Source organism: Lissotriton vulgaris, chromosome 5, assembly GCF_964263255.1.
Source record: "Lissotriton vulgaris chromosome 5, aLisVul1.2, whole genome shotgun sequence".
Lineage (NCBI taxonomy): Eukaryota > Metazoa > Chordata > Amphibia > Caudata > Salamandridae > Lissotriton > Lissotriton vulgaris.
Window position 1 is genome coordinate 874,430,457 of NC_141693.1, and position 288,358 is coordinate 874,718,814.

At 46.7% G+C, this 288,358-nt stretch overlaps 1 protein-coding gene across 1 annotated transcript; it reads right to left on the reverse strand.

Annotated features, from left to right (window-relative positions):
- Positions 1-32,392: 32,392 nt before the first annotated feature.
- LOC147711729 (uncharacterized) lies at positions 32,393-211,646 on the reverse strand. Its single transcript, XM_086920228.1, has 11 exons — positions 211,528-211,646; positions 209,246-209,322; positions 192,968-193,177; positions 151,248-151,363; positions 151,058-151,106; positions 51,967-52,091; positions 51,300-51,401; positions 50,705-50,800; positions 50,067-50,159; positions 49,400-49,509; positions 32,393-33,278 (listed from the first exon to the last, which is right to left on the reverse strand). Exons 2-10 carry the CDS (start codon positions 209,274-209,276, stop codon positions 49,405-49,407), a joined length of 927 nt encoding a protein of 308 aa, XP_086776354.1. The 5' UTR covers positions 209,277-209,322; positions 211,528-211,646; the 3' UTR covers positions 32,393-33,278; positions 49,400-49,404.
- Positions 211,647-288,358: the final 76,712 nt, after the last annotated feature.

Consider the following 288,358-nt stretch of genomic DNA (forward strand, 5'->3'; position numbering starts at 1 on the left):
TTACTGCCGGATCTGCTGGGCGGGGTCCTCAGTGGGGCGAGGTCATCTGCGCAGTTGCTGATCCACATCGTGAGGTTGTTGGCGGCATGGCTGGGGTTCGCTGAGCTGGCAAGAGGGTTCTGGCTCAGGGATGCGGCGAGCTGGTCGGCTGTGATCTTGTTCCAGCTTCTGCGTGCAACCTGTTGCTGGTGGTGGTGGATCGTAATCTTTCTGAAGCTGAAGTGGACGCAGCTGTGGCCCGTCCAGTGGAGTCCGGTGGCATGGCTGAAGGCGATGTCCTTGCTGGAGGAGAAGACGGGGTCAAGTGTGTGGCTGGCGTAGTAGGTGGGGTGGTCACCAGCTGCTTGAGTCCGAGGTTGGCGAGGTTGTCTAGCAGGGTGGTGGTGTTGCGGTCGTTGTTGTTCTCCAGGTGGAAGTTGAGGTCCCCGAGGAGGATGTAGTCAGCGGAGGGGAGGGCGTGCGGGCTGATGAAGTCGGCGATGTCCTCGCTGAATTGTGTGCGTGGTCCCGGGGGTCTGTAGATGAGGGTGCCTCTGAGGGTGGTCTTGGGGTCGGTGTGGATCTGGAAGTGCAGGTGTTCAGCGGCTGTGAGGGTGTCGTCGGTGTTGGTCGTGATGTGGATGGTGTTCCTGTGGATGATGGCGATGCCTCCTCCGGTCTGATTGACGCGGTCCCTCCGGGTGATCTTGTATCCATCCAGGATGGCGATGTCGGGTGCTGAGGAGGCGTTCATCCAGGTTTCCGTGAGGAAGGCGACGTTTGGTGATGTTGTGTCGAGCAGGTCCCAGAGCTCCACGGCGTGTCTGTGGACGGAGCGGGTGTTGAGCAGAATGCACTTCAGGTGGTTGCTGCTGGTTCTCGGCTTGGCGGGTGCGGTGCAGGTCCGGATGCAGGAGAACTTGCAGGAGTGGCAGCTGAAGGGTCCGTGGGTGCGTCTCGGGGTGGCTCGGTAGCATCCAGGGATCCGGCCGGTGTTGAGTGCGTTGAGTTCGGTGGCGTCGTACGTCCGGCGGGTGGTCTGGGGTCTGCGGGGGCCAGGGGTCCAGGTGCTGGGTGCGGGCCAGGCGCGGACGGGCGATGACGGGCTTACCTTTAGCGCACCTTCAGCGCGCTTGGGGCGCGCCCGCTGCGCGTCAATGCTGCACGTCAATGCTGCGTGTTTGCCACTCTGCCATAAGTGGAGAGTGGGGGGGGCGGAGCGAGGGAGGAGCAGCTGGGAGGCGGGAGCGGGGCGGCGAATGGGAAGGGTGACAGAGGGAAGGGACGGGGCCGCAGGGGGGCAGCGGTGGGGAGCAGGGAGGTGGCGGGAATCGCGACAGGGGCTGGGCACACACAAGAGGGCAATACAACAGAATTAACAGAAAACAAAACAAAATAAACAGAGGGCAAAATTACGTAGTGCAAACAGAGGTAAATAAACAGAGGGCAAAATTACGTAGCGCAAACAGAGGTAAATACCGCAACAGCGGTCAAGGACCAGGAGCACAGCTGCAGGCAGCAGCGGCACTCGGCGGGAAACGGGGGCAGCCTGGGCTCACTCACGGGGAGTGTGCGCGGTGCGTGGGGTGAACGGGCCAGAGGTATTCTCCCTATTCATTGTAGGCTTACACATTGCGTTTTCAGTAAAAAATATCAGTGATGTTAATTTTTAGCAACTGCCACCACTCTTAGTGCCCTCTCGATGTCCTGTCCTTCTTGTACCGCCCTTATAAGTTCCTCCTCTGCCTCCGCCAATTTCTTCTGCAGTATCCCCATTTAAGTTTAGCCTCTTTGCTAGATTTTAACGAGAATCGTAAGGTTTATCCCCTTATTCCTGCCTTAAGGGTGTCCCAAACTATTCCCAAACTGGGTTGTCCCCGCCTGCCATCCCTCCCCCCTCCTATAAATATGAAACCCAAAGACCGTGAAAAAAAAAACCAAAGTAAATGATAGAGAAAGATTAATTCAGTCCTAGTGTACATTAAAAAAGATACCACATTTTGAGAGCCATCTACATTTCACTTTTGCTGCCACTTAAATTGATAAAAATAAAAGTTCCTTCCTTGAATGATTTTCAGTTTCGCTGGATTTTGTAAAAAAGCAAATGCGCCAGCTTTTTGGAAAGTGATTATGAGCTGCCTGAGTCTCTTTTTACGGTAGCATGTGCGAAGTCTAGTTTGGCGAAATAAAAAAAGTTTTCCCCCTTCCTCTTCATGTTGGGTCTAACCAAATCGTAAACGGCCTGCCGCAGTAAGAAGTTCCCAAAATATATTACAATCACGCGTGGATACCCTTGTGGACTCGCCGGGCGTTTGGGGATTGACAGGGGAAATTATGCACCAGGTGGATTTCTTTGTCCCAGTCCCAGTGTGCCAGTTCCAGTAGAGAGTTCTTCAGAAGGTTTATGGTAAATTCCCTTATATCCTTTCCTTCAACATTTTCAGGAATTCCTAGCAGTCTCAGATTATTTCGGTGTTGACGATTTTCTGTTTCCTCCAGTTTCCACATTACATCTTTTAACATACAGTCTAGTGAGGATGCCTGATCCTTCAATGTATCTACGTGTTTTTCAGGTCCTCCGTACGTTTCTCTACCATGCCCAGTTTAGCTGCAATTTCTGTGCATGTTTTCCCAACTTTGCGCATAGTGCCTTGCAGTTTCTTTGAAGCGAGCGGGCCTGGCAATTTTCTATCATAATTGCGTCCTGAAAAGACCTTAGGTACTGAAATATCATTGACAGGGATGGTTCTAGGGTTTCATCATGGATTTTTAGCCCCCCTGGCTGAATTGATGCTCTTTTGAGAGTTTTCCTGTTCCTTTCAGACCATTGGGGCATAGTAGTGGAGTCGCTGAGTAATCCCATACAAGTTCACCTTCTTCATCAAGGTTTTTCTTGTGTCTGTTCTTCCAGTCTGACCCAAGTTTTGTTCTCTTTTCCTCCTACTGGCTGTAGTTACTCGTGGAGGTATCTTCACATTCCACCCCTTCACTACCTCTGGCAAACCTGGTCTCTGACTCGGCTGATTCTTCATTCAGAGAATAACATTTTTCCATGGAGTCTGGGGGAGAGATATCCTGTCACGTGGCTCCTCTTCCGAATGGCCCCTTCATTATTAGCTACTTGATGAGGCTGCGCCGGCACAGCCCCCCCCTTCTCAGGCTTTCTGCATGTTGTAGGGGTATTCTCCTTCTCCCAGGCACCCCCTTCAATATTCACCTCTCTTTGGGGGTCCCTACGCGGCTCCTCTGGAGACCCAAGGACAGTATTCTCATTGCATGACCCCCAGGATGGCCTCCCTTCCTCCACGTGTTCTGAAGAGATAGCTAGGGGGGAGCTCTGTGGGTTCTCTATAATTATTGCTTCTTCATTAGTCATTTTTTGTCCATTTGTAGTACCCCAGGTGCCCCCAGCTCTTTATCGCCATCAATAAGGGGAAACATGCTGGTTATTGCCACTTGATTTTTCTCTCCCTGGCCCCCCGGCAACATACCTTTCAGTTCAATTCTCTTCATGCTCTTGGAAACTTTCGGTTTGTCTTTTCCTTTCTCCAGTTTAGCCCCCTTGCCAGTGCGAGTGTCTGCTTTCTTTTCTTCCACCTCTGCCTTGCGGTCACTCTCTTTGCGAGACCCACAGAGTGTATTCAAGCGCATCCTGCCACAACCTCCTTGCACTGCCATGGCCTCTGTGTGATTCTTTCCGTGGTTTCTCTCAATTCCCCCGTTGGTAGGCAACCCCAGTCTGTAGGCCGAGCAGATCCGTCTTCCAGCGGCTGTCAGCAGAAGTGAGCGATGTACTCCCAGCGTGCGGGGCAGGCTGCCCTGCATCGACACCTCTGGGCTTTGTTAGCTCTGTGAAGCTACCATACCAGGGAACGAGTTGACGACCTTGCATTTCCTTTAATGTTGCTTCGACTTCCTTACGCTCCTTTGGGATTTTTATTTTTACAATGAGCGCGGTCTATTTCATCTCCTCATTATGCTGCCGGTGGTTCATCCGATATCAGCGGCCCATTGATAGTCCTGCTCGGAAAAGAGCACGGTGAGGAGCCGAGCGGAGGTGAGTGATTGTGAATCTCTCTCAGACGCCATCTTGCCTCAACATCCTGCGGCCGAAACAAACTTTTATAGATACCTTACATTAAAATAGATACCCCAGCAATACCAACCCTGGAGGTAGGTCTGCAAACCAAGTTCACACCAGAAAATCCTGAAGAACAGAACGGCCAAAGAAGCTGTATCTCCGGACTTGGCTGTCCAGGCAGTAGTCAAACATGTGCAGCAATGCCCACGTAGCTGCCTGACAGATGACATCGAGGGGGGACTCCTCGTCCCAAAGCAGTAGTAGCTGCCGTTGTCCTGGTGGATTGGGCATGCAGCCCAACTGGAGGGTCCTTCTTAGCCAAGGAATAGCAGGCTTTGATACAAAAAACGACCCACCTGGAATGGTCAGTTTGTACACGGCCCAAACTTTCTTTGCGCCCATGTAACCCACAAAGAGTTGGTTGTCCACCCGGAATTCTTTTGCGAGATCCAAGTAGAAAGAAAACACACGTTTTAGATCCAGACGGTGGAGCTCTCGTCCTCTTTGGAAGGATGCTGAAAGAAAGAGGGCAAAGTGATGGCTTGGGCAATGTGGAAAGAAGTAACCACCTTGTGAAGAAAGAAAGGTCTAGTTCTAAGGACGACCTTGTCCGGATGGACAGCCAGAAAGGAAGGCTTGGAAGACCAAGCTGGTAGCTCTATTACCCTGCGCGCAGAGGTGATGGCCACCAGAAAAGCAGTTTTCAAAGTGAGACGTCTTAGTAGATAGTTATGAAGTGACTCAAAGGGAGCGCACATAAGATCTGTCAGAACAAAGTTCAAGTCCCACTTTTGCATTACGAAAGGAACAGGAGGAAAAAGATGAGTAATGCCCTTAAGAAACCTATTTACAACAGGGGACTTGAAAAGAGAAGGCTAATCAGGGAGCCTGAGGTATGCTAAAATGGCCGAGAGGTAACCCTTAAGAGTGCCCAGAGCAGAGCCCTGCTGTGCCAAAGATAAGAGGAACAAGAGAACCTCAGAAAGAGGGGCAGAAAGGGGACCCACTGCCTTTGCTGTGCACCATTCCACAAATGTATTCCATCTGCTGGCGTATACAGTCTTAGTGGAGGGACGACTGGCTGCCAATATTACATCACAGACTTCGGGAGGTAGGTCGAACTACGTCAACTGCTGCCGCTCAATCTCCACGCAAGGAGGTGGAGGCTGGACAGGTTCGGGTAGAGGACCATCCCCTCCTGGTGCGACAAAAGATCCTCCCGAAGAGACAGTCTAACCGGAGGATCGATGGCCATGTTGAGCAGCTTGTGATACCAGACTCTTGCTTGCCAATCTGGAGCCACAAGAATGACTTGGGCCTGGTCGTGCTTGATCTTCAGCACTCTGGGAAGAAGTGGTATAGGCGGAAAGGCATATAGAAGACCGCAACTCCACTCGCGACAAAAAGTGTCACCTGAGTGCCGCCTTGGAAATTCCAACACGCAGAATTACTGACATTGCACGTTCTCTTCAGTGGCAAATAGATCTAACCAAGGCTCTCCTTACTGCTGAAAGAGACCTTGCACCACCTCTGAGTGAAGAGTGGACCGCATTTGTGATCCATCACGCACCTGCGACTGAGTTTGTCCACCCTGGCATACTGTGAGCCTGCCCTGGGATATGCCCTGATACTCCAGCCATGTCAAGAGGCAGAGATCCTCTTGTCATAGGGTCCATGACCCCACCCTGCCTTTTTTTGTTCGAGTACCACATGGCCGTGATGTTGTCCATGAACATTTGCACTACTGTTCCCCGGACAGAGGGAAAGAAATCTTTAAGTGCAAGACGGATCGCTCGAAGCTCCAGAAGGTTGATGTGGAGCCCGGACTCTGCCGAAGACCAGAGGCCTCTGATCTCCGCCTCTCCCATGTGGCCACCCCATCCCAGAAGGGATGCGTCTGTCACCACTGTGTGTTCTGGTTGGGGAAGGGAGAGGGATCTGCAGTTGACCCAATTCTGGTTTGTGAGCCCCCACTGCAATTGTTGTACAGTGTCCTCTGAGAACTGGAAGCAATCTGACAGATTCCCCGGATGCTGCGCCCACTGGAACTTCAGGTCCCACTGCAGAGCCCACATATGCCACCTGGCATGATTGACCAGCAGGATGCAGGAGGCCATGAAGTCCAGCAGCCTCAGGGTCATCCTGACCGAAACCTGGTATAGGTGCTGAAAGATTGGAATCATAGCCCGAATGTCCAAGACTCGCTGTTCGGGAGGATAAACCCAAAACTGCGTTGTGTCCAGAACCTCTACGATGAAGAGGAGCTTCTGAGAGGGGGTCAAGTGTTGAAATCGTCCTGCCAAGTGCGTCAGCAGTATCCAGCCCACAGCGGATGGTAAACTTGGCTGCGTCTCTCCCCTCAGCAACTGCACAGGAGAGCATGGCCCAGGCCGCTTCCGGGCACTGAGTCAGCACCTGCGCCACCGTATCCCACACAGAAGGGGTGCAATGGCTCAGACATGCAGTGTTTACTGACCGCAGTCCCCAACAGGCAGAAGAAATTTTTTTCTTGCCAAGGTGGTCCAGCTTTTTGGAGTCCCTTTTTGGTGGTTCGGTAGGGAAGGTGCCTTTAGAAGTGGAGGATTGAATCACTTAGCTCTCAGGGGTGGGATGTTGGCAGAGAAAAGTGAGTTAGCCTGGGGCCGGGCGGTAGCGTTGGGCAATCATACTGTCCATAGAGGCCCCTTTGTTGGGTCCAAAAGAATGTCCGTGAGGGCTTCATTAAACGGGAGCAGGGGCCACGAAGAGCTCACTGCCAGCTGAAGCACCTCTGTTAGGATGTTAGTCCTGACTGCCACCGCAGGTAGCTCCGGGTGAAAAGCCTCAGCCGCCCTACGCAATACCACTGCATATAACGCTCCCGCCTCCGTAGCTACGGTAGAAGGAGACAACATGCCTATATCTGGGAAGGTAACCAGACCACTGGAAAACACCACTCCGTCTCTCCAGTCCAGATTGTACTCCAAATGGTCGGTCAAAGGGTCACCAGAACACCACCTCAGTCTTCCTCATCACCCTCTGGCTACCAATCTGGCTGAAAATGGCCAGGGTGGAATACAGGGACAAAAGAACCCATCAGTGACAGATCCGGCGTCTATTGACGCCGGTCGGGCTCCGAGTCCACGACGAGGTGTAAGCCGGGGTAGGCGCCAACTGGGGGTCCAGCCGACGTCTGCTGCAGACGTGGTGCTGGTGGAGTCTGCACCAGGGAAGGTGTAACTAGGTCGACCTGCGCCGATCCAGATCCAGGCCTGGATCCAAAGCTGCCTTGCGGTGCAGAGGCCGGAGCCACCGGCATCTTAGGCCTAGGGTCGTTAGCAGAGTCCGCTGGGCCCGAAGGCACACAGGCAGAGTTGAGCTGCCCAAAGATGGCGCGCATTGCTTCGTAAAATTGACGAAGCTGGGCAGGGGTCACTCCCAAGAAGACCAGATTTAACCCTGAAGGCTCTGTATGCAGAGCCACGGGGTGCACCACCCACACCCTTCGTCTCGTTTCCAGAGGGGAAGTCGAAGAGCGACGATGCTTCTTCGACTTCTTGTGCTTCGACTTACCGGACCCTGAGTGCAAAGACATAGAAGAGGAGTGATGATGACTGCTCGATCGGTCCCTCGACATCCCACGCGACTGGGACCTTGCATGACGCGGAGCAGACTGTCGGGCCGCGAGGAGCTTTTAAGACCCCTGACGCCAAGACTTAGGGCCATGGTTCAACAGTCTGAGCATCACTTGGGGTCACGGTTGTGCACCAGGCATAAAAGGAACACGTGGTGCGGAACCGTCAGCGGTATTATTCGGGTACAGGAACCGCAAGCCTTGAAACTGGGCATCCCTCATGCACCAGGAGTTGGTTGAAGACTCAAAAACCAAGTGACAAAAGTCGCAAAAAACTCAGTCAAAAAGTGACTGGGGGTACTGCTCTTCCCAAATCTGCTCTTTGCTGGCGCAAAAAAAGAAAACCGACATCAGCGCGTGAAGGCAGCGTCTATGTAGGTACCGCAGTGTCATCCCGGCGACGATGGATGCGGAGTTGTCTGCCGCCACCTTCCAACGCATAGGGGTACTGCAGATGATAAACTTTACGGATCCAGTCTGATGCCTGGGGGTAATTCTAAGGTAATGAATCTAACTGTTTTTCAGATACAGGGCCGCACACCTGGTAGTAATCAACTAATGGGGTCATACATCGTGAAATCACCCCACATATGCTTTAGAAAGGCTCCAATTTCAGAACCACACATACCTTCACTATATATATGGAAGCACAGGAGTCCGTAGTCTGCTGCCCACCACACAGAGGACGACTGAGGCCTGGAAAGGGGCGGAACGGCAAATGAGATGGGACAAAATGGAGACCCACTCTGGGAAGGCAGGAGATTGCCGCAAATAAATGAGCTTCAAACACTGGGATGTGGTCGGGATCTCTAGATTGGGTAATATCCTAAAAGACGGCTACCTGATCTCCTTTGCTCAGTTCCAAACTGAATATCATTTAAAAACCCACCCAAAGTTATAAATACTTACAGTTGAAACACAGCTTTCACTTCATACCCTAAGATAGACAGGTGATCCTCAATAGTCGTTCTGGGGATGGCGGAAGGTGTGGCAGAGTGGCATTGAAAGCCAATGTGTAATCCTTCCAGACTATCTGCAGGACCTACTTTTGAGGTGTTGACCTTCCAAGAATCGACAAATCTTGACTCCCACACCAGAGTGGCTTGCTGACTCCGACCTTGGCTGCGGTGGGAGCCAAGGCACTGCTGTGCCCCTTGTTGGGGCTGAAATGGCAGACAATATGGGGCACCTCTGCCGAAGCATCAAAAGAAATGGTAGGGCTGATGCAACAAGCGAGGAGAGGCAGATGACCCTGTGAGAGCGTTGTGGTGCTGCTCTCTTTGAACCACTCCAGAGTGGAATATGCCTTGCTTCCAAACAGGCAAGTTCTATCAAAGGGACGCAGCAAATGAAGAAGCTGGTGTCAATGCCCCGCACTAGTAAATCATTGGTGTCCAAGCCACAAGAAATGGTGAACTCTATTGTCCTGGATTGCTTTGCCGAGGATAGGTCAGAGATCTTCTGGGACACTTGGCAGGACTTGAACCATTGAATCTCAGAGTGGGGGGACTGCACTCCAGGAGGCAGCTGGCATTCACAGACCTGAGGACTCTTCTCAAAGTCTCCACAAGGTTGGACTCTCTTTCGGGGTAAGTAGTCCGAAAGATATTGGAGTTTGAATTTGATGCTTGTACCACCAAGCTTTCAGGGGAGGGGTGCCGAGACAAAAAAATACAGGGTCGCCCCAGGGCGGTGGCTTATCTCAATCTGGTAATTGACCAGGAGGTTAGAGTAGGTTTGATCCAAGTCACCAAAATGGCACCATTAAGTGCCTCACTTTAGGAGAGGACTAAGTGCATATGTACCCCGGCTGGAATATTTCTGTCAAGACATTGGTTTCGACCTTTAAAACGGGGTGCTGGAAATCCCGAATTTCAACTGCCCTACGCATGACCATTGAGTAAGAAGTGCTCTCAATGGCAGGACCATGGGCTAGAGGCCTGTCTCAGGGGACTGATCATGGCCACTGGCATCTTGAAGGTCATGATATCATTTTCCTTGTGGTATGTTAGCCTATTTGTTCACCTGGATTATAGCCATTGTCTGATTTAGTGGCAAATAAGGAATACAACATATGCGTCCTTACTTATGGCGGTGTCCAGTCTAGTTGGGGAGGTGGCGCTTTGATGGAAGCAGAGAGCGGCCTCGGTCAGACAGCACAATAGGCACCTCATCCTCCAACATCAATTGAGTCTGCATTGGCGTCCACGCCACGTGGACTGACTGGAGCATTGTGCAGGAGGCATAGTCAAAACAAAAGCCAGGGGACGCCCAGTGGTGGATTGGGAGGGTTCAACTGGTGCCAGTAGTAGCAATGATGGAGGGTCTCTTGCCTCAGAGCTGAAAAGGCACACCCGAGGGAGTTGGTAAAAAAGTAAGAATGGCCTTTCCTTGCAGAACTCTTTGCTCTGCCTTGGTGTCACAGACGGCAAGAGAAATGAAAAATGTACTTACCAGTAGTAGTTTTGCAGCTTGAAGAATTTTCTAGATTTACATGTTGTGCATTTTTCCGCCATCTTGTGGTTGGGTCTGAAATGGTCAGTTTTTTTCTTGTTTCGGTCGATGTCAACCACCATTTGATGGCAGGTACGCCCCCTGAGTGATGTCAGACTGTATCCTGGAGGTCGACGCGTGTGGTGGCCATCTACGGATTCTTTTTTCTGTTTCTTTCTTTGGTTTGTAATCCTTGAGATGGTTTTAATAAACTGAGATGTAGTCCTTTACTTCCCCACCTGTTCATTGTCTTTGTAGGGGAGGTCGGGTGGGTCGCATGTGAATCCCAAAAATTTGTCAAGCTGCAAAACTACTCCTACTGGTAAGTAACCATTTCGTTTTGCAGCGTGTGAATCCTTTTCTGGATTCACATGGGGTGCATTAGATTATGTAGCAATTTCTCCCATCTTGGGGATGCTGTGGTGATCGGAAGACTGCAAACAGATGTTGAAGCACCCTCTGTCCAATTTGAGCTTCCTTATTCAGCTGTATGTCCACACAGTAATGCTTTGTAAAGGTGTGTGGTGATGTCCAAGTTGCTGCTGCGCAGATGGAATCAATGGGTACATTGGCCATAAATGCTAGCGTTGCTGCCTTCTTTCTAGTGGAGTGCGCTGTTTGGTTGCATTGTTAGTTCCTTTTTGGCCTTGTCATAACGTACCTCGCTAGCTTGTACTATCCATCTTGCAATCGTTGCCTTTGTGACCGCAGATCCTGTGTTGGTATGAGAGTGTGCAACAAACAATTGTTTTTTGGGTTTTTTCTGTTTTTTGCAAGTAATAAAGTAAAGCTCTCCTAACAACCAGGGTATGGAGGCTTTTTTCTGCTTTAATTTGAGTTTTGAAAGAAAACCGGTAGCAGGATGTTTTGATTTAAGTTCTACTTAGATAGCACCTTTGGCAAGAATTGTTGGTTAGGTTTCAAAATCACTTTACCCATTGTTAAAGCCTGTAATTCACTTACTTTGCATAGTGATGTTATAGCAATGAGAAAGGCTGTCTTTAAGGTAATATGTTTGATGTCTAATGCATGCATTGGCTCAAAGTGTTTCTTCAACATTTGAGAGTACTGTATTTAAGCTCCATGTTGGTACATGTGCAGCTCTTGGAGGAGCTATTCTTTTGGCTCCTTCTAGGAATCTTTATGATTGGTCTAGTAAAAAAAGCTTTTGCATGATTGTGAGAAGTTGGCCTGATATGTGATGTTTCCAATTCTGGAACCACCTTGTATCAGTCCAAACAATCCCTTATGGTGTCTAGTTGTAAGTCAACCTTGTTAGACGAGCTATCCTAGGGGTAGCATGGACTAAGCAGCCTTAAAGGCTTAACTTAAGAGGTCGTGTTAAGCGAGCTGTTTTACCACATACAATCCTGTAATATCAAATGAAAGGACACCACACAAGTATATTATAAAAATATATGTGTTTATTTCTAAAATAATCCCCAGTACTCTTTATGAGCAAAGGGGCACAAGCGTTAAATCAAAAGCACAGTATAACATACAAAGTTGCACAATTATGGATGAGGGCGGGTGGCCACTCAAACCATATATTAAAAAAGTGGTATAAGAGATACCAATCGAACAGTGGTTAGGCCTAGGGCCTAGGGAATCGCTGGGAGCAGTCTGGACTAGCAATGCTGAAGTCGGGAAAAGCCCGCGGGATTCGAGTGCAGCACGTAAAGTGCGGCTTGCACCAATGCAATGTCAATGGTGCGTAAAAGTTACACAAAGCGAGTTTAAAGATACTTCCGCTGAACCTAGTGGAACAAAACTTAAGACACAGACCCTAGAGGTGTGTACCAGTGTGGGAACACTGGCGTTGCAATGTTACCTCACCCACAGGAAGCGGGTGCACAGGGTCGAAGTGGCGTCGGGTTTTGACACGTAGGCTCTTGGTGCTTGGAGCTGAAGATGCTGCAGGCGATGGGAAGCAGAAGTGTCCGGTGTGATCCAAGGGTGGATCAAAGTCGAGAAGTATCTGAAAGCAGAGGGGACAGAGTCTGGGTCACTCAGCAGTGACCAGGGTGGAACCAGTAAGGAACCAGGCAATGTCGGGCGCAATCAGATGGTTGTCAAGGAGCTTCTCTCCGCTTTCACGTGGGCTCTGGGGCATCTTTTAAAATCAACTGCGTTTCAGCAAAGTAACATGTCTTCTACCTCTAGATGGGTGGAATGCTACCCCCGTCGCCACTTCGTATGACACCTTACACGACATGTTTTGATAAAGCCAAACTAAAGTTGCTATATAACCACGAGGATTATAAGGCACTTAATAGTATATGGTATGGCATTATCCCGGAACAGCTTAGGGAGTTGTTCCCGACAGCTGCAGACAGGCTCAGCTCATGCCAGAGCTCCATCTCACATAAAACCACACACTCTGCCTCCAGTATTGATAAGGCCTTCCATAGGAGTGACTCACAGGTTTATATGTGTCCAGATATAGGTTTAGGTATAGGTATACTATATCTAAGCAAGGGGTGATTACGCCCACTTGCCCCAGCTGAGTGATCAGCCAGTTGTGTCAATTTTAGATAGCCAGCCAGGGGTGGCAAAATATATGCTGTAGCCCCTGGTAGGCCTTGGATGCACCTATGCCCTGGGCACCTATAGTGCTCTGTACAGGGGCTGATAAGGTGACCCAAGCCAATCTAGTTATGCACCTAGGGTACATGAAATCCATTTTACAGAGAGAGCAGATACCCTGGGGCCCTGATTAGCAGGGAACCAGGCCAACTAAGTCGAAAACCAGCTAAACAGAGGCAAAAAATCTGGGGTAACCATAGTCAGGTAGCCACCTTCCTACAATGATTTTCCTCTTGTGTATGCCACTATGGCAGCAAGACGCACTTTAAAGCTTGAAAAATTGATGTTGCTGTCCAAGAGTTAAGTAAGATATGTGATAACAGATTCTTGTGTTTTTATGGAGTGGGTCCTGATTATGATGCACCATGTGGTGTATTGTTTCCATTTTGCTGTATAGCATTTCCTTGTGGATTTTTTCTTCGCCTCAGAGTATTTCTATGGGTCTTAATGGTAGATTGAGATTACCAAATTCTATGTATTCATGTGCCAAGCTGCTAGTTAGTGTTGCTGGTTCCCAGTGAAAGATTAGGCCCTGTTGCATTGTCAGCAGGTCTTTTTCAGTTTTGATCCTGATCATTTCTCCCTTGGATAGTTCTAGGAGAGTGGAGTACCTTGGTTGCCTTGGCCAATAAAGGGCAATGAGAATCATATTCGTTCCAGGCTCCTTTGCCTTTTGTAGCACCCTTTGCATCAGGGTATTGGTGGAAAGGAGTAAACAAATGTCCTAGAACCGGGCTTAGCCTGGGGGCTTTTCGCGCTGCGGGAGTCGCGATGTGCTTTTAAAGCTCCTCCGGTGCAGGAAGATCATCAGCGCCTCTCGGCGCGCATTGCAGGCTGGAGATTACAGTCCCCCAGTGGTGCAGGCAAGTGTGGCAAAGTTCCGGCGTCCAGATTTATTCTGGACTGCGTGCCTCATGTATTGCCTGTGTGTTAAATGCTTAGCACTACCCTCTGATACGTCTAAACTACTCGCCCACACTACCAAAAGAGCATGTGAGATACTATTTGCGCCTCTAAGCCAACTGGGGTTTGCTTGGATTATTTACACTGTGTACCTCTTTTTGGTCTATTATGTAAAGAGCCAGCTTCCTAGAAAAGGAAAGATGGTGAAAATTATCATCCATAATTTCTGGAAGATTGAAGTTTGGAGCATTTCAAACAATCTACAGCCACATGTGAATTCTCAGCACACGAAGAAAACTAAAATAAAGGGCTCTCATTTCATTTGTATTTGACGTTTTCTAGATAGCCATACTGAAAGAACACAGTAGGCAAGAAAGATGGGTACAGCAATGCTCTACTTATTAATGGAGAAACCCATGAAACAAGGAATCCTACTTTTTTTGCAAGAAACTCACTTAACGCAATAGAGATTAAACATCTTTATGTCCTTTGGTGTCTTTGTTGCAGAGGTCAAGTAAGAAAAGGAAGGGGAACATGAATCTGTTCACTGCTGATTGGATTGGCAGGCACAGTAATCATTTCCTATTGAATGAAAGTTTCCTAGCTAATGTAACGGAAAGTTTCAATTCTATTAAGGACTCAGAGCGAAGGATTATGCCTTCTTTCTTCACTTTAATGAACAGCAGCGAAGATATCAGAAGACTACCTTTCCCATGGAACAGAGGGAATGTGTAGTCAAAAACAAAACACATGGTAACAACCAATCACAACACATAGAACCAGTGTCCAATCAGGGTTTGGCAGCCCCCACATGGTCCATCAACAGTGTCCTCTCTTCCTCTGTCCGAGCGCGCAGACCGCTTCTCCTCACTCTTCAGGAATCCTCCTTGTTGGAGTCCGAGCCGGAGGACAAGGGAAACAAATCACCAGAGGAGCACTGAGCAATAATCACACAGCAAGTTAACAGTGTAACATCCGTCAAACTTTCAACATTGGATAGAACCATATTACTTACTGTCATACGGGGAGGGATCCCCTCCAGGAGTCAAGAGCGGGATAATCCTCGCCTCTGAGTCCTTAATAGAATTGAAACTTTCCGTTACGTTAGCTAGGAAATTTTTCATTCTATGTCAGGACTGAAGGTTAGGATTATGCTTGTTTAAAGCTTGCCCAGAACCAAATGAGCCATGTTCAAAATTGGTTTAAAATAAAACTTTTTGAACGTGGAGTCTGATGACCAGTCTGCCACGTTGAGGATATCCTCTAGACGTGCCCCTAGACTGAAGGCCTTCGAAGCCATGGCTCCTCTCGCGGAGTGAGCTCCAAACTGGTTAAGGCTAATACCGGCTTCCTGCATCACCCAACAAACCCATCTGGCAATTGTGGGTGAGGAAACTGCCTTAAAGGGTTTCTGAAGTGAAATGAGTTGCTGCCTCTCCCCAGGAGGGAGGAACTCCTCAGTCATTTCCTTATAAGCCTTGAGGCAACGAACCACACACAGTTTCGGGGAATCTGGAAACTCAGGATAGAAAATAGTCCTGTTATGGCACTTAGTGCGTCTGAGCAGAGTAAAGGTAACCCAATCTGGAGTAAAAATTCTGTTAGAAATGTCAAGAGCCCGCACGTCAGACACTCTTCTACAAGAAACCAGGCACAAAAGCATGGCCAACTTAGCCGATAACTTCTTTCTGGAGAGGTACCTATTCTGTTGCCAAGACAGGAACAGGTTAAGAACTTGGTTAACATCCCATAGAGTGGAGTAGCGCGGTTCCGGAGGAAGGGAGAGGTGTTTGCCCCACACCAAAGGGTGTACACCCACCGGGGATCCTTCTACGGGGACATGACCTGACGACACCGCTGACCTAAAGGTATTACCTGACCGATAAGCTAGCCCGCCAGAGGCCAGTTGTGCTACAAAATTCCCAATGTGGACCACCTCCGCGACCAAGGGATCAAGACCCCCGTCGCACACACCAACGGGTCCATCTGTTCCATGCGGATCTGTACCTTTTGACCGTACTGTCCACCCATGTCTTAGAGATAAAGGACTCAGCCTCTCACGAAAGGCCAGAGGCTTCCCAACTGCCCCTGAAATCCGCCACGAGCCTGGGAGAGTTCTTGACAACTAGTGGGCCAGGAGACCCGTCCGGACCCAGAAGGAGAGTCGAAACTGGGAGAGTAGGATTGGAAAATGCCAAGAAAGTTCTAGAAGAACCGTAAACCACACTTGAGACCTCCACAACAGAGTGAGCACTACCAGATCTGCCGCTTACCTGCGAACCTGTGCCGTCACCCTCGTGATCATCACAAAGGGTGGGAACGCGTAGCCCTGCTCCACGCTCCAATTCTGTATGAACGCATCCGTAACTATTGCCAGAGGATCCTGCCACCAGCTGAAAAATCGCGGAATCTGATGATCCAGTCTGGACGCAAACAGGCCTGCCGAAAACTGGCCCCAAAGGTCGACCAGTCTCGAAGACTGACTGGTCTAAACACCAGAGACTGGAATCTCGAAAGTGGCAAGACTGGAAATCGGCTTCCAGATTGTCCCTGCCAGGGAGGTACTCCGCCGTGTCGGAGATCTGATTCTCGAGGCAATACTGCCAGAAACCTACTGCCATATCTGACAGGGCTTTTTATTTTGAGCTTCCCAGATGATTCACATAGCGAACTGCTGAGATGTTGTCCATCTTCAGTAGCACCCACGGCTGCATGGAATCTTTGTCCAACAAAGTACCGCTATGGACCCTGCTAGAAGCTCCAAACAGTTTGTGTAATTTTAGTTTTTCGGGTGACCACAATCCTCCTGTAGAGAGATCTCCGCATCTGGCACCCCAACCGAGCTGGCTGGCATTCGATTCTATCACCACGTCCGGAGCAGAATCAAAGATCGCTCTTCTGTTCCAAGCTTCCATGTGGTCCAACCACCACTGAATCTCGGACCTTGCCTCTTCGGACAAGCAAACTGTGTGAATACGGATAGCCTTTGCGAAGGAAGAAACCTTTGAGGGGCTGCAGGGCTCTGTAATGGAGCGGGCCCGGGAAGATGGCTTGGATGGAAGAGGACAAGAGTCCCACCACCCGAGCTAGCTGGCGCAGGGAAATCCTGTCTGGTAAGTACGCAACGTAGTTCGTGACGGATCTTGGACACTTTCCTGCCTGGAGGGCTGGCCGTGGAGTCTATTGCGAATCCCAAGAATGCAATGTTCTAGGTGGGCTGCAACAGAGATTTTTTCCCATTGATCACAAACCCCAGCTCCTGAAGGAGCGAGACCGCCATTTGCAGATGTTGTAACAGGCGCTGGGGACAAGCCGCCATCAGGAGTAGGTCGTCGAGGTATACAATCATCCGAACCCCTTTGGCTCGTAGGAATTCAACCACTGGCATGAGAACCTTGGTAAAACACTAAGGGGCTGAAGAGAGGCTGAACAGGAGTGACGTGAACTCGTAAGTGTGATGACCCCAGTGGAATTGGAGATAACGCAGATGTGGCAGGAAAATTGGAACCACCAGATAAGCATCTTTGAGGTCCAACCAAACCATCCAGTCGAGCGGCCGGAGGACGTCCCGAAGAAGATGGATTCCCTCCATCTTGAAATGGCAGTAAACCAGTCATTGGTTGAAATCGCTCAAATTGATCAACAGCCTCTTGCCCCATCCGTCTTTCTTGTTGACCAGAAAGATATTGCTCAAGAAACCCCGGATATGTTGGGTAGTGAGCGAGATAGCGCCCTTCCTGAGTAGAGAAGAAACCTCTTTGTCTACTAGGAGAGTGTCCTGAACCGAAAACTGGATAGGATGGGGAGGGACAGTTTGCACCGGGGTCCCCTCAAACTATGTGAAAACACCTCACTGTTTGGAGAACCCACGCATCCCGTGTGATGGTCAACCAAGCCTGAAAATACTGTGCCAACCGCCCGCCTATATCTTGTGGGGAAGAAGGGAGAACTCTCACCTGGGCTAGAGGCTGCAGCTCTTCCACAATATCCTCTGCCTTTACCCCTCTTTCCTCTTGTGGGGTAAAAGTTTGCAAACCTGGATTGTCCTGGTACGAGCCTGTTTGGTTGTTATGATGTTGTTGGCGACTGGCCGAGTGGTCCCGCGAAAAACACGAGGGAACACCTTCTTGATTGTAGACTGGGCCCGATCCAGCGAAGTGAAGGTGTTTACAAATTTGCAGAGTTCCTTCACGAAGGGTTTGCCAAAGAGTCCACCTTAGTGGACAGGGCCTGCTTCTGAATCATCCAGGTCCCCTATCTTTGGGTCGGTCAATCTTTATAAGCAAGGACCAGCGGCGCTCTGTGGAAAGCACACAATTTGCATTTCCCATAAAAATAACAACTCGCTGTACCCAGCCTGAGAGGATCTCTGGGGGAATAATGGAGCCTTAATCGTTTGCCTCCTCTGCCATATCTAGGATTTTTGTAATCGGGCCCAGGGCGTCCAGGAGTTTATCCTGGCAGGCCCTCCAGGATCTATCAATTCACTTTTTAGAGTATCTTATGAAATTCTGTATAAAGGTGCCCATCCGCCCGTCTATATCGGGCGTCAAGGCTACCTTACCCTTTAGGGTGGGGCGGAGGCATTCTACCCACAGCCAATTACGAGCCTCTTTCTCTTTCTCTAGGGGGCGTTGTATGTGGGCGGCCACATAAGCAGCAACTTTATCTGCTGGGATCCATTCAGACAACCGCGGGTGGACTATGTCATTAGGGTCCAACATGCCCGCGGTACTAGGGGGATCTTAAGATGTCCCAGGAAGAGCCTGAAGAACTGGAATAGTTGAGAGGGGAGCCTGACCTGACGGGGAACCTGTGCCTGAAGCAGGGGGAACAGTAGCAGGAACCGCCGGGTGACTAGCCATAAAGGCCTGCCTAAGGCGGTCGAAAGCATCCCCATCCACACCCTTCTCACGAGAACGTTTAGGTGGTGGGGGCTAAGAGGGTCCTGGGCAGAAGTAGACAGCCTTTGGGGAACAGGGGGAGCTATCTGCTGAGAAATATTGGGAAAGGCTTGCTCTATCTGGCGTGAAAGCCTATCCTCAAGAGGGGAGATAGCCTGATCAACAGCCTTGTAATTAGAGGCATCTACTGCCTCATAAAAAGCATCATCCCATGGCATGTCAGCAAGGGGGTCCTCCTCTTCCTGATAATCATCATTCCATATTGACCCCTTGGCAAGCGTCGCACAATGAACAAAGTGTCTAAACACTGGCCCCGCAAGCTGAGGCGTTCACAGGCTGAATAGCAGCCTCACAAATTTTATATGTTCGCAGATAAACTGCAAAATTGAAAGGGTCCAAGCCCAGGGACAATGCTGGCCAAGTAAATTAAACAACCCCTTCACAGGGTAAGGAATATGCTAATTACCAGTATGCATCTGTTCTTGGCATGTAGGGCTGCTGACATTCATATCTGTGCATAGATCGCCGCCTAGTGTTGGGTCCGGATGATTGCACATTGTTGTCCTGGAAGAGTCTTCGAAGTATCACGAGATAGGTGGCTCCTCCCCTGAACAACAGTGTGCATGGGCATCCTCTCCATCCTTAGATTGTTTTTCGCCATTGTGGCAGAGATGGAGTATTGGACAGTAAGAGATGTCTGTGCAAGAAAGTGTGAGTTAGAATGAATGCTACAGCTGCGACAGGCACCGGGGAGGAGGGTGGGCGATATGAATGTCAGCAGCCCTACATGCCAAGAACAGATGCATATTGGTAAGTAGCATATTCCGTTCGAGGCATGTGGGCTGCTGAATTCATATCTGTGCATAGAAAGTATAGCAGTCTCTCCCTTAGCGGTGGCTACCTGTGCCAGCTGCAGCAGTCTGAAACAGAGTTTTTAGAACAGCCTGTCCTACAGCAGCTTGCTGTTTGGAGTGTACATCAACACAGTGTTTTGTGAATGTATGTATGGTTGTCCATGTGGCTGCTTTACATATTTCTTCTAGAGAAATGTTTCCTAGGAAAGCCACGGATGCCCCCATTTTGCGTGTAGAATACACACTTGGGGGAACTGTTAAAGTGCGTTTTGCTGTAAGATAACATATTTGAATGCACTTAACTATCCATCTGGCTAGTCCAGATTTAGAAATGGGGTTTCCTTTGTGTTGTGGTGAAAAAGCAACAAACAACTGTTTTGTCTTCCTGAAATCTTTTGTCCTGTCTATGTAATATAGGAGAGCGCCTTTTAACATCTAGTGTGTGTAGAGCCCTTTCAGGAACTGACTGTGGGTTTGGGAAGAACACTGAAAGTTCTATTGTTTGATTGATGTGGAAGTGGGATACCACTTTTGGCATGGATTTAGGGTTTGTCCTAAGCACGACCCTATTTGCGTGAATTTGGAAGAATGGTTCTTGAATAGTTAGGGCTTGCAGCTCGCTAACTCTTCTAAGCGAAGTAATCGCTACGAGAAAAGCCACCTTCCATGTTAAAAATTGTATTTCACACAAGTGTAAAGGTTTAAAAGGTGGTCCCATTAGTCTGGTTAAAACAACGTTTAGGTTCCAGACAGGTGAAGGTGGGTGTCTTGGGGGATTACTCGTTTGAGCCCCTCCATGAATGCTTTAATTGCAGGCACTCTGAATAGCGAAAGGTGTTGCCTGTTCTAAAGGTAAACTGCTATGGCAGCTAAGTGTATCCTAATGGATGTGTAGGCTAGATTGCAGCGGAGTAGGTGCAAAAGATAGCATATGATATTTTGAGTTGATGCGTCTAGTGGGTTTATGTCATTGTTGTTACAGTAAATGACAAAACTTTTCCACTTTGCCGCATAGCATGCTCTTGTGGTAGGTCTCCTTGCCTCCTTGATAACGTTCATGCAGTCAGGAGGTAAGTTTAGGTAGCCAAACTCCATGACTTCAGTAGCCAGATTGCAAGGTTCAGCGGCTGCGGATCTGGGTGCTGAATGTCTCCATGGCTCTGCGTTAAGAGACTGGGTGTTAGTTTTAGTCTTTGATGAGGCACCACGGAAAGTTCTAGGAACGTGGTGTGACTCGCCCATGTTGGAGCCACCAGGATTAGCGTCATGGAGTGCTGGCGCAGTTTGCGTGCCACTAGCAGTATCAACGGTGCTGGTGGAAAAGCATAGGCAAATTTGCCTGACCAGTTCATCCATATCGCATTGCCCTGAGACTGCGGGTATGGGTACCTTGCGGCGAAGTACTGGCACTTTGAGTTTTCTTTTGTGGCGAACAGGTCTATCTCTGGTTGTCCCCACTGTTGGAAGTATGGTTGAAGCACTGTGGGGTGAATCTCCCACTTGTGCATCTGTTGGCTGCGTCTGCTGAGCAGATCCGCTATCTGATTGTCCTGGCCTGGGAGGTGTTCTGCCATCAAAAAAATGTTTCTTTGAATGGCCCACTTCCATATGCTCTGAGCTAGATGTGACATCTGTGGAGAGTGTGTTCCTCCCTGTTTCTGTATGTAGTACATCGCAGTCATGTTGTCCGTCCGGATCAACACGGTCTTGTTGCAGAGATGTACTTTGAAAGCTTTTATTGCCATAAAAATTGCCATCAGCTCCAATAGGTTGATGTGCATTTTCTTTTGCTGCGTGGTCCATAAGCCCTGCACTGTGTGGTGGAAGACATGGGCTCCCCACCCTATCAGGGATGCGTCCGTCGTTAAGACTATTTGTGGTACGGGCTCTTGGAACAGTCGTCCCTTGCAAAGGTTTTGTGGATTCCACCAATGCAGAGAGTTGTATGCACGACTGGTCACCATCACTAGGTCGCTTAATTGTCCTTGAGCCTGGTTCCACTGACTTGCTAGGCACTCCTGCAGCGGATGCATTTGTAGTCTTGCGTGAGGGACTATGAAAATGCATGAGGCCATCATGCCTATTAGCTGCATAAACACTCGGGCTGGGAGCGAGTGTTGTGGTCTGAATTTTTGGATTAGCGCCTGAATGCTATTTATTCTGACAGGATTTGGTTGTGCTTTCCCTGCCAGAGTGTCTACAGTCGCCCCCAGGTATTGTTGTACGTGGGCCGGCTGAAGATGGGACTTTGGATAGTTCAGCAAGAAACCTAAACTGTGCAGGAGGTGAATTGTGTGTGACATGTGGCTGGCACATTGCTGGGCTGACTGTGCTTGTATCAGCCAGTCGTCCAGATACGGATAGACATGAATATGCTGTCTTCTCAGATGTGCAGCTACTGTCGCGAGGCACTTGGTGAAAACTCTTGGTGCTGTTGTCACCCCAAAAGGAAGGACTTTGAATTGGTAGTGCTGGTTTTGTATTGTAAACCTGAGATATTTCCTGTGTGCTGGGTGTACTGGTATATGGAAATATGCGTCTGTGAGGTCTAGTGTTGCGAGGAAGTCTCCTTGACGCAACAGTGGTAGCACCTGCTGTAGAATGAGCATGTGAAAATGCTTTGATAAAATGTATTGGTTTAGGGGCCTGAGGTCCAAAATTGGTCTGAGAGACCCGTCCTTTTTGGGGATTAGAAAGTACAGCGAGTACACCCCTGTACCCTGGTGTTCTAAGGATACTAGTTCTATGGCCCCTTTTTGTAGCATGCTGATGACTTCCAGCTGCAATAAGTGTAGGTGTTCTGCGGACATAGGACGGTGTCTTGGGGGAATGTTGGGTGGTGTGGAGGTCAATTCTAGGCAATAGTCATGCTGGATAATTTGCCTCACCCACTTGTCTGTGGTTATGTTTTCCCATACTTGCAGGAACTGCTGTAATCTTCCCCCGACCGGTGTTACATGGTCTGGGGGTAGTGACAGAAAGTCACTGTTTGGTATTGGATCTGGTGGTGTTATTCCCTCGTCCTCTACCCTTGCTGTTATTGCCATGGTATCCACCTCTACTGTTCTTGTTGTAGGTGTTTTGCGTGTTCCCCTTGTTGTATGAGGTTTGCTGTGTTGAGCCTGCTCATGCAGCTCCTCTGTTGCCGGAGCGACGAAAGGAGCCACCTCTGTATTGTTGTGACTGCAAGGCTCCCATAGACTTTGCAGTCTCGGTATCCTTCTTCATTTTGTCTAGTATTGTGTCCACATTAGGGCCAAACAAATAATCAGGGTTCACTGGTTGATTAAGTAAAGTGCTTTGAACCTCATTTTTAAACCCAGATATGCGGAGCCACGCATGTCGTCTAAGCATGACACTGGTATTGATAGCCCTGGCTGCTGTGTCTGCCGCATCTAGCGCACACTTGATGGGGGCGTTAGATATGAGCTTTCCCTCTTGTATTAGGTATTCTGTCTGTTCCTTATAAAGTTCAGGCAGATGCTGGAGAATCTGATCTAGTGTATCGTAATGGGCCCTGTCATACCTGGCTAACAGGGCTTGTGTGTTTGTGATTCTCCATATGTTAGCTGCTTGAGCAGCTACCCTTTTGCCCGAGGCCTCCAGAATCTTAGACTCCTTGTCTGGAGGTGGAGCCTCGCCAGTAGTTTGCGAGTTTGCACGTTTGCGTGCATTGGATACTTCCAAAGAGTCTAAAAGGTAGCTGTCCCTTAATGTAGGTAGGGTCTACTGGTGCTGGACTATATTTTTTCTCTATCCTGGGGTTAATGACTCGTGCCCTGGCTGTTTCCTTAAATATCTCCCCTGCGTGTTTAAGCACCCCCTTTACATTGGCAATGTTTTCATTGATCTTTCAGAGGTGTTGAAAGTATCAAAAAGGAAGTCTTCCTCAATGGGGTCTGCATGCATTTCCACGTGGTGGTTGTATGCTGCTCTTTCTAGCAATGCATTGAAAGCAGCTGTTTCCTCTGTAGGCGAAGTCTTTACAGGGTATGCAGTATTGTGTTGCATGGGCTGAGAGTCTACAGGGTCAGACCATTGTTGAGTTTGGTTGTCCTGGTCATTGTTCACAGGATAATTATAAATTTAATTATCCTCATATTCTACACCCTCATCTGTGTGTGTGGGAGAATATGTATAAGTCTCTTGCGCATGTGGTCTGATAGGCTCAAAGAGAGTAGGAGATGTTGAAGAGTCTTTTTTTCTTTAGTGGAATTTTATAGGTTTCAGCATAAGTATCTGGTCTGATTTTCCTTTTTAATAGGGTAACTCTGCCAGTATCGGGGTCGACGTACAGCTTTGATTGTTCTTCTGTTGAGGGCTCTTGCTCTTCATGTGGCTGAGCTCTTTTCCCCGTTATTGCATTCTTTATTGGCGTCGGGTCGATTTCCGTTCTCGGTTCGACCGTTTTTTGCCTCATATGCGTTGGAAGTCCAAATTTTATCGGTCCGAGAGACTTTTGTGCCTCCACAGTCTTTTTCTGCTGGATGAACTTCTTCGGTGCCGAAATTGTTATTAATCCGACCGTTTTCTTTGGTTCGATAAACACTTTTTGGGCTTGTGTCGTCTTCGAAGCCTGCTGCTTCGGAGAGACGATTTGTTGCCTTGGCTCGACGGACCCCTTCGCCTCGATCCTTGCCTTCGGGTTGAGTGTTTTTGTCTGCACCGTCTTCGGCTTGTTGACTCTTTGCTTCGGTTCGACGACCGTCTTCTTTATGTTGCCTGGCGTCGACATCGATCTTGTCGGTTTGACAGCCTTCAGCGTAGGCATGTCTCTGGGTGTACTGGCCCTCGGCTCGACAACCCTCATATGCGACCCGCCGGGTCGACGGCCATTTTCTTTTTGGTCGGCGCCGATGGATCCGCCCCTCTTGGTCCGAAGACTGTAAAGCTTCGGTTTCTGTTTTGCTTCCTTCACTTTCTGTTTCGATATTACCAAGGAATGGTAATGTTGCAGTGATGGCTCTTGTCTTATATTCTTAGCCGGGCTGAATTGTGGGGCATTAGAATCGATGGTAGGGTCTTGGCTAAGGCCTTCCGGCGATGCCTCGACCTGAGCCTCTGGAATCGTAACATTACTGGGCTCCGTACTCGCGGTTGGCCCCGCAACGGCTCCTATGCCTTTGATCGTCGTCCCCTACCTCGACGATATCGTCTTCTTCGATATCGTCGACGTAGTAGCTGGAGTCATGTCCCGACCCCTGCTCCGACTGTTGGTCTGAGTCCTCAGCTTCGACGACTTCTTCGTCGTCTTCGAAGATGTTCTTCGGCTCAGGCGCCTGCTTCTGCATCGTCTGCCTCGCTGCTCTTCGAAGCCTAAGTGTTTTCTTCGATCGAAACTGCGCACAAGCTAAGCAGTCGGCTTCATTGTGTTCCCGAGATAAACACTTGTTACACACAGGGTGTTTATCTATGTGTGGAAATTTCGAGTTACAGTTGGGGCATCTTTTGAATGGACTTTGTTCCATCGAAGATCGTCCCTTGGTGCCTAAAAGGCCAAGCGGCCCGATTCGTCAGTACCGATCGCAATAACAATACCGACGCCCCCGAAGGCCTTTTGGCCTTTAGAAAAGTTTTTTATCGATTCCGAACTCCGAGTTGGAAATCACATCCGAACCCAATGGCGGAAAAAAACAATCTAAGGATGGAGAGGATTCCCATGCGCACTGTAGTCCAGGGGAGGAGCCACCTATCTTGTGATACTTCGAAGACTCTTCCAGGACAACAATGTGCAATCATCCGGACCCAACACTAGGCGGCGATCTATGCACAGATATGAATTCAGCAGCCCACATGCCTCGAACACAGGTCTGAGTAATGTCCCTCACCAGTGCTCCTTCGTCAATACAAGACCTTAAACAAGGCGTAAGATAATTAGCTTGGATTAAAGGCTCTGCCTTCAACTGGGCTAAGGACAAACCATGGGCAGTTGAAAAAACAGCAGCCAACAGTTACTAACCTCAGACCCGGTTCCTCAGAAGAAACGCGCGTGCGGTGTGTGAAAACTCCTCAAGAGAGATCATAGGCCGCCGCGTCTCACTGCTTACCACACCCTCTGGTATAGGGAGGCCAGGAAACCAACTAGCAAGAAACCACGTAGGGACGGGAGACTGTGCCCGCGGTTAGAAGACTCTGTAGCATTGCCCACACGCTGTGGAGGAATCAGACAACGTTCTTCAAGATGTACACATGCTGCCAACAAACCATTGAGCTAAAAAGCAACACACATGCGCCGTCAATTAAAGCTTAAAAAAAATGCTACTTAGCTCATATTATCCGGAACCCGGCGCGAAGGGGAGGAAACCTTGATGACATATGCCTCATGAAAAACACAGCGCAACATAGAGCACAGCGTAAAGCCTAATTAGCATAATAAACACAGCGTGAAGCCGCGCTAGTCATGAAACATCATTAGCATAAACAAAGGTCTATGAAAAAACATCCCCTTCGCTGCCCCCGTGATTCTGTGCCTTTTTTCTCCTTCTGTCTCCTTCGCTGCCCCGTGATTATGTGCCTTTTTCTCCTTCTGGCCCCTTCGCTGCCCTGTGACTGGTTTTTTTCCTTCTGTCCCCTCCGTTGCCCCCGAAATTCTGTGCCCTTGCTTCTGTCCAGCAGCTGTGTTCCCCGCGGCCCCACCCCCACTGCCCATTCGATGCCCCGCCTCCCGCCTCCCAGCTGCTCCTTCCTCCCACCTACCCATATATGGCGGCTCCTACGTGTCCGCGCCGAAGGCGCGCCTAACTCAAGCCAGTCTGCGCCCGTTCGCGCCCAGCGCTAGAACCCCTGGCTCCCGCGACCACCACGACAACCGCTGCACCTAAGATGACAGCACATTGCAGGCCCTCAACCCCGGACAGACCCACACCTGCATAAGGGCCACACCGAAACGCACACATGGTCCCTTCACCTGCCAGAACTGCAGCTACACAAGCCTCAGAGCCGCCGAACCACCCACCAAGAAAAACCTCAACCACCTCCGATGCATCCTACTGCACACCCGCTCCGCACACAAGCACGCCGTTGAGCTCTGGGACCTGCTCGAGACATCATCCCCGAAGTCGCCTTTCTGACAGAGACCTGGATGAACGACTCCTCCGCACCCGACATCGCCATAGCCATCCCAGACGGCTACAAGATCACCCGCAGAGACCGCACCAACGGAGTTGGAGGAGGAATCGCCATTGTCCACAAGAACAGCGTCAGGGTCTCGACCAACACCGACAACACTATCAGCACCGCCTATCACATGCACTTCCAGATCCACACAGACCAAAACACCACCCTCAGAGGTACCCATTCATATACAGACCCCCCGGACCCCGACCCCAATTCAGCGACTCCATTGCAGACTTCATCAGCATGCACGCCCTGACCTCCGACTACATCCCCTTTGGAGACCTGAACTTTCACCTTGAGAACAACAATGACAGCAACTCCACCACCTTGATCGACAACCTCTGACTGAGGTAGCTCGTCAAAACGCCTAACCTTTCTGCCGGCCACATGTTCGATCCAGTCTTCTCCTCAAGCTCCCACGTCTCCTTCAGCCACACCACCGAATTCCTCTGGACCGACCACTGCTGCATCCACTTCACCTTCCAGAAACCCACCACACACCACCGCACCCAACAGATCCCCCGCCGCTGCTGGAGCAAAATCACGGAAGACCAACTACACGCAAACCTTACTCTCAGCCCACCCACCGACACCTCCACCGCCGCCTGTGACCTCAGATGCTGGATCAACAACTGCACCAATACCCTCGCCCCTCTAAAGAAACCCACCCACAGAAACACCAGCAAGAGAGCTAGCTGGTTCACCCCAGAACTCATAGCCTACAAGCGAACCAGCCGGAAACTAGAGAAGAAACAGCACGATGAAAAGACACCGGACAGCCTGGCAGCCCACAAAGACGCCATCCGCAAACACCATCACCTCATCTGCTCTGCCAAGAGGACCTCCTTCAAAGACCGCCTCGACAACAACACACACAACAGCAAGGAGCTCTTCAACTTCGTAAAGGAACTCTCCAACCCAGCTCCAACACCAACGACATCCCTCCGTCGCAAGCCTTGTGCGACTCCTTCGCCACCGCATGATCGCTGACATCCACAACAGCTTCAACGCCCAGACAGCCCCAACAGACATAGACACTCCAGACACCCTGCACACCATCGACCATGACCCCCTGCCAGCCTGGGCCAACGTGAACATAGATGACACCATCAAGACCATGAGCACAATCCACTCTGGCTCCCCGTCAGACCCACTCCCGCACCACATCTTACACAAAGCCAGCAACTTCATCGCACCCTACCTGCGCAACATCATCAATCTCTTCTTCGAGACAGTGACCTTCCCAGAGAACTGGCCCTACTCAAAAAACCCAAGGCGAACCAGAGAGACCTATAGAACTTCCGGCCCATCTCCCTGCTTCCGTTCCCAGCCAAGGTAATCGAGAAGATAGACAGCTAAGCTGATACCTCGAAGAAAACAGCATTCTTGACCCATCCCAGTCAGGGGATGTACTGGTGGTTGTAGTACTGGTACTAGTGGTGGTACTGGTAGTGGTAGTGGTAGTAGTGGTGGTGGTGGTTTTACTGGTGGTGGTGGTAATACTAGTAGTGGTAGTATTGGTGGTGGTGGTAGTGGTAGTTTTGGTGGTGGTGGTACTGGTAGTACTGGTGGTAGTGGCACTGGTAGCGGTAGTATTGGTGGTGGTGGTACTGGTAGTGGTGGTACTGGTGGTGGTGGTACTGGTGGTGGTGGTGATACTGGTAGTGGTAGTGCTGGTGGTGGTGACACTAGTAGTGGTAGTATTGGTGGTGGTGGTACTGGTACTACTGGGGGTGGTGGTAGTAATGGTGGTGGTAGTACTGTGGGAGTGGTATTACTGGTAGTGGTGGTACTGGTGGTGGTAGTACTGGTGGCTGTAGTACTGGTTGTAATGGTGGTGGTGGTGGTGGTACTGGTAGTGGGAGTACTGGTAGTGGTGGTCCTGGTGGTGGTGGTAGTACTGGGAGTGGTAGTATTGGTGGTGGTGGTACTGGTGGTGGTGGTACTGGTAGTACTGGTGGTGGTACTGGCGGTGGTGGTGGTACTAGTGGTGGTACTAATGGTTTTAGTGGTGGTACTGGTGGTTTTAGTGGTGGCACTGGTGGTGGTACTGGTAGTACTGGTTCTGGTAGTACTGGTGGTAGAGGTAGTGGTACTGGTGGTGGTAGTACTGGTGGTGGTGGTAGTGGTAGTGGTAGTATTGGTGATGGTGGTACTGGTAGTATTGGTGATGGTGTACTGGTAGTACTGGTGGTGGTGGTAGTGGTGGTACTGGTGGTAGTGGTACTGGTTGTGGTGGTACTGGTAGTGGTAGTATTGGTGATGGTGGTACTGGTAGTACTGGTGGTGGTGGTAGTGGTGGTATTTATGGTGGTGGTATTAGTGGAAGTACTGGTGGTGGTGGTTGTGGTACTGGTGGTGGTGTTAGTGGTAGTGGTGGTGGTGGTGGTGGTGTTAGTGGTAGTGGTAGTGGTAGTGGTAGTGGTAGTGGTAGTGGTACAAGGTAGGAGCTCGAGGCATATATACAGGGGGAGGAGCTACAGGCAGCTACAGCTGGTTTATACAATAAAGATCAGTTTGAGGAATATATACACAGGGTGAGCTGGAACTCGAGGCATGCACACAGGGTGATGAAGCGCTTGAGGTATATGCCGAGAGGTGAGGAGCTCTAGCACAGCCAGGTTATACAAAGAGAGGGTGAGGAGGGATTCGGAATATATACACAAGGTGAGGAGCCTGAGGCATATAGACCGGTGGGTTAGAAGCTTGAGGTGTATACAGAAAGGGGGAGGTGCTTGAGACACAGACGGATAGGGTGAGGCGCCTCAGATATACTGAAAAAGCAAACTGGCTGCGCCTTTTCAGAACCATTATGTTTCTTTTGTGTTGTCTCTTTGTGTTGCCCTTACCCATAAAATAGAGCTTTCCACAACCGAAGCGCTGATTGTGTGCAGTACATATATAACTGCATATTCCACCAAAAAAGAGTCACCTTGAAGAGCCGCCCAGTAAGCTAGTAACTCCACATTTCAGATGAAAGGCTGCAAGCACACAGGGTGAATTCCAGCCATCCTTATTCTTGCCATGCCATACGTGTTTCAGGATAATGAATCCCTTCTTCAGTGGCATACGTGCTGCTGTAACCAAACGGTAAATGTTCACACCATTTTTCAATTTATGGATCCTGCCCCAGTGGGCGTGGCCAACCAAATGGCCTACTGGAACCTGTAGTGCGATGTTTCTCCTCCAGTGAGTCCGCTCAATTCAGCTCTGTAATAAACTTTTAAAACCTTCAGTGAGGTGAAGCTTGATTCACAGTACCTGCTAACTGCATCGTTCGTGCCTCACATCACCCGGAACTTAATCCCGTTTTAATAGGAGCCATCGGTAAATAACTCCACGGGCCCTCGCTGAGGTGGCGGCTCTTTTGCAGCCGGGTTCAGCCGCATATCAATTCCACCAAAAAAGAGTTACCCTGAAGAGCCGCCCAGTAAGCAAGTAACTCCACATTACAGATGAAAGGCTGCAAGCAACAGGGTGAATTCAAGCCATCCTTATTCTTGCCATGCCATACGCATTTCAGGATAATGAATCCCTTCTTCAGTGGCATACGTGCTGCTGTAACCAAATGTTGAATTTTCAGGGCGGCTCTTCAGGGTAACTTATTCAATCAATCAATCAGAAAGCTTTATTCGATTTTAGATATTGAAATCATAAAAGCATACAGACAGATACTAAAATACATTTATAAACATTTTAAAATAAGTCTCATAATAGCTTTTGGTTACACAGTTAATGGATTAAACATGCTTTACGCAACCTTTAGGCAACGTTGTAGGGCACAGTAATCTACAAGATTTAGTAATTATGACACAAAAAGACTATTGTACAACGGTTTGGGACAATTAAAAGCCACTGGAAAACTACTGCAATTACTTGAATGGGTTCCTCTACCCCCCGGGATGTTGTCGATGCCCCGGGTACTAGGGGAAAGCGTGTAGGACCTATAAGGGTAAAAGTCATGTAGATTCCAGGTAGAAATGAGTCCATCTCCATTTTGGGGTAGCCACGTCTGCATGTATGGCACAATGAGTCTACTCCTAAAACGTATCAGGATCAAATCCCCCGAGATGTCTTTTTTAAGAGGTCCAAGCCATCCCACCCTCCGGACACTTATTATTCAGCCATCAAGATGGTAGGGCAGAGATCTGTTTTTTGATAGCCAGTATTTGACCTTGTTCATAAGTTCGTAATGTCTCTCAGCTTTGCCTTCTGTTAGTTCAGGGACTCCCGAAAGAACAATGACAAAAGGCGCTGCTTCTGGAGGTAAGTGTATGTGGGTGGTGCGCGCATGTTTAGGTGGAGCATGACGTGGGGTTTTCAATTTCAGCGGGACTTTGGGGTTGATAGGCAGAGAGGAGGTGGGGGTTGGCAATTGGATAGGCGCCGCTTCATAAGGAGTAGTCAAGTTAGGTAAGTTTGAATGGGCGGTTGTCGGCGAGCAATGAGTTGTTGCGTTGTGGGCTGAGGGTTTCAGGAGGGATTCAATGGAGTTCTCCATCCCCGTGAGCTTATTCCCCAGCGTAGTGATTTTGTCCATCAAGGGGTGTATTAAAGATTTGAGCAAAAGCTCGACCATAGATAGGAGGGCCTGATGGGAAGGTGGTGATAAATCCTCCAGATTGACACCAGGCGGCATGGTAAATAGAGAATTAGTTAAAGATGGAATTGGACTTGGAGAAGGTTTATCAGGTGTTTGAGATTTAGTAAACTCCCATTGTCTTTATTCTCAACAACCTTCTTTTTGACAAGCGTAACCCTGGGAGGTGTACGTTTTGTATCAGTAAGAGATTTCAGCTCCCTTGGATATGGTAATGAGCTGCTGCATTTTAGCGTGGGGGAGGGTGCTGCTGGAACATATTTAACCTTGCACAGACTGTTAAGGTCATCCAGCCATGGGAAACTAGATGGAGAATGTGCGAATATATCATCCGGGATGTTATTGGACATATCCCCTGATTTGGGCTTAGGCATGGATACAGCAATACAGGTCGGTAATTTACCTCAAAACATACAAAGGGGGTGGCCCGTCCCCGTCCTCCTCTGTCCGATGAGGGCCGTAGAGGGCCGTAGAGGGCCCGCCCTTAGCCCGGGCTCTCCCGCGCGCGACTCGCGATGCGAGAGGTTCTACTGGCTTTTACCCTCGGCTCCGGGCGCTCCGCTGACGTCACCCGACCGCCGGGGCTCCTGGGGGATGTAGTTCCCTTGCCCTCGCGGGGGTCGGTATGCTGGCGATATTATTTCCACAGCCGTTCCCCTCATGGCACCAGGGTAATGCAGGTCCTCCCCCGGGCGTCCTCCTCGCTAGTTACAGCCTCCCCGGCAGCGCTCGCAAGCAGCGCTCAGCTCTACTGGCTTTTACCCTCAGCTCCGGGCGCTCCGCTGACGTCACCCGACCGCCGGGGCTCCTGAGGGATGTAGTTCCCTTGCCCTCGCGGCGGTCGGTATGCTGGCGATATTATTTCCACAGCCGTTCCCCTCACGGCACCAGGGTAATGCAGGTCCTCCCCCGGGCGTCCTCCTCGCTAGTGACAGCCTCCCTGGCAGCGCAGGGTAACTTTTTTGGACATGGATATGGATATGGATATGGATATATATATGGATATATATATATATATATATATATATATATATATATATATATATATATATATATATATATATATATATATACACATATTATATATATATATATATATATATCCCACTCGTTTTGATCGGCAAACGCCGAACAGCGCCATGACCCCCCACCCCTCTTAGCGACAGCGGTGTATGTAAGGTGGCGAACCTCTCAATCCAAAACAGCAATACTGCCTTTCTCCAGTGTCTTCAACCGGAAACAGTATGACACGAACACCCACTTGCATCAAAAATGTGTTTTAATTAGCAAAATCCATAGGCAAGAAAATCCACTCCACTCCACTGGACGCGTTTCGGGAAAACTTTCCCTTGGTCACGAGTACTGTTTAGCGGATAGTGATAGGTTTAAATAAACATGTAATGTAAACAAAGTCATAAAAAGTGAAAATAGACTGCCGATATTGTGTCACACTATACAAGTGAAGAAAGTGCTCTGAGCTGCATTTAAAACGTATTTAAAGTTGATATAATGTGTAACAATCTTTAAATCAATTTACCATGGCATGATCACATTTATATTTTTTTCAAACAATTTACATCGTCTCTCAATTCAGCTATCAAAATTCCGTGCTACTAGTGCGTTTTTTTTTACTCTTTCAAACCATTATTGCTTTATTGGCCGAACAGTATGATCCCCCAACATTTAAATCAGCCCCAGTGGGTATGAGAATAAATAAATGAATGCGATGGCTCTACGTCTTGTCGTATGATTACATACTCGTAGGAAATCAGTTATTTAAGGTTTCAATATTACCGGCATATAATTAATGTTATCCTGCTATCCGTGCCACGCGCTCTTAGCGCAACTAACTCTCTCTTAAATGCCAATACTTGTTGGCATAATACTATATTCTTTGAATGCTCCAATTCAGCCCCAGTTGGTTTGCTTAATGATCACTTCACATTTCAGAGTGTATGACTAAGCAGGACTAAGTTACATGATTGCTTACTTAACAAGAAACAAAAAACATAAATTAAAAACAAAAAGCAATGCCACGGTGGGCTTTTGTGTATATATCTACAAGACATGTTCTTTCTCTGCTTTTTTCAGAAATTGATGTTACTTTCACATTTTAACATTTCTTCAACACTGCAGCATTCCGCACTATCTGGAAATAAAATAATACAAAAAAGTGAAAACCAAATACACTTACAGTGATTAAAATTCAGAGTTAAAAATTAAGTAATACAGGCATGTATTAAATTCATGAAAACTGATTCTGTATACGGAAAAAGTCGTGGGGGCTTCAAAATAGATGATTTTACAGATTTGTGTACCTCCATTCAAAAGCACAATTAACAATGAAGTTAAAAAAATTCACAAAACTCTCTAACCCAAATGGACTACAAGTTCCTCATCGCAGTTGTGTCCTATGGGGACTAGCGTTCTGTATTGTAGTAGGATTAATTTTGACTCTAATCTGCGCAGACATTGCACCCGATTGCCACCTCTTTCATTGTATTTGATCATGTCTAAAACACAGAAACTTAGTAAATTGGTATTCTGATTATGATGGCTCTGGAAATGTATAGTTGTATAGTGTGACCCAATATCAGAAGTCTATTTTCATGATTTTGTTTACATCACATATTTATTTAAACCTATCCCTATCCGCTAAACTGTACTCGTGACCAAGGGAAAGTTTTTCCAAAAACGCGTCGAGTGGAGTGGATTTTCTTGCCTATGGATTTTGCTAATTAAAACAACTTTTTGATGCAAGTGGTTGTTCGTGTCATACTGTTTCCGGTTTAAGACACTGGAGAAAGGCAGTATTGCTGTTTTGGATATATATATATCTTTTGAAGTCTGATGCCGAGGCTCACAAGCTGATAACAAATGGTGCACTGTAGGCAATCCGTCTTTGGGTGCACTTTTGAAAGCCCTTACTTTAATCCCGCCAAAGCATCCCTAACAGAATGGCTTTCAGCTAGATCTAAAAACTGAGTTTACTTTGTGGGGAAGCTGTTCATTTGTTTAAAAAAACTGGATGAGAACCAGCGAAAATTTGCAAAGACAAAGTTAAATCAAGTCACTGTGTGCTGTGATCTACAATGACACAGTATACGGGGAGACCATTCTCCCCAAACCAGTGCACAGCCATTTCTGCCCTTCGACGTATTATACTCCTTATTCGTTTTTTTGCAATTAGCAATTTATATCCTTTTGCTTTTTCTCTATTCCTCAACTCAATCATCAGTTCCTGTCCACACGTGGGATCTACAATGAGCCATTTCACTTTGTGAAGTTAGTCAACCCTAATAATTTTCATTGTATACAATGAAGTGCTTTCATGACTAAAAGGTGAACGGTTTCTTTTTCTAAGTGAAGAACAGTTGCTTACTTTATTAACTTATGAATCATTTCCGGTTTGTGGTACTCAACTCACTGAGTATGCTAATAGGTTTTTTACACGAGAATATGCTAATGTCTATACGCAAAGTATTATCTACACTTTTGCATTTTCTTCCCAGTTTAAATAAAAACTAATTGCAAAAAGGAACACCAAGTATTTGGGAAACCGTAACTATCATTCGAACAAGCAGTGTTATGGTTGTGTACAAGTACTCTGGAGCATTGCTTGTGTGAAACGTGCAGTACCAGAATTACAAAAAGCAATAACCCAACTAGTAATGATAAGGTCCCTCAGGACTCTTCAATGGGCAACCTCAGCAAGGTTAGGCCCCTTCAAATACTTAGCTAACGCACATGTGCACCAAGTAGTCCTACCAACAGCCCCCCACTCTAGACTAATTAGGGGACTACAAAACTCATCCAAGTTCCCACAACACCATAACTCCATTCCCCACCTATCCTCGCTCAAGGCTTACAATCACTGGGTTATTAGTGGTCACCTCATTTGCTAACAGGTCACATGTTCTTTGATTACCTTCTAAGCTTGCTCTACCAAATTCTCAAATGTTAGGTATTCAACTAGCATAGGTGCCATACTGTTCCTAGATGCACATCCTTATTTGAAGCCTTCTGAAAAATGCTTGAAATTAAATCACCATCTTCATAACGTGTGGATGGGATGGTTTCAGATTGTGTTGCAAAGGTGACTTTGCGAGAGGAGCTGGTGCGCTTCTTTGCATTTGGAGCGACAAAGGTCATCATGTAGCAAAACAAAGGGTGGAGTTCAACATACAACACATTGGTACAGTCCCACCAACCCTATACCCCTGCCCAGGTCACTTCATGTTGGAGCTAGCCCAGAAAATGAATAGACAAATCTAACCCAATTCAGTAATCAGCGAGGGAATTAAATGTAGCCACCATAGAGCACTAGCCAAGTGCACAAGGATTCTCGACATCCTTATAAGAGTTAAAGTGATTAAGTACAAACCATGGAGTGAGTAATGAAGGTCAGTCGTGCTTACTTCAAATATTGGAAACGCAGTCCAGACACTACACAGCATGCTAGAATAAGCTGCTGATACCATAACAGCAGTAGCAGCGAACCCGAGCATAAAGTATAGGCACCTCCAGTATCTACGGTGGAACTGGCACATAGCCCTGAAGATTTGTACAGAATTTCATGATGGAGTTATGAAACCCTGTGTCCCCTCACAATCACAACAAAAACACCTGTGGAGCAAACACAAAGCATGTGAGAGGCACTAAGCAAACATATAAGGAGCTTAGCAACAAGTACATAATTGTTCCAAGTACAGGGATGGCCAATGAGGAACGTTCTGTGAAACGTCATGAAACGGCTTTGGCAGGGTGGCTCAAAACTACACCTAATCAAATTCCTATCCAGCTATTCATCCACTGAAAAACTCTGCAGATCAGTAATTTACTATTGAGAGAGCGCAAATCAAGTAAAATGTAGAAGTGCACCATATTTACAAGCATGTTGCACCAGTCTAGTTAAAGGAACATATAAGAGTGTCGAATTTATAGAGTGCATACATATAAGAGTGTTTAATTAATACAGAGTGCATATATCAGTGTGAAAAGCTAATGTAGTAATGTTTAGAGATGTTAGAATGATATTAAATTCCATGTTATGTGGCTGTTGCAGAGGAGAATGTAATGCTGCCAAACGTAGAAATGTGTAGGCCTCATGGCAGTTCACTGAGAAAGAAAACGTGCCTTTACAATTTCACATGATATGGAATACTGTTGTTATAATTCAAAGTATTATTGATCATAGACTGAAAAAATATGTTTTATGGAAGTGTTTCCTATAACCAGTTGTGTGTAATAAGTTAGAATACTGTTTAGGCTGAGAAATAAAGGTTCATAGAGTGCACAGGCCTGTTTCATGTAATTCTAGTAGGCCTGGAGAGATAAGGTCGTTTCTTTTGATCTGCATGTGCTAGTTAAAATCAGGTCGTGTTAAGCATAAATTGTGGACTATGCTCGAAGGTTTACGACTTGTGAGATAAGCTGGAGGCCGGAATTTGGGGCCCACTTCATGGGTGTCTGTTTGCAGGTGCGAGGGGGTTCCAATCAAGAGAGTGATGAATAGAGCTCTGTTCTGGGAGACAGGCACAGGCCTGGAGGAGGGTTCAGGAATTTCCTGGGGGGTACCGTCTTGCCGGAGAAGAGCCTGAGAAGCAAGGTCAACGCTAACAAGGAGCCCAGAGGAGTATCAGCATGGAAAAAGCCAGAACCGACACCACGTGAGGGGTGTACGTGAGGGGCGTTTCAACTGTAATTGTGATTTTGTATTAGGGACAGCACCCTTGGGTGGAGTTAGAGCAGATGGCCTAAGGAACCTAAGAGAGCGGATGGGTAGGCAGAGAGGGCATAACTGCGATGCACAGATTTACAACAAAGACTAAGGGAAAGTGAGTGATCTTCTTTGGAAGTCACAACGGCTGACACCTTTTTAGGTTAAGATCCTACTAAGTAGGGATGTCACGTAGTCTAGTGTAGGGACAGTCAAATCTGGATTTTTCTTCCTTTTGTAAATGACGCTCAAGTTACAACTTGTGTCTATTCTTGCAAACTTGCTGATCTTTGAATTAGTCTTGGTGATATTCTTCTGTCGCCTAAGAGCATTTAGAGAATTCATGTTTGTATTGATGCCAGTATATCTTTTGAACCTTATATTGAGATGTTCGTATCTCCAGTTATCTTTGGCTTTATAATAAAACTTTAAAACTTATTTGTAGTAAGTGGTTCTTCAGAGTTGTGTAAAGTCTTGAACTGATTAACCTAGTAGTGGATTGCTTCTTACTCTATGACAGGTAAAAAAGGTTCAGTCGACCTGAGTGGGATCTAGATCTATAGTGATCTGATAAGAGATCAAAAATCCCGCCGTAACAGTTGGTAGCAGTGTAGGATGGTTACCTTCTAGAGGAAGGTGATCTAGACTAAGTTAAGATTACCCCGAGGCCCCTAGAGATCGAAAGATGAGCAGCAGAAGAATCGCATGCCGAAGAAAGTGCTGACGGTGCGAGAGAAAAGCAGCAGAGTCGGACGAGAGTGAGTATAATAAGGGTCATGCGTTGTCAGATTGCGGTGTTTTGTGTTGTATTTGTATTGTAATGTCATGCGGAGTTGAATGACTGTAGTGTGATTGGGGGAGGGTTGTGAGCGCGCGCAACCTGGTGAAAATCTTAAGTTCAGAGAAGAGCTTAAGTGGTTCGGGTGTATCGGACATCCAGAGTAATTGTCGACCATTGTAAAGGGGGTCATGAGGTACCATTGATTGCCCGCAGGACAGTGATGGGGGGAACGCAAGAGTGAGTGTATGGGTAACGGACGCAGGTCGGAAGTTACTGTGTGTAAGTAACCTATCAGTCAAGGCGATTGTCTGGACGTTCACGGAAAGACATTTCGTCAGTTAAGGTGACAATTACAGTTAGACTGTGGGCGTACAGTCAAGAAAAGTGATCGCTTGGTCGGAAGTAATAATTTTTCAGGGTATGAATGGGACGCACGCATGACCGGGAGACGAGCTGAGAGAGGAGGGGAACTGCTGCGAAGGGGAGACGAGTGACGCCAGAGAGAGCCGCACTGGGATAGGCCGGTTGACGCGAACCGCGCTGTGATAGGTCAGTTGGTGTGAAGCCGCGCTGGGATAGGCCGGTTAGCGAGAACCGCGCTGGGATTGGTGGATTGTCATCAGGAAGTAAACGAACGCAGGGAAATAGGGAAAAAATTGTAGATTTTGAACATGAAGTGTTTTAAATGCTTGAGCGCGATCTTTAAGAGAAAAAGGAGAGAATCGTATTACGGGGAAGAGGCCCCGCCAGAGGGCTCATTATATGGCTACGAATGTTGGGTTGCATACTATACTGTGGCTTAGCACTTGGAGTAAGATTACAGAAGGGAACGAGGAACTGACTTTTCCGAAATACGGAACGTTCAGATTAGAAGTGTTGCACCAGCTAAAAGCAGTTATGTCTTCATCGAGACCTTTGCCTAGACCACCACCATTCGAGGCCCTTAATGCGTGGATTAGGGCGGCGCACGACAGGAATCAGAACAGACGTCAAGAAAGGGTGAGACGATCGGTAAGAGCAGTACAAGATGCCAAATGGGATGCGGAAACCAAGAAATGGAGGGTACAGACTATTGAAGTGGATAAGTTGTACCCAGTGATAGAGGTTACAGGAGAAAAGAGAACCCCAGGGGAGGATGACGAGAGCGAGACAGAGGATAGCCTAATAAATAGGTTGTTGATAGATAGACCGCCTCCGTACAATAGGGAGATGGAAGGTATCGAGCTCCCAAGGGAAGATAGGGTTGGCATGGAGGAGAATAGATCACTCCCTATAACAGATCGGGTACCTACCAGAGGTGAGGAAACACCACAACTTAGTCCAGTACAGAGGGTAGTCGGAAAGTTTGTGGTGCAGAAGGTGCCAGCAATGGAGTGCGTTGAGTCTCATGGATTGCCAGATGCTCTTCAAGTACCCGTTACCATAGGTCCTATAGTGTCAGTTTATGACCCAGAGAAAGTGCGAGAGGAGGAACAGGTACGGTTAGACAGAGAAAGAGCAGAAATGGAAAGAAGGAACAACATGACAAATGCCTGGAGGCAATTGCCAGGACCGACAAAATGGAGCACCCCATTGGATTCAGCAGTGGATCCCATAACAGATCAGGGGGGTCAGAGAGGACCAATGGATCTGAGAAGACCACGGCTGAAATCCTTTAAGGAGTGGAGGGCTGACTTGAGGGAATGGGATGCTGCCACAGGAACACAGAGTAACAGGTCAAGAGCGGAAGCTGAATGGGGAAGTCGAGGCGATGGGACATTGTCTCACTGTGGGGCTAGCGAAAGCAGTCAGGAGTGGGACGGTAAGAGTCAGGAGAGTAGAGGAGCTACCCGTCATATCCACGGTGGAAGTAGGCAGGAGCAAGAAGGTAGAAGTACAGAGTGTGGAGGGGTGTCTCGTCTCATTCACAGTGAGGGAGACCGAAGGACGCAAGAGTACAGGGATAGCTTTAAGTGCACCCACCATGCACCTGGTGATAACATACAGCATTGGAATCGCAGGAACATGGGGAGCCACGAGGTGTCTCACCATGCGTCAAGCGATCATGGGCAGGAGCGGGAACATGGGGAGCCGTGAAGGGCCTTGCCATGCGTCGAGCGATCATGGATAACAGGGGAATTGCGAAAGCATGGGGAATAATGGAGTGTCTTACCATGCACCTAGAGACACCAGGCAGAATGGGAGATGTGGGATTATGGGGAATCGAGCAGTGTTTCACCATACACCAAGAGAGGATGGAACTGCATGGGACCTGGAGAGATGGGAGCATGGGAGGACTACCCATAACACGCCTGAGCCCAGACGTAGGACTCAGAGCTGTGATGGGAGAGACGTAAATGGGCCCTCTAGAGACACCACACTGAAAGTTGTGATAAAGGCAAAAAGGCTCGATGTGACCAGTTTAAAATCTGACCTGGACGAGATAATAGATGGTACGTTACCTTTAGAAAGGATCGACATGTACGAGCAAGATGAAGTGCTGTTTATAGCAAAAGGTTGTTACTCGGAAGGCAAGAGCAATTCACGAGAAATTGTCTGAACTGGCAGACAAATATATGGTAGACTTGTCGAGAACAAAGGCATTACAGGGTAACCATAGGTTGCATTATTCAGATCAGGATCTGGACGAGAGGAGGACAATTGGATTAAAAACACACATAAGGGAACTGATCACAGGAATAAGGGCATGGAGAGATCTGGATAAATGGGAAGAAAGGTGGTCCAAGAAAGGGACTGCCAGGCGGAGCGCGATTGTGATGTCCCGGAGGGAGGGCCACTGCGGATGGAAGCATTCCCTTTGCGAGAAATATTGAATGGGAGTTATGTACATGTGCCCTGGAGTAGGGGAGATTTGGCTGCGTTTACCAATTCATTTCCGAAGTTAAGAGAGAATCCTGTAGAGTGGTATAAACAGGTAGAGAGGTTTGTGAAGATCTCGAAAGTACTGTGGATTGATTTGAACACCTTATTTGATATTGTGGTCCCAGGAGACTTGTGGACAGCATGCAAAGTTAGTGTTGAATGGCCCACAGAAGAACCAAAAAGAGATGCTCGTACTAATGGTCCGTCAGAAAGAGTAATGATAAAATATGAAAAGGTGATGACATGGCTGAAAGATAAGGTGCCACCGCAAGATATAGATTGGGTGAAAATAGACCGATCTAGACAGGAACCCAAGGAGACAGTCCATGAATTTTACGAGCGATTGCTGAAAACGTTCAAACAATACAGTGGATTAGATGTAATGGATCCCAAAGACATAGGACAGTTTGTATCGAAGTTCGTTTTGGGGTTGAGACCTGATATTTGTTTGATGATTCAGCAACACTTAATTTGCTGGCAAAACAAACCATTGGATGAAATTTTGAGATACGCAAGGTATTGCAGTGATGAAATAGATTCCAAAGCAAAGAAACTTAAGGAGAAGTTGATGATGGTTCAGATGCAGTCGGCTGGAAAGGGTGGACAACAGGAACAGGGAACAGGGACGATGGAAAGGAGATCAAATAATCAGAATAGGGACAACGAGGAAAATCCGAGACCTAGAGTAGACTTTGCTACCTTGAAAAGGACGACAAAGTGTCACCAGTGTCACCAGGTGGGACATTGGAAACGAGAGTGTCCCTATAACCCTGAAAACGGAGAACTGGAAGTAGAGGAGGAAGAAGTTCAGACCGTTCCAGTACAAGGGGTGACAGTACCTAAGGGTAAGGTTGCCAAAGGGGGGACTTCGGCTCCTCGAGCCCAGTTCCCGCAACCACCAAAGATTACGACAGGGGGCAAGATCTATAGACAAATGCCTCTTTTAGTAGGAGGAGAAGAGTGTTACTACGTTGATCCACTGACTGGACGGCGTGTGAGTAGTTAAGAGGACTGTACCCTCAGGGCAGTTCTAGAAGTGGACCAAAGAGGACCGTTTGTTGAGGCTGAGGTGGCGGGGTGTCCTACGACATTCTTAGTAGATACCGGAGCTACTCGATCAACTTTGAGATCAGCCGTGGTTCCGGATCTGCCAATGTCGGGGGAAACAATTCAAGTGGTAGGAGTCGCAAATAGGAGAATGACTAATCCATTGACAGAACCAGTGCTAGTGAGGATAGGAAACTACAGCGATTAACATCAGTTTGTAGTATGTTATTCTAGCCCTGTGTGTCTGTTAGGAAGAGACTTATTGTGCAAACTAAATTGCACCATATACTGCACGCCTCAGGGAGTAGAGGTACAGACTAACGACGATGATGCCACCTTTAAGGTTGCCAATTCAAAAGTATGTGTAGAACTGTATCCTACCCTGACGGTGGAAGAGCTCCCCTGGGACTTAAGAGATACTGTGTCATCTGAAGTATGGGATTTCACTGGAGAAGAGATAGGATTGATTAAAGGAGTAGAACCAGTGAAAATCATGATAAAACCAAATGTTGAATATTCAAGAACGCCTCAATACAAATTGACCCCGGAGACGATTGCAGGAATAAAACCCGTGATCGACTCCATGATTAAGCAGGGAATACTGAAGGAAATCGTGGGTAGTCCATGCAACTCCCCGATTATGGGTTTGCTGAAACCTAGCGGGAAATTTAGAGTAGTACAAGATCTCCAAAAGATTAATAGCATAGTTGTTTCATGTTGTCCAGTGGTACCGAATCCATCAGTGATATTGTTTCATATACCATTCCAAACTGAGTGGTTCACAGTGATAGATCTTTGCCAGGCTTTCTTTTCAATTCCATTAGATGAGGAGAGCCAGTTTCTTTTTGCATTTAAGCTGGAAAATCGCTTCTTAACATGGTGTCGTATCCCACAGGGGTATACAGAAAGCCCATCGATTTTCAACCAGCTGCTGAAGAAAAATCTTGAAAGTCTAGTACTACCACAGAACTTGGTTCTAGTTCAGTACATAGACAACCTAATTGTTGCGTCAGAAACAGAAGAAGCTTGTAAGATAGACACAATCACCTTGCTGAACAATTTAGCTGAAAATGGGCATAAGGTGTCTCCGAGCAAATTACAGTACTGTCTGACAGAAGTACAGTACTTGGGTCACCGAATTGAAAAAGGAAAGCGGAAGGTGTCACCAGACAGGATAGAGGCGATCATGAAGATGAATTCGCCTACGACACAAAGAGAGGTCAGGATGTTCCTGGGAATGGTTGGTTATTGCCGACAGTGGATAGCTAACTTTTCCCTGAAAGCCAAACCCTTACAAAAACTGATGCACAAGGAGGTGAGTGATCCGGTACCATGGGACAAGGATTGTTTGATGTCGTTCCTACAGCTGAGAGAGGACTTGTGTCGTGCTCCAGCTTTGGGAATGCCTGATTACGAAAAACCCTTTTTACTTTACTGCTGCAAAAGGGAAGGTTGTGCTTTGTCAGTCCTAGCACAAATTCATGGAAATGCCCGTAGACCAGTTGCATATTTTTCGGCTACCTTAGACCCTGTAGCCGCAGCGTTGCCCGGATGTCTCAAATCCGTTGCTGCAACGGGTGTCAGCATTGAAAGGTGTGAAAGTATTGCGATGGGACACCGATTAGTGGTGTATGTACCTCATTCTGTAGAACTGTTAATGACCAGGACCAAGACACAGCACTTTACCAATAATAGGCTCACGCGCTACGAGCAAGTTATTCTTGCTGCGGAGAACCTGACCCTTAAGAGGTGCTCTGTTTTGAATCCTGCCACTTTGATGCCACTCCCTAATGATATAGAAGACGAGGAATGTGAAGATCACAATTGCCTTGATGTGACTGAACTATGCACCAAGCCAAGACCAGATATTGTGGATGAGCCGTTGACCGACCCTGATGAAATTTTCTTTGTTGATGGCTCATGTGTAAGGGACAATACTGGTCAGTTGAGAGCAGCTTATGCTGTTTGCACCATTACTGGAGTTGTAGAAGCTGCTTGCCTGGAAGGAGTACACTCCGCTCAGGTAGCTGAAATCATTGCATTGACACGTGCCTGTTTAGCAGGTAGAAAAATTCGAGTCACCATTTACACGGATAGCCAATATGGTTTCGGTGTAGTTCAAAACTTTGGGCAATTGTGGTCTCAGAGAGGTTACATGACCATCCTCAGGTTCGCCTATCCGAAATGGGGAGTTTGTGCGACTATTGTTAGAAGCGTTACAAGGTCCGGCAGCAATTGCCGTTGTTAAATGCGTATCACATACCAAAGGTACAGATTTTGTGTCCCAAGGAAATCGTTAGGCAGACGAGGTTGCTCGTTACTGTGCAGAGCAAGGATACTTTTTCACGGAAGTGGAAGTGGGTGGGACACAGGAAAAGACAGAGTTAAACATGATGCTAGAAACAGTTGATACTTGGGATGATTTAAAAGGCATGCAAGAGAACTCATCAGATTTTGAGAAAAAGACATGGGAGACTGCAGGTTGTGTAAAAAGTGAAATGGATGTGGATTTCAGCAGATGGAAGGGCAGTATTACCAAATGAATTAGTGAGTCCAATGGCAAGACAGATACATGGTCCAGTACATTTAGGAAGAGATGCCATGCTGCGGGTATTTAGGCAGACTTGGTATAATCCCAAGTTTAGAGTAGCCGCAGAAGCAGTGTGTCAGAGGTGTGTAACATGTCAGCAATTGAACGTGGGGAAAAGGACACCAGTTACATTGAGTCACACTGGGAGGTCTGGTGGGCCTTTCAACCGAATGCAATTAGACTTTATTGAAATGCCAAAATGCAACCGCCTCAGGGATGTTCTGGTGGTTGTTTGCATATTTTCCAGATGGGTCGAGGCATACCCTACACGCAGATGTGTTACACTCACAGTAGCAAAATTGTTGCTTAGAGAGTTAATACCACGCTTCGGGGTGCCGACCTCTTTGGAATCAGATAGAGGGACACATTTCAACAGTGAAGTTGTGAAGATGCTTTGCTCTGCATTAAATATTGACCAGAAGTTGCACTGTAGCTATCGACCAGAGGCTTCGGGGATCGTGGAGCAGATAAACGGAACCATAAAATCCTGAATGGCCAAAGTGTGTTCATGACGTCCTTAAGCTGGCCTGATGCCCTGCCATTGGTACTCATGAGTATGCGTAGCACACCAGACAGGAGAACAGGCCTCTCCCCACACGAGGTTTTAATGGGGAGGGCAATGAGACTTCCATCTGTCCCAACTGCCGCTTTGTTGAATATCACAGATGATCTGATCCTGGATTATTGCAAGGGACTTTCTGATATCATTCATTCTGTGTCTCTTCAGGTGCAGGCTGCTGAAATTCCATCTTCCAGAGACCTATGTCACGACCTGTGCCCTGGTGATTGGGTGCTGGTGAAGAAGCACGTCCGGAAGAACTGCCTAGACGTGCGCTGGAAGGGGCCATACCAGATAATTCTGACAACGAATACTGCTGTAAAGTGTGGAGGGCTGCCAAATTGGATTCACGCCTCCCACACTCGAAGAGTTCCAGCACCCCTGGAAGAAACAGCTCCTCTCACAGATGAAAATCCAGCTGTGGACGACGAACCACTAGAGGGGATCAGCCAAGCTGTGGGGGTGTCGGAGGAAGCTGGAAGTGCTTCAGATCAAGCGGAAGAAAGACAGGACGACAGTGAAACTGATGTTGCCACAGAAGGAGAAAGTTGCTGTGAATACGGCTCAGACACTGATCGAGTCACAAGTGATCAAGAATCGAGTGTGAGGACAAGAAATAGGAGAACAAGGCGTGGAGAAGCTAGTTGGCCTGAAAGGAAGAAGAGGCTGAGCTTGAAGACAACTCCAGGGAGAACCCTTGCTCCTATATTTGAAGACAGATCTGGACGAAGGTGCACAGAATCGAGAACAGGAGGGTCCAAGAAGATCAAGGAGGGTGCGAGTGCCCTGCAGAAGATACGCCACTCCTGAGTGGACCTACCTAGCAGCAGATGTCTAGTGCACGGAGATCCGGGAGGGTGAGGGAAGTGACAGTGACCAGTACTGACCCAATCATAACATTGGAAGTGGTGTTGTTGGTACCTGGACTTGAGATCGAAGGGTTGCTGACACTCACTGTCCCCAATCCTCCTTATCTGAGCAGAATAAGAGAACTGGTTTTAAACAGAGTAGAATTTCTAACTTTTGGTCCAACGATACCAGCACTCAAGGAGATCATTGTTCGCTTAGAAATATTAGAATACTTGATTAGAGCCGCTGGAACACGCCTGATTACAGACTGCTAAAGACTTTGTAAATAAACGGATTGAGAAGATAACCTAGCGCCAAGTGGAAGAAGAAGAAATTTAGGGACTCTTCCATTTAGTGGACGGAGAAGGGCTAGGGTTGTCTGTTGCTATAATTCAAAAGACTGATCTTGCAAGAGGGATTGTCAGCTTCCAGGTGTGGTTCGAAAAGACCGAATAAGCAAAGAAAACTGTTGAAGGAGCAAAGGAAAGAGACTTTGTGTTGTGGCAGAAAATTAGAACTACACTGTCTTGAGTTCATGGAGGCCGGCAACCCGAACCGCAAAGCAAAATGCATAGTAGGCACACTTTTAGTGGGAGTAATTTTTCTTATAGTTCTAGTAGTTACTGTATCATATATAGTGGGACATGAAAATGAAGAGAAGGCAACAAAAGAAGCAAAGGTTGTAGTAACATTGAAACCTAATACTGCTGGTAAAAAGGGGGACAATACAGAGAAAGATAAAGCTTTGCTAGCAGCAGAAGCTCGTAGGTTGCACGTAGATGAATCACAAGGAAATTTCAAATCAAATGCATATGCTAAATTACTCTATGAATACATTGATGCTATGGATGCAAAGGACTGCTATGTCTGCATGCAATTGCCAGCCTCTGTAGACGAAGGTATTAGGTATCATCATCTTCCATTGACTTATGGAATCACATATAGTTTGTTGCTTAGTATATTTTATGAACGCGATAGCTTTGAGTATTATTTTTCAAACTTTGATGCTGTTTAACTAGAGGTCCCGGCCTACAAGCATATGAACAAGTGGGACTATTATAAGAGTGAAGATCGATTAAGGAAATTTTTCATTCCTTGGAGAACGCTAGGTACTTCATATGCCCGAAGAAATAATTTGACCTGTAAAGTGTCAGAAATTGAGAAAAAGTTTATAGGGCAGGTGGATGATCGATATAGGAGGCAGAAGATCCTAAAGGCTTCGGGCCAATGGAAAACAGATTGGACCGAGGAGGAAAAGTCACACAAGAGGAAGGGTAGTAATGGTCCAATAGCTTTAGATCGGGTGCAAAGAGGGAAACTATGTATATACAGGGGTAAAACCTACTATGAGAATGTGTTTGTGGGAGAAGTAAGTTGTGAACATGCTTTCCAAATAGAATACTATACAAAGGATATCTTGAAAGGAATGCAGGTGATCCCGAACGTATATTTTGTCTGTGGAAGAAATGCATACGTGAAACTACCGGATAATTGGTACGGATCATGTTATTTAGCAATTGTCTTCCCCAAAATATATCATGCTAAGGATCTAGAAATCATAGAGGGAAGAACTCAAGCCAGAGGGAGAAGGGATGTAAGCAATGATGAGGTAGTTGGAGACGTATTTGGTGCCATGTTCCCTCTTTTGGGGTTAATACTGAATGATGTCAAGATTAGGAGATTGGCAACAGTTGTAGATAGATTATCTGCCAGTACTGCTAGATCATTAATGCTGGTAGAGGGAGAGATGCAATCGATAAGGGCAATGGTTCTCCAGAACCGACTTGCTTTAGACGTTCTGTTAGCCAAAGAGGGTGGAGTCTGTAAGGCTTTGAAGGTCCAGGAATGTTGCACTTACATTCCAGACAATTCAAAACCTCTTGAGAAATATATACAGAACATCACTGAAATTCATCATGAGATTGAGGATCTGACAAAGGTAAATGTGTGGGAAAAAGTGGGTCATGGAATGGGTAAAGTTGGAGGTTGGTTTGCCAATCTAGGGAAGAGTTTCATTTGGTACATACTGAAACCTATCATCATAATAGTGATCTGCGTAATCACATTGTGGGGGTTGGTGAGGCTGTATCGATGGTATAGGTCAAATAGGTTGCAAAGATCCATGAGAGAGCAGGAGCAGAGGTTAGCTGCGATGCAGGATAACCAGTACAGGAGTCTGAGGGCTCTAGAGATGATGAAGCGAGGGAGCATTGCAACGAGTTCTGATTGATTTAGTTAATTCCCTCAGGGATGGTGTTGTGATGGTGATGACCTCTAAAGGTCATCAAAGGGGGGAACTGAGAGAGCGCAAATCAAGTAAAATGTAGAAGTGCACCATATTTACAAGCACGTTGCACCAGTCTAGTTAAAGGAACATATAAGAGTGTCGAATTTATAGAGTGCATACATATAAGAGTGTTTAATTAATACAGAGTGCATATATCAGTGTGAAAAGCTAATGTAGTAATGTTTAGAGATGTTAGAATGATATTAAATTCCATGTTATGTGGCTGTTGCAGAGAAGAATGTAATGCTGCCAAACGTAGAAATGTGTAGGCCTCATGGCAGTTCACTGAGAAAGAAAACGTGCCTTTACAATTTCACATGATATGGATTACTGTAGTTATAATTCAAAGTATTATTGATCATAGACTGAAAAAATATGTTTTATGGAAGTGTTTCCTATAACCAGTTGTGTGTAATAAGTTAGAATACTGTTTAGGCTGAGAAATAAAGGTTCATAGAGTGCACAGGCCTGCTTCATGTAATTCTAGTAGGCCTGGAGAGATAAGGTTGTTTCTTTTGATCTGCATGTGCTAGTTAAAATCAGGTCGTGTTAAGCATAAATTGTGGACTATGCTCGAAGGTTTACGACTTGTGAGATAAGCTGGAGGCCGGAATTTGGGGCCCACTTCATGGGTGTCTGTTTGCAGGTGCGAGGGGGTTCCAATCAAGAGAGTGATGAATAGAGCTCTGTTCTGGGAGACAGGCACAGGACTGGAGGAGGGTTCAGGAATTTCCTGGGGGGTACCGTCTTGCTGGAGAAGAGCCTGAGAAGCAAGGTCAATGCTAACAAGGAGCCCAGAGGAGTATCAGCATGGAAAAAGCCAGAACCGACACCACGTGAGGGGTGTACGTGAGGGGCGTCTCTGAGGGGCGTTTCAACTGTAATTGTGATTTTGTATTAGGGACAGCACCCTTGGGTGGAGTTAAAGCAGATGGCCTGAGGAACCTAAGAGAGCGGATGCGTAGGCAGAGAGGGCATAACTGCGATGCACAGATTTACAACAAAGACTAAGGGAAAGTGAGTGATCTTCTTTGGAATTCACCACGGCTGACACCTTTTTAGGTTAAGATCCTGCTAAGTAGGGATGTCACTTAGTCTAGTGTAGGGACAGTCTAATCTGGATTTTTCTTCCTTTTGTAAATGACGCTCAATTTACAACTTGTGTCTATTCTTGCAAACTTGCTGATCTTTGAATTAGTCTTGGTGATATTCTTTTGTCGCCTAAGAGCATTTAGAGAATTCATGTTTGTATTGATGCCAGTGTATCTTTTGAACCTTATATTGAGATGTTTGTATCTCCAGTTATCTTTGGCTTTATAATAAAACTTTAAAACTTATTCGTAGTAAGTGGTTCTTCAGAGTTGTGTAAAGTCTTGAACTGATTAACCTAGTAGTGGATTGTTTCTTACTCTATAACAGGTAATAAAGGTTCCGTCAACCTGAGTGGGATCTAGATCTATAGTGATCTGATAAGAGATCAAAAATCCTGCCGTAACACTATTCTGAAATCCGAATGCTAGGGCCTCAGACAGCACTATTCACTCGTTCATACTCTAAATACTTGAGATGCACACACCTGAATCACTCTGAAGAATAACCCTTCAAGCGGATTGCCAGGGAGGAGATGAAGCGCTCCTCGGACACGTTACGGAGTCGATCCGGTGTGGAAGAATCCAAGTGAGATGCCTAGAAAGAGAGGCAGAAAGGAGAACAGTGTGAGGCAAAGGATTGGTACAAGCAACAGGAGGTCAGAGAGGCCGAGACAAATAAAGCAATCGCCTAAGATTTGAGATATAAACAAACATCAGTGCCTCAATTTAAGCTCTAATCAGACAAAGAATCTATGCAGTTAAAGCAAACGGGCATCAAAAATATCACAGTAACATACTAGTAATATTTGCTTTGCAGGCCATTACTTCAATACCCACCCCTAGAGTTTAGTAGAGGTGAAATAAGCTACCAGTGAGTACGGAGATTCGGAGCTAAAAGAAAATAGAAACCTAGAATCAAATTTGGTTTGGGATCCTGGAGAGAAAGGTTTTATTTACACAATGGAAAAATGGCAAGTTCAATACGCCACAACAAACACTAATTAGGGAAAAAGGCAGCAGAATACAAGCAGAAAGGAACACATTAGTAAAATACCGGCATGTTACACATCAGACAGTTTGGTGGAGTAGTAGGATGATTATTTAGTGAAGAGGGCCAAGTAAACTGAGGCCATAAGAGGGAGCAACACCTACCGTGGAGTCCTCCGTACTTTGCAGAAATGAATCATCTGTTGTCCCTTCGCCTGCCTGGTCGTGGTCTTGCAGGCCCTCAGCACTAGACGGCACCTGCAGGTTAGTGCAACAAAGTTCTCGGTTCAAAAACTATGCCAAGCCACTGAAAAAAACCTGAGTCTACCCCTCATGACCAGTGCCATGTGCCAATGTCAATGAAACAATCTCATAAGATTTTAGATATAAACAAACATCCGTGCCTCACTTTAAGCACTAATCAGACAAAGAATCTATGCCGTTAAAGCAAACGTGCATCCAAAATGTCACAGTAACATATAGCCACCCCTGGAGTTTAGTAGAGGTGAAATAAGCTACCAGTGAGTAAGGAGATTCAGAGTAAAACGAAAGAAGAAACCTAGAATCACATTTTGTCTGGGATCTGGAGATAAAGGTTTTATTTTACACAATGGAAAAATGGCAAGTGCAATACGTCACAACAAACACTAATTAGAGAAAAAAGGCAGCAGAATACAAGCAGAAAGGAACACATTAGTAAAATACTGGCATGTTACACATCAGACAGTTTGGTGGAGTAGTAGGATGGTTATTGAGTGAAGAGGGCCAAGTGAACTGAGGCCATATGAGGAAGCAACACTTACTGTGGAGTCCTCCGCACTTTGCAGAAATGAATCATTTGTTGATGTCCCTTCGCCTGCCTGGTCGTGGTCTTGCGAGTCCTCAGCACTAGACGGCTCCTGCAGGTTAGTGCAACAAAGTTCTTGGTTCAAAAACTATGCCAAGCCACTGAAAAAACCTGAGTCTACCCCTCATGACCAGTGCCATGTGCCAAGGTCAATGAAACACAACGGCCTCTATGGGGGCAGGCAAGCCCTTTAAATCCATATATTATGGCATAGATGAACATTATAACCACTCTTTAGGAGCAGCTCTAAAGCAGTAAAACCATGGAAAGAAGCAGCACAAGAAAATGCAATGGTACTAATTGGGTCTGTGCCTATTCCATCTCAAGGGTATTTGTGCAAGTTAAACTCCATACCAAAGCCAACTGATTTCAATGAGTGCTTCCTAACAGCTATGCCCCGCCAAACCCAAAGGACTAATGCTTTGGCCTTTGCACAGCCGATTAGTGTTCTGTTTTTTTTGTTAGTGTCCAATGGTGCATGTTCTATGAAAGAAGCAAACAAGCAGATCCCTATGTGACTAACCCACACAAGTGTCAATGTATTTCCTCACCATTTCTAGCGTACTATTCTGTCTTGAGCTCATCGCCTTTACCCACGGATTATTCGTGGGATCAAATGATCCACAAAGCAGTGCTACCTCTGCCTGCCGCTCCTGCAAATAAAACAAGTATGGAAAAGGGATCAAACTGAATCCACCTCTATCAATACGATCATAAAGTAGGCCTGCCATCTGAACCACTATACAGTTGTACAAATACATTGGGAACTAAAAACAAGGCTTGAACTAAAATTCTGTCCCACCTCCCTTTCTCCAAGATGCTAACAAATCTAAATCTTAAAATACTTGGTGCTTTTTCACTACTTTGTCCCACTTTGTACCTCTGCATACATAGAGGCATCTTGAAATGTATCTTCCAGAAACCTGAGCTCTAGTAGATCTCCCAGTACATCTTGACTTTCATCTACAGCACGGACAAAGGAATACATTAAGAACAAGCGTCCTACAGGATGCAATTGGCTTTAGAGCCGCAGTCCAATTGATGGACTACATCTCCCAGCTGCCCCCCTTCCCTTATCAACATCACGGACCTATCAATTCCTGATTTTAATACTTTCGACTGGTACCAACTAAAGCATGTAGTTGAGGAATTAGGTGCTGCATATTTGGTACCCCTGTCAAGTACAAACCACAGGCAGACATGGGGCGTGAACATTACCGTTCGCAGGCGGATGGCACTGGATAGGCTAGCTGAGGCCTGCGGTTCTGAAAGAGAGGCTGGCATTGGATCTGGAGTGATCTGCTTCTCAAACATTTCCACAACTGATTTCACTACCACCTGGTCTGTGAGAAGAAATCACCAGAGAAAACAGTTAGCACAAATGTTAAGTTAAGCAGAGAAAGGATAGCCAAGTGGGGAAGAGGTACAAGGAAGGAAGAGTGCAGCTCAGAACACGAATTAAGCAGATATTGGATTCGAATAAAAATACAGACCAAATGAGAAACACTTACAAAATGTTCTTTGTTAGCATGCCCAGGTGGAGGCTAGCTCCATGTTCGGGACCCTAAAGTTTTGTGTTGCCTTTTAAATTTAAAATAGAATTGATTAGATTGTGGGGTAAGTCCACAAGATGCATTTGCACTGGCAGGAGACCACAGCTCCATGTTTCCCTGTAGTAGCCATCAGCTGCCTCGGTCCTCCATCTCCTGCACCGTGTAGCAAAAGGAGGACTGTGCAGCTGTGTCATGCCCTAGTGCGCATAGCAAAGTCTGAGAGGGACTTCTTCATAGGTCCATGATGGAGTGTATAGTAATATGGCTGTCGTCTTCCCTTCAATAAGAGTAAGTGAGACATAAGCCTCAAGAGGTGAGACACGTCTCCAAGACCTTTGGCAGAAAAACAAGGCAGAGGTAAAAGGGTGTCACCACAACCCTCCTGTAGGAAGCTGGCTCTTTAAATGGTGTACCAAAAAGAGGTATACTGTGCAAAGAGTCCAGGTATTCCCTTATGAGGGGACAGGGGCTTGCTCGAGAAATACCAATGTACTCTTGAAACGGTCATGTGGTCGAGAAGCATTAGGCTTATCAGAGGAGCGTTAGGCATCTGCAAATAAACAGCCAAAAAATGGTACACGACTCAAGGAGGAGATCCACACCAATTTATAAAAATAAGTACATACATACATATACACATACATATACACCAGAGTCTATACGATCAGGTAAGTATGTTTCGAAGTAAAAATACTTTCAAGTTTTTAAAGTGGCAGTGCAATTTTGGTTGTATGACGAAACCACACATACAATTAAATTGCATGCCTTAACGCTGCCGTAACAAGGTGGTCTTTACTACGACTGTCTTCACCACGCTTGCCTTTACAGCACATTTTGTTGTAAAGGCATGATTGGTAAAGGCCTATGCGTGGAAAAGTCTAGACCCTAGCCCCCCACCCTCAGCAATAAATCCTGCCCCTAGTCTTAAAAACTACCCAACCCACCCACCCTGAACCCGAAAACTGGTCCCCAACTATAACTGCCCTAATCCTCCCGTAAAAGCATACGCGTGGTAAGGCTACACCCTATCCCCCCCCCCGGCCTGAACCATAAATCCTGCCCCTAATCCTAAAAACTACCCAACCACCCCGCCACCCTAAGCCCGAAAACTGTCCCCAAACCTTAACTGCCCCCAATCCCCCCCCCCCCCCCCCCCGCCCCCCTTAAAGAGATACAAGTGGTAAAGGAATACCAGTGGTTCCACCCGCATTGTAAATACAGCTTCCCTGCAATTTTTATAGGTGGAAGGGATATGCTATGAAGGAAAAAAAATACTGCAATCAAGTTCTTGATGGAGACTTACAAGACTAATACTCAGGACTTAAGGGGAGGTCAGATGAGGTACAAGGCAGCCCCAGCAGGTCACTTCTAGCGGCAGTAGGGCAGCAGGGTGCAGTAATTCAATACAGCATTGAGGGCCCAATGTTAGTCAATGGGGATCGGTCCAGTTGAAAAGAGGCTGGAGGTTTGGACTGAGAGAAGACAGGCTGAACCAACAGGTAGGCTCAGGTCTCTTTATGCTCGGGGACACTTTTGGTCTTCTCCACAGGCCTGGGGCGATGGATTCAGAGGTACTTGGTGGCATCGTGTTTGTCACCAGGAGCACTCGCAAACAAGGGGGCCTGCGAACAGAGGCATCGGGCTGTGACAGTGAGTGCAGAGTGCGCAAGTTCAAGGTGGGCTTTGTCTTTAGGGGGCATGGGATCACGCTGGCACTGTTGACTCACTACAGCTCGGGGTAGGCAGCACAGGCACAGTGATGCTTTCCGGTGTTCGGTTTTTGTGGTCCGGACTCCACTCCGGTCTCTTTGGGAGCCTGCAGGATGCAGGGAAGCAGCTCCGCAGACCAACAGGAGTTCCAGGTTCATGGGTGAAGTTCTGGCAGTTCTCCCAAGGTTTTGGAGGCACAGCATCTGCAGAGCAAGTAGTCTTTGGTGCAATTGTCGAAGACCGCAGACAGGCTGGCGCCAAGTCAGTTACTGGTCTTCTGTTCTTGCAACTCTTCACAAGTCTATCAGGTTGACAGGACCTGAATTACTGGTACCAGGGGCACACCTAAATATTAGATTTAGGTGAATTAGGGGAGTGTAGGGTAGTAGCTAATGGGCTACTGACACCTGGGGTCACTACAACACCTATATGACCACTTCCTGTGAGATGTGGGCATAACTATTTAATATAGTGCACAACTTACCCAGGAGTATCTCGGCGCTGTAACGGAAACAAGTATCAGTGAAGGGTAAAAAAGTTTAGAATAGATGAGAGCTTTAAGTAATGTTTTGAATTTACAGTCGTTTTTACAAGTGCAAACAAAGAGAACGAATGTTCCATTAGTAAGAAGAAAGGTAGGAAAAAGCCTTTCCTCTGCTGCGAGTCAGACGAATGCACGGGACACACAATAAGGCTTTATGACGTGATCTAAGGCTCCAGCTAGGTGTGTGTGTGTAGGAAGCGGACTCTGTATACACTATACCAAAGTGAGGTATAGTATGCACAGAGTCCAGTGGAACCCCAAAGGTAGGCAGAGGTAATGTTAGATAGCACCTCACTCTATATGTCGTAGAGTGGTCGAGCAGTAAGGCAGTATCAGAGGACAGTGTTAAGCATTTGTTGTACCCACTCAATCAGCAAATGTTTTCACACACTCAGACTGAACTTCAGACCAAATGGTTTTGTATAAAAAATATTCTTTTAGTTCTTTAATGTCCTGGAACCAAGCAAGCCTGGAACAGGTAAGTTAATAAATTGCAGCTGTTTCTAAGTTAATAAATATACAGTTTGAAATGCAGTTGTACTTTGAAATGGTTGCAGTTTGAATTACTGGTAATGCAATACTGAGAAATGCTGCACATATACTTTGTATCGAGTTTGCAATAAGAATTACAGATAAGTTACTTTTAAGATTACTTTTTCTACTCAGTATGATATGCCTAGATATCACACTGGGACATTTCCTAGAGAAAAGGTAAGTAAAACATATTTTGCAGAATTGTTATTTTTCAGGTTTCCATACAAATCAACTCCACACACAACATTTTTCAGAGAAAACCAGTCAAATAGGTTTCTATGGATAGAAATGAAGTTAACATTAACAAGGTAAATAATCTGTCTTTGGAGTGGAGCTTCTGGGGTTAGAACAATGGTTCCCCAGGGTCACTGATGCTCTCGTTACACCCACAGTGGCTCTAGAGCGGCCAGTGCAGAATGTGGAGGCCCTATGTTATCCAATAGGCGATAGAGGGCCTCAGGTTGGTGGCTGCTGGCTAGCAGGCCACTCGGTTGTGGTAGCAAAGTTCCTGGACTTTAGCTCAATGCAAATGGGGAAACAAAGTAGCACTAAAGGTGCACCCTCAGCAGCACTAGGGTGACCGGGTGCAGTTTCGACATCGGGCGGCCTGTTGGTTTCAATGGAGAAACTCCGGTTTGCAAAGCACTGCAGGCTTGGGGAATGAAGGTCTTCTGGGTACGGCCACCACTTCAAGAGGTAAGTTGGGAAGTTGAGGGTTGGTTAGGCACTGTCAGTTTGGGCACACAAGGCTGTGGGGAGTCGGGTGCCGGGGTGCCTTTTGGGGTCGGATCTTACCACTTCCTGGTCGGGGTTAGGGGGGCCTTCTGGATTTAGGCTGCAGGCGGTGACTGGAGGCAAGTCAGGGGTCACTGGATCTCGGATCAGGATAGCCAGGGTGACCTCCTTGTGGTGTTTACCCACTCAAGCTCTGACAGTGGTCTGCGGGTGCAGAGTGGGGCGGATCCACCGTGTCCGACCTGGGCCAGAGGTTGCCGATGAACAAATCCAAATCCGGTGTTCACGGGAGACAGAGTTTTTGTCCTTGAAGGCAGGCAAGTCCTCCAGTGTTCGAGGTTGCTGGCTGAAGGACACACCGGGACCGGGATTTCGCAGGAGCAGGTTCGAGGGGGAGACAAGCCGGTAGAGCTGGGACCAAGTCAGTGGGCGTCATCCGATTGTTAGCTGCAGGATGGCTGTTCGGTCTTTCTTGTTGCAGATTCTTGTCTGAGGCAGCAAGGTTCAGGGTTGCCCCTAAATACTGGATTTAGGGGTGTTACAGGTAGGTAAAAGGCAGGGACCGATGGGTCCCTTCCCTGGGGTGGGTACACCCCCTTTTATGCCACCCTCCAGTGGAAGGGGGGCATGAGCCTGTCCCTGGTTGGCCGAGTCCCCCCATCTTCAAGATGGCGAGGACTGAGTTGTGCTTCACCTTGCCTCCCCCACCTGAGGGGTGGAGTTGGCAGAGGTGGGCACACCTCTCTTCCTCATTTGTTTTTCCCGCCGGTTCTCCTGCCTAAAGTTGGGGTCAGAACCAGTGGGGACCAGTTGCTGAGAGCAGCAAGTTGCCTGGGGAAGCTCACAAAGGCAGCAAGCCTTTGAGGCTTCCCCTTTGTGAACCCTGCCCATCCTGGGGTAGGAGGCTTGGCAACTCATCCTAGGATGTCAATTGTTTCAGGCCCTAAAGAGCAGCAGTCTCACGACCCAGGGGCCCAGAGTCCTGCCTGGTGGCGGCAGCTGAAAGCAGCCACTCAGCCTGGACACTAGTGGTAGGTTCGTTTTTAGGGGTCATCTCTAAGATGCCCTCTGTGTGCATTTTTCATTGAATTCCACACTGGCATCAGTGTGGATTTAATGTGCTGAAAAGTTTGATACCAAATTTCTCAGTTTTCAGTGTAGCCATTATGGTGCTGTGTACTTCGTAAGGATGCAACTCCCAGCAGCATATACTCTTAATGGCAGCACTGCACTTACAATGTCTAAGAATGGACTTAGGCACGGTAGGGGTACAGGCATGGCTCATGCACCTGTACCCTCACCACTGGTATAGTGCACCCAGTTAGAGGGGGGGCTGATCTATGCCAGGGCAGTGGGTTGTAGGCATGGCACACAGGGATGTGTGCCATGTCGACTCTTCGCTTTGTTCTGCACCATGACAGGAAGCCTGCAAAGGCAGTGTGTGTGTGTGTCAGGGTACAGGACCTCTAAGGATGGCACAATAAGTGCTGCAACCCTTAGTGGTCCTTCTCTGGTCACAGTGCCCTGGGAGCCTGTGGTACCATTTACCAGGAGCTGACCTGTGGCCAGAGATGCCAACTGGGTTTAGGCTTCAATGCAGTTTTAGGGAAAGAACATAGGCCCTGGGTATCTGATTAGCAGGAGTCCAGGGCACACTCAAAGTACATAGGCAATTCAGCAAAAAGTGGGGGTAACTATGCAGAAAGAGGGCACTGTCAGTGTGCGCTTGACATTTTAGTTGCTGATACAATGGTCCTTGCCCTTTAAGGACATTATAGGTAAGGCAGCAGATAAAAAAAAACACATATTTTCCACTGGAATCCAGTGCAGTTCCTTCAGCAGCGGGCCAAAGTAGTACCCAAAGGACAATTGAGAACGCGCCTGGCCGCAGTATTTCGTACTACCTGAAGTTTGGCAACTAGGGTCCCATTAGCAGCCGCCAATTGAGCAATGCCATAGTCTATCCTACTTAGTACCAAGGCTTGGACTAGAGTCTTTCTGGTTGAAGTTGGAAGATGGAGACCTGTCCCAGAGTTCCTAAGTTTGCCATCACAAAGATGGCAGACTGAAATTTCACATTCAATTCAGGTAGCCTACCTTGGGGGTGGAACAAGCCTTAAGGAGAACACGCCGACTACTAATTTTCCTGGCTTGCCAAGGCACCAAACGGGCCCTGGTCGAGGTGGGGGGTCAGAATCCTCTACTGTGAGAGAAGCCAGATTTGAATATAAAAGACAGTGGTGGGCTCTTTGAAGCACCCTACCTTGGAATGCTCATTTGCAGGTCATCCTGTAGGAGGGCGTGTAAACACCTTCTGCCAGACAGACTGTTGACCTGCTGAGAGCAAAGGCCTTCACCACCTAGGGGTCAGAACTAGTCTACGGTGGCAGCTGGCTAGGTTCAGTTAGTCAGCACATCCATAGTTGGTATGTTCTCAGTGGCACCTCTCAGGTGCCTTCTGGGTGCATGTATTAACAAATCCATCACTGGAATCAGAATGGGCTTATTAATAGAGATGTTAGATACCAAACATCTTTGGTTTTATTGAAGCCATCATGTGGCTAGAGAAGGGGGCGTGGCTTGGATGCCGAGGAGGTAGGCAGCGTGAGCTTGGAGCTCCGCGCCCGATCCTGAAAAATATCCTGAATACCTGATCGGACCCCAACGGAACTGATATAATCCGGTACTGGAAGGTGCCACGGAGGGTCCGGCGCCAGCGGCGGTCGACTCGAGGCCGTTCCCAGCCCGGTATTTGAATCTGAAAGTTGGTCTCAGGCGTGAAGTCATCGAGCTAAGATGGCGGCGGTGGCCTGAAGCACGGGGACGACGGAGTCACAAGCCCGGACCCCCTTTATGGGCTGCTGCTCTTTTCCGCTGGGAGGTATAGGCGGACGTTTCTGACCTCCTTCGGGGATCTAGAGTGGACCTTTCGCGCGCTACCAGCTGTGGATGGGAGCCGAACCCTTGGGAGTGGTGGCGACAACATGGCGACAGCCCAGTGATGATGGCCCCGGCTCTATGAGAACGACTGGCGCCAGACGGCTCGACGGCCCATCGGAAACCCTAATCCCAAGAGGCGGCTTTGGCCCCAGAGTTTGGAGTGGTGCTCAAGGCGTGGAACGCAGCGGGCCTTCCCACTACTGCTACAGGGGGACTTTCCTGAGGGCGAGGCCCTGCAAAGTGGGGAGCTACTACAGAGGCGACTTTGGAGGCCACCACTCTCTCCAGCCCAGATGGGGAAGCCGAAAGGGAAGGGGGATGGTGCGACTGACACCGAAGCTACAGAAGGAGCGGATCGGGACCAATCGGCTCTGCAACGTATGCAAGACCGTATCCTGGAGGCCATCGCCACCACAAAGGACGCCTTGCAGCAGGACATAGCCCAGGTGGCGACGGGCCTGGGCCTCCTGAAAGCTGACCATGATAAGCTTAAGGACAGGGTGAAGTCCGTGGAAATCACGGTTCAGGAATTGGCCCCGAGCCATGCAGCGGTGAAGGCGCAGATGGCGGATGTGATGGATCGGTTGAAGGTGCTGGAACGGAGGGCTGAGGACGCGGAAAACCGGAATAGGCGCAACAACGTACGCCTCGTAGGCCTGCCGGAAAAAATCGAAGGAGATGATATGGTGAGCTATCTCGACAACTGGTTACGAACTGAGGTGGCGCCGGAGGGATTATCCCCCTTCTTCTCCCTTGAGCGAGCACATAGGGTGCCAGCGCGTCCGCCGGCCCCGAGCCTCCCGCCTCGCCCAGTGGTGTTCAAGTTGCTCCATTACAGGGACAGAGACTGGCTATTGCAGAGAGCGAGAGAAGCAGGACCTTTTCAAGTGGATAACAACAGGGTCACTATGTTCCCAGATTACACGTTTGAGACACAGAGGCTCAGGGCCAATTTCTTGTCCCTTAAGCCGGAGCTCCGTGATGAGGGCATAAAGTACTCCCTGCTCTTCCCAGCGAAGTTGAGAGTGGTGGTGGATGAACAGACACTCTTCTTTACAACCTCGGCGGACGCCTGGGCCTGGTGGGACACCTACAAAGCGGGAACAGATGGCGCCAAGGCCAGGAAGGAGGAGGCTAAGGTGCCACAACCGATCAGGAAATCTCAACGGATCAGGAAGAACCGCAGGAGGACCGGCAGGCCTTCGGTGTCGCAGACGGAGACGGAGAGGCAGGCGGCCCTGCAGGCTGTGGTGAACTTATCCAACAATACCAGGAGCCAGTCCGGGAAGGGCACGGAATCGGAGAACCCGGGCACGGGCTCAGAGACGGGACTCTCGGAATTTGGTGGAGCCCGAGGCCCTATCGTACGCCGCAGACTTCGGAGGAAATCCTTGAGGCGTGATACACTGGACTAGCGGAGCGGACTTGCTGGTTGGACACCGGGGCGTCGAGCCCATGGCAGCGGAACACTGTTACTTGAGGTTTCGGGGCGCTATGATGTGGGGATTGTGGGGTGGAGTGTGCGGGACTGATTTGCTTTCACGAACCTTTCGCATCGATCCGCGCCCTACTGGCCCTTAAGGTTATCGCAGTGGAGACTGCGAACATTACTGCCTTTCTTTGAGGGGTGGTTGGGAGTGCTAGTTTGGATGGGGGTACTTCCATTTGCGGGGGGGCCTGTCCTGGGGGGGTGGGAATTGAGAGCAGTTGGGGTTGCTCTGGGTGTTGATGTTGGATGGGGGGTTTGGTTTTCTGTTTGGAGAGGGTGGGGAGGACAATCCGTGGTCGAGGAGCGTGCAAGGTCAATGATTTCTATTGTTCGGTCTGGATGGGCGAAGGGGAATGGCTAGTACCGGGGCATTGAAATGTGTGTCCTGGAATGTGCGGGGTATGCAGTCCATGACACGTAGGCATAAAGTTCAGGTGTACCTCAAGCGTAGGGGGGTGCACATAGCGTTCCTGCAAGAAACGCATCTTAATAGGCAAGAAGGGATTGCGCTGCAGAGGCGATGGAGGGGGCAGCTGTTCAACACGACGTTCTCAGCTTTTGCAAGGGGGGCGCTAATTTGGATAAGAGCGGGGGTTCCCTTCCAGGTCACTAAAACATTGGTGGACCCTGAGGGTAGATATGTGGCGGTGGAGGGGAGGCTGAGGGGCAAGGTAGTGTCTCTCTGCAGTGTGTACGCTCCCAATGTGGATTTGCCCGCTTTTTTGTCCGCACTTTCGGGTAAACTGGCGAGCTACTTGGCGGGGCCGGTGCTCCTGGGGGGAAATTTTAACTCGGTGGCAGATGTGGTTTTAGATAGGTCCCATCCCCCGCTGCGCGCGTCCCCAGCACATAGGGTGGCCAAGCGCAGGCTGGATTGGCAGGAGAGTTGGGCTCTTACATATGCATGGAGGGCGTTGCACCCCACTACTAGGGACTACTCCTTTCACTCGCAGTTGCATGATCTACATGTTAGGCTGGACGCGTTTTTGTGTTCATCATATGTACTTTCTGCAGTGGGGGGGGCAGAATATTTGGCTCGAACGATGTCGGACCACAATCCTTTGTTGTTGTCCCTGAACTGGATGGTGGACGTTAACTGCGTACCAACATGGCGCCTGCAACCCGACACCCTGGATGACTTGTTGTTCAGGGAGGCCCTTGGAGACTGTATAGAGCGTTATTTTGAGGAGAACAGTGGCTCCGCCTCCGCGAGGGCGGTGGAGTGGGATGCGTTTAAGGTGGTGGTACGGGGGCACTGTATTGGGCACACGGCTGGGGCTCGCAAGACTTTGATGGATGATTTAGATAAGGCGGAAACGCGGTTGAGGGACTTGGAGAGGGATCGCCCGAATCACCCTGAGTTACAGGATGGGCTTAGTGGTGCCAGGGAGGAGCTGGCAGTGGAACTGGAACGGCTGCGCAGCTTTGATCATAAAGCGAACATTACGAAGGCGCATGCGGAAGGCGATAAGGCGGGGTCTATGTTGGCGTGGCTTGCCAACCCAGTCAGGCGGGGTATGCCGATCATGATGATCCAGGAGTCAGGGGAGGAGCCCTGCCATACCCAAGCCGGGATACTGAACAAGTTTCGGGCGTATTATGAGAGGCTATACGAGAGTGGAGAAACAGGGGGGATGGACGAGCTGGGCGATTTCTTGGACGGTTTACAACTGCCGAGGGTGGAAGACTCGGAGGCAGAGGAGCTGGGTCGGCCCATTACGATCAGGGAGATAGGGTGTGCAGTAAAACAAATGGCCAGAAATAAGACCCCGGGTCTCGACGGCCTCCCGATCGAGTTTTATGGTAAATATCTGGAGTACCTTGCTCCCCAGCTGCAAGCAGTCTACAACGAGGCACAATCAAGAGGTCGGCTCCCGGGCTCCATGTGTGAAGCCATCATGATCCCGCTCTTAAAACCGGGCAGGGAGGGAGCGGCTTTATCCTCCTACCGTCCGTTGTCCATGCTGACGACGGACTACAAGATCCTGAGTAAAATCCTTGCCAACAGGCTGCTAGTGCACATGACTGACCTTGTTCATAAGGACCAGTGCGGCTTTATCCCGACACGCAACACCACCCACAATATCCGAAGGCTTACGAGATTGATGGGGGCAGACTGGCCGGACGCCGTCTATCCATTTGTTCTCTCTATTGACATAGAGAAGGCCTTCGACAGTCTTGAGTGGGGATACTTGTATGAGGTGATGCGGCGTTTCGGACTGGGAGACGGATACATAAACTGGACCAAGGTCCTGTACACCAACGCGGTAGCTAGAGTCCGGGTGGGCACTCTGATCTCGAGGCAATACCCCGTCCGACGAGGCACTAGGCAGGGGTGCTCCCTATCTCCTCTCTTGTTTGCCCTGGCAATGGAACCCTTCGCTGTGGAGGCCAGGTCGGGCCGCCACTATGCCGGATTATTGTATAGGGACCGGCCACATCTCATCTCATTATACGCAGATGATCTGCTGATGTTCTTGGCAAACGCGGGCTCAGAACTTTTGGGGGCGAGACGGCTGCTGGAGCGGTTTGGCCGGTTGTCGGGCCTGAGGGTCAATTGGCCTAAGTCCTGCTTATTCCCCCTGCGATTAGGAGAACCGTGCCCACTCACGGCGCAGGAACTCCGGTGGGAACCGCACTGTTTGCATTATCTGGGAGTCTATGTCTACCACACTCCGGCGGATATGCTGGAGGGTAACATCACCCGTTGTATTAATGCTCTGAGAGGAAGCATGGATTTCTGGTCTACACTACCGCTTTCCCTGGCTGGTCGGATCTCCCTGCTTAAGATGGTGGCCCTGCCCAGGCTGTTGTATTATTTTAGGACGCTCCCGGTGTGGATCCCGAGCTTTGTTTTTTGGCGCCTGAGATCTCTGGTCATAGCGTTCTTATGGGGCACGGGGAGGAGGCGTATAGCGCTGGATACTCTACTACGCCCCAAGGATGAGGGAGGATTGGCGGTGCCTGATTTTGAAGGGTATTATCTGGCGGCGCAGTTGCAGGTCTTCACTCAGGAGGTTGCGAGAGTGTATAGAGGCCCTGAGGAAACAAGAGCAGAAGGTACCCCGCAACACGTTCTGGCGTACATCACATTGCACCCGAAGCTCATGGTTCGGGACCTGACGGTTGAGGAGCAGACGTTCCGACTCTGCTGGAACCGGGCACGTAAACGAGCGGGGGTCCGCCTTATGTACGCTCCTGAAATCCCGTTGGGAATGGTTACGGCCCTCCCTCACGGAGGAGACTGGTCGCGCTTGCTGGGGTGGGAGGAGGCGGGGATCCACATGCTGGGCGACTTATACGAGGATGGGGTACTGCTGCCGTTTCAGGGGTTGCAGGAGCGGTTCGACCTACCGCGGGGCGACTACTTGTTGCACGCGGCGGTCACGGGCGCCATGCAGGCTCATTGGGGGGAAGGCTTGCAGGAACCGGACGTCTCTATGGCATGTCAGTACACGATGATGGCAGCAGGGACCTTTAAGGCCGTCACTTGCTTGTACTCCAGAATGCTGCGGGAGACCCTACAGCCTCTAGCGGCTCTGAAGGCCAAGTGGGAGTTGGACCTCCAATTGGAGATCCCTGACACGACCTGGGGCCAGCTGCTGCGGCGAGCACGAAAAAGCTCGAGAAACGCCAGGTTTCAGTTAATCCACTTTTACGTCATCCACAGGGCATACCTCACGCCGGGGAAAATACGGCAATATTTTGGGGTGGAACAAGCTGCTTGCCCCAGGTGCAATACAGTTGGTGCGGACTTGGGTCACATGTTATGGGATTGCCCCTCCCTGGGGGACTACTGGCAGGAGATTGGGAGGGCCCTCAACAGTGCAACAGATAGAGACATTCAGTACACGAAAGCAGTGGGGATCCTCCATTGGTTTCCACACACACCTAGAAACAAGACTACCAGCAAATTTATAGACTTAGGGCTAATTCTAGCCAAGCGGGAGATAACGAGAAATTGGAAATCGAGAACAGGGCCCACATATAAAAGATGGTATGGTGAATGCCTGCGGTGGGCGGCATGTGAGAGCACCCTGAGGTACCAGGTGGCCTGGAGAATGAATGATGAGAAGGCTATGGAGAGGGCGACTGCGTGGGAAATGATGGTACAGGCGCTCCGAGAAACAGCCGATGAGGAGCGAGAGGACGTGGAGGAGCTGGGTACTGCTAACCCCGTCACCTTACCGGGGGACACACCTTAGTGAATGTATGTACTTCCTAAGCCACGACAGACGTTCTTTCGACAGTGATTTAGCACAGCGCGACCACGGGGGGGGGGCAGGTTGTTGGAATTGGCGGGCTGTTGGGGATCGAAAATTTTGGGGTGGGGGAGGGGTGAAAATCACAAAAGCAACCCATCATTACTTTGGTACTAATAGCGTCAGGCACTGTAAGGTATCACAAGAACTATTAGTGGATGGAGGCCGAGCTGCGCCTACGGAGGGGGCGGGCCTCCCAGAACGGGGAACAATGGAAAGTGTCATCTCTTGTATTATGTTGAACTATAATTTTGATTCTAATGTCTGTACAATTATATAGGTGATGCAATAAAAACGATGTTAAAAAAAAAAAAAAAAATCATGTGGCTAGAGAACTCATTTTCACCAGTGTCCAACACGTGTACTTAAAATGACTGCCCTGGTCACTTGTACTGACAGTAATGGAATTGACCAGCACAGGGGCATATCCACTCATGCAGCTGTGTCCACACATGTAGTATAGAGCACCCTGTCTTAGAGCTGTAAAAACTGCTGTAAATGTGACTTCCCTGTGTGCCATGACTGCACACTCCGCATGCAGCGTAGGTTGTGTGCCATGTTGTATTTTTACTTTTCTGAACTGGGGTGGCAGAGTGGGCTAAAGAACGGTGATGGATTAAACCCAGATCTGTTGCCTCGGTGTGAGTATTTGATTGGTTTAGATGCTCCGTCCATCACCACCCCCTTTTGTACCATTTTGTTTGCCATAGGTTGGCAGGGTATGCTCAGATTTGAGTCCCTTGCTCACTTTGCCACTGAATTCAAGCAAGCCGGGCTGAAGACGGCTGAAATGCCAGCAACTGGTCCTCAGAAGCTTGTTTACGGTCCCGGGAAGGCATGGTTAGGCAGTTTGGGCTGGACTGTTCCCATGAGGCACAGGGTCAGACTGATTTGCATATGGCCATGTCTGAACTGGGGTGGCAGAGTGGGCTAAAGAACGGTGATGGATTAAACCCAGATCTGTTAACTGGGTGTGAGTGTTTGATTGGTTCAGATGCTCCGTCCATCACCACCCCCCTTTCTGTACCAGTATTTTTACTTTTGTCTGCACCAAGACATGCAGCCTGCAGTGACAGTCTGTATGCGTTTGGCGAAGGGTCCCTGGGGGTGGAACAAATTCATTCTGCAGCACTTGCCCTGGGTACCATTTTATAGGGATTTACAGAGAGTACGAACGGCATTGCCAATTGGGGAAACAATTGTACAGCTTTGGGAAAGTTCTGGCAATGGCAGGAATCCCTTCAAAAATGCATCAAATACCAGGCAAAAAGTGGGGGTAACCATGTCATTAAGAGGCTCTTTCCTACACAAACAACACCCCAATCGAAAGAGAATGAGACTAACCTTTCCCAAGACAGTTTTAATCGTATAAGTGTAAAAACCTGAAAAGGTCATTTATATTGGCATGGTCAGTCCAGGGTCTGTGCTACACTGTAAAGTCAATACCCTATAGGGAGAGGGACCACAACAACAGTTTGTGGTTTTCACTTTTCAACTGCATCAGCCATATGAGAGGCCTGTGGTCAGTTTGAACAAGGAAGTGATAGCCAAACAAGTATGGCCTCAGCTTCTTCAGGGACCAAGCTAGAGCAACGGCTTCCCACTAAATTGCACTCCAGTGCTGCTCTGGGGAGTAACCTCCAGCTAATAAAAGCAACAGGTTGGTCATGGCCGCCATCATTGGTTTGCGATAGGACCGCACCTATCCCATGTCAGAGGCATCTGCCTGCACTATGAACTGCATATAATAATCTAGAGCTTTTAGAGCTGGTGTTGAGCCCATAGCTTTCTTCAGTGTCTCAAAAGCCTTTTGACAGCTCACTGTCCAGTTTACCTTCTTAGGCATTTTCTTGGAGGTCAGTTCTGTGAGGGGTGCCACAATGTTACCATACCGCTTCACAAACCTCCTGTGGTACCCAGTCAAGCCAAGGAATGCCCTGACTTGAGTCTGAGTGCTTGGAGCTACCCAGTCAAGAATGGTCTTGATTTTTAGTTGGAGTGGCTGAACTTGGCCTACACCTACCAGATGGCCGAAGTATACAACTTTTCCCTGCCCTATCAGGCACTTTTTTTGCCTTGATAGGGAGGCCTACACTTTTCAGAGCCTCGAGGACCTTCCCAAGGTGGATGCAGTGATCCTGCCAAGAGGAGCTGAAGACAGCAATATCTTCCGGATAAGCTGCACTAAAGTTTTCCAATACAGCAAGGACTTGGATCACCAACCTCTGCAAGGTGGCAGGGGCAATCTTTAATCCAAAGGGCAACTTAAACTAGAAGTGCCCACTTGGGATGGAGAATGCAAATTTTGCTACAGAGGTCAGACCCATCTGCTAGTACCCAGATGCGAGAACAAAAGGTACTCGGATACTTAGCTGCCCGTAACCTGTCAATCTGCTCTAGGAATTGGATGTGCATACATTTTTGTCACACCATTGAGAACCCTATAGTGCACACACAAAAACCAATGTCTATCTCTTTACCCTCAGAGGGAGGTTTGGGAACTAACACAGAAGGGCACCCAATTCCAGCATCTTGCTTACTTCAGGTTGGATTCGTTCTGACATTAGACTGCATGCAGGTTTCGTTTCTGACATATAGGTTGTCACCAGGATCCACATCATGGATACACCAGCTACTCTGACCAGGGGTCACTGAGAAGAACTCAGCATACTGATTTAGGACTTGCCTGCAATCAGCCTACTGTTGTACTCCATAAACAGAACCATCTTTTGAATTGCTGGAGAGGTTAAATCTTAGCTTCCGTGAGCATGGTCACATCAGTACGTCATAGTAAGGCTTCAGGCGGTTGACATGTATAACCCTTTTGGGATATTTGCACCTGCCAATTTCCATCAGATGGGTGACCTCGCCTTTTTCTTTCACGGACAGGGTAGGGCCCAATCCACTTGTCATGGGGGGCACTAGGTGCCACAGGCTCCAACTACTATACCTTTTGCCCTAGTTTGAACTCAGCCATGGCAGCCTTTTTGCCATACCACTGCTTCTGAAGCTCTTCGCTGGCCTGAAGATTTTCGCTTGCTCCATGTACTCAGTCATCCTGGAGGAAAGGCCAAGCACATAATCTATCATGTCTTGTTTTGGCTCTGAAGAGGCTTTTCCCACCCTTCCTTCACAGGACTAGCAGGATGCCAAACAGATGTTCAAAAGGGGGAGGACCCAATCCCTTCTATGGCACTTCCCTGTAAGCAAAATACAGGCATGGAATCAAGAAATCGCATCTTCTCCTGAGTTTCAGGGTGTCCACCAATCATGCTTTTCAATGTCTGGTTAAATCTTTCAACCATGCCATTGGCATGTGGGTGGTAGGGGGTATGTTGGAAATGGCCCTTTTTGTAGGGTTATCGCCAAACTTTTTGCTTCTTTCTCCTATTTTTTCCTGAGCGGTTTGTATTGGTTTCAGGACTCTGGGCACTTTACCACTGCTAAAGTGCATATGCTCTGTGTAAATTGTGTTATGGACTGGTGTTTCCATGATTGGGTATTTTATTTACTTGTTAGTCCCTAATAAAGTGCACTGAGTGTGCCAGAGCCTCTAAATCAAATGCTATTGGTGGCCCGCAGCACTGATTGTGCCACCCACGCGAGTAGCCCTAAAAAGGTAACTCAGACCTGCCATTGCAGAGTCTGCGCGCAGTTTGTAACTGCCATGTCGACTTGGCCAGTGCACACACTTCATCAACACAATAGGAGCTACAGGGGGAAGGAAAGGACAGGCCACCCCCCCCCACTCAACGCACTATAAATCACAATAAGGCCTGACCCAACGGGATCACACCCAAATCTATAATTCCAACACTGGAGGGGTCTCATTCATTTTTATAACTCCCTCTCGAACATTTTAGTCCAAGTGTTGTGGTGTGTCTCAATTAGAATAACCTACCAACATAGATCCACCCATAAACTGGAAAAAGGTGTGGAAAAGAGAGAAAGTACCTCACAGTCGTAACACCAAGGGGGCCGCTGGCTGGTACTCACCATCAAGCCCGCTTATCATCATCGGTTACTTTGTCTCTAAAGAAAACATATGTGTGTGCTGTCAAAGAAATATCAAGCCCATGAAATCAAGAGAAAAAGATAGAGAAACCTAAATGTTAGTGTACTATCTGTGTATGTTATTATAGTACATGTCCCTTTGACTTTGTGAGAATATAACCATATAATCCTCACGGTTAAAAATTGGTAAAGCTTACTAGCTCAAAATAACTTCATTAAGTGGTGTAAGCTATGCCAAATTAAAAATGGTTCCAATAAAATCATAGTCAATCTTCATAAGCCAGGCTTTGTTTATATTCTCACGGGGCGCTGCTCGCACCATGGCCTGAGGACACTGCACGCTGCACTTTGCACCGCAGCACATGACGCTTGCTGATGCCAGCGCTCCTGACGCCATCAGAGAGATCGACCTGCAACGTATGCGACTTCGAGGGCCCCTACGACTCACGCACCAACCTCCAGAACAGATGCCTGCGGATGCAGTGTTTCGGAAACTCAACAGGAGGGCGCAGACGTCCTGCATTTATAAAAGGTATGGTTTGCCGGTCTTCCCCACACCATAGCTGGCCCATGACGCCGCCGTCAGCCAGCACTGTTTGGATTTGTTTGCTCACAACTCCGTGATAACCCCGGCCGGAGCTATCAACATCAAGGAACGGGTTATGAAGGGTATTTTGATAACTGTGGATTTTTGACTGTACTGTATTGTGGATGTTTATCGTTTTTAGTCTTGTCTTAATTATATAAAAATATTGAATATTTTTCTAAACTGGTGTGGTGTCCTTTTGTAGTGCTTACACTGTATTACTGTTGGTTATGTGCAAATGCTTTACATTTCGCCTCTAAAATAAGCCTGACTGCTCGTGCCAAGCTACCAAGGGGGTGAGAAGGGGTTATTTTAGGAGTGTAACTCCCTTATCCGGACTGTGGTTTCAGCCTGGCTTTGGCACATGCCCTAGTCTGCCAAAAATCCCATTTCTAACAGGGTAGTTAACTTGTAAGTCACTCCACATTTCTCCCACATGTTTTAAATATGCAGACACCCAGTTGGTAGCTTTGTCCCATTCCATCCCTTAGGAGAGCCAACTCTGGTAAAAATACCAAGGAGGGCCTGCCCACTGTAGGAGCAGTGGTTGACCTAAGGGAGGGGCTTGTCCACTAACTCACTTGTTCTTGGCACAGATCCATTCTAGAGGGTCCCCCTGGGCATAGGAACTCTGCTGTGTAAGGCCCAATCACCTCAGGCACAGTTCCCTCTGGGGCTAACCGGGCCTCTTCCTGAGTAGGGATACAGAGGTGAAATCTGTTTAGAGCTAGTCCCCCATTCTTCCAGCTTTTTCTCATGGAGCGCTGGTTCACTCTTCCAGGATCAAGCACCTCTTTCACTAGACTCTGCATTCTTGTTTTCACACAACTCCATTCTGGGCGCCCTCGCCTTCTTGCAAGGGTCCACAGCTCATAACCAATACAATTTGGAAATCTCCAGATCATGGCCACGCAGATAGTCTACAGGAATGGTTGGGAACACACCCTCTTCCTTTAATCCAACTACAACCCCCAAGTCAAAAGACACCATAGCCATCAGATGGATCTTTGTGAAATTGTCAGCATTGGTGTCTGGATAGGTCCTTCCTATCAGCTACCCATCAGAGTGAACTAGGTGCCAGGTCACCATGTTATATGTTATGTTGGCAGCTTGTAAACTGCATGGTTACTCCAGTTCAGACTGTCCCCGTGCTGAATTATGACAAGACCAAGAAACAGTATAAATAGACTGGGCAGAAGCTACTTTTGGTGAAGATTTTTCTAAAACAACTAGGTTTTGAGATGTATTTAGAAAGCCATTTCAGAAGGCTCCAATCTGAGATGTAGGGGGAAGTCAATTCCACTGCTTGGTTGCCAGGAACCTGAGACACCGCCAAAGTGTTTTCTGTTCTATTTGGGGACACTGACCAATCCTGTTCCAGCCGATTCCAGGCGGCACCTGAGATGGTATGGTTGGATCATCAGAAGTAGGGATTTCAGACCTTTGCTCTGTAGTATACTGTAAACATAACAGGGTTTTGAAGGTTATCCTTTCCTCAATAGGGAGCAAGTAAAGTGTTTCAAGGGCACGTCCTGTGGAAGCAAATTTGGGGATGTTCAGTAGCATAAGAGCTGCTGCTTTTTACATCCGCTGGAGCATGTGAATGTCCCCCAGTGCAGGACATTGCAATAGTCTAATCTAAAAGCCACAAGGGCCTGGATCGCAGTTTTTTTTTTGCGCAGTCTGGAATAAGCCCTAGGATTTTCCTGATCATTTTTAGGGTCCCGAAGCACGTACCTGTAAGGGTGGGGATTTGGCCTGAGAAAGATACAGTTTAATCGAATCAAACAACCAGATTCTTTACTTTGTGGCTTAGCGAGGGTAGGGGCCCTAACTCAATGGACCACCAGCTAGAGGACCACCTAGATGGTTGCTTCCCTACCACTAAGATATCAGTTATGCTGGCATTTAATCTAAAGTTACATCTATATTTTTGCATGAAGAAAAAGGAAGATTTTCACCCATCCTTGTGTGCGCACCTATGGTTTAACATATTCAGTGCATGGTTACTAGGCTAGTCATATGCCTTAGGAGCACCACTGGGTTTACATATCCAGTGCATGGTTCCTAGGATAGTCATATGCCTTATGAGCACCACTGCCTCCACTGCATGGTTTCTTGCGATTTTAGACTGCGGGTGCTCGATGTCTTCACCAGGCCATATATGCCCACTAATGGTCTTATCACTATGCTTAGTAGATGCATGGTTCCTGGCCATTTATTAGTCTTGAGCACCATTGCCCCTTCGGCATGGTTCCTAGCCACATGAGGACTTCTGCCCCTTATGGACTTGGACACCTTGTTTTCTCCCCCTACTCCGGTAGCTTTTGAATCGTGCATTTACTGTCCTTTGGAGCGACTTACTGCCATCATTGTTAAGGTAACTTTTTAATAAATATTTTGGAAAGCCATATGAGACATCTGTCCCGCTGCACCTTCTCTCATTCTTGTCCTCCGTCATGTTTTCAGAATCCAACCTTTGATTGATTACACCTTGAAGATATCCACTGACACCATTCCCACTGGTAACTACAACAGACCATCGTTTTTTCCACTCTGCATCATGCGCAACACCTTACTCATGGCCTAATTACTTTATCGGCACAGGTCGTCTTCCACGTGTCCTGAAGACCCGCCGGGACTACTTCAATCACGCACTTCTCTGGGTCAAAACATAGACATAGTGAAAAAAGCAACCTAGGCGGAAACAGTAGATTGCCCACACATTGGTGGCAGGACAAAGACTAAGTAGTACGGCTTTTCCAATTTTACTACGGAAACTCGTTCAAGACATCTGCTCGCCTCCACGCGCTAGGATTCATAATATCAAAGGTATGTAGATTAGATAAATCTAGACTGTAGTGCTATAAGGTAAAATAGCCCTTCCCAATCAAACTTTAAAATAACGCTTCACAATTCGTCAGTTTCAGGTCCTGACCCGGTGTTCATATCCTCGACACTTGGCAGAATCTGAACACTCTGTTGAAGCCTCATCATGGCTACGTCAGAAGGTACGCAACGGGAACACTTTCTTGTTGAGAAAGTAAGTCGGATTCATGCTGCTTCTCTGCTTTTAAGAAAATATATACTAATGCAGCATTGTACATTTTTTTGGTTTCAGTACCGCGCTGTAATAATAGCCATACATCGAGCCCAGTGTGCTGCACTTTGAAGTTTCAATACAGCTTTTTTGAACCGTCTTTAAACCGCCACCAAGCATCCTAAGCTCGTAAAATTCATTCGTTCGGTAAGATCTCTTCCGGCATTTCGAATACCACCTGTGTTTTAGTCTATATATGAAGTGCTAAGATGTGCCTTCATTTTTTACAGCTTAAGTTTGTGTTGAACCAGAAATCAAAAATAAAACTTAAAACATTCCGTGGAGGCGGCGAGATCATATGGTTGTTTTTTTTATCAGGTAAATGAGCCTCTACATACTTGATATATCAAGCAACTTAAAACACTCAACCTTATTTGAGTTGATGTACAAGCTTTACTTATATATATATACATCGTGTTATATATTTTTTTCAGGTTATTCAATTCGATTACCGTTCCATTACTGGCCGAAATATATTCAAATATAAACTTAAAACAAGAAACCGGGACTTGCCATACAATTACCGCCCTTTAGGTATGTTTTTCCCCCAAACTTAGACATTAAAAGTAATTATGTTGTGCTGCAGCGTTTTATTTTGAATTTATAATATATTGCAGAACTTCATCCTCTTGAACACGTCATTCTCTATCATCAAGTATCTAGCAGAAACTCCATCCCCTTGACAACGACCGGCATGATCGTAGTGATTTAGCTATAGGTAAGCATAATAATAAGAGCTATTATTACATTTGGTACATGATACAGTATCCACCTTCTATCCCTAGATTTAAAACCATGTATTGTCCTAAACATACGATAAATAAGAAGAAATTCAGGGGCCCTTTATAAAATATGATCTTGATCCAAAGAGATAAATGTCATAATGATTACAAAGAATAATGAATATTCTGATGAAAAAAGCTTTGGTTGTTAATCATTTTAAACCATTATGACACCGAAAAATCTATAAGGGACGCTAGAGGTGTAGGCTTAGCTTAGCCTATACAGGAAACTAACCATAAATGTCCAGAATGATAAAGTCTTTCTATATTTTCTGTCATACTATTTTTCCTATCGTTGTCATTTTTCTTAATTTTTCTAGTCTTGTCACATTTGATGGTTCATCATCATTTCTATAATACCTTTGCTGTGACTTTTAATACTCATTCCTTGTGCTTTATCTTTGGGTTAAGGAATACATTTATCAAGGTCTGTGTAGTTGTTCATCTTGTAATTAACAACTCATCGTTATCATACTCTCCTGTTCAAGTTATTTTAAGTCAATCCCTTGACTTAGAGTAGAGGCCTTTATCTCTCTCTTTATCAAGAGAGTACTTGATTGCTTTAAATATGGGACTTAGCTATCCTGCACAGTTTCCTTTTTTAAAAGAATATAATTATGTATTGCAGTACAAATTCTGTATGTTATTTTTTTTATGTGCAAAATGCATTATGTCTAATGTTTTATTTCTTCCTGTTAAATAAATAGGAACTTTTAACTTGTATACTAAACTGTATTTTTAATTCACAGAAAATTGTATTCTGTCTTAGAAAGGCGCTGGCCGCCGAAACGCGCGTCGACACACAACTTATATTGTAAAAGAATTCACAAATGTCATTCAATTTTAATTCATGTCTATTTTGTAATTTCTAAAGTGTTTTAGAAATGTTTTATTAAAATTCTTGTATGTTTCATTGTGATACACATGTTATTGTTTTTGCTTTATGAATTATAAAATAAATTGTTTAATAAAATTAAGTAATTAATTGGAAGCTGTTCAGTCTTAGTCTTTGTCCTGCCACCATCGTGTGGGCAATCTACTGTTTCCGCCTAGGTTGCTTTTTTCACTGTGTTTTTCCCTGACCTAGGGGTTTATTTTCACCAGTTTATACAGGGAACCCTTGTTTGATACAAGTTCAAAACATAGACATACCTGAACAATCCATACCCTACCCTCTCCACTCCAAGTGAAAAGCAGATTAAGCATTAGATGGATTAGAGACACATGTGTTTAGGGACTGATGTCCATTGAATTAAACATCTTAGAGACTTCTTGTACAGCACTGTATATAGTTCATTCACCTTCAGCACCTTGTCCCTCTATCTCATTTAATCACCTCTAAGTTAGTCCTGGGTCGTTTTTCAATAACTTTTATTTGCTTGTGACAGCCATACTTTGTTATAACCATGAAAATGAAAAATTATAAAAAGAAAAAACAACTAATGCTGTCAATATACTGCTTTTTTTTCAAAGACCTTTATTACACGCTCTTATAAAGACACAGCTTAAGGCCTATAACCTCAGGGGCTGGCCGCGTCGGTCATAATGATTAGTCTGCTTATCTAAAAACAACACAGCCCAACAGCTGACAACCCTGGGGTCCGGCAGCGTATAAGAACAAAGTGCGTATGCAATATTCCAGTCGCGATTTGGATAAGTCATAGGTCTATGTTTTTTGTTGTTTTTTAAACCATGTGTAACATAATGCAAAATAACAATCTTACACGTTGACTAACAATACAAGTCTTTCTACGCATATATATGAGATACAGGTGAGTGTAGCCGCGGATTTGTCTGAGCCATCCCAAATGGTACGTCACAGTTGCAGCTACCTAGGTGCTCAATTCTCCTGTTCCCCTATTACTCCCCCTCCTCCTCCTCATCTGAGCTGATGCTATCTGCTTCCGGCAGTGGATCGCACAGTTCGCCCCTATATACATTCCAAGCATGCCACACTTTGTTCCATTTGCGGGGGCAAGCCCTGAGCACTTATACCGCCCGTTCTGTTTACGTTATAATGTCCATATTCCTGCTCCACTGGGAGATGGTGGGTAATTCTGATGCGCCCCATTTTTGTGCAATGTCTCTCCTCGCTACCATAATAGCTAATACACCCCATATGTGGTCATATCTGGAGAGGTCGGTCGGTTCCCAAACATTCAGAATACACTTGCGTGGCTCTGGTACTAGGGATGTCTTAAGTGCCTGCGAGATTGTGCGCATCACTTGACGCCAGTAGTTAGCTATGAGTGGGCAGTCCCAAAGTGTGTGTAATAGTGTTCCTTCTTCTCCACAGCCACAAAGACAGTAGAGATGCAAAGCTCTGTGTAATTTATGCAGCATGGTTCTAGTGTAATTGACCCGGTGCAATATTTTAAGTTGCACCAGATTGAATCGGGCCGATATTCCCACTTCTCTCGGGGATGCCAATGCCTCATTCCATTCTGAGTCATCAAAATCCCCAATTTCTGGCGCCGAGTAGTTTACTATACGTAAGGGAGGTCGCTCTATGCTGTATGTAGTCTGTAAGTAGCCTGTCTTCTAACGGAGAGGAGTCTGGAACGTCGGTGTCTACCGGTATGGCTTGCAGCAATGCGTGCCGAATCTGCATATATCTGTAAGTCTCGGTCGGTCGCAGGTCATATTGCTGTTGTAGTAAGGTAAATGGGACTACTGTACCCTTATCCCACAGATCTCCCACCGTGGATATGCCAATGTTGTCTCATTGAGCAAAGCCTTTACTCTGTCGCAGTCGCCCCAGTGCCTTTGTGTCCCACAGCGGGGTGAGTTTTGTGATCTTATCCTTCCAACCCAATTTTGCCTGTGCCGTATGCCAAAGTGTGGCCGTATGTCTCGTGGGTCCTATCAGTTTCGTCGCCTGGTGTCTATTGTAGAGTGCAGAGAGCATGCTGTCTGTCCCAATCGTGCCCTGTCGGTTCTATAGGCTGGGTCCTCTCTTGGTGTGTGTATCCATTGGTTCACAACTTTGAGTTGCGCAGCCCAGTAATACAGCTGCAGGTTCGGTAGGGCGATACCCTCCTCGTACCAACCTCTGTTTAGTTTAACATGTGCTATATGCGCCGGTCAGTTGCTCCACAATAAATTAGAGACTAGTGCTGTGACTTGTTGGAAGTACCGCGGCGGGACTGTGTACGGGGTGTTTTCCAGGGCGTAAAGAAACTGCGGGAGTGCCATCATTTTATAGAGCACTGCTCTGCCGAGAAGCGTAAGAGGCAGGGATGCCCAATGTTTTACGTCAGTACGCAGTTGCTCCAAGGGGGGGGGGTTCAGATTTTTATCGAAGAACTCCGTCGGATTGTCGGTGACATGAATACCCAAGTATTTAAAAGAGTTGGACGCCAGTGTGAGCTGGCAGTCCTCTGCGAGTGGGGGCCCAGGTCCCTTCAATATATATACATTACTGATTTCGACCAATTTAGTGTATAGCCTGACGTCTAACCATGGGCATCGCAGAGGGCCAGGATGCAGAGGGCCAGGAGTGCCGGGATGCTCCTGTCCGGATCCATTAAGTACACCAACATATCGTCCGCATATAGCGACACTCGATGTTCCCCAACCCTCCTTCCAGCTGATACCTTTTAAAAGTGGTGATGATCTAATCAACGTCACTAGTGGCTCTAAAGTCAGGGCAAAGAGCAAGGGCGACAGGGGGCAGCCCTGACGAGTCCCTCTTGCTGATTGAAAAGTGTGGGAGATGTGGCCGTTAGCAGTGACCTGGGTGATCGGATTGGCGTAAAGTAGGCGTATCCAGGCTAGAAACCTAGGGCCAAATCCCATATGTGACATAACAGCGAATAAGTATCCCCATTCCACCATGTCGAACGCCATTTTGACATCCAGCAATGGAATGACTACCGGTTCCGCTAAGGACACCGCCTGTGCCAGGACTCCGTGCACCCGCCGGAGATTAAAAGCAGTGCTCCTATTGGGCATGAATCCTGATTGGTCGGGGTGTTTTAATAGCGGGAGATGTGTCATTAATCTTGTGGCTAACAGCTTCGAGAGAATTTTGGCTTCCGCGTTGACCAGAGATATGGGGGAGTAGGATGAGCAATCCGTCGGTGGTTTAATATACTGCTTTTGATGGATTAAAAATTAGGTCTGTTCTTCCTTTTTCTTTATGCAATACTATTGATATAACGTTAAAGCAATTTTTCTACCAGACAGACCCAACATTAGCACATAAACGACGCCCAGGCTCTGAGCGACACTGGGACACCCCATTATACTGGATGTAGGCAATTAATCTAAGGCAGCTGTTTTTCATCCAATGTTCCAGGTGTGAGAAAGGTGCCCCCACTTTTTTGCTGAATTGTTGATGTGCTTTGACTGACTGTGCCCTGGTCTCCTGCCAAGCAGGTACCCAGGACCTGTGTTCCTTCCCTAAAACTGCATTGAAGCCTAAACCCAATTGGCATCTCTGGCCACATGTCAACCCGTGGTTAATGGTACAACAGGTATCCAGTGCACTCTGACCAGGAAGGCCCCTAAGGGCTGAAGCACTTATTGTGCTACCCTTAAAGGCCCTGTACCCTAGTACTTACACACTGCCTTTGCAGGCTGCGTGTCTTGGCGCACTACAAAGTGAAGAGTCAACAAGGCCCACATCCCTGAGAGCCATGCCCACAAACCACTCATGCACACAAACCACTGCCCTGGCATACATCAGTCACCCCTCTAGCTGGGTGCCCTATGCCAGTGGTGAGGGTACAGGTTCATGAGCCCTGTACCCCTACAGTACCAGGTCCATTCCTGGGCACTGTAAGTGCAGTGCAGCCATTAAGAGTATATGGTGCTGGGAGTTTGTCATCACGAACTCCGCAGCACCATAATGGCCACATTGAAAACTGGGAAGTTTGGTATCAAACTCCTCAGCACATTAAACCCACACTGATGCCAGTGTGGGATTTGATGTAAAATGCACCACAGAGGGCATCTTAGAGATGCCCCCTGAAAATCGACCAACCTCCAGTGACCTGACCGATTGGCTGCCACCACCAGACAAGTTTCTGGACCCCTGGGTCGAGAGCTTACCGCTCTCGGGGGCCTGAAACTATGCACATCCTGGGACGAGGTGCCAAGCCTCCTCCCTCAGGATGGGCAGGGTTCACGAAGGAGAAGCTTCAAAGGCATACCCACCCCAGGGAAGGGACCCATTGGTCCCTGCCCTTTACCTACCAGTAACGCCCCTAAATTTAGTATTTAGGGGCACCATGAATCTTCCTTCCTCAGATCAAGCAACCACAAGAAAAAGAAGAAGGACGAGAAGCCATGCAGGGCTAACAAGAGGCCGACGCCCACTGACTTGGCCCCAGCCCTACAGGCTGGTCTCCCCTCGAACCTGCTCCTGCAAAACCCTGGTGTGTCTAGCAGACAGCAACATCAAAAACCCCAGAGGACCTGCCTGCCTTTACTTTCCAAGCGATTTCTTCCATAAACACCGGACGTGTTTGAACTGCAGCTTCTGGTGCCAGACAGGAACCGCGAATCCAGCCCACTCTGCACCCGTCGAGCCCGGCCCAAGCGGGAAAATACCATGAGAAGGTCTCCCGTGCGATCCTGACCCGAGATTCGGCAACCCCTGAGCGCCTCAAGCCTCCAGACGACGCCTGCAGCCTCAATCCAGAGGACCCCCCCTACCGGGACCAGAGTGGGTAAGAAAATCAGACGTCGCAAGGCAACCCTGCACCCGACGCCCCACGGCCTTGTGTGCCCAATCCAGCATTGCCTAACCAACCCTCTACATCCCTAATTACCCCTCGAGGTGGTGGTCGCTCCTGGAAGATCCTCATCATGAGCCTGCAGTGTTTCTTGGTCGCGGAGAATCTCCATTGAAGTCAACAGGGCACCCGACCTCAGAACAGCACACTGCACGCAGCCGCTCTAGTGCCGCTGAGGGTGCCCCTTTTGTGCTAACTTGGTCCCCAATTTGCCTTCAGCTTAACCCTGGGCCTCAACACTCTGCACCCGGCCGCCCGAGTGCCGCTGAGGGTGCAACAACAGTGCATCACTGACCCTGGGAGACCCCAGAGTCTAACCCCAGGACCCTAACTCCAAAGACCGATTACCTACCTGGAAGTGGATAACCTCTTTTTCCTCATAGAATAACATTGACACTTTCTCCCAAAAAGTTTGTCGACTTTTGAAAACTAAGAATATTCCTTATAAATCACCCGATTAACCAAAACGCATTTTCTCAACTGTTTTCAGGAGATGTCCCAGTGCTGAATCTAGGTATCCAGCACTGAGTAAGAAAGGTATTGTTAAAGTAACTTACCTGCAAAGTGAATTTCCTCCCATAGGATAACAATGGTGATTCTATGTGAAAAAGTTTCTAAGTGTTAACTTTTGAAATACAATAATATTCTTTAAAAATCGTACATCTAACTATAACGCATTTTCTCAACTGTTTTCAGGAAATGCATCAGTGCTGACTCCAGGATCCAGCCCTGTGTTAGTACATAGGAATCAATGAGCTTTTTCAGTAATAATGCAATTAATTACTTTTCGGATTAATTTTACTGAGCCTACTTAGTTTGCGCCTTGCTTTGCAACCCCTGTAAACTCAAATTGGTACAAAGTCCCAGTATATTTTGAAATTATTCAACAACAGCATCTTGTAGCTGAAAAGTATTTATATGCTTACTTGTACCAGGCTTGCTTGGTTCTAGAAATAAAACAGTATTTTTTTATACAAATACAATTGGCCTAGAGTTCAGTTCTTGAGTGAGTGAATTCATTTGCTGACTGAGTGTGTACATCAAATGCTTAACACTGTCCTCTGATACTGCCTTACTGCTCGACCAAGCTACCACTTTAGAGAGTAAGGTTCTATCTAACTTTAACCTCTGCCAAACCTCTGGAGACCATTGGACTCTATACACACTGTACCTCACTTTGGTGCAGTATATATAGAGCCAGTTTCTTACACCAGGTCAGCTAGACATAGCTTAAAATCCTCTGCACTTGGCCGTTGTCCTGGGACAAGGTACAGATCAGCTGCATTTTGTCCGAATAGGACCGTCTGCGCCCCATGATTTTCCACAATTTCCGCCAGCGGGTCCAAATACAGGTTACAGAGGATCTGGCTCAATGCTGAGCCCTGTGGCATGCCCTGTTTCAGCTGTTGAGTAGTGGAAACAAAAGATTGAAGGGTGATTTGGAAGGTGAGATCCTCTCAAAATTCGCCGGTCAATCGAGAGCTGTGCCACCCACAAATGTACGGTGGAGCCAGTCTATTAGCCGACCATGAGACCGTGTCAAAAGTGTCTCTCAAGTCAAGCATGACTAGAGCCGCCATAGGACCAGTCTGCTGTTTTGTGGATAGATACAGCTGCAAGTAACAATGCAGATTCTGTCGCATGGAGAAGATCCTTCTCCTCCACAAACTGCATAAGTGATTAACAATTTCTTCTGCAATTTTTGCAAAGAAAGGCAGTAGAGAAATGGGTGAGATTTTTAGCCAGTGAAGGATCTAAACTGGGCTTCTTCAGTCATGGGGTGCCGCTCGCATAGAGGTTTTTGCATCTTTGAACTTTGTCCGGCGCTGCAGGAGCAGCTTACTTGTTTTCCAGCCCTTTCCAGGCTCTACAGTCACCAGCGCGAGGAGCCGTGTGTGAGCGAGGCCGCAGAGGAGGTGAGAGGTGCGGCCCCGGGACTGCGAGGACCAGCAAGCAACACCAACACCTGGTCCTCTTCCCGAGTGAGCCGCGCCCCCTCCCAGTGCCACGCCCCCAGCCAAGCGCTCATTACCTCTCGCGGCCCCCGCTTCGCGGGAGCCGCTCGCATAGAGGTTTTTGCATCTTTGAACTTTGTCCGGCGCTGCAGGAGCAGCTTACTTGTTTTCCAGCCCTTTCCAGGCTCTACAGTCACCAGCGCGAGGAGCCGTGTGTGAGCGAGGCCGCAGAGGAGGTGAGAGGTGCGGCCCCGGGACTGCGAGGACCAGCAAGCAACACCAACACCTGGTCCTCTTCCCGAGTGAGCCGCGCCCCCTCCCAGTGCCACGCCCCCAGCCAAGCGCTCATTACCTCTCGCGGCCCCCGCTTCGCGGGAGCCGCTCGCATAGAGGTTTTTGCATCTTTGAACTTTGTCCGGCGCTGCAGGAGCAGCTTACTTGTTTTCCAGCCCTTTCCAGGCTCTACAGTCACCAGCGCGAGGAGCCGTGTGTGAGCGAGGCCGCAGAGGAGGTGAGAGGTGCGGCCCCGGGACAGCGAGGACCAGCAAGCAACACCAACAGCTGGTCCTCTTCCCGAGTGAGCCGCGCCCCCTCCCAGTGCCACGCCCCCAGCCAAGCGCTCATTACCTTTCGCGGGAGCCGCTCGCATAGAGGTTTTTGCATCTTTGAACTTTGTCCGGCGCTGCAGGAGCAGCTTACTTGTTTTCCAGCCCTTTCCAGGCTCTACAGTCACCAGCGCGAGGAGCCGAGTGTGAGCGAGGCCGCAAAGGAGGTGAGAGGTGCGGCCCCGGGACTGCGAGGACCAGCAAGCAACACCAACAGCTGGTCCTCTTCCCGAGTGAGCCGCGCCCCCTCCCAGTGCCACGCCCCCTCTGACTCAATAGCTACTAAAGAGAGAGCACACCACGCAACGCGGGACGCGCGCGGGTCGCAGCCCGGGCGAAACCCGGGCCAAGGGCGGGCCCGTTGTTGCCCGTTAGTGACCGGTAGAGACCGGACCGGGCCACCCCCCTTTCATTCCGGAAACCTCAGCCAGTAGACCACAATCATGCCGCCCAAAACCAGGAGTACTACAAAGACCAAATCCAAGAACGCCCAGGAGGGAGCACAAATAACTGGGCCTATTGACTTATTCATTTCACGAACACACAAGGTAATCAATCAGAGCATCTCCCTTCTCAAAAAGAGAGTGTCACTGGACCTCATGAATGCGAAACGATCGTCCCTAGGTACCTTAACAACCGCCACTTCCCCCATTCACCTTGACTCCCAAAATTGTTCCCTTCCCGTGACCGTGTCTGCTCCCGACATTAATACAGTCCCATCTATAGTAGATCTATCCGTAACACAGTCTGAGTCTGACCTATCATTAACTTCAGACAATTTAGAGGCAACCCCTGATTTGGCGGCCTGTCAAACTCAGGAAGAATCCCAGACCAACTCAGATTTGCACCTCCGAGGAGAAAGGGAAGGAGCCATCCCAAAACTAGGCAGCACAAAACCCACTGATAATGTAGCAGTTACGGCTCCTTGTTCAGGTCATGTCATAGACCACCTAAACCACACAACACAATCCCTGCAACAAAATACACTACTCCCTCCTGTAGTTAACTTCCCTCCTTCTACAATCCCCAATGAGGCTACTGACAACCTCTGCAGAACATGCAAAGTTACCTCACAAGTTCTAACCACAACAAAAGACCTCCTGTTCCAGTATCTGAAACCTATCCAACTAAGCATCAGAAACCTGGAAGCTCAGCTGACCATACTTTCTGCAACACTTCTTGATACCAATACATGCATAGAAAAAAAGGGGCAGCGAAATGTCCCGCAGTCTTCCAAAACTTATTCTCAACCACAACCACCCAAAGTAATAAAACGACCAACTCCGACCACCCTACCCCCAAAAAACCAAAAACAAAATACTACGAACCAAAATTCACAAAATACAACGCCCCGACCACAGCAGAGTAAAATCACAGTGGTACCTAACCAACAAACACCTAATAAAGGCTCGGCAACCCTAGTTACTCCAAGACTCGCGCCAAATAATCCTAGCAAACCTCACTCTATAAAAAAGCCAACACCTCTCCCACCAAAATCAGCGGTCCCCCAGCCTTCTCCCAAAAATATCCCCAAAAAAACACCAGTATCCAGACGTCCAGCTCACCTGCCTCCAGAAGCCACCCCATATACAATAGTACTTACTGGTGTACCAGAACTAACCGATGACACACCTGAAACTGCATGCTCACTTAAAAATAAGGTCATGCAATGGCTAAGTATCAACAGGCCACTAGAATCCCATCACTCGGGAGGGATCTCCACAGTCCGCAGGGTAGTATGGGTAGGCAAAACAACAAAAACGACCCGCGGAGACTGCATTATAGTAACATGCAGAGACCCCTCCACAGTGGATTATATCTGCGCTTGGCCCTCGCTGGAAAAAAAGGGGGGAATTGATGCTCGGCATCTCTTTCTTTTATCCTCCAGTGAGAGAACATCGCTATACCCCATCCTGGAACTGACACCAGACCCCTAAAGAACCATGGAAGCAGATGGAGTATACCTACGACCACGGAAGCAGAAATGCCCCGAGAGATTGGCCAAGGCAATACTGGCAAGATAGACCCCTTCAATCATACGAAGGCTGGCAGGGCTTTCCAACACAAAACCGCTTCGACTGCCTTGAGATGGTCGATTAACCATTCAGGGTTGAACCTAGGAATGTAAACACCATTATCACACCACAACAAATAAATCCAATCCAGCAGCGAGTACCCTCGGAGCCTATTCCCTGCAACGAAAAAAACCCATTCCCGGAAACTTTAATTGTCTCCCCTAGCACCTCTAACAATGTTATCTACACAACCTCCACAGATCCAGATGGAATCACCACTGGCTGACACCACCAGCAAATCATAATTCTTAAAGCTTCTTCTAACCCCCCACAGGCCCAAATACACCAACCGACAGAAACCCAGACTGCGAATACCTCGTTAGTTACACCTCACTCCTCTACAGACCCCACAAACCTGAGTTTCTCCACTGCATACTGGAACATTGCAGGCTTGTCCTCAAAAATAACACTGGGGTTATGGCTCGACACAGCCAGGGAACATCAGATACTGTGCCTTCAAGAAACATGGTGCACAATCCCATTACACCTTGCGGGATATAAAACTCTCTTCACCCCAGCAGTGCAGGGAAATATGGGCAGACCAAAGGGGGGGGCTCACGACTTATGTTGCTAATACCCTCCCCCTCAGAGTGAAATTACTAAAGGAGTCCCCAACATTCCAAATTATGCAAATTATGCAGATAACAGCATCCAAAGACAATAACTATATTTTCATAAATTACTACAACAACTCTGGTACCTCGGACTGCTGGTCAAACCTAGAAGAGTTCGCCACATTTCTATCTTCGTTTCAAAACGATAACAATACATCTACAACCCATATAATCTGGGGTGGCGATTTCAACTTCCCTTTGTGCCCAAACCACAAAAACGGAAACTGTGGACTCCAAAACGAACTTGGTAACCCTATACCCCACTTCGTGCACTCGATATGTGGAAATAAACTTAACGACATCCTATTTTCCTTAGACCTGGACTATGTGAATGAATTGGTTGACCCGCAGCAGGATTTTTTACCTACTTTCCATGGGCGAGGCTACTCTACAACCATAGATTACATAATAGCCTCACATTCACTCAAAGGGCAACTAGCGAACTTTGAAATTGGGTCAAATCCAACAAGTGACCACTACCCGCTCAGTATAAAAATCAACATCAAACTGGCAAGAGTTCACCCTGTAAAGTCGAGCTCCCTCAACCAGCAAACACTGTCCATGAACAAACTGAATGGGTATACAGTTAAATGGGCCAAGATCGACCCGGAAGAGGTGACACAGAGGGTCCTTGAAAAAACTGAACAATGGCTATCCAAATGCATGTCTCTGGAGGCACCACCCCAAATAATCGTCAGTTGTTTCCAAAGTATCCAGGAAACAATAAGGGATGAGCTATTTGTCAACTTAAAAAACAAGATTAAGTCCCCTACCACGAGATGGTTCGACACCGCTTGTCGGAAGGCACTTTCATCTCTTAAAGAAGCCCTGCATAAACCTACGAGAGACCCCCAGGAAATTTCTTACCTGAGAAAAATATACAACTCTGCCAGGCAAGACCGCAAAAAACAAATTAAACAAGATCTTTGGCTACGATTACACGACAGTGCCCGAAGAAAAGACAGCACCTCATTCTGGCAAGTCATAAGATCTCCTTTCTTGGCCAATAGCACAGAAATCGAACATCTTGATGTGGCAATAACCGAGGAAGACTGGGTTTCCCCGCAAATATCTTTGGAACACCCTCAGACTCCGCAGTAGATAATCCAACACACGAGGTCCAGCCAACGAGAAACAACACCTATCCGATTAAGATATACTTCCATCTTAACGAAATCACAAAAGCAATCAGGGCTTCTAAAACTGGCAAGGCCCCTGGCCCTGACGGTGTTCCAATGGACTTGTTCCTCCATGATGTAGACTTTTGGTCGCAGATAATCACCCGGGTCATGTCAGCAGTACCTTCGGTCGGCCTTTTCCATTCATGGTCAACATCAATCCTCTTACCCATTTTCAAAAAAGGCGACCGCAACGATCCCGCTTGCTACAGACCAATCTCCCTTCTGGACTCCATGGGTAAGATTGCAGGTCGAGTACTCCTGGACCGATTACAATCTTGGGCCCGGGAGAATAACATCATAACCGACCTGCAATATGGTTTCCAGAAGGGGCTCGGGACCGTGGAGCAGGCCCTCAATCTTGTTCTCCTGGCCGGTAAATACGTTCACGCCAAAGGAGGTAACATCTTCCTCGTCTATGTCGACCTAAGCGCGGCATTTGACTGCGTCCAGCATGCGAAACTCTGGCAAACACTAAGCGACCTAGGTGTGGATCCCCCGATAATAACCTTCCTACGAGAACTTTACTCCAATGCTGTAGGTCGAGTAAGATTCGGTACCAGCAGCGAATTGTCCCGTTCATTCCAAATAACGAAGGGAGTAAGACAGGGATGTGTACTGGCTCCCTTCCTGTTCAGCCTTTATACAAACGGGCTTGAACAGGCTATGCTGGAAGGGAGTCCGGACCTACCCCAGATAAATCACCGCCCGATACCCACACTGTTGTATGCTGACGATTCAGTCATTTTAGCACAGACTTTAAACCAACTCCAGATACAAATCAATAAATATGCAGCATTCATGGACTCACTTGGTCCCAAAATAAACATCAAGAAAACTTTCACAATGCATATCGGTCCCAGGATCAAAAACCCCAAACCAATAATGGTTGATAACATCAAACTGGAAAAAACCCCAGTCTACCCATACCTGGGAATCCTAGTGGACGATGCAATGAATTGGCGAAAGGCAATTGAAGCCAGGAATCTCCACTTTCGTCGTGCAACATCGGCACTAACCTCTTTCTCGAGGAAATTGGGGAAACCAGCGCCACCTGAACTCCTGACTATATACTATGCAAAATGCCATAGTGTGGCCACCTATGGAGCTGGAATCTGGGGTCACGGACGTATCGACCAGCTACAGGTCACTGAAAATGCTTTTATAAAATACATTTTAGCCCTCCCTCAAAGTTCCCCGATACTAGCTTCACACCGGGAGCTCGGCATGGAATACATCATTGACACCATCCGATGCCAGCCTATCCTACTGTGGCATCGAATATGGTGCAACCCCGAATGTCACCTAACTCGCTCCCTCATCACTGACTGTTTAGCCCTGACAAAATGGCGAAAAATCCAGTGGCTAACCTATATATGTAACTTCTTTAAAGACCTGGATCGCGAGTCCTATTTTGAAGAACCTCCTTCAGTGGAAGACATTTCCAGGAAACAGTTAAAGTTAATGTGTATGGGCCATTTGAGGGATCTACGGAACCAGGCAGAGATCACAAAACCACTAAATGAAAAAATTTGTGCCCAACAGTCTGGAAAATGCATACAGCCCTATCTGACGTACTTTTTATCTAATCATGAAAAGTTTTTATTAACAAGACTACGCTTTAACATCTTTTTCCGTTTAGTTTCATTTCCGGAAACGCATAACTGGTCGCGCAACCTGATGAACTGTACCGGTGACGGAACCTCCCCACAATCTACGATCCACGTTCTTCTATTCTGCAAATACTATAAACTACCAAGGAAAACGTGGATTATTCCGATTCTCCGAACCAGTGGATACAGACAATGCTATCCTGCATTTCTTTACTTGCAATCTCTGAAATCGTTACATGAAGCTAAACTCATAGTGACTTTCCTTAAAGCAGTCTTAACAATACGTCGTAATGTTTCTAGTTAAACCAGAACTGTACAGAACTGTAAAACTTATTTTTCTACCTAAATATCTTTTTAATTCGACTTATTTTATCTCACTCATGTGTTCATAATCTTTAGTATGTACTTTTTATGATTATTCAAACTGATAATCGAATAAAAGTTGATGAAACTGAAACAGTCATGGGATGCCATGGCATGTTTCCACTCTATGCAACTAAGCCAGAGCAAAACGATAAATTTAGCACCTCAGTTAGTACTGGTGTAATGGCTTCTTTACCTGTTCCAGAATTGCTGAGAACGTTGGATCTAAAGGAGATCCAGACTTAACTTTCAGCATCAGGCTGCTGGTTTCATCCTCCAAAATAGGTTTCAGATTGAGTAGCATGCCTGAAACAGCTGAAGGGGTACAGGCAGGCGTTATCAGTCTAAAAGTCCTGGCACTCTCAGGGAAAGAGCTATAAATGTTAAGCTTGTCTGAGAAGTATTGTGCAATCTAATTTCAAAGATCAGTTGAAGATGGAACTGATGCTGCCATACCTTTAAAGGTGGTTAAGTATTGAATTATAAGGAAGAGTTCCGAAGACAAGTTTTTAGACTGTTAAATTTTTTGGGGACAGAAATTTGCATGGGCCCGCCTAAGGTCGTTATGATAATTTTTCAGGGCCGTAAAGGTAGACAGTTTTATGGTGCTAATCATACTCTTTGTGCCACGTGCGATCTAACCGCTTGCACGATCTTTTAGATTCTTGAAGTGCCTCTGAAAACCAAGGTGTGGAGGGTTTGATCCGCCTGCTGGTATCCAACTTCAGAGGGGCTAGGGCACTAAGCCCTAGCTAATCCACCCCTTGAGTTGCCGATTGGCAGAAGACGGACAGGCTGCAATTATAGGTGTCTTTAGATATAAGACTGCTGGAAAAGAAGTGGGGGTAATGCAGGCCTGTTTGCGCTTGGAGCATTTTTGAGAGGTTGCCACAGGTTGGGGGTGGGGGGTATGGGTCTCTGATACCAAAAGGGATCAAGTGGTGGCCCGACCAAGCCACCGGGGTGGACATGCCATGATTAAGGAGTGAAAGTTGGGGAATATAAGGTCCAGTATGTGGCCCAATACATGTGTGGGGGCATCAACCAATTGGGTAAGTTGGAGCAGGCCAAGGTCTTCCACCAATTTTTGAGCAGTAGGACAGTTCTAGTTGTTAATATGGATGTTGAGGTCTCCTAGTACTGTAAAGTTGGCATTGCAAACTGCGTAATCAGGAAGAACATACATTATGTTTTTTTTTAACAAATGTGGCAGCTGGACCTGGGGGCGGTAAATTAGAAACCCTGCTAATGTAGGCTGGCTGTTCAGAGTTAGATTAAAAAGGCTGCCTCGGAGTTGTCATTTTTTTATTTTCTTTTTTATTATCGACTGCAGTTTGCATTGCAAGCAGCGGCTAAACATTGCCATACTTCATCCGATAAGCAGGGGGCGGTCAAGTCTTAGTTTGGGGTAGTTAGAGGGAACTGCGTCCAATACATCAGGGGCTGAGACTTGAGAGCCACGTTTGTTAGGAAGAGTGCAGCAGGTTGGTGTTCTAAAATCAGGTCCGCTATCTCAGCATTGTATTTCGACAGGGATCGGCCATTCAATAGTAGATGTATCTTATTACCATGGTACATTTGGGTTGTCTTACCGGGATGACTCGTTAATTGTTGTTCCCTCAAGAGAAATTCACAGCTACTGCATCCTTTAGGGCTTCGTGATACATTTATGGAATGATAGCAGGTTTCCCTCACGGAGCGGTTGAGCTCCATTAGGTCCCTAGATGAGTAGGAAAACTGCTTAGAAGTTTGGCGCATAATGACGAGCTTGGCGCTGTCCAGGATTGGGCAGTCGCAGATGGGCTTGCCTTTGGCGCACCAGCAGCGTGCCCGCTGTCCGCAGCTGACATCAATACATAGTCCGCCTCTAAGAGGGTGTGGCTTTGTCCGGACAAATGGACAGAGTGCGAACTGGAGACCCAGTGCTCCGTTTCCAAGGTAGAGACGAGTAAAAATACAGTATTAGTGCAACAACATAGTGTGAGAAACTGCCATCTTTCTTGCATGGTATGCCCCCACTTTTTGCTGAATTGCTGATGTGCTTTAACTGAGTGTGTCCTGGACTCCTGCCAATCAGGTGCCCAGGGCCTGTGTTCCTTCCCTAAAACTGTGTTGAAACTAAAACTCAATTGACATCTCTTGCCACATGTCAGTCCCTGGTAAATGGTACCCTAGGTACCCAGGGCATTGTGACCAGAGAAGACCCCTAAGAGCTGCTGCACTTATTGTGCCACCCTTAGGGGCCCTATACCCTGACACACACACTGCCTTTGCAAGAGAAGTGTCCTGATACAGAACTAAACAAAGAGTCGACATGGTACACATCCTGTGTGCCATGCCCACAAACACACTGCCCTGGCATCCATCAGTCACCCCTCTAGCTGGGTGCACTATGGGTGCTGGGTGTACTATGCCAGTGGTGTGGGCACAGGTGCATGAGCCCTGTGCCCCTACAGTACCTAGGGGCCTTGCTGGGCACTGTAAGTGCAGTGCTGCCATTAAGAGTATTTGGTGCTGGGAGGTTGTCATTATGAACTCCACAGCACCATGATGGCTTCACTGAAGACTGAGAAGTTTGATATCAATCTTCTCAGCACATTAAACCCTCACTGATGCCAGTGTGGGATTTAATGCCAAATGCACGACAGAGGGCAACTTAGAGTTGCCCCCTGAACATAACCTACAATCCATGTCTTGTCTGAGAGGCTGCCACACAGCAGACATGTTGCTGGACCCCTGGGTAGAGAGCCATCCGCTCTCCTGGGCCTGCAACAATGCACGTCCTGGGAGAGGTGCTAGGTCTCTTCCACCAGGATGGGAGGGAAGCTTCAAAGGCATGTCGCATTTGTGAGTTTTTCCAGACCACTTGCTGTACCCAGCAACTGGCCCCCACCGGTTTGGACCCCCACTAGACTGGAGGGAAACCCTACGTGAGGAAAGGGGGTGTGCCAGCCTGTGCCAAATCTAGCCCTCAGGTGGGAGAGGCGTGGTGAAGCACAAATCTGGGCTCCGGGCATCTTGCAGATGGGGAGCCCTGCCCAATCAGAGATAGGCTCTTGCCCCCCTGCCACAGGAGAGGAGCAGGATAGGGGTGTACTCACCCCAGGACAGGGACCCATTGGTCCCTGCACTTACCCTACCTGTAACACCCCTAAATTTAGTATTTAGGGGCACCTAAACCTTCCTTCTTCAGATCCAGATTTAAAAACAAGAAAGAAGATCAAGAAGAAGAAGACCTGCCATTCAGCTGCTAACAAGAGGACGACACCAAATGACTTGGCCCCAGCCCTGCAGTCCTGTTGATCCTTGAACCTGCTTCTGCTAAATCCCGGCGTCTCCTGCGGGCAGCAACATTGAAAGCCCCAGAGGACCTGCCTGCCTTTAACATCTTAAAAACTGGGACTCCCATGAGCAGTGGTTCTGCTCAAACAGCAATACCCCTGGTGCCATCCAGGAACCGCAAATCCAGCACATTCTGCACCCGCCGAGTCCGGCCTGTGCCCGAGTGAACAAAGACCCTGAGGACGTCCCCCGGCAATTGTGACCTGAAATCCAGTTCCCACGAACCCACCCTCGACGACCCAGATAACGCCTGCAGCCTCACAACTAGGGACCCCACCAACCTTGACCAGCAGAGGGTAAGATTTCCCGACGTCAAAAGACACCCCGGAACCCAGTGCCCCATGGATCCCTGTGCCTGACTCCGGGGTGCCTACCTATCCTCCATCCCAGAGCCTGCAGCCTTTGTTCATCTTCCAAGTTTCCCATTGAATAACATTAAGCGCCCAACGGCTCAAATGAACCCTGCAGCCAGCCGCCCGAGTGCCCATATATATTTAACAACAAGGGGTGGTGATGGACAGAGTTTCTGAATTAAGCAGAATACTCTCACCCAGTCACAAGATCAGGGCTAGATCCAACACCGTTTTTTAGCTCACTGCACCATCCCAGCTCAGAACCTGGCTATATGCAAATTAGTCTGTTCCTGTCCCAGTGCATGATGGGAACAGGGCAAACCAAACTACCAAGCCAATTCTTACACTGGGAAGGAAACAAGCTTCCAGGGACCGGTTTCTGGCATTTCAGCCGTCGTTGGCCCGGCTTGCTTGAATCCTGATGGTGCAATGAGCAAGGGACTCACATCTGAGTATACCCTTCCACGCTTAGGGTGGACAAAATATTTAACAACAAGGGGTGGTGATGGACTGAGTTTCTGAATTAAGCAGAATACTATCACCCAGTCAAGAGATCAGGGCTAGATCCAACACCGTTTTTTAGCTCAATGCACCATCCCAGCTCAGAACCTGGCTATATGTAAATTAGTCTGTTCCTGTCCCAGTGCATGATGGGAACAGGGCAAACCAAACTACCAAGCCAATTCTTACACTGGGAAGGAAACAAGCTTCCGGGGACCGGTTTCTGGCATTTCAGCCGTCATCGGCCCGGCTTGCTTGAATCCTGATGGTGCAATGAGCAAGGGACTCACATCTAAGTATACCCTTCCACGCTTAGGGTGGACAAAATATTTAACAACAAGGGGTGGTGATGGACAGAGTTTCTGAATTAAGCAGAATACTCTCACCCAGTCAAGAGATCAGGGCTAGATCCAACACCGTTTTTTAGCTCACTGCACCATCCCAGCTCAGAACCTGGCTATATACAAATTAGTCTGTTCCTGTCCCAGTGCATGATGGGAACAGGGCAAACCAAACTACCAAGCCAATTCTTACACTGGGAAGGAAACAAGCTTCCGGGGACCGGTTTCTGGCATTGTAGCCGTCGTCGGCCCGGCTTGCTTGAATCCTGATGGTGCAATGAGCAAGGGACTCACATCTGAGTATACCCTTCCACGCTTAGGGTGGACAAAATATTTAACAACAAGGGGTGCAAGCTTTGTCCTAACCTACTTCCCCATTTGCCCTGAGAAAGTGACCAGGAGCCCAACTCCCATAGCCGAGTGGCCTGCTTGCCAGCAGTCACCAACCGAAGGCCCCCTGCTTCTCATTGGATAACATTGGGCCTAACTACCTCTGCAGCTGGCTGCCCCTGTGCCGCTGAGGGTGTACCACTTGTACCTACCTGACCCTGGGAGACCACTGAGTCTATGCCCAGAACCTTAACTCTGCCAGTCGAGTACTTACCCAAAACCTGATAACTCAATTTTCTTCTATATGGTAACATTGACTGGTTTCACTCTAAGTGTGGAGTTTTGAAACTTTAAACTATTCATCTAAAATCAGCCGAACAACAAATTCTGATTTACTCACCTGTTATCAGGAGAGAACCCAGTGCTGCATCTTTTAGCCCAGCACTGACCATGAAAAGTAATTTTAACCGTACTTACCAGTAACTTTTATTTCCTTCCATAGGAATTTATGGTCTGGTTTTCACCAGAAAAGTTTCTAAGTGTCGATTTTCACAAACTACAAATATTCCTTAAAAATCGCCTGTATGATGCACCAGTGCTGGATCCAGGATCCACCACTAAGTAAGAAAAGGTAACGAAAACCCTTCTTACCTGCTAAGTGAATTTCCTCCCATAGGATAACATTGGTGGTTCTATGTGAAAAAGTTTTAGTGTCAAGTTTTAAAATACAATAATATTCCTTAAAAATCACTACTGTAACCAAAACGCTTTTACTCAACTGTTTACTGGAGATGTCCCAGGACTGAATCTAGGATGTAGTCCTGTGGTTAGAAAAGTAATCCATAATGTAAATAATTGCATTTAACTAGAAATTCCCATTGAGCTCAATGTTGCATTGTTTGAAATTGTGTTGCCCATTGCAACAACTGTAACTACTGTACTTAAAAGTTTATTGCCTTTTGAAAAGTATTTAGACTAAAGTAACTCATTCTGGGAAAGTATATCCTGATACCTTGTTGGTTCTATAATAAAACTCTATATTTTGATACAAAACAATTGCCCTAGAGTTCAGTTCTTGAGTGTGTGAGACCATTTGCTGACTGTGTACAACAAATGATTTACACTGTGCTCTGATACTGCCTTACTGCTCGACCAAGCTACCACTTCTGAGAGTGAGGTTATATCTAACTTAAGCCTCTGCCAAACCTCTGGGGAATGTGGACTCTGTACACACTGTACCTTACTTTGGTCCAGTATATACAGAGCCACTTTCTTACACATAGTTAAAAACACAGCTAGTGCCAGACAAATTAAAAATCAAAGGGAATCTACAGCACATTAGGCACGCCAGTAGACCGACCCAAGATGACCGCCGCAGAGGATGGGAACTAGGCACCTCCCAGCGCCTAATGCGCATACAAGGAAATTAACAGGCGAAAGGATCAAGGTATGGACAAACCTCGCCCACCCAGATAGAGTAACCCCTCTAGGCAGTGGGAATCCAGCACATGCAACGTAGCTAATATCAATATATAACCAGCCTTCAAGAGGGCATGGCTTCGTCTGAACTCAGACTCGTGAATGCACAAGAGAGAGAGTAACCCATCCAGGCAGTCGGAACCTCACCATATTTTGTTTGAAAAATGTTATATAGTGCTGGCTAGACCAGGAGGTATCAGAGCTCTTTACATGAGGAAGGACATTGTTTCAGAACATGATTACAAAGTTACATCAGTTGCTGGAGCGTCACATAACATAGAAGGGGAACAGTATAATCTAGATACACAAGTTACAAAAGCATAGAATAAATTTAGAAAAAAACGTCAAGGGGAAAGTAGTTCAGGGGAAACAGGAAAGTCCGGCTGGAACAGGGGAGGCAGACAAAGAATCATGGAGGGAGGAGGCGAGGAAAACAGAGTCCGATGTACGGCTGGGTAGGTGATGGCAGAGGGGTGAACCAGAGCCAAACTCCTCTATTGCTGCAAAGGACAGCTTCACCGGTCATTGGCCAAGATTGCTTGGGCACCGCAGTACGTAAAGAAGGTTCTGGATTTCACCTAGGGGGCATCAACAAAAGTTCCATTGAGAGCTCCAGTCACAGGGCTGTGCTCCCAGTGGTAGTGGGACCATTCTCAATCCTCTAATGAGGGTAAATCCCTTGTCGCTGTAGTCTCTCGGAGGGGACTGATTCTCCAGGGAACAAATGCTGGATCTCTCCCCAACAAGGTGAGAAGGAGTGCTTTTATGGAAGGCCCACTCATGGCGACCGTCTTAGTGACAGTCAGTCCTCCCACTGGGGAGTTTCAACCTTAAAACTCCTGTTTGTCGTCAGCCCTCATGTCACAATAGTGACATTAGCCCCAGTATCTCTCAAGGCCCCTACTCCCATTAAATCAAGGCATGTTGCCAGTATTTTTGCATATTAGTGGGCCAGGTCACGTAGAACAAGTCTAGACTCCCTCAAAGACTAGAGTTGCCTCAGTGGGGTAAATGACATGGTCATGCCACACCTGGGATACCATGTGGACATTAGCAACTGCATGTGCTGCAGGTTGGCCGAAGGCAATTTTCTTATTTTTACAGCTAGGGTCTGCAGTTTGGTGTCCCAATCACCTAGTCATGACATCAAGCATTTTTTGGATCCCAGTTTTTCTCCTGGTACCCCACCTTTGGCTGTGAAGAGTCTCTGGGCCCACACCTCTGAGCAGATTTTGGGGGACTGAAGAAAACTTTGATTTAAGGGTTATCCTCTTTCCATGGGGTGGTCCTTTTTAGCCTCTTTCCTTTAGTCTTTCCGACTGGTGGTAGTCATGGTCATCCTTGTCTAGACCCAGTGGTCTGATTTTTTCCCCACTTCATGAGAACGTGGACCTAGGTATACCAGAATTGATGTAGTTTCTCTAGGTGACAAATATTTAAAAGATGATCCTTCATTATGAAGTGATAAAGCCCTTAAAAAGTCATGTACATCGTTACCATCTAACTAACCACCTAGTGATTCCACGGAATAATCTACAAAATCGACGCAGGCCTGACTCTGGGTTTTTCATGCATCCCTGAATTGGATCCTATACTCCGGACTACTAAAGGCAAAGTCCTCAATCAGGGTACCCTTCATGGGGGGGGGGGGGGGGGGGGGTCACATGGTGAAGCATCTTTCTTATGGAGTGCAAGGAGTCTATCCCTGCACTTCCCTGAGAACATTTTCCACAGGATAGCATTCCACAGCATCCTGTTTTCACGGGGCACCTCTTAGGTGCCCAAAGTGTACGTATTTTAATAAATCCCACACTGACATCAGTATGGGTTTATTTAGAAAAACTGTTTGGTACCAAACACTCCAGGGTTCAGGGAAGCGATCATGATGCTGGGGAACTCGAGTTGTCAATTTTCCATGTATCAATATATCAATGTAGCCCTTTCGATCAATAGACAGGCTACCCACTGAGCAATAGCATTTAATACATTTTCGTAGGCCATTGCATCCTATTCAACAATGGCGGCCATGTAGTACACCGACTTACGTACTTCCTCCCTATCCGAGGTATAAGAGAAGACTGAAAATTAATGCAGCATTTGTTAATTGACTGTTTACAGTTGCGGCTTTAATATGCACATATCTTAGACCAGATGAGATCCCTGCTTTAAATTTTTATTTACAACTCTTATAGACGTATTTGCACCACTTAGAATTAGCGCCCACAGTGAATCACTTATTTCCCAACTAGCCACACGTATTTAAAGATGGCGGCTATCGAGGATGCTGATAGCACGCCACGAGACTCCGCTGACCTGATGGAGTGATCCGGGGATTACAACGCTTTTAACCCCTTCCATGCTCATGACGAGCTCAGCTCGTCATGAGACATGGTCGCGCTGTGCTCATGACTAGCTGAGCTCATCATGACAAGCGTAGCGGTCACACGCGCAGCTAATTCGGCCGCCGTGCCGAGCGTTCTATAGAAACAGGCGTGGTCATGACGAGCTCAGCTCGTTATCAGCACAGCGCCACTGTGCTGCGTGATGACCGGAGCTCGTCACGAGCACCACGGCGCTGTGCGCGCCCCCCTGCACCCAGCATAGCAGGGGAATTAGCCCAGCGGGGAAGGGGTTAAAGTAAATCAGATGTTCTCCAAATAACAATGGCATTGTTCAATATATACTTTTTTTTATTTCTGTGTGGCCTCAGCGCCACTCGTAAGTTAGTACTGTTAAAACGTGAGGAATGCGAAGCTTTACTAGCTGGCACCATGAGTTCAAGTCTGTGTCCGTTTCACAATTTATGCCATGGTTTTTCTTGCGACACAGCACCAGTGTCGAACTTTGACTAAAGCGTTCTTTTCAAGTATTATTAGGCATATCATTCGACATGACATGCGCTCTATGATCGTTATTAGGTTTTGACAAATGTGACTGCGCATGTCTTTTGTGGTTTAAATCTTACAAAATAACATTGGTTCCCTTACGTTACATAACTTGCATGACATCTAAAGAGATGTTCGACTAATAGCTCATGTGGAGGCTGTTCGTGTTATGCTTCTATATATTACATCAATAGAGACGTTAGCCCCATGCTAGCAATACTTCCACGTAAATAGTCATGCCGCACACAGTCCAACTCATTAAACAAAAAGAGACTTTGCGCTTTTTTGATGACTATAGTGTCTCGATTCACTCTTCTTCAAAAATCATGCCATGAGACTCTGCCCCATTATTTTGACCGGATAATGATTAAAGCAGAGATGTGCATATCTCATTGATATGTTTATAGGCAGCCTTTCTTTTTCGCCCTCTTTCCTGTTCAGAAATCAGCATGTATGAAACTTGGCTATGGAGATTCTCGTTCTACACTATATGAGAATTGCTCTCTGAATCATATCATTATTAAGGTATAATGGAAACGTATTAGATATTTTTTATAGGTTTGTTATAGCAATTTACTCAAGTGTTTGATCATCCTCTTCGGGTTAAAGATGACCTTTTTTCGTTCAATTACTTTTAAGTATTTCTCACCTTACCCATGCATGACCATCAGTCAAAGGAGACAATGTATATTAAAAGTGGGCATCACCTAAATACCTTTGTCTCATAAGCTCTATAACCAGCACCATATTAAAGAATTAGGTTTTCACTTCTCTTCTTTAGTGCACAGTTAAATGGATCACCATTGCAATGCTCACAATCTTCTTGCTCTCCATCACCAGATGGACATCATACTTATTCACAGTTTCGTATGCATTCTTTAGTCACTTTACTAGGTCGTGATCTTAAGATCACACATAATGTACCGGATGGTGTCTTATGTATGGCTTTTTGTGTTTTACTTTATTTATACGTCTACATTATATCTTAAAGCTTTGAGAAAGCCTCCGGTCCTACTAACCAATTGCGGCGAAACACGTGTCGGCTGTTGTACCTTCTATACACAAACATCGTATATGGAAAACAAAGATGTAACTAATAACGTTTTGAAGACATCATAAAGCATAGGCTCCCTGCTACACAATAACAGACATTAATGTACCTCTTATGGATACTGGTAACCATTGAAAGAGGAGCATACACCCCAACTCCTACTGTAAAACACCACTCTGACATAGTTGGCCCACTTCAACTTGGGCTAGGCAACACCGGTGCAGTGGTGCTTTCCAGTGTCCGAATTTGGCAGTATAGAGTACTCTGTCTTTTTGGATGCCTGGAAGCAGCTCTGCTGCTCCACAGGAGTTTTCGGTTCACGGATGAAGTGTTGGCAACTCTCCCGGGCCTTTGGAGACAGCTGCTGCTGGACAAGTGGTCTTTAGCGCAACTGTTGAGGACAGCAGACAGGCAAGCATGTTTGGGGCCAAGTCAGTTGCTTTGTCTTCTGTTCTTGAGACTCTTTGCGTCAGTCTTCCTTCAGGTCAACAGGATCTGATTTCCTGGAGCCAGGGGCTCGCCAAAATATTAGATTTAAGAGAGTTCAGAGGGAGTGTAGAGTGGTAGCCAATGAGCTACAGACCCCTGGGGTCACTACACCTCCCCCTATATGACCACTTCCTGTGTGAAGTGGGTATAACACTGTCCCAGAGTTCCTTAGTTTGCCAATAAAAAAAATGGCAAACTAAAATTTTGCATTCACTTATGATAGCCCACCTTCGAGGTAAACACGCCTCCAACTACTAAATTTTCCACATTGTCCAGGCCCCAAACTGGCCCTGATTAGAGGGGGAGGGGGTCCAGCATCCTCTCCTGTGAGGGAAGCCAGATTCACATACCAAAGGAAATGGGCTGTTTAAAGCTCCCTGCCTTGGAATGTAATTCACAGGCCATACAATGGGAGGAGTTGTAAACACCCTCTGCCGGACAGGTTTGGTTTCTCACCTCCTGATAGCAAAGGCACTAACACCCTGGGGTGCAGAAACTAGTCTGTGGTGGCAGGATGGCTAGGAACAGTCTGTCAGCTCTCCAGTACTTGGTAGGTTTTTCAGGAGGCACCTCTAAGGTGCCCTCAGGGTGCATGTGTTACTAAATTGATCAACAGAATTAGTATGGGCGTATTAATATGAGATATTTGATACCAAACATCTTTGGTTTCAGTGAAGCCATGTATCTGGGGGAACTCATTTTCACCAGTGTCCAGTACATGTACTTACAATGGCTGCCTGTTCACTTGTACTGGCAGTATTGGAACTGGCCAGCACAAGGACATATCTACTCATGTGACTACTTCTACACATGTAGTATAGTGCACCCTGCCCTAGGACAGTTAGGCCTGCTTTAGGGGTGACCTACTTATATTGCATGAAATTAAAATAAAATTACCCTGTGGGTATATTGGCAGTGCCTACAAGCATGCCACCCAGTGATGTGAGCAAAGTCAAGTTATCACTTTTGTCTGCAACAAGATACATAGCCTGCAATGGCAGTCTATGTGTTTGGTGAGGAGTCCCTTAGGTTGGCACAATTTGTGCTGCAGCCCTTAAGAACCCTCTTTAGCCTCCTTGCCCTAGGTAACACAGGTATCTTTTACTAGGGACTTACAGGAAATGCTAAAGGGATTGCCAATTGAGGAAACAATTGTACAATTTTGGGAAAGAGACCTGGCACTGGGGATCTAGTTAGCAAGAACAAAGTGCACTCCCAGTCAAAATCCTATAAAATACCAGGCAAAAAAGACGGGGGGAGTGACCATGTCATAAAGGGGGCACTTAACTACACCTCTTTTTCCCTTTGCCAAGAAGAGAGCCCTCTCCAGCATTAGGGCAAGGCTGGTTAGGGGGTTGTCTTTTGGACTGTGCAGCAGCGCACAACTCTCCCTTTCTGTGGACGAGGATGAAACACAACTGCCCAACTTGTGGTCAAATCTTTTGGTACTGAAAGGAAAGTCTGGGGCTCAGAGAGCCCTACCCAACCTTTAGAAAACACATGCAGCAGTTAAACCCCTTCCCTTGGAAAAGACACAGAGCAGTTCTGTGATCTGTAAACCGAAGAATTAAAACCATCAAGGGTTCAAACTTAAGCACACCAGTGCAGACTGCTCTATTTAACCGTAGATACATATCTCAAGGGCTAACGCAACATGTTTTTCAATTGTGTCTGACCGGTGTCAAAAAGCTCTCGCCCACAAATACACTAATTCACTGAGCTTCGATACAGAATACAAAGTCAAAAGTTCTGCATTACACACACAGCTCTGCAGCATGCACATTAAGCCTTAAGGCTATTTTTAGGTCTCTACTGAGCCAGTGCATGTGTTGATCTGGCAAGGCTTTTAGTAAGGGCTTCAGAAAATGCTACCACATGCATTTGGTGGTGGCCTAGAGCTTGCGATTTCGCGTGCGGGTGCTTACGAGCACAGGTGCCATCTTACACCCTTACAGCCGCGATCACTTTCACTTTCGCGGCCGCGTCACTTTCGCAGCCACACAACCAATGCTTTTGTTTATTTAGTAAAAAAGTGCTTAGACATTAGTTTAACATCATAAGTTAGAATTGGATTTCTCCAGAAGTGTCAAAGTGAGCGAGCGAATCACAAGCGCAGCTTCCAGGTATTTTTTCCGTAACTTTGACGTAAACTGTGGCATTTACCGTAGAATCATTCCCAAGCAGACAAGGCGTATACTTTATCGATAAATTGGGAAACCTTTGGGGCCAGGATAGACACACGTGCAAACCATGTCTTAAATAAAGCGGTTACCATATTTCTTTCGAGTATAGAAGAAATCTTTCCCAATTATTCCTGATTTAAGAGAAAAAAACATGCAGCATGTGTGTATTTCTTTATTTGGTTTACGAAGTGCCACCTTTCTCATATTGTCACACAACCCGCTCTCCCAGTGCAAGGTGTTTAATTATGGCATCTCAGCCAACCACTTCAGTAACTTGTGGATAATATTTTATAATTAGGCTAAGGAGATTGTTGTGGCTCCAGCGCTTCTCATGGCACACCTTTTAATTAAAAAAGGTGTTCAAAACGAAATGTGAGGTGGCAGAATTCTGTCGGAAGCTGAAACTTAAAGCCTTCTTCAAGGGGGAACCACCTCCAACCAGGGAAGGAGACACTACTCTAAGAAACAAGTCGTCCTTCTGCCCCCTGAATTTTCAGGTCCCAATCAAAATTCAAACTTTCGAACAAGCGACCTTCAAAGCAATTGATGACCTCAAAAATGGACTACCCAAACCTTTCCAGAACATAACAAAATCAGAGCAACAAGCATTGGACGTTTTGAAAACAGACCATAGTATAGTCATAAAACCAGCTGACAAAGGCGGAGGGATAGTTCTACTCACGGCTGAAGGATATGACCAACAATGCATGAATCTACTCTCTGATGAGAAATTCTACAAAGTCCTGAATATAGATCCAACACAGAGACTACAGAGAACCATCATGATGATGGTAGAAGGAGAGACTAACAATTGGATCACAAAAAAAGAAGGAGACTACCTAGTGACCATAATACCCCGAACTCCCTACTTCTACTCATTACCAAAAACACACAAAGGCCGAGTACCACCACCAGGACGACCTATTGTGTCAGGCATAGGGTCTATCTTAGAACCCCTCTCTGAGTTTCCAGACCAATACTTAAGACCGTTGGTCCAAAAGACCCCCACGTATCTAAAAGATACTAGAGACCTTCTAAACCAACTACAAGATATTGAATACTCCCCCGACACTATGCTCTTGGTCGGGTTTTATGTGGAAAGCCTGTGCACGAGCCTTCCGCAAGAGAAAACTATGGACACCCTTGAAAACATACTCTTCAATTCTGTCTGGACTTACAAAACTCCCAGACACTTTGTATTGGAATGTTGCCGGCTGGCACTTAAGGAGAATTTTTTCCAATACAAAGATATCTTGTACTTGCAATGCCATGGTACATCTATGGGCAATACTTTTGCCCCGAGCGTGGCTGGACTTTATGTCAGTACTTTTGAGGACCAACCTATCCTAAATGAGACCAACAACCCCTATCGTCATCATATACTGTTCTGGAAACGGTATATAGATGACATCTTAGTCATCTGGCAAGGAGACCAAAATAGCCTGCTGAAATTCCATACATGGCTCAACCAAAGAGATGAATGCTTGAAGTTCACCTACTGCTCAGACCAAAAAAGCATTGACTTTCTTGACATAACCATCTACGCTGAAAATGACACTTTAAAAACCTGAACTTTTTTCAAAACCACTGCAAAAAATAGTCTCCTCTCGTACAATAGTTTCCACCCCCGCCCACTGAGGGAAAATTTACCATACAGCCAATTCCTCAGGTTAAGACGGAATTGTAGCAACATCAGTGAGTACAAAACACAAGCTAATGACCTATGTAAAAAATTGGAAGCCCGGGATTATCCGAGGAAAGTCATTAATAAATGCAAGAAACGGGCGAGAAACCAGAACAGAGAATCCCTCCTAGAATCAGTACAAAAACCTCCAACAGAGGAAATCCTCACATGTGTCACTACATACAGCGCTATGACTAACAACATAAAAGAGATAATAAACAAGAATTGGTCCATCTTAACATCAGGCAGTCTCACGTGGCCGAAACCTCGTTTTGCGAACAAAAGTCGTCGTAATCTGAAAGACATTTTGGTACACACAAGACCTGCTCCAAAAACAGTCAGAGAACCAACAAATTTGTGGGGAACCCCTCAAGTGACAGGACACTACCCATGCGGCTCGTGCTCCGTGTGTAGCCTTACCAAACCCACAAAAGAACTTCAACTATTGCCAGATTTCAAATGGACTCTACGGAGCCATACAAATTGTAATACTAGTCATGTAGTTTACATGATCACGTGCCCCTGTAATCTCAGATATGTTGGCATGACCTGCAGGAAAGCCAAAGAAAGACTTTGCGAACACAGAAGCAATGTAAAGTGGAAAAAGAGTACCACAAAAATGGCCAATCACTTTTTGGAAAAAGGCCACACAATACAAGATTTAAATTGGGTTATCCTTGAGACCTTACCCAGAAAGGACAAGAATGCGGAGAAAATCCTCCTCTTTGAAAAGGAGCAAAGATGGGTACACAGACTTGGAACCGACCGAGAAGGATTGAATGATAACATCCCATGGCTCAGTCTATCAAGACGATGAGGGAAACCAGTACATCTCGGGTCACCAAAATATACCCAACCTAATAACACCCTCTAAAAACTGAACAGAATCTGCCAAATAGTAATGTGGGCCTACAACATGCGACTAACTGCTAGAACACATTCCCAATCCAGCTGATAAGAGTAATATATAAGAGATTACCCAAAAGACACGTAAAACCCAAAAACCCAAGTGTAACATCGACACGAGCTATGAAGTAATTACAACATAATCTCATATTACCCATACACGTGAGTCCTCTCGGGTTTTTTAATATATACCCAGCCTATATCCTATCGAGGACCAGCTCACTAACATTGCCTCATCCGGGCCAAGTTTACCAGTGTTCGTGGCAAAAAAGAACCATCATCATCTATAAGTAAAATACTGATGGGTGACAAACTAGTATTTAAAATCATAAGAATAGACACCCCACGACTGTCTCTGCGTTATAAATAAGAAATACTGTTGACACAATAATATTCCCTTGTCGGTGATTATTCCCTTTGTCGCCGCATAAATATTTACGTGAGGTTTCTATAGTAACGCAAGTTAACCAATGTAATCGCGCCAAATCACGAAATCACAACGCCCATAAGACTAACCTGGAAACAGAATCCCTGTTTCCGGGTGGCTGTGAGCAGCGTAAACAGTGCAGACGCGAGGAGCGGACATAAGAGGTAGCGAGGAGAGACCAGCGAGACATAACCGAACCGCAAGTATTCTCAAAACTGTCTGATAATAATCTAAGTATTCCGTCTTCCCACCTTCAGTCTACCCCGAGACCTTCACCCGATTGGAGCACGTATAATATACGCGCAAGGTAACGATTAACTCCTGACTTAACTGGAACCACTGGTAGTCTGTCAAACGACAGAATGGGCACATAAAACACCATTGCATATGTTCACCAGGTTTCCACAATACTGTGTACACTTGAGTGCTGATCAAACATTTTAACTTAGTGATATGCCACACACTCGCGGGGACACTTTACAGCTAAATAACCTAGTACTGGGTGGGCACCACCAACAAAGTCGTTTTAACCATCAAGATACAACCTACAAATTATAAAGACATGCATGACACACCAACCTCTGAGCATGCTATAGCCCTCTGCACGATCGTGGAGTGTGAGATGAGAGAGTTGACATTGCCATACTATACTGTTGGTTTATGAAGTATTGCCATTTTCTAGTTGTGAAATAAGTCTACAAAATAGCTAGACTTAATAAGCAGATTTCTGCTTGGTACATGTCCCATTGTATTTCCCCCCCTTGTATGTTAAAAGAATTTGTGTTATTTCTGTTACAGGTACACTGAGACCTTATCATAAGGAAACAGGTTAATGATCCTATTTTCTAATCACTTTTTCTGAGAGCACTTTATCCCTTTTTTCCCCCCACGTTATTCACATAACGGTCCTGATGAATGCCCGTAAGTCCTAACCTAGGCGGACAAGGCAGAAACATGTCGACCAAGTTTTACTCTCCCCTCACAATATTTTAATCCATTACTCCAAGTGCACCTAGGACTCATAAAAAATCACAAGATACACTTTTACAGAGTTATCTAGACCCGAACCCAGACATAATAAATACTTTTTCATCTGGTTTTCCGGGCCTTTTTAAATTCCCCTATCACTGGCTCACTACGGTTCCAACCTTGGGTAAGAACCTCCTGGTGGAGGCTGCATAACTCAACGACCTAATGATTATGCACACACGTGACATGTACAGCGGAGAATCAAGATATACCGCTTGAATACCACCATACCCATCACGTGCATGAGGGTCTTTTACTTTGGGACGTCCGGCCATAACTCCTGCAGACCTAAGGTTGTACAGGACAAGTGATCCTTTCTCCCTTGATTAGTATACACCTTTTAATTATGCAAAGCGTTTTAAAATTATTTTCCCTGTAGTAGATGTTGTCTTTTTGTCATTTGATGATGTTTTGCGGATAATAATACATAATTGATTGATATTGGCTTTTGGCCACTTAGACGTGCTGGAGTACCAGTGCTTTGGACTAATGGGAGCGCAGGGTGCTGTGTGGGGTGGCAGGGTTTGGAGCCTTTGGGGTTAAATGCACTCACTTTAACCCTTACCAGGGGTTGATTGCTAGTCCTTGGTCGCGGTGTGCCTTTCTGATCCGGAGGGTGTGTTCTGGGGCCAGTTCCTGCTTAGAGGACATTTGGGGAATCTGCTTATGTATGGCTGGTTGTTAGAGGTCAACAATATACTCAATAATGCACAGCCTTTTTGAAAGTGGGGAACCTGGTGGTTTGGGGCCTTAACTGAGGAGAATTAGCATTCCAATTTGTGCAGTTTAGGTGTGGCTTCATGAGGTCCAGTAGTGTTGCATCAAGAGAGGTTTTCTTGCACAAAAATGCCCTACTAAATGTGTAGGGCGGAATTATGTTGTTAAAATCTAGCTGCTTTTGAACTGGCAATTGCTATTCTTCTCTAAAGAGCTTGATATAGTGATGACTGCATTTGGTGAGGAAGGAGTTGCACCCATGGAAGCATGTTTGGGTTTCCCCTGTTCCATTCTGCAGGCACTCCAGAGTACATCTTGTGGGATGCAGCCAAAGTGAGCAATTCTAAGGTGTCCGAGTCACTTGAGCAAAGGGACATGATGTCTGCCATTGCTGATTCCATACCTTGGAGTGGCCTGAGTTCTGTGTGTCTTGGAGGTCATTTAAGTCTCTTGTAGTCTGAAGTTGTTGTGTGACTGCCTGTGCCGAGGGGGATGAGTGGGAGATTAGATTGTGTTCTTGCTAAGCTCCTGATTTTGCCTCCGATTTGATGTACAGCAATTCAAAAACGTCTTTTTGTGTGAAGTACAAGTATAATAAAGTCACTCGGGCACCAGCAGGTTGATGGCCGTTTCCAAACATCGACGCGCAGCGACAACACGCCGCGCAGTGCTTCCTCTGTCCGGTCCGACTGGGGCCGCCACAAACTACAGACACAGGTTATCCACAAAAGAGGTTTTCCCTGTGTCTATGTAAAGTACACAGGATATATTGTTAAAGTCTCTTATTTTGCATACATGTTTACTTAACCACGTGCTTGTTAAATTTAGAAGATTGCTCAGTGGGGCACTTTCCTTAGTTCCTGAGGGCTCAGAGCACTGGAGAGCGAGGTCTTTAGAAGGGAAAGCTTCCCCCACACTGCCCATCACCCCTGCGCCGCAAGACCGGAGGAGCATGTGCTGTGGAGTCTTGTTTAACCGTTGACCTCTCGAGTTATATTTTTGACACAGTTGGCGAAACACACCACCCTGGACAATGCCTGCTCTGACAATCAGTGAGGAGATCCGTTCTAGTGGTTGTGTTCTTGGCCTGGGAATCACGAATCCACGATTCCATCAACAAATGGTTTGATTCTAGGCACCTCACTGTAGGTCTCTAGTCCAAAAATGTGTGCATTGTAATAAGCATTTATTTTCAAATGTGTGCAATGTCAATTTGTGTAGGACAACTAGATTGTATTCCGTCAGAGTTAAGTGCTGCCTCCTTCACACCCTGATTTCAGTAATCCTCTTATCTGGCTCCATACAAACCAGCAGACATATATTGTTTCCGCTCCCTGTTTGTGACGTCCCCTGCTACAACAACAAGCATTGACATAGCCAATAGGTCTCGCCTTTGGGACCTTATAAGTGTTTAGCCATGCAACGGTTGATGTTGTTGCACCAAGGATATTGTGCTGCATAACTAGGGCTCCCGGTTTTCCGTTTAAATGGATATTTACACATAAATACAGACGGAAAACTATTTTTCCTTTGTCTGTATTTATATGTAGATGCGGTTAAATACCAGTAAATTGTGCGTGCTGCCGTGCTCCAGCCGAGGTGACTTGCCAAGTCCCTCAGCTGCAGACAGGCCCCCCCTCGTTATTTTACTGCAAATAATCACTGTGACACCTGCCCATCTTTCATAGGTGAGGCCTGTTTTAAATCTAAAAGAAATGTCTGTAGCTTTTCACACATCACCCATATTAAAGAGAAATGAAAGGGAAACAGTGTACATTGTCCATTTAAATGTGGAAAAATACTAGCTGCAGCGCTGCCTTTTGATTGCTGCAAAAATAAATCTGGATAAATACAGACGGAGATGGCAAAAAAATAAATACCATAAAACCGGGAGCCCTATGCATAGCTAAATACTTATAAGGTCCCAGAAGCGAGACCTATTGGCTATGCCAATGCTCGTTGTATTTAGTTAGGGGTACAGGCGCACACACACCTGTCTCCTTCCCCTCTAGCAACTGGATCCAAAATATCAGCTGAAACAGAATTGGAAACTTGAGTCTAGCAGGATATACACTACAAGTCTTGCCCCAACAACCGATCTTTGAAAACTATTTGTTTAGGACCAACTATAGCCTAAGGGTGTCCATAAAAGTTGTATTGTCTGCCCACTTGGCTTCACAAACAGGACAACAATTGCCAGATCTGCATCCATAGTCAAATGTGGTACATAATGTGCTCATGGGATCAATGTATTGAGTGCTGGGCCTGACAAAGCCAAGCCCTTCAACATATGCCCGACCAATAAGTCTGAAGGTCATGTACAGTGGGTTCTGAAAGTAGAAGAGGGGAGCCCAGGGCCAATTCACAGACAAACCTGACCAAATGCCAGGCCTTGCTTTCTGCATATAAAGTAGGATCTGGCTTCTGCACTATACCCTAACAGAGGTTCAACTTGAAGGTCAGATTCAATGCATAACTCCTTAGGGAAAATGGAGCAGTAGCATTGGCTCTCAAAACTAGGTTCAAAAAGAGTCCCAGTACTCGAGGTCCGTTGGGTTAAGGGCTTGGCTTTTGCACAATGTATATCTAGGGGGGGTATTACACAAGGTGCCACGGGGGTGCAATGGGCATTTGCTCCCGCTTGGCGCACTCCTCAGGGCACTTTGCTATTACAGAAGGGGTCGCAGACGCTTGTGCAGACCCTTCAGTATTATCTATAGCCCTGGCGCACATAAAATGCCAGCGCGATCTTCACAGGGAATTCCCTCATTTGCATGGGGGCATGCCCTATGCAAATGAAGGAATCCCTTTGCCTTTGTGCCAGTGTTGTATTACAGACACAGGCAAAGATGCTCTCAGGAGGCACATGTGCAGTGCGCCAACTGAATGGTGGCACACCTTCCGCGCACCCCCATTTTGCAGCACCCTGGCATGGGGTGGCGGGAGGTCGGGCCCCAACAGATCAGATCAACATTAACTGAACTGCAACTAAGGGGTATTTTTCAGCAACAATCTAACTATCAGAGTTACTTCTGTTGGTGTTAAATAAAGGAAATTAAGCAGTTACTGGTACGTACAAAAAATTTACTTCTATCTAGATTCAAAAAGGTATCCACATTTTTGCCAAATAAACAGATTGGAGTTGGTTGCTGCAGGCAATAAACTTTCATTCACACCAAGTAATAGAGGTCATTATTGCTGAAATTTTACTGTCCCAAAGCCAAATTATCAAAGGCGTTACTTTGTCCCTTTCAAGATATCCAGCTATGAAGTCCATCCTCTTTGTTCTCAGTGAAAAGATCACAAATCCTTTGTCCTACTGCCAAGCATTGTGGCTCTTAGTAGAATGAAACTTAAAGCCAAAACTTGCTCACACTGTGCAGAGTTCAAGATTTACAATAGACCTTAATGACTGGTGTTAGAAATGTTCTTTCTGCAGGTTCACCCCTACATTTTTGCCTTTAGATGAACCCAGGGCCTGCGAGTTAAATTCCACATGTGGACTGCAGTACCCATGGCCCATCCACTACAGTGACATTGTAAACATGACTGCAGGCGAAAAATGGCAACAGAAAATTCGACCGGTCAAAATAACCTCTTTTGACAGGCCTGAACCTACTTTTCAAAATATTTATAAGTCAACCCTAATCAGACATTATTACACATAAAGGCAGGGTGTCTGGTTTTTAGAATTAGGACATATAAAAGTTTAAGGTATATGTGGGGGTTCACAGGTTTGCAGCTTAGCAGAGAACCAATAAGTGTGATAAAACCCATCATTAAAACACAGAGATTGTTAGTACTATGCCTGTAAAAATAGAAATCAAGAGAAAGTTAATGGGGGATGAGCCAGATTACTTGAGGGTTGTGAAAGGCAATCCAGGTATCATCCCTCCAATCCATTTGCCATCTGAAATGGCGATAGAGTGGGTGGGGTGGTATCAATAGCTCGAAAAGAACACAATCACAAAAAATATCCACTATGACGGCTTTTAGCAGCTACGGTTATCTGTACTAAATATTTCCTACTGAACCATTCACAACAGAGCAGTTTGGGAAAGTGCCATCTTTCTGCATGGTTGGCCCCACGTTTTTCTGAACTGCTGATGTACTTTGACTGAGTGTGCCCTGAGCTCATGCCAATCAGGTACCCAGGGCCTATGTTCTTTCCCTAAAACTGCATTGAAGACCAAACCCAATTGGCACTCTCTGGTTACAGGTCAGTTCCTTTGTAAATGGTACCACAGGTACCCAGGGCACTGTGACCAGGGAAGGCCTCTAAGGGCTGCAGCACTTATTGTGCCCCCTTAGAGGCCCTGTACCTTTACACTCACACACTACCTTTGCAGGCTGTGTGTTTTGGGGCAGAACAAAGTCCTGCAGCCAGCAATATAAAGAAGCCGGAGGACCTGCCCTGCCTTCCAAAGAAAATACTGTCCCCCGTGAACACTGGATTTGTTCACCAACAGACTCCAGCTCTGGTGAGTCTGCATCAGTCTCCTACGACCCGAATTAGAGTGGCCCAAAACCACGAGGAGGTCTCCCAGGCGATCCTGACCAGCTATCCAGGGATCCCTAACCTGCCTCAAGCCTCCATCAGACGTCTGCAGCCTCGAACCGGATGGTCCCCCCAACCAGGAGCTAGCAAGAAGATCTGACCCTAAAAGGCACCCCTGCACGGCCATTGGTGGCCCAACCAACTGTGTCTAACCAACCCCCAGCATCCCAACTTACCTCTCGAAGTGGTGGTCGCACCCAGAAGACCTTTGTCCCAGAGCCTGCAGTGTGTTTGCAAACCGGAGACCCCATTAAAAGTAACAGGTCACCCGATGACAAACCAGAGCCCTGCACCCGGCTGCCCTAGTGCCGCTGAAGGTCTACTTTCGGTGCTATCTTGACCCTCCATTTGCCCTGAGCTTAAGTCCAGGAGCTTTTCTCCCACAACTTTGTGATCTGCTCGTCAGCAGCCACCAACAGAAGGCCCCCTATCCCCCATTTGATAACATTGGGCCTCAGCACTCTGCACCCAGGTGCCGTAGTGCTGCTGAGGGTGTAACAAGAGTGCATCCTTGACCCTGGGGGATCGGGGTCTAACCCCAGAAACCCAACTCCCACAACAAAGTACTTATCTGTTAACCAATAACACTATTTACTCCCATATGATAAAATTGACTTTTTCTATGAAAAAGTTTCTAAGTGTGGAGTTGGAAAATCTATAAAAGTCTTTAAAACTGTAACCAAATAACAAAAACGCTTTTACGTACCTGTTTACAGGAAATGTTCCAGTGTAGTATCCAGGTAAGCTACACTCTGTAAGAAAAGTAATCTGTAAAGTAATCTACTTGACATCCTATTGAAAAGCCAATACAAAGTATATGTACAATATTTCAAAGCATTTCATTACTAGTAGTTCTACTGTAATCAAACCAAAGTATATATAAAACTTCAATTCAACCTGTATTATTATTACTGCAAAGTATAAACCAATTACCTGTGTCAGGCTTGCTTGGTTCTAGGAAATAAAATAACTTAGACCAATTATGTTTGTATAAAAATATTCTTTGAGTTCAGTCTGAGTGTGTGACAATCATTTGCACATTGAGTGTGTACAAAAAATTCTTAACACTACCCCCTGATAAAGCTTTACTGCTCGCCCACACTACCACAAATAGAGAGTAAGGGACTATCTACTTTTACCTCGGTTTACCTTTGGGGTTCCACTGGTCTCTGTACACACTGTATCTCACATTGTTATAGTATATACAGAGGCAGCTTCCTACTAGCAAAGAACAGTACAGCAGAGGCAACAGTCAGTCGTGTGATAGAAAGTTATAATGAAAAGGCTGGCTGAGCAAGGAGTGGTCAATAACAGCAATGCACTCCTATCAGCAGAAAGAACCCTGGTAAGAAAAAAAAAACATATGGAGTGGGCAAAATGGAGGATTGTTAAGAAAATATTCAGAGCCTTTATAAGTAAGTTAGAGCACCACATATACAAAGTATTGGCAATAGCAAGAAGACCACACTCAAAAGAATGCTCATAGTAAAAATCTTCAGGTACCTGGGGTGGAGCCAAGACGGCAGTTGCAGCAAATTACCCCCATCTCAATATCTGACAACTCTGCCGGAGAAGGCACCCCTGTGTACCTAACATTCCTCCCCTCACACACTGTTCATTCCTGTGGCAGCCGTGGGGGTCGAAGATGCAGTGAGCAGGGCTTAGGCAGTGCTGCGAGCAGCAGGTCTCAGCCTTGTAAGCGGCCGTTGTGGCCAGCTGGCGGTTGGCTGAGCCCAGGGAGAAGTTTCAGAGGCAGAGACGATGCCGAAGATTTGAGGCTGTTTCACTTCATCCAGGCAGGCAAATTGCTACACGTGATAGTGCCTGGCCCTACCCAACTCTTGCTCTTCGGCGGACTCCAGAGCTGCGCCTGGTGCCCTGTGAGACTGAGGCCGGCCCTGGGGGAACCCCTCCTGGAGTTTTGGACTGCGCATGATGCGCAGACGTTAAATTCCCCTATGCTCGGCTAGATGCTGCTCGACTAAGGGAGGCTCCTGCACCTCGGGGTGCGACCTGCCTGCATAAAGGGCTTTGAAGATACAGAGCCAACCCTTGGGGATCATTACTCCATGAGAGTACGAGGCACACCTCCGTTTTTACCCTCCCACAAGGTTAACCAGATGTAGATGGGCTTGAGGGCACTTCTAAGCATAGAAGCTGCAGCTTGCACACTGGAGGGGCAGGGCTGCTGCCCGAGTGGGGCCCTCAGCTTTCCTCTTCCTGTCTTGTGAGGCACTGTGCGAGCAGATGTCCAGGGCTGAGGCAATTGCAGTGTGTTGCTGGCTGAGGCTGCCTCCACTGTCCCCATGGAGTGCTTCCTAGAGCCTACAACATCTTTGGAGGCCTGCTTCTCTGTTGACTCTGCCGACTCGCCTGCCTAGGCAGTGGGGCCTCCCACAGATGCACAGCCCCTGGTAAGGCTCGATTCTGTGAGGAGCTCCTGGGGCAGTGGCGCTCTTGGCCCAGGGACTACCCCACTGTCGCTGGACCTCTATCCTGACTGGCTGCTTTACTCTCCCTGGCTAGTGTACTCAGGCGACTGGCTCGTTCTGTGATCATCTTAACCCTGCATACCCTGGCTGCTGGTACTGCTGTGTGTCAAGCAAGGCCAGGGTAGGACACTTTTGCACCTTCTCCACACTCTGCCAGCAACTATACTCTACGTTCTGATGCATGTCACACTCCAGCTGCTTGTGCTCCCTTTTGGTAAGCAGGCTGGATAAGAGTGCTCTCTCTTACAAGGCCCTGTGGACTTGGCTCCTCACTGCAGCATAGGTAATGACAAGGTCCCACCACCTGCCCTAGCCAAGACTAAACTTGATTGCTTTACTACGACACAGATGGGGTCTGGGTGTTCTAAGGGACCTCCGGAGTGACACTCTGTGGGACAGGCTCATCCAGACATGGCTACTTTTCTTAAGGCCATACAAGGCTCGAAAACGGTCCTAGAGAATATGGTTTGCGAAGTCCAGATGGACGTGGTGCTCCATCAGGATCTCCGCAACATGGCTGCCAGGTTCGGGGTGTCCTTGTGGAAGAAGACATGTCAATCCTGAAGCGGCAGGTGGCCAGACTCCTGACGTCAATGATGGCCCTGGAGGAGCAGGCAGAGGACAACGAGAACTGCTCTCGCCATAATAACCTGCCATTGTGGGCTTCCTGGAGGGCTCTGAGGCACTACATGCCTCTAAGTTTCTGGTGGATTGATTTCACTCGCGGTCGGTTTCTTGTGGAGCGAGCTCACAGATCCTTGACCCAGGACCTCCCTCCTGGGGCCCCAGCACAGACTTTAATTGCTCGGATCCTTAACTTTGACACGGATGCGATCTTCAAGGAGGTGGTGGGCAATCTGAGCACACAGATCATATGGTTTCCTGACCATACTAGGGCTGTCCAGCAGCACCATCGCTAATGCAGAGATCAAGCAAGACTTACAGCATGTGCTCCTCTTCCTGGCAAATCCTAAAGTCCTCTTTAATTCCAAGTCCTTTTTCTCTGAGACTCCTGAGCAGGCGTTGGAATGGGTTGAAGAAAGGAGACACCTGCGCACCCCTTCGGACAGACTGGGCCCTAGTCGCAGACTCCGCCAAGGTGCTACCTACTGCCCCCCAAGGCCTCAGAGGAGGCAGTGGACCCGTTCAAACAAACCTTGTGACTGAGGATGTCCAGCACAATTCTTAAGGTTGGAGCTCTGAGCCCGATACTTCAAACAGGCAGGTTTGACGGTCGCATTGGCCTTTTAGTAACTAAGTTGCCCTTATTTTGACTTTCCCTTGCACAGTGTCCCTAAATGGGGTCTATTGGGCTTCCTGCAATCACTGTTTGCTTTCCTTTGTTTTCATTATCTCTTTTTGTGTTCTTACTTAACTCCGATGAGGTCCACTTTGGGCGAGAGATACTTCAGGGGTGGAGGTATGAAAGGGGAGTGGGGGAGCGGAGGGGAGCCTTTTTTTCTTGCATTTCGCTTTAGATAGAGACCCGCAAGGTCCCAAACCTCTTACCCCCCTCCCTCCACTATTATCCATGTGTGCCCCGCAATGGGTATTCTCCCGGCCACTTGCATAGCCACCACAGTCGGCCATGGCCTTCTTTAAGCCGATGTCCTAGAACATAAGCTGCCTCTTGGACGGCATCAAATGCACTGTTGTCTTGCGCTTTACTAAAGTCTTTCAACCAGCGGTCCGCATGCTTCAGGAGACTCATTAGCTAGGATCTCAATGTACCTTTCTCTACCGATATGGGAACAATAGTGTTCCAAGCACAGTTCAGTCGGGGCTCAAGGAGTGTTGCCATTTTGCTCCAAAGGGGGTTTCCTTTGATAGTTTTGACCTCCCATTTAGACCTTCAGGGAAATTGTGTAGGTGGAGTACTTGAGCTGCCACTATAGGTTCCTCTTGATTTACTTACCCAATCAGGCCGCTACCGGGATGTTCTCATTGCGGACTGCCCTGCTTGCCAGTTTGCCCATGAGCATCTCCAACCTTGGTGGTGACTTTAATACAGTGCCTAATCCTGACCTAATATATAACACAAAATATCCCAACTGGTGTAATTTAAAGACAATTAGTAGGATATGAATGCAACATTATCCAAAAAGAAACAAGGAGACTCTGTTTGATGGGGGGGAGGAAGAAGGAGAGGAGAAGAGCGAAAGAGGGGCGCTCAGGAGTATCCGAGCACTCACCTTGGCAGGCAATTAATCGGTTTGGTGCGATCCAATCTGTGAAGTGTAGCCACAGTGGCTAGGGCAGTCTGGGAACCACGAGGGTCGTCCGGTAGCAGTTTGGGGCGGAACGGCACTTCGGTGGTGATGATTCTAGGGAATGAAGGGGAAATTCAGACTGGTGTATTGAGCGCTCACGACGCCGAGTTCACAAGTATACAAGCACTCACCCTATTGGAAAGTGGTGTTCGAGGGTTAGGAATCCACTAGAAATGAACGTGTACAAGGGCTGGGGTGCCCGGTACTTCCTGGGGGCGTTGGTAGAGTACAGATCCAGGCGTGATCGGTATAGTAGAGAGAATCAATCTGGGGAGAAAGGAGGGGTCCGTTAAAGAATATCAGCGTAATCGTATTAGCCGATCGGGTAAAGGAATCCGTTAACGGAGCAACTTAGGACACGTACCTCTCCGTCTTCAAGGGAGCGAGTGAAGCGTTGTCGATACGTTGCTAGGGGAGCCGAGGCCAAGGGACAGAGCTATGTTGGGATTGGGCGGGGGTGGAGACTGGATGGCGTGAGCTGACCCGGTTATGGAAGGAGCGCTGTGATCGGTCTATCAGCATGACCTGGTGGGGGAGGGCGTGGGGAAGCCAGGGGAGGGGTGGCGTCTTGCAGAAGGATAACACAGAATTTTGAACGTGCTAAGGGAATGTGACTGTATAGTTATTAACAATAGGTACACAAAGCTCAATTGAGGACTGCATTACTTTGGAGTAGCGAACATGTCCCAAACATAGACAGAATGATCGTACAGCAGTGTTTAAGTACTACAGGATACTGGCCATAATTATGACGGGAGCATAATAACAAACATGGTATATGTGCAACACTGTTACAAACGACAATATTATAGCCTTATAGCCCGCCGTCGCAGGCTATACCGGCTATTAAAGGCCCGCTGAATCGTTAAAGGCCTGAGCCGAAGGCGAGGGACTTTAACGAGACAGCAGGACTTTAATAGCCGGTATAGCCCTGCTACGAAGAGCTATAAGGCCATTAGAACATTCTGCCACTAGAGGGCAGAATGTTCTAACAAACTAAACAAAGGGTTCTCGAAGCTCGAGGGGATATAAATCCCCTTGAGCTTCAAGAAGCCTTTGTACAACATTGGAATGTTGCTCTGCGGGCCTTTACCGGCCCGTAGAAGCAGGGAGCACTCCATTGTCTGCAATGGAGCTCCCAACATTCCAATGTTCTAATTCTGCGTAGCAAACATGATCCACGCAATTCAGAAACATAGTTAGGACATATACTCAGAGAGGGAAAGGTAGATGTAGGGAGCATGAATAGATTGTGGTCTTTGCAGGAGTGCAAAGGTGGAGCAGACAGTGAGAGACTGGTAGGGTCAATTAAAGTAACTGTGTGCATGGGAAGGGGTCAGTATGGGTGTCAATATGTAACCAAGTTAGCAGCTCAGCGGGATAGTTCAGTAAGAGGAATCAAATGGAGATGGTGCTGTTCCACTCGTCGATAGTGTTCAATCCATTATTGACTGAATCACAGTGTCATCCATTTACACTCACTCCTATTCAGGAGTGACCTGATGTTTCCACCTTGTGTGGGTAGTGTCATTTGCTCAATCACCTGCCAATTGATGTCTGTGTCCTTGTGTTTTTTTTGCAGGTAATGTGATACCAAGGGCGCAGAGGTGACTTTGCAATTGATCCGACTTTTATGCTGCACAATTCTGTTCTTGATGCTTTTGTGTGGGTAGTGTCATTTGCTCAATCACCTGCCAATTGATGTCTGTGTCCTTGTGTTTTTTTTGCAGGTAATGTGATACCAAGGGCGCCGAGGTGACTTTGCAATTGATCCGACTTTTATGCTGCACAATTCTGTTCTTGATGCTTTGTGTGGTTTGTCCTATGTAGAGTAATTTACACGAGCAGTCAATTGCGTAGATCATGTTGGTGGACCTACAGTTGGTAGGATTTTTCAGGGTGTAGCTTCTGTCTTGGTATTTGAACATTTTGGTGTTGGTGGTGAGGTCACAGACCGAGCAGTTCTGGCATTTGAAATGTCCTAGAACTGGTGGTAGACCCCATGCGGCAGTGATGGAGTGGCGATCTGTAGCTTTTTCCGGCCTAGTAATGGCATGCACTAAATGGGACGACAGGTTATCGCAGCGTTGATATGAGAAAAGGGGTTCCTCTTTGGACGGTTCAAATGGGCAGAGGATGGACCAGTTTCTCTTGATGATTTTAGCCACTTGGTTGCTGCTGGGGCTTAACTTGGACACAAAGGGGATTCTTTTGAGCGGTTTCTTGGTTTGACTGGAGAGCAGATGTTCCCTGTGGCAGTACCACGCTCTTTTCCGGGCTCTTGTGACAAGTCGTTTCGGGTATCCTCTCGCGATCAGTTTTTTTACTAGAATTTCCGCCTCATAGAAATAGTCCTGGCGCTACTTGCAATTTCTTCTGATTCGAAGAAATTGGCCGAATGGTAGACCATCTCCGAGTCCTCATGGGAGGTAGCTGGCTTATTGGAGTAGGGTATTTCTTTCCGTAGGCTTACGGAAAAGGCGAGTGCCCAGTTTGCCTTCCTCTGAATGGATAGTTACATCTAAGAATGGTAAATCATTAGATCTGCACTCAGAGGTAAAGCGTAGATGTTCCTGTGCGTGGTTGAGCCAGTCCATGAAAGAGGTTAAATCATCTCTTGTACCATTCCAAAGTAACAGGATGTCGTTGATATATCAACGCCATAAGTTTATGTTGCTGTGGAAAGGGTTGGTCGTATGCAGGATCAATGTTTTTTCCATATGGTGTACAAACATTATTGCAAAGTTGGGGCAAAACAAGCGTCCATGGAAACTCCCTTGACCTGTAAATAAAAAGTGTCTCTGTAAAGAAAATAGTTGTTCTGTAGTGCTATGCTTAGGAGTCCCATGATGAAGTCTGTAGGTATTTTTGTGGGGTGGGGCCTGGCATGTAGGAGAGATTCGATCACTTGTAAGCCTTCAGAGTGGGGGATGTTGGTGTACAAGGACTCGATAGCTAGTCCTGCCATGAAATTCTGTTCTACGTCATATTCTAGGTCTTCGATGGTATTGATTAGATCTGTAGTGTCCCTAATAAAGGTGTCAGTAGTTGGGACAACTTTATTAGGGACACTGTTGGACCTAGAGTTGTCAGGTCACCTAGGGCAGCCTGGCCTAGGGTAAGACAGTCAATTATTAGAGGCACATGTGTAAAGTTTGCATGCCACCCAGCAGTAACTCAATGCAATTCCACTCAAAAATGACGCTACACCAATCTTTGTGGAAAAATACGAGCTGTTTTATAAAAAAATATTTTGTTAGCTTATCTCTCCTTCCTGTAGCTTTACACTTAAATACACTGTACAATTTTATCAATTCTTTCCACATATATCTAATAACATCAGAAGAATCCAGTTCAGTAGTAGTTAATCTTCTTACAGTGAATTATCCTAGGAAATACTTTCTCAACAGACAGCTGTTATGGCAGAGTTTTTGGCTTTATTTAGCAGTGATATAGATCATTAGTCTTGCTCGCATCTAGTATAGGTATTCTTAGCCTGTGTTGGCCCTTTTAAGCCCTTTTTTCCAGACCTAGAAGAGGATAGCTGCTTAATATGCCTTTATTCTTGACTTTAACCTGTCTATTGCCTATTGGCTTTGACATATTAGACACTTTGGTATGGTTTATGTAGGTATTCTGACAGAGCTAAGGAGCATTTCACCCCTTTCAGGCCTACAGGCCTAGAGCTAGAGGGACTCCATCTTGATGAAGCTGAGAGGCTTTTCAGGGCAAAGGCAAAGTTTATAGTTATAACTGTTGTTCGCCCTAAGCGGACCGGAGAGAACCGGCCAGAGCTGAATCTAATCAGGAATTGTTCCCGGGCTCAGGTCTCTAGACGAAACAAGCAGACTGGTCACTGTGGGAGCGTCTAGCGCAAGGAGCCTGGTGCATGGGATTGGTGGGAGGAAGCTGCTGGCTGGAACTTTCCATGAGGAAACAGCATTCTATATCAGTGAAGTGCAGAGGCGGAGTCAGTCAGTCAAGCAGAGGGTCCAGCAGTGGAGTGGAGTTGGCAGAGAGAGAGAGAGGGTTCAAGCTGGAGAAGAGCTGAGTTGAATAGTGAGCTGGAACTGAAGGAAGCAGTCAGAAGCAGTTGCTTATCAGGAGGAGGTGTGAATAGCTGGAGTCTGAAGTAATGCCTTTTAGAAGAGACGGAGGAGAGATCGTGGACTAACCTATGGGAGCAGATGGAGTTAATTGGACATTGGCGCAGAGACAGAGTGAATAAGCTAGTGGAATGAACGGTGATCAGAGCGGCAGGAACCATTAAGATTGAAGATAGAAGGTGGAGACAGTCCGTGTGGGGGAGAGGAGTCCAGAGACAGAGCGATCAGCGCAGAGGTGTACCCAAGAGTGCAGGAGAGAGAGAGAGTCTGAGATGAGCCAAGGCACAGACGAGAGAGGAACCCAGATGACAGCTAGAACAAGACTTCACACTAATCAGGTGATATTGTTTTCATCACATTAGTTACACTTACACTTTATGTCTAATCTTTTCCCTTTCAGCGGAGTGTTCCTGTTATGTCTAATCCTTCTCTTTCAAGCGGTGTGTTCTACCTATAGTCTTTGTCAGATCTGTGTAAAGGTTTATATTGTACTAATAATAAATGACCCCATTAATTAGTGAATTAGTGTGCATGAGTTCTTTTATGATAAAGTTATCCTGGCTTCAAGCCAGTTGCCGTTGAGCCACTGATGGATCAAAAAGGGGGGTAGGAGCGCTTAAATCAAGAAATAACTCAATCACATAGTGTGTATATCTTTGTCCTCATACAGTAAGGATAATCTTTCCTGGTAAGTATTACTGTTTGAACAGATGCTACCCCTGATCAGGTAAGTAATAGTGAGGGAGAGAGGAGACTTGCAACCAAGGGACTAAGTTAGTACACCATCCCATAATATTATTGTAGTAGCAGACCCTTAGTGAAGAGACTTCCCCATATATATATATATATGTATAGGTGTTCATAGGAATGTGGTCGTCGTTGATATGCGGCGTTAATGAGAGCACTGGGGGGTCGAACCAGTGTGTATACCCACTGGATTGTGGCTTGAGTAAATGAGAGCACTAGGTGGTCGAACTAGTGTGTAGTTTCGCAGGATTGCGAACAGTTTGGAAAAGGGAGCATTGGGTTCTGCAGGCCCGTGTGTAGACGCACCGGATTGTGTGTCATATCTGCCCTAGGGTAGAACGGTCTGGGTCAGGGTGGCCGCGAGACCAACTGATGTAAATAAGTGTGGTGTAGGGTATGGATATCCCTAGTAATCAGTGAGTATTCTTAGTATCCCTATAGATTTAGTGGTGTTCTTAATAATATGAGCTTGTATATTGCGAGTTCCCCATCCTCAGGTAGGTACCAGGTGCCTGGATAGAGGAGTCCTGAGGAGGGAAGGTGAGTACGTTCTGGCTGGGTTGGAGGGGCCCCTGGGGGCTGATCCCACCTACTCAGAAAATCCAGCCATTACAACAGCTTAAGCACATCCTACAGTATTAGATTACCCACCCAAGCTGAGGTTTTCTGGTTACACCACAAGAACAATCACATCTTTAACACTTTATCCACTTCAGCTTATCACTTTAGAAATATCCAGGTCTTAGGACCCTGGAATGTTACCTCTCTGCCCACTGTGTGACACCTTCCTCGCAAGAGGTGAGTAAACCCAGGATTACAATTATCAGATGTAATATCACAAACAGCTCTGTTATAACTTGCTCATAGGTAAACAGGATGAAGTCACAGATTCTTCTTCCCCTCCTCCTCTGTAAAAGAATCCCACAATATACTTCCACACTCAATTTTTGTATCCTCAATGACTCCGATCACTTCTCCAGCACTGAGGAGAATCTCTATTATACTTGACCCTCTGAGCCTTTAACCCAGTAGGCTGACCAACCGGTCCTCCTTCACCTTATCAGGGCTAGTCATAGAGATCTTCAGAGAATAGGAAAATATGAAGGAGCTCCACCAGTTTATTCCGTTATAGGGGCATGAAAGATCCCCTTCCCGGCTTCCCGGCTGATTCCTCAGTTACTCTTTACTCTTCCCCCCTTCCTCCACCTTACTTGAGCCTGTGCAGAGCAAGTCGCCGAAACCAATCTTCACTCTCCCTCCTCCCAGCTGCTCCTCTCCTGGTGATCGGGCCCTTCGCACAAAAGCCAGCAATGAGAGGAGGCCGGGCTAAGGCTGCCGGTGTTCCAGTCACGCTCGTGAACCTCGCTGCTTCCTCCTCGAACGAGCCGCGGAACAGGCGCGGGTGAGTAGTGTCCCCGGTAGGCGCCGCCTCACTCGCTCAGTCGACCGCTTACCGCTGGGCCTGCGCGGAGATCAGCCCTTCGCCGGCTCCCACCTCAGTCAGCTAGCTGCACTACTGGGCCTGCGCGTAGATCAGCGCTTCGCCGGCTCCCTTCTCAGTCAGCCGCACCACTGGGCCTGCGCGTAGATCAGCGCTTCAGCCACTCATGCGCCTAGCCCAGCAGCACCTTCTCCGTCCCTCGCCTCCGATTCAGAGGCTTCACAGCAGCGCAGGGCGTTGTAACTCGCCCCGGTCTTTTCCTGGGAAATACCGGTAAGGTGAACCAGTGAAAGGAATTGGGGGGGGGGTCAGAGGGGCTCAGGAACCACCAGCCACGGCCGTACCGACTCCTTCAGAAAGTAGAGTCTGTTGAGAGGGTTTGGTCAGGGGCAAGAGGGGGAACGTCTTCTTGAAGAAGTTGTCTATCTTCCCTGACAAACTAACTACTTCTAGTGCATCCACCTCCCCACACCACTGCCTCTCTCCTCCAACTCGCTGAACTGCACAAAATGGCTACCTGGCTCCTGTCCTTTTATAGTCTGTCCACTCTGGGTCCAGTAGGGTCCAGAAGGTTCTGGCAGGACTCTATGTTATCCTATGGGGCTTTCTCAGGGGTTGGCAGTTATGACAGTTTAAAGCCACCATTTTGTACATCTGGGCGATTCCAGTCAGAAAAGGCACCTAGGCCTGAGGTAAAAGTCTATGAGGGCAAAAGAGCATCTATACCCCAGGACAACACCATAAAAATCTAGTGGACACAAAAAGATTAAAAAGGTATGAGGGGCAAAAAGGGGACAAAATAAATAATGAATAGGAGGGACTACCCAAAGGCAGACAGGTCTAACAGACACTATATATAATAATATATACACCAACATCCCCCACTCTGAAGGCTTACAGGTTTGCCACTCATGATACAGTCTCTCGCATTGTCCCCCACATAACAGGTGGGCGGCACAGGATCAAGACTGATTTTCATATGGCCATGCCTGAACTGGGGTGGCGTGGTGAGCAAAATAACGATGGATTAAACCCAGATCTGTGACTAGGGGTGAATGTTTTGCCAATGTGCAACATTCCGTCCATCATCTTGTGTGTTTTGCTGCTCGCCCTATGTGGGAATGATATGCCCAGACGCGGGTCCTGTGCTCACTATGCCACTGGAGTCAAGCTATACTGGATGATGACTGCGGATAGTCAGAAACTGGTCCTAGGATGCTTGATTCCGGTCCAGGGAAGACATGGCTTGGCAGTTCGGGCTGAACTGTTCTCATGAGGCACAGGGTCAAGACTGATTTCCATGTGGCCATGTCTGAACTGGGGTGGCGTGGTGAGCAAAATAACGATAGATTAAACCCAGATCTGTGACTGAGGGTGAATGTTTTGCCAATGTGCAACATTCCGTCCATCATCTTGTGTGTTTGGGATCTGTACCGGACCCATGATATTCTGCAAACTTTCGTAACCTTCTATCAGTAACTTCATGCTTGCTGACCTTGCTCGCTCCCCCGCCCCCGAGATACAGCATTCACACTTGCGTGACATTCCACTACATACTATCCCTCCCGCAAAAAACAAATAGCCCGAGAACTGGACAAACCCATCACTGCTGAGAAACTTTTGTCTGGCCTCACAGATGCCAGCCGGCAAAACAACAAGACTGCTTCAGAGTTGAGTACTATCGGCGATTCTGCACCAAGTTGATCCTGTTCCTGCTTAAACTTTATGCCTATGTGGCCAAACAGAGCGCATCCCCCCTGATTTAGACCTTGCTTCAATAGTAGTTCTTCCCAAACAGGGACATCCCCCTCAGGAAGTGCTCCTACCACATGCCTCTCTCATTGATTAAAACCAATATTAAGCCCTTTGCAAAAATTCTGGCCAACCGGCTACAACCCGCTTTACCATATCTGATCCATTGCGATCAATGTAGGCTCAGGACTGGGCACAGTACGAGACACTTCAGGTGTGGTGCGTCCCACCCTCCTGTGGCGTTTCTTCTCTTTCACTGAAAAAGTGTTTAACACGGTGAATTGGGCATTTCTTGAGGCTGGCCTTGAACGAGCAGGTCGGTCGGAGGAGCGGGGCGGGGGGGGGGGGATAGGAGTACATGAGGCACCTTATTAGACTATTAGCCCAATGCCCCGGTGTGGGTCAACGGCTTGCTGTTGAATTGCTTCCCTATCTGGGGCAGTACATGCCAGGGTTATCCCTTGTCCCCCATTCGATTTGCTCTCATTATCAAGCATCTGGCACAGCTCATCCACTGCGATACCCAGCTAAGCAGGTGGTTGGGACAAAGGACCAGAGGATAGGATCGCTCTATGTGCAGATGATTGTAGGAAAGTGTCCCTTTTTTGTATGGTTACCCCCAACATTTTATTGCCAGATTACTGATGGAAAAGTGTGTGCTGGGATCCTGTGAACCAGGCCCCAGCATGTGTTCCTTCCCAAAACGGTATATTTGAACCCACAATTGGCACACCTCTGGGCTACATGCAAGTCCCTGTTAAAAGGTACCCCTGGTACCACAGGCCTTGTGACTAGAGAGGACCCCCGAGGGCTGCAGCATGCGTTGTGCCACCCTCTGAACCCCTCACCATGACACACCCCACCCTGCCTATGCAGCCTACGTGTTTTGGCACAGACCAAACTAAAGAGTAGACATGCCAAACATCCCTGTGTGCCATGCCCACCCATACTACCTGTAGCATGGGTAATTCACCCCTCTAGCAGGCTTTATAGCCCTAAGGGAAGGGTGTATCATACCCAGGCAATGGCATAGCTGCATTAGCAATATGCCCTCATGTCAGTCATTCATAGATATTTTAAGTGCAGTGGAGCAATTTTGAGTGCATGGGCTGGATATTTATCAACACAAACTTCACTGCTCAAAGATGGCTTTACTGAGCAGTTTGGTTTCATACTTCCCAGCACATTAAACCCACACTGATGCCAGTGTGGGATTTAATGAAAAATGCACTCAGTTGACTTATTGGAGATGCCCCCTGGAAAACTACCAGCTCTGGTTTGGTTTCCGACAGGCTCCCAGCCATCTGCCACCACCAGGTCGATTTATGAACCCATGGGTAGAGAGCCCTCCACTCTCTGGATCTTGAAACAATGCACATCCTGGTCAGAGGTGTCAAGCCTCCTCCCCCAGGATGGACAGGGTACATGAAGGGGAAGCCTCAAAGGCTGCTGCCTTTGTTAGCTACCCCCAGTCTCTGCTGGAAACTGGATCCCACCGGTTCAGACCTCTCTTCTGGGTGCAAGAACCGGCGGAAAAACCAGATAGAAGTGCACCACTCACTTTTTAGTCCTTTTGGTCCTGATGAAGTGCTACTTTACCTGTTGGGGGCAAATGGGGCACAAAACATTTTGACCCACTACACTATGGCAGGCCTTCAGGAGCATAATATCCACTTAGGGGAACCCACACCTTTTAATTAGGCTTGAGCTACCTAAACATTAAAAACCAAACCAGAGTAGGACTGCTCCTGACCTATTTTACTCCACTTACCCATGCACTACCCACCCGTCACACCCACACGCACCCAATGACTTCTTCAAAATATCTCCGCCAAAGAGCCCCGTTTACGATACCCCTTCGGGCATTGTAGCGCCGGCCCAACTAGGAGCACTGCCCAATGATGAAGCATGACATCCTCCGGGGTGTGTGAGGGCATCACAAAGAAAGACCTCCCTTTCCCCGCACATCTAGTTAGGAACTGCACACCCACTTGTTATACAGTCCCATTCGGGAGCTAGTGTGCGGGACCTTTTCAAATATAGCTTTGTGTCCCTCTCTCTTTTTGATATAGTATATACAGAACCAGCTTCCTACAATGATGTTCTGCTGTTCTTAGCAGACATCCACACTTGAGGCCCGGTTGTCTAAAACTCCTTACATTGTTAGGAGAGGCCTCCACCTCCAGGTGAACATCTCCAAATCTTTATTGGCTCTGACTGGTGGTGACACAGCCACCAATCTCTGGTGCTCAGATATTCCACTTCAACGCCTCTCTGAGTACCTGGGGTTCCATATCTCCCTCCTCCATGATCTTACGAGGAATCTTAATTTAACCCCACTGGTGTCAAACGAAAAGCAACATACAGAAGTGGTTGCAGCTCCCACTGCATGTGATGGGCTGTTTCACTCTTAAAAAAAGAGGATTCTGCCCCTCTATATATTTCAGCACTCCCCCCTCCTGATCCCCCTACTCCACCCAAGCTGGTTTTGTGTGCTTAAATCCACAATCCGCTTCTTTTTGTCAGGGGGTCACTTCAGAGTGGCGTTTCCCAGTGGTTGACAATCTTCATACGATGGTAGACTGGGGATGGCAGACCTTCAATTTTACTATCAGGCCTCCCAATTGATTGTGATCACTGACTGGCTCGGAGGTGGGTGAGAGGATTAAACATACTGAGGGGAACTTTCCTCTTTATGGTTTAATCGTATTCGAGATATCCTGTATGAAGCTCTGATACCTCCCACCCTCCATGATATCACTTGTGTGATTTTCTTTTGCTGGCCTTCCGCATCACAATTTATAAGTTAGAATGGTACGCTAACAGGGATGACTCCCCTTTGGAGGGGGCACAGACTTCGCCAAGCACCTGGCTTAGAGAGCTTCTCAAATTGTGCCATGATCGGTATCGCAGTCCTGGGAGATGTTTGGGCGGGGGAACATTTTTTGTTCTTCAACGAACTGCAGGAAGGTTATGGGCTCAATCAAACTCAATTTCATAAATCTTTGCAGGTCCTACACGCTCTTTTAACTAACATTCCTCATAACACCAAAATTTGGTCCACTGGAGGCATGGTTGATGATGGGCCACATTGGAAGAGTCACAATGTCCTGTTTGGCATTTTAGGCTCCAAGGGAATTTTCCCAATTCATGCCCTTATAGAGGTACAATTCACATTGCCCTTATATAGGCATTGAAATCAAGCCCTTATTTAGGCATAGCCCATGCTACCCAAATACAGGCATGGCTACTTCGACCCGTACCAAACATCACAACGATTTCTTGGAAAACCGGCTTAAGCAGTTAGGGAACTTCCCCTTGCTTGAATATTGATTTCTCCAAGAACTTAGTTACTTTACAATGAACAACTATTACCCAGGGGTTCGTTAAGACGTTCATATGCCCGACCTTACGTAAAACTATGGCATTTCTAAACACCTTCAAGGTAGAAATATACCTTCACTTGCTATGGCAAACTACGGTGGTTTGGAGCAGTTAGATTATATACTTGCCTGATGCAGCTCGCTACAGCAAGTGCCGAAGGAAGCCGACTCTCCAGCTGAAGCACTGATCAGAAAGCTGCCCTTCTCCTGCCGAGAAACCAGCTCCAGTGTTTCCGGCTCCCCTTGCGGGGTGTTGGGAAATCGAGTCCCGAGACTGAGATACCAGACCTCCGTCGTTCTAACCAAGGTATGTAGCTGATTAGAACCTAGAGAAACCTTTGGTAGATTCTTGGCAAAGAAAACTAAAACCCATGCTACACAATACTTACTTCTTCCCGCGTACTAGACTTAGGTTAGGTACATTGGGATAGGCGTATTTTAGAAGCACCAGTTGAGTATTTTAGCCTGTGTATTTATGTATGTATTTTTATATGGCTTAGAAACCATACAATGCTCTTACAGTATTATTTTATAATAGTATTCTCGCTGTACACATTATACTTTGCAGTCTGCCTAACGATTGTAGCAGTTCACTTCTCTTGCATTAGAAAGAAGACTGTTAAATAAACCTTTTAATTGAAAAAGCCAGTCTCTCTATTTCTCTGCAACTCTGTAGAAACAAAGCATGCACGATTGACTGAGTGAAACACTTATCTATTGTTTCTGCGACTGAGAGATATATTCTTATTCTTGGGAAACAAAGTTGTCCTGTTTATGCGGTTGTCAGAAACTAATCCCTTCTTGTGAATTCGAGAAAGTTTCTAGTGACCTCTGAGCTAGTTGGCACTCACTATTAAGTTTAGTATATTCGATAGAGACCTAGTAGACATAAGTCCTACGTCAAATCTATAGGATATAATATTCCAATGCGCAGAGCCTATTGGGAATATAGGAACTACACTACAGGCACTAGTTTAATGCTAGATACTAAAGTAACTCAATCGTGCTTTTCTCAGAGACCCCTTTTTCCGTAATACTCCAATAGAGGCCTGGACTGGGCAAAGGGATAAAATATCCGCCATAGCTGAGTAGGACGAAAAATCCTATGTATTAGTTTTTGGTTTATTCAACGTTGAAGGATACAGTGTTCCAAAAAAATTGTGCACCTTATCTTTGTTTCCTTGAAACTTGCTCTGCAAACTTTCAGTCAACAAAAAGTCCCTCGATAATACCGAGGGTGGTGGAGCTGCGGCCGATCCACTCGTTGCAGCTTTTGACGTAGCAGGCTTTAATGAAGCCAATGATGATGCTATAAGCATTCCAGAAAATTTAAGGAAAGCCATCACTATAAAACTTATACAAAATGGCCTATCATCAAGAGGTGGTAGGGTAGTTTTTGTGATAGAAGCTCATGAATATCACCAGACAGAAGTATTCTATTCATGGATAATTGTTGGAGTTGGCCCTTTTGGCAGGTTCACCCCGAAACCTTTTGCATTTTCCTAGCCTGTTTCTGTAACCTGTTGTTGGTGACTCTGCACACTTTTCACTGTAGTCCAGTGTAAAGTATGTGTGCTCTCTGTGTATGTGTGGTGAGAGTGGCCTGCCCTGCCATAGGAATGCATGAGGATATGTGGGTCCATGGTAGTTCCCGATGTGTGAGGAGTGCAGGGGCGGTATGTGCAAACTCGTGAGATTAAATGCTGCGCGACGGTGTGCACAGATTTAATGTGTCTAGTGTAGAAGTGCCACTTTTAGAAGTGGAAATTTCTGTGTACAGTGTGATGTGAATTGACTGTCTGGCTTGTGAGTGACAGGGGCTGGCTGGTGTGCTTGGCTCCAGGAGTTAGGATGGGTCATGCCCGGTGGTGACTGGGGAGATCTGCATGTTGATGGAAGGGAGGAGTTGCACCTGGGACCTGAATAGGACTGTGCCTTCCCTCCACAATGCTGGCGCCACCCCCTGTGGTGCATCTGATGTGTCTAGCCTGGCCAGTGAAAGGGAGAGAGGGCCTGAGCAAAACAAAGTGCTCATGAGTTCTCCTGAACCAGAAGTAGCTGGTTCTCCCATTGCCTGCACCCTGTTAAACAAAGAAAACGTGTGTCTAAAAGAAGGGGCTGTGACCCCACGTTTCTGTTCTGCTTTGGAATCCGGATTGCTGCAGGGCGTGCTGCTGCTAGGGCCCAGGAGAACTTGCCAGGAGGGCTACCTCCCTGGGCCCAGCTATGCCCTGGAACCTTTAGCATGTGTTTCCTTGTTTGCAGACTTCTGGGACCTTTTTGTTTTACCTTTGCCAAGGCTTGTTATAGCCCAAGTGCCTTCAGAGCGGTGTATTTCAAATTCCCCAAGGAAGGAGGACTGCATGGATTTTGGGCAGCACAGCGCATCCTGACGAGGAGAGGGAATCCCTGGCGAAGGTTATCCCCAGGAAGCTGCCGGGAGCGGGTGCCCACCCCGCATTGTGGTGCCTCCACTAGCGGGAGCCTACACTGCTTATTTTTATACTTTAGTGAGCGGGTGCCCACACCGCGACTTTGCCCATATTTGTTTATTTAAATCACAGCGGGTGCCCAGCCCGCGCCTCGCCGCCGCAGCCCAAGCCGCTTTGTAAAACGTTGCCGGGCCGCTGCAAATGCGACCCGAAGTCAGACAAACTCGTTGGGATATGGGCGTGGCCTTGTGAGGACTGCAGGAAGTCCTGAGGAAGCCATGGTTGCCGGAAGAGCGGGGCTACCGTGAGTAGTGAGAGAGAGCCCCGCTCGCGCTGCTGAAGTGACTGAGCCCCGGGTCCCAGGAGGGGGCCCGGGTGAAGGAGGAGTGCGTCCGTGAGTAGCGGAGCCCCACCCCCGGCGTGGAGGAGAGCTCCGTGTCCCCAGCATGGCGTTGAAGCCCCGGGTCCCAGGAGGGGGCCCGGGTGATTAAGGGGGAGCGTCTTCTCAAGCAGTGCTCCCGTGTGTTGTTGGGAGCCCTGCGTGTGCCCGCTAAACCGGCAGATGTCTGTGTCAGCGAGGGAGCAGTGGCGACGCTACCCATGTGCAGCCTGGACCGCCTGAAGCCTTTTCATTCTCCAAGTGGAAGTCCCAGTCCCAGGAGAGGGACCGGGTGAAGAACAGAGCCTGTGGTGATGGAGTGGAGGGGCGTGAGGCACAGTGTCGGTCCCCCCGCCCGAGTGGAAGCCTCTCCGAAGTCTGCCCAGCATGAGGAGAGCCTCCCCGAGACCAGCCTGGTGAGTGGGGATCCTTGTTGGTGCTGTAATGGCGTGGGTGCTGAGTTGTCCCGCAAGAGAGCGGGCCACTCCAACGAAGGGGGCATATCTTGTTTAAGGGCCCCAGTGGGGGTCACAAGGGCCAGTGTTGCCCGTACTTCCCTAAAGTAGTGCCAGTGACTCGTGGGGGGCATGTTTTTTTTCTGAGCCCACGGGCTCCAACAATGGGCACAGTGATTTCCAGGAGAGCCAGAGGGGCCATGGTTTCCACCATGGTGGGGCACAGTGGTGCCCAGGTTTTGGCAGTGATGAAGAGAGACCCTGAGAGGGACAGAAGCGGCTCAGTGGTGCCATGCCTCACTTGGTTATCTACAGCTGCCCAGCAAGTAGTGGGCATCTGCATCGTTTAGGCCGCAATTATTGACTTTGGGGGGGGGGGCATGTGTGAGGTAGGAGTGAGTTGCACTCCTATGCCCCTGCCATAGCTGCACAGTACTTAGTGCCAGCTGCTACGCTTAGGCCCATGTGATGGTTCTCAGCTGCCCAGCAAGTAGTGGGCAGCTGCAACGTTTAGGTTTGCACAGATGGTGCTGCTTTGGCAGCGCGCCCTGAAATTCTGGACACAGGGCATTTGAGCCCCCTCTTAGAGGGCCAGTTGGCCAGGGGGACTGGTAGAGGTATAGGATGCAAGGCCCTAATGTTATTTGTGTACTCATGTAATTATGGTGCTAGGAAATTTAATGCATTTAGTATGTTTTGCGCACCCTGTATTTGATACCTCTAAACTGTGGTTTATGATTATGAGGTTATTTTGCATTCCATGTGGTTATGCTAGTGAGGTTATGTTTCACTGTGTGAGTTACGCCCCTAATGTGAGTTATACTTAGGAGGTAGGGTCTAATGTGTTTAGACTAGTGAGGAGATTGCATAAGGTGTTTATGCTGGTGAGGTTGGCACAGAATGTAATTTGCGCCGGAGGTGACTGTGCATATTGTAGTTTATATTACAGGTTGAGGTGGAGTACAGTGATTACCAGTTGTTACTGGTTGGATGTTTATGACCTATTTTACTTTTACCAATTTCTGCGAAGTGCTGATCCTGACAGTGGCCCACGTGACCCTGTCATGCGTAAATAATCCCTTGTGAATATTGCCCGTGTCAGTTGGCACTGTGTGTGTTATGTGTTTACTATTCTAATGTGTTATGAGAATACAATGGCTATTTTTATATAACCTTGTGTGGAGTTCCTTTTGTAGTGTGCCTGAGATGATGTTGCTGGCTGCGTGCGCAAATGCTTTACACATTGCCTCCGGGATAAGCCTGACTGCTCGTGCCAAGCTACCAAGGGGGTGAGCAGGGGTTATCTTTGGCGTGTAACTCCCTTGCCCTGACTAGAGTGGTGGTTTCTGCCTGGCTTTGGTGCAAGCCTTAACCAACCAGAAATCCCATTTCTAACAATAACCTTCCCTGAAGCAAATCCAGTAACTTAAGTGTTTCACTTCTACAAAGAAGATGAACCAACAACGGAAGACATTCCTTTTGAAGATATTGAAATTCCACTAACATACCAAGAGCATGCGCTCTGGTTTAAAGGCGCCCTGAAACATATAAATCACATTACCAGGCTCAGTCCACTAGGTAGACCAGGAGCAACATGGCTAGCTTTGGCCAACTACAGACCAGAACCTGACATTGAAACAATGACAGACGATGAATTAATAAGTAATATACAAAGATTAGTAGAATTACATAGTTAAAGGTCTTTATTAAAAACACACCTACTCTTCCTAAAAAGAAGTGGGAGAACACTAAAACTTCTAAAGAGAAGCGTTCTCATTCCAGAGGTAGGTCTCCACAAAAAAAGAAACCACAGTTGATGGACAGAATTCAGAACAATGTCATACATTCTCCCCAGTACAGGGATCTGGGCCTAAATCCATCGTTTTTTGCACTCCACATCACCCCAGTTCAGACATGGCCATATGCAAATCAGTCTGACCCTGTGTATCATGGGAACAGTCCATCCCGAACTGCCAAGCCATGACTTCCCTGGACCGGAAACAAGCTTCCGAGGCCCGGTTTCTGGCATTCCAGCCATCTTCAGCCCAGTTTGCTTGAATCCAGTGGTGTGAAGTGCATGGGACTCACGTCTGAACATACCCATCCCACTCAGGGTGACAAATGCAAAAACCACAGTTGATGGACAGAATGCAGAACAATGTCATATATTCACCCCAGTACAGGGATCTGGGCCTAAATCCATCGTTTTTTTGCACTCCACACCACCCCAGTTCAGACATGGCCATATGCAAATCAGTCTGACCCTGCGCCTCATGGGAACAGTCCAGCCCAAACTGCCAAGCCATGCCTTCCCTGGACCGGAAACAAGTTTCTGAGGACCGGTTTCTGCCACAAAAGGAGCCCTCTGAAAGGAGGTATAACCTCAGGAAGAGGGATAATTTGAGAAAACCGGATAGATATCAAGATACTGATACATGTTCCTCTCGTACCTTTCAGAAATCTGAAAGAAGAGGACAGTCAGAATACAAGGAAGAACGTGTGAAGTCCAAAGATGATCAGCACGTTCAGAAAAACAAGAAAGCTCAATTCGCCAAAAAGAAGGTAGCAAGTCTAAAAATCAGACATGCCGAGAATCTTGAAGACACAACTCATGAACGGAGGGTTTGCTCAGACAATGTTGAACAGCGCAGAAGAAGTCACCATAGCTTGTAAGAGCTTGAAGGATCATCTGGAGACAGTGGACTTGAAGGAGTACATCCAAGTTGAAACTGCGGATACCATGGTTAGTGTCCCACACAAGTAATATGAAATAACACTCTGGATGGAGGGGGATATACCTAGAAAAATAAGAGCACTCTTTTGGGAGCGACTCTCTCTGGGTAATGACATTCTTCTCGCTGAACAAGATTGGCCACCTGAATTTGTCAGAGAGTGCCCACATGGCGAAGACATCATTATAGAGCCAAGAAAGGGGCGAAGTGTCACCCCACCAGACGCACAGCATTAATTAAGCATAACTCCGATGCCAAACTGATCCATTTTCATCACGTTTATTCCAGCTTAATCCAATTGAAATGTTTTCATCCTTAATCCTTTTGTCACATGAGAGACAACTTATGTTCTTTAAAACCTTATCAACTGCTGACATCCCAATCCAGGCCTGTAGCCCGGTACATAACATAAGTCATCCTAATTCATTGATCCTGATAACCCAATGCATCTTGAGCCTATGTCTGGCCCTTCGTCAGGGGTAATCTACAATTTTAAAACATTGTTGTCAAAAACCTGCATTTACATCAATACAACACATTAACATCCCCACTGGACTGTCCGTTTTTTTCTATGAAAATTAACGTTTTTCCCGCTAAAAGTAACCCTAGAGCTACCCCTAAGTTGATACCCAGAATCACCTCTATCTACCTCCCACCATTCAAACCTTTCCATCCGCATACATTTTCGTGTCACCCCTTCATGAACAAAATATTGCCCAACAAAGTTTCCCAAACCTTTACCTTCAAAATCCGCTGCCATAACCATCTCACGATAGCATTTGCAAACATTCACGTACTCCGTGCTTGCCTCGACCTGTGCTTTTAACACCTGTGCTCAGTGTTTACTCTCCTCCTTTCCGTGACGTCCTCTTTTAACCCTATATCACCCTCATCCATACTGCATTAAGCAGTCACATTTCCGAGCATAAGTTTAGCACTCGTTAATGGATCCTTTCAAAGTGCCCACCTCATTTTTTCTAAATAGTGACCTCCCCTTCATCTTTTCCTGGTTCACCTAATTGTAATCAAAATGGCCCCACCCTTCTAATTCGTCGATCTTGATGTTTGCCAAAAACCAAATCTACTACAAGTACCAGAATCCCCTGCATGTGCCCACGTGAAATGTCACGATATTTTATCTGAACAACTGCGAATTAGTATTGATGTAAATGCAGGTTTTTGACAACAATGTTTTTAAATTGTAGATTATCCCTGACAAAGGGCCAGACATAGGCTTGAAATGCATTGGGTTATCAGGATCAATGAATCAGGATGACTTATGTTATGTACCGCGCTACAGGACAAGGCCCGGATTGGCATGTCAGCAGTTGATAAGGTTTTAAAGAACATAAGTTGTCTCTCATGTGACAAAAGGATTAAGGATGAAAACGTTTAAGTTGGATTAAGCTGGAATAAACGTGATGAAAATGGATCAGTTTGGCACCGGAGTTATGCTTAATTAATGCTGTGCGTCTGGTGGGGTGACACTTCGCCCCTTTCTTGGCTCTATTACTCACGTGGTTTAGAGCAGACCACGTTTTCCAGGCTGGCACGCAATAAACATTAAAAATGGAGTAAGTATTTATGTTAAAGAATCAAAGGAAGAAGGTGTGCACGAGTCAATCCCATCTCTTGAAGACATCATTATGCCAGCCTTCTCCAACCACATTCCAATTAATTTAAAATACACTTATGCCAGAAAATGGGCAGTGTCCTAGGCTCCAGCATTATACAAAAATCATGTAGGATGGGGTGAGGATTCTCCCCGCCATAAAATCTAATTAAAAACTCAAACTGCACAAAGGCAATATCCAGTTAAGCAAGAAGCTAAAAAACAGGTCAGGGAGATCTTAGATCAACTTGAATACCAAGGGGTGATTGAAACATGCACCTCGGCCATGAATAATCCTTTGTTCCCTGTCTCCAAACCAGACAATACATATCATCTAGTTTTGGATTACAGACATCTAAACTCCTGTTGCCAAACTTTTGCAGTACAAAATGCACACAGTGCAGCATTAATGAATAACATTGTGCATAAGAAGTACAAAACCACATTGGATATTTTCTTCTGTCAAAACATTGCACATGAAAGCAGGTACTTGACCGCTTTCTCAATCATGGGGACACACCGTCACTTCTGTGGTCTCCCTCAGGGATTCAAGAATAGTCCAGGGTTATTTTCAGCCAGGGTAACAGAGTTACTACAAACATATGATGACGAAGCTCTGTCATATGTAGATGACATCTGTTTAACAGACGAGGACTTGGATAGGCACTTGAACAGGGTGAACACCATTATACTGGGCTTCGCCTCTGGAGGGTACAAATTCAATTTTAAGAAATCAAGAATTGCCCACCTCAACGTCCTATTTGTAGGATATAAGTTATCAAGTGAAGGGATAAGCCTGGCAGCCAACTTTTTAGAAAAGTTTGGGGTGCTACAACCTCCAAAAACGCTGAAAAACGTAGTCTATTCTAGGTTTCCTGAATTTCGGAAGAACATACATTCTAAATTACGCAGAAAGGGTTAAACCTCTCTACGAATTAATCAAACCTGATTTCAAAACAGTTAATTGGACACAAAAACACACAGAAATTTTGCGTTTAGTCATTCATATGTTTGTCATTGACTGCATAGGCTGCAACAGAGATCGCAGCACAGAACGCCGCAAGATACCTGACTATAGCATACCTAGTCCAGTACAGACACCGTTGTTAGACAGCATTAGACTTTCTACACGCAGACGTCCCTGTGGACAGATGCGTTCCCACAAATATTAGGACAAGATTCATTTGGATGTGGCCTCAGCGCTCGGCTGACGCTCGAACTGTAATAAAAGATTTGTGATTCTTTATCGGCACGCTACATTCTGAACATGGTCCTGCGTTTAGCTCTCGCGCTTACAAGGAGGCCATGGTCAATCTGGGCGGTGCATTGCGTTACTCTAGTTGATTCCATCCTGAGGGAAATTTGGTAGTGGAGAGAAAAAACCAGGACATTAAGCAATCTAGAACAGTTAGGGTATTAGGCTTGGGTGACGGGTGGGTCAAACATCTAATAAGTGTCCAACGTAGTCTTAATAATCTGACAAGAAGTTCTCTAGGGGGTATCACTCCATATGAAATCCTTTTCGAAACCAGAATGATTGTGTCAGACCTCGATTGTCAGACTTCAGTGGTTGAACAAAAACCCTTTGATATCAAAGATTCGGGATCTAGTCAGAAAAAAGATCGCGGACAAGACGGAATTTGGGCCTTCTTACATATTACAAGTACCTGTCCTAGCCATCCACTGATCAAGAACAGAAATACTGCTCCCCCTTGCTGGTAAAAAGGAGAATAGGTTTGTGTCCATCGACCTGGTCAAACCGCATCATGTAGCCGATCATAAGCAGTGGGCCAAGTGGACTCCGCCGATGTAGCAGACACCCTAATCTAGCTACTATCCAAGAGGTTCAAACTGAGAGACTCATCACCTTTGAATAATCTACAGTGCAAAATGAAGGACTAAGCAACAAAGCTATGGAACTTTTATCTCTTGAAACACAAATAACAGTTCATCAAGAAACGCCTGTCTACAATGAAATAGCATCTGACTATCAAAATGTAACAAGTGATCAAGTGGTTCCAGCGATTTCAACGAATCCTGATGAAATCCCAACAATTGACAGAACTGCCTCTGGCTATTTCATTAACTTTTATACGTTTTCCAAGAATCCCAGTGAACCTGAAACAACGCCAGTAAAAAGAACTTTCAAAGAACAAGCTACGGAACTTTTTCACTACCTGGAAAAGACTTATCTGGTTTCACCATGGATTGAACTTTGGATTGTGTTGGGTGTACTTTTTCTTCTACTTTGGTTGCCTCTGGTAATAACTTTGGGAATGCTGACAAATGGAAGATATGTTAAAAAGGACACAGCAAGTAAGATCATCAACTTACTACTCAAGCCACACAATTCATCTCATCGTGAATAAAGAGACTTGTCGTCAGTGAACATCAGAGCTGTTCCTATACCTGGGGTTACAGCTTGGGACAGAACTGATTATGACATTTTTGGCCCATCGGAGCTGTTGAAGATTCTACACCAGTTCAAGATTTCCTTGAGTGACTGTTTCATCTAGTACCTTTTCTGATGATTGGGTCTTCGAGAGTGTTAATAATATGATGTTAGACTAAAAATGTGTTCTGTATTTACAAATCATGAATATTTAGAAGGTTTACCAGATTATGAGCTAATGTATTGTTATAATCACTATGGTCATCATTTCTTGCACAAATCTGCAAACCCTAGACATGTACTAAAATATAACCAATGGGAACATTGTCCTACGCCACCAAAGGGTAGCTCAAAACCATTTTATGGCAAATTTCCATACTTTTCAGGTTTTAATGTTTCAGATCCAGAATCTTTTAACTTTAAAAATGTTAATAAGACAGGAATGAAAAGTATGTTGACAAATACCAAGCAAATTTATTCTGCGGCCTTTTATGCTCAGCTGTCTACATTAGGTTTCGACTTTTGGAAAGACAACATTGAGACAAAAACTGTCTGGGGCACAAAAGACTGGCAAGTGCAGGGGATAGAAGCTTTATTTAGAGCCTGCATCATCCCAAAGCAAATAATGTTTTTGAATGACACTGTCCAACAGACATCTTATCGTGGGTTAGCCAAGATAAGAGTTAAACAATCCGTCTATACTTACACCTACACCTGATAGTAGTAACACTTCAGAGGGGGAGATCGACATACATACTATTTTGCATCACAACAGAACAGATCCACATTGGAAAAAATGGTTAACCTGGTCCACAGACACAAACACCGGTCAGGCTAGATTCCTGAATAAAACACAGGGGTTCAAATTCAATAGGCCAGACAGCATCCAGGAATAGTAACAACATACAGTGTAGAGAAACTGTGCCTTGAGTGGCTACACAAATCTACACTAAAGGAAGTAAAACACTTATCTTTACTTAAAGAGGGACTTCTTACAAGGACCTACTAAACCGCGTCATAAACGTTTTATGTATGCCGGTATCTATGCTGCTTATAATGAAGCATGGAAGATTATGCAAGCAGAGACTGCAGAACGAATACGAGAAATTGATCTACTATTTATTTATTTATTTTTACGATTTATACAGCGCGAACAAATGCCCGTAGGCGTCTCGGCGCTAAGAACAGTACGTAGAATTCCCCCTAAGGCGTAGTCGGAAGCTAATTTTGACAAAACAGCCAGGTCTTTATTTTTCTGCGGAATTGCATCAGGGACGGGCTTTCCCTGATGGTTACTGGCAGTGAGTTCCAAAGTCTGGGAGCAGCCACCAGGAAACGCCTATCGCCCCAGGTAACTGTTTTAGTTCGTGGTACCAGCAGATGGTTGAGATTATTGGATCTGAGCGATCTTGTGGGTAAGTGGAACCTAAGGTAGAATTTCAGGAAGTGAGGACCTTGCTTGTGCAGAGCCTTATAGACTATGCATAGAGTTTTAAACTTAATCCTATTGCAGATCTTGAGCCAATGGAGATTTTTTATAGACTTGGTGATTGGCATAAACTTCGGGGTTCCAGTCAGGAGACGGGCAGCAGCGTTCAGGATAGTCTGCAATTTATTAGTAACTCTAGCCTGGGCATTGATGAATAAACCATTGCAGTAATCTAGGGAAGACAACACTAAAGCACTTACCAGTGTCTTTCCTGCTGCGACTGGCAAGAACGGAAGAATTTTCTTAATTAGCCTGAGTTTATAATGAGCGGTGGCTGCTGTTTTATTTGCATGGGCCATGAAATTCAGGTTCCCATCAAAAATCACTCCAAGATTTCTGACTGTAGTTACCGGTTTGGGGGGGGGGGTCCCATACGTGGGAGGCCACCACGTATTAGACCAACTGGGTGAGAGGTGTCCGAAAATGACCACCTCCGTTTTTTCGGAGTTTAATTTTAGGCAATTGGAAGCCATCCACTCTCCAATTGCCCGCATGCCCACTTGAAACTTTTCTGCTACTTTCTCTCCATCACCATTAATGGCCAACACAAGTTGCGTGTCATCTGCGTAAGATGTAAGGCTCATCCCATGGGCCTTGATGACAGAGGCCAGGTCCGACACATAGATGTTGAAAAGTGTCGGACTTAGGGATGAGCCTTGAGGTACGCCACACAGCAGTGACAGCTTATCTGATTGAAGATGCCCCAGTGTGACCACCTGGGTTCTCCCAGCCAGGAAGGACGAAAGCAGTTTCTGTGCAAGATGACGAATGCCCATCTTTCCGACACGGTCCACCAAGATCTTATGGTCGACCGTGTCGAAGGCTGCAGATAAATTGAGCAGAACCATTATCGCTGTTCCCCCCTGGTCTCGGATCACTCGTATATCCTCTGTTGCTTTAATTAGGGCCGTCTCAGTACCGTGGTACTTGCGAAAGCCAAATTGGGTGTTGTCTAGTAGCTGGTACTTCTCTACAAACTCAGAGAGTTGTATATTAATGGCTTTCTCGACTACCTTGGCTAGAAAAGGTAGGCTAGCCATGAGGCGATAGTTTTTTAATTGCTCCTTGTCCAAATTGGCTTTCTTGAGAAGAGGCTTCACTAGGGTGTTCTTAAGTGAGTCCGGGTATGTCCCAGTTCTGAACATTGTGTTACAGATTGAGGCGATGTCAGGGGCTAAATAGTCCATGACTGGACGAATGACCTTAAGAAGACAGGGATCTAATGCTGATCCGGATTTGATGGTAACGATCAGATCCATAATTTGTGTCTCTGCTAAGTCTGTGAACTGGAGCAGTTCGGTGTCCTGGGTTTTGCTATTTGGGGTGGATGAATGGGTAACCTTGTTGACGGAGAATGCTTGGTATATGTCATTTACCTTGGTTTTTTTTGGAAAACCTTTATTTGTAATTTAAAGTACACCGCTATTCAGCCGTACATCCCGGAGGCTAGGCAGCATGACAAAGCAACTTGGAAGTGTGCTCAAAACAGTGAAAGGAGCAGTCAGGTTTAATTTTAGTATTAGAATTCGGTGAACCAGGTGACAACCGAAAAGGGACAAGGATAAAGAAGGAAAAGGGGAGAAAGAGGGGGGAGAAAGGGAGAAAGATGGCAAGGCAGAGGAGCATAGAAGATCAGTAAGGCACATATCCAGGGGGAGGGGCGGGAACTTCCGCATCATGAAATAACCATATCCAATAAGCACACATGTGTAAGGGGAGCAAGAAACAGGATTACGTCACGTGAAAACCTGGGTGGAGGGATTAGCTATGGTGAGAGACGAATTTCCGGTTGGACTATCTCCGGGGGCACACAAATGTCACCTCTATACGAATTCCAGGCACCCCAGACCAGCCCCCACATCTTGGGCTTACCCTGGGCTAAGTAGACAGTCTTCTCCCGGAGCATGCACCAGTCCATTATGGTTTTCCAAAGACTCACAGTGGGGGGGGCCGGAGCACCCCATCTCTGGGCAATGTCCCTCTTGGCCACCATATTCCCCAGGGTGACCCAGCGGGTTTGAGCGGTATTGTAGTCGGTCGGACCCCACACATTCAGCAAGCAGCGTCGAGCCTCCGCAGGCAAATCCACACCAGTCACAACCCGCATAACCGCATGCACTCGCTCCCAATAAGAGGCTATGGCATGGCACTCCCAAATGGTATGCATGAAAGTGGCCATCGCACCACATCCCCTTCTGCAAAGGCCGTCCTGGGAAAGCCCCATACGAATCAACCTGGGACCAGTGACATACACCCTGTGGAGTACTTTCAGCTGAACCAAGCGCAGTCTGGCCGAAATGGCTACCTCCTTAGGGGAGGAAACCGCAGACTGCCAGTCCTCGTCATCTATCTCAATCCCATCATTCATCCAGAGGTCTCGCACTTTCACCAGCAGGTCCGTCCGAACATTAATACGTTTTTTGTAGGTCAGGGAGATGGCAATGTCCGGCATATGGCCGTCCAGCACCCTGTCCTCCAGCGGGGATGACCCGGGGACTTTTTTACCGACAGGCAAGGAGGACGTAAGGGCATGCCTCAACTGCGCGTATCGAAAATACTCCGTGGCCCCCAGTTGAAATTCCGCCTGCAGAACAGCAAACAATTTTATTTCCCCCCTGGCCATCACATCCGCCACTTTGGATACACCGATGAGGTCCCACCGATCAAATCCTTTTGAGTGCCACAATTTCCCCAGCAAGTCAGAGTCGTAAAGGGGAGTAGCCATGGTGAGCCTATCCTTCCACCCCAGAGTCTTCGTAACCGCCCTCCACAAGTGCACCGCGGTCCTGGTGGGACCAGTCAATTTCCGGTCCAGAGATCTAGAATACAGCGCTCTGTAGTGCATCCCGTCGTTCATGAGCCAACGATCCATGGCATACCCCGGATTGACCACCGGTCCGTAGAAGCCATGATTGATAGCCGCCAGTTGAGAAGCCCAGTAGTACCGGCGCACGTCGGGCAGGGCAATACCGCCGTCATACCACGGAATGGTAAGTTTGACTACGGCAATGCGCGGCCTTCCGTCCCACAAGAGGGTACGCTGCAAGCCCTCGATCTCTCTGAAGTATTTAGAAGGTACTGGGTCCTTCGTGTTTTGAAGCGCATACAAAAATCTCGGCAGGGACATCATTTTGAATAACGCCGCACGTCCCAACAAGGACAGCGGCAATCTTTTCCAATCCTCCACATCACGCCGAAGGCGTGCCAAAGGAGGGAGCAAGTTGTTTGCGTACCGTGCCCTGGCGTCCGTTGAAATATAGATACCCAGGTACTTGAAGCTCTGTTGCGAGACCTGTATTGCACAGCCCCTAGGGAGACGCGGAGTGTTCCCACGGAGCACATAGAGGTAGGACTTGGACCAGTTAATAACCAGGCCCGAGTATCCACCAAAGGTACCCAGTACATCAAATACCACAATCAAAGACCGACAGGGGGAGATGAGATAAAGAAGAATATCGTCCGCGTATAGCGAAACACGATCTTCAAACCCCGGTGACCATTTGATCCCATTAATATCAGGGTGAGCGCGGATCCAAGCAGCAAGTGGCTCCAGCGCAAGGGCAAAGAGGAGCGGTGATAACGGGCAGCCCTGTCTGGTACCCCTGCGCAAGGCAAAGGAAGCTGACATGCGGCCATTGACCGTTATGTTGGCCATCGGGGAGGAATAGAGGAGCCGAACCCAACTGATGATGTCAGGGCCGAACCCAAACTTAGACAGCACCACCCAGAGGTAGTTCCATTCAAGCGAGTCAAACGCCATCGTCGCGTCCAGCGAAGCCAGGACTGTTGACTCGCAGAGCATGTGCGCCCACGCCATGACAGCGTGGAGTCTTCTAAGATTAAGGGCTGTGTTACGGTGAGGTATGAAACCGGACTGGTCCGGGTGGACCAAGTCCGCGATCACGCCCACGAGCCGATTGGCCAGCAACTTAGCCAGGATTTTGGGCTCGGCGTTCAGCAATGAAATAGGGCGATACGACCTACAAAGGTCTCTAGGCTTCCCCTCCTTATGGATGACCACAATGGTAGCCAGGCGTTGATCCATTGGAAGTTCACCAGCGTCTCGGGCTTCCAAGAACATATTCCTCAGGGGCGCGGCGATAGTGTCCGCTTTGATTTTATACAGCTCCACCGGGAGACCATTGGGACCCGGAGCTTTCCCGGAGCGCAAGGACCATATTGCCAACGCCACCTCGTCAACCGTGATGCCCTGGTCCATGTCATCACGCTCAATATCAGACAGGCAAGGGAGCCCAATCCCCTCTAAGAAGGAGGCCGAGTCCGATTCAGTCAGAGCGGAGACTGATGTATAAACCGTCTCGAAGTAGTCGGCAAACGCTGCGGCAATAGCAGTGGGATCAGTAACGACCAAACCATCATCACCCAGGATCTCAGGCACCACACGAGAAGCCAGCTCCTTCTTGTCCAGCCAGGCAAGGAGTTTGCCCGCCTTGTCTCCGGTGTCATAAATCCTCCCTTGCTGTTCCCTGCCCATCGCCTTGGCCGCATCAGTAGCAGTGGCACTATATTCCGACTGCTTCAGGGAGAGAGCATCTAACAGCTCGAGTGTCGGTCCCAGCGCCAATTGGGAGTTCAGGTCTGCGATATCCGACTCCAACCGCACCATGTCCTCATCCCGTCGTCTGCGTACCTCAGCTATCAAGGAGAAAGCCTCTCCTCTAAGGACAGTCTTAAAGGCCTCCCAGAGGGAAAGGGCCGACGTTACCGTACCTGTATTCTCCGTGAAGTACAGATCGATAGCTTTAGCAAGGAGGTCTCGAGTCTTGGGGTTGCGGAAATACCAGGGATTGACCGGCGCCACCCTGGTCGCCGCCGCGATGCCAAAGTCAAAGGACACCCAAACTGGAGAGTGATCCGATATACCCCTAGCCATGAGGCGAGCCCCAGAGACGGTCTGTGCCTGAACCGCGGGTGTCAGAATGTAATCAATTCGGGAAAGACTACCGTGGGCCCCCGAATGGAAAGTGTACTGTCGTTGGGCGGGGTGTAAAAGTCACCAACAATCAATAAGGCCCATGGTGCTCATGAAGTCCGGGAGCCATGCTTGTGCGCTGCGTAGATCTCTAGACGAAAAACGATCCAAAGTGCCCGAAACCACAGAGTTAAGGTCCCCGCCCAGTATTAACAGCCCCTCCGGGAGGCCCAAAATGGCGCCTCCAAGATCCTGGAAGGTAGCCGCTTGCAACCCCGGGGGGACATAAACAGAAACCAAAGCCAGGGTACGTCCCTCCCATCTGCTCACCACGGCAACATAGCGGCCCCTATCATCAACCACTGTGGACTCCACCTCCAGGGGAAGAGACATGCGCACCATTATCCCCACCCCTCGGGATCTCGTAGAGAACCCGGAATGGGCCACCATTTTGAACCCCTTTCTATTCAGAGCCTTACAAGTATTGCCAATGAGATGAGTTTCTTGCAGGAGAATAACATCTGGAACACAACGTTTAAACATTTGTAATACAACACCACGTTTAATACGATCCCCCAACCCATTCACGTTCCAACTAAGTTTATTCAAAGTCTTACCCCCGTCATCAAAGATGCCCCGTCCCAACCATCCCCCCCAGAAAGCAGCCACCGAAACGGTGTATTCAAGACAGTAGTAGCCTCGCCATGAGAAAAGTAGGAAAGGAAGAGCAAAAGAAGAACACACAACCCAACTGCCCCCCACCCTGCACCCCTGCATTAGACTAAAAGCCACCCCAACTAGCAGTGTGCCTGTCGCCCCGTATAAACTAACCTACAAAAAGCCCCCAGAGGAGAAAGGAGACATCCTATCACCTCCCGTTACCCTCCAAAGTTGAAAAAAAAGGAAAAATAAAAAAGGAACAAAAGTCAATGAATGATGCCATCCGCATTGCCCCTCGCAGAAAGAAGACCAACATATTAAAGTTTATTCCTGGGAACCTGGGCCGCCCGACGCCCCTTCCGACAGATCCTCCGGAGTAGTCCGACGCTGAGGCAAAGTGTCCAGCCAGTCCCCTGCAGCATCTGGCAAATCAAAGAACAGCGTCCGATCACCATTTTCTATTCGCAGTTTCGCTGGGTAGAGCATGGAGTACCTCAACCCCATCTCCCTCAGTCTTCGTTTCACTCCCATAAAACTTTGGCGGCGTTTCTGTACAGCCTGAGTGAAGTCGGGGAAGAAATTCACGTCAGCATTCTGAAACCGCAGCGGACCGCCACTTCTCGACGCTTGTAGGATTGCGTCTCGGTCCCTGTAGTTGAACAGTCTGGCAATGATGGGGCGCGGGGACGCACCCAACTTCGGTTGGCCACCAGGAAGTCTGTGAGCTCTCTCGACCGAAAAGAATTTACTCAGGCCACCAGGCGCCAAGTGCTTCACCACCAGTTCCTCCACAAATAAATCCGCGGCATCGTCCTCCGCACCCTCCGGCACACCTGCAATTCGGACGTTCTGGCGCCGTGCCCGTCCCTCAAAATCATCAAGCCGGCGCGCAAGCATCAAATTAGCGGCCTTCAAGTCCCGTACCTCGGTCTGCACGTCCGACACATCCGTAGTCAGGCTCGACGTCTTAATGTCGAGTGACTTGACCCTGTCGTTCGTCTTCCCGAGGTCGGCCCTGATGAGGTTGAGCTCGATCGTGAGGGTATCAACCTTGCTGGACAGCACTTCATGTTGGCTGTGCATCTCGGCCTTTACGCCAGCAATGGCTCCCATCACATCCCGGAGGGTGGGTTCGTTATCTTCTGGGGTCACGTCCCGCTGCGGGTCCTTGGTATGGCCCGATGCACCCGGCGAACCTCTAGAGTGAGAGAATCGTTCAGGGATGGTGGACTGCGAGTGGAGGGGTTTCCTGCTGACCCTCGGAGGCTTCCCTTTGTCTGGATCTCCTCTGCCCACCATGTTGGGCGACGGGGATCGTACGATCCGAAAGGGGGCAAGCCAATAACACCACCTCCACTTGATCAAAACCAACAAGTCTCTCCACCGTCCCCAGGGAACAGCAAGCCTCCAGGGAGATCAGCAGGGCCGCCGGACCTCGCAAATCAGTTAGTCCCACTCGAAATGCCACCGCACAGGGGCTCCGTCACCGCCCCAACAATGCCAGGCAACTATGGCGTCGTCGTCACCAGGCTTCCCGACGGTGTAACTCGGTACAGGAAGCTCGGATCTTCAATCTGAAAACGGGCGCCGCATCAGCATCAACACCGCAACTGATTCCCACCGTCGTGGGACAGGATAGTTGACAGGATCAATACGGAGGATCTTCGGGTCTTCGGAGCTCCGAGCTTACGCGGCCATCTTGGTTGCCCGCGAAGCTCCTCCTCTCGTCATTTACATTGTTGAAGAAGAAATTGGCCAGTGCATCACAAAAATCCTGGGAGAGTGGCGGAGCTAGGTCCGGACTGTTTCCTGCTAGAGTCTTGGTGATGTCATATAGTTTTTTACTGGAATTTTTGGCTTTGTCTATCTGTTCAGTATAAAACTTTTTCTTAGTTTCGACAATAAGAGATTTATAGAGGCCTAGCGCTTGCTTGTAGCTAGCCTTACTATCTGAGCTATAGGATCTACGCCAGTGCCTTTCCCTATTTCTGCATAATTGTTTCTGTTTGCGTAGTTCCTCTGTGAACCACGGGCCGATGGCATAGTTCTATTTCTCGAGGGCTTATTAATTGGGGCTAAGGTGTCTGTAGCCGTGCCCAGCCACTCGTTAAAATGGAGTGTGGCGATGTTGGGATCAGTGGAGAGACATGGCCGAGTCCTATCCAGTAGAGCAATTAGCTCTGTCTGATCAATATCATTCCAGACCCTAAAGGCTTCTGGTTTCCTTACGGGTTCTCTTCTGGTCCTATTCAGCTTGACTGTGATGCTCATAACGATGGCATGGTGGTCAGTCCAGGGCATGGGCATAATTTCTATTATTTTTAGGCCTTCCATGCTGGTGAAAATGCCATCCAGGGTATGGCCTGCATTATGAGTGGGGGTGGTGACCAGTTGCCGTAGACTCAAGGTATCCATGTCTGATATCAGAGTACTGGTGTCTTTGTCTGAGGACTTTTCCAAATGGAAATTCATGTCACCCATCACTGTGAATGAGTCTTCCAGGGATGCAGCTTCTAATATTGAGCCAAGATTGGCAAGGAAGCCAGTACGTGTTCCAGGGGGTCGGTATAAAAGGATTCTTTTGAAGTGAGACGATGGAGTCCATTTAAGGTCAAATTGCAGGGCTTCACACGAGGGAGCGGGAGTATGAAACATTCTCACAGTTACCTGCTCGCGGGCTATAATGGCTAGCCACCCCCCTCGCTTCACCGTTCTGTCTAAACGATAGGCTTTATACGCTGGGGGGTTGCGACTACCATGTCTGGATCGGAGGTTTCATCCGTCCATGTTTCTGTTAAAAAGAGGCAGTCTCGGTTGTTGTCCAAGATGAAATCATGTACCTCCTACCGATGTTTTACCAAGGAGCGCGCGTTGATGAGTGCTACCAAAAAGTGTTTGGTGTTAGCCACTATAGTTGTATTCGTTTTAACCTTTTCATTTGATAAATGTATCCTGATATTACAATGGGGACATATAAGTTGGGTGGCATCCAGGAGACTATACGGGCTATGTTGGACACAGAGGGTGTTATCGATAGTGTCCATTTCCAACAGAGCACTTTTGGTGTAAATTAATGGACCCTTTCGCGGAGTAAGGCCAGGAATCCTGGCCCTAGGCCCGGTCCCGGCATGGACGGGCACAGACGGGCTTGCCTTTGGTGCGACTTCGGCACGCCGCCGGCGCGCCCGCTGCGCCCGCCCGCTGCGCGGACGGAGTGGTCTGCTGTTTTTATACATGGTTTAGGGAAAAAGGAGGAGGGTGGGAGGGGTGAACCACTAGCCGGCCAGCCTTACCCAAAGCAAGATGGCGGCTAAGGTGGCTCTCGCGATGTCGTCAGCGCCTAGCAACAGCAGCAACAGTCGCGCTGTCTAGTGCGAGACGGTGATCAGCCTCAGAGCGACGTAAGTCTCGCACCAAGGAAGGGGAAGTTGATTAAAAATATACTGGCTAAAATATTTACAAGCTTTAAAAAGGACCGTTATTAGTGGTCAATAATGAGCAATGTTCGATTGCAAGCATACAGACAGTACATGCAAATTCAACACAAGCAGAGCAAAGATCCCCCGGCTTCCGCCTCAGGGGAGAATTACACTAAAGTGGCGAGGGGCTCAATCCACACCCTTAAATATAGTCGGAGGGCGGGAGGGGATTTAGAGAAATCTCTCTTTGTGGTTGACAATGGGTTAATGACTCTGTCGTCCAGGATATATTCTTTGGACAGCATAGTATCTGCTGCCATAGAAATAATGGAACAGGACTTGTTCATGTTGCAACATGTTCAGTCGCAATTACGTTCTATAATGCTATTAGGCTGGACATTACAAAACCTACGCTCAGGTTAAGTACCTTGGCGTCTAATCAACACCACGTCACTGTTTTCAGAATTCAATCTCACTGATAAACAGATCAAACTGGCACAGAGGGGAGCAAACTATATGGTCCTGAGCATTAAAAAACTGGAAAGATTGCCATTGACTGTCTCTGAAAAACCAGTGACGGAATGGATAATACATGGAACAATCACTCTGCCTGTTACAGTTTTCCATTTTCAGTATTGCTTAAAACATATACCAGCAGGCACATATGAAAGGTTGGGTAAGGAATGCATCAAGACATCCTGGGATTTACCATGCACACACATAGATGTTGGAGTGGGGGGAAAGAAGTATTTCTTAGTGTTAAAAATTGTGAAAACGCACAAAGCAGTTCTCTCCTTTGTCAGGGTATTAATTTACACGGGGCCTGCGATGGTTCCTCCAACAACCTATCCTGCCACCTGCAAGGTTCACCAGCTGCAGTGATTGAGCCAATTTTCAGACAACTTTCTGATGGAAGTTACCTCATGTTGAATGATCACAGCTGCTGTGGCATGTTGCCAGGTTTACCTATCTCGTAACGGTCAGCCAGGGTCACTTGCTGTATGCAAGTATTGTTTCCAAAAACCAAGTCAGACCGGGAGTCGCCGTTATGGCCTTCACTGAACATCTCTCCTATACGAATTGATACTTTAAGCAGAATGAAAGCCATTCTTTTGCAAAAAACGGTGCCATTGACCTCGGCCAAAGAGACGTATGATCTGCAAGTTGCAAGGACTTCTGCAGAGATACGTGCCATTTTGACAACAAATTACCCAATACATTTCTCAGAAATGTTAAGTCGTATCTTAAACATCTCTGATACGAGTGGTATTGTACATGTATTTAAGACAATTTTTTCGAGACTGCTAGCACCTTTTGAAGCAGTTCTAGGCATATTTCCAAACTTCGTGCACTCTGTGTTTGGCACTGCCTTTCGTTTTGGGACTCGCAGCTGGGATACTATTTTTGCTCCTACTGCTCAGATATAGAGCGTGGACATAGACGGCTGCATCTCTTAAAGTTATTAAGTAACACGTGCATGCAGAGAAACGCCGCAACAGTGATAGAAGGGCGTAAAAGCAAAGGGACGCCGCAGAAGAGGAAGGGACATCTCGGGTACTTTTTTCCCTAGAGGTGTCGACCATGGACAAATGTCCACAAGGGCGACAGCAGGCTGTGGATGTTCCATCGAAATGCAGAGGATTTTTTCCTTGGCCATAGAGTCTGATGAAATGCAAAACAACAGTTGATGGACAGAATGCAGAACGATGTCATACATTCACCCCAGTACAGAGATCTGGGCCTAAAGCCATCGTTTTTTTGCACTCCACACCACCCCAGTTCAGACATGGTCATATGCAAATCAGCCTTGACCCTGTGCCTCATGGGAACAGTCCAGCCCAAACTGCCAAGCCATGTCTTTCCTGGACCGGAGTCAAGCATAGTCCAAATTTGGGGATTAACTCGTTTAAGAGAATTGAATAAAACATGGTTTATGTCATTTAGACAAATCTGGCAAGATTGCATCTTACCTGTTCCATGATGCCTGCTATGCGGAGAAGAATGTGTGTTAGACATCTGTCTCACACTCCCATCAGTCCTGCCAAGGGATGTTAATACTTTGCTTGGACCAGTAATGTCTCATGCACTATGTTGTTCCTAACGGCTACCAATCCTGATGACGGCATTTATTGAGATCTTACAGACGCAACATGCTACTGCTGAGGTACGAGAGGAAAGCGGCACACAGGTACATTCTAATTCAAACATTGCTAATGTGACCAATGCTGACGGCGATGCTTCACATCTATGTTCGATTGATTTTCTTAACGAGGTAATCCAATTTTCACCTACAATGGTAGACAAATTCTTTACAGACTTAGAAGATTTGATGTTTTCTCCAAACAATAACACTGACTTTTGAGTTGGCACGCAGTGTTCTGAGGGACTTTGAATTAGACCTTCATTTTTTTCAAAACAAAGTTATAACTTTGGAACTCTTTTCCCTATGATTAATTTTTGTTTTCCAAATTTGTATTTTTTCTTGGCACAAAGTAATCTGCTTAAAGTAGAACTATTCATAGAGAACTAGAATTCTTTGAAAACTTCCAGAGACAATATTTGACCTTGTCCTCATACCAACAGTTATATGTATTATGACATGAAATGGTCTCAACTTTTTTTCTGTATTTAAGAGCCATTTCATAAATGTATTTTCGTGATTCGTTCGGATAGCATTTCAAATGTCAAACTATATGCTTTGAATGAAAAATTGCTTTAAATGCATACAGCACATATGCTCTTTTCGTGTACAACCGGTACCAATGTATCTTTATGTATTTTGGGTAGGTTTTTAACACATCATGTTTAGATATGTTTTTATGTGTTCAGAACTTAGTAATGTCGTACATAAGAAAGTGGAGTGGGTGTTTGGCTTTTTAGGCTGAGGGAATTTTCCCGATTCATGCCCTTATATAGGTACAATTCACATTGCCCTTATACAGCATAGAAATCAAGCCCTTATTTAGGCATAGCCCATGCTACCCAAATACAAGAGTGGCTACTTCCACCCGTACCAAACGTCACACCGATTTCTTGGAAAACCGGCTTAAGCAGTTAGGGAATTTCCCCTTGCTTGAATATTGATTTTTCCAAGAACTCAGTTACTTTACAATGAACAACTATTCCCCAGGGGTTCATTATGACATTCATATGCCCGACCTTACGTCAAACTATGGCATTCCTAAACACCTTCAAGGTATCGATATACCTTCACTTGCTATGGCAAACTACGGAGGTTCGGAGCAGTTCTACGATCTACTTGCCCAACGCAGCTCGCTACAGCAAGTGCCGAAGGAAGCTGACTCTCCAGCTGATGCACTGATCAGGAAGCTGCCCTTCTCCTGCCGAGAATCCAGCTCCAGTGTTTTCGGCTCCCCTTGCGGGGTGTTGGAAAATCGACTCCCGAGACTGAGATACCAGACCTCCTTCATTCTAACGAAGGTATGGAGTGGATTAGAACCAAGAGACACATTTGGTAGATTCTTTGCAAAGAAAACTAAAACCTATGCTACACAATACTTACTTCTTCCCGCGTACTAGACTTCGGTTAGGTACATTGGGGTAGGCGTAATTTAGAAGCACCAGTTGAGTATATTAGCCTGTGTATTTATGTATGTATTTTTATATAGCTTAGAAACCATACAATGCTCTTACAGTATTATTTTAGAATACTATTCTCGCTGTACGCATTATACTTTGCAGTCTGCCTAATGATTGTAGCAGTTCACTTCTCTTGCATGAGAAAGAAGACTGTTCAATAAACCTTTTTATTGAAAACACACGTCTATTTCTCTGCACCTCTGTAGAAACGAAGCATGCACGATTGACTGAGTAAAATACTGATCTATTGTTTCCGCGACTCATAGATATATTCTTATTTTTGGGAAACAAAGTTGTCATGTTTATGCGGTTGACAGAAACTAATCCCTTCTTGTGAATTCGAGAAAGGTTCTAGTGACCTCTGAGCTAGTTGGCACCCACAATTAAGTTTAGTATATTAGATAGAGACCTAGTAGACATAAGTCCTACGTCAAATCTATAGGATATATTATTCCAATGTGCAGAGCCTATTGGGAATATAGGAACTACACTACAGTCCCAGATCTATCGATCACTCATTGCGAACGCTCCATACAATTTTTTAAAGCGTCGACTCTGCTGGAAAATTGTGAGTTTGAGTCGGACTGGATGGAGGCCCGGTTGCTCCCACACATGCTGGCTATTTCTATTCGCTTTAGATGGATTCAACTGAATTATTTGTATTTGCTCTACCTCACACAGATACGTTTGCACCGGACAGGCAAAATCCCTCATCGGTCTGCTTTCGCTACTCAGAGGCCCTGGGCGATTTCTATCACTTTTGGGGCTGCACAGGTATTTCCATGTATTGGCAGCAGATGCGCAGCGAACTGTCCTGTAGAAGAGTGTTTACCTGACCCTCCCTACCCCAAGACGACCCTACTGGGTATGGTTGAAGAGATGGGCTGTTCCCAGGCTGACAGCATGTTTGTGGGTGTCACCACACTCATGGCTAAGAGGGACACTGCTCAGCGCGGGCACTCCCACAGCACCCTCACGGAGGGTATGACAGGGATGTACTGGTATGCTCAACTTAAAGTCTGTTTACATTGCCTGAGGCTGTTCACAGAAACATAAGATATGGGTAGACTGGGGATGCAATTTGTTCATGGCTGGTTACCTTATAAAAGTGAACTGCGAATGTAATAGTACTTTGCTTGGTAGTTTTAAAATGAATTAAAAAATGTTTTAAAAATGTGAGTTACTTTCCTCATGACTAGATCACTGGTAATCTGGTGGACACACTTGCAATGTTTGCCCCGAGGACCATGTGGAGTAGGGCTCCCCAGGTTTTATGGTGTCTATTTTTGTTTAAAATTGATATCAATTTACATTATTGTACATTATACACATTAAAAACAACGTTACCAGTTTCTTGACGGCGGTCTTGATTTTCCACAACCTCTGCACTGGAATCCTGCAAAGGCAAGGTAAAGTGTTACAGTAAGTATAGTGTCCGCCTCTCTGTGTTGCACCATAGAGACAGGTGGTCTACAAAATCTATGAGATGCAACAACTCACCACCCCCATTTCAAATAGTAGTATAGACTTTACTTACAGGACTGGTCAGACTTGCCAAGGAGTTACTAAGATTGCACACACCAGTATACTCCCCAGGTAAAGGATTACGGTCACTCTCGTTCTTTCTAGTCACAGGGTTTCCAAATAAACGATCTGGAGTGCAAAAGGAAAGCTGAATTGAGCTTCTGACACTAGGAGCAGTCAGTGACAGTTAACATCAACACAGTCAGATTGGGACAAAGTCAAGCCGAGAGAACAGGAGTCAATGTCAATGACTTAAGGGAGGTCAGACCACAGGGAATTACAAGAGGTCCAGTCAAAACAGCTAGAAAATACTAGAGTCTAAGGTAATGCACAAAACCTGCTGATATCACAAAAGCGAGAGGCAGAATAGGAGTGAAGGTGTGGAATTGGAGCAGAGACAACAAATGCCTAGCTCATTAGTCAGATGAGAAGTGAGTGAAACAAGCAAACGCCCACAAGAACAATTGGGTGGGGGGGGTGAAATATATATATATATATATATATATATATATATATATATATATATATATTAAATGGATCAGACAGCTGATTACTGGAAAGAAAAAAAAGGAGAAAAAAGGATTAAAAAAAAGAAAATGGGCTATGACAAATAGCCTTAGAAGAGACAACGAGGTACCAAGAAGAGGTTCTGTAAACATACTTTTACAGAAATCATACACTAGGGTACTGGTGTCAAACGAACAGAGGTCAAGATACGCGGCAGATTTTCAGAACATTTTAGAGATTGAGGATAAATAGAACTTATTCACAAAAACAGTGGTTAGCATAAAACACTGAAGAGCTACCCCAATAAATAAATCGCTTAACATTCCAAATCTATGCTGCACAACAATTCCAGAGGCCTCAGAAGGGTAAACCCAGTGGAACACAAACCATTATTTAAGGTTTATAGCTGGGATCACAAACGTTTCCTGAATTTAAATCTACTTGTGTTCAATGAAAAATCCTCCCTAGCTACTCATTATTAGACATGTGGTATTAACCAAATCCGACATGATTACGTTAGCGGCCACCATATGTAAGATTGCTAGCAGCTATAAATACAGTGTCCCTGGCACAAAGTTATTAGTAGTATTTGATTTTTTTTATTACTTAAATATCAGTTTTAAATATGTTGGAGGATACGTGGCCAAGATGGCAGACTGCTAGGCGCTCCCTGTGGAAGCTCTCTGGCCCAACAACCTCCACTGCCAGTGCGGCCCGTCCTTGGGGGTTGTGAAGCAGTGACTGTGCATCTGGGGAGGAAGCAGACTGGTTGTTGGCTGAGGAGCTGCCGTACCTTACGATTCATCCACGGCTGCGGCCTGCTCACAAACAAGTGACTGACCCCGGCACGCCCACCTGGAGCCTGAGGGGCCTTGTCGCCCAGGTCTAATTATGGCTCTCCACGCCCCATTCCACACAATGAGGGCAGCGCAGCCCTGTCCCTGGGGGCAGTAAAGATGCAGGGGGCCCTATGAGGTTGAAGACTGCCCCAGGAGAAGAAAGGCAACCTCCTGCAGTTGGCTGAGACCACTACCTATTGGCCGTGCTGCCACCATTTTGGACAGCTGTGGCCCCAGGAGCCGCAGCAGCTCCTATGAACCTCGCAGCAGGTGGTGCACCCAAGATTGACTCTCCTAGGCACGGCCTCCTGAAGCCTGAGGAGGGTCCACCGCCCAGGTCTGCTTGCGGCCCCCTGACCCCACTGGACATTTAGAGGACACTGCAAGGGCCCTGCAGGTGGGAGCGGACCCTCCCAAAAGTCCATAAACCTCCCTCTGGAATTAACAGGCAACCCCTGTACTGGGCATAGTTTTCAGACCCACCGCCCTGAAGAAACCGCCATGGCTGTCGCCTGCACAAGCACACTTGGGTGCTCCCACATGTGGCTCCCTAAAGCCTGAGGGGCCCACTACCTGGACTGATCACTTGTTGCGGAACCCCCTTGTCCAATCACCTGGTGTGAAAAGGAGAACGGGCTCTGCTGGTTGTGAAGGTCCTCATGCTGGGTCACGCCCCTCCCTTGCCCCTCCCTCCCTTTCTCCTTCCCCTGCTCCCTTTCTCCTCAACGTAGGGCGGGCGGCTTCCTACATCAGATCATAATCACGTTCTCATTTCTTCTGCACACGCCACCAGTCTGATCACCATGCACCCGGGATCCCCAAGGGACTATTGAAATTAAATGTGTACTGTGGCTCTTCCCCTCGCCGCATGGCATAGGGATGCAGTGATAGCACTATGAACTCAATCCTCCAGGAACCATCACTGATCCAGTGACTGAAATTGTGTTGACTGCATCAGCACGCACCTGTAGGCAACTTGCTGGGACTGATCACGAATTCCCCACCCCCTGACACAAGGTGAGGCCACCTTTGGGGCACAGTGGGTGCTGTTGAGCTTAGACATGCAGCGTGCTCCCCCGTTCTTATGGATCTGGATACTTTAGACAGTCTGGGGTGTGGGCGTGTGGAGCGAGTAGGGTGTGTGTTGGGGAGGGGGGGGGGAGCACTCATACATGGAATACATTGTACTTTTGAACTGTCCATTAGGACACTAGGCCAAAAGAAGAGTGTGATCATGTAGTCCATACCCCAAGTAAACATCCTAGTTGCGCTTTCCAGTCTGTGGCCCTCTTCTAGGCACGTATGCCACTGCGCTAAGGTGGACTTCAAAGAAACACCACAGCAGCCCAAAGTGTAAAGAAGGATTCCACATTAAAGGACCTGCTCACAAAGGTGTCAGCGAAGAGGCCAAACCCTTTTGTTGAGGAACCTGCTGTGGATTCCCCTGCGACATCAGAGATGGGAGCCGGCACAGATGATGTCATGGCCCCTATCAACCAGCTGTTCATGGAGGCTCTTTGCTAAACTCTGCATGGACATAATGGCACTCCACGACAATGTGGAGGCAGACCTAGTGGATGTCAGGATGTGACCAAACTTGGCATCTGGGTGGAGAACCATAGAAGAGAGCAGATAGAACTGCGAGAGCCGATTCTGGACCTGCAACTCCACATGGAAGACTTGGAGAATAGATCACGTAGATATATTATACGCTTAAAGGAGTTCCTCTGCAAGCTGAGGGGGTCGGGGACTGGAGAGGCTTAGAGGACTACATCACACATCTATTCCGCCAAGTACACCCAGAGCTGGCAGACAAAGGTAGTGCTTGAACACACAGAGTCAGCCTCCCTTTTGCATCTTCTGAACAACCTCAGGATATTCGGACCGGTGTTCACAACTACAAACAGAAGGAAGCCATAATGACAGTAGCAAGGAACCAACTCATCTACAGCATAAATGTATGGCTTTATCAGGATCTTCCTTCTCTCACCTTACAGCGCCACCATCGCTTGCGTCCAATCACTGCCTACCTCCAGGACCAAGCTATAAAGTAGAAATGGGGCACCACCTTTAAATTGTCGCTCATCTGGAAAAATGAAACGTACATGCTCTTGCTAGGGCTTTCCATTATCGAAAATGGGGTTAACCTATAGAGTCAAAGGGACCTGGGTATCATATGGTACAGAAAAACAATGGTCCCAGAGAATTGTAATTTTAAAAAAAGTCTTCTTCATAGTCATAGGGGGTGTGAGACCTTGCTGGTGAGAGGAAACGCCATCAGGCGGTGCCGTGAGGGAAACTGCGGGGTGCCTGGCAGAGCAGAGCCATAAAAAGCGGAGCACCGGGAGACTCACTCGGTCTAAAGACTACATTGCCCAGCAGCCTTAGGGGCGCCCGTGACGCGAGACCAGCGCACGGAGGCTCGTGAAAAGGCGACGCGCCCAGGAGCCCCTGGGGGTGTGAGACCTTGCTGGTGAGAGGAAACGCCATCGGGCGGTGCCGGGAGGGAAACGGCGGGGTGCCGAGCAGAGCCATAAAAAGCGGAGCACCGGGAGACTCACTCGGTCTAAAGACTACATTGCCCAGCAGCCTTAGGGGCACCCGTGACGCGAGACCAGCGCACGGAGGCGCGTGAAAAGGCGACGCGCCCTCTCGCCCCGCGAGTCGCGCGTGGGAGGCGCCAGGGAGAAGCCCGGGACAAGGGCGGGGCCGTCTGTGGCCGTCCGGGGCAGGAGGAGGCAGGGCAGGGCCATGACCCCTGGCAGATCGGATAACGGACACTGAACTGATTCGTCCTGCTGTGAGTGTCTTACTATTTTATAAACCAGTGGTGATATTGATACTGATACTATTAATTGATTAAATGGCCAAACTGCGCTCTGGTAAAACTCCTGCACTAGTTGGGACCATGGATAACTTTATGGTCAAAATGGTCACAAAAATTAACGCTGACCGCGCCAGTCTCTGAGTCGGATTAGTCCCCCCTCTTCTCCTTTGCCTGTAGCCGACCCTATTGTTGTTGTCCTAGACAATCCTGAAGATATGGTCTTGAATGAGGGAGCTCGACCTGTCGCCCCTTCTGCAGTGTCTGATTTGGATTTTGCTTCTTCATTGGCGGATATTCCTGTCAATAATGATGTATCGCCACCTTCGTCCACTGTTGCTTCCCCCGTTGTCCGCCGTTCGTCTACGGCTTGTAGAAGACTGACCAACAAACGTGGGGGGCTACGCAAGACTAAGAACACTGTAAGCTCTCAGTCAGGGTGGGTGGAGTCAACGAATGATAATAGTATGGGGGGAACTAATGAAGTTGTAAACAGTGAACACCTTCAACTACTTGCAGATATGATGTCCTCTAAAATGGAGTTAATGATCAAACCCTTAATGGCAAAAGTTGATATGGTGTCTAAAGAAGTAGCTAGATTAAGCTCACTCTTTTCATCTTCAGCGCAAGTAGCTGCCGATAATATCACAAATGCACATCAAAATGCCATTGCTGAGGGTGATGTAGCGATGGGGGTTGATTATAAATTAGACCAAGTCTCAAAGGAGGTTTCCAGACTCGGTTGTCTTTCCACATATCTGTTAGGGGCGAAGACGCCTCAGACTGTTGGCTCAGGCACATCTGTCAGAGCAGCTACAGCAGTGGCTTCTGGTTCAAATAGTAGTAGGGGGGCAGTAAGCAGTAAAGGGGCCAAAGGTACACACTCGGGGCCATCTATCATTCCCGTAAGCTCCTCCCAACCTTTGTTGACACCTGACATTATAGTTCCTACCCCACTGAAGCCATTAGATGTTAACAACACTTGCGTAAACAACATGGGGGGTCAATGGGGAGGAAAAAACCTGTAGTGAACCTACCTCCTGATTGTGCACCATATATTGTGGTTCTGACAAACGTCCCGACAGTAGATCCAAACTCATTTGAAGCTCGGGATGAGTCTACCAGTTCACTAGGCAACAAAGTCCTTGCTTGGCTAAACAAGTATTGTGGGTTTCCCATGGCTTTTTGCAATGACATAGTGTCAGTGCGCAGAGCTGAATGGATTGGCACCTCAAGAAAATCTTGCAGAGGCGACTGCGTTATTGTAAATTTAAGACATCAGCAGCATGTCGCAACTGTACTATTAAGGGCCGCCTCCTTACCGGTTACCGAGGATAATATAAGTGTGCGCCCGTTGGGATACTTCTATAACCATCTGAGCACGACCCCTACCTCTGACTCTCATGTCGGTCTCCATACTCCTACTTATCCCTCAAATAGACAGGCCTTTCTTTCTGGATTACCACAAGTTCCTCAACCACCTATGAATATGGACTCATATTGTTATAACTTGTGTAGACCTAATCCTCAAGTGTTGCCACTTGTGCCCTTGTTCAATCAGTTTGCACCTTTATCATCTTTAAGTGAAAACGATTGACTGCCTACTACTGAGGGTCCCCAAAGTGCATGTTGCCGAATAATGTCTTGGAACATCGCCGGTATTAGGGCCAAGGCCGGGATCAACGAATGGACTAATTTACTAAAGACATTTGACATCATTGCACTTCAGGAAACCTGGGACCCTTTGAATAGTTTCTCTTTGGATGGATACATACACTTTTCTGTGCCCGCCTCCAGTGGAGGGGCTGGCAGACCGAAGGGGGGCTTGTTAACTTTATTTAAAACGTCTTTAAAAGGGGTGTTAACACAACATAATTCTGGCTCTCAAAATTAATTGATTGTTGAACTTAATCCCCTTTCTTTTTCGAATATTTTGTTTATTAATTTTTATAATTGTAGTCCTAACGATGACACTAGGCAGAATTTAGATATTATTGATTCTTTTACACATTATCATGATGTACTGCACCTTGCACTTTACTGGCCAAATATCATTTCAATTATATACCAGGTTTACAGGGATGGCGGCACAATGTTTTATAACCTTTTTATGACAAAGTTAACAGTGATGATCTCAAAATATCTGGAATTTTGTTTTTTAATTAAATTATGAAATGGTTTTTACTTCTAAAATTGTACGTTTTTTTTTTTTTTAACAATGTATAATGTATGTCTTTTATTATGAATGTATGTTTCTTTGTACCGTGCCTTTTTTTGATATTGATTTATCGAATGAAAGATCTTTGACTGACTGATAGTCATCAAGGCACAAGAGATCAAAGGCACATATATAAAGGTCCCTACCAAACAATTCTAGGACTGAAAAGAAAAGTTTATTCAGTCAGTCACAAAAGGAATTACTTCAATTGGACATAATTAAATTATTTCAATACATAGTATTTTCACGATTATCATCAGCAAGGAAGAAGTATGTGAAAAGTTGGTGTTCAGTGTGAAAGAGAAAAGAGACAAAGAGAAGATGTAGAGGAGATTCAATTACTTTGGGCAATGAAAGGGGTCCTATATTAGGCAGAGACAGTCTCCCTTAGAGTAGCTCAGCCTACCCCTATATATACACATTTGCGTACAACACATTAGTTAAACTGTTTTAATTCACAGTGTATCTTCATCTGTGGGTCAGGAGGGGGCAGGAGTAGGGTGTAGGCCTATCAAGGTGCGTCGACGTTTTAACCCTATTGCCTAAGGGTGGGTGCAGTCCTCAGCAGCGGGTCTTCTTTAGGAGGGGGGGGGGCGGGGGGGGGGGCATCTGAAAATAACCGAGATATCATTCTCAAGTGCCTAGATGAAAAAAACCAAAGTGCCTAAACACGTAGATTCACTGTTATGCTCCCCCAAATCCTGAGTTGGGTGAGAACCAGGGGCTGTGGCCTCAAGGAAAAGTAAATACCGGGTCCTGTCGATCCATCTGGGAAAAGGGAACTTGTCCCAACACTAAAACCCAAATTAACAAAAAACATACAATAAGCAATGTGGGGTGGGTTCAGAAAAGAGTGCGAGCAATTATGTACAAACACCTGAGACGGTGCGCTGACTCACCCGCTCAGCGGTGATGATGCGGAGTGTGTGAGCTTCAAGGTATAGCTGTTCATATGTTTGAAAGCGGAATCCCGGTGTGCGTGGTTCTATGGGGAATGAAAAACCAAACCGCATCAGGAACAAGCATGGCACGCAAAGTGGAGAAGCTTGACAAGGGGGCCTCCAAAGGGCACACAACAGGGCTAGGAGTTGCGGCCAACGGTTGATTACCTTAATTAGAGCATCAGTCCATAGTTTGTTAGGTCCCTGACAGCGCACCGTGTCAGTCGTACACGCTGCAGCAGAGGAATGAACGGCAGTTCGGGCTGTATATAGATGACAGCGTGCACGTCGGTAATAACGTGACGGTGAATGAAAGGGTGGAAAGACTGACTGAACGTCTTTGGACGTAAATGACACGACAACATACAAGGCTACGGGGTGGAAACACTAAAAAGATGTGCGATGCGAAAATAAGGCTTGTCATCGCACATGCCAGTAATGGAAAGACATTGATTACATAATGCAACAGTTTAGGCGGTGAGTAAATGATGGAAGTGGAAGTCTGTGTAATGGCCTACATGGAGCCCCATGTAGAGCCCGGGAGTAATGCCGGAGTGTCTAAAGAGCATGAAAAGGAGTTCCTAGCCATTGTTAAGGGTGCCTATCTGTTTTGAGATTTCCTCATGTTCATTGAGGCCCCTATTGACTGTATCAAAAAAGTTGATCCATTTGCATTCGCGGAGACTCATTATGTTCGCAAAATTTCCCCCACGTGGATTGGCCTGTACTTTCTCTATCACCCACCACTTCAGACTCTCAGCCGAGTGTCCGAAGGTAGTAAAGTGGTCCACCAAAGGGGCGCCTTGTGTGGCACACCTTATCCTGCTGCAATGTTGCAAGTTGTGACATTTCCCTTTCTGTATCGTTTGTCCTATGTATAGGAAATCACAGGGGCATACTATGGCATAAATTACCCCAGCCGAGTTGCAATTAGTGTGTTGTCTCATAGTATGTGTGTAAGAGTTGTATGTGCAGATCTTAAGTTCTTTGGTCATCAGGCAGGCCTTACATGTCCCACACTTATAGTGGCCCAGGATGGTGGGAATGTTCCATAGTGTCATTTGACAGATGAAGATACACTGTGAATTAAAAAAGTTTAACTAATGTGTTGTACGCAAATCTACATATAGGGGTAAGCTGGGACACTCTAAGGGAGACTGTCTCTACCTAATATAGGTCCCCTTTCATTGCCCAAAGTAATTGAATCTCCTCTATATCCTCTCTTTGTTTCTTTTCTCTTTCACACTGAACACCAACTTTTCACATACTTCTTCCTTGCCGATAACCGTGAAAATACTATGTATTGTAATAATTTAATTATGTCCAAGTGAAGTAATTCCTTGTGTGACTGAATACACTTTTGTTTTCAGTCCTAGAATTGTTTGGTAGTGACCTTTATATATGTGCCTTTGATCTCTTGTGCCTTGATGACTATGAAGAAGAGTTTATTAAAATTACCATAGTCTGGGACACTTGTTTTTCTGTACCTGCTAGGGCTTTCAGCAGACTCAGGCCACCAGGGAGTCACAGCTGCCCCTAGTTCAACCCTCCATCTCAAAACCCAGGCTAGCGGAGAGCCACTTCCAATTCCCATTACCCCCCCCCCCCCCAGTTCGCCATCCCTACCGACCAGGACCAGGAGGTTCTTTATGCAGCTGCCCTTGCTTCCTGAGAGAGGCAACAGATGTCATGACATCTATGAGGCGCTTGAAACTGGGCTAATCTACCTCACTCCGCGACCTTGTTTGCAGATAGTCAAGATACTAAGCTAGAATGTCCGGGGCCTCAACTATACCACCAACCAACTGGCCCTCTTGGTCTTTCTTAGAGACTCCCAATGTGGCACTGCCCTACTACAGTAGACGCACCTCCTCAAAAAGGACTGGGGAAGGCTCTCCTCCCGTTGGTTTAACGAGCAATATTTTTCCTCTGATCATATAAGACAGTGGGGGGTGGTGGGGGCTGGGGTCGCCATTCTCCTTGCCAGCCACTTACCTGGTCAAGTAGTGAAAACTCAAGCAGAGGTCCTTTGAAGAATCTGCTCTAGCCAACTTACTGTTGATGCACACACCTTCACCCTTGCCACACTATACACCCTTAATGAACACCAGAAACAGTTTGTGCGGAGGTCGTTAAGTCGGGGGACCGCTACTCCACATCTTTATGTGGTAGTAGGAATGACTTCAAACTCATGAACGACAATTCCCTGGACAGGTCTGCGCAGAAAGTCCGACAGGCCCATGCCTTCACGGCCCCTTAGCTGACCGACAATTAAGTGTTAGCATTGTCCGATGACTCCCCTATCATGCCTACATTCACTATCCCTGCCAGTGGGACCCATGGTCACCATTGGCGGCTCAATCACAAACTGCTCACATACGACTCCACCAAAACAGAGATACAGGCCGTCAAACACTTCTTTGGAGATAATGACAACTGAAACATCCATCTCCCTTTTTTGGGAAACATTAAAAGTGGTGGTCAGCAGCACATCCCTTGCGATCTCCACAAAGATCAATCAGGAGTGACGAGAGAAGAGACAGAACTTACAAACAAGGGTTCGAGACTTAGAGGAGACCCACAAGCAAACGGGTGCACACAAGTTAAATAGACATATGACCCTGGCCAGGGCACAGCTTAATGGGTTAGACAGTGATAGGGCGGAGTATGCCCTGCTCCGGAGCAATCAAAAATATTATGTAGGGGGTAAAAGGTCTCTTGGCTCCTATGCTGGGGGCCCATACAGAGAAACACCAGATCACCAAGATTAGTCCGGTGGATGGCACTAAAGTCCACCAGGTCGGGGATGTGGCGCAGGCCTTTGAGCGCTTTTATGCTAAATTCAAAACAGATGAGCTGCCTGTGGCATATTGTCAGTGTTTCTGCCTTTGGAGCCTCTTACCCACATGCCTGATAGCCTTAAACTGGATATCTGCCTTGATGAGGTTCTTGCTGCAATAGCCAGACTGCAGCCCAGGTAGGCCCTGGGATCTGACAGTTTAACCCTCGGGGTTTTATATACTGTTAGGCCAAACCGGCCCACCTGCTTGTGTGACATTAAAATTCCATAGGGGACTCTGGCACACTTCCCCTTCCCTAAGAGATGCTCGCAGTGACACAGCCCCTAACATCCTTGCCACCTCTTATGAAGGACCTTAGGGCCTATGGAAAGGACTCTGGCTTTAAGATGCACACAAGACCCAGATCCTCAACCTAACTGTACCACAAGCAGACCAGGCCACCCTGGAAAAGAGCTCTCCCTTCGCTGATGGCGTGTGTGGTGTCCGGAGACACGGGGGCAAGGAATGCCTAGGCCGCAAAGTGGGGCCTAACTATGACTGTGAAGAAACCACGCAACACTGACTGACAGTTAGGGCCAAAGACCACGAGCGGTCTTCCGGCCGTTTATTTATACCCAGGGGCTACCCCGCCCCTGAGGCGTATGCGTGCGTGTGTGCGTACGTGTGCGGGCCGGGTGGCTCCGTTACTACATCCCTCCAAACTCACAGATCAATAGTCCCGGCCATGAGATGTCTTTGATCAGTTCATATTCCATGCGTAGTCCTTTAACCTTTGGTTGGGGGTCGGATTGGGTCGCAGGTGATATCTTTGGCTTTGACGACTTTCCAGACCTCCCATCTCCGCTGGTTGCTCAGGACGCTGTTGACCATTGCTCGAGGTGCTTTCGGGGCTGATGTTGTGGGCTGGCTCGATTCTCGGTGGAATCGGTCTTTCCTCTTCTCGTGGGGCCGTGGATGACTCCTCGCGTACTGGCTCCTGGTCTCCGTCCTCCGCCTCCTCAGATGCAGAGCCGGCGTGTCCACCTTCGCGAGAGACACGCTTGAACCATGACACGTTCCGAGTCAAGGCTCGTGTGCCCCTGGATGCGGACACCATGGTGCCATGTACATTCACGATCTCCCACACTTCCGGTTCAAAGGCTGGGTCGTATTTTGAATGTCGGTGTCTGTTCTTGAGGACCACTTTGTCACCAACTACTAATGACCTGGCTTGGGCCTTCCTGGCCTGGCTGGCTTTGTCATTTGTGCGCTTCCGTCGTTCTTGGGTGGCTTCGTGGTTTATCTCTGGAGGGCACCAGGCAGGTGTAGCTGGCACGCAGTCTCTTGGTACCTTCTTGAATACCAGGTGCGCCGGAGCGCAGCGGGTGGTCGAGTGGGGTGTTTGTCGATATGCGCTGAGGAACTGTGACAGGCACTCTTCGGCGTCCTCCTTTCTCTCCACGCCAATTTGCAGCGCGCGGTTTAAGGTCCGCATAAATCTTTCGACTTCCCCGTTTGCCTGGGGCCATTGCGGAGTGATTTTTCTGTGGTGGATGCTCCGGGCGGTTAGGTATGCTTGGAAGTCTTTCCCCTGAAAGGGAGGGCCATTGTCCGACCTCACTTCTTCTGGCAGGCCTACCATGGCGAATACTCTCTCCAGGGCTTTCTTGACGTGGTGGAACGCTGTGGAGGGTACGATTTCCACGATGGGAAAACGAGAGTAGGAGTCAATTAGGACGAGGGTGTGCCGTCCATCCGGGAAGGATCCGAAGTCTACGCTCACTTTCGACCATGGCTCTTGACAGGGGTCTTCGGTGATCACAGGGTGGGGAGCAGGTTCACGGCCTGTGATGGTGCACGAATGGCAGTTGCCAACCTCTTTCTCTACCGCTGCGTCCATGCCGGCGAACCACACTTTGTTGCGCAGGCGTCCTTTGGTCTTTGACACCCCCTGGTGACCTTGGTGTGCGAGGCGCACGACTACCCCCTGTAGCCTTGCAGGTACCACGATCGCTGTCCCTCGGAGGATCACACCATGGGGTCCAACACTCAGTTCACTCTGAGCCCTCCAAAGTTGTTGTCTTGCCAGCTGTTCCTGGGGCGTGAGGGCGCTGACTCCATCCAGGAAGTTTCTCCAGCTCCTATTTGCCAATGTTGCTTTCACTTTGAGGAGGCACTCGTCTTCATCCGTGGCCTTCCCGATGTCTTCCAGCGTCAGGGCCACTGGGCAGGCTTCTTGAGAGATCATTTGGACGTATTCCTCGACGGCTTCTACGTCGCTCGTTGTTTGGACCGCATCGGAGGTGCCGGGATGCCTTGATAGGAAGTCCGCGGGATTATCGGCTCCAGGCCGATAGATGACTTCGAAACGGTATGTTTGGAGTTGTACGGCCCATCTCTCAATCCTGGGTGGGGCGAGCCTAGCTGTTCCCGCAAACAGAGGCACAAGGGGCTTGTGGTCAGACACTACTTTAAACTCGTGTCCAAACAGGTAGAGGTGAAAATGCTGGCACGCCCATTTGATGGCCAGTGCTTCACGTTCAATTTGGGCGTACCGCATCTCCGTCGCGGTCAGTGCTCTGCTAGCGTAGGCTGTCGGCACCCATTCGTGCGCCTCTGTCTCCTGCATGAGGACGGCTCCCAGCCCAACGGGACTTGCGTCCACAACGACTTCCGTGCGCCGGTGTGGTCTGAAGTAGGCCATGACCTTGTCGTCGATTAGCGCAGCTTTGATTGCCGCGAAGGCTTCGTCTTCCTTGGCGGTCCACGCCCATGGTTGGCCCGATTTGGTGAGGGTGCGTAGTGGCTCGGAGAGGGATGCCAATCCAGGGATGAAACGGCCACAGTACGTGGCCATCCCCAGGAAGCTTCTGACCTCAGTGGCTGACGTAGGCTTGGGAGCAGCCCGGATGGCGTCCGCTTTCTTCGGATCGACCTGAAGTCCCTCCCTGGAGAAGATATATCCGAAGAAGTCCACTGATTCTTTGTAGAAGGAACACTTTTCCCTATGGAGAGTGAGGCCGTGATCGGCGAGGCGTTGCAACGTGGCTCGGAGGTGGACGTGGTGCTCTTCCAAGGTTTTGGAGAAGACAAGGATGTCATCGCTTAGGTTTATGACTCCTGTTAAGCCTGAGAGTGTCTCCCTGATGGCGTTTTGGAAAACTTCAGCCGCCGATGACACCCCAAAGCTCAGCCGCTTGTACCTCCGGAGTCCGACATGGGTGGAGAATGTCGTGATGTTGCGACTGTCCGGGTGAAGCTCAAGCTGGTGATATCCGGCGTTGAGGTCCAGCTTGGAGAACCAGCGAGCGCCGTTGAGATCTGCCACGATGTCGTCCATATTTGGTGTCAGATGCCTCTCCCTTTTCACTGCTTTGTTCGGAAGACGCATGTCCACACACAGGCGTATAGCGCCTGACTGCTTCGGCTTAGGGGCGATCACGAGCGGCGATACCCAGGGTGTCGGGCCCGACACCTTTTCGATTACCCCCAGCTCTTCGAGTTTGCGCAGTTCTTCCTCCACTTGCTGCCGCAGGTGAAATGGCACTCGTCTGTGTCTGAGGGCAGTGGGTCGGACTGTTGGGTCAACGTGTAGTTTGAACTTTTTACCTTTTAGGCAGCCGAGTCCTTTGAATAGGGTCGGGAAATCCCGCAAGATGGCTTCCGCGTGCAGTTCATGCACTTGTCGCGCGAAGAATACTAGTTGCAAATCTTCCGCCGTGTGGCAGCTCAGAAACGTGCCGCGCCTGCCTCCGGTAACATGGAACTTGGTTTTGATTTGTTGATCATTGCAAGCAGCTGTCACCTCGATTACTCCCCTCAGGGGAAGCGGGTCGTCGCTGTCGTAAGTGTATATTTTGGCGTTTGAAGGTGACAGTGGTGGGCGTGGAGATAGTAGCTCGTATTGCGTGCTGTCCATCACATTTACTGATGCCCCGGTATCAATGAGTGCTTGCACGGGAGAGCCAGCGATGGAGATCTCACACATCGGGGGTGGTCGTCTTCTAGAACCTTCTCTCCCCACGAAGGAGACGAAGAAAACGTTATCATCATCGTCATCGACGCGGAATGCTGATCTGGAGGTATCGCTGCACGGGCCCGGATCGTCCAAGGAGAGTTGCCGCACCGCCTGTGTAGGGCCTTTTCCGCTCGAGCTAAGGCGGCGGTTCCCGCCACTGCGACACATTTTCGCAAAGTGATTCACTTTTCCGCAGTTGGAGCATACTTTTCCTCTCGCGAAGCACCTTCCTCCTGCGGGGTGTTCCATGCCGCAGTTCCCACAGGGGTTCCGGGAAGAGGCTTGTGAGGCCCCCCTTTGTGTTTGTGGCCGGCGCCTAATGGCATCTACTTGTTCCTCCTTGATGTGAGGGGTCTTTACGGGTGCACCGGGTCGGTCGAGAGCAGCTTGCATTTCGTTAGCTCTGGCGTTGGAGAGCTCATGCGAGCGCGCAAGGACGAGGATCTCGTCGAGGGAGATACGTGGTTGCCTAAGGATGAGGCGTCTGAGTTGCACCGACCGGCACCCTTGGATTAGTTGTGCGCGAATTTCTAGGCGCTGGTCCGGAAGTTCGCAGGCAATAGCTAGTTTCCGTAACCGGGCATAGAAAGAGTCAATGGGTTCCGTCTCTCCCTGCCTGGCTTGGCTCCGTTACTACAGCGTGGGACAAAGTGGTGGTGACGAAGGGAATCGGCCTCCCCTTCCTCCCCCCTCACCTTCATAGGGAACAGAGAGAACACACACACAAACACTCACTCACTCAGTTATGGCCAGCAAAGCACAGTAAGCAGGTGGGTGACTTATTTGACCACTTAGGGACATTTGACATCTCACAGTTTTAGACCATTATGGACTCCCAGACAACGAATATTGGCACTATGAAACATTTAGCCACTGGGTCGCACACTGTTCTGTTCAACTGCAGTCTAGTAGGTCTCTCACTAAATTCGAAAAATGTTCTCTTCCACGAAAACGGACAATAAACACGTACTTTCCGACATCTACACGTTTCTGAAGTCTCCTATCGATAACAGCAAGTCTCCAGCACAGATAAGCTTGGATACTGAAGTGAACCCAACTTCACACCTCAGGAGTGGACAGACAGCCTACACGGAGCAAGCACCTCCTCTACCAGAGCAGCAAGGAAGTAATCCTTCCTTATTGGCCTCCTACTGATACTGTACACCGGCCAGAATAGGAAGCTGGAAAGCAGGGGCCATGGGTCTCTGGTCGCGCCACTGTGTTCTGCCAGGCACTCTCATCCTCCTCCTCTGGCACTACCCCAAACTTCAACAACATTGGGAAAAGATCCTCAAGGATATAGATGCGATTTGCCCCACTGATATCCCTGCCTTCCAAGACACACATTGAGACAGAGTACTGGGCTGAGAAAGTTCACTATTTTGAACAGCTCCTTCAAAGAGCCGCTAGTTTCATTCAGTCTTTTGATAAAATACGTTCCCTTCACTTTTTGAATTTGTTTATAGCAATCATTTAGTTGGAGATTGTATGAAACAATCAGTTACTTTTTTATAGAGTCTCCATTGTCTTTCAGCCCACCTTACACTTCCTTCTCACGTTCCTCAGAACTGAAGAATACCATATCTCAGATGGGGTAATTCTTCAAGATGTATTAGGTTTCAGGGGAGCACAGACATCAAGGGCAGCCTTAATGGCGGTGTTGAACTGTCCAAATCCAGCGTAGAGAAGCGGTTAGAAAAAGTGGCAACACTAATTTTACTCCATGGCCTCGTGAGGAGGTTAGGATTTTTCAAACATAGTTTTATGACAGAAGGAAAAATAATTGAAAACCTAATGCAGAAATGATCTGTCCATGAGAGTGTAGATATAGATATCCTTTATGCTGGTTGGAGTTTGAAAAGAGCAAATGTAAGGTGTGCCCTGCAGAATGAGTGGGGCCCTTAATTACTTGCATGAATTGAAAGGTTAGCAGAACTTTTTCCAGTTGTTTGCAAAGCGAATATTCTCGATCTTCAAAATGGAGGTTGAAGTCCCCCAATACAATAGAACTGTTCTGTTTCAACATTAGTGGAGTGAGCCAGTCAAACAATTTATCAGCCCAGCAGGTGCTCTAGCCCGGTGGTCTGTAAACAATTGTGCCGCCCAGCATTCTCCAGGCCTTTAAGGCAAGATGAATGGCAAGCCATTCTCCCCTCAGATGACGAGGAGCAACCTTCTACTGAACAGTTGTAAATACATTTAAAGAGGATGGTCGTGCCACCACCCTGACTGCCTACCCCATCTCATCTTAGAATCTTACAGTTGAGGAGTAGAGAAATATCAATATCAGGGAAGGCAAACTCATTAAGCCAGGTTTCGGTGATGAAGACTGCATCGTCTCTAATCAAATCCAAAATATCTAAAGAATGCTTGAGTAATGAACACGCATTAAAATAGACATTTGAAAGCATAATCGTTAAAGGGGTATGTAATGTTTAAGGGGTGCTCAGGTGGTGATTTGGAATCGGAGCCTCCCACTCGCATTAATAGCAATAGGTATGGGACCTTTGATTTCACTTGGAGACCTGGCTGCACAAAGGGTTAGCTCATGCCCTGCTGCTTTTAGTTGCAGCATGGTTTCCCGTGTGTAAGATAAGATTACCTTAGATTCTGCGTTTAGACTAGCACAGTGTCTGGCGTCATCCAGGGGCAGACACTTACCTTTGGCGCGGTTGCACCAACTTGAGCTTTAAGTAACCCCTCCTCTGACCACACAAGTAACTAGACTGCTCATTATCAAGGGGCGATTGCAGATATCAGTGGCAACACTAAAAAACATTTTCCAAAGCAGGCACAAGTTAAAAAGTCAAAACTTGTTTGAATAAAAAAAAATCTAAAATGTTCTTCCCCGTTTCTTCTGTGCAAATAAGCAATATGAGCAAGCCTGTCATGGCATTCACCTGCAATTAGCAACTAATCTATGGTTCTATCTTCCTTGATGTGTTCTAAAGTATTGAATGCCTTAAATTGGGCAGGTCTAGTAGGTGGTCTCATTTTGTAGAATTGCCTCCTTAAATTCTCACTGATTCTCAGATTAAATGTCCCATACCTGAAGAACCTACTCTCCCTGTAATTGTTCCCTTGTTCAAGCAAAATACATGATGCAAACCTTTATCAATCAGCACTACCCTATACCTCTCTTCTACAACTGATCCCAAACCCCATTCTACTAGGATTCCCAAAATAACCCTTTCTAGACTCTTCCCACCTTGCATCATCTCAATCCTTTTACTATTCCGATCTCCCAAACAAGGCTTTCTAAAACTTCCCTCATGTATCCCTCCTAGATTCAGATACTTTATCTTTTTCCATAATCCACCTCTAGAGACTCTAACCCCCCATCTCGCCTTAACTCCTCCCAAACCTCCTCCTACTGCTATGATCTCTAAATATACACTTTCTAGACCCTTCTCTCTTCTAGCCCTCCACTATCCTTTTCAATCCAACTAACAGATTGAAATGTCCACCGCTCAAATTAATTTCTTATTTCCCTATACTAATTCACCACTAATCCTTTTTGGGTTCCGTAGTAGCATGCTACTCACCGAAAAGCACTTCAACCCCTTGTATGGGGTAATGAGCGCTATATAAATGCAATTACAATATGATGTATCCTGGCGTACCCTTAGGTGGTACATCTTCTCCTACTCTAACAGGTATGGTCACATCTCCCTGCATTAATTTTTGTAAAGCTTTGAAAAATGTCATTTTTATTGAATTTTGTATTTCACAAATGTCTTCCGTAAAAAATGTAGGAAATGAAATATTCCCAACACTCTCTAGTTCGGCAATCACAACCAATAAAAGTGACATTTTATAGCAGTCAATCAATCTCAGCACAGCTTTACACTAACCGACCAATCACAGCGCAACACACTGTCAATCTCTCTCCTTACAGTAGCTCACCCTCCTTTACAATTTTCTTCTGCATGTTTTCTAAGCAAATACAATGCAAGCAATTTTAACAATTAACTGTCTTCTCCACTAAAGGAAACTCTATTATTGCTCACGCAAGGTAACCAACAGTATTTTCTACATTCTAAACAATCAATTTCAAATGAAATCTCGACTAGCAGGATGTCACCCTGATTGATACAGTTATTCCCCGTGCAGCCGAGATAAACTAGACCAGCCGAGATAAACTAGACCAACCACTTTCCACTAGAAATGAAGACAAGGTGGTACTAAAGAGGGACTAATAAGCTTATTTACGAATCAGAAGCTAGCATTTACGAAGGTCAATGACACAAGCAAATGACAAATATGGATGGAGATTGGGCATGGCTTCCAGTGCATACTTCATTACAGCATGCCTCGCAGAGTGAGCAGTGCATGCGAGCCGCCCCTAGGCTCGAACTAAAAATAGTGTGAGAATCAGAGTTAAACATAGGACCAAAGGAAACAAGTCGAGTTGGTCCTTTGTTGTGGTTTTTCTTTTTTTATTCAGTTCCTTTTCAAGGATTACAAGCAAGCACAGCCAACATGTTTCACCTAAACATAGGCTTCCTCAGGGCTGCAGACACGCAAAGAACAGAAGTAAATCTATAATCCTATTACACATCTAATGTGCACAGCGTTAAGCATCTTAGTGTTGTCAGGGACATTAAAGTTCACCACTATACACCACACATATATACATTTATACAAAGAATATGTACATAATGAGCCACAAAAACATTTCAAAGACAGATTAGAGACTCAAAACACCGTAGTAATGGATATTTTCTAAAATAACCATGATACAAAGAGTAAATCGAAAAACATTAAAAAAAACATACATCAGACATATTGTACATCAATATTCCAAGCAAGAACCACAGGGTCAAGTAAAGAGGGAAAGAAAGACATACATTTGTTTCAGCACCAAAACTGTAAAAAAAAGCACACATCTTCACTCGCTGCACATGTGGGGAAAAAGAATAAAGAGGACTTAAAAGCAAGCGCATGGCACACAGGCCAAATACCTCAATTGACTCGAAAAACAGGAGTGCAGCTTATAAAGTGGAGGCGGCAGAGCGCGGCCTATGAAGTGAAGTGAAGGCGTATGTAGCGCGGCCTATCAAGTGGAGGAGGCGGAGAGCAGCCTATGAAGTGGAGGCTGCATAACGCAGCCTATGAAGTGGAGGCGGCGGAGTGCAGCCTATGAAGTTGAGGCGGCGGAGCGCAGCCTATGAAGTGGAGGCGGCGGAGCGCAGCCTATGAAGTGGAGGCGGCGGAGCGCAGCCTATGAAGTGGAGGTGGCGGAGCGCAGCCTATGAAGTGGAGGTGGCGGAGAGCAGCCTATGAAGTGGAGGCGGCGGAGCGCAGCCTATGAAGTAGAGGCGGCGGAGCGCAGCCTATGAAGTAGAGGCGGCAGAGCGCAGCCTATGAAGTAGAGGCGGCGGAGCACAGCCTATGAAGTAGAGGCGGCGGAGCGCAGCCTATGAAGTAGAGGTGGCGGAGTGCAGCCTATGAAGTAGATGCAGCGGAACCACCGAAGGCTCGAAACAGAGACCCACGCTCTGCCATCCAACAATTGTATTCCTCCGTCTCCCGGGTCTGCCGGAACACCCCCCCCCCACCCATTTATCACTGATTGTTGAGTCAATCCAGCACATGCCCACACACAACAGTACCTGCCCTGAAATGTCACGTATTGGAAAGGGTTTAGCCAGAATCAGACGTTAATAGCCCATCCCTGCAGACACAGGAGGCAGTTACCTTCCTCGGTGTGTCTGAAATAATTCCTTAAAGAGCACAAACTTCAGCCCCCAAGGTTTTCATCGCCACACAGGCTACCAACTTTCACAGAAACAAGGGAAAATGGATCGCACCGGAGCTTGTCTTTATGGGGCCATGTGTTTGAAACACATAGCCCCATAAAGATAAGAAAGCTTTTAAGACATCAGTGTGGCTGAAATAATTCCTGCAAGAGCACAAACTTCCGCCCCAAGTTTTCCATTGCCACACAGGCCGCCAACTTTCACAACATGCAAAAGTGGATCGCGCCTGAGCTTGTCTTTATGGGGTCTTGAGTTTGTAACACATGGCCCCATAAAGATAAGAAAGCTTTTACAACAAACGTTAATCAGGCGGGCCTGTCCAAGGGGGCCATCTGAAAAACAGAAAAGTCTACGTCAGGAAAAGCTCTTTCCCAATGGCTAGCAACCGTTTAGCATAAATGGGGACGCCGGCCAATGAGAAAGAGGGGCGGGGCTTAAAGCCTGATACATGAAAGCCTTCTAAATCATTAAATCTCACCAGCGAATTGACGCATGTGCGCAGCCCGCGCCAGGCGAGACCTAAAAAAAGAGTCTCCGGATGACAGCTGTTCATTTTGTCACCCGTTTGGTCACCATGACCAACATGCTATGAGGCTCTAACGGAGGCAGATGCTTGATGCAAGGCCTATCAGTATGAGCTGGCATAAACAAGATGCACCCTCTACTGTCATCCTCACGACCAGACCTTGCATGGTCTCACCCAGGATACAGTCCCGCTGTTGGCAATAGTAACTTCTGACCCGCACTGCGTCCCCTGAACTGCCCCCCCCCCCAGGGACTTTCCTTCCCCCACAATATGTGCCTCCAACCCATGGAACCGGAGTCACCCCCGCACCCAAAGTAGGTGCGTTCAGCCAGCATAGCTGGTGGAGATGGGCACAGGGAACGGAGGTAGTACAGCTGATTTAGTGGCAGAGTGTGGAAGCAGTGGTGACAGGCCCCTGCAGTGAGAGAGAAGACTCAGAGGCCCTATCCCATACTGTACATGGCACTGGACTATGGCGGTGGGCAGCATCTTCCTGGGACTCCACTGGGCTTGCAGCAGTCACCCAACATGGCCCCGGAACTAGGACCTCTGACAGGAGCCTTGTGCTGGTGTGAAGCCTTAGCTGGTGGCCTGCTATCGGTTCCAGCAATATCGACTCCTGCCTCGGGACGAGACGGAGGACTGCGTACTGGAGGGGGTCCCCTCTGGGTGAGGAAAATAGTATCTCGCTCCTGCTGGGCCTAGCGGTCAGCGCTGGATGCACATCTCATTGGCCCTGGTGGTCCACACAGATTCTTACAGTCATATTACAACAAAAATACCCTGCAATACCAAGGCAGACATTAATGCGGCCTTATGCTTTTACTACACTGAGCCCTATAAGGGCCGACTCACCCACTCCATCGATTTCAGACAGAGGCTTTTTAGACTACCCTGAGGCTACCACACCAGATGCTTGGGAGTCACAAGAAACTACCCTGACTCCAGGAGAATTAAGTAACCCCATAAAAGAGATGGCAAGTAAAAAAAAAAAGCATGGCATAGGTGGCCTGCCCATAAAATGTTACTTTACCTTTGCCTGTTGGCTAATACAGAAGCTAGGGAAGTTATACAACACATCACTGCAGGTGGATAAATTATCTCCGACCACTAAACAAGCTCTAGTTACCTCACTGCTTAAACCTGGCGATCCCCCCATTAATCTGTCTTTATACAGGCCACTCTCTCGCTCCTGACTGGGCCAGGGTTTTGCTAAGAATTTTAAATTCACAGACAACTACTCGTGCTTCCAAATCTAATACATATAGATCAATGCACTTTTGTTCCACGCTGCAGTAAATCACTGTATTTATTTTATTTGTAAAGTGTTATATAGCGCTGGCTAGACCGGTAGGTATCAGAGTGCTTTACATGAGGATCAGCAAGTTAAAGATTACATAATTACTTCAGTTACAGATTCCAAATATAGACATAAGAGAAAGCTAGAGGGAGGGAAACATAATGGGGAGGCGAGGAAAACAATGTCAGATGTCCGGCTGGGTAGGTGTGAAAATGCCCCTTTTTGCATGGTTAACCCCTAACTTTTAGCCAGATACAGGATGCCAACTTGACGGAGTGTGCCCTGGGTCCCCTGCCAATGAGGCTCCCAAGGCTAGAGTGCTTTCCCAAGGCTGTACCATTGTCTCCACTATTGGCACAACTCTGGGCCACATGTAAGTCCTTTGTAAAAGGTACATCTGCTACAAAGGGCCTTGTGACCAGAAAGGGCCTCTGGAGGCTGCAGCATGTATTGTGCCATCCTCAGAGACCACTCACCTTAACACCTACACACTGCCATTGCAGGCTGCATGATGTGGGGCAGACCAAACTGAAGTCAACATGGCACACATCCCTGTGTGCCATGTCCACCACCACTGCTTGTGGCATGGGTAAGTCACCCCTCTAGCAGGCCTAATACCCCTAAAGGCAGAGTGAACCATACCATAGGTGAGGGCATACCTGCATGAGCAATATGCCCCTACAGTGTCTGTGCAATTCAGATATTGTAAGTACAGTGAAACCATTCTGAGTACATGGGCTGTGAGTTTGTCAGCACTAACGCAACAGCTCCATAATGGCCTTATTGAAGACTGAGTTTGGTAACACTAGCACATAACCCCGCACTGATGCAGTGTTGGATTTAATGTAAAATGCACTCAGAGGACATCCTAGAGATGCCCCCTGAAAAACGACCAGCCCTCGAGTGGTTCCAGATAGGCTCCCAGCTATCTGCCACCACCAGGCAGGTTCCTGGACCCCTGGGTAGAGAGCCATCCGCTCTCTGGGTCTTGAAACAAAGCACATCGTGAGCAGAGGTGCCATGCTCCTCCCCCAGAATGGGCAGTGTCCATGAAGGGGAAGCTTCGAAGGCTTTGTTAGCTACTCCCAGCCTCTGCCGCTATCAGCCACTGGCTCCTACCGGTTCTGACCCCAACTTTGGGGAGGAGAACCAGCAGGAAAACATAAGAAGGGAGGTGTGCAACCTTTGACAACCCCTCAGGGGGGAGCCGAAGTGAAACACACATCTTAGTCCCCTTCATCTTGCAGATGAAAGGACTTCCCAAAGGACAAGGAATATGCCCCAAACCCCTGGAGGGTGGCATAAGGAGGGGTGTACACACCCCAGGGAAGGGAACCATTGGTCCCAACCTGCACACCCTGCTAACGCCACTAAATGTAGTATTTAGAGGCACCCCTGAACCTTTCCCCCTAGATTCAATGACCTAATAAGAAGGATCAAAGTGCCTTGCTGCAGAGAAGAGGATGACAATAGCTGCTTTGGCCCTATCCCTACTGGCCTGTCTCCTGCTTCAGAGACCCTGCGAGCTGAAACCGGCATGTCCTGCAGCCAACGGCCATCAGGAACCCTGGAGAGCTTCCCTGCCTTCAAGAACGTCTCTCGTTTCCCAGGGACATGGATTGTCCAACAAAGAACCTCCAACTTCAAAGACAGCGGATCCAGGCTGATCTGCATCCCCAGCACAGTCTGCAGCAGATGCCCACGTCCCTAGTTTGAGTAACTCACCTATCCTGGGAAGCCTCCCTGGCGATCCTGACCTCATCTGCATTGGCGACTGACATATCCAGGAAACCCCCATGCCTTTGGAGACTCACTGGACTGTGCATACTATACCCCTTTAGGTATATTATATTTACAGAGCTAGCTTCCCAATAGTGGACCAGAGGTGGATCCCCAACTTTGCATTTATTGGACTACTTAGTCAATATCTGATCACATGACTAGATTCCAAAAATCACTTATTTAAAATAATTTTCTCAATTGACAAACTTTTTCTCTATATTTTTTAAAGTCTTGTTAAGGCCTTGGATAAGACCTTTTAGCACTTTTCAGATAAACTATTGTAGTTTGGGGTAGAAGGATTCCAGAAGTTTGGTTTAGGCTTCTGGTAAAATAATGAGCGATACACAGAATATGGTTGAGGAGCTAGACTTCACCTTCCACCTCCATCTAGAGAGGAGAGTTAAGGTCTCTGGGAAATCTTAAAAAGATTTAAGATTTCCAAGGGGTCCAAACCTTCCAAGTCCAAGCTCACGGAGCTCTTTACAGAATATTCATAGGACCACCCTTCTGAGGAGGTGGGGCGGTCAACTCAGAAGAAATTGTTAGCGGTGTGAAGCACAGCCCCCTACCTCCCCCACTAATAAAATGAGAACAGGGTCCCCAACTCCAAGGGTAGTACTTTCAGCCCCTAGAACCCACACAGGTGGGTCAGGTTCTGATGACTTCACATCCTTTAGCAAGGTTGACCAAAAGACTAGACCTAGAGTCCACACTCCTGGCTCTAGAAAAAGAGGGCAGAGTCTTCTAGAGGCCACCAAAACCCTTTTCAGGAGGATGAGCCACAGAAGTCTTCCAAGTCCACTGGTGGATAGAAGGGTAAACCCTGTGATCCCCTAAAGGCCTAATGTTGCACTTGTCGGAAGGTTGGACACCAAACTGGAGATTTTGCCTGTCATAACAAGAATGGCCCGAGTCCACCTCCAGTTAGCACTTGTGTGGCAATTCGCCAGACAGGATCAACAAGGTGTCTAGAGCAAATCAGGGTTCACACACTGAAACTATTCTAGTTTAAGGAGAGTGAGAGTTAGCCACCTTAGTTGCCTGGCTCCCCAACTTAAAGTATTCGCAATACACCTTTGTTAAGTGGGGGGGGGGGGGTTATTGGCCTAAAGCAAGAAGTGGTCTCTCCAAAACCTCCAGCTGCCTGTGCTTGGAAATGACCTGAGGTAGAGCTGAAAATCCATGCAGCCATGCTGCAAATTATCCCCAATATAGTGTGTGAAGCCAAGAGAACAGATTCGATCACAGGGTGAAAAAGTGTTGGAGCCTAAAAGGATGTCTCAACCTTCCAAGAGCAAAAGCAAGGAGACTGGGGGACCAGCTTCTAGACAGCATAAAAGCTCAGGGCCCCTCTTCAAGGAGAGGACTTGTCAGCCCAAGAAAGAAGCGAGCCCATGAAACTTGGACAATTCCAGGTCAGGCTCCTGAGCCCAGGGGGATCCACTAAGGAACAGCTCTGCCTTGGACAGCAGGTCTGTTCCGCTCTTGAGAGCCTGCGACAGCAAGCTGCTGCAGAGGAAAAAGGAGAGGTCTGTGGTTCACAGAGGACCTATTGGGAGGAGGGACCCCTGTACACCAAGGCCAGAGACCCCAGACATTGTGCCTCTAGGAGAGTGGTAGTGCCTCTGCTATATAGAGAGTTCTTACTCTACATTGGCTTATGACATCCCCCTAGCTGGTCACCTGGACTTGACCAAAACTTGTTAGTCATTTCTACTGACCCCAGATGTCATGGAAAGCAGAGGAGTTTGTCAGCTCCTGTATCCCCCATCAGGCCAGTGGCAAAACAGGTGGAGACCCAAATGCCCCCTTAATTCCACTACCAGTGGTTGGGCTTCCCTTTGAATGGGTTAGTGTGTATATAGTGTATCTATTTGAGCCACCCAAAGCCTCAGGAAACAAATGTATACTGTTAGTAGTAGATCATGCTACCGGGTATCCAGAAACAATTCCCTTTAGGGCTACTACAGCTCCTGCAGGTGCCAACGCCGTCATTTTTGTCTTCACCAGGGGAAGAGTTTCCTCAAGGAGGTGGTGTCCGACAGAGGTACCAACTTCATGTCTGCATACCTGAAACATCTGTGGGAAGAGCGTAGAGTGAACTACAAATTGACTACCCCTTACAACCCACAAACCAACGGCCTTGTTGAGAGATTCAACAAGACATTGAGGCGCATGTTCATGGGGCACCCTGAAATACTCAAAGTCGTATGGGTTGTCCTCTTGACTGCCTGCTTTTCGCTTACAGGGAAGTGCCACAGAAGGGAGTAGGGTTCCCCCCTTTGAACTTATGTTTGGGCTTACTGCTAGGGGACCACTTGCTCTTGTACAAGAAGGTTGGAAGAGGACGCTCAATGAACCTATACGACATGGGATGAACTAAATGCTAGGCCTCCGACCTACGATGGCAGAGCACATGAAAAAGGTATCCAAAAATCTTAAGGCCAGCCAACAGCACCATAAGCTTTGGTATGACCAAAAAGGTGCACTGGGGGAGTTCCAACAAAGGCAGATGCTGTGGGTTTTGGAGCCTGTGGTACCAAGGGCCCTCCGGGTAGATGGAGTGCTCCTTACCATGTTCTTGAGAAGAAATTGAGGTCACCTACTTGGAAGAGCTGGGCACTAGCAAGCACCCCCAGAGGATGATCCATGTAAACAGCATGAAACTTTTCTGTGACCGGGCTGATGTGTCCTATCTCTGACCAATGATTAGGGCAAATACCAACCTATAACTTTAAGCAAAAGGCTACTCCTCAGGGAACAGAATTGGAGTGCCATTGAGAGGGAGGCCCTTTGCTGTGGTTTGGTCCTGGACGAAACAGAGACCTCTACTGGTTTGGGACTCACTTCGGAATCCAAACTAATCACAGACCTCTCAGATGGCTAATGCAAATAAAAAGTGAAAATCCCAAACTAGTACGGTGGTCCATCTCCCTACAGGGAATGGACTTTACAGTGAAACACAGACCTGGGACTGCCCATGCCAATGCAAATGGACTTTCCAGGTTCTTCCTCTTAGACAATGAGGCTCTCTTGGGAAAGGTCAATCTTATCCTCCTTAGTTTGGGGATGGAGTGTAGGAAAGTGCCCTTTTTAGGTCTCGCCTGAGCCAGCACGCATGCGCTGCCCTGCAAAACTTTTTGTAAGGGGCTTCAAAAATCTGACCACACGCTTGTGAGTGTGTTTTTGTTTTTATCACAAGCTATTGGCCTTTGTGTGAGTCTTTCTAAGAAAGACAGCACGCAATTGGGCAAAGGCGGGTGCATGTCCCGCCTTTGCTCCGCCCACGGCCTAATGATTGCGGTTACCCGCACGGGCGCCATCTGTTTTGAATTATCGTGCCCAGACACGGGCGCGATAATAGAAAACAGATGGCTCGCTGTGGCGCACGTTCACCACTCACGTGCTTCGGTTGGGTCGCGGCTCCAGCCCCCACACTTGTAGATCATGTATCAAGTGGTAGTGGACTTGCCCCAATCCACATGGCCAATAATAACCATGTTGAGGAGAATTTTCACAGGCGCTTTTTTACCACGCAGATCTGCTGTGCTCTCAATCCATTCGCCCTCTTCTCTGGATGTCGGGAATTAACCTCGCTACTGCGCAGCTTTTATTGCCTCTATTCGGGCTCGGTGTAGCTGCAGTAAGCATCCACGCGAAAAAGAGAGCCAATCACAGAGGCTACGTAGAGTACAGCTGAGGAAGATAAACTGTCCCTCTAAAGAAATGAACCAATGACAGAGGTCAGTGAAGGAAGGACGTTGGAGCCCATAAAACTAGACCAGACTCCATTGGTTTTTCGGCCAGGGTCCTTGATTGATCAGTAGATACCGGTCGCTGATGAGATTTAAAAAAGAAATGCGCTAATGCTTCTCTGCTGCGTGCAGCTATTGCCCTTTTAACCCGGAATGGTGTTAACGGACTATTTTCTTCTGCTTCTGTGTAAAAACCTTTAAGCATCTGTATAACGAAAACACAGTGGTTATTTTTTCGGGTTGCGCCTTTTTGGGAGGGTGTGTGCTTTTTAGAGTTTTCTAAATCATGTTTTAATTAGATTTAGGTCAGCTGATACTAAATAAAATAGGGCTTAGGCACGGCTGTCAACTAATGTGAAACCGATGTCAAAGAGACAAATGTACGCAGAAAAACACAGTTTATGTTAGGTTTTGTTCCCACAGTGTATTCTGATTTTTTTCTTACCAAGATATGTCCAAGTTTCATATTGTGACACTAAGGTTTTTCTTGATATGTTGGGATACCCTGGATTCATTTTCTTGGTTTACGAATTATGAGTACTTGGAGAGAGTTTGAACATTAGTATCCGTTTTGCATAGAGGTGACTTAGTATCCAGAGGCGAATTGCCGTTGTGTACGTGTTGAAACTCTTTTTAGGATGGTTGCAGTACCTTTGGTCTAGAAGACACACAGCATTCAACTTTACCCCTCTGGATCGCATGTAACTGGTTGAACAGATTTCCTCCACCTCCGTCATCTCAATTGTCAGCTGCTGACTTCCTCCCTTCCCGGTTTCTTCCTCTTCACTTCGCCTGGCGCGGTACGATCCTCATCTGCTGGCTTGCCATCAAAGTGGAACAAAGCATTTTAACCTCCACAAACAGTGCCTCAAAGTACTGCACAGCCTGCTCCTCACATCATAATTACACAGATCACATGGCACTGTGGGACGGATGACCACGTGGGCCCACACGTCCCCCTCTTCCTGTGTTTGCCCATTAGTATTGTAATGGCAGTCATTTTCGCGTCAGCTTGCTATTCAAGTTAGGAGCTGCTCAATGCTCCCTTTCAACAGCTGCGAAGTCCGCTATTTTTCTGCTTCTCTGGTTCTAAAAAGTTGGGAATTGCAATATTTGAAATTTTGCACACTTTGATATCCATGAACAGCCCCAAATTTTGACTGACTCCTATTTGCTTAGGCAAATATCAACAAAACACAGCCATGAGCGTAGTAGCTATCGTGTTTTGGGCCCTAAAGCAAGAACGGACAAGCATTGGCATAGCCAATAGGTCTCGCCTTTTGGACCTTAGGAGTAGTAGGAAATGTAGCACAATATCCTTTGTGCAACAACATTAACTGTTGCATGGTTAAACACTTATAAGGTCCCAAAGGCTAGACCTATTGGCTATGCCAATGCTTGTTTGCATGGTTACCCCCTACCTTTTTGCCAGATACATGATGCCAACTTGACCGAGTGTGCCCTGAGTCCCTGCCAATCAGGCTCAAAGGGCCTGTGTTCTTTCCCCTAACTCTACCTTGATCTCCACAATTGGCAAACCTCAGGGCCACATGTAAGTCCCTTGTAAAAGGCACCCCTGGTACCAAGGGCCTTTTGACGAGAGGTATGCAGCATGTATTGTGCCACTCTCAGAGACCCCTCACCTTAACACCCACACACTACCATTACAGGCTACATGTTTTGTTGCAGACCAAACTGTAAAGTCGACATGGCACACACCCCTTTGGAGTGAATTACCAGATGGGCATTTTCAAGAAACTTAAACCCTTCCTCTCACAGGACGACCTTAAGCATGCGGTCCAAGCTCTTGTGTTGCCCAGGCTGGACTATGGAGTGCCACACTATGCAGCCTTTCCCAGATACAAGATGGCCCTCTTTCGGCCTCCCTTAACGCTGCTTCGGGCAGTTCGGGCTGGACTGTTCCCATGAGGCACAGGGTCAAGGCTGATTTGCATATGAGCAAGTCACCGACCAGGTCGGTGAGTGAGGGCTTTCTTAACAAACCAAATGGGCTTTGTTGGTTCCTTGTGCTCTGTGCATTTTCTCCATTCAAATCAGAACAGGAACACTCTTTTGTTGTTATTTTCTGATTTGCATATGGCCATGTCTGAAATGGAGTGGTGTGCAAAAAAACGATGGATTTAGGCCCAGATCTCTGTACTGGTGTGAATGTATGACATTGTTTTGCATTCTGTCCATCAATTGTGGTTTTTGCATTTATCCCTAGCTCTACAGCAGGCCTTTGATTCCTTTGACTGTGAATATAGGTTTACGGTTCTGCAGGGCTTCAATATACCCCCCCCCCCAACTTTGTGAATTGTGTTACACTATTATATGCAGCTCTGACAACGAGGGCCCAAACAGGCACACATTTACACCAAATACACAATATAAATAGGAACTAGGCAGGGTTGCCGATTATCCCCACAGTTATTTGTGCTGGCCATGGAACTCTTAGCCCAAAAACTTCAGCAAGAGGCAGCAGAATGGTGCATTCAGAGTGGCCTCATACACAGGCAATCTCTTCTTTTAAGGAGGACATGCTGGTTTACAACCGGAAACTTCGTTTGACTCAAGCCAATCGCTGCCTCCTGAAGTCATTTGAATGAAGCCTTATCTGGCCTACAAGTCAACCATGCCAAGTCGTATGCCTTTTCCTTTCAAGATATCATCTAACAGGACAAGCTCACCATGGGGGAGCAGCCTATCCCAGTTACCCAAAGCACATTTAGCTATTTAGTCATACAGCTCTATAGGTCCTCGGCAGACTTCTTAGACAGGAACCTTCTTAAGGCTGTTTGTGCACTCCAAGCGTAGGTAAAGTTCTTGGTCATCCTGCCCCTCTCAGTGACGGGCTGCCTTGTCCTTACAAAATGGCACGGTTGCCCAAATAACTTTTCTTGTTCATTAATCTTCCAATAATAATCCCACGTTGGGTTTTTAACACTCTGGACGCTCACCTACTTGACGTTATCTAGGGCTCTGGCAGGAGGAGTGTTAGCCTCAAGAAACTACAATTCAGGTCGGCTGGCTGGCCGGCCGGCCGGCTCCTACAGGCGATTGATTACACACCCTTGTTACTTCCCGCGGGTGTTTTGTAAAATCTACTGTATCTGCCAGTTGCGTGCTCCAGATTCTTCCACTGCTGAATCCCCTACTGTATTGGAGAGCTGCACTTCACTCCACATGTGATGTCACATCTTATCCAACCAACATGCCTATTAGTGGTATGCCTTTCCACTAGGCTGCCTCCGTATTTGGGGGGGGGGGGGGGGGGGGGTTACCACAGTCAAGGATCTATTTGAGGATGGCATGTTATTATCCCATCACCTCCATGGGCTACTGGGGACTTTTCATTACATACACCAATATTACAGGCTATATGCATCTACACTGGTCACCTAGAGGAGCAGAGCCTTCCACACATGCGTTTGTCCAAGCAGTACGTGCCATGGGAACTGGTAGGCATTTGGTTAAATGGCTCTACAAGGATATACGCTAAATCAGAATCCCTAATATATCCCTAAACCAGAATAATCAGTAATCAATGCGGTCACCGTACCCCTCAGCACCAAACCTCAGCGCCGTGATATCCTACCTAGGATGATTGTTAGCGCTTTATAAATAAATTAAATACAAATACAAATACAAAATATACGCTCACTTACACCAGTGAGGACAAGGAGGGAAACAGACCTTGGCTGCGTACTCCATGACAATGAAAGGAATTCTTGTCATGGCGTCAATGCATAAGAAACCTTATTTGGCTAGCACTTCAGTCCCCGACATCGGGTTCTGCATTCAAGTCCGTTCTTTAGGTCTCGCCATTTGCGCACAGACAATATAGTCCGACTTCTATTTTTATTCCTAGATCGCCAGTCCGCCCTTTATCGCTACATTGAATTCGATACGTAAACATAAACAACGCACTCGAGATAGCGTACGCACAATGCGAAGGCAGACGCCGGTACAATGCGACTTCGTTTAAAACTCCCGGTAAGCGTATCCACTGACGAGATTGCCTCATGATCACAGTTGTTTCAGTTAAACTGAGCACTAAAATGGACATTGCGCTTCTTTATCTATCCTAGACAGAGTTTAAACACGCGGACTAATAGCGAGATCCTGCTGAAATAACACAAGGCTCGCAGGTAAATCTTGATCTCTACATGCAACCACTAAAATCGCATGCTCGATAACAGAAGGCTTATATGGCCTTGACTTTCTGTATTATTTTCTTTCCTTTTCATTAGATTACTTCAGCGCTACAACTAAAACGCTCATGATTAACAGGTGAGCGTCATTTCAGCTCATGTCAGACCGAGTTGGTTTATTAAGCATAGTTCACAAATAGATAGCGTTCTAACTTTTAATATGATTTCTCACAGGTTGTAGCTCTCGTTACCAAGACATTAAGGTAACATGTCAATATATATTTTTTCTCACTAAGCTTTTTTCAAGCTATAAAGACTATAAAATTCATGGCAGAATTAAAAATCTTTTTCAGAATTTACAAAGAAATTGTCGTCAACATTAATTCCTACACCAACCAGTCAGTTCGGTAAGAACTAATCACCCACCAGCTTAATAGCTATTTAAATTTTCTTCAGCATCGAAACTAATTAGGCTTCTCTTTTCCTTTTTTCTTTTTTCTTTTCTTTCATAGGCCCCTGACGAAGGGGTTCAAACCCCGAAATGCATTGGGTTTTGGACTAAAACTGTGTTGTGTTCAAACTATTGGAAAATGTACTATCAATGTTTACTAACTGTATGCTGATCACATGTATATGTTGCTATAAATTGCACGATATTCATTTGAATTTAAAATGAATTAAGATACAATGTATGGTTGAATTAAAATACAAGACAAATGATAAATTTGAAATACGTATTCTTTAGTTGATGCGCACTAGAGTCCTTGGGTTTTTCCAATCCTAGGCCATATACAGTGTTATTGGGTGTAGGCAGGCACCAATTTAGTGCAGCACACATACCGAAAAAATAGATTACCTCACAGGTTCAATAGAGTGCAATACCGCCAACCATTCAACTACAAGTCAACCATGCCAAGTCGTATGCCTTTTCCTTTCAAGATATCATATAACAGGACAAGCTCACCATGGGGGAGCAGCCTATCCCAGTTACCCAAAGCACATTTAGCTATTTAGTCATACAGCTCTATAGGTCCTCGGCAGACTTCTTAGACAGGAACCTTCTTAAGGCTGTTTGTGCACTCCAAGCGTAGGTAAAGTTCTTGGTCATCCTGCCCCTCTCAGTGACGGGCTGCCTTGTCCTTACAAAATGGCACGGTTGCCCAAATAACTTTTCTTGTTCATTAATCTTCCAATAATAATCCCACGTTGGGTTTTTAACACTCTGGACGCTCACCTACTTGACGTTATCTAGGGCTCTGGCAGGAGGAGTGTTAGCCTCAAGAAACTACAATTCAGGTCGGCTGGCTGGCCGGCCGGCCGGCTCCTACAGGCGATTGATTACACACCCTTGTTACTTCCCGCGGGTGTTTTGTAAAATCTACTGTATCTGCCAGTTGCGTGCTCCAGATTCTTCCACTGCTGAATCCCCTACTGTATTGGAGAGCTGCACTTCACTCCACATGTGATGTCACATCTTATCCAACCAACATGCCTATTAGTGGTATGCCTTTCCACTAGGCTGCCTCCGTATTTGGGGGGGGGGGGGGGGTTACCACAGTCAAGGATCTATTTGAGGATGGCATGTTATTATCCCATCACCTCCATGGGCTACTGGGGACTTTTCATTACATACACCAATATTACAGGCTATATGCATCTACACTGGTCACCTAGAGGAGCAGAGCCTTCCACACATGCGTTTGTCCAAGCAGTACGTGCCATGGGAACTGGTAGGCATTTGGTTAAATGGCTCTACAAGGATATACGCTAAATCAGAATCCCTAATATATCCCTAAACCAGAATAATCAGTAATCAATGCGGTCACCGTACCCCTCAGCACCAAACCTCAGCGCCGTGATATCCTACCTAGGATGATTGTTAGCGCTTTATAAATAAATTAAATACAAATACAAATACAAAATATACGCTCACTTACACCAGTGAGGACAAGGAGGGAAACAGACCTTGGCTGCGTACTCCATGACAATGAAAGGAATTCTTGTTGGTATACCAGAGCTTTATACCTGGAAACACATTCACTTCTCATTGCTGCATCAAGCATACCTTACACCATCGAAATTACACAGGATATTCCCTACCCACCCCTCCACATGGATGGCGCAGATATACTGCACGTTGTGGTCCTATCCCATGTTGCTTCCTTATTGGGGTGACAGAGAATCTCTCGTCTCCCTTACGGAGCGGCCTTATTGGGACACTAGGATACACTGCATGTTGGGGCTCTACCCTAAACCCAAAATACTAAAAACGGAAACACGATTTGTAGACCCAGCGCTTCCTCTGGCCAAGCGGCAGATAACATTGTGTTGGAAATCCTCCTACGCTCCTGTAGTGAGTGGATGGCCAGAGGAGGTCTGGCGATGGGGTTGACTGAAAGCTCTTCGCTTCGTAGAGAAGAATACTTGGTCTACATAAATGGCCCATAACCATAGAGTGGGATGACATACTAGAAAGCTTCAAAGCGCAAGGTGAGGAAATGGAAGAATCCTATGTGAGGTTGGTGGCCCTGCTTGACTTTACAACCAACGGGCCCCCCTCCCCCTTTCCACTTCTTACATGGTGCAAACGGGGATGCTACTCCATCAGTTAGCCAATGGGACCTCCTCCATTACTCATATTCAATTTGTGCAGTGCTAGAGGATATGGAAGATTTGTTTGTTCGTGTTTAGGGGGTGGAGGGAGGAGAACTGGCTGGCTGGCCGGCCGGCTGGCGGGCAGAGGGAGGAGAACTGTTATACAGACATGTACTGCCTAGTGATGCATGGTACCTGTGCCATCATGTTACACAATTGGGAAGTGAAATGTCTGCCTGTATTTATACTGACTAAGCTATGTATATGTCAACTGTACTGTACATAACGCCTGCTGCTCTCTGGCTGGAATAGGAGAATCAATGACTGGTTCATCTTCCTTGATAACTTAAAATATGTTTTTTTTAATTGCTGTACAATTGTATCAGTGAAAGCATTTATCAATAATTGTCATATTTATATTGTTAAACTAATATAGTAATCAACAAGCACGTTGAACCTATTGCTTTTAAAATCCGCTATTTCTACAAATCCAAGCAGACTTTTATGGTGATGGTACTTCAACTTTTCGATTTCAGTGTTTTTCTAAACGTGTGCAAAATGCACATTAAAGTGTGTGTCAACATCAATTATTGTATCAGGTAAAGAATAATCAGCTTTTACACTGTAATAATAGCGAGAGGTCTAGAGAGAGAAAGACCGACAGAACAAAGAACTGCACAGAGAACAGAACAATGGTACACACTAACGACATTAGAAAGGAAGCAAACGTCCGATTAAAATCACAAACAAATCAAGAAAAAAAATACATGGGACGATGACAAGGCAGTAAATTACTGAATTCAGCAGAAAGGAGGAAACAGGTACTCAGGAGAGACAAAGCAAGAGTATGTATTTAATTCTGGACAAGATGTCGAAGAAAGCGATAAAAAGGCAAGGGCTATGCTAATGAGATTGGAAGAAAACAAGAGCATGGAAGAAAACAAGAGCATGAAGAAGGCTAACATAAGAGGGCCAGAAACACTCAAAAGACATCAGGAGGTAACAAGCATTACCAAAACTCAAGTCTCGCTTTTTGCCTACTACTGCTGACTTATTCCAATTGGTTCAACCAAAGCAGTTCAAAAGCAACAAAAAACGCGCTTCTGCAATAGTGCGATGACATGTCACGATGTTACAGTGGCCCACTGGGGCTACTTCTCATAAGGCATGAATCATGGCAGTTTTATTTCATTTTTTGTACCATTCCAAAATGGAAATCAAATCTTGGAGCGGTAAATAATGCAAAAAATAAATAATAATGATAATGTCAATGTGTGTGAAAATGCATTTTGTAACAAAGAGCAGCACAAGAGCAAAATTGCAGCTGCCAGACTTCTCCCCCCCCACACACACACACACAAAACAAATGTTGAAGAAAGAAGCATTTGCATAGCCAATAGGTCTCGCTTTTGGGACCTTATAAGTATTTAGTTATGCAGCACAATATCCTTGGTGCAACAACATTAACTCTTGCATGATTAAACACTTATGTGGCCCCAAAGGCGAGACCTATTGGCTATGCCAATGCTTTTTTATTTTAAAGAACAAGGAGTGCTATCAGGCTCCAGCCGCCACTTCCAGGTAGAGAGAGAGAGAGAGGTGTGAGAGAGAGAGAGAGAGAGAGAGAGAGAGAGAGAGAGAGAGAGAGAGAGAGAGAGAGAGAAAGAGAGAGAGAGAGGTGTGCGGAGAGAGAGAGAGGTGTGGAGAGAGAGAGAGAGAGAGGGGTGTGGAGAGAGAGAGAAGTGCGCAGAGAGAGAGAGAGAGAGGGGTGTGGAGAGAGAGAGAGAGAGAGAGAGAGAGAGAGGTGTGTAGAGAGAGAGGTGTGTAGAGAGAGAGGGGTGTGTAGAGAGAGAGGGGTGTGTAGAGAGAGAGGGGTGTAGAGAGGTTGAGGAAGAGGTATCTAGGTAGCGAGGTAGAGGTAGAGGTAGAGGTAGAGAGAGAGGTATCACTGCCAAAATGCATTTACTGAAGTTCCGGTGACATTTCACAAACATAATGACGGTAAGATCCGTTTTAAGCTTTTATTGTTTTGTTGGGAGTGGATTTTACTCTTACAGGTCACGTTCCCAAGCAAGGCAATTCGTTTAAGTAGATTTACGTATTTGTTGTCTACCACTCCGTGTAGGATGACCAATTCTCTCACTAACCGAATTCCCGTTTTATGACAAGGACGAGGGCCAGCGCTAATGTTTCCCACATGCTGCCAGGTTTTATTCTGTCAATGAAAAGTCTTTTAAAGGTACTGTAGTTTATCGGCAGAAATGTGCTTAGCTGCGCCATAATGGTTTTTGAATGCGCAACGACGGTGGAACATATGAAAAGTGGTTCTTCTGAGTAAGGTAACACCAGATTTCCATAGGAAAGGCTTTGAGAGGCCCTGTGGTACACTGAGTGGTTAACCCCGCTTCTCCTTAATTAGGGGCCTTTGCTGCGATTCCACAGCTAAAGAAGAACAGCAAAAAGCTACTGCTTACTGCCTTATTGCCATATCCTGATTGCAGGGTGCAAAGCAGAGAATGTTCCAGAAATGATTCCGTGCACACCCATCGTGGTTTGATGTAATAACAATTCCATTACGTCTTTGTGCGGTGCTCTTTCGAGTTATAAAGATGAATTAAAAAAAAAAAAAAAAAAGACTGGCACACTCTTGAAATTGCTCTGTAGTATTTTAAACACGACCTCAGAGAGAAAAGGGGGCACAAATGCAACGGTGTCGCTCAATGGTAATGGAAACATTTTTTAGCTGTTCATCGATGTGCATACACAAAGCGAGGGCATGGTAAATACTAGTGTTGCCCATGCCATTGATGGAGCAAGGTTTCACACGTAAAGTGACTTGCTTGTACTCAACCCTATCGAAAATAATATTAATGTGCTAACTAACATGTTTTGTCTTATTAATATTGTATTACATGACATATTAGGCATCTAGGGGAAGCTTGACAATGTGCTTTTATTAACTATAATCCGCTTGCATTAAAATGGCTGCTGCTACGCGGGATTTTCTACTGCGCATGCGTCTGTCATGCTCACGTGACATGCTTGGTGGGAAAACCTTTGCTTCTGCACAATATAAATAACTAAGATGGCTGTTATGTGTCCTAACGTGCAAGAAGCTTGCATCGCTGCTTTGCTAAGCTGTTTGTTTTCACTTAACATTTAACACAATCGTTTAAATCAAATAATGGGAATAGAGTAGAAAGAAGTGGAATGCAGTACATTCATTTATTCCGTGTCTCTAAACCTGTTTCTTTTCTATTTTTATATGTAATGAATTATGGGCCTAAATACTTTGCTGAACTCCATCTTTGGAGAAACTGCGCCTGCGTGACAAAAGTCTTGAAGCCACTGAAGCTGTAGCCTTGAACTCAAGCCAATCAGACATGGATGGCAGAGAAGAGTTAACTCCTTGCGCCTTGCTAGAGGAAGCTGAATTGAACAAATTGTTGTTTATGTTTATTGTTACATTTCACTACCGTTAGTTACAATAGCAATGGTCAGAGTCTATCAATTCATTAGAACAGTGAATGTTGAACAAGCAATTAATCAAGTATATAAAAAAAAATTGATATTATATGCCACGGTGTGCTTGTGTTATTTAATCATTAGTTCAGCACAGTGTTTAACAAGTACCTGGTTCAATTCCACAGGTATCTAGATACACGGAGTATACTTATATACAGACAAAAATAATTACAATTATTCAATTACGTCATTGAATCATAAATGCATCAATGGACAAGCGTCTCCTCAGAGTATACCATTTTTGGAGCTTCACGTAAAGAAACAAGGCAAACGTTGTACACCAATTATTTACATGAATATCGCGCTCAAAGTGATAGAAATGGGAAAACAGTTAGGTAGGATAGGTGTGATGGGGAACAGGTGAGGACTGGGTAAAGGTGGTTGTGACTAGGAACAATCACAGTGGGATAAAATAAACCCTTTACAGTCTGTATTTAGATCTGAAGTTCCAATAAACACATATACATAGGAGTCGTGTTACTCCATTAATTGATCCTATGATTGGCGAGCGGTTGTGATCAGGTCTACGTTTCGACCCCCTGGTTAAAGGGTAGGTTTGCTCCTCATATCGGGGTCTTCATCAGGACAGGAAAAAGCAGGAGCGCTTTAGTAGAGGCCCTTACGTGGCCATTGTGGTAGGACCGTCAAGGGTTCCTTTCAGTTAGAGTGGTTATCCCGCCTTCATTGGGAAGGGGGGCCTTCCTTCCAATGGGTTGTTTCTCTGTTCCAGCTAGATCCGCGATTGAGCGGTCATAACTCCGTGATTCTTTCTCTCTGACAGCAGAAGCTGTCTACACGCTCCGTCTTGCTCGCTTGCTTGAAAGAATCACGGAGTTATGACCGCTCAATCGCGGATCTAGCTGGAACAGAGAAACAACCCATTGGAAGGAAGGCCCCCCTTCCCAATGAAGGCGGGATAACCACTCTAACTGAAAGGAACCCTTGACGGTCCTACCACAATGGCCACGTAAGGGCCTCTACTAAAGCGCTCCTGCTTTTTCCTGTCCTGATGAAGACCCCGATATGAGGAGCAAACCTACCCTTTAACCAGGGGGTCGAAACGTAGACCTGATCACAACCGCTCGCCAATCATAGGATCAATTAATGGAGTAACACGACTCCTATGTATATGTGTTTATTGGAACTTCAGATCTAAATACAGACTGTAAAGGGTTTATTTTATCCCACTGTGATTGTTCCTAGTCACAACCACCTTTACCCAGTCCTCACCTGTTCCCCATCACACCTATCCTACCTAACTGTTTTCCCATTTCTATCACTTTGAGCGCGATATTCATGTAAATAATTGGTGTACAACGTTTGCCTTGTTTCTTTACGTGAAGCTCCAAAAATGGTATACTCTGAGGAGACGCTTGTCCATTGATGCATTTATGATTCAATGACGTAATTGAATAATTGTAATTCTTTTTGTCTGTATATAAGTATACTCTGTGTATCTAGATACCTGTGGAATTGAACCAGGTACTTGTTAAATACTGTGCTGAACTAATGATTAAATAACACAAGCACACCGTGGCATATAATATCAATTTTTTTTTATATACTTGATTAATTGCTTGTTCAACATTCACTGTTCTAATGAATTGATAGACTCTGACCATTGCTATTGTAACTAACTTCACTGACCCAGGTCAGAGGTTTCTTAGGGTGTACCCCATTGAAACTTACTACATTTCACTACCGGGCGGAATAAAAGTACATGGGTAGATAAAGTTATGGGAGGGAACAGTTTGAATACATGATTGTCAAGTTGCCTCAGAAGAAAATGGTGTGATGGCTACTCCTCGTTCTTTGTCCAATAAAATTGTGGGATACACACATTAGCAACATTTGGGGGTGGTACACTGACCTAAAAAATAGTATAACTAGGGTAGGCTTAGCTAGTTAGATTGTCCGACTTGTCCGAATAGCTGACCTGTCACAAACCCAATGCACTCAATAGGTGATCGGGAGCAGAGTTGTGGGCGGAGCACTCTGTCAGAAGATTCGATAACCCAATCGGGGTTCTGGGAAGGAGATCGATGACCCAATCGGGGTTTGACTGTTAGATGCAGAGAGGGTTTACAACACAGGCGTTTGAACTTTAGCTGTGGTGCTGGTCTTAGCCTATGGTGGTCCTGTCCTGATCTAATTTGGTCCGTAACCTGTACAGATTCTGGCTTGCACCTGTTCTTTCCTGCTGGAACCTGTACTTTGGGATTCTTATTCATTGATTCAGCCTGTGGCCAGGGTTGGTCACCGCACCATTTTAGGTAACTATAAAGTGCCGGTTTGTCATTGTATTGTTTTCCTTTTTCTCTACCCACCCTTTGTCTAAATGACTAATGATATTTTCTCTCCAAAATCGTTTGCATTTGTTCATGTTTTAAAGAAGCTACATAAAATAAGAAATTAATTGTGTTCATTTGGTTACAAATTTTTCAAAAGATTTTTCTTAGATAAAAGTACTTAAACTTTTCCAGAGTTTGTGTTTATTTATGAAATGCTAAATGTTATTATTGCTACCTATTCTCTCTTTAACTCCCTTGATCCTTTAGGACTATAGGTATCGGTGACTTGGATTGGTAAGATAAATGGTAGAAAATCCAAATGGTAGAAAAAAACAATTGATTATGTGTAGGTTTACCTGTTTAATGTATACATAGATATATGGGCCCAGGTGAGTATGTCGAGTGGATGAGCCCGCGCTCTATCACCATCATGGGCCTGCGACATCTGTGTAAACGTGAGGGTCATAAGTTCAAAGTCTGGCAGCACTGAGGTAGCCTTTCATCCCTTTGAAGACGCTAAGATCTGTATTTGTGCAAACAGGGCACTGTATAATCAAGCAGCCGAGCAATTTGATATCTTCAGACACAAGACACTCGGAAAGAAGACTGGGAAAGTGGATGGGTGGGGGGGGGAGTGCACATGCGCGCAGTTGTGAAGATGAATTATTTTTTTTTAAAATAGACTGCCACGCTCTTGAGATTGATCTGTAATATTTTAAACACGACAAGCTAACGAGGAGGGAGGGGGAGAGAAGGGAGGGGAAGAGAAGGGAGGGGAAGAGAAGAGAGGGGGAGAGAAGAGAGGGGGAGAGAAGGGAGGGGGAGAGAAGGGAGGGGTGTAGTGAAAGCAGACAGAAAGGCAGATGGCGGCTGCGGGCATGCACGCTCACGTGCACTCAAGCTTTAGGCCACCAAAAGTCTCTGTTGGCACTTTTAAAAGCCACTTACTAAGTGTCATACAGAGACAGCATGCGCTGTCTCAGGCGAGACCTAAAAAAATCATTGCACTGGAGGAGCACTAGAGTGCGTGTGGAACAGGTCCACACCGAGGAGCAACTCAGCAGTTGCTGCACACGGATCTCTGAATATATAGCAGGCCACAGCTTTATTCTCCAAGTGGTCCAGGGCCAGATGCAGGGAGCTGGCCAACATTTAAGGTCACCCCCCCTTTCCAGTGGAGCCTACGCGTTGCTCTGGTGAGAATTAGCTGTGGTTCAGGGGGGCCAATGCAAGTGGTTTGGGGCACGTCTGGCACTTTAAACTCGGAGGAGGGAGGCGGTTTCATGGAGTTAAAGCTTGCATAAGCTGCTGGACTTTGAGCTACCCGCCCATGACGAGCGTTAGTTTAAAGAACAAAAACAGTGGTCACTATGGGGTCAATCAATATTATCAATTGAAAGCAATGCTTTAATAACCCAAAATATAAATACATTTGTGACAAACATAAAAAAAGCAGTGGGAATGCGAACAAACTCAGAGCAACAATGATCAGGCAAAAATGTGATACATGTGACTTAAAGGTGCAATGTTCATATCACAAAATCAGCTGGAACACAGTCCATCCATTTTTCAATGAATTAGTACAAAAGCTGACAAAAGGCACAGCCTAGAGAACATTGAGACTAGGTCCTGAAAACTAAAGGAAATGAGAAAGGACCAACCCCTACTGAAGTATAGGGGTTCTGAGTGAGGAACCTAGTGTGGAGAAAATATCTGGAAGAAAAATAATGTGTTACTGAACACCGGTGGCTCTAGGAAGGAAACAAGAAAGGACAATGACAGACCACTTACTGAACTCAGGATAGACGATAGGTGGAAATGAGTGGCACAACAGAACCATCCATTTTAGCCAAGGGCAATCCATTTGCGTCAACACTGTTAGTTTCCTTCAGCAAAAAGGAGGTGCAGTTACTTACCGCACCAGTTCTGAATTCGAGATTTTACAGGTACGAATGCTGGAGTATCTGGTGTCACACTACATTCGGCTGCTTGCAGAACGGACGACGGAAAAGGTTTGGGAGAGTTTAGAGAACCCGCAGACTGCAGTGGATTTATGTGCTCTTGTTCCTCTGCCTTTTTCTCTTCCTTCCGCTTCTTAGATGGTGGTACATTAGTTTGGTCCGAACCTGCCATAAGAAAATGCTACTGTGAGACAAACAAGAACAGCATGGGTGGGGTGTCACAAGACAGATACAGAGAGGCACAAAGCCTTGACAACCCCCACCTCCTTTGCTGAAGCAGAGGCAAGCTAAGTAAATATTCACCTGCTTTGCACCAGAAAGGGACAAACGAAGTTGGAAATACCTACCCCTCCATGGTAGGACAATACCAGGCAATTTGGTCGCCTTGTACCAGGAGGAGGATAAAGTGGGGTAACAGACATTAATAAAAGCAGGCCGAGGTTTCTTTCGAGCCTTGAGTACGGTCAATCTCACTCGCCCTAAAACGTGCTGCCTTGTTTGTGAAGTGTAGCCATCTTCAACGTAGCAGTGACTGATAGAGACTACATTTCCTGGCTGAAAAAGTGATGGAACCCGGCACCAAGACCACACTTTTCATAAGGTACGACTCGCCATAACAAGAAACAAACAAGCATTTTCAATGCAATAGGTCTCGCATTTGTGAGAGTTTAAGCTATTGGCATTGAAAACATCAATGCCTTTTATTTATGTGTTTTTAAAAAGAACACATATATAAAAGGCTTTGTTGTTTTTATTGCCAAACGCTCAAACTCTCGCAAATGCAATACCACTATAAAAGGTGGCCATGCCTTTTTTAGATGCTGCTAGCATATTCAGGTTACCTTGAGCAGTGTCTAAACAAAGGGGTGTGAACACTATTACAGTGAAAGCGTGTATGGTGGTTTCACCCAAAGTAAAAAAAAGTAATGTCAAAAGCTCTGTAGCTTTGCCACTAAAGTGAATATCGACCATGCTGTATGAAAAATAATTAAATAAGCGTAGCCGCTATAAGGCAGACCGCGCTGTATATTAAATAATTGAATAAGCGCGGCTGCTATGAAGAGGACCACTCTGTAATTTGAATAATAAAAATATACAACATAAGTAAAAAGAACAGTCCTTGTGGGTGGTTACAAGTGAAGACAAGGCGGTACTAAGGCGGGACTAACAAACCTATGTACAAATTAGAAGCCAGCATTTACAAAGGGCAATGACATAAGCCAATCACAAATAAGCAAAAAGCACCATCTATCCCATGGGCTATATCGCTGTACAGTAAGTAGGCATGACTAGTTGGCATGTTACAGAGCTCTCCTTAGCTTCTAAAAAAGCAATATATCCCTTCGATGACAAAGCAGGAGATCTGAGATGCCCCTCAGTACCACGACATGAACATCAAATGTTTTTGTTAGCCCCCAGTTAAAGTCATCAGTAGTGCCTGAGACAGCACAAAAATCCCTCTGTTTCCACTGCACTGACTAACCCACATTCACAAGGCAGTCATTAAAGTCCACGATGGAACACGGAAGCCCCATCACTCAAGGACCAGATTCTCATTAAGGTCGAAAACAGCAGTGCTGTATCTCCTGTTGAAATAATCATCAAGGTGTGTGAAGCACTATATGGATAACCGTGGGAATGCAGAGTGATCCTGGTGTTCAGGGCCGGCATCTGAGGTGTTGGCACCCGGTGCAACAGTCTTTTTATTGGGCACCCCACCATGAGGTCTTTCATGAACTCCCTCACTACCACTCCTCTCTCCATAGTCTCGCCCTGCTCGTGATACATATCTGTCAGCAGTGAGACAGAGTGACATCAACCGGCTGTAGTAACTGCTAATGTTTCACAGCGAAGTCGCTAACACCACCACTACCCCTCAGTTTACAAAGTACTCGGTAACAACAGGGACTGCAGACCTCTCCCCACCACATGTAACCTGGAGCCAGAGATGTCCGGTTCTCCAGTGTCTCGAGCAGAACTTCCACTCACTACCGATTATGTTCTTGCCCCCCATTTTAATACTGCTATTCAATTTTCAATGATAAATAATGCAGAACTACAGATACCAGAATACAAAGCAGTGCAAGAAAAAAAATTGCAACTTTTTCGGAAGCAGCACAGCACAAGTGGATAAAATTGAAAGCAGCAGCTATGGACAGAAAGCAATATGGATAGTATATAATGCACACACCTGTTAAACTAATGTTCGCAGTGCATGTGAATTGCGATCGCCTACTGAGCAGTGCTCTCTTGGTCGAGATGACTCTGAAAGTCTTGGAGAAATTTTATTGTGGAAAGAAGGAGTACGTTCACAGCCACTGCAGACTGCAGCACAGACAAGGAAAGCAAGCCAGGTGCTGCTATCAGACTCAAGCTGCCCGCCATCTTGATAGCTGGCCAGAGCGACGTCTCAGCATCTAAAAAACTGAACAGTGAAAAAATTACCTATGCAGGCGTGTGAATTCAACTTTCATGTGCACGACCGGAAGAAACACCGGCTCCCTTCCACGGGACAGGACTGCACTGATCTGCAGCCTGTTTCAAACACTGATTAAACCCACATGTTCAGGTGCATGGAGGCGGGCTTACCGCTCTCAGCGGTCGGGTCACTTACTACAGAGGCAGGTTATTTTACCCTCCTAGAAACAACTGATGACCCACTCCACGGGGACAGAGATTTTTACTGCAAAAACACTTAAAGAAAAGCACAGAAGTGAGAGGACAGCAGTTCGCTTAGATATCAAACCATCATTTGCCTCCGTGCCCTTTAAATTGCATCCTGGTACATGTAGTCCTCTATTTAAATAATTAGCAACACAAAACTTAAACTAGCAGGATTGGAACTACTACCGACACCTGACGCTGAGCGCCGATCTGGGAAATTCGAAGTATAAAGTATTGTCAGCAAAATGCAACAAAGGGAAGGAAAATAGGTTATTAAAGTAAACTGCATTGATCGGTTTGGTTTTGCCAAAACAACGAGGAGTTTAGTGGGCGGGGCGGCCAAAGTATGGCCAGGGACTACCGGAAATCCTCCCCCCCCTTGTGTTAACCACCATTATTAAATTGACATGAGGGATTTCTTTGGAGGCGGGCGTCGTACAACCCCGACCGTATTTATTAAAACATAAAATCAAATGAAAATTGAAATAAACAATATTTTCATAATTGCGCGGAAAACATTTCATAACATTTGATTACAATTGATATATACAGGTATCAGTTGGCTGGCCTTAACATAATTCTTGTACAAGGTCTTTCCTATCCGAATCGAACATATGAACCATAATCATATAGTAATTACTTTTCTGCATATCCTATTTGGGCCTACAGCAAGGTCACTAACTGGTGTCAGATCCTTATCAATTAACCACGCCCTCCACTCGGAGTGCGCATACGCAGAGGGCCCGTTTACCGTGAGAGTACTTCCCCATCCTGGTTACCCCTGCACGCTCTATTAACTCCATTGAAGGGGGCCCTTGCATCTCTGCGCCGTGGCCAACCAGCCTAAAGAAAGCGTGACTCCCCCTACCCTGCACCCATCCAGCCAACCGGCTGTACTGCCCCTGGAGTTCTAGTAGAGACCACTTGTCCCTCCCCTTGGGCGACCCCATTCAAGAATGTCGCCGCCCTCTAAGGACCTTAAATATACAGCTCAACAATCATGACCTCACCCCCACATGCCAGCATAGTTGACCGACTATCTGCCCCACCCTCCTACACTGAAAAGTCATGCCCTGCCCTCCTTGGTCTGTTTTGGATTTTCTAATGGATATTAGTAAAGTGTCGCCCTGTACCCTTGCATGTTCCAGCTGCAGCCCTCCTTGCACATCCTGCTTATTGTGCGACACCAACTCCCCTACCCTAAAAGCTCCATAAAAGGCCATTGAAAAAGCAGCTCTGAATAGCAATACTTCCCCTGCTGAGCTACAAATGCCACCGAGCTGCTAGCAGTGCTGTCAGTAGGTCTATCCCAATTGGGCTTCTTGTGTCTGGAGCTGACCCCTGGAGGCGCTGCCATCCCTTTAGTGCCTTTCTAACAATGAAACTATTTGTGGGATCCCTGCTGTCCTTGATTTGCGCATAGAAAGAGAGGCTGTTGCCGCAGAGCGCCCCTCCTTATTCAAAGTATTCAAATACCGGAGGAATGCCCCTGTCTCGTGCAAGCTGTCTACCGAATCTTGCCTCAAAAACGTGCAGCAAGACCGAAACATCCCTTCGTAAGCTTTCCTGGTCTTGGGAGCTAAGCTAGCTGCCACGAGGTTCTGTAGCTGGGGGCACCAATCTGGCAGAGTACTTCCGGGAAGAATGTTGGTGTTGCCTCTGCAGAGGGTAGATGTTCCCTGAAAACCTGCATCTTGAAGCGAGAGAGTGCTTCAGCAGCATTATTCAACACCCCTGGGACATGTTTCGCCTTAAACTGTATGTTCAGTTTCATACACAACAATACTATTTCCTTCAGCAGGCGGAGAATCATTTTACACCGTGCAGCCTGTTGGTTGATGCATTCTACCACCGTCATGTTAGCAGACCAATTCTGCAGAAGTGGTGGGAGGACCGGGCCACACTACACTGCTGTTGAAACCCTCCAGAAATGCCATCCAAATACGCATGTCCTGGTGAACCTCAGACAACAGCCTTGTGTGATGGTGTTTTTCCTGGAGGCCTGTCTTGGCCTGTGAGATGGAGCGGGAGAATGGTCGGGCCATAGGTATGACTCTTAGTGCAAAGTTCAAATGACCCACTGTCTGTTGAAGCTGATGTAAGGTTACTTTATCTTTTGCCAAGCATTGTTGCAGTGATACTCTAAATTTCACAATTTTTACTTTAGGTAACCGGAAACACCCCTGTATGGAGTCCAATTCAATGCCTAAAAACTCTATTGTGGTTGTTGGACCCACCGTCTTCTCTGGCGCCAGAGAAACCCCGAAGGCACGCATAAGCACGCAAATTCCTACAATGCCCAAGCACACTCCCGGGAGCCCGCTGACCCCGGAAAGGGAAAGTCATCCAGATAATGCATGACATATTGGTGCCCAGTCGCCGGTCTTAAAACCCATTCCAGAAAGGAGCTGAATTTTTCAAAGTAAGCGCAGGAAACAGAGCAACCCATGGGCATGCACATATCCATGTAGAATTTGTCCTGAAATTTAAAGCCCAGAAGGTGGTGATCCAGAGGATTTACCGGCACCAGCCAAAAGGGCGACTCAATATCTGATTTGACTAGCAAGGCCTCAGGGCCCAGAACCCTTAGCATATCCACTGCCTGGTCAAAAGAGGCATATTTCACACTACAGGTTTCCTCATTGATGGAGTCATTTAGTGACTTGCCTCTGGGTGCTGACAGATTGTGAATCAACCTGAAATCCCCCTCCTCCTTCGGGACCACTCCAAGGGGGGGGGGGGTAGGAAACAAAATTGTGCACAGGGATGTGATCAAAAGGACCAGCTGTTCTGCCCAAGCCCCGGGTTGGTCCTTACAGAAAGCTGATTTGTACACTCAGGTGTCCCTATGTACTCAAATGCAGGAATCCTGAAGCCATACAAAAAAACCTTTGTGTAAAGTCCTAGCCGCTGCATGATCTGGGTATATGTTTAACCAAGGGGTCATAGCCATAATGTCAATGAGTGAGTGTTTTATAAGTTGTGTCTCCTCATTACTCCCGTTCTTCTTTCCCCTATAACCTGACCTTTTGAGGCATTTTGATTCTGGGTGAGAAGGGTTGATGCAGATAGAACATGTGTGCCTGAACTTACAAGTGCCTTGTGCCCTGGTGCATGTCCGTCTATTAAAATCCCAACATGTCCCCTTCCGCCCCCCCGCTCCCTGTTTTGGGATGGCCGAAAGGGCTGAGACGCATGAAATGTGGGACCCTTGGTCGAGTGCTGTGCTGCGCTACCCGGCTGCCCTGGCCCAAACTGATCCAACCTTGAGAGCGTGTTGACTCGGTCTCAGGACAGTGATGGGTCAACTGCCTTGGCCTTCCTGAAATTCATGTCATAATCCTTCCACCCTACGCCCCCATATTTGTCAGCTTGTAAGTTAGGTGAAGGCTCAGCTGTTATTGCCATAAATACCGAAAAGGCCCCAATCCCGTTGCTCAAATTCTCCTCCACCCTGAATTTCAACAGTTCAGCATGCCATTCACTAGGAAGCATCCAATCTTTCTGTTTCCTTGAATACTCCATTTCCCTGTCATCCACCAGTAGAGAGAACATATTAATGTAAGCACCAGACCATACCAATTCTTTCACTTTGAGTGTTACATGCCTGGCCAAATGTTCCCTTCCTGTGGGTAGCACACCTGCACCCAGTAATGGCAATGTCACTTCCTTACCTATTGCCAAACTCCTGCTGGCTCCGTCACCTTGTCTATTCCATTGCTGTTTGCTGGCACCACTTTGTTGCCACCTGCTAAAGGAACCACCCCTGTTGGTTGCGGGAGAGATGGAGCACCTGGCCCTTCACCTGTTGCAATAATCTTCACCACCATCTTTTTTGCCTCGGCCAAAGTGTCCTCCCTACTTCCTTTGCCCTCACTGAAGTTGGCAACATCCCTACCCTGCCTAACCAAGGGAGAACTGCCTCTATCTGTGCCTCTAGTTACTGTGGGACCTAATTGACGTCTACTGGCTTTGTGGCAGGCGTAGGGACCACTGGGGTAGGAAATGGAATCACTGGACTAGGAGTGGGCACCACTGGGACCATAGGGGGGGTGTGGATGCCACCGGACTTGGTATGGGAAACACTGGGCTAGGTGCAGGGACCACTGGGATACTTGCGGGAACCAAAGGAGTAGGTGTAGAAACCAATGGGATCGATGTCAATAGAACCCTTGAGGGAGCCCCCCCCTCCGCCGGATCCTCTCCCAAAGGATGGCCTGGCCCAGGGACTAGCTCTTGATTCTTCCCCTTCCTGGGCCTAGCCCGCCTGGGGAGCGGATCCAGGTCGCCCCTGGGTTTTGGGGGCACTATGGTTCGCTTAGGCCTACTCACCACCTCACTCTGTCCTTCAATTCTTTCTCTGAGCCCAGCAAGGATCTGTCCCAGTTTCTCAACCTTTCCCCATCTCCTGTCAATTGTCACCAATCTGCGCATCATTGACTATTATGTGTTCCACGCGGGAACGCTTAGCGCCACGCATACTGGCCATAACCCCTGAGCCAAAATTGGAAAGTCACTTATAAGCTGATAAGAAATAACATCGCGAACACAATGTTATCTGTATCGAAGTGATTTCTGTCACTGAGAGCCTCCCCACAATATTTGCCTGGCCTGGAAACCTGTCCAGGTTCTTACCTGAGCACCGCTGGAGGCACACAAACCGGTCGTAAGCACCACGCAACTGGAGCCTCGTCACACCAGCTAACCTGGTTGTTGGGCGAGTAATCTCAAGCCCGGCAGCCCACAGAGGCAATTAAATGCAGGCCTGTCAGTGACCTCTGTGAGTGATGTTCTCTTGCGCGCCGGATGTGCCACCACGGAGAGCCCTTGACCAGAGAAGCAGAACAAGGAGTCTGTGAGAATGACAAGGAAACATGTTAAGACCCTGATATCAGCTTAAACTGCAGCAGAAATCCCTTTGACCATATTCTGCTACGTAGATCTGCTGTCCAGGGGCAGTATTTACTTTTCCTCCTATGGTGAGTATCCAACAGCACCCTGCAGCGGTTAGACAATTAATGCTGTGTTTAAAACACTTCTGATATTATCCTCTCCAATAAGGACAAATGCACAGCCCCACTGTCCTCTATTATTATAAGTCCAGTGACTTGCCAGAGACACACACTCCCGGGGAACACCTTGGTAAATATTCACCTTATGTTGACCTTTTTTTTCCCTACGCGCACTTGATCTGAAAATATCAAAGCGCTTTACTTGCACCAGTTGCAAAACTATAAACCGGCTGCTTAATGTGCCCTTCTTGCCCAACAACCTTGGCTAATTGCGCCCAAAGCGGTATGTAAAAAACGGCGATTTATTGTGCCCCTTAAAAAACGCCTGCTACAAATCAGAGTTGCACTGTTTGCCACCGCTAGGCAGAGGCCCAGGTTCTCTTACGCACTAGTTTTATCAAATCAGCTCCTCTTATCTTTAAAAAATATTTTAAAACTGGGGATATTCTCACTGCTTCGGAAAGATTTGAAAACCTTGGCCAACAAAACCCCCTCCCAGTGTTACATTCGAAGCGCGCGTGCGCCTTCCCACACCAAACAGCCTGAAAAAGAAGCGTGGGCGGGAGCGGCTCCTCAAAGGGATTCTCCCGCTCTCGCTGCCGCTTTGGTAAAGAAATCGCCGGCTGCCGCTCCTTCCGGTATCCGGCGCAGAACGTTCCTCTCGAACAGCTCGACTGCTTTGCCCGCTAACCTTCAGAGGGATAAAGCCGCACTGCCAGTGCAATCTTGACGCCTTCGACTCGCCTTCCTCCGTCTAAACCGACCTGCAACAAAAAGTAAAGAAAACAAGAAAAATAATTGCAGCCTCCTGGAGGCTGGGGGGGGTGGGGGAGGGAAGGCCGTGGAGCGTGGGGTCAAAGAGGCAGACTCCCGCGCTCCCTGGCCTTTTAACCCCTCACTGGGCAAGCTGGTTCTAACCGGCCTGGCCTTAGCTCCCTAGTGACCTGGAAGTGATTCAAACACTTCCGGGTCACTGTGGAACCCGGCGTTCAATCCGTGACAAGGTGTGCATGCCACGTCATTGTGACGTGACGGGGCTCGCCCTACCACAGAATGCGGGTGGGGGGAGTTGCGCCCGCCATACTTGCAGCAGGGCCGATACAGGCCCCGCCTTTCTCGAAACTGAAGTATCAGGGAAAGTTCTGAATCTCACACACTAGCATTAGTCTTCCATGCTCCTAGCGTTCAGGGGAAAGGCAGGCTGTGGTGCCAGACTCCCCCAATGAAAGCCCAGAAAAGTGAATTTGGCGTCACCAATGAGTGCAGTCATTTTAGTCAGGCGCAGCCTCTCCAGAAGCAGGACGGGGGCTGGGTGGGACTCAAGCTCAGCAGACGGGTGATACGGGGCTGTCGGAAAAACATCAGACCACCTGAAATGCCTTATGGAGGTGCCTCTTTTAAGGGGAAACACAATGATCCAGGTTGCTTATTTTTACAGGAGTGAACATTAACAAACCGTAATAAAAACAAGCCTGGCACTGCCAATGCTTAGTGCACCCCTGAACTCAACACATAGCAGCCAAAGAGAACTGAAGCCGTGGGTGGTACGCAAAATGCAAATATGACGGGAGAGACAGTGCAGGGCGCCGAAGATGGTGGGGTTGGGTAGTATGGGGTAAACAAGAGCCACCCAATAGCATGTGAGGAGAAGAACCACATGTAGGGGGTGGATGTGAAGAGGACTCGTCCCTGTGCATGAGAAAGTGAAAGCCGCGGCCGCATCAAAAGTGTGCACATTTAAAATACATACTGCAACGAAGTAGAGCATCAAAAAGAAAAGTGAAGCTGCTCTACTACGTTGCAGTGTCCTGTTTTGCTATTTGCAGCAGATCAAAGATTCTTCAATAAATCCTGTCTATTTCTTCGTATCTCCTGGAAGATCTGTACATTTCTCATTTGTTTAAAAATAATGTTGTTTTCGCTGGGGCTAGCGTTGCCATCGTCCCCCCTTAAACCTCAAGAATTACTGAATTTAAAAAAAGTGAATCTCTACCTGGGGTAGGATTTGCATGGGATAAAAGAAGAGGGTGGGGGGCAGCTGCCCTTTGGTGTCCGGGTTTACAGGGGGTGATTGCCGGCGAATGCTTGCTGCTGTAGATGATGGTAAAGCTCTGACCAGGAAATGTACAAGCGGAGATCGCTGAGCTCAGCCACAGAGGCTGCTGCCAGCTGAACTTCACTGCTCCGCTCAGGGCCGGCCTTAGGCATGTGCAAGCTGTGCACCTGCACAGGGCCACCAAACCCCCACACCAATATATTTCCTTAATATAATAATCCACTGAGGATGGATACATATTTGCATGGCGGCCCCTAGCAGGGATTTGGCGACCTCCGGCTCTGTTCCACTTCCAAACACCCTGACCCCCCTCTTCAATGGCCTCGGCGCTCCGCCCGCCCGGACCCCCTCTTCCAGGGCCCCCTACCTACGCTCCCTGCCCAGGGCCACCATTAGCCTAGAGCCGCCCCTGCTCCGCTACGCTGTTGCCCGGCAACTTGCAGCCAAGAGGACTCTAGCGTGGTACTTGATGACGTCATCCACAGGGACTCTTGCCAGATCAAAGTATGTAGAGAGAACTGCATGCTGTTCTCAGAGGGAGAGATTGTGGTTCAGCGGTGATCACTGCCGACTCGGGAGCTGCGGACCAGTGTTCGAGCCTCGTGGTCAGCTCAACGCAATTATTAGCAAATACTTTAAATAAATGAACAAGTAAACGGATGCAATTGCAACACGTAAAAAAAGCAAATACTTGAAATTAATAAAAATGTACAAATAAATTAGCAAATACTTTAATTAACAACTTGCATGTACTCAAAAGTCGGCAATTGCAAACACAGGCTACAACCTCCCAACGTGCTCAAAAGTTTCCAATTACAAAGGCAGGCTGGCACACTGCACTTTAATTAAAAGAAGTGCAAGCAGAGAGAACTAATACTGTAGGTAGGCCTCGCTGTATCGGGACTACGCGGAAGTTAGCAAGTGACCAACAGCCAACATAAAGGGAGATAACAAGGACGCTACCGCAAGTAGGCGAATAGCAAGCGGAAAGAACGCTTACATGAAGTTTAGGCCAACATACAGATTACTTTAGATCTCGCTGAAACAGTGCATGAGCTGCCAAAGGCGAGACCTAAAAAGGCAGTCTATTCCCTGACCTATCTCGGGCAATATTGGATAAAACATCTCCCATCACCTCAGAGAGAAATAAAAAGCTGATTCACACACCCACTACCCAAGAAAGGAAACCAATGCAAGATTCCCCAAGATTGGCCACATATCACATTACCTCCTCGTCCGTTTTCCTCGCCACAGTATTCACACATGAGCCTCCGGCTCCACACAGAACTCCAAGCATAAAAATTTCGCTCTAGTCTCCCTCTCCCTCCTCCAAGATGGCCCCCAGTGGCTCCAGCCAATCCCATAAAAGGATACAGAAACACCCAATCGACCTGTTCTTTTTTTCTGCACTACTCAGAGTGCTGTGTTCCCTGCTGGTCAGGTGAGTGGGGCTGGGGTCTTGCTTGAGCAGCCCCGTGGGTCCATTGGTATCTCGTATGGGGAAGTACTTTTATTGTGTGTATTGTTGCGTTTACTGCCTTTGTTGGATATATATTTGTAATTTTTTTTTTCCTCCTGTGTTTGCCTTCGCGCTCCGTGTCCTTCTTTAGCGGACTTTGGAGACGTTTGATTACGAGCTTCGGTCGCTTTGGACCTTGCTCTGGGTGGGGGCGCCTAGGGTCCTGCTGTGCGGGGCCGTTATCGGTTTGCTCTCTTGCCCAGCCACGCGTCCTGCTGAGTGGACATGGCGAGGCCGGGTGAGATTGTTCAGGGAGCCGGTGGCTCCCATTCCATCCCGCTTACCTGCTGTCACTTCGGGGAAGGCGGGGGCGGTGGTGGTCGCGCCTCCAGTCTGTCCCAGTCTCTGACACTTGCTGGGTCTTCCACACACTGCGGTTTCAGGCTGCTTTTGAATGTTTCTTTTGATTCATTTTATGCGCGCGGGTCTGGATGTGATCATATACTCTTTGGGGGCGTGTGATGGGTTGTTTTTGTGGTTGCCTAGCTACCTCAAGACCTTTTTTTGACGGGAGAGTTGGTTTCTCTTTTGCCTGTGTTTGTACACTCGTGTCTGGAGGTCGTGGAGCGTGGTTCCTCTGACTTACCTGCTCCTGGTTCCCCGGCGGAGGCTTCTGCTTCAGGGGTGACGATTCCTTCTATGGAGTTATTACACCTAATGTTTGATTCTGCTGTGGCTGCGGCTTTACAGGGCCAGGGGCCGGTTCCTGCTGACAAGAGGGCCAGATGTGATGACGCTCCTGCTCTTGATTTGGACGCAGAGGGGGATATTGTCATCAAGGGTCGCTTTGTGCAGGGGGCCGATCTTATGTTTGTCATTGGACACTTTCGCAGCAATTTGGGGTTTCCTGATTCTGTGGCCCCTCTAGAGGATGATTTATTCTCTCAGTATCAGCGTTCTGAGCCTGATTCTTGCCCATTCATTCTTCGGTCTTGATGGTTTTGGAGACGGAATGGAAGATTGTGGTATGGGATCTTTTCCGCGTTTTCTGAATAAACGCTATCCTCTGCGGGATTTTTTTACGTGAAGTTTCCTTACTCGGTCCTCTACTGCTGAACCTGTAGATCGTTAGGTGGATGGTGCGGTGTTGTGCACTTTTGCGGCAGCTACTTTCTCCATCCGGGCTGCGGTCTATTCTTCTTATGCCATCCAATCTTTACTTAAGGATTTTCTATCTTTGGCGGAGTTCTTGGACCAGACGGAAGATGTCTCTTCTACTCTGGGGATGATGGAACAACTGGTTCGGCTGCTGTCTGATGTTTCTTTTGATTCATTGGGGGCAACTGCTAACTGCTACTGGGTCTTCTATCGCTGAGAGGAGCGGTTATGGCTCCGGTCATGGAAGGCTGATGCTGCGCAGTAGGGTCTCCTTATGTGGGTCCCATTCTCTAGTGTGACACTGTTTGACTCTCCCTTGGCGAAGATGGTTCTGCAGATGGCGGAAGGCCGTAAGCTTCTGACCTCCAGTGCTTCTTCCTCCTCCGCTCCCGCTTCGTAATCCTGACTGCATCACTCCTGGAGTGGGTCCAATTGGGGGTCACCTTACTTGCTTCATGGACTCTTGGCGAGTGCCTGTGTCCGTTCAGTGGGTGCTACAGGTGGTGTCCGGAGGTGTGCGTCTTGGATTTACCCTGTCTCCCCCAGGCTGTTTCGGGTCCACTCCATGTCCCTGGGTCGCTCTGAGGAGGGTGGCTCTTTTGGGGGGTGTCGAGTCCCTTGTTCTGAAGGCAGCCATGATTCCCGTACCCGTGGATCAGTTGGGGTTGGTGATTTATTCCATCTTCTTCCTGGTGACATAACGCACTGGGGTTCTCAGACCTGTGATGGATTTGAATTGGGTGAATACTTTCATTCCTCATCAACATTTCACAATGGTTTCCCTCCAGGTGATCCTTCCTCTGGTCTGTCCAGGGGATTTTCTGGCCTCCATGGACTTGGAAGTTGCTTTTCTGCATGTGCCTGTTCACCCGGATTCTCAGTGAATTATCTGTTTCTGCATCCTGGATCGTCACTATCAGTTCCGGGTGTTGCCTTTTGGCCTCTGCTCTTCGCCCAGAATTTTTACTAAGGTTCTGGCTCCTCTTATTGGACATTTACATGGGGAGGGAATTAGTGTTTTTCCTTATCTGGACGATATTTTAATTTCTGCTTCTTCTCTTTCGAAGGCAGTGTTGCATGTCCAGAGAGTGTGACCTGTTCTGGGGAATCACAGGTTCCTGTGGTATGTTCCGAAGTCCTCCCTGATTCCTGCGCAGGAATTGACTTTCATTGGGGCTCTGTTCACGCCTCCGTTGGGAATGGTGTTCCGGCCCCCTGCTCGGTTTCTGTCACTGATGTCTGCTGTGCGGTCCCTGTTGTCGGGCCCTTCTCATCCTGTGAGCCTGTAGTTGAGGGTTCAGGGTCGGAGGTCGGCGTCTTTGTTGACAATGCCGTGGGCTCGCCTCCACATGTACCCGGTGGTGTCCCACATTTTGTCGCATTTGGGACCCCTTTTCCCTCGATATGAGTGTTTTGGTTCCTATGTCAGAGATGTTCGTGTGGTCCTGGGTTGGTGGATGGACGAGAGTCGTCTGTCCTGGGGCCGCCCCATTCTGATTGTCCCCACCCGTATTCTAACTACAGATGCCAGCCTGCTGGGGTGGGGTGCTACTCTGTGGGATTCATCGACTCAGGGGGTTTGGCCTTGGTCGGTATTGTCTTGTTCTTCCAACTACTAGGAGCTGAAAGCCGTCCTTTTGGGTCTGTTGGATTTCTCGGATCTTGTTCGGGTCACCATATGCTGGTCCGGACGGACAACCAGGTGGTGATGTCTTATGTGAACCATCTAGGGGGGTGCAGGGTTCATTCCCTCAGTTGCCTCAGCCGTCGGATTTGTGGTTGGGCGGAGGTGCACCTGGCGTCCCTATCTGCCGTTTACCTTCCGGGTCCGGAGAACACTGTAGTGGATTGTCTGAGCCGGGTATTTCCTTCCATGGGGTCTTTGTCCCTCACGCAATTGATGTTCAGGAGGTTACTGTGGATGTTTGTCTCTCTTATTGTGGACCTCTTTGCTTCCCAGTATGATGCCATGATCTGTTGCTTTTGCACGATTATGCCTTGCCGGGCTGCCTGGAGAGTGGACGCTCTGTCGTTCCTTTGGCCGAGGAGTCTGTTGTATGCCTTTCCCCCTGATTCCGGCTGTCTTGCATAAGATCATCTGTGCTTCCGATTGCTCCGGATTGGAAGCGTTGCCCTTGGTATCCCCTGCTGTTGGAATTGGCTGAGTCTCCGGGGTGGGCCTTACCGTTCGTGCCTTATCCTCTGATGGGTCCTCTTCTTCCCCTGCCTCTGTTTCGTTCCCTGGGTCTGCGGGCCTGGATCTTGAGAGGGATTCTTTGATGCAGGAAGGTTGTTCTGTGACTGTGGCCTGGGTCTTTCAGTGATCCCGGAGGCCTTCTACACTGAAGTCCTACGCAAAGCTTTTGGATGATTTTGCTTCTTGGTGTGTGGGTCGCGGACTGTCGGTGGCTTCTTTGGACCCGGCTCGCATTCTGGATTTTTTAAATGATGGATTTGTGTTGGGCTTGACCATTTCGACTCTTCGAGCTCAGTGGGCCGCCGTTCGGGCATTTCATGTCCTCCCTTTGGTTTCCATTTCCCCTTTGGTGGCACGTCTTTTTAAATCTCTGTCCTTCCAGCGTCCCCGTCCTATCCTGTGTCCTCCTCCTTGGGACCTTCCGTTGGTGTTGCGTTCCTTGCAGTTGGCTCCTTTCGAGCCATTGGAATCTGTGGACTTCTTGTGGCTGTTGCTTCTGCCAGGCGTATTGGGATTTTGCGGGCGTTCCTGCGGTCTGCCCCATTTTTGGTCATTCTGTCGGATCGTGTGGTCTTACGCCCTCATCCTTCGTTTGTGCCTAAGGTTGATTCTTATTTTCACCGGTCTGCGGTGGTGATTCTTCTGGTTCTTTGCCCTGATCCTTCCTTGGATGAGGATTGCCTTTTGCACCTCTTGGTTGTTCGTCGTGCCTTATTGATTTATTTGTCACACACGTCTTCCTTTTGTAAGGTGGACAATTTATTTGTCAATTTTGGTCTATCGAGTCAGGGCCTGAAACCCTCGCTTTTCACGGTCAGTCGTTGGATCATAGAGGCCATTCTGTTAGCGTATGCTTCTGTTTCTGAGGTCCCCTCCCTTCCTGTTCGGGGCCGATTCACCCGCTCTGTTGCTGTGCCGTAGGCTGCTTTCAAAGGGGTGTCCATGGAGGATGTTTGTAGGGCTGCTACTTGGTCATCCCCTCATACATTCATGTCCCATTACCGCCTTCAGATTGGGGGTGGAGTTTCTGTTTCCTTTGCCTCTTCTGTTCTGTCTGCAGGGGTTCCTTAAGAGGTTATCCTTTTTGGTTGTTATACCTCTTGTTATTAAACTGTGTTTTTGCTACATTTATGGTGTGGCCTGTTTTCTTTGCATGAAGCTGATTGCTTTGGTATCGGCTCATGTGTGAATACTGTGGTGAAGAAGACGGACGAGGAGGTAAAGCCCCGGTTACTTACCGGTAATCTTCATTACTCCGAGTCCTTGTCTTACTCGCCACAGTATAGTTTCCCTTCCCTCCCGGCCCTGGTGGTGGCTTCATGTCTGCGGCTTGGTTTTTCAGGTCGATTGGGTGTTTCTGTATCCCTTTATGGGATTGGCTGGAGCCACTGGGGGCCATCTTGGAGGAGGGAGAGGGAGACTACAGCGACATTTTTATGCTTGGAGTTCTGTGTTGAGCCGGAGGCTCATGTGTGAATACTGTGGCGAGGAAGACAAGGACTCGGAGTAATGAAGATTACGGGTAGGTAACCGGGGCATTATTCAACAATTTCAGGGGTTGGTGCAGAGAAGCAACTATGGAAAAGAAAGTGATCAAGACTGCAGGACACTTGTGATTATACTGGGAGCAAGAAATGCTAGGATACACAACCCAGGCGTTCGGGAAGGGACAATCGCATGGTCTCACATGGTCTCTTTGGCGCCTGTCTTTCCTCCATCTTCCGTCCGTGGCCGAGCTGCCGGGGTAGAGTTCACTTTTGTGCCCTGTAATGAATGAGACATTATTTTTAGAGGTGCTCAGGAAAGCTGGTTAACAACACATGGATGGAGTTCACAGGCACCATAAGCAAGTACAATCTAGAGAGGGCGGGTAGGGATCAATAATTATGTATGCATGATTGTTGTGAACATAGCCAAAAAAGGCAGTGTGTGCTGTACAGGGAGGAGAGTTGGGTCGTCTGAGCAAGGATTATGGAGTACTGTTAGAAAGAACAGCGCTGAAAAGGAAAAAAACAAAAATCCTACTTCACTGGCATTTAAAGAATTCGAAGGTACCACAGTCGAAGAGATATGGGGTAAAAAACATCAGTAAACTGAAAAAAATGATCTGTGGGGCTACATGAATAAGCACCAGGTTAATCAACTCTGATGCACCATTCAATTAAAGGGTGTGGGAGAGGGCCATTGTTTACCAGCCAGACCGTGAGAGAAGCACAGAGTCAATGCCAGAGTTGGAGGTGCACAATGAAAGCCGCTGAGGCAGAGAAAGTGCGAGAGCCAGGAGACAGTCCCTAATAATGATAGAGAACCAGCATTGGCATAGCCAATAGGTCTCGCCTTTGGGGCCTTATAAGTGTATAGGCAGAGCTATTGACTTTGCCAATGTGTTTAAGCTGTGCTGTACAGAAGTGTGGCTGCGGTGCAGCATGCTGAAAAGTTTTAATTAAAAAGTGCCACTTAAGTGATGCTGTGCAGGCCCCGAGTGATGCTGTGCGGTAGAAGACGGGGTAGAAGGAGGATAAAAGGGGGTAGAAGGAGGATAAAAGGGGGTAGAAGTAGGATAAAAGGGGTAGAAGGAGGATAAAAGGGAGTAGAAGGAGGATAAAAGGGAGTAGAAGGAGGATAAAAGGGAGTAGAAGAGAGGTAGGGGTAGTAGGGTAGAGGGGTAGAAAATGTGTAGAAGAGGGGTAGTAGAGGGGTAGTGGGATAGAAGAGGGGTAGAGGGAAAGAAGAGGGGTAGTTAAGGGGTAGTAGGGTAGAAGAGGTGTAGAGGGGTAGAAGAGGGGTGGAGGGGTAGAGGGGTAGAGGGGTAGAGGGGTAGAAGAGGGATAGAGGAGTAGAAGGGAAGAGGGATAGAGGGGTAGAAGAGGGATAGAGGGGTAGAAGAGGGATAGAGGGGTAGAAGAGGGGTAGAGGAGTAGAAGGGTAGAGGGGTAGAATAGGGATAGAGGGGTAGAGGAGTAGAAGGGTAGAGGGATAGAGGGGGGTAGAGGGGTAGAAGACGGATCACTCAAGGACCAGATTCTCATTGATGTCGAAAACAGCCGTGCTGTATCTCCTGTTAAAATAATCATGCACAAACCTACCCATCAACAGGGAGGCGCCTTGAGAGGTGTGTGAAGCACTATATGGATAACCGTGGGAATGCAGAGTGATCCTGGTGTTCAGGGCCGGCATCTGAGGTGTTGGCACCCGGTGCAACAGTCTTTTTATTGGGCACCCCACCATGACGTCTTTCATGAACTCCCTCACTACCACTCCTCTCTCCATAGTCTCGCCCTGCTCGTGATACATATCTGTCAGCAGTGAGACAGAGTGACATCAACCGGCTGTAGTAACTGCTAATGCTTCACAGCGAAGTCGCTAACACCACCACTACCCCTCAGTTTACAAAGTACTCGGTAACGACAGACACTGCAGACCTCTCCCCACCACATGTAACCTGGAGCCAGAGATGTCCGGTTCTCCAGTGTCTCGAGCAGAACTTCCACTCGCTACTGATTATGTTCTTGCCCCCCATTTTACTACGGCTATTCAATTTTCAATGATAAATAATGCAGAACTACAGATACCAGAATACAAAGCAGAAGAAAGAAAGAAAAATGCAACTTTTTCGGAAGCAGCACAGCACACTGCATACCGCGCTGCATACGAAAAATGTATCCAATTGAAAGAAGCAGCTATGGACAAAAAGCAATATGGATAGTATGTAATGCACACACTTTTTAACCTAATGTTCACAGTGCATGCGATCGCCTACTGAGCAGTGCCCTCTTGGAGGAGATGACGGTGTAAGTCTTGAAGAAATGTTATCGTGGACACAAGGAGTACGTTCACAGCCGCTTCAGACTGCAGCACAGACAAGGAAAGCAAGCCTGGTGCTGCTATCAGACTCAAGCTGCCCGCCATCTTGACAGCTGGCCAGAGAGACGCCCCAGCATCTAAAAAACTGAATAATGAAAAAATTACCAATCCAGGCGTGTGAATTCGACTTTCGCGTGGACGACCGTAAAAAACACCGGCTCCCTTCCACGGGACAGGTCCACTTCTGCAGCCCGTTTCAAAAACTGATTAAACCCACATGTTCAGGTGCGTGGAGGCGGGGTTACCGCTATCAGCGGTCGGGTCACCGTCACTTACTACAGAGGCAGGTTATTTTAGCCTCCTAAACACAACTGATGACCCACTCCACGGGGACAGAGATTTTTACTGCATAAACACTTCAAAGAAAAGCACCGAAATTAGAGGATAGCAGGTCGCATAGATTATAGATATCAAACCATAATTTGCCTTCCTGCCCTTTAAATTGCTTCCTGGTACATGTAGTCCTCTATTTAAATAATTAGCAAGTCAAAACTGAAACTAGCAGGATAGGAACTACCACCGACACCTGACGCTGAGCGCCTATCTGGGAAATTAGAAGTCAAAAGTATTGTCAGCAAAATGCATCAAAGGGAAGGAAAATAAGTTATTAAAGTAAACTGCATTGATCGGTTTGGTTTTGCCGAAACAATGTGGAGTTAAGTGGGGAAGCGGCCAAAGGAAACTGAAGTATGAGGGAAAGTTCCGAATCTCTCCCACGAGCATCAGTCTTCCCTGCTCCTAGCGTTTAGGGGAGAGGCAGGCTGTGGTGCCGGACTCCCCCAATGAAAGCCCAGAAAAGTGAATTTGGCGACACCAATGAGTGCGGTCATTTTAGCCTCTACGGAAGCAGGACGTGGGCTGGGTGGGACTCGAGCTCAGCAGACGGGTGATACGGGCTGTCGGAAAAACATCAGACCACCTGAAATGCCTCCCGGAGGTGCCTCTTTTGAGGGGAAACACGATGATCCAGGTTGCTTATTTTTACGGGAGTGAACATTAACACACTAATAAAAACAAGCCTGGCACTGCCAATGCTTTAACCACTTAGTGCACCCCTGAGCTCAACACATAGCAACCAGAGAGAACTGAAGGCGTGGGTGGTACGCAAAATGCAAATATGTCGGCAGAGACAGTGCAGGGCGCCGAAGATGGTGGGGCTGGGTAGTGTGGGGTAAACAAGAGCCACGAAGGTAAGGGAGTAGACTTTGAAACGAGGGCACGTTACGCAGTTTGTGAAATGCGGAGGGACCCGCTATTAACAGAGGAAAGCTGGTTCTAGAGGCAGAACCCTTGGGTGATAATGGGCCAGTTCAAGCAAAGCGGCACCCACAGATTTGTTTGAAGGACTTTGTTTAAATCACCAAGGAGGTTTGCGGAGTTCAGGTCAACTAGTCAAATATGGGGTGGTGGGATTAAAATGCTAAAAAGGAATAACGTGCTAGTTCAGATTCATTTAGGGATATACGATTCACTGACAGTTTAGTATTCAATATTTTTTATTTTATCACACCATCAAAAAAACAACCCCACAGTAGAAGCTCAAAAGCATACACCTGATTGATTTTAACATCTGGATTTTACTGGGATGGCACTCAAGAATTGTAAACTGCATCCATTAAAGCCATTCAGGGGCATTAAAATAGCAGGCAAAAGAACAGAAAGCAAAAACACATACTGTCCCTTAAGAATCAACGTAGGAAGTTAGCTGGCTACAACCCCCACTTCAGTGATCAGCATGACAAGCACCACAGAGAAATATCAAATAATCGCCCTCACTGGAAAGGAAAACAAGAGACTAATCCCATCCCAAACTCCCTAGTCCTTCATTTTGTACACATTGTGTGATCTCAGGAAGTTACTGGCAACCTCCAGATCAGAAAAACGCTCCTGGTGTGATTCACTTCAAGTGAGATTGAAAGCCATAGGGAAGTCTCAATTCCTTTTTGTAAGCACCTCTTCAGGTCTGGTTTGACTTTGCAGCTGTTCGTAAGACATACAGTTAGCAATTCCCTAAAATATAGAGAGTGAGCGCCATCTCCACCAAGTTTTATAATCTTACCTCATGCTATTGGCCATTTGGTGCATCACTGCGTGTATGAGTTCTAAAGAGATGGAGATCCTTTTTATTTATCCCCCCCCCCCCCCAGCTTTGGCGAAGATATTAGGGCAGGCGTTATTACGGTAAACTGCATCTGTGCATGTAGTTACCGTTTGTGACCCAGTGTGTTTTTTATGCATTGCCACATTAAAGCAATACCTCTAGGCCTTGCCAAAGCTTGCTTAGTCCTAGCTAGTCATCACAGCCAGCTGCACAACCCATTGCTACCAGCTTTCTAATATATACAGAGCTGGTTCTGTCGGCCCAGGGGATCATTTCTCACTCATTCAATTGTTGTTCAGTAAATCATTCAGTCTCCTGTGTAATGCTTGCACTGCAATGCACGAGGAACTAGTCTACATCTCAAAGTACTCTGAATAGTCTTCCAATATATTTTTTTATCTCATGGATGCCTCTTCTGTTTGGAGTGGAGTTCATTAGCTCTCAGGAATCATACCTCACTAAGTGTTAAACTATAGTCTGAACAACAGAAGCAAAACACCCCCACATTGTTTATTTGAGATTTGGCAAAACTGTGAGTTCCCAGGAAAAGTACAATTGCTGACCTCCGCTTGCGGACTAAAAATTAGAATACTTCGAATAATATGAACACAATTCTTATTACTAATGTAAGACTTGCAATATTTGCTCTTGAAGTAGCTTTTTTTTAGGTTTCTGTTTAGCAAGTAATTACTCAAAATCCATTATAGACGGGCCAGATCATTATAATGTTCTTGCATGAAGACTTGTGAATAGATCTGTTCATGGGAATCAAGTTATACAATGTTGCAATATTTCAATGACAATCCGACCTCTCAAACACTTAAAAACAGGATCTCTCAGCAGTTTAAATTATAAGGGGATGGAAGGGAAGGGGTAAATAACCTCAATTCGACATATCCGCCATCAGTGTGCGATTATCCTGCTCATCTCGTTATAAACGCGAAGCAAACTATTACAATCAAGACTGGATCTACAACCCCATAAATATAACAAAGGGCACATTTATGGCCTAAAACAGAGAGGATAGGCCAGTCAGTTCTTGATAAACTTCTACAAGATCATTGTCAGTGCATTCGAAGAGTCCCTATTAAGAAACCATATCTTCATTCCATGAAAAAGCTATGAGCCTACAGGATCAACACTAGTATTGGGATCAACCTATATAGCAAATGTTCTCAAAAGCAAGGATCCAAGGAGACCACCAAATGTGTAGGTTAAAGACACAGAGACCAGCAACTACTCAATGTGCTCTAATTTCAACCCTTAAACAAGGAACTGTGACAATACTGTACTGAAATGCAGACCTGTTAGAGATGTCTTTTTCATGGAAGCATGTGTAGTATTACTGTACCCACACACTTTAAGCTTGACTCCGATGTGCAAGATCTGGTTTCTATGACCATTACTTAAGCCTTCTATTCAGAATTTGAGTTCTCTTTTCTAACCGACATGCTCATGTCACTAGCAACTTTATTCTTGGACAGCGCAACATAATTTAAAAGAGCCTCTCTGGAAAGCAACTAAGTTTTAAAACAAATCCAGGAGCCAGACTGTGGCTTAAAAGAAGAAAAATTATGACACATGATACACCTTAAAAGCATTCTATTGGCTTTCAAGTTAATGCTGGAATTAAATTCAAAGACCTCTGGACTAGCCAAAAGCATCTGGAGAGCAAGTAACCAATGTACCAGCAGAGGAAGGACCATTAGCCCGGGCCAGTGGAATTATGTGTCAGAGGAGGGCCAAATTATGCGACAGGATTGAGTAAATTATGCTACACATTTTGGGATATTACTTCATTATTTTGTAATTTTTAGGTCTCATCCAAGCCAGCGCGCATGCGCTGCTCTGCGAGGCTTTTTGAAAGGACTTCCAAAAGGACTTTCAACTCCCACAGCTTTGCTAGTGTTTTTTTTTACTGCCAAGCATTTGATTGGCCATTTGCGTAAGGCTTCCATAAAAGGAAGCATGCAAATGGTCAAAGGCTCGGGTATGTACCGCCTTATCTTTAAATGTCCCCTCCCATAGCCTGTGTGTCTCAGGAGCAAGCAGCAGCACCATCTGTTTCTCCACGCGCTTGTTTAAATTTGCCGGTCTTGCGGTCGCATTAATTAGAAACAGATGGCGTTCACTTTTGCGGCCGCGCGTTTCGTGGTCTTCTAATTGTTGTTGTAATCCCCTCCATGCGAAAATTGAGGAATGCGGTTTAGTGGAGAGCGGAGCAGCGGACCTTACGGAGCTTACAAACTTAACTCTGTCCGCTCCCGCTGTGCGTTAATCCGACTATCTTCTCCCCTGCTCTTTCCCTCCTCTCTACGAGGGAAGCAATATCCACAGCAGAGCAGCGGTTCCGAGGCGGATTCAGAGGCGGAGGCTGAGATGCCGTGGAGACGCTGCAGAGGCATAGGTGTTGCGGGATCCGGGATCCGCGAGCCTGAGTCCGATGGCACAAACTTCACGCGGCAAGGCGGCTGCCGAGCAGTGAGGAAAGGTGAGGTGAGGAGCTGCAAGGGGGGGTTCGCGGAGGGGGCAACAGCACAGGGACCCCCATCGGACAGCTATTTAAGGCTTTTGAGCTTCTGAGCCGCAAAAAACTTGGCAGGACGAATGGAAACTCACTTACTTGCCACAGTTTACCCCCCCCGCCCTCCTTGTCCTCCAACTCCTACGCAGCTCCTCCCAATTATCTGTAGGTGCGTGGAGCTAGCACCAGCAGCACCAGCAAGCACCAAGGAGGTGAAACAAGGGTGGGGGGGGTGCAACTGTCACCTTGCCATTTGGCCATTACTCAGGATTGACGCATCCGGTTCAGGTTTTGTTGGACTCTGGGCGCGATGAGAGGCCCGAGTGACTAAATTGACGTCTAGGAAGACCTAAACTACAGTTAAGCTACAAGCAAACGACAGTCAAACATACAGTCTGATTAGAAAAATTACGTAAATTGCGAAATTAACAAGAAATTTCCAGTTATGGCATGATTCTTAAGAGAGTTTTTAAAGCACAACAATCATTGTGATATTGAGTCATTGAGCCATTGAGACATTGGGTCATTTGAGAACAGTGCTCCTACATTTCTGCAATTCCATATTTTTCTCCCTTGCTCCTACCTGCTGCTAACACCACTACCATTCCCAGACGGCTGCTGCTCATGGTTGCCTATCACTGTCTGCCTGCCGCCATTGTGTCCTGCTAAGCTGTGCAGTTGAGGTTTGTCTGAGGCCCGTTCTGAGGTCATATTGCTACGCTGGTTGGTCTTGGTGGTTTTGGTGGCTGAGGAACGGGTGTACGGGCAGTGAGCAGACAAGCTGGGGGTGCAGATGGTCTGCAGTATGGGTCTGTGAGACAAGGGGGGACACAGAGCCTGTGTAAGACTCATCTGCTCTCCACTCAGACAGGTCGGCAGATGAGGCAGATTGAAGTACCCACTGCAATATTTTCTGTTGAACGCCTGCTGGAAACACCATAAGTTGTATTGTGATCTAACCCCAAGAAGTACGTTTCCTTTGAATTGTATAAAGCATTGTATAAGGTATCACTGACGGACTGATTTGCACACAGTTTGTCTACCAGGGAGTTTGATCGCTCCTAACTTATAGTATATTGATATCACTGTACTATACAAATAACAATGCGTTCTGGGAGGGAGAGGCTATCTGCCCCCCCGGCACGTAGATCCCGCAAATCTAAAGCTCCAAGTACCATAAAGAAATCCAAGGCGCAACCTAAGGAGCTGAATCAAACACTCATCTCACCAATTGCAAGAATGTTTGAAAAATGCTCTAAAATTCCTAAAAAAATTGACTTTCTAAAAGATCCAACAGGAGTCTTATTGTCAATGCAAGGCGACTCAACAATAGGAAACTTAAAGGCACCCATTATACCTATTAATGTTATACCATTTGATAATCAAGAAATCAAAACTCAACAACTCGGAATAAATGAAACAAACATGGTAGTCACAAAATCTAACAATCCAGCCGATTTTGTAAATCAAGTAACAATGAAAGCCTCTGACCAGGATCATTTATATATAACAAACTCACAGGAATCTAATACTACAGGGATCACCAAGGAGGAAATAAAAACTGGGAACTCTTATGTTGATTTCCATGGGGATCCACGTATAGTAACCATGCCATCTAGGCTACCTATAGAAGTCAATGTGGAAATAAGGAAAAATACAGCACAAATTGGGATACCAACAACTAATAATCAAACTATGTTAAACACGTTGCATAGTTGCCCACTTAAAAGTCAACTTAGAAAAGTGCAAATGGATTAATCCGAAATGGAAAACACCAGGCTATCATTAAACACGGAAAGTAGAGAACAAGGTACTCAAATAAAAGATTCACTAAATCCCAAATCCACTGAAACACCGAAACAATCAGATAAAGCAAATTTGGACAGGGAGTCAAAAGAAGATGTAACTCTGAGCCTGTACAATCATTATACTGTGAAGACGATAATAGTAGCAACGCAAAAGATTTCACTAGTATCGAACAGAAATCGCGGGGGAGTGAAAAAATCAAAACCATTGACAATCAGGACTTGGCCTCGGTTTGGGATATTTTTTATTTTAGTTCAACACTTACTATCGAAGCATTATCACTTCAGTCTAATAAAATGGGTATCCAAATTAACATTTTAGGCACAATGGCTAAAGCAGTTGCAGGAATAGATGTCAAACTAGCTGACCTTAACTCTTTGATAACCAGAGTACAGGCAGACAAATCAACATCTTATGAGGAATGTCCTTATACACCAATAATTAACAAACTAGCAACTATTCAAGAGGTTATTGGTACCATACTAGAAGATGTTAAAACAACGCTCAATAGGGGCCAAAATTGGTCAGTAGATGATAATAAAGTTATGAGTTTACAACTGAAGTTAAACAAAATAAAAAAGATAACAAGCCATGCCAAATTGAATTGCAAACTGCTAATCAATGGACAGACAGAGTAATACCTAATACTCTAGAGAATGCTGAAAACACTGAAATTGAGAAGTCAATTACACAAGAAGTGGAGATCTATAAAGGATTTATCGACGTTGAGGATAAAATCGACACGGACCAGAATCCATTTATTATGTCAAAAAGGAACAAGAAAAAGTTACGCAAAGCCCGAAATAAAGCAAAGTTAGTGGACCAAGTAGGTCAAGGCCCTCTAGAGGAAACACTACAAAACACATCCCTTAAGGGAAACAAAGGACAACAATCTATAAGGGAAATAACCAGGCAAATAAATAACAACTCACTAACACAACCAAATGCAAAAAAACTAAGTATTATGATATATTTGCACAACATAGAAATTCCACGAATACGGATAAGAATCTGAAAAATATCACCTCCGGAGATAATAAACCTAAAAAACGACACAGCTGGCCATATAAGTGCTATAAGTGAGCTTTTGGCTGATAAAGTCACAAAAACCCAGACTCAAATACAACTCAATTGTTGCAATATAAACGGTCCAATAAAACAAGATATAGGTAATACTGTGCAAGAAGAAAAGAACTCGGGTACAATATATGCTGAACTCACGGAACAACAAACAGTGACTCAAACTCAAAATGAAGAAGCAAACAGGAATAAACTTTCATCAATTAAACTGGTAAGAGAAATACAAAAACAAACGCCAAATAAAACAACCATAAATACAAGACAACTCCCATTGATTATACCAGCAAAACCATTGGAACCTATTGCACTAACACGAGTTGTGGCCGAAACAACAAAAAAAGATCAAATGCTAATAGTTAAAAGTGGTAATAACAAACGACTTATAAATATAGTCAAAAAGGAATCGAATTAAAACAACACAGGGGATACAAAAAACCGGAAGAGGGAACAATTAATTTTTAAACCAGTATATGAGTCCAGAGGACAACAAGATACGCTCAATAGAGGCAATTTATTGTGCCTTTTTTCATCAGTTCCATCTCTGGAAAAATTGACAACTAAAGATATTGATTGTGTTGGTTTCTTAGAAAATCCAGACGGTCAATTACCGATAACATTGATAACACTCACTTCCCCTGCCGTAGCTGAACAAATTATGAAGGAAGAAGACACTTTCCGTAAATGGGGAATAATGGTTAATAGAATTATGCCAAAAGAATACCCCACACCACTTTTGAAACCACTAAATCTGTTAGGTCCTGAAAAAGGCAAAAAGGGGTCCCCAACCTAGTCTGTTCTAAGAAATCCAAACCAACAATTAGATAAAGGAGTTTTAAACCAAGCAAAAGACATTAGTGATGGAATTGAAAATGGGATAAATGATTCATGGATTAAAAGTGCCCTACATGGAAATAATACACAATGACAAGCAAAACAGGAAGTATCAACTAAAAATACAAATACATTTACCACGGAAATAACACTTTGTTCTTGGAACGTAAATGGTATAACTAACAAATTAGATAACATAACCAAATCACTCAAGAACTATCAAATAATTTTGCTACAAGAGACCTGGGCAATAGCCCCGTTTATAATCCACGGTTACAAAGGATATTATGTACCTGCTATCAAGCAAAGCACTTATCGACACCCCTCAGGCGGCCTAGCAATTTTCATCTCAATTGATCTCAACGCGGAACACGCGGAAATAGTCACAAACAGTACTAAGGTACAGTCTATACTAGTAAGGTATAGGATGTACGAACAAAAAAGATAATTGAAGTTGGTTAATATATATATCCCTCCTACGACCATCTCTAGGAAAACTATGTGTGCCTCACTTTCTACGTACTTGCTTGAGCAAAGGATGGAGGACCCCCTTATGGATTTTATTATTACAGGAGATTTTAATCTTAATCCTTTAATATCATTCACAAGGGACGAAGTAACACAGTCACAAGACCACCAATGGTCAATCCCGGTCCAAGTAAAAGAGCCTTCAAATAAACAAGGTCACCAACTAATGGGTTTAAATTTTATAAAGGATATGGAAGCCTTGGGGTTGCGAACACTCAATGGAAGATTTCCAACAGACTCACCACCAGCATGGTCCTACTATACCCACAGTACTAAATCCCGTATGGACTATACTATGGTAACATTGAATATCTTTGGCAATCGTACATCTTACCATCTAAAGAAGGTCCTAGAGAGTGATCACAGTCAGCAAATCATCACCACAACATTAAAAAAAAAATCATCAAATCTATCTAACAACTGAAGGTCAAATTGGAACCATTAATCATAAAAAATTAAGTTGGGAAACAGAGTCACAAAACAACCGATTAACAAGCGATCTAGCACTAAAACGGTTCAGGGAATGCAGCGAAGAGGCACCATTTGCATCAGCAATCGAGCAATGGGCCAGTTTCACCTCCAGATTGCCTACCTGCAAAGGTAATCCCAATATCCTAGGAGATGGCCATGTGACTCAAGCAGTGAAAAGGGTAACCCATATTAATCTCCCATATGCAGTACAGAAAACGAAACGAACTAGAAATAAATTAAGGAAAGAGCTGGCTAATTTCCCAGATAAAGAAGAAATGAAAACCGCCCTAAAAGAGGCAAATAAAAATTTAAAAAAGATAATATGGAATGAAAAAACTGAAGCTAATAACATTCTTTGGACTCATGTATTTTATCCTAGTGACCAAGGAAACTCAAGGGAGTTCTGGAAGATGATTAATAGCTTAACAAGGCCGGATAAAACGGTAGTCTCATCAGTATTGACTGAAAGAGAATGGGTGAATTTTCTGAGTCACCACCTAAATCCACATCCAACAGTACACGGAACCAAGGAGCACAGCCCATGGAAGGAAATTGCAATAACAAAGCAAGAACTAGTCCTGGAAATAACACAAGAACAGATTGTTAACTAATAAAGAAACAGAAAGATGTAGCACCAGGACCGAATGGGATGCCCTTTGCTGTATACAAAGAAGATCCAGAAACATGGGCAGAACTTCTTGTAAAGGTCTTTAAAGAAGTAGTTAATAAAGGGGAGATACCGGAAAGCTGGAGAGGTCCTTTAATATCCCAGATATTTAAAAAAGGAGATTGGGCGCTTCTGGAAAACTATAGTTTAATAACGCTACAGGACACCAATGCAAAATTATTTGCAGCCCATCTGCTAACAATCTTATCCGACTGGGTAAAGAGGAATAGCATTCTTCCGCCAAATCAAACCGGCTTCATTAAAGGACTTGGTACATCTTCCAATATCCTGGCACTATCTATTTTAATTGAAAAAGCAATTTCAAACAATGAATCATTATTCTTATGTTTTGTTGATTTTAAATCAGCTTTTGACTGTGTCAACAGAGATATATTATGGGAAAAGTTACATGTACAAAGGATTCCCCCACCTTTAACCCCTTAATTGCTGCCGTCGGCCAATGGCCGATGGCAACACTACCTGCCCAGTGCTGCCGTCGGCCATTGGCCGACGGCTCCCCACCCGCGCACGGAAACACCCACACCGTGGCGGAATTACCGCCGCGGTTAACGGGTTAATATATCTGATCAGTCTTCTGTATACAAAAACTTGGGCCAGAGTTCGTATTGGGAACGGCAGATCATTAACTGAGGAAATACCTACGTCAGGGGGAGTGAAGCAAGGCTGTGTATTGGCACCTTTATTATTTAATCTGTTTTTAACTGATCTAACTGGAGCCTTGAACAACATAAATGCACACCCACCTAAGCTTGCAGATAAACACATATCAAATCTGCTATATGCAGACGATGTCATCCTTTTAAGTAGAACAAAGGTAGGTTTGCAAAGGTTAATGACATGTATACAGGAGTATGCAATAGAAAACAAAATGGTAATAAATGAATCAAAATCCAAAGTCATGGTTGTCTCAAAAAACTTAAGAAGGAAGTACAACACAAAATGGTTCTTAGGAAAGGAAAAACTGGAGCAAATTAAAACCTATAGATACCTGGGAGTGGTTTTTGATGATAATGGTAACTTTAAACCCCAGAAATTGGATATCGCAAGGAAAGCGAACTCCCTAACAGGTGCATTTGGGATTATAAAAAAGTCCACCAGTAATTTAACCTACCAACCTCTATTCAAAGTCATATCTGCAAAATTGTTACCTTCCCTAACCTACGGTAGTGAGGCGTTAAACAGAAAAGACGCAATAACAATAAACAAAGAAATTTCAAAAACTTTCGGATCCCTTTTTTGTTTACCTAAAAATGCTTCACAATCCCAAATTAGACTGGAATTCGGCTTGAACAACCAACTATATGCTCGAATGGGTAACATAATTAAAGTATGGAACAGAGTAAAAAATGACAAGGAGAATCTAATTTCACAGCTTTTATGGAAAGAAATAGAGGGCAATAACAAATCATCTGTTTGGAAATATCTTGAGAAGGCTTTGGATGAATTTGGGCTAAAGGGGATTTGGATGACTACTATTCCTCAGGAATCTTTAAAAAAAATTGTGAATAAGACAACCGATCTCCTATCGTTGGTAAGTGACAAAGAGTCCCTGGTTAAAAGGAAGCATGCTAGGTCCATAATAAATGGTTACAAAAAAAAGAGCCCTCAACAAGATTTGAATACAGCTTGGACTTGGAAATATAAAAATATATTCATGAAAGCACGATTCTGAATATTACCCGGAGAATCTCATGCACTACCATGGAAAAAACTTGAAAATAACATATCATGTCAGTTGTGTAACACAGGAGAAGGAAACATTATACACCTACTGTGCCTCTGTCCAGAACTAAAAAATGAAAGATTAACACTGTTAAAAAGGTTATTCAACGAAAGAGCAACAAGGACTTGCAGACAAGCACTGCTCCAGTGTCTTTGCCCAGACGATATACTCATTAACTCTGCCTTCTCAAAATTCTTAACATTTGCATGGAAAAACTTGAATTTTTATAATATTAACTGTCATACTGTTCATATTTTTCTCTTCTAAACTTTTAAACATATGAATTAACAAATTTAAAACAGTTTTATAATCCACGTGTACTATTTTAAAAGTTTATCGTTTCTTTTTTAAAATCACTTTCTTTTTACCGCATTACCGTAACTGAAATGTTTATACTTTGCATTCACTTTTTGTAAAGATTTTAAATAATCAATCAATAAATATCAATCAACGCCCTCCATTGTCATCTCTGATCTCCGTACCCATTCAGCTTTCCTAACCCGTCTCAGTGCCCCGTGCCCCAGTTTGCAGACGTTTGTGCTATAACACGCCTTTGTAATCTGCTGGGCAGAGCCTCTCCCGGGATCATCTCTACAGCCGCTGCCGGCCTAAGACCTGCCCACCTCCCCTTCTCCCCTTCAGCAGCGGATCAACCGTCGTCCACACCGCTCTGTAGCATGGTGGACAGAGAGAGCCAACTGAGGATAGTAGGTGCCCTTCAGGCTTGGGTTTTTTGCTGTTGTTAATAGCACAAAGTTCTCGGAGTGCTGTACATAGCGGTGCATCACAAACGGACACATTCATTTTTAGGCTCTGGGAGAGTGAGCAATTTGCTTGGCTTTCCATGAGCACTGGTTGCATTACATATGGACGCATTTATTTTAGGCTGGGGGAGAGTGAGCGATTTGCCTAGCTCTCCGTTGAGCACTGGTTGCATTACAGATGTGTGCATCATTTTTTTAGGCACAGGGAGAGAGAGCCATGTGCCTAGCTTTCGGGGAGCACTAGTTGCATTACAGACGGACTCATTCATTTTTAGGCAAGGGGAGAGTGAGCGATTTGCCTAGCGTTCCATGAGCACTGGTTTCAGTACAGACATCGTATTCATTTTTAGGCACGGGGAGAGTGCATGGCAAAAATTACCCTAACCTTACCTAACCAATTGTTCCTCGCTTACCATATTAAACAGAGAAACGTTACCGCAGAGGTGGAGCGCTGCTGTCCTTTGCAGACGGAAGTCACAGCGCTTGCTGCTGTGTCCACTGAGGTGCACAGACCATTCCTGCCGATATTAATAACATTAAAGCATGGAGCCCGTGCCTCAATGGGTGAAGTAGGCGCTCTGCGCAGCAGACTGATAGTATGTTCACTGCAGTACAGAGTCACACCCGCTTGGAGCTTATAACAAAAACATAGTGCTGCATGCAGCCTCTCTGTGCACGTGGCCTGGGAGTACATAAAAACGGCACTGGCTCAAAAGGTGTGGTGGTATGCTGTGCATTTTACCTCTAGCTTGGTCTTCCTTCCTGCGTTGTGTTGTAAAGGCGAGTTGTTAATCAGTGCTACAGCACAAATGACTTTGCTGTGCCAACAATAGATCTTGGAAAATAAACTTCTGTTGTATCTTGGGAAAGGCAGAACATTCATTGTTGTGTTAGCCACGCATGCTCTCAACTTCGTGCAAGCAAAGACAACACATGCGTTTATGGAGTTGATCATTTTCTTAGTTGAAGTTTTTTTGTTTATTTAAATGCTCCTTCTCGGCTTCCATTCTTCTCAGTGGTCGAAGTGGGGAAAAAAAAGTGGGGGAACTGTGGGCGGAGAATCAGGGGGCGGGAATAACCTGAGGATTGGATCAGTGAGCGGAGTCAGAGGTGTGGCTAGAAAGAGCAAAACATACCAATTTTTAGTACGTCTGGCATTTCACTGACCAGTTACAGCTTATATCGTTATTTAATTCAAACAATGGAAATACATGTTTATTTGAGGTTTAATATATAAGTTATTTACATTAAAATACATTTACAATGTGGGACATGTTTCCAGTCACAGAATGTCCCAAACACACTTATAAGTGGAATCATAAGCCATTTGTCTCAGAGCCATGCAGATTCTTTCATCAGCACTTCTACTCCCTTTTGCTAACCATTTCTGAACATAAAATTTGGGTTTAAATTCTATGACAGGAGGCCCCACAATTTTTATGAACATTATAGAAGACAGATGATTGATTGATATTCTGTTCCGCAGTGGTGTGAGCACATCATTCATTACACTAAAGCCCCGTTCACATTCAGCAGTGGTGGTATAAAAGGTGTCTATAATGTGCACTAATGGTTTCAGGGATGCAATTTCTATTTTGTTTGTACTCTCTAAAATCAATGATGTACTGCCTGGTATCAAATACATGAAACCTGATACAAAGGTTTTGTAATTCTCCCTCACCATATAAGATGTCTACTGGATCTGGCCAATAAACTGGTTGTAGGAGTTTCATTCTATGTACCAAATCTTTGTATTCTATTTCGTCAATGTTTGTGGTTGTGCATCTAGAAACATTTGATGCATTATTCATGGTCATCCTTTTTTGCAGGTTATTTGCTAAGCTCCTAAAGAACTGTGCCCTAATGATGCTAACACCGCGTTCGTTCTGTTGCAGTCCTACACCAGCAAACTGCATCAGTTCAGCAGCATTTAATGCAAAGGGTGGGTGAATCAGCCATTGATTCAAACGCTAAAGTCTGCATCAGTATTGAACGATCGGCCTTGTATTTGCAGCCTTCTGGATAGGTCACCCAATTCTGTGAGAGCATCATATAATATGCCCATATTTTCAACCAACACCAGGGAGGTTAATAAACGGTTTAAACTCGCACTGTCTTCAGCTACAACCCAATTCTGCCCCATTATGAACACCTGGATGTCACTCAATTAAAATTTGGCACTGCCTGAAAAAAAGTAACAACATTCTGGAAAAAGCAAACACTTATAGGGAATGCAGGATTATGTAAAGCGTGGGAAATATAAGCAGGAACGAAATGTTACCTTAATGCTTTTACTCTCATTGTTCAGAAATCAATGAGTATTTTTTGTCTCAAACGTTGAGGACATGAATACAGGGTTCCTCCTGTATCCAAGTGTTAAGCAGGGCTCAGAAGGGAAAGGGACTCTTCACGAGAATCTGATATGACTTGTGGAAACCCAAAGGGGCTCCATCCTCTTTCATGTCAGCCAGCTAGCTGCTCAAACATAGTATAGTACAAATGCATTCAGGCCTCTGAGCCTCTATCTGCATCTCTTCTCCTAGCCACTAAGGCTTCCCCCTCCTCCTATCTCTCTGCCCCACATCTCCCCCTTAGAGCTTCCTCCTCCTCCCGTCTTCCTGCTCCCCTTAAAGCTCTACCCCACATCTCCCCTTAGCGCTTCCCTCTCCTCCAGTCTCTCTCCCCCCCAAACCTCTGCCCCACATCTCCCACTAGGGCTTTCCCCTCCTCCTTGCTCTTTGCCCCTCCCAAAGCTCTGCCCCACATCTCCAACTTAGAGCTTCCCCCGCCTCCCGTCTCTCTGCCCCCCAAAAGTTCTGCCCCACCTTTCTGAATGGTCAGGGGCAGACGCCTGCCATGTGACTGACACGGCACAGCTCTCCTGACCTTTCACAGATGCTGCCATCCTGGCATGTGACTGACTCAGCCCAGCTCCTCTGTCCTGTCAGGTGCACACTACTGCTGTGTGACTGACTCTGTCCAGCCCTTCTGGTCTGTCAGGTGCACACTACTGCCATGTGACTGACACGGCCCAGCTCTCCTGTCCTGTCAGGCGCTCACTCCTGTCATGTGAATGCCACAGTCCAGCTCTCCTGTCCTGTCAGGTGCTCACTCCTGGCATGTGACTGACTCGGCCCAGCTCTCCTGTCATTTACAGGCGCTCACTCCTGCCATGTGGCTGACACGGCCCAGCCCTCCTGGCCGTTCGGGGGTGAACACCTGTCTTGTAATTGACTCGGCCTAAGCCCTTCTGACTGTTCACAGGTGCTACCTCCTGCCTTGTGACCGACTCTGCCCAGCTCTTCTGACCTGTCAGGCGCTCACTCCTGCCTTGTGACTTACTCTGCCCAGCTCTCTTGTCCTGTCAGGTGCTCACTCCTGTCTTGTGACTGGCATGTCCCAGCTCTCTTGACCTGTCAGGCGCTCACCCCTGCCTTGTGACTGGCACATCCCAGCTCGCCTGTCCTGTCAGGCGCTCACTCCTGCCTTGTGACTGGTGCGTCCCAGCTCTCCTGTCCTGTCAGGCACTCACTCCTGCCATGTGACTGACTCTTTCCAGCTATCCCCGCCTTCAAAAGGCTCAGACATGAAGTTTTCAATAGGTCATTCTGCCTTATCATGCAGCCAGCCCTGTTGAGGGAGGATGGCCAGGGTAGTGAGGGGGCCCCAGGGGGGCCACAGGTCATGGAGCCAGAATTTAAGCACCGACCTACGCACGTGAGCTCACGACTTCCGGCTTGGCATAGGCACAACCCCAGGACTCCCTGACCAGGAGTCCATGTGCGTGGCACGGCCTGATTGGCGCCTACTTTACATTCACAGAGATCCTACACTGCAGAGCGCTGCTCTTTCCTGGCTCTGCCTGGTTGGCTCCTGGTTTTATCATTAGACTGCCTGTGTTCTTAAGCAGCTTCCTGGTTTCAAACAAGGCTTTGTTGGCTCCTGATGTTATCATTGCCCAGGTATGTTGTGAAGGATTGATTGGTGCGGACATGACCTCCTTGGCTCCTGATGTTATCATTGCCCAGGTATGTTGTGAAGGATGTGTTGGTTCTGAGATGACTGTTGGCTCCTGATGTTATCATTGCCCAGGTATGTTGTGAAGAATGTATTGGTTCTGACATGGCCTCCTTTGCTCTTGATGTTATCACTGCCCAGGTATGTTGTGAAGGATGGATTGGTTCTGACATGACCTCCTTGGCTCCTGATGTTATCATTGCCCAGGTATGTTGTGAAGTATGGATTGGGTCTGACATGGCCTTGTTGACTCCTTTTATTGCCATCAGCGCCGGAGTGCTATGAAAAGTTTCATGTTTACTGACGTGGCCAGGGTGGCTCCTGATCTTAACAAGAGATCACTGTGTTCTAAAGAGTTCTTCTGGTTTCCGTTGAGCCCTGGTGGCTCCTGCTTTTACCAAGAGGCTCCCTCGTTTCTCACAGTCCCTGTTGCAGACACTGAGCTGTTCTCCTCAGAGCCAGTGCCTCGAAGGTACCCAGGTGTTTGTTGGCGCTGAGTCCTGTACAGCAGATGAGGTGTCCGGCAGCCGTGGTTTGCAGCCCCCGGGGTCCCGTGAGCAGAAGGTGGCGTGTCCAAGGAAAGAATGGGCAGATCTCTCTGTACGGAGACGAGCTCAGGGGCCTCTAAGAGGGGCAGAAAAACAAGTAGCAAGCATTGACATAGCCAATAGGTCTCGCCTTTGGGACCTTATAAGTATTTAGTTATGCAGCAGGTCCCAAAGGCGAGACCTATTGGCTATGCCAATGCTTGTTTTTTTTCAGGTGGCGTCCCTCAGTCTGCGTGAGCCCGAAAATAAAGGGCAGAGGAGTTGAAGTGTGGGGGGGGGGGGCACCAAAGCATCCTGTTGTGACCATTGTATTGGTCACAGTGGGGGCAGGCAGGTAGCCTTGGCAGTATTGAGCTGTAAATCACTGCAGCAGCAGGGCCATCAGAGGTAGCCGTTTTTGCTTGCTAACCCAAGACTGATGGCCCTTTCAGTGTTGATTTGCAGGCCCCTGCCCCCAGATACAGAAGGGAAGAGGGAGGAGGCCGTGGGCACTGCAGAGGCCTTGCTCGATGTGCACCACACAGGGGACATGGCTTAATGCTAAAGCCATAATTTTCAATTAGGAACATTCCTGCTGTCCTGGGACGCTTTTAAAAATAAAGTAGGGGAACGGACTGTGATAATTTTTCAAAGTTGGGGCCCGCCGTGCCCTTCCGATCCCGCCCACTTCTACCGCTGATTCTTCTTGCTTGTCCCTCTCTCTACCCATCACCCTCCCATGTTCCGATGTTGAGTAACAAACTTCCTTTTTCCATTTCAGGATTTTGTTGCTCCTCATCCTCCTCCCACCCCTTGATTGATCTGATGCCCAAGGCCTGCTGTTTCGGTCCACAATGAACTCTACCCTCTCCATTGTAATTAATGTAAACAAAACATAGTAATCCCTTCACTTTTTATAGGTAATGTGTCCAACAGCCCACGAGGGCAAACATCAAATTCAGAATTACATGTTTATTTTCCTAGCCAAAGCTTTCATTTCCGAATAACATTCCATGCCATTGGATATTTTAAAATTGTTTTGTTTTGCTTCTCTATGCCTTTCCCCCCCGCGTGTGGTTGGAAAGACGAGTTGTAAAACAGTGCTTAAGCAGAAATTACTTTAAAGGGGCATGACTAAACACTTAGAAGGTCCCAAAGGCGAAACCTATTGGCTATGCCGATGCTTGTTAAACTTGTTAAGGCTGTCTGGGCATTAGACTTTAGTTTCAACTCATTAGTACCAGTTTAACACCCAAACACAGCAATAAAATACAGAAAAGTGGCCAGTCAATATTTGATTTGCAAAGGGCCTTCCACTGCACGGAAACATGTCGCTTCATTTTCAGTAACTTTTGAACCGCTAGTACTGGAAATACTTAGTTAAAATCTGCAGAACATGCAGCAGACGGATTATGTGGCAAATTTATAATTATGCAAAAATCATCGCAGCCGCACAATCACATAATTCCAGGGGCCCTGCCATCACGATACAGCAAACATGAACATTAAATCAACCTCTATTGAGTATCAACCAAGATTCAAAATGCATAAACATAGAGGCAACAAAACTTACTAAGTGGCTTCAGGTCATACAGTAGCAACTTCAGAAGTCTTGTCGCTAACAAACTGCACCTTACATTAGAAGACCAGTAGATTTGTATTTTGCACTAAGTATGGGCTTAAAAATCCCAACGTGCAAGAGTGGTGCCGTCATAAACCCAAAGCTGGGAGGCCGCCTAACCTGGAGCCAATTGACAGCCATGATGTCAGGGTCAATGTAAGACAGATGCCAAGGTATTGGACAGCAGTGTCCAGGCCCAGCAAAGCCAAATACCCTTGAAATAAACTGTTCAAACAAATATTACCGCCAATCTTGACTGTATAAACTAACAAAGTATCAGAGGGAGGTGCGTTTTCTTGTCTAGACTCTGATCCTCATGTAACACTGCAGACTATGTGACAGACTTTTAAAATTAATCGTTCCTAAATTATAAACAATGACAATGAGGCAAACTACACCTCTCACAGTCAACAGGAAATAGCAAATTTTTCATGCAAGTGACATTATGAAAAACTATTAACAGACATTATAAATTCTCAGATTACATCTATAATAGCAAAATTATAATAACGTGTAAATGTTTATTATTTCATAAACTTACTAACGGTTTATCGGACAGAGAAAAACATCTTACACAAATAAGGCTTCTGCTGACAACCTCACAAGGCAACAATAGAGGGAGCTAGGACTCATTGTTGAAGAGGATGTTTCGGCTCGTTTTCTGGATCTTGGGGGACGGGACGCATTTTTGATTGGTCTGAGGTCATTTTCACCACGAGGCTCGGTTTGCCTAGAGCATAGACTACAACACTTACCCTACTGTTGCACCCCCTGGAGTTAGAATAGTAATTTTAACCCCTACACTATCCAACACTTACCCTACTGTTGCACCCCCTGGAGTTAGAATAGTAATTTTTTCCCCTACACTATCCAATACTTACCTTACATGCAATGTAATGTTATGCATTGTAATGGTATGCGTTGTAAATGTAGTATGCGTTGTAGTGGAATGCGTTGTAAAGGTAGTTTCAAAGAATTCGTTGTAATGGCATGCGTTGTAATGGTATGCGCTGTAATGGATGTTGCGGGGTAAAAATTGCGTTGTAAAGGTAGGCATTGTAAAAGTATGCGTTGTAACATCATACATCCGATTTGGCAATATTAACCACCAGATCCAGGGAGTTCATGAAATCCCCAAAGGAATTCAGTAATCTCTGAAGACCTAATAATCTCTGAAGACCTAATGGGGTTCGAGCTAGTAGAACAGCGTCGTCCGCGTATAGGAGAACCGGGATGGTACTGTTCCCTACACGCGGAATGTCCAAACTAGCATTGTCCAGGGTTTTATCTATGGCATTTATGTACAACGTGAAAAGTAGAAGGGGCCAAAATACACCCTTGACTGACCCCTCTGCTGTATTTAAAATATCTTGTGCAATTGCCCTCCTGGGTCACCCTAACGGCCGCAAACGGGTCCCGATGCAAATCAGTTAAAAAATATACCAAACATGGATCAATCCCCAAGTCAAGCAGAATGGACCATAGCCTCGATCTGTTCACAAGGTCAAAGGCTGTAGATAAATCCTTAAAGCCCAAATAAATGGACCCTTTGGATGCTACAGTATACTAGTTTATTAATAAGTACAGATTAAGGCACTGGTCCAGGGTGCTTCTGCCTGATCTAAATCTGTATTGGAGATTGGACAAGATCTCATTTTCTGTGATCCACTCTGAGACATTGGCCAAGATCACTTTGCCCAAAATTTTAATGGAGGAATCTAGCAGTGAAATGGGCCTATAGCACCTAGGATCCCCCCTCTGCCCTTTTTTAAAGACAGGGATTATAATAGAGTGGGACCATGAAACAGAGAACCCCTGGACAGCTGTAGAAATAAAAACATTATTTAAGATTTTGGCCCAGAGATTAACATTGCCCTTGTAAAGGTCGGCAGGGACGCCGTCTGGGCCAGGAGTCTTACTGCTTGCGTATTCAATTATTGCACTCTCAACATCTTCCTCTTTAAAAACCAATGGAGGGAAAGCATTACTAGTGTTGGGGGCCAAAAAGGGTTCAAAAACCTCATTACTCCCATAGATACCTTCAAAATGAGTTAAACACTCATCTTCTGGGATATTAATTTCCAATATACCATTTTCCTCCCCCGAAAGTAGCAGGCTATTAACAATAGACCAGAACTTTGAACTATCCTTTAAGACTTCCACGGACATTAAAGCGTCCCAAGCCTCTGTTTTTATTTCATTTTTACGGGACAGGACCATTAATTTATATTCTTTTCGAAGCCAAGCTATCTGTGCCCTATCTCTAGGTTTAACTTTCAGTGCTTTTACTAAATTTTGGTGAGCCCTAGAGCATTTAGAGTCAAACCATCTTTTCCCTTGATTTGGTTTTGACTTAGTTGTAATAGTTAAGTCTGAGGCAACCTGTTTGCAGATAGCTTCAAAGGCTGTAATTATTATATCCGTCGGAGTAGAATAGTCAGCACACTTTGTGATGTCGTCTTTAACCTTCGAACAAAGGCTAGCAAAAAAGTGATCGGGGACTATTTTAGCCCATTTTTAACCTCCTCCCTTGATCTTTGGTTATCAAAGAAATGGGCCCCAGTGTTGACTGAGACATCCAAAAGATAGAAGCCCTTCTCCAACTCTAGAATAACTGGATTATGATCACTGAGGGGAGAGCGTGTGGCATTATAAAAAACGACTTGCCCTAGTAGAGAGGGAGATAGAAATATGTAATCGATAACAGTCTCCCTGTCCCTTCCCTTAAACGTTGCAACCCTCTCACAGGTGTCATATAAACCTGGCTCATAGAGACGGTTCCATGATCAAATATCGATTACAAAAACATCGTCCTACAAAAATATCATCACAAAAATATCGTTTACAATAATATCGTCATCATATACTTAAACAAGGATTCACACAAATATCGATATTTTTTTATCGACTACCCTAATATCGTTAACACTTATATCGACTACATAAATATCGACTACTACATTATCGACTTTCTTTAAAATAACATTACCTTCTACATTAATATCGACTACATTAACATCGACTACCTGTCTACTTATATAAATATACAAATAATATCGTCCTATTATTAACAACCAAACATACACAATACTTTCATATTATTCACATTTTTATAATTATTTAATGTTAAAAAATACTTTTCGCACATATATGTATTTACTATCCCTATTATTTATTTATATATAAAAATAAAATATCGTTTACTAATAAATACATTAACAAACACTATCATACACTCCTATTGCATAATTTTAAAGCACATTTCACTATTTTCTACATTTTAAAATTTTCATTCTATTAAAATACATCACATATAATACATTTTACTATTTAAATTCGCTAACAATTATTTATGCAACAAACTCTTTCAAAAATAACGGCTTTTAAATTCAAAATAATGTTCTCAACCAATCATTTTAAAATATATATAATTGAACCAATCAAAAGCTACCATTAATTAACTCACTACTATAAATACAATTACACACTTAACTTAATTTACCTTTTTTGGCCCAAACTTGGAGAAAAACGGTTACCTTGCTGAAGAGAAGAGAATACACACCTACTACAACAACTACAAAACTTCATACTACAATTCAAGTAAGTGAAATCCCATTTCATTTATCATTCTAACCTGTTGAAAACTACCTAAACTCCCTAATGTAAAAACCTGTTTTTCTTTTCTATGAAAATACAACTACAAAAACCTATCAACAAACAACAGAAAATAATAATTAAATAAAATTATGAACTGCCTTATCCATGTCTACTTAGATAGCTGTAAAATATTAAAAAAATTAGCAAAGTAAACGTGCAATAGACTTCATATGTTATTAACTACTATTATCCTAATACAATAAATAACACAATTAATTTTTTTTCAACAGATTATACAAACTTCATCTACCAATCTACAACTACACTACCAACTTCTTCTACTACATCAAGTAAGTATAATGACTGTATGTAGTAAAAATGAGAAAGTTAAAACAAACAACTATAACACTAAAACATTTTTTTCTATTATTTTTTACCACAACTACAGAACATTAAAAAGAGAAACTCGAGAAAGAAAAACAAGAATTATATAATTAGCAGGAAAACAACATTGTAAGTACGTTTTCACACATTTTCCTTCTCATATACACATCTCTATAAATGTTTTGTACTTATAATTAAAATACATATATATGTTTCCACAGATCTACCTTAGACATGGCAACTGGAGCTACTTTTATTACTTCTCAAAAAGGGAAAATAATGTTGAGCTACATGGGTTACACCTACACCCAAGAAAGAATCAAAGGGAATAAGACCCATTGGAAATGTAGTAAATATTACTCAAGTGCATGCTATGGTAGAGCAACTACTGTTGATAACAATGTTGTAAATGTACGTGAGCATAACCACCCACCCAATGTAACAGAAGTCGAAGTTAGAGAAGCACTAGAGACATTGAGAGATGCTAGTACAGGCTCACAAGAAACAAGCACTAGTATTTTGAAAAATGTTTTAAGCAAAGTGCCAGAACATGTAACAGGACAGTTACCTTCAATCCCCAACTTGAAAAGATTAATAGCTAAAACAAAACGTGCTTCTGATCCAACTCCACCAACCCCAGAAACTTTTCAAGACATAAAAATATATCCTGAATATACTATTACACACAATGAAGATAAATTCTTAATGTATGATAACCACAGTCATGACAAAAGAATTTTACTTTTTGCAACAAATAGCAATTTGCAAAAACTAAAATCATGTGAAACCTGGATGATGGACGGAACTTTTAAAGTATGTCCCAAACCTTTCTATCAACTTTACACCATTCATTATGAATACCAAGAAACAAATATCCCTCTAATTTATACTCTGCTGCCAAATAAAACAAATGCTACCTACGTAGAAATTTTAACAACTATCAATGAATTTACAGATAATTACTATCCACAAAGAATAATAATTGACTTTGAAAATGCGATGATTCAAGCTATCCTTAAAATATATCCCCACACCTCAATACAAGGTTGTTATTATCACTACAACCAAAGTATATGGAGGCACTTACAAAAATCTACTTTAAGCATTGAATATTCAACAAACAGTAACTTTGCTTATCAGATTAAAAAGTTAATTGCATTGGCATATGTGCCAACAACAGAAGTTGCTAACTACTACAATTTACTACTTGATAGCCCTTTCTACCGCACCAATGAGAAAAAATTAACTCCCTTCTTAGACTATTTTGAAGATACCTGGGTGGGAAGATTACATCGTTCAGGCCACCGCAGACAACCTACATTTCAAATTCCATGGTGGAATGTGTATGCTAGTACAATAGCACAGAAAGCAAAAACTAACAACGCAGTTGAAGGATGGCATAATGCCTTCCAAGCCACTTTAGGAAGAACACAACCAACACTTCATAAACTAATCCAAAGCATAAAAAAAGAACAAAGCTACCAAGAACTCAGAATAGAGCAATCTCTATCTAAAATCAGCCCTAAACTAAGTAAACAAACATTAAATATGTACGAATACCTACAGCAAAAAAACAGAATGTACCCAAGTATCAAAGGTCTAGAATACTTAGACCTACTAGCAAAATCCATCCTTTAACAAGCAATACCTAAAAACGTAGCAAATAATAAATAACACTTTTTATTTTTTTTAAAAGTAGTTAAATTATGTCATGTAAAAATAAATATAATATATTATTACAAGACATAATAAAACGGCATTAAACAAAATTGTACAATATAACACAATCCAGCCCAAAATTAAAAATAATAATAACTTACGGTTCTGCTACTGTAGAATATATTCCAAGACGATTGTTTCCACAGGAATAGAACAAAAATCAATCCATATAGTTTAAAAAAATCCCAACAAAAGGCAAAAATACAACTGTTTTATAAGAGTCCCACGTCGCAATCCTCTGGAGAATGGAACCATTAAAAACCCGAAAAATAATCACAAGAAAAAAGCTCCAAAATCCCGAAAAGTCAGTTAATTAGTAAACCATAATAATTTACTATTCTAACTCCAATCCAACATAAGTCAGGGAAAGTGCTGGATAATAAACCATAATAATTTACTATTCTAACACCAATCCAACATTAGTCTGAGAAAGTGCTGGACAGTAAACCATAATAATTTACTATTCTAACTCCAATCCAACATAACTCAGGGAAAGTGCTGGACAGTAAACCATAATAATTTACTATTCTAACTCCAAATATGACATTACTCTGGGAAAGTGCTGGATAGGAAACCATAATAATTTACTATTCTAACTCCAATCCAACATAAGTCAGGGAAAGTGCTGGAAAGTAAACCATAATAATTTAATATTCTAACTCCAAATATAACATTACTCAGGGAAAGTGCTGGATAGTAAACCATAATCATTTACTATTCTAACTCCAATCCAACATAAATCAGGGAAAGTGCTGGATAGTAAACCATAATAATTTACTATTCTAACTCCAATCCAACATAAGTCTGAAAAAGTGCTGGAGAGTAAACCATAATAATTTACTATTCTAACTCCAAATATAACATTACTCAGGGAAAGTGCTGGATAGTAAACCATAATAATTTACTATTCTAACTCCAATCCTACATAAGTCAGGGAAAGTGCTGGACAGTAAACCATAATCATTTACTATTCTAACTCCAATCCAACATAAGTCAGGGAAAGTGCTGGAAAGTAAACCATAATAATGTAATATTCTAACTCCAAATATAACATTACTCAGGGAAAGTGCTGGATAGTAAACCATAATAATTTACTATTCTAACTCCAATCCTACATAAGTCAGGGAAAGTGCTGGATAGTAAACCATAATAATTTACTATTCTAACTCCAATCCAACATTAGTCTGAGAAAGTGCTGGACAGTAAACCATAATAATAATGTATTCTAGGAAATTATAATTTGTTTTTTACATTAAAATTAATATTAAATTTATCTTTCTATTGTTTACATACTTTTTATTAATTCTTATCATATATTATAACCAAAACACATTAAAAAAATACTAAACAAATAACGTATTTAAATATTAATAATTGTGAACATTTCGATTTAAAATTAATTTCTCACAATTTAAAATTTTTAATTTCGATTTTCGCAATTTTTAAATATTTAATTAGTTTTGAACATTATATTACATTAATCACACACTATATCAGAAAATTATTATACAGTGAAGTAGTGTGGCTCACTGGTTAGAGGCGGCAGACCCGAGAGCAGAGGACGGCCCGGGACCAGGGTTCGATTCCCGGCGCGGCAGGTTTCTGGACCAGGGTCAGCGGACTCGATAATTCTCTCGCCTCGGTGCCCACTCTGATCAGCGATCACACTCGGCAACTCTGGGCATTAGCTTGCCTCATCTTCACTAACGGCCCCACCAGACCGCCGGGGATGCCTGGTCTCACCCTGGAGATACCCATTAAGGGACCATCTCTCAGGGAAGCCAGGAAGGGTTTCGCAGTGGTCGAAGCGCCTTGGGACCCTACGGGTAAGTAGTGCGCTATATAAATGCCAATACATTTACATTTACATTATATAATATCTAAAAATGAAATCCAAGAACACAAAAAATTAGTTTTCTAATTTTGATTTTTGTAAATTTTATTTTGCATTTCATATCACTTATTATAATACCCACCCTTATCCCCTGTATCAACAACAACCCACTACTAAAATTTGTAACATTTTAAATTAAATTTTAAAATTTTAATTTCGTTTTAAAATTTGAAATTTCGCATTTCAAATTTAAAAATTTTATACAATTCAATATTGTTACTATTCTATACAAATTATTTACACTACATTTTTAAATTACTACCCACCCTTATCCCCTATAATACCAATCCCCCGCTCCTAGATTTTTTACTATTATTAATTTTATACCAATTTTTTCAACACATATTAAGACTAATGGACATTTTTTCTTAATTATTTAAACATAATACATACTTTTAGACACTTATATAACACATTCTATTATTTTGTCGATATTATATACAACGATATTTTCCTTAACGATATTCTGTTCAACAATATTTTATTTTGATGATATTTTTGAGATTCTAAAAAAACGATATTTACTACAACGATATTTAAAACTACGATATTTTTGCAAGTCGATATTCTTACCTCGATATTTATGCTAGTCGATATTATCCCGTCGATTTTCCTGCTTTATACCCATAGAGACCAGCGCATAAAAGAAGTTCCTCAAGAGCCTCCCCTTTAGAAGTGTGTTCAAAGTGAGGTGAGTGAGATGGGCCATGAACCTCATCGATTCGACAGCTAAAATTACACAAATGAATATTAAAATCACCCATAAGAATGATGTGAACATAAGTGGTTTGCTGCGCTTTTTATGTTTCTAAAAAACGTGTCAGGTAGAAAAGATGCTCATTACTATACTCACTTTCCCCTGAATTATAAAAATTAATTATCAACGTTTTGGGATGGTTCATGATGGTAAGTTCCACTATTAGGCGATTAGGGGAAGTTGCCTCCAACATCATTACTGAGCCTTTTAACCTTACAGAGAAGAGAAACATCAGCCCTCCCTTTGCTCTATCTGCCGGCGTTGAGCGGGCAAGCCGAAAATAAGATTTAAAACCATCTACCTAAAAGTTACTCTCCTTGTTCCATGTCTCTTGCAGAGCTATGATATCAAAGTTTTTAATAAGCTTTAGCCAATTCGGGTCATCCCTTTTAGACCGAAGCCCTGCAATATTCCAGCTCAATAACTTACATTTAACCCCGACCTCTGCATCAATGCTAAGTAGATTGGGGATAGGGAGCCGGGAGGTAGTGTCCAAGGGCTCTAGTCAGTCATTCTCATCTAACCGAGACAAAGGGGAGAACCTATTGGATAAGGCTAACATCTCCTTTCTCTGGGTTACCTGAATACTAACTGCTTCGGGTGGTAAAGAGACTCTTGGACTGACCCAATCAAAATGAGATTCTATTTCATTGTAGTTTAAGGCACTATAGTGGACCCGGGGTAATCTCCTAGGTGTCGGTTCTGAGTGGGGTTTAACATCTATGTTTGAACGTCTGTGAGGGGGGGGTAGAAAAAACCCAGCGATAGGGCCCTAATGCTCACCTCACCCCTCTTCACATCTGAGGCATCCCACAATAATCGAGCAACAACATCAGGTTTATTAAAATTAACTATAACGCAGACCCCTTTTACTTCCTTTTCGGAGTATCCTAACCACCCCAACCGCCTGGCCATTATGATGCTAGAGGAAATATTAGTGTCGCCAGAGCAATTAAGATCACACCATTTGTTAGTTTCAGATATCAGGGCTTCTGTCGATTCTTCGTCTCCAACCTCCAGTGGTGATACTCTTACCAGAACTACAACTAGAGGGGCTGCTTCAGGGGGGAGATTAATATTGGGTTGTGTGACTATTTTACTCTTATCCTGCTGGACTATAGGTTTCCCACTACACCTGAATTGAGCAGGGTCCTTTTGGGCAGCGGGATTCCTCACTGTACTACTCCGGTTCGCCCTACTCCCAATGCGATCATAGCGACTGTTTACTCTGGGAGCCCCAGGCGCAGATTTCTCTTCCAATGGGGGGGTTAAGATCGGGTTCCCTACTTCCTCCCCCATAATTATCCCAGTACCTGTTTTGAGCTTGGGGGCACAGATATTTTGATCGGACCGGGTACACAATTAGACACAGTAAGAATCGAGTTAATGCGTTCGCATTTTTCTAATATGCCGGCTACACAGATCTTCATTGTGTCAATAATGTCTTTGGCAATACTGGTTAAAGCCGTCCCCAACCGAGAGGTAAAGATTTCCTCCACCATGTCCCGTACAGTTACCTCTAGGGAGTTAGTAGTGACAGGCCCTTGGCTTGAAGAAAAACTTTTTGTGACTTTGTCCCACTTACACGATCTCCTCATTGGTTTCTTTGTCACAGTGCTCGGCTTATTAGACTGCCCTTTGGGAGCTGGTACCCGGCATAGAGAGGGGGTATTACTTGCAAGCACCAGGTCCACTACCTCGGTGACATCAAGGTGCGACTTCTGAGCACTAGTTGGAGATTTAATAAGTACAAGAGGCTCCAAGGGGACCGGATTTTTCAGAGTAGTATCAAAAGAGGAGGCCCCAGCTACTTGTGCATCAATAGAGTCCAACCCAAGTTCCCTCTCTGCATTGGCAATTTCTGTGTTCAATGCTCCCACAGCCGAAGTTAAAAACAAAATAATAGTGGCTGATTTCCTGGGGACTTTCGCTTTTACCCCCCCTGGTCTTGGGAGGAAATAAGTTTCTGCTTACCCATGGTGAAGGACAAATGGAAGAGGGGTGGCTCAGCCCGGCATCTTTCGGTCTCTGACGGCCACAGACGGCCCGCCCTTTGCCCGGGCTTAGCCCGGCACCCGCCCGCGCACGTCCCGCGTCGTGGGAGTCCGCAGGCGGTTAAATCCCCCCGATGATAAGGGGGAGGGGCTGCTGATTCTGCTGCCGGCCCCGCTGGTTTCTGGGGCTTAGAGTCCTGCCCCCACTGCTGCTGCGCTGGCCAAAGTGCGACGTGTCTCCCGCAAACCGGGAGTCGCGCGAGGTAAAAGAACCCCCCGGTAACAAGGTGGACGGGCTGCTGATCGTGCTGCTGGCCCCGCTGGTTCCTGGGCTTAGAGTCCTGCCCCCACTGCTGCTGCGCTGGCCAAAATGCGACGCATCTACCAGTAACTTGTATTTCCTTCCATATGAATCCATTGTGTGGTTTTCAGCAAAAAAGTTTCTAAGTGTCTATTTTTGAAACATACAAATATTCCTCTAAAATCATCCGAACTATGAATTCTGATTTACTCCCCTGTTATCAGGAGAGAACCCAGTTCTGCATCTTTTAGCCCAGCACTGACCCTTAAAAGTAATTCTAAGCGTACTTATCAGTAACTTGTATTTCCTTCCATAGGAATCCATTGTGTGGTTTACAGCAAAAAAGTTTCTGTCTATTTTTGAAACGTACAAATATTCCTCTAAAATCAGGCGAACTTCGAATTCTGATTTACTCACCTGTTATCAGGAGAGAACCCAGTGCTGTATCATTTAGCCCAGCACTGACCCTGAAAACTAATTCTAACCATACTTACCAGTAACTTGTATTGCCTTTCATAGGAATCCATTGTCTGGTTTTCACCAGAAAAAGTTTCTAAGTGTCTATTTTCACAAACTAAAAATATTCCTAAAAAATTGCCTGTATGACTTAAACACATTCTTTCAACTGTTTACAGGAGATGCAGCAGTGCTGAATCCAGGATCCACCACTAAGAAAAGGTGACGATAACTCTACTTACTTTGTAAGTGAATTTCCTTCCATAGGGTAACATTGGTGATTCTATGTGAAAACATTTCTGGGTCAACTTTTAAAATACAATAATATTTCTTAAAAATCACTACTGTAACTAAAACACTTTCACTCAACCATTTACAGGAGATGTCCAAGGACTGAATCTAGGATCCAGTCCTGTGGTTAGAAAAGTAATCCATAAAGTAACTAATTGCATTTAACTAGAAATTCCCATTGGGGTCAATGTTGCATTGTGTTTGAAATTGTGTTGCCCATTGCAACAACTGTAACTACTGTACTTAAAAGTCTATTGCCTATATGCAAAGTATTTAAACTAAAGTAATTCATTCTGAGAAAGTATATTTTGTAATCTAATGTATACTGTAATTATAAACTCTAGAATAACTGGGAAAGTGCTGGATAGGAAACCATAATAATTTACTATTCTAACTCCAATCCAACATAAGTCAGGGAAAGTGCTGGAAAGTAAACCATAATAATTTAATATTCTAACTCCAAATATAACATTACTCAGGGAAAGTGCTGGATAGTAAACCATAATCATTTACTATTCTAACTCCAATCCAACATAAGTCAGGGAAAGTGCTGGAAAGTAAACCATAATAATTTAATATTCTAACTCCAAATATAACATTACTCAGGGAAAGTGCTGGATAGTAAACCATAATCATTTACTATTCTAACTCCAATCCAACATAAATCAGGGAAAGTGCTGGATAGTAAACCATAATAATTTACTATTCTAACGCCAATCCAACATAAGTCTGAAAAAGTGCTGGAGAGTAAACCATAATAATTTAATATTCTAACTCCAAATATAACATTACTCAGGGAAAGTGCTGGATAGTAAACCATAATAATTTACTATTCTAACTCCAATCCTACATAAGTCAGGGAAAGTGCTGGACAGTAAACCATAATCATTTACTATTCTAACTCCAATCCAACATAAGTCAGGGAAAGTGCTGGAAAGTAAACCATAATAATGTAATATTCTAACTCCAAATATAACATTACTCAGGGAAAGTGCTGGATAGTAAACCATAATAATTTACTATTCTAACTCCAATCCTACATAAGTCAGGGAAAGTGCTGGATAGTAAACCATAATAATTTACTATTCTAACTCCAATCCAACATTAGTCTGAGAAAGTGCTGGACAGTAAACCATAATAATAATGTATTCTAGGAAATTATAATTTGTTTTTTACATTAAAATTAATATTAAATTTATCTTTCTATTGTTTACATACTTTTTATTAATTCTTATCATATATTATAACCAAAACACATTAAAAAAATACTAAACAAATAACGTATTTAAATATTAATAATTGTGAACATTTCGATTTAAAATTAATTTCTCACAATTTAAAATTTTAAATTTCGATTTTCGCAATTTTTAAATATTTAATTAGTTTTGAACATTATATTACATTAATCACACACTATATCAGAAAATTATTATATAATATCTAAAAATGAAATCCAAGAACACAAAAAATTAGTTTTCTAATTTTGATTTTTGTAAATTTTATTTTGCATTTCATATCACTTATTATAATACCCACCCTTATCCCCTGTATCAACAACAACCCACTACTAAAATTTGTAACATTTTAAATTAAATTTTAAAATTTTAATTTCGTTTTAAAATTTGAAATTTCGCATTTCAAATTTAAAAATTTAATACAATTCAATATTGTTACTATTCTATACAAATTATTTACACTACATTTTTAAATTACTACCCACCCTTATCCCCTATAATACCAATCCCCCGCTCCTAGATTTTTTACTATTATTAATTTTATACCAATTTTTTCAACACATATTAAGACTAATGGACATTTTTTCTTAATTATTTAAACATAATACATACTTTTAGACACTTATATAACACATTCTATTATTTTGTCGATATTATATACAACGATATTTTCCTTAACGATATTCTGTTCAACAATATTTTATTTTGATGATATTTTTGAGATTCTAAAAAAACGATATTTACTACAACGATATTTAAAACTACGATATTTTTGCAAGTCGATATTCTTACCTCGATATTTATGCTAGTCGATATTATCCCGTCGATTTTCCTGCTTTATACCCATAGAGACCAGCGCATAAAAGAAGTTCCTCAAGAGCCTCCCCTTTAGAAGTGTGTTCAAAGTGAGGTGAGTGAGATGGGCCATGAACCTCATCGATTCGACAGCTTAAATTACACAAATGAATATTAAAATCACCCATAAGAATGATGTGAACATAAGTGGTTTGCTGCGCTTTTTATGTTTCTAAAAAACGTGTCAGGTAGAAAAGATGCTCATTACTATACTCACTTTCCCCTGAATTATAAAAATTAATTATCAACGTTTTGGGATGGTTCATGATGGTAAGTTCCACTATTAGGCGATTAGGGGAAGTTGCCTCCAACATCATTACTGAGCCTTTTAACCTTACAGAGAAGAGAAACATCAGCCCTCCCTTTGCTCTATCTGCCGGCGTTGAGCGGGCAAGCCGAAAATAAGATTTAAAACCATCTACCTAAAAGTTACTCTCCTTGTTCCATGTCTCTTGCAGAGCTATGATATCAAAGTTTTTAATAAGCTTTAGCCAATTCGGGTCATCCCTTTTAGACCGAAGCCCTGCAATATTCCAGCTCAATAACTTACATTTAACCCCGACCTCTGCATCAATGCTAAGTAGATTGGGGATAGGGAGCCGGGAGGTAGTGTCCAAGGGCTCTAGTCAGTCATTCTCATCTAACCGAGACAAAGGGGAGAACCTATTGGATAAGGCTAACATCTCCTTTCTCTGGGTTACCTGAATACTAACTGCTTCGGGTGGTAAAGAGACTCTTGGACTGACCCAATCAAAATGAGATTCTATTTCATTGTAGTTTAAGGCACTATAGTGGACCCGGGGTAATCTCCTAGGTGTCGGTTCTGAGTGGGGTTTAACATCTATGTTTGAACGTCTGTGAGGGGGGGGTAGAAAAAACCCAGCGATAGGGCCCTAATGCTCACCTCACCCCTCTTCACATCTGAGGCATCCCACAATAATCGAGCAACAACATCAGGTTTATTAAAATTAACTATAACGCAGACCCCTTTTACTTCCTTTTCGGAGTATCCTAACCACCCCAACCGCCTGGCCATTATGATGCTAGAGGAAATTTTAGTGTCGCCAGAGCAATTAAGATCACACCATTTGTTAGTTTCAGATATCAGGGCTTCTGTCGATTCTTCGTCTCCAACCTCCAGTGGGGATACTCTTACCAGAACTACAACTAGAGGGGCTGCTTCAGGGGGGAGATTAATATTGGGTTGTGTGACTATTTTACTCTTATCCTGCTGGACTATAGGTTTCCCACTACACCTGAATTGAGCAGGGTCCTTTTGGGCAGCGGGATTCCTCACTGTACTACTCCGGTTCGCCCTACTCCCAATGCGATCATAGCGACTGTTTACTCTGGGAGCCCCAGGCGCATATTTCTCTTCCAATGGGGGGGTTAAGATCGGGTTCCCTACTTCCTCCCCCATAATTATCCCAGTACCTGTTTTGAGCTTGGGGGCACAGATATTTTGATCGGACCGGGTACACAATTAGACACAGTAAGAATCGAGTTAATGCGTTCGCATTTTTCTAATATGCCGGCTACACAGATCTTCATTGTGTCAATAATGTCTTTGGCAATACTGGTTAAAGCCGTCCCCAACCGAGAGGTAAAGATTTCCTCCACCATGTCCCGTACAGTTACCTCTAGGGAGTTAGTAGTGACAGGCCCTTGGCTTGAAGAAAAACTGTTTGTGACTTTGTCCCACTTACACGATCTCCTCATTGGTTTCTTTGTCACAGTGCTCGGCTTATTAGACTGCCCTTTGGGAGCTGGTACCCGGCATAGAGAGGGGGTATTACTTGCAAGCACCAGGTCCACTACCTCGGTGACATCAAGGTGCGACTTCTGAGCACTAGTTGGAGATTTAATAAGTACAAGAGGCTCCAAGGGGACCGGATTTTTCAGAGTAGTATCAAAAGAGGAGGCCCCAGCTACTTGTGCATCAATAGAGTCCAACCCAAGTTCCCTCTCTGCATTGGCAATTTCTGTGTTCAATGCTCCCACAGCCGAAGTTAAAAACAAAATAATAGTGGCTGATTTCCTGGGGACTTTCGCTTTTACCCCCCCTGGTCTTGGGAGGAAATAAGTTTCTGCTTACCCATGGTGAAGGACAAATGGAAGAGGGGTGGCTCAGCCCGGCATCTTTCGGTCTCTGACGGCCACAGACGGCCCGCCCTTTGCCCGGGCTTAGCCCGGCACCCGCCCGCGCACGTCCCGCGTCGTGGGAGTCCGCAGGCGGTTAAATCCCCCCGATGATAAGGGGGAGGGGCTGCTGATTCTGCTGCCGGCCCCGCTGGTTTCTGGGGCTTAGAGTCCTGCCCCCACTGCTGCTGCGCTGGCCAAAGTGCGACGTGTCTCCCGCAAACCGGGAGTCGCGCGAGGTAAAAGAACCCCCCGGTAACAAGGTGGACGGGCTGCTGATCGTGCTGCTGGCCCCGCTGGTTCCTGGGCTTAGAGTCCTGCCCCCACTGCTGCTGCGCTGGCCAAAATGCGACGCATCTACCAGTAACTTGTATTTCCTTCCATATGAATCCATTGTGTGGTTTTCAGCAAAAAAGTTTCTAAGTGTCTATTTTTGAAACATACAAATATTCCTCTAAAATCATCCGAACTACGAATTCTGATTTACTCCCCTGTTATCAGGAGAGAACCCAGTTCTGCATCTTTTAGCCCAGCACTGACCCTTAAAAGTAATTCTAAGCGTACTTATCAGTAACTTGTATTTCCTTCCATAGGAATCCATTGTGTGGTTTACAGCAAAAAAGTTTCTGTCTATTTTTGAAACGTACAAATATTCCTCTAAAATCAGGCGAACTTCGAATTCTGATTTACTCACCTGTTATCAGGAGAGAACCCAGTGCTGTATCATTTAGCCCAGCACTGACCCTGAAAACTAATTCTAACCATACTTACCAGTAACTTGTATTGCCTTTCATAGGAATCCATTGTCTGGTTTTCACCAGAAAAAGTTTCTAAGTGTCTATTTTCACAAACTAAAAATATTCCTAAAAAATTGCCTGTATGACTTAAACACATTCTTTCAACTGTTTACAGGAGATGCAGCAGTGCTGAATCCAGGATCCACCACTAAGAAAAGGTGACGATAACTCTACTTACTTTGTAAGTGAATTTCCTTCCATAGGGTAACATTGGTGATTCTATGTGAAAACATTTCTGGGTCAACTTTTAAAATACAATAATATTTCTTAAAAATCACTACTGTAACTAAAACACTTTCACTCAACCATTTACAGGAGATGTCCAAGGACTGAATCTAGGATCCAGTCCTGTGGTTAGAAAAGTAATCCATAAAGTAACTAATTGCATTTAACTAGAAATTCCCATTGGGGTCAATGTTGCATTGTGTTTGAAATTGTGTTGCCCATTGCAACAACTGTAACTACTGTACTTAAAAGTCTATTGCCTATATGCAAAGTATTTAAACTAAAGTAATTCATTCTGAGAAAGTATATTTTGTAATCTAATGTATACTGTAATTATAATGTAATTTAAAAAATAAAATATCTAAAAATAAATAGTTTAAAAAATGTAGTAAATCAGTATAAAGAAACAATTAAAAACAACAATTGATGGACAGAATGCAGAACAATGTCATACATTCACCCAAGTGCAGAGATCTGGGCCTAAGTCCATCGTTTTTTTGCACTCCACACCACCCCAGGTCATACATGGCCATATGCAAATCAGCCATGACCCTGTGCCTCATGGGAGCAGTCCAGCCCGAACTGCCATGCCATGTCTTTCTTGGACCGGAATCGAGCATCCTAGGACCGGTTTCTGGCTATCAGCCGTCTGCAGCCAGGATAACTTGACTCCAGTGGTGTGGAGAGCATGGGACTCACGTTTGAGCATACCCATCCCACTCGGGGTGACAAATGCAAAAACAACAATTTATGGACGGAATGCAGAACAATGTCATAGATTCGCCTCAGTACAGAGATCTGGGCCTAAATCCATCATTTTTTTGCACTCCACACCACCCCAGTTCAGACATGGCCATATGCAAATCAGCCTTGACCCTGTGCCTCATGGGAACAGTCCAGCCCGAACTGCCAAGCCATGTCTTTCCTGGACCGGAATCAAGCATCCTAGAACCGGTTTCTGGCTATCAGCCGTCTTCAGCCAGGATAGCTTGACTCCAGTGGTGTGGAGAGCATGGGACTCACGTCTGAGCATACCCATCCCACTCGGGGTGACAAATGCAAAAACAACAATTGATAGACAGAATGCATAACAATGTCATGCATTCACCCCAGTACAGAGATCTGGGCCTAAATCCATCATTTTTTTTTGCACTCCACCCCACCCCAGTTCAGACATGGCCATATGCAAATCAGCCTTGACCCTGTGCCTCATGGGAACAGTCCAGCCCGAACTGCCAAGTCATGTCTTTCCTGGACCGGAATCAAGCATCCTAGGACCGGTTTCTGGCTATCAGCCGTCTTCAGCCAGGATAGCTTGACTCCAGTGGTGTGGAGAGCATGGGACTCACCTCTGAGCATACCCATCCCACTCGGGGTGACAAATGCAAAAACAACAATTGATGGACAGAATGCAGAACAATGTCATACATTCACCCCAGTACAGAGATCTGGGCCTAAATCCATCATTTTTTTTGCACTCCACACCACCCCAGTTCAGACATGGCAATATGCATATCAGCCTTGACCCTGTGCCTCATGGGAGCAGTCCAGCCCGAACTGCCAAGCCATGTCTTTCCTGGACCGGAATCAAGCATCCTAGGACCAGTTTCTGGCTATCAGCCGTCTTCGGCCAGGATAGCTTGACTCCAGTGGTGTGGAGATCATGAGACTCACGTCTGAGCATACCCATCCCACTCGGGGTGACAAATGCAAAAACAATTGATGGACAGAATGCAGAACAATGTCATAAATTCACCCCTAAATCCAAAAACAACAATTGAGGCACAGGGTCAGACTGATTTGCATATGGTCTTGTCTGAACTGGGGTGGCTGAGTGAGCTAAAGAATGGTGATGGATTAAACCCAGATCAGTTGACTGGGGGTGAGTACTTGATTTGCTCAAACGCTCCGTCCATCACCCCCTTTTGTTCCGCTTTGTTCATCCTAAGTTGGCAGGGTATGCTCAGACATGAGTCCCTTGCTCACTTGGCCACTGGATTCAAGATAGCCTGGCTGATGAGGATTCTGAATCCAAACCGGTCCCAGGATGCTTGTTTCCGGTCCAGGGAAGACAAGGCTTGGCAGTTCGGGCTGGACTGTTCCCATGAGGCACAGGGTCAGACTGATTTGCATATGGCCATGTCTTAACTGGGTTGGCTGAGTAAGCTAAAGAATGGTGATGGATTAAACCCAGATCATTTGACTGGGGGTGAGTGTTTGATTTGCTCAAGGCTCCGTCCATCATCCCCTTTTGTCCTGCTAAAAAAACAATTAATACATTTAAAAATTGTCATTTACAAAACCTTCAAAATTCACTGAAAAAACCATAGGTTTCAGGTCTGATATAGTTAGGAATTAGCATTTAAAAAAACCTTTGAAATTCACTGAAAAACCATAGGTTTCACGCCTGATATAGTTATGAATTAGCATTTAAAAAATCTTAGACATTCAATGAAAAAAACATAGGTTTTAGGGGTATTATGGAACCGCTCTGTCATGAGCATAGCGCAACCAACGCTGGTGACGGAGCGATTCCGTCACCAGCATGCGCCCGCCGCTCGGCCGCCCTCCCCCCTTAGCACTGCGGCAGAATAGACGCCGCAGTGAAGTCGTTAACACTAATGAATACTGCCAGGGTGTAAATTTCAATTCGTTGTTACCAGTGTAATATAATTTGAATGCTGCAATCAGTAACTAAAGTTGATTGGGTAAGCTTTACAAAATGTCTAACACTTTGCGACATCACATTGGGCGCTTTCTCTAACGAATCTCACATCGGCTCGAGCTAGAAACAAAATAGTTTTCGTCAGAGCTGTATATTATGGCGGAGATGCCAATTATTTTTCATAATTATAAGGGAAATCTCCACACCAGCACAATCACACACTTCCACGAGCCAGAAAAAATGAACTGGATTGAGTAGTAATGTAGTTGACCTCAACCCCACATAATCCAAAACTTGAAGATTTTATCAAACAAACTCCGACAAGCATTTGCAATACAATAGGTCTTGCATTCGCGAGATTTTGAGCTATTGGCATTGGAAATGACAATGCCTTTTATTTATGTTTAAAAAAACGTGCAATAAGGTGTTGTCATTTACAATACCAAAGGGTCAAAGTTTAGAAAATGTGAGACCTATTGCATTGTAAATGCTTGTTTTTTAAAGCGCCTAGGTTTGGGCATTGTCTGGCAGGAATTCTACATGGAGTGCTTTTCCTTTCTTTGTGGCGTCATCAGAGGCCGAAAAAAGGGCAGATGAGGGCAAGTGTGATGCCTAAAATGCATCCTGATGTGACCATTGTATAGGTCAGAGTGGGTGTAGGCAGGGGGCCTCCTTGCTAAATTAGGTGTAAATAGCACTCTAGTGGGCACCAAAGGTTGCCGTTTTCGAGTGCTGGTTAATTACTCCTACAATGTTGCTTTCAAGGCCCCTGCCCCCAGGTACAGAGGATGAGAGGGAGGAGGTTGTGGCCGCTGTAGACGCCATCCTTAATGCGCAAAAGCACAGGGCTGGACGATCGTACAATATTGTTTAAATTCGGACCATACCTGCCGTCCTGGGACGCATTTTTAAAATACAGAAGTAGGGGAATGGATTGTGTCAAATTTAAAAAGTAGGGGCACGCCGTGCCCTTCCGATCCCTCCCACTTCTACCACTGGATATGCAACATTTTACCATTTTAGGAAAAAAGAAAGAAAACAGGGTTTTAACCTGGAAAACCGTGCTCTGGCCACGCCGCCTCAGCGGGATGAAATGTCTGTATTTTTAACTCAGGTTTTCAAGCTCTCTGAGTGGCATTGGGAGCCGAGGCCACCGGATCGGCAGGAGGGCCACACGGGCCGCGTGGAAGAGGCCTTCACTCTGAGTGTCTGGATAGCACACCCCACCCCCGGGCAGGAAGACGGGGCACCCTCGCGGCTGGGTGCCTTCACTCTGGGTATCTGGCTAGTGCACTCCACCCCTCGGGCATAAGACGAGGCCAGGCAGTCGCCTCTGTCGCCCCCCGCAGCAGGGGGACAGAGAGATACTTTGGCATAAAGTCCAGGGGAGATGGATTGTAAATTATATTGCCGAGTGGCTGATATAGCCTCAGAAGACGTGTCCCCCCGATACTGCCCCTGGGTGTGCGAGGGCCCTGGCAGATGGTACACTTTGGCCGTCTGGCAGTGCCTGGCTGTGCCCTCTGTAGGCCCATATTTGCCTGGGTGCCTCTGAAATTGTGCCCCTCACATGCCCGTCTGTATTCTTTGCCAGCCTCTCAATGGTCTCCCCTTTTCAGCTTGTCCGTTCTCTCACCCTGTCTTCCGTTTACCTGTCGGTGCCTTCACTCCATGCACAAGACGTGCTTTATTTGTGACTGTCCGTGCACTCACTGAATGCACCTGTGTCCATGCTATGACTCTATTTGCCTACCTGTTGGGGTCTAACTTCTCTGTGGCTCACTGGTTAGAGGCGGCAGACCCGAGAGCAGAGGACGGCCCGGGACCAGGGTTCGATTCCCGACGCAGCAGGTTTCTGGCCCAGGGTCAGCGGACTCGATAATTCTCACGCCTCGGTGCCCACTCTGATCAGCGATCACACTCGGCAACTCTGGGCACTAGCTTGCCTCATCTTCACTAACGGCCCCACCAGACTGCCGGGGATGCCTGGTCTTACCCTGGAGATACCCATTAAGGGACCATCTCTCAGGGAAGCCAGGAAGGGTTTCGCAGCGGTCGAAGCGCGGAGGTACCCCTTCGGGAGTGATTCCAGCGCTATATAAGCACTTAATTAATTAATTAATGTGACTGTCCGTGCATTCACTGCGTAGACCATGCTATCTCTCTAGCTGCCTGCCTCTTGGAGTCTTCCTTCTATGTGACTGTCCGTGCATTCACTGCCTGCACTTGTGTCCATGCTATCTCTCTATCTGCCTGTTGGAATCTCACTTCTCTGTGACTGACCGTGCAAACACTGCCTGCACTTGTGTCCATGCTATCTCTCTATCTGCCTGTTGGAATCTCACTTCTCTGTGACTGACCGTGCAAACACTGCCTGCACTTGTGTCCATTCTATCTCTCTATCTGCCTGTTGGAATCTCACTTCTCTGTGACTGTCCGTGCATTCACTGCATGCACCTGGGTCCATGCTATCTCTATCTGACTTCTCTGTGACTGTCCAGGCATTCACTTTATGCACCTGTGTCCTTGCTATCACCCTACATACCTACCTGTCGGAGTCTTCCTTCTATATGACTGTCCGTGCATTCACCTGCGTGTACCTATCCATGCTATCAATCTATTTGCCTGCCTGTTGGGATCTCACTTCTCTGAGACTGTCCGTGCATTCACTGCATGGACCATGCTATCGCTCTATCTGACTGCCTGTCAGAGTCTTCCTTCTATATGACTGGCCGTGCATTCACCTGCGTGTACCTATCCATGCTATCACTCTATATGCCTGCCTGTTGGGGTCTCCCTTCTTTGTGACTGCCTGTGCATTCACTGCATGTACCTGTCCGATCTGTCTGTCTGTGTACCTTACCTGCTCTCATTCTATGTGCCAGTAGGCACCTTCCCTCCAGGCAAATGGCGCCTTCGCCCGTCCGTGCCCTCCCTCCATGTGCCAGTTCTTGCCCTCCACCTCTCGCCGGCCCAGGCCCTTTATACTTGTGCCTGTCTGTCACTATGACCCTGCGTGTGTTCCCTGTGCCTGTCTGCACGCGCCCTTCAAGTGCCAGCAGTCGACCTCCCTCACTGCGCCTATGCCCTCTGTGTGCCAGCCACTGCCCTCCATCCGAGCGCGAATCATCCTGTATCCGTACTGCTTGTCTTCCTCCTGGTTGCCTGTCCGTGCAGTCGCACTGTTTGTGCTTCCCATGTAGACGCCATTGGTGTGTTGGTGTGTGTCCTCCGTGTGTCTCTGTGGGGCCCTGCGTCTTTCTAGGACCCCTTCATGCCCCAAATACCACTTTACCTGCTTATCTGTGTGCCTGGCCACACCCTTGTGAACCCGTAGTGCCATGGTGTGCCCGCGCGTGGCACCACCTGTGTGCTTATTCATGTGCCTGCCCATGCCATCAATGTGCCCGAGAGTGCCCACGTCAGTCCAGGAATGGCCTCCATCTATGTGCCTGTCAGTGTTTCTGTCCGTGCCATCATCCTGCCAGCGTTTGCTCTTGTGTGTCTGTTGGTGCCATCCATTTAGATGCTTATCTGCGCTTCACCATGCCCTGCTGAGCTGTGAATACACTCCACCTATTCAAACGTGTCTGCTTGCACCATGTCCTGGTGTATGTGCGAATCCAAGTGTATCTGTGTGCGAATCCGAACCCCTTGCACTCGTGATGCTCTGGTGCACCTAGAAGTGGTACTCATCTATGCAATGGCTACGTGGTGTGCCTGGAGGTGCCACACATGCAGGGGCGCAGATGCCGGCTCTGCACCTGGCATAGTCTATGAGGACACTACACCGAGGATGTGAGCGGCGAGCAGTGTCTCCCGTGCATGAGGAGTGTGCAGGTTCACAAACAGCCCCATCAGCACAAGCCGCTGTTTTCTAGGGCGTGCCTGGCACCCGGCCGCGCTTAGGGGGTTCCAATTGCCTCTGTCCATATCAGCTACCCAAATGGTGCCCAGAGCAAGAGGTGCGAGGGATGCCAGGGGACACACAGTGCTGTCCGTGGGCAGAACTTTTACTGTGAACCGGACAACCCCTCTCAGTAGAAGGGGGCTTCAGAGATGTGCAGGGACCCCATGCCACTATCTCTGCTAGAGGGGGTTAGTGCCCTGCTGGGGCAGTGCTGGAGTGAAAGCAGGCAGTGCTGGCACCCCCAGCTTGAGAAGGGACTGTGAGCACCGGGCAACGCGCAATAAACAGACCACGCAGATGTTAAAGCGTAGAAGGCCATTTATTAGGACCAGGCTGCACAACTAAACAATAAACCAATAATATCAACATTATTAGCATAAACCCCATATCAACTCTTCCTTGCTTCACTCTCTTCACCCACTCTGACTCATGCCTCCAACCACTCCATGCCCCTTTCGTAGCTCATCCATATCCACAAATCACCTAGCATCCTACCCCGATATCCTCTGGCATTCCAGTCATGCCTCCAGGTCCCCACATCATTCAATCCCCCCCCCCCGAGGGATGGGTGCGCCGGCTCTTGACCCCCCTACCCCTCCAAAATATCATCTACCTGCAGCCCGGCTTAAACTGGCACGCTAAACCAACCCTACCGTCAAAACCCTAGTAACTGCAGGGTGGGTGGGTGGCCTTTCAATAACCTCCCTCCTGATGGTGCGAGTGCAGGAAGAGGAAGTTGCCTTCCTCCCCTGCACTCTTATACCCACCCCCTAACTCCACCCCTTCCCCCTACCTGGTCCTACACTCGTGCAAATGACCCCGGTCGAAGACTAGTCTGCGACTCTGATTCCTTCGGGCCCGGCATCGCTCAGTAAACAGACCACGCAGATGTTAAAGCGTAAAAGGCCATTTATTAGGACCAGGCTGCACAACTAAACAATAAACCATTAACATCAACATTAATAACAGCAAACTCATAACAACTCTTCCTTGCTTCACTCTCTTCACCCACTCGGACTCATGTCTCCAACCACTCCATGCCCCTTCCGTACCTCATCCATATCCACAAATCACCTAGCATCTAACCCGATATCCTCTGGCATTCCAGTCATGCCTCCTGCTCCCCACATCATTCAATCTGCCCCCCCCGAGGGATGGGTGCGCCCGCTCTTGACCCCCTCCAAAATATCGCCAACCAGGGAACCCCCTGTAGGGCGGTTACCTGCCCCACCCCCCCTTTGGGTCCATACAGTGCATCTTTGAACCACATCTCCCTCACACAGATCTGCAACACCAAATCGCTCCATTCCACCGCTTACTGACCACATCCCTCAACTCCATCATGTAATAAGCATTTCCTAAACGGGAAAGATGCACTCCGCCATCCCTGAACAGTAACGGTTCCTCAAGTCGCAGTCCAGCGCGAGAAATAACCTTAATGTCCTTGTCCCCACAAAACAGTCTCATAGCTCTGTTGAGCTTCCTCCGGGCCTTTTCATAGCCCCATGCTTCATCGCTCCCCTCCATATTTTCCTGGGGACAAACTAAGTCCAGGCAATGCAAGACCCTGCAAGCCTGCTTTTAAGCACCTAAAAGTCCCTCTGCATCAGCTGTAAGAGCGCCAAACCCGACAGCTGGACCAAATCATTCTCCTCCAAGTGTATGATCAATAAGTCCGGGCATCCCTTCTGGGGAACCATCTTGGCGAGCCAAGGCAATAGTGCCCCGCATCGCATCCCCCCTTTTCCCCACCAGTGCACCTCATGCTGTAGTCCTTTGAGTCCTAGGTTACTCCGTACACCTGTTGCTCCGCATACTTGGATGCCCAGTGAACGAAGGAATGCCCCACGATCCAAGTGACCGTCTTGGCCCCCAGTCCACCCACTCAACCTACGAAAGAGAAATATGTTAGAAGAAAGCCTAAAAACAAAACAAAACTTCAAACTGGTAAGCCGTGCCCACATACTTCTCACTTCGGAACATACCTCTCACAACACCTAGACTTCCACCTCCCACCTGCTTCAAACTGGCGTCCCGGGGCCATCTTGCGCCCCGCTGGGTCACCCCCAACTCTGCCGACAACCGCCGGCTTGGAACCCCAACCCCCCCTAGGTCGCTCCAACCTGAGTGGGCCCCGGCACCATCGGGCCTCAAAGCCATCCAGGCCGTCCCTGACCTGGCCTGCTGGCCTGCTGGCCCTTAGGACACCCTGCGCTCCCTTTCTTGCCCTTCGCCAATCTGGCCGCCTCCTCCACAGACGTAGGAGTAGGGGGCCCTTCCAACTCATCCCCCCCAAACCGCGCCAACCCAGACCGCAGTCTGCTCAGCCCATCTCGCCTCATTAAGCTGCACAAGCAGCCGTTGTTCCCGAATCCTGTCCTCCCACGCCAAGGCCCCCCAACTCTGGAGGGGAGAAGGCGGGCAATAGCCTTGGTACCCCACAGGTGGCAATAACCATTCATGCGGCCCCCCTTGTGCGGAGCCACCCCAACACTGTGGCACCCTTAGAGTCAACCCCCACCTGGTCCTCTGCCTGCACCTCCCCCGCTGCACCCCCATCTGGGGCCAGGGTGTGAGCCGTTGAGCTTGTAGAGAGGTCAATGGGAGCGTCCTCCCATTGCCTCCATTCTGCCTCCCTCTCCACAGGGGCAGGAGCCTGCAAAGCTGCCTGAAAAGCTGAGCCCTTCTCCCCTCCCACCCCCTCTCCACTGACTCTACCTCCGTAGCCAAAAGCGTCTCTCTGCGCTGCAAAACGGGAAGCCCCACCCCCTTCTGCCCACCCTCGCCCAGGCGGACATTCGCCTCTGTTAGCTGCTTCCCCGGGAGCACCTGCGCACCCGCTGCCCCGCCTGGCTCTGGGGCCACAAACTCTAGCTGGGGGAAAACAACCAGCGAAGGCAGGCTCTTCCGCCTGCCTCCGCGGGCGGACTCCCGACGGGCCCCGCCCCACTCCGCCCCCTTACAGCTGCCTGCATACCCGGCGGCGGCGGGTCCTCCTGCCATGCCAGGACTACCGCCACCCATGCCGCACGCGGGGCCCTAGAAAAGCCCACCCACGCCTCCCCAAGGACGCCGGGCAAGAGGAGATCCTCCCGCGCCGCGCGCCCAAGCAGCTGCAGCGCTGCCCTCACCGCGTCCGAAGACACGCCTACCATCGCCTCAAACACCGCAGCCCCTAGGCCAAAAAATACCTGAGTCACCGTCCAGCGACTCCTAACAAACACCACTAACGGGATCTGCCGTCCTCGCAGATAGCACTCCCACCAAGATCCTTCCTGCAAAAATACCCTTGTGAACCTGACTAACTAACTGTAATGCTAAAACTCCCTTTCAATAACCTCCCTCCCGATGGTGCGGAGCTCAGGAAGAGGAAGTTGCCTTCCTCACCTGCACTCTTATACCCACCCCCTAACTCCACTCCTTCCCCCTACCTGGTCCTACCCTCGCGCAAATGACCCCGGGGGAAGACTAGTCTGCGACTCTGCTTCTCCCAGGGCCCGGCAGTGACGAGGAGCGGACAGTGCTGGGAGATGTAGATCCCACACCGCTCACTCTCAAGGGAAGGGGTGAGCTCCGGGCAGTGCTGGAATGTCAGACAGCAGCATCCCAGCATCACTCACTCTGCCCACAATGCACAACAATCCTCATATTGAACGGAAATCTGAAGGAAAGCCCGAACTCACAGCTCGGCCGCAGTAACACTTCCACATAAACGCGACCAGCAATTCTGACTTAGCGACTGGAGTCTTCCAGTGAGTCTTGCAGTGCTTTACAAATACTCCTCCAACCCGAGTCCTTAACTTAAACAAACAAAATTACGACTGCCCAGGGCAGGGGTTGGATCTTGGGGCGGAGGAACGCCAGAGCCCTCGTGAGCACAGGGCATTCCCATACATGAGGAGAATGACCCCGCCCCCCAGTACACGGTAGCTGCTAACGGGGGCCACAAACCCGTGTTCTTAACGCTCCCCGGGTTGCAGGTCGCGCCCTTTTAAAACACAAACTTTCTGAGTAAGAGCCAGCCATGGACCTGCAAAGGAAAGAAGGTGCCTGTGGTTGTGAGCGCCACAACGGAGGACCACACTGGACGACCTGTGCTCTTAGACATTCCAAAACACAACTTGAAAGCCGAAATATTACACAAAACACAAAGAGCATATCAAACACAGCCCAAGGCGACTGAAGGTATGCACGGGAAACTGGTATCCAGAAGATGTTAAAACACATAAAATGTAAGTTTTCAATTACCCATCTTGGAGAAAAAGGTGTGCAGCTTTCAGAATCTATTAACACATAAAAATGTCCGTCTCCCCCACTGCGCACCAAGAGATCACCAGCGGAATTTTCAGGCAAATTAAAACTAAATCATCTTAGGGATAGGGTTGGAATGAATTATTCGTAATTATAACAAATAGCCCCCGAGGGCCGAAGTGAATGCATACATACTTGGCTTTCATTTCGAAGGGCCAGTGTTAAGCAAAATAAGGGAAACGCTGGAGAAAAAGTGGCAAAGAGCTGGAAAAGTTTCCCCGAGTGGGTCCAGGGCTGGGACGGCCCGAGAGGTGCCCGGGCAGGCAGATCGGCGAGAGCCGGTACTTGCATGAAGAGCTCTGAGGGCAGGCAGCGCGGGCAGGGCTGGTGGTGGGAGCCCAGTGCCTGACACCAGCAGGCAGCGGCAGCAGGCACAGGCAGCAGGAGGAGGGCCAGGGCTGTGCACACCTTCACCGCAGCTCAGCACGTCTGCCAGCCTCACGCCGTCTCGCCTTCATTCCCACATTCCCTTTGTTCCTGAAAAAACACACACAGCTACAGCAACAAGCATTTGCAATGCAATAGTTCTCGCATTTACGCAAATTTGAACATTTGGCTTTGTAAATAACAATGCCTTTTTTATGTTTTGGTTTTTAAAACATAAATAAAAGGCATTGCCATTTACTATGCCAATAGCTTAAACATGCATAAATATGAGACCTATTGCATTGCAAATGCTTGTTTGGACAGCACACACTTCGAATTAGGCTATTCCCCTAAGTGTGTAGGCCACGCCTCTTAAGCAGAGTTGCCACACAACTTTTAGATACACCCCCACTTTACACTTTAAGCCCTGCATTCAAGGGATGTGAATTTGAACTGGAGTGTGTCTGCCGGCAGAACATGGAAGCGTCTGATTCATAAAGTGTGGTGACAGCTAGAATTTAAGGAGGGTGTGGTGATGTGCTCTAGTTGTTTGGAGCCTGTGCCTGGGGCATGCCAGGAGCATAAGGCGGCCATTTTAGATACCGCGGGTAGAGAGTGGCAAAAGACGCTTTCCCAGTGCTCTAAGAAATAAATCCTAATTAATTCACAACCGTGTCCGTGTGGTTATTGAGTATCAAGCGAACCTTTATAAATTGGCGACGAGGCTGCGGGATGCCGCGACCGCCTCCAGAGCGGCACAGCCCAGAGCCCACCGCACGTCATACACGGACCCGAGCGCGGCAGAGGAGTGAGCTGCACCACGAGGCAGAGGAGCACTTTCTAACGATTACGAACGCATTGCATCAGCACTGTGGCTTTCCTCGGTGGGAGCGCTCACAGCACCTGTGGACAAAAGGGAGGTGCCTGACAAACAGAAGGTGCCAGAGACACCACGGGGACACCCTGAGGCCTGTTGAAAGGGAAATCATTCCGGGGCTCTACCAGAAGCTGGATGCATGTCAGCAGCGTGCAGTCACGCCATAAACCACTCAGACTGCGTGATTCCACAGCCGAAGCAGAGGCTCCCTCTCACAGTGAGTAAGCGAGGCGCAGCTAGCCACCCGAGGACAAAGAAGCACGCCTTTGGGCGAGCCAGGAGACGATCACAGTGATCAGTCTCTACCCCTTAAAGGGACACAGACAACATCAAGGAGCTCATCGGCATCGTGAGTGAACTATCTAACCCCAGCTCTCCATCCAAAAGACATCCCACCCTTGCTAGGCCAAGAGGATCCCTTGCAACAATCTACCACTGCAAGCTCATGGACGTGCATGACAGCCTCGCCACACAGAGGCAGACAGAACTATTATCCACAGGACATACCCCCCTCAGGTCCTGGATCCCGTCAGCAGCAAAAATACCTCCCGGCTCATGTACACCATCCACTCCGGCTAGCCATCAGGACCCTTCCCACACAATATCTCAATCACAGCATACTCCATCCTTGAAGCCCACCTCCGGCACGTCATGAATGTCTCCTTTGAGTATGCCACTTTCCATGGGAGCTGGAAGCATGCAGAGACCCAGGCCCTTCTTTAACAACGGACGGCAGTACCGCAGGATCACCTTGAACATCACCCTGCTTCCCTACCCGGCAAATGTCATCAAGAAGACAGTCAACGAGCAACTGACCATCACCCTCCAAGAAAACACCTCCAGGCAACCCGCCCAAGTACATCTTCCACAATAATCACCCCACTGCAACAGCCCTCATTGCCACCACCAACATCTTGGACCTTGCTCAACAATGGTGAGACCACCACCCTCACCCCCTAGACCTCTCAATGGCTTTCTACAACATGTGCTACTACACTGTCAGATCACACATCTCCAACACTGGGATCCAGAGAAAGGCCCAGGATGAAATCACCAAGTACCTCACCAGCAAGGCCCAGAGAGTCCGCCTCCCCCTTCAGCAAGTAGTACACTGGGGTCACCGGGCACATGCCCCAGGGCTCATCTCTCAGCATGACAATCTACAATGTCTCCATGACCCCTTTCTCTACCATCATATGTGCACACAACCTCATCATCATGTCCTATGCCATTGACACCCGACTGCTCCTCACGCTCACCAAAGACCCAGCCCCTCCCAGATCCAACCTTCAAGTAGGCATGAGGTCCTTTGACAAATGGATGAACATCAGCCACCTGAGGCTGGACTTGGACAAGACTGAGCTCATCATCTGAGGAATGTCCCCTTACGGCTGGGACAACTCCTTGTGTAACACAGGCCAGGGCAGCACACTAGCACACAGTGGCCACGCACGCAATCAGGTGTTCATCATACACTCCTTGCTCACAATGACCATGCAACTCAACACCATCTCTACCTCATGCTGCAACTCCCTCCGCATGCTGCAAATGATCTTCAGAAAGATCCATTCCTAGGCAAGACAGACAGTCACCCAGGTCCATGACACCAGCCGGCTCAACTAGGGCAACACCCTCTACCCAGGAACAATAGCCAGACTCCAGGAGGACTTGTACACATCCATGGTGCATCCGCACACCTCATCCTTAACATCCCCTGCCACAGCCACATGACCGTCCACCTGAGATACCTACAATGGGCTCACTGTCAACCGCAGGATCACCTTCAGACTCCTCAGCCACACTCAGAAGGCACTCCACAACCCCGGCCCAAATGACAAACATGGACGTCTCTCATCCAACACCCGATTGCCCCAACTCCGTCCAGCCAACCTTGCCCTGGGCACCATTCATCGCATCCACGGTACAACTGCATGCGGGAGATAGTTCTCCCACATCACCGAAAAGACCTGGTACTCCCTCCCATGTGATGCCTTGCAGTTTGAGTCAATAGTGTCAGGACCACAGTGCTTGGCATCATTGTTCAGACTGCAACCAGGAAGTCCATGTGGGAGAGTAGGACAGTCAATGAGGTGATGCTGTTGCACACAAGGTCAAGGTGCCAGACCAGGTGACCTTTGTAGATACGCATGGCCCACTGCCTCTCACTGTTTTTTCCGTGGACGACCCACCTTCCTTGGGGGACCCTCATATGCAGGCCTTGACCATGCATCGGATGCTCCGTCGGACAAATCCTCCTCCTCCTCCTAGCTCCCTGTGCCTGTTGGTGGTCTTCGCCTAGATATTTCTTGCCTGGTGACACAGGGAGGGTGCTCCATGTTGTCTGCGATCCAACGGAGTGAATGTCCCTTTGACCCGCCAGGGGCTCAGCCAGTCCTTGGTGTTCTTGTTGACTGGCGTGTTGCTCGGCCTGCAGGTTTTTGATCTCTGTGAGGGTCCCCACTACCTGGCTGAACTCCCTGGTGTCCCGCCGCTATGCCTCCATGATGTTGCGTAGTTCAGACATACCGGGCCCCACAGCTGGCTAGTCCGGTTCTCGCCACTGCCTGCTGCCACTCTCACCAACCCTGCCCACACAAGCCTGGCCTGCCGGTGTGGGCACATCGGGTCGACGGAACCCCTGAGGGATGGCAATGGTGGTGTTGTCTGCCACCTCCTGCATGCCCGGCGAACCTTGTCCCTCATTGTCAGACTGGCTCAGTTGTTGACTGTGGGCCGGGCTCCGAGATGTCTGCTGGGATGTGGAAGGAATGGTGGTGGTGGTTGGTGCAGATGTTCCTAATCCAGGTGCAGCACGGGTTTAGGCACCAGAGGTGCCAGGTTGGTCGGGGTCATCCGTTGAGTGGTGAGAGGCGTCGCTGTTGGTGGGATCAGGGTCCTGCGTAGCCTGGGACTGTGATTCATCTACCCCATTGTTGGAGGTAGATTCCGCATGTTGCCCTGTGGATGTGAGAGACAGGCAATGTTAATGTCATTTAATCCAACATCCCTTTTTCATACACATTGTAGTTGGCACCGTACCACCTGGTAGTTATCCATGCTTTGGATTGTCCTCAATGTTCACTTGTGGATGGGTATGTTGTGGGCTCAGATTGATCTGTGCTCAGGAGTTATTGGCATGTGGGGGCATATTTACAATCACTGGCACAACCCTGGCACAACCCTGTATATCAGCAGGGATTTGCCAGTCATTGTGCACCACATCTATGCCAGCATGGATGCGACACATTTACAATGCAGAGCACCATGGTGGAAAAACGGCACAGCTGCGTCACGCATCTGTGCCGTAGAAGTGGCGCATTGCTGGAGTTGCGTCACCAGCGCAACACAGCTCCAGCAATGCTCTGTGGGGCCCTATCTGCACAATGCTGTGTCAATCCTTATGCCTGCTTGAAGCATGCGCAGGGTTTTGATGCAGCATGTGCTTAAAAGTGACTGAGTGAAATCTTGTAGATTTCACTCAGCCACTTTTGGGAGGTATTGCTGCACCGTAACGCCCACCCCCCCATGCACCTGCACCAGAACACTTACATCTGGCGCAGGGATTTAGAACGTGACACATCTCTCTGATGCGTCACCTTGTAAATACTCAGCACCATGGCGCCACTTTTGTGCGGCTGATGCGTCACAAAGGCTGACGCAACAGCGGCATGACAGAAGCGCAAGAGGCTTGTGAATCTGCACCGTGCATTTTTTGCTTGGATGCTTCAGCAGATCTGTATTGGTTTTGTGGTGTTATATGACCATTGTGACAGTGGGGCACTCCATTGCCTGTCCAAGGAGGGTATGTTTGTGTAAGGGGTGTGTGTGACAGGCCGTGCTGATAGTTAGAGTCTGATTTGGAACTGGGCCTCCCTCGTCGTGTGGCTGTCCCCCCATGGGGCATGCTGCCATGACAGTGGTTGTGAGTTCCTGTCCAAGATATCTGACCTTGTTGTCCTTGTGTTTGTGTTTTCACTGGGCACAGGAGCCTTGTGCTGCCTACACCAGGGCCCAGTGTCAGCTATCTTGTCAGTACATTCCCACTCCCTGTGCATTGAGCATGGTGCATGGGTGTGTACCTGGCCCATACATAATGAGGGAAATTGGGCATGGGCGTCCACAGAAATGTTTATAGGGGTGGGCACATTTTTTACTTCATCACTATCCCCCTTGCACCCTTCTCCCCACTGCCTTGCACCCTTCTCCCCTCTGCCTTGCACGCTTCTGGTGCTCTGCCTTGCAACCTTCTGGCCCTCTGTCTTGCACCCTTGTCCCCACTGCCTTGCACCCTTATCCTCTATGCCTTGCACCCTTCCCCCTCTGCCTTGCACCCTTCTCCCCTCTGCCTTGCACAATTCTTCCCTCTGCCTTGCACCCTGTCGCCCTCTGCCTTGCACCCTTCAGGCCCTCTGCCTTGCACCCATCTCCCCACTGCCTTGTACACTTCTCCCCACTGCTTTACACCCTTCTACCCTCTGCCTTGCACCCTTCTCTACCTTGCACCCTTATCCCCTCTGCCTTGTACCCTTCTCGCCCTCTGTCTTGCACCCTTCTGACCCTCCCCCTTGCACACTTCTCCCCTCCCCCTTGTACCCTGCTCCACTTCCGCCTTGCACCCTTTTCTACCTTGAACCCTTCTCCCCTCTGCCTTGCACCCTTCTCCCCTCTGCCTTGCACCATTCTCCCCTCTGCCTTGCACCATTCTCCCCTCTGCCTTGCACCCTTCTCGCCCTCCCCCTGGCACCCTTCTCGCCCTACCCCTTGCACCCTTCTCCCCTCCCCCTTGTACACTGCTCCACCTCTACTTTGCACCCTTTTCTACCTTGCACCCTTCTCCTCTCTGCCTTGCACCCTTCTCCCCTCTGCCTTGCACCCTTCTCCCCCTCCCCCTTGTACTGTGTTCCACGTCCGCCTTGCACCCTTATCTACCTTGCACCCTTCTCGCCTCTGCCTTCCACCCTTCTCCCTCTCAGCCTTGCACCCTTCTCCCTCTCCACCTTGTACCCTTCTCTACCTTGCACCATTCTCCTCTCTGCCTTGCACCCTTCTTGCCCTCTGCCTTGCACCCTTCTGGCCCTCTGCCTTGCACCCTTCTCCCTACTGCCTTGCACACTTCTCCCCACTGCCTTGCACCCTTCTCCCCTCTGCCTTGCACCCTTCTCCACCTTGCACCCTTCTCCCCTCTGCCTTGCACTCTTGTCGCCCTCTGCCTTGCACCCTGCTGACCCTCCCCCTTGCACACTTCTCCCCCTCCCCCTTGTACCCTGCTCCACCTCCACCTTGCACCCTTTTCTACCTTGCACCTTCTCCCCTCTGCCCTTCACCCTTCTCCCCTCTGCCTTGCACCATTCTCCCCTCTGCCTTGCACCATTCTCCCCTCTGCCTTGCACCCTTCTCGCCCTCCCCCTGGCACCCTTCTCGCCCTCCCCTTGCACCCTTCTCCCCTCCCCCATGTACCCTGCTCCACCTCCACCTTGCACCCTTTTCTACCTTGCACCCTTCTCCCCTCTGCCTTGCACCTTTCTCCCACTCCCCCTTGTACCCTGCTCCACCTCCGCCTTGCACCCTTTTCTACCTTGCACCCTTCTCGCCTCTGCCTTGCACCCTTCTCCCCCTCCCCCTTGTACCCTGCTCCACCTCCGCCTTGCACCCTTTTCTACCTTGCACCCTTCTTCCCTTCCGCCTTTCACCCTTCTCCCTCTCAGCCTTGCACCCTTCTCTCTCTCCGCCTTGCACCCTTCTCTACCTTGCGCCATTCTCCACTCTGCCTTGCACCCTTCTTGTCCTCTGCCTTGCACCCTTCTGGCCCTCTCCCTTGTACCCTTCTACCCACTGCCATGCACACTTCTCCCCACTGCCTTGCACCCTTCTCCCCTCTGCCTTGCACCCTTCTCCACCTTGCACGCTTCTCCCCTCTGCCTTGCACTCTTCTCACCCTCTGCCTTGCACCCTTCTGACCCTCCCCCTTGCACACTTCTCCCCCTCCCCCTTGTACCCTGCTCCACCTCCGCCTTGCACCCTTTTCTACCTTGCACCTTCTCCCCTCTGCCTTGCACCCTTCTCCCCTCTGCCTTGCACCATTCTCCCCTCTGCTTTGCACCATTCTCCCCTCTGCCTTGCACCCTTCTCGCCCTCCCCCTTTTACCCTTCTCGCCCTCCCGCTTGCACCCTTCGAGCCCTCCCCCTTGCACCCTTCTCGCCCTCCCGCTTGCACCCTTCTCCCCCTCCCCCTTGTACCCTGCTCCACCTCCACCTTGCACCCTTTTCTACCTTGCACCCTTCTCCCCTCTGCCTTGCACTGTTCTCCCCTCTGCCTTGCACCCTTCTCCCCCTCCCCCTTGTACCCTGCTCCACCTCCGCCTTGCAACCTTTTCTACCTTGCAACCTTCTCGGCTCTGCCTTGCACCCTTCTCCCCCTCCCCCTTGTACCCTGCTCCACCTCCGCCTTGCACCCTTTTCTACCTTGCACCCTTCTCCCCGGCCTTGCACCACTTCTCCCTCTCAGCCTTGCACCCTTCTCCCTCTCCGCCTTGCACCCTTCTCCCCTTCTACCTATGCACCCTTCTCCGCCTTGCACTCTTCTCTACCTTGCACCTTTCTCCCCTCCGCCTTGCACCCTTCTCGCCCTCTGCCTTGCACACTTCTTGGCAACCCCCTTGCACCCTTCCCACCCAATGGAGGGGGCTGACACTTGGAACAATGGCATCATTTCAAAAGCATGATAGACTAGGCCCGGCCCTGACTGAACCCACACCAGACGCACTTGGGATCCAGGGGAGCCAAGAGCCCCCCTTGCCCCCCCTGTGGATGCCCATGCAATTGGGTCTGATTTTGAGTTCCACAATGCATTTTGTGACACCCACCATCCCAGCATACCGGACGTTCATTCTTGGGTCTGTGCTTCCTGTAGCATGGGACATAGCATGGCCTTGCTTTCTCAATGGGGCATACACATGTTAGTGGCATTAGCGTTGTTTTTGGCTGTAGTTCTGGGCGGTGGGCGCTTGGGGGTTGGTGCGGGCATTTTTTGTACTTGGGATGTGGATGCCATTATCCCCATGTTACATGAGTTGTTTGAGTACTCACCAGGCTCTACGACTCCTTCAATGCCATGTACTCCCACCGGTGGTAGCAGGGCCATCACCTTCTCCTCCCAGGAATGGTACTGTACTGGTCTGCGGGGACCACCACCTCCAGTGTGCTGGCTCTGTGCATACTCGTCGTCCATTTTCTGCTTGATCATCCTCCGCAGATCATACCACCTGGCCTGGCACTCCTTCCTTGTGCGTCTGATGGGTGCAACAGCATTCACCCTATTGACTATCCTCTCCCACAGGCGTGTTTTCTCAGCTATGCTGGTCCGTCTGACCAATGCGCCAAACAGCTGTGGCTCGACTCTGATGACTTCATCTACAAGGATCTCCATCTCCTCCTTTGTGAACTTTGGATTCTTCTGTGCGGACATGGTGTGGGGTGACGGGGTGTATGGATGTGGGTGTGTGGGTCTGAATGTAAATGGGGGTGTGGGTTTGAATGTGATTGGGGGGTATGTGTGAAGGTGGATGTGTGCAGTTGTTGGTGTGTTGTCAGTGTGTCTTGCAAATTGGGTGTGTTGCAAAGGATCATGGTTTGTGTGTGTAGGCCTTTTTATTGGTCCATTTGTGGGTGGGGCTTAGTTTGAATGTTTGGTGGGTGTGTTATAAGGGGTGGTTCTGAGTTAGCCCCTCTGTTTATCCTGTTTGGATCTGGCCAGGACATTCATTTTCATGGTTTGTACACTGGAGACATGTTTTGTGGTGTTTTCACCCTCGTTGTGATGTTTTAAAGTGTCAGCGTGGTTCAGTACAGCTTGTTTACTTGTATTTGCTTCTGTTTATTTGTGTGTGCAACGCGACGTTCAAGCGGTACGAGTCGTTTTCTACCTCCATGTGCTGTTTTTAGGATTTCCGTGCTCTTCTTTCAGGGGGGTTCGTCTCGTATTTACTTTTGTGGCTCGCTCATACGTGACGTTTTTATGGGGTTCTCGTGCGCTTCGTTTAGGGGGTTCATCTCGTATTTACTTTTGTGGCTCGCTCATACACAACGTTTTTAAGGGGTTCTCGTGCGCTTCGTTCGGTGGGGGTTCATCTCGTATTTGATTTTGTGGCTCGCTCATATGCGACGTTTCCTGTACAAATCGCAGCTCATACGCGACGTTTCCCCGTACGAATCGTATTCTGATTCCCCGGTCTGGATCGTACTTGTCAGGTCGTACAGCATGTTTATGATTCGTATGGTTCACTTTCAGGGTCCATATCGTACGGATTTTTCCTTGATTTTTGTACGGTTCGCAAAGATTCAGATCTATATTTTACCTACAGATCACACTACGCGATTCGGACGGATTTGTACGATTCGTACGGAAACTGCTACGAATACGAATCGTCATACGGGTTTCTTTCCCGAATCGGATTCGACCCCAAAATCATTACTTTTCCTACTGTTGCACTCTCTCGGGTGGGAATAGTAATTTTTTCCCCTACGCTATCCAATGCTTTCCCTACTGTTGCACTCTTCGGAGTGGGAATAGTAATTTTTACCCCTACGCTATCCAACGCTTTCCTTACTGTTGCACTCACTGGAGTGGGACAAGCAATTTTTACCCTCCCGCTATCCAACGCTTTCCTTACTATTGCACTCTGTGCAGTGGGATTTAGTAATTTTTAGCCCCCCCGCTATCCAACACTTTCCCTACTGTTGCACTCACTGGAGTTGGAATAGTAATTTTTACCCTCCCGCTATCCAACGCTTTCCCTACTGTTGCACTCTCTGGAGTGGGAATAGTAATTTTTCGATTTCTGGTGCAGGCTGTGCATATGCGGAGCTGGGCGGCTCTTGTGAGTGTGTGTGCCCGCCCGTGTTCACCAGCAGGTAGGATGCATGTGCTGCAGGTGGGGCGTGCATGTGCGGCAGGTAGGGCATGCAAGCATGGGCGGGCGTGCAGTGTGCATGCATGGGCTCATGGTATGCCTGGGCATTGCTCCCATGTGGGGGGGTTTTGAGGGGCACGAGAGCCGCCACAGAGATGGGGGGGGGGCTGTGGTGCCCCTCGTGCATGCACACTGCTCAACGTGTCCCTCAAGGCAGAGCGGGACAAGGGGTGGGCGGGGCATACCTTGTGCACTGCACGAGGGGGCGGGCCCTGGAACACAACATAAGAGCTACCGTCGTGCAGGTGTGGGGTTCAACCCCTCACATATAAAATCACTGAATGCTCGCTTGCACATGGAGCTGTGGGCCTTCACTCTTGTAAAAGGGGTGAGGGGGTGGCCTTCACTCTTGTGACAGCTAGAGGGCTTCACTCTTGTTGAAAGAGGTGGGCTTCACTCTTGTGACAGATGGAAGGCTGTGGGCTTCACTCTTGTGACAGATGGTAATTCATTTTTATTAATTGGTAAATTATTTTTATTAATTGATGAATTGATAATTATGGTAATTGTAATATTTATTTGGAGTGGGTTGTGATTTTATAGGGGAATAGGGTGGGAAGTAATGTAATTGTAATAAAGTTAATATTTATTTGTATTTATATGTATTGATAATTCACTGCTTGATAATTAATTATTATTTGGTAATTAATTGTTATTAATTGGTACTTAATTTTTATTTATTGATCAATTGATAATGATGTTAATTCTATTATTTATTATGTGGAGCTGGTTGTGGGTTTATAGGGGAATAGGGTGGGAAGTTATTTAATTGTAATAAAGTAATTGTTTATTTTTATTTATATGTATTGATAATTAATTGATAATTAATATTAGTTGGTAATGAATTTTTATTAATTCCTAATTAATTTTTAATTGGTAATTATTTATTTATTTTAATGTTTCTATATATAAATATATATATAAATAAAACATAAATAAAGTAATTAATTTGTATTAATTGGTAATTCTTCTTAATTAATTTTTTATTGGTATTGATAATTAATTTAATTTAATTTTAATATTAAATCATTACTTTCCCTACTGTTTCACTCTCTACAGTGGTAATAGTACTTTTTACCCCTACACTATCCAACGCTTTCCCTACTGTTGCACTCTTTGGAGTGGGAATAGTAATTTTTACCCCTACGCTATCCAACGCTTTCCCTACTGTTGCACTCACTGGAGTGGGAATATTAATTTTTACCCTCCCGCTATCCAATGCAATCTCTGGAGTGGGATTTAGTAATTTTTACCCCCCCCCCGCTATCCAACGCTTTCCCTACTGTTGCACTCTCTGGAGTGGGAATAGTAATTTTTACCCCACCCTCGCTATCCAACGTTCTCCCTACTGTTGCACTCTTTGGAGTGGGAATAGTAATTTTTACCCCTACGCTACCCAACGCTTTCCTTACTGTTGGACTCACTGGAGTGGGAATAGTCATTTTCACCCCTACGCTATCCAACGCTTTCCCTACTGTTGCACTCACTGGAGTGGGAATAGTAATTTTTACCCCTACGCTATCCAACGCTTTCCCTACTGTTGCACTCTTTGGAGTCGGAATATTTCCCTACTGTTGCACTCTTTGGAGTGGGAATAGTAATTTTTACCCCTACGCTATCCAACGCTTTCCCTACTGTTGCACTCACTGGAGTGTGAATAGTCATTTTTACCCTCTCACTATCCAACAAAGTCTCTACTTTTTTTTACATTACATTTATTATTTTTACATTTTAATTTTTTTAAGTATGTTTTATTTAATTGTTTTTAATATTTAATTAATTTATGTTATTTTAATTCATTTAAATTATTCGATATTTTAGTTAACTATATTTTTAACATTCTATATTTTGTATTCGATATTTTGGTACTTACCTGTTTGTAGATAGGGATTCGATATTCTGTACTTCTATATTTTGGAGTCGATATTTTGGGCATTCTATATTATGTCCCTCGATATGAAGTCACTGAACTGTGTAAACTGTCAGGGTCTGCCTTTTCATAAGCCCAATTTGAAATGTGATAGGGCACCAAGTACCCCTGCCAGGTATGCGAGCATGCATTAAGGAAGGTGAATTAAAAATGATAATGTGAGTCGCGAATGGCTTCGCGACTCAGGTCAACATTACAATTCATTGCATAAAGCCATTTGCTTTGCTGATGCTATTGTAGAGCAAAGCAAATGGCTTTAACTTAATTAAAGGCGAGACCTATTGCATTTTTAATGCTTGTTATGCTACTCTTACTTCACCAATGAAGGATCTTTATGCTTTAACCAGTTGGAGTTCTGTGAATTTGGACTCTGGTCTGGTCACAATAATAAGAAAAGTTGAGGAAAAACAAAAAGAAGCAGTGGGAAAATGTAACACTGGTGTTTTATGCAGAAGCAGTTTTCTTTGGTTGTTTATTATATTGCAGAGTTTCCTGAGCTTTTCTTTTATTCTTTGACAGGGGTTCAGTCTCCGACTGAACTGGCACTGGGTTTAATTGACCTTGAAGAGCACGCAGTGAGAGAAACAGCTGGCCAAAATGCCTGTGAAGACTGAGGTAAGCAAACTTCTTAATTATCTGTGATTCACAAAAAGATAAATTAATATTTATAGCAGAGCTACTCAAATTGTCAAGGGAACACTTTACACTAGAAAGAATAAACAGCAATATTAATAAACACTGTAATCAATATTGGAAAATACATCTGATGATAAGCGATGGAAAGGAAAGAAGATGTTCGGGTACTAGGGCTGTGTCCTTGGAGATGTATTTCTGCCAGTTAGATGCAGTTTGGTAGATGAACCTTTCTCAAGATGTGTAGTCATGGGGAGAGAAATGTGTTTTGCCATACTATTTCAGATTATGGGTGATGCTCCTCAGAAACTTGGTTTGGAGGTTTTACATTGTTTAGCTTTGCTATGCTAATTCTAGCCATGGATGTAGACGTGATGCCTCTAGATCCAAATGCAATTATTAGATTGATTGCCAGACAGAGCGGTGATTTAGATCAAGTGGTTTATAAATAGTTCAACCAATCTTAATCTAACACAGCCAATCAGAAGAAACCAGGGTCGGAGTTGCACAAGTGTGTTGTTAGACTTGTTTGTTCCATTGATGAGACGTGGAGTGTTGCCCTTTAAAAATGAGTGAGGACTTTAGATTGGAAGTGCTCCAGGAATCTGAGGTGCGATTAAGGCTATCGCTTTGCTTGAGAGGTGTATCTGGTAGGAGGTTTTTTGGCGTGCTTGTAGTATATTTTTGCAATTGTTGAGTGTTCAGAGTAATCCAAGATACATGGCTGAAGGGTGAGCGATTGAATTAGATCTATATGTCAGTAGTGGGTTAGCCATTTCTGAATCTCGAATGGGAATTACCAAGAGTGTTGGAGGAGAAATTCTGTTTTCGTTTGCTTCAGAGCAAGGAAGGGGAAGACTTTCATGTGTCAACCAATCATAAAGTGTTGATTTCCTCAAGTACAGCTGGGTGTCCTCTGCATGATGGTAAAGTTTATGCCCTAACCCTAATAGCAAAATTCCTAATAGCTCAATGAGCTGTTGAATAAAATTAGCAATAGAGCCATTGCCCGGGAGGCCCCACAGGAGTAGAGAATGCGTTAGAGAATGATTCCATTTTGGTGAATTGTTTTCTCCCTGATGGACGAAAGTGAACCACTACAGTCCTGTATCTAAAAAGAAGTGGTCTACTAACACTTATAATACCCGCAATACATATGTGCCCATGAAGGACTGTTAAATACATGTTTTCACCTTGTTTCTGAGGTGATATGATGTATGCAAACCACCAGACAATTAGAAACCAACTAATGAAATACACAACAAATCAAAGAGAGCAGCACAAGTACCAGCAGTAGCTATGCCAGGGGTGTTTTCTGGTGTCCACTAACCCCCACTCTCCCAAATGGCTTACATATCAAGGCATTATTTACTATCACTTTGCACTGGGTTTGCATCACAAAAGTGTCTCAAACCTGACGCAAAGTGTTTGGGGTGGCATTTACTGTCCAATGCAATCCAGGATTTGCAGTGAAAAGTATGTCAAAGTAACACAAACTCGTGCTATGCACTATTGTGCACTGCTTTGTTACATATAATGTGTCATTCCGTGGGTGGTACATGGGTATTCTGATCGACTCTCCCATAATTTTGGATACAAATCCTTATCTTATAACACGTGTAGACAGGAATTTGATCCATAATATTATGCCTCCTCGAGGCAGACATAACAAGGTGAAATGTTTTAATTTCACCTTATTTTTCCAACTTTACTTGTGTGCTGCATTGCACAGCAAATTGTACAAAGAGGGAAAAGTCTTAAAGCTTAGTTTTTGTACTGGAAGAGTCTCCTTCTAATTCAATACCTATGCTTTAGAGAACGCCCACACCCATGCACTATAGTGCAGGGGTGTGTACGTTGGTGTATTGCAGCCAAAAGTGCGCAAGTGCAGAGGGAGAGAAAAAATCTGCCACATCTTAGTAGATGTGGCATATTTTTCATCTCTGCCTGTGAGAGGGAGATTGCTTCAAATATTTGTAAATCTGGGCCCTAGGCCATACATGTGAATAGTCCACGACTCTTGTGACTATCAAATTTCAGATGCTTCGTTGTAGTAGCGTACTAAAGGATGAATGGGCATATGTAAATTATTCAAAGTAACCACATTCCATCTAAATTTACTAAAGCAAGTAATACCAATTCAAAGCAAGTAATACCAATTCAGAAATGTATTATAGTTCTCGGGCCCAAAATCTATTGAAATATATTTAAGAGTATCATAAAGATTGAAGTGAAACACTTTTTTCAAATGAATGAAACACCCTTAGTACAAAAACCCTCCAACTTGTGTACGTAGTATCGACAGTGAGGGATCCTGCAGTCTCTGAGGGAATTTGGATACTGTGACCAGTTCTTTCTCCTGCTGTCTTTATCTGGGAAACAATATTCATTGCGTCTCGGCACACTTCATTTAACACCTCTGTTTTCTCCAGATGACTATCACCGGAATGGCACATTGTATTTGTAATTATGATTGCGTTTATATAGCACTTACTACCCCTGACAAGGCATCGAAGTTCTTTCGATGAGTGGCATGTGACTCTAGAACCCAAAAAGGATCACTGGTGAATTAGTATAGGGAAATATGAATTCATTTGAGTTTTGGACAAGTGAATCTGTTAGTTGAATTAAAAAGGATAACAGAGGAAGTGTCTAGAAAGTGTTTATTGGGAGATCATAGTTGGAGGAGGAGGTTTGGGATGAGTAAAGCAGAGACGGAGGAGGGAAGAGTCTCTAGAAAAGGATTAGGGAGGTCCTAGTAGCAAAATGAGGTGTTGGATGAGTCTAAGGAGGGATACAAGAGGGAAGACTTGGGGCTGTTTTGGACATCTTAGTAGTAAAACGAGGTTTGGGGTGATGCAAGGAGGGATAGAAGACAGAAGAGTCTAGAAAGGATTATTTTGGAGATCATAGTATTAAAACAAGGTTTGGGATGAGTCAGAGAGCGGAGGTAGAGGATATACTGAGAGAGGTATAGGGTGAAACATAGGGTAGTGCATTGGAGAGATGCAAATGTGTTTCTTTGTTTTGGGTGGGGACGAGTGGTTGTATGTATGTTCTTGTCCCAATGTATAAGACAAATGAAGTGTCCACTTTGTTGCCTGTCTGTACTGTCTTCATCTCAGTGCCTATGTGTTCAATTTAAAGATAATCCCTACGCCTGTAAGCATTATACTTTGTTTAAGTAAGTATTTAATGTCCTGGTGTTTGTGGAATTCATGTCTCAATGCACCATCACATCTAGTGGTATTCTTGTCCATATCTCTGCCCCTCTCTCTAAAGTGACCAAGATGTCTGTCTTTGGTACACCATGTCATTGCTGTAGTGAATCAGCGTTGACTTCCCATTGCTCCATTAGCTACATCTCAAATTTCAAAGACATTTATCCACAATCCCAAAATACATTCCCTCTCCTTCACAGTGTACAAGTGCACTATCCTAAACTCTTCCTAATCCTAGTGTAAGAGTGACTAATATCTGGATGGAATATTTATGGATTAGAATGGGACACTGCCTGTGTGAAGAGCCTGTTTACTTTAAGGAGAGCAATGATAGCAGAATGTGTGTAGACAACCAACATAGGTCTTTCCCATGTATGTATCAGGTGCATGTAGCCACTTAGGTACTCGTGGAGTGCATCCAGATACCGAAAGGAGGTCAGCCCACAATCTGGACCATAAATGATACAGGAAGTAGGTTACCTGACAACTGTTTCAATATAGGCCCCACTGAGGCAAATGCAGACATGGGACGAACAATCCCTTCATTCCAATGAACCTGCATCAGGACTTTGGGAATAAAGGTGGGAATAGGTGGTCCTGAGGACAACACTGTCCCGATGTAATACAGTGTATGGTTCTGAAACACAGCGGCAGCCGGCACTGATCGGGAGCGTGGGGATGGGAGAGGAGGAAGGGGAATGTAAAAAAATAAAAAACAAAAACCACTTACCTTATTGCCAAATAACGTGTCCCTGCTCTGTCTCTCCTCTGTGTCGGAACAGGAATCAGGAAGCATACCCAGGCTCCCTTGACCAATCACAATGCTGCACAATGCAAAGTGTTTGCAGCTTGATTTTGCATCCATTTGGCGTGTCATCTTCTTCAAATGCCACCTTCCTGCCCAAGGCTTCTGAATCTAGCTTACAGCAGATGGGCATGAAGAGGGACCCCGCCCTGCCACTAGGGCACTCTTTCACTAAGGGCAGTCTCATGTCTCTGTCAGGAGCATTTGAAGGAATGCTTGCATGTTCCCTCTGAAATTCACCTACAATTGCACAAGTTTCACCTGCTAGCACCTGAAGCACACTGTACATTCTCCAGCAGCAACATTTTGAACTCCACATAATGGTGCGAGGACGCGGATAAACACATTTCCATTACCCTTAACACACAGGGCACAACTGGTGGGCAGCTTACTTTAACTTTCGCTCTAGGTTTTTTTCAGCCCACAGCATTCTGATTTCTTTTAAAGATAAAACTGGTAAATTCCATTATCGGAAAGTGTTAACATTTAAATCAAATGCATGCTCCACACGGCAATGCAGTTGTCCCGTGGTTGCTGGATTGACAGATACCGAATAAAACAATTGATAATATGTCTTAAATCAGTAGGTATTGATATGAAATGGCTTATTGAAGGTAGCTAGAACTTCCTCTGTTGGCAAAGTCTTAGTGGCAATTAAAGTGTTGCATATATGCGGCCTGAGTTGATGTATTATACCAGCTCTACCTGCACATGACATACAAAGTGCCATTAGGAAGGGAAAGATCTAGAAATAAATGTAAACGATGGAAATACTGTTGAGTTAGTATCCATATTAAATATATCTAAGAAGCAAGATCAGGTGGCATACTACAAAATGCCCTGGTAACACTTTGGATATTTTCACCCTTTTTAGTGCCCTTGGGCCACTGTTGAATTAGACAGCGGACTGCATAGGGCCTCTATGAAACTGCATGCCTGTTATGTTATGTTTTGTTATGTTATGTTATAATGAGTCTTCTATAGCGCGCGGCTACTCCAAAGGAGTGTCCCGGCGCTTTGTGCTCCAGACCCAGAAAAGGAAACTGGTAAAACATAACAGAAATACAGATAAAGGCAGAGCCGGAGGAGAAGACTAAAAAAAAACTCTAGCCTGTGAAAAGCCAGGTCTTCAGACCCTTCCTAAAGGTGAGTAAGTTGGAAGTGGACCGTAAAGTCAGCGGTAGAGAATTCCACAGCTGAGGAGCCAGCATTCTGAAAGACCGTCCTCCAACACGGGCTTTCTTTATGCGGGGGACTACTGCGAGTGCCAGAGACTCCGATCTTAAAGATCGTGTCGGCAGATAGAAGGTCAGCCTCTTTTGTAGGTATTTGGCACCCGTGGCGTGTAAGGCCTTGTGAGCTAATGTCATGGCTTTAAATATTATCCTCTTCCGTATGGGGAGCCAGTGTAAAGTTTGCAGCAAATTCGGGCTCATGTTACAAGGTTGCGTTGCCAAATTTGAACACCTTTGCCCCTACACCCATGCCGTATTACAGTCAGGAGCACAGGGCAAACAAGCTGTAAGAGTCAAAATGTTTGTAGGTCACACAGGATTTGGGGCATATTTACTGAGTTCCTCAGGGTTTAGCTTTGAAGGGGCACAGGGCAGAGTTGGAACTATAGTTTGAAACTGCATCTCCCTGCTGTGATTCTCGAGAACAGGCACAGACTTGTAGGAGTGCACTTCTACTGGGAGAGACCATTTTCTTCCCTGTTGTAATCTGGTGCAGGTCAGTGGCGTAGCTAAGGCTTATTCCACTCGCGGCGGCCCCTGCGTTTGCACCCCACGGCGTTTGAATGTAAGAGTGGGGGCGTGCTGTCGGTTCCTGCATTTTCCGCCCTGCGACGACCCCAGGTGAGAGCGGGGGAGGGTGCACCACCTCCCCTTGCTACAACTCGTACCCCCTTGCAATGCCACTGGTGCAGGTCATATTTTGCACCCGGTAGCTGTGGTAAGCTGCACCACTCGAAAAAAGAACAGAAATAGGCATTCAAAGGAAATGGCTTGCCATTAAAAAATCCTGACTTGCAATGGAGCTCTTGAGAATTGAACAAACACATCCCACCTCCTACATATGAGTGTACCACTTTTGAACAAAACCCTAAAAGAATATTGTCTAAAAATAAAATGCGCAGAAGCAAAACGTCAAACAGATGGCGTTATTGATATAAACAACCCACAGCATGCTGAACTAACATTGAGAAATTAAAACAAATGTTGCTACAAAATACTGAAGGCAGGGAAAACAAAAAAGGCACATGGTGTAAGTGATCTATTAGAAACGAGTAAACATAACTAAGGCTTGGTAAAATTGTTCACAAATGAGCAGAATCCGAGCAGAGTATTGTGCGAAAACTCTATTTTTTCCCTTATTTCCTATTGATGGGGAGCCAAAGTACGGAGAGAATGACTTTATAGTTGTTTTAGTCATTTTCTGTTTGACATATTTGTGTTATTCGGTATTTTCAGATTTCAGAATTATTTCAAGTGTAATGCTTGTGAGAATCAGGAGCATAGAGCCTTTTATCAGAGGTGGTCAGTGCTTAATTTGTAAAAGTATAAGGGCTGGTGCCCAAAAGTCTGTTCAGAAGCCTAGTGCTGTTAGATGTCTGCATTCTGAACACCAAGGCTGCCAGTCCTGAAAAATGAGTGCTGGTGGCGCCACCAGCAACCACTGGCTCAAGGTTGGCACTGGAGGAGGCATATTGGCTCGGACAAGTTTAGCAGGATTGGGAAGAAGATTATGATTCTGTTAGAAGGAAAATTACTGTTACCGCAGGTATCATTATATTGCGGTGTGGTGTCAGTGACATAACAATAGCCCCCGCAGCCCGTGCAGGGGCGAGCCCCTGGCCAGAGAGCTCCTAATTGGGTCCTGCACACTTTGCATATTTCCCACCAGGCTGCATTACACAGGCTGGTGGGGAACATGCCCAGCCTCCCATTCCCCGGCTGAGTGCCGAACCATGGCGCTCAGACCAATCACGAGTGGCTCAGGGGAGGAAGCCTGTGTGCTTCCTGCAGAGAGACAACATCACGATGTGGGTCACGGAGGAGAGACTACTTGAGATGCTGCAACAAGGTAAGTTGTATTTTTTGTTTTCTAAACACCCTCCGTGTCCCCCTTGCCCCTCCACTCTCGTTCCCTGCCAGCCGCTACTGTAAGGACAGTCACAAACACTGAGCAAAACTAGAAAAGAATCTCAAATTTATTGGAAGTAATGCTTTTCAATATGCTTTGTCAAATTTAAGAATTCTGCTAATGAGTCTAAAAAATATCATTTAGGCAAGACAAAGCTGAACATGGAAAATACCAAGGTGTGGACTGTGGAGGTAAAAATATAACCGAGTGCTAAAATGGACTTAACAACAGTGGATCATCGTGTCAAGAAGCAGCACTTCATAAAACATCTGAACGAATCAGCAAGCCTCTCTAGACTTCATGCAATAATCAAGCAACCTGTGCACCTGCTTCTTGATTTACTCACCAAATTGAAAAATTAGTTGGGTTTCGATTGTTCTTTCTATCGTAAACTTGCCTTTTAACGGTGTCGTCAGTATTTTGTTATCATGGTGTGCCACTCATCGTCAGAGCTTATGAAGCACATCCATTTTTATAAATGTATTTAAGAGAAAATCAATATGACTGAATTAAGGGTGGCAAGATTTCCCATACTGAATTTGGGGCCTATGTCTGTTTGTACAACACTTACCGAACCAGGGGGGTCTATACTCATATATGCAGCAGAAGGAACACGAAAGCTCCTGCAGGAGCCCAACTAGAAAGCTGAGCTCCAGAGAGAGCTTTTCCTATAGGCATTTTGGGCTGCATTGTTATAGAATTGGAGCATAAGCATTAAATTGATGCTCTGTTTACTGAGCTTCATAAGATGTTCCTGTGTGTTGTTGGATGTGAATTCTGACTTCATTAACTGTACTACTGGTTTATTTATTCTGCTGAAATATCAAGCTTGTGAGTGGGTGGGTTGTCTGATGTAAGTTTCTGATTGATTGGTCTGAGTGTCTAATGATGCACGAAAATGAGATTTGGGAATTCTGAGCAAAGGGCACTTATGAACTGCGAGAAGACGGCAGAGAGAGAATGTGTCTGTCATCTCAGTGGGAGTAGCAGCTTCCCACTCTTATTCACCCGTATGGTGTGTGGGTGCAGGGTAGTGTAGTCTACCACTTCTGCCAGGGCTGCTCCTTCTGAAGTGATGGCTTCATGAGGAGCCTTATATGGCTGTAGCAGTTGCCCAGTTGCTATGCTTGCCCCCTTTCTAAATGGTAGTGCTGGGGGCGTGGCCGAGATGGCGGCGTAGCAAGACGCAAAATCACCGAGCTCCCGCCGACGGCCTTCTAAAGCACCGGCCAGTGGCCGCAATAGCCACGGTCGGTACCGCAAACCGAGCATCGGATGTCCCTGAGGGTGCGGCGACGCGGACAGGCTCGCGGCTAGCTGACAACGGACGCCCTTTCACGGTCAAGACTGCTGCCTCCGAAAACGAAGTGGGGGAGGGGCAGAGTCTGCGGCGAGCAGGCACGCTCGGAGCACCGGACCACGCAGGCCGTCTGCGTCCCAGCACCAACGGGCCCTGACTCACTGGAGGTAGTGTGGAAATCCGGTAACGGGCACAGTACAAGGAGAGAGGGGAGCCCAGATGGTGGTCCGGCCGCGGGCGCCATCTTGGTAAAGAAGGCCCGACACCACGGCTCCGGGAGAGGCAGGAGTGAGCAGCAGGACGCGGTAAGCAGCCACGATTCGGGGAACGGGACAAGGCGGAAGGCCAGACGCTGAGAGATCGTCCCTCACGACGGCTCAGCGAGCAACAACACCCCGACCGCCATATTGGTAAAGGCGGACTCAAGCCCATAGCCTTAAGACACTGCTCAGATCGCGAGGTTGTGTGACACCCCTAGGAGGACCTCAGGAACAGCGGGGGAGGTCTCACACACGGGACCAGGCACAAAAGGCTGCACTGCATGGCAGGAAGAGAGCTAGGCCCCACGCTGAGGGGACTGAGGAAAGTCCTTGCCGGGTGTACAACCAGCCGAGGAGGTGACACCAAGACTCGAGAGAAGGGGGGATAAGAGCCACGTAGTGGCACCCGAGGCTGAAGTGACAGGGTGCCGCGGCAGGAACGCAGCGACGACTCCATGACCAAAGTGGCCAAGGAAGGACTGTGAATCGCAGAGCTGCCCCGGGCCCGACCGACGTAGGACGAGGCGACTGAGCCCCTTGGCCCGTGACTGCGGAGGCCGATGAGGCCTATACAAGTGGGCTGAGACTGGAGTTCTGGACTTTTTGGTTCCGTCCAGAGGTGTCAGGGAACAACACCAAAAGACCCCGGAGTTCCACCTGCCTTGGTGCACAAATGAACAGAAACACGGGCTTCTCGATGGTGGCGTCAAAGACCAAAGGTTTATTACTGCAGGGACACAGAAGTCACAGAAACTACGCATGGGCAGTAACTAGGAGCCTGTTCGAATTGTACAAAGAAGGTTGCTCCTTATATACTAAATTTTGGCCTTTAGGCGAATTCTTCACATGTTAGTACATTCCCAAACCTTTGTGTCATGAACAATAAATATTTGGCGTACACAGAAATTGTCGACAATATCTGATGTCACAACATTACGAACGAGGGGTTCCCACTTTTCCATCATAATCCCATGTCAGCTTTTCATTCAAGAGCCGGACCGCCTCATCGTAAATTTCGTTACCTCCCCCTAATAAAGGCCCAGAAGGAAAGGAGCAGAGCCAGGTGCAGAAGATAGAAAAGCAGGATAAGAGATGTTTGTGGGTCATAAATGGGCAAGGCTACCGGCTTCGGCCTCCTAATCGTGATCAGGACAATGGACACGAAGACCAGTTTGGCAGGACTGGCCTCGGGCAGAGGAGACAGTCTTTGTCGAGTCATGCGGCTACAGCGTGATCTGGTTTAAGGTGCACGTGTCATGTAAGAGGTGAATCTCCGGCTAAGGCTACGTGTCCTTAATCGAAATGAAGTGTTTAGAGGCTATTGCGTATGTGAGGGCAAGAAACACAAAATGGCGGCCATGATCTAAGATGGATGCCGTGGGTAGATCAGAAATGTGTTTATTAAAGGAGTGCTCTTGCTCGTAGCGTAGCGAAAACACCAGGATATACTAAATGGATCATTTGCGGTTCGCTGATACCGATATTATGTATTTCCGACAATATTGAAAACACGGGTTCAAATCGTCACGGAACCTCAGACCCTCCTTTTGCCCTTACATAGGCAATTACTCAGTCTACGTCAGAGTCTAATTCTATGCTCATCAGGTCAGTGACATGCTGTTGTATCATCATCCTTTCTCGCGCCTTTTCTCCAAACGCAGGTGGTTTCCTAAAACAAGTTGTAGCACAAAGACTACACAGAGCTGGACCACACTGGATAATCAGGCAGCATGAGAATAGGAATACTAAGATGACACCAATGACCATCAGAACCTTCCATCCCCACGCTGATATCAGAGTCCAAAACCACTCCATGAAGGACCAGTTTCCCTTGTCTACGTGAATAGAGTCGGAAATCTTGTGTAGCTTAGAGATCGCCTCATAGACTGTTGGAGCATTATTAGGGATAAAGACACAGCAGCTCGATTGGATCATTCTGCATACCCCACCTCGATCTGCAAGTATTACGTCTAGAACCATACGGTTCTGCAACGTCATGAGTCTATCCGCCTGAAGCTCAGCTGTCAGATTGCTAAGGGCACCAGCAGTTTCGGTAATAGTAGATTCAACTACCCGTGTTAGCTGACGTATGTTTCTACTATTGGCCATAGGCCCCCAGAACGGAAGGAAGCCTTTGAAGAAGTCTCCAGCTTCCTGACCAGCAGTATCTTCCTTGCTGAAGACACCTCTCGCTACTCTGGTTCTGTGGTAATCAGATGAAGCAGTGTATGTCGGAGGCAATAATCGAGCAATATAACATGATCCTGAAAAGTCGGCAGGCAACCATGTATAAGCTCTATCTCGACAGATGAAGTAGGTACCCCTAGCAGTAAGAAAAGCAGGGGAAGAGTTAGCCGGAAACACATAAGTCTCTACGCACTCACTCCTCCCTAGCTGAGCTCTCGGATTCCTCCCATTCCCTTGCAAACAGACCTGACCTCGGTGAGGTACTACCCAGATTGGAGTTGAGCTTTTACGCTTGCTCTCTTCTAAACTAAGGCGATACTCTGAAGTATTCCAACTTAAATACACTCGCAATTCGTCTCTAGGGTATGATGGAGTATTATTGACGTCCTTGATCATGTCAATAATTCCCTGGACTAAAGCTTTGTTGGCAGAGTTATATTTAGTGGAACGTGGTGGACGTGGAGGATAGGTCTCAAGGGCATAAGCAAAGATGGTTTGAAGGGCCTGAAATGATCCATTATAGCTGAAAGGCAAAACCAGATAAGGAATACCTTTATCCATAGTGTGGGGTATCAAACCACACACCCAGCAGTCTGTAGTGTTAACTACCAGTTGGTGTTGATGCAAGAGCTGTACAAAAGTGTTGTTAATGAATTCTGAGCGTCGGGCTTGCTCATGTTCGGGAAACGAATGGAAGGAGTGTATAGAAGGAACAGTAGAAGTAGCAGGATCAAGGGGAGGTACTGTAGTAACTGGCACAAAAATCAAATTTATACTGAAGACGATTCCACCCACCAACGTTATCAAAATAATCAAGAATGTAATGGCACATTGCATCAAAAAGCATTTGCTGTGAAGAATTCTACAAAGTCTGTTTCTGCGAACATAAATCACATTTTCTCGTTGCAGCGCAGGAAGCTCCATCTTCTACAATCCGCTCGCGACCACTGATGATGTGTACGTAGATGAAAGTGCCTCTGTCAGCCCCAGGAGTTCCCAGAACCAACAGAAAGATCGACCTTGTGTCAGACCCCTGCAAATTCAACTAGGCACACAGCCACGACCCTACGGCTACCCAGACGGCAAGGCAAAATAACAAAACAAATAGCAAACTTCCTGACTGAAGGCAAAAGTTCAAAATTTTAAAATATTCACAATAGGCAATTGCCTGCTTTATTTGTCCATATTACGGTTTCGTAAGTTATATCTCTGTTTCGCAGGTACTGTCTGATCAGCAAATAGCGTTTCACTAGTAGCTGTTGCAGTGTTCAAGTTCGCAGATGTCAGAGTTCTTTCTGATACAGGGGACAAATGTTCAGTGTTCGAAAGAGTCTTTTCTGAAGGAGAGTCAGAGCTTGGAGTGTCAGTGATCAATTCGGCATCGCTGAAAGGGATGAATTTTGGTGTGCTTTCAAATTCGGAGGAACCAATTCCCTTCTTCACCCAGTCGTCGTAAGGAAGTGGCAAAGGCATACGCTTTACATGGGATGCATGCACCCAGTGCTTGCGTCCAGCCACACGAACCGCTGTCCTCGTTGCCAGTAGGATTTGGAAGGGGCCGACAAATCTCGGCTGAAGGTTCTTCGTCCTCGCAAAGTTCCTGATGACAACGAACTCGCCTGGTTTCAGCTGATGCCCTGGACTTTTTGGAGGCTTTGGCAAAGCATCGAAAACCTGTTGGTGAATAAGACTCAATTTAGCAGTCAAGTCATAAAGGTAGTCTATCAACATAGGATATTCTAGAGAACAAAACTTTTTAGGCCTCGGCACACCCCAAATATTTGCCGGACGGCCAAAAATTATTTCGTATGGACTGAGTCCCACTCTAGAATGTACAGTTGCTCTCGTTGATAACAAAGCCAAAGGAAGTGCGTCTGGCCAGGCTAAACCTGTGGATGCTTGTATTTTAGCTAATTTTAGCTTGAGGGTGCCATTGTAACCCTCCACTAAACCAGCAGACTGGGGATGGTTCGCACTGTGGAATTTTTGTTTCAGCCCTAGACCCGCACACACACTCTGCATAACTTTCCCTATAAACTCACTTCCGTTATCTGACCATACAATCCGTGGCATTCCGTACCTAGGGAAATATTCTTTGAGAAGAATCTTGGCAGTTGATAGGGCAGTATTGTCCTTTAGTGGATATGCTTCGATCCACCTGGAAAAAGCACAAACTACCACCAGGACATACTTCAAATTATTGCAGCGCTCCATGTGAATGAAGTCTAACTGAATCACTTCAAAGGGACAGGAAGGAGGAGCGAAATGACCAGCTGGAGTTGGAGTTCCCTTGCCAGGATTATGCATCAATTTACAAAAGGGGGGTGGTGATGAACAGAGTGTCTGAATTGAGCAGACCACTCTTACCCAGTCCAAAGATCAGGGCTTGATCCATCACCGTTATTTATCTCACTGCCCCATCCCAGCTCAGAATCTGGCTATATGCAAATCAGTCTGTCCCTGGCCCAGTGCATCATGGGAACAGGGCAGACTAAACTACCAAGCCAATTCTTTACCAGAAAGGAGACAAGCTACCGGGGACCGGTTTCTGGCATTTCAGCCTCTTCGGCCCGGCTTGCTTGAATCCTGATGGAGCAGTGAGAAAGGGACTCATGTCTGAGTATACCCTGCCACACCTATAGTGGCCAAAATCGATTTACAAAAGGGGGGTGGTGATGAACAGAGTGTCTGAATTGAGCAGACCACTCTTACCCAGTCCAAAGATCAGGGCTTGATCCATCACCGTTATTTATCTCACTGCCCCATCCCAGCTCAGAATCTGGCTATATGCAAATCAGTCTGTCCCTGGCCCAGTGCATCATGGGAACAGGGCAGACTAAACTACCAAGCCAATTCTTTACCAGAAAGGAGACAAGCTACCGGGGACCGGTTTCTGGCATTTCAGCCTCTTCGGCCCGGCTTGCTTGAATCCTGATGGAGCAGTGAGAAAGGGACTCATGTCTGAGTATACCCTGCCACACCTATAGTGGCCAAAATCGATTTACAAAAGGGGGGTGGTGATGAACAGAGTGTCTGAATTGAGCAGACCACTCTTACCCAGTCCAAAGATCAGGGCTTGATCCATCACCGTTATTTATCTCACTGCCCCATCCCAGCTCAGAATCTGGCTATATGCAAATCAGTCTGTCCCTGGCCCAGTGCATCATGGGAACAGGGCAGACTAAACTACCAAGCCAATTCTTTACCAGAAAGGAGACAAGCTACCGGGGACCGGTTTCTGGCATTTCAGCCTCTTCGGCCCGGCTTGCTTGAATCCTGATGGAGCAGTGAGAAAGGGACTCATGTCTGAGTATACCCTGCCACACCTATAGTGGCCAAAATCGATTTACAAAAGGGGGGTGGTGATGAACAGAGTGTCTGAATTGAGCAGACCACTCTTACCCAGTCCAAAGATCAGGGCTTGATCCATCACCGTTATTTATCTCACTGCCCCATCCCAGCTCAGAATCTGGCTATATGCAAATCAGTCTGTCCCTGGCCCAGTGCATCATGGGAACAGGGCAGACTAAACTACCAAGCCAATTCTTTACCAGAAAGGAGACAAGCTACCGGGGACCGGTTTCTGGCATTTCAGCCTCTTCGGCCCGGCTTGCTTGAATCCTGATGGAGCAGTGAGAAAGGGACTCATGTCTGAGTATACCCTGCAACACCTATAGTGGCCAAAATCGATTTACAAAAGGGGGGTGGTGATGAACAGAGTGTCTGAATTGAGCAGACCACTCTTACCCAGTCCAAAGATCAGGGCTTGATCCATCACCGTTATTTATCTCACTGCCCCATCCCAGCTCAGAATCTGGCTATATGCAAATCAGTCTGTCCCTGGCCCAGTGCATCATGGGAACAGGGCAGACTAAACTACCAAGCCAATTCTTTACCAGAAAGGAGACAAGCTACCGGGGACCGGTTTCTGGCATTTCAGCCTCTTCGGCCCGGCTTGCTTGAATCCTGATGGAGCAGTGAGAAAGGGACTCATGTCTGAGTATACCCTGCCACACCTATAGTGGCCAAAATCGATTTACAAAAGGGGGGTGGTGATGAACAGAGTGTCTGAATTGAGCAGACCACTCTTACCCAGTCCAAAGATCAGGGCTTGATCCATCACCGTTATTTATCTCACTGCCCCATCCCAGCTCAGAATCTGGCTATATGCAAATCAGTCTGTCCCTGGCCCAGTGCATCATGGGAACAGGGCAGACTAAACTACCAAGCCAATTCTTTACCAGAAAGGAGACAAGCTACCGGGGACCGGTTTCTGGCATTTCAGCCTCTTCGGCCCGGCTTGCTTGAATCCTGATGGAGCAGTGAGAAAGGGACTCATGTCTGAGTATACCCTGCCACACCTATAGTGGCCAAAATCGATTTACAAAAGGGGGGTGGTGATGAACAGAGTGTCTGAATTGAGCAGACCACTCTTACCCAGTCCAAAGATCAGGGCTTGATCCATCACCGTTATTTATCTCACTGCCCCATCCCAGCTCAGAATCTGGCTATATGCAAATCAGTCTGTCCCTGGCCCAGTGCATCATGGGAACAGGGCAGACTAAACTACCAAGCCAATTCTTTACCAGAAAGGAGACAAGCTACCGGGGACCGGTTTCTGGCATTTCAGCCTCTTCGGCCCGGCTTGCTTGAATCCTGATGGAGCAGTGAGAAAGGGACTCATGTCTGAGTATACCCTGCCACACCTATAGTGGCCAAAATCGATTTACAAAAGGGGGGTGGTGATGAACAGAGTGTCTGAATTGAGCAGACCACTCTTACCCAGTCCAAAGATCAGGGCTTGATCCATCACCGTTATTTATCTCACTGCCCCATCCCAGCTCAGAATCTGGCTATATGCAAATCAGTCTGTCCCTGGCCCAGTGCATCATGGGAACAGGGCAGACTAAACTACCAAGCCAATTCTTTACCAGAAAGGAGACAAGCTACCGGGGACCGGTTTCTGGCATTTCAGCCTCTTCGGCCCGGCTTGCTTGAATCCTGATGGAGCAGTGAGAAAGGGACTCATGTCTGAGTATACCCTGCCACACCTATAGTGGCCAAAATCGATTTACAAAAGGGGGGTGGTGATGAACAGAGTGTCTGAATTGAGCAGACCACTCTTACCCAGTCCAAAGATCAGGGCTTGATCCATCACCGTTATTTATCTCACTGCCCCATCCCAGCTCAGAATCTGGCTATATGCAAATCAGTCTGTCCCTGGCCCAGTGCATCATGGGAACAGGGCAGACTAAACTACCAAGCCAATTCTTTACCAGAAAGGAGACAAGCTACCGGGGACCGGTTTCTGGCATTTCAGCCTCTTCGGCCCGGCTTGCTTGAATCCTGATGGAGCAGTGAGAAAGGGACTCATGTCTGAGTATACCCTGCCACACCTATAGTGGCCAAAATCGATTTACAAAAGGGGGTGGTGATGAACAGAGTGTCTGAATTGAGCAGACCACTCTTACCCAGTCCAAAGATCAGGGCTTGATCCATCACCGTTATTTATCTCACTGCCCCATCCCAGCTCAGAATCTGGCTATATGCAAATCAGTCTGTCCCTGGCCCAGTGCATCATGGGAACAGGGCAGACTAAACTACCAAGCCAATTCTTTACCAGAAAGGAGACAAGCTACCGGGGACCGGTTTCTGGCATTTCAGCCTCTTCGGCCCGGCTTGCTTGAATCCTGATGGAGCAGTGAGAAAGGGACTCATGTCTGAGTATACCCTGCCACACCTATAGTGGCCAAAATCGATTTACAAAAGGGGGGTGGTGATGAACAGAGTGTCTGAATTGAGCAGACCACTCTTACCCAGTCCAAAGATCAGGGCTTGATCCATCACCGTTATTTATCTCACTGCCCCATCCCAGCTCAGAATCTGGCTATATGCAAATCAGTCTGTCCCTGGCCCAGTGCATCATGGGAACAGGGCAGACTAAACTACCAAGCCAATTCTTTACCAGAAAGGAGACAAGCTACCGGGGACCGGTTTCTGGCATTTCAGCCTCTTCGGCCCGGCTTGCTTGAATCCTGATGGAGCAGTGAGAAAGGGACTCATGTCTGAGTATACCCTGCCACGGTGTTGGATCTAGCCCTGATCTTTTGACTGGGTGAGAGCTTTCTGCTTAATTCAGAGACTCTGTCCCTCACCACCCCTTTTTGTAAATATTTTTGTCCACCCTAAGCGTGGAAGGGTATTCTCAGATGTGAGACCCTTGCTCATTGCACCATCAGGATTCAAGCAAACCGGGCCGAAGACGGCTGTAATGCCAGAAACCGGTCCCCGGGAGCTTGTTTCCTTCCCAGTGTAAGAATTGGCTTCTGTAGTTTGGTTTGTCCTGTTCCCATCATGCACTGGGACAGGAACAGACTAATTTGCATACAGCCAGGTTCTGAAACTGGGATGGTGCAGTGAGCTAAAAAACGGTGTTGGATCTAGCCCTGATCTTTTGACTGGGTGAGAGCTTTCTGCTTAATTCAGAGACTCTGTCCCTCACCACCCCTTTTTGTAAATATTTTTGTCCACCCTAAGCGTGGAAGGGTATTCTCAGATGTGAGACCCTTGCTCATTGCACCATCAGGATTCAAGCAAACCGGGCCGAAGACGGCTGTAATGCCAGAAACCGGTCCCCGGGAGCTTGTTTCCTTCCCAGTGTAAGAATTGGCTTCTGTAGTTTGGTTTGTCCTGTTCCCATCATGCACTGGGACAGGAACAGACTAATTTGCATACAGCCAGGTTCTGAAACTGGGATGGTGCAGTGAGCTAAAAAACGGTGTTGGATCTAGCCCTGATCTTTTGACTGGGTGAGAGCTTTCTGCTTAATTCAGAGACTCTGTCCCTCACCACCCCTTTTTGTAAATATTTTTGTCCACCCTAAGCGTGGAAGGGTATTCTCAGATGTGAGACCCTTGCTCATTGCACCATCAGGATTCAAGCAAACCGGGCCGAAGACGGCTGTAATGCCAGAAACCGGTCCCCGGGAGCTTGTTTCCTTCCCAGTGTAAGAATTGGCTTCTGTAGTTTGGTT

What these genes read in the sequence shown, in the direction of transcription:
- LOC147711729 (XM_086920228.1), bottom strand. Translation starts at nt 209,276, where the DNA reads ATGGAGGAAAGACAGGCGCCAAAGAGACCAT. An exon ending in GTGCCATCCGCCTGCGAACG is followed by an intron (nt 51,402 to 51,966) that starts GTAATGTTCACG and finishes TTTTATTTGCAG; the next exon opens with GAGCGGCAGGCAGAGGTAGC. An exon ending in AAAGTGCGGAGGACTCCACA is followed by an intron (nt 50,160 to 50,704) that starts GTAAGTGTTGCT and finishes ACTAACCTGCAG; the next exon opens with GTGCCGTCTAGTGCTGAGGG.